This window comes from Ranitomeya variabilis, chromosome 1 (assembly GCF_051348905.1).
Source record: "Ranitomeya variabilis isolate aRanVar5 chromosome 1, aRanVar5.hap1, whole genome shotgun sequence".
NCBI classification, from domain to species: Eukaryota; Metazoa; Chordata; class Amphibia; order Anura; family Dendrobatidae; genus Ranitomeya; species Ranitomeya variabilis.
Genome location: NC_135232.1, coordinates 314,166,505 through 314,454,862, shown reverse-complemented (window position 1 = coordinate 314,454,862; position 288,358 = coordinate 314,166,505). Strand labels below are relative to the sequence as shown.

At 46.1% G+C, this 288,358-nt stretch overlaps 1 protein-coding gene across 2 annotated transcripts; it reads left to right on the top strand.

The window, feature by feature from the left end:
• The first annotated feature begins 49,008 nt into the window (after positions 1-49,008).
• GAL3ST1 (galactose-3-O-sulfotransferase 1) lies at positions 49,009-188,145 on the top strand. 2 transcript variants are annotated; one of them, XM_077297198.1, is made up of 4 exons: positions 49,158-49,295; positions 162,370-162,540; positions 182,577-182,710; positions 186,644-188,145. In XM_077297198.1, exons 3-4 carry the CDS (start codon positions 182,577-182,579, stop codon positions 187,797-187,799), a joined length of 1,290 nt encoding a protein of 429 aa, XP_077153313.1. In that variant the 5' UTR covers positions 49,158-49,295; positions 162,370-162,540; the 3' UTR covers positions 187,800-188,145. The 2 variants fall into 2 exon arrangements, with proteins under 2 accessions (XP_077153303.1, XP_077153313.1); XM_077297188.1 differs by lacking the exon at positions 162,370-162,540 and having other exon boundaries at positions 49,009-49,295.
• The last annotated feature ends 100,213 nt before the right edge of the window (positions 188,146-288,358 follow it).

The following is a 288,358-nucleotide window of genomic DNA, read 5'->3' as shown; positions in this document are numbered from 1 at the left end:
CCATGTGTATCCATCCTGGCCCCTTGTCCTGGCTTCATGCACACACAGAGAGAGACAAAAAAAGATTCCTCTCACCTGCCTGCTCTCCCGGCGGTGTCCTCCTCTGCAGGTCCGGCGCCCTCATAGTAAAATGGCCGCCGACATAGCAGAGGCCGGCGGAGAATGTGTGCGCCCATTGCATGACACTGACGTCACACTCTTCAATATTGATCGGGACGTGCGCCGCAGTGGATCAGGTAATGGCCCCTGCACATATTCTGCTTACTATTTTAAAGGGCCCGCACCCCTAAAAACTGCACTTTTTTTTCCGCTTCTCATCTTCCCACAGCCAAGAGCCCACCGGGGATTTCCCCAATACCCCGCCAGGCCAGTTCGACCCTGTTGGTAAGTGATCTTCGTGAAAGTTCACCTTGTAATTGGGGTCCCCTTTGTCTGTCATTATTTAGGGAGGAAAAAGTTTGGCTAAAATCAAACACAGAAGTTGCCCAGTTGACAAGTTGAGTGCCAAAATTTATCATATTTAGTTTCTGGTGTGGGAACCTTCTTTTGAGTAGTTTTAAAAGACCCACTAGATAAAAAGGCAGATTCCTTCCTTAAAGGCACATGGGAAACATCAGGAGAGGGGTTTAGACCTGCTATATATAGCAGCAACCTACACCTCTAGATCCCTAATGATACGGTCAGACCAGTTGGAAAAGCAGCTCCGGAATAGAGTGTCCAGAGACATGGTGCTAGAGTCCAGCAGTGGCATATCCAGGGGGGGCAGCCGGGGCATATGCCCCGGGCGCAGCCGACAGGGGGGCGCTAGCGGGCCGCCTGATGATGCGGCGGTCCAAGGAGGCTCCTCGTCGAGTCATACCCAGGGGTGAGTCGGCAGGGGAGGGGGAGCGGGGGCTGTCTAATTATGCTCACCTGCTCCTGGCGCGGTCCCTGCAGGTCCCTGGCTTCCCCAGCGCCCCTGCTTCTTCCTGTACTGAGCGGTCACATGGTACCGCTCATTACAGTAATGAATATGCGGCTCCACCTCCCATAGGGGTGGAGCCGCATATTCATTACTGTAATGAGCGGTAACGGTGACCGTTCAATACAGGAAGAAGCTGCCGGCGCCGGGGAAGCAGGGACTGCACAGCACCAGGAGCAAGTGAGTATAACGGGGAGGGGAGCGCAGCGCGATATTCATCTGCTCCTCGTTCCAGCCGCCGCTCCGTCTTCTGCAGTGACGCTGAGGTCAGAGGGCGCGGTGACGTAGTTAGTGTGCGCCCTCTGCCTGAACGTCAGTGCACAAGACGCTGAAGATGGAGCGGCGCCCGGAACGAGGAGCAGGTGAATATTGAAAGTGCCGGGGGCTTGAGCGACGGAGAGGTGAGTATGTGATTTTTTTTTTTTATCGCAGCAACAGCATATGGGGCAAGTGTCTGTATGGGGCATCTTATGGGGCCATAACGTTTGTGCAGTACTATAATGGGGCAAGTGTCTGTATGGGGCCATAACTTTTGTGCAGCACTATATGGGGCAAGTCTGTGTCTGTGTGGAGCATCTATGGGGCCATAACGTTTCTGCAGCACTATATGGGGCAAGTGTCTGTATAGAGCATCTTATGGAGCCATAACGTTTGTGCAGCTCTATATGGGGCAAGTGTCTGTATGGACATCTTATGGGGCCATAACGTTTGTGCAGCCCTATATAGGGCAAGTGTCTGTATGGGGCCATAATCAACATTTGTGCAGCACTATATGGGGCAAATGTCTGTATGGAGCATCTTATGGGGTCATAGCTAACGTTTGTGCAGCACTATATGGTGCAAATATCTTTATGGAGCATCTTATGGGGCCATAATCAACGTTTCTGCAGCACTATATTGGGCAAATTTGTCTATGGAGCATCTTATGGGGCCATTATTAACCTTTATGCAGGAGTATATGGGGCTCCTGATTCAATATGGATATTCAAAAACACTTAACCTACTGATGTCTCAATTAATTTTACTTTTATTGGTACCTATTTTAACATTATGGGGATTCAGGAATGTACCTTGGCTTGGTGATACAGTTTCAATAGAGTTAAGGTTCAAATGGGGGAGGTTTGGGGGGGCGCCAAACTGATTCTTTGCCCGGGGTGCAGGAAAGGCTAGATACACCTCTGGAGTCCAGTGACATGGTGCTAGAGCTGCAGCTTTTTTTTGGCTCTGTTCGGTTAGCGGCCAAGTCTGCAGCTCTCTCTATTGCAGCCCGTAGAGCACTTTGGCTTAAATGCTGGCTGGGAGACCTACAGACTAAACAAAATTATGTTCCATCCCCTGTGAAGGAAATTTTCTGTTTGGGGAAACATTAGATGACATCCTTCAGAAGGCAGGGGGTAAGAAAAAGGGGTTCCCTAACCTGACCACCCCGGCATACAAATGGTTCTTTCGGAGTAAGGTCGGGGTCACACTTGCAAGTGTGATGCGAGAAACTCGTGCATCAATACCCAGCACTGCCGCTGGCTCTCGGGACCGGAGTGTGCGGCTGCATGTATTTCTATGCAGCCGCACGCTCCGGTTCTGAGTGCAGGCGGCAGTGCCAGGTGTTGATGGGAGAGACTCGCGCGAGTTTCTCACATCACACTCGCAAGTATAAAGTGCATAATCCCCTAAGGGATTCCGTTCAATGTATGTTTCTTTCCATCCTGTTTTTTCAGTTTGCTCTTATCTCCTTAAAACATTTTAAAATTTGTATTTTCAATAAAGACATTATTGATTCTTTACACTGAGTTGGGGGACTTTTGTTGCTCGTTTACAGATTTTGTGGTTGATTGCGGTCCTCTGTACTTTTGCTATTCAGTTTAGTCCCGTTTCCTTCCAGCCTGGGAAAAGATTTCCAACAGTCCCTGAATACTAAACCTAATCAGGTCAGACCCGAGGACAGACTTTCGTTCATTCCTTCCCCAGAACTTTATGATAACTCCCCTACGATCCTCCCCGGAGGAACAAAGGGCCTTGGAATGGGAGGTGTTGGACCAGGAGGCCCCTCCCTGGGAAAAGATGGAAGGATTGTACTCCTTATTGTGTCTGGTAAACAAGCCAGACGGATCCTTCCGGACAATTATAAACTTAAAGAAATTGAACAGTATGTAACAACCCAAACTTTCAAGATGGAATCAATAAAGCCACCAAAATATTGTTTCCCAATTGCTTCACGACTGGTCCTGGATCTGAGTGACGAGAAACACATTTTTTTCAATACTGTTTTGAGGGCCTCGGCTTGTCGATAGCCCCTTGGGTGTTCACAAAATTAGTGGCGGATGCAATGGCGCGCCTGAGGGAACAGGACATTTTGATCGTCCCTTACTTGGACGACTTCTTGGTGATAGGCAACTCGGTCCAACATTGCAAAACACAGCTAGAGAGAGTTATGACCTCTTTAGTAAACCTAGGCTAGCAATTGAATCTAAAAAAAATCAAGGATCGAGCCAAAGACTGTTAAGGAGTTCCTAGGGCTAATGTTGGACTCCCAGAAGCAAGAGTGTCGCCTTCCGGAGGACAAAAGGGAAAAAAAATTGCGGGTCAGGTGTTGAGGGCATCACAATATCCATCCATGACCTTGAGAAAGGCTATGTCTCTGTTAGGTTCCCTAACATCATGTCTGCCAGCACTTCAGTGGGCCAAAATACACACCTGGGGGTTCCAGTGGGACATCTTAAAAAAACAGGTCTCCTTAAAGGCTGAGTCACACATAACGATATCGTTAACAATATCGTTGCAACGTCACGCTTTTGGTGACGTAGCAACGATCCCGCTAACGATCTCGTTATGTGTGACAGCGACCAATGATCAGGCCCCTGCTGGGAGATCGTTGGTCGATGGGAATGATCAGGACCTTTTTTTGGTCGCTGATCACCCGCTGTCATCGCTGGATCGGCGTGTGTGACACCGATCCAGCGATGTGTTCACTTGTAACCAGGGTAAATATCGGGTTACTAAGCGCAGGGCCACGCTTAGTAACCCGATATTTACCCTGGTTACCATTGTAAAAGTTAAAAAAAACAAACAGTACATACTCACATTCTGATGTCTGTCACGTCCCCCGGCGTCCACAGGGTTAAAACTGTTTTCGGCAGGAGCGCGTGCACTGACTGTGTCAGCGCCGGCCGTAAAGCAGAGCACACCGGTGACGTCACCTGTTATGATCTGGTGGCCTAAGAGCAGCATGAGACGTACTCTGGAGAAGGTGGTACCTGTACTGACCGCAGACCCTGAACTTAACACCGCAACTAGAAGTAGCCGTGGAATGTACCTATCACTCCCTAGACATCTCGACACAGCCGGAGGACTAATTACCCCTAGAGATAGAAAAGGGAAAACTATCTTGCCTCAGAGAAAATCCCCAAAGGATAGACAGCCCCCCACAAATATTGACTGTGAGAGGAGAGGGAAAAAACATACACAGACTGAAATCAGAATTTAGCAAAGAAGGCCTCTTCTAGCTAAATAGAAAGGATAGGACAGAGTACTATGCGGTCAGTATTAAAACACTAGAAAATATCCACCACAGAAAATACAAAATCTCCACAGCTAACTAAAGATATGGAGGGTATATCTGCATCTCCAGAGATACCAGCTTGGCTAAACAAATCCTTATACAGACCAAGCTGGACAAGACAAAAACATGAAAAAGAACTGAACAATAAGGCCACAGCATGTGGACAGCAAAAACCAAGGCCAGAACTTATCTTTGTTGAAATGAACAGCAAAGCAGGAGAGACCAGGCAGGGATGTGAATCCTCCAGGAACAATACACAACTGGCACTGACTAAAGGGTCAAGCAAGAATAAATAGCCCAGTCAGAATTGCAAAAAGTGAACACACCTGATAAATGCTGCGATCCAGAGACAGCAGTGCTACTGCAGCGCCCCAGAGTCCTGGTCGTTGCAGTACTGTGGCTCCGCCACTATGGGGAGCTATGGTGCGTCTGATGGCACTGAAGGAGTTCATCTGATCAGGTATCACAGACACCAATACATTTCACAGCCAGGCCTCCGGGGGGAGCTAAGGGTTCTATTCACTAGGCCACTCCCCACCATAGTGGGTAAACTGGGGGTCAGGCAGGAAGTTAGGTCAGAAAAGCTGACTGGGTTGGAACCAGGCAACACCTTGTGGCAGAGGGTGTTGTGGGGGAAGATACAGTAGGGTCTCTGTCAGGGGTGGGATCCTGACAGAGGCTTGGCAACTTGAACGAACGTAACGGGACCGTGCCTGCTCAGGATAGCGGCGGTGCCCAAGGAAGGACCAGAAGCGAGATAGATTGTGCTGAGTGAGAAACGAGATCAAGCAATAGGAGAATACCAGTAGGGGTCATGCTGTAAGACCAAAGCAACACCCTACTGAGGCGCACTACCGGTGGCCGGAACGCCGAGGGAGTATTACAACATCCAGCTTCAAGCGATACTCTAAACAGCGGCAGGACAGTCAGTCTAAGGCGGGCTGTCCAACTTAAATCACCTATGCAGTCTTGGGGTGCAACTTGTGGAGAGGGGCGACTCTAGGGTCCCGGAAGAGCTCCGAGCCTACCCGTCAAACGGGTGCCGTCCCAACCAGAACATCAGGGAGGGACGGAGGATTAGCAGAACATCATCTAATCGAGTTGTGAGGGAACTTAAGAAACAGACACAACAGTTGTGGGGACTTTCCGTAAGCACAGCAGGGAAGGACCGCAACACATAGCGCTAGAAGGAAGGCACAGATTTCCACCTGCTAAGAGAACTCTGGAGGTGTCATTGGACCGGCCGGACTTGCGCAGCCTGGTTATCCAGATTCTGGACTGAGGACCCAGAGATCTTCAGTAAAGAGGTAAAGAGACTGCAACCTGGTGTCCTCGTTATTTACTGCACCGCACCACTACCGCTTCACCACCATCATCCGTCATACTTATCTATCCACATCTATCACCGTACGCCCCTCGGCAGGGTCACGGACCGGGCCTAGCCACCGTGACAACCCCAGAGCAGAGACTCAGAGGCCCGGTACCGGGTACCCCTCGGCCCTGCGGCAGTGGGGGCGCTGCACTACCACTTATAACCACCGGAGGGAGCCCAAGAGCAGAATTCACAACAGTACCCCCCCCTTGAGGAGGGGTCACCGAACCCTCACCAGAGCCCCCAGGCCGATCCGGACGAGCCAAATGAAAGGCATGAACCAAATCCTCAGCATGAACATCGGAGGCAACAACCCAAGCATTATCCTCCTGGCCATAACCCTTCCACTTGACAAGATACTGAAGCCTCCGTCTTGAAAAACGAGAATCCAAGATCTTCTCAACCACATACTCCAACTCCCCATCAATCAACACCGGGGCAGGAGGATCAACAGAGGGAACAACGGGCACCACATATTTCCGCAACAAAGATCTATGAAAAACATTATGGATGGAAAAAGAGGCTGGAAGGGCCAAACGAAAAGACACTGGATTGATAATCTCAGAAATCCTATAAGGGCCAATAAACCGAGGCTTAAACTTAGGGGAAGAAACCTTCATAGGAACATGACGGGAAGACAACCAGACCAAATCCCCAACCCGAAGCCGGGAACCAACACACCGACGACGGTTAGCAAAACGCTGAGCCCCCTCCTGAGACAACACCAAATTCTCAACAACATGAGCCCAAATTTGCTGCAACCTGTCAACCACAGAGTCCACCCCAGGACAATCAGAAGGCTCAACCTGCCCCGAAGAAAAACGAGGATGAAAACCAGAGTTACAAAAGAAGGGTGAAACCAAGGTAGCAGAACTAGCCCGATTATTAAGGGCAAACTCGACCAATGGCAAGAAAGCCACCCAATCATCCTGATCAGCAGACACAAAGCATCTCAAATAAGTTTCCAAAGTCTGATTAGTTCGCTCGGTTTGGCCATTTGTCTGAGGATGAAATGCGGAAGAAAAAGACAAATCAATGCCCAGCCTAGCACAAAAGGCCCGCCAAAACCTAGAAACAAACTGGGAACCTCTATCGGACACAATATTCTCCGGAATGCCATGCAAACGAACCACATGCTGAAAAAACAACGGAACCAAATCAGAAGAGGAAGGCAACTTAGGCAAAGGTACCAAATGAACCATCTTAGAAAACCGGTCACAAACCACCCAGATAACCGACATCCTCTGGGAAACCGGAAGATCCTAAATAAAATCCATAGAAATATGCGTCCAAGGCCTCTCAGGGACCGGCAAAGGCAAAAGCAACCCACTAGCGCAGGAACAGCAAGGCTTGGCCCGCGCACAAGTCCCACAGGACTGCACAAAAGAACGCACATCCCGTGACAAAGAAGGCCACCAAAAGGACCTACTAACCAAATCTCTGGTACCAAAAATCCCAGGATGACCAGCCAACACAGAACAATGAACCTCCGAAATCACTTTACTAGTCCATCTGTCAGGAACAAACAGTTTCCCCACTGGACGGCGGTCAGGTTTATCAGCCTGAAACTCCCGAAGAACCCGTCGCAAATCAGGGGAGATGGCAGAAAGAATCACCCCTTCCTTCAGAATGCCGACTGGCTCAAGGACCCCAGGAGAATCAGGCAAAAAGCTCCTAGAGAGGGCATCAGCCTCAACATTCTTAGAACCCGTAAGATACGAGACCACAAAATCAAAACGGGAGAAAAACAGGGACCATCGGGCCTGTCTAGGATTCAGCCGTTTGGCAGACTCGAGGAAAATCAGATTCTTATGATCGGTCAAGACCACAATACGGTGCTTGGCCCCCTCAAGCCAATGTCGCCACTCCACAAATGCTCACTTCATAGCCAACAACTCACGATTGCCGACATCATAATTGCGTTCCGCAGGCGAAAACTTTTGAGAAAAGAAGGCACACGGTTTCATCAAGGAACCATCAGAATTCCTCTGAAACAAAACGGCCCCTGACCCAATCTCAGAAGCGTCAACCTCAACCTGAAAAGGAAGAGAAACATCCGGCTGACGCAACACAGGGGCAGAAGTAAATCGGCGTTTAAGCTCCTGAAAGGCAGAAACAGCCGCAGAGGAACAATTCATCACATCAGCGCCTTTCTTCGTCAAATCGGTCAGGGGTTTAACCACACTGGAGAAATTGGCAATGAAACGGCGATAAAAATTAGCAAAGCCCAAAAATTTCTGAAGGCTCTTCACGGATGTGGGCAGGATCCAATCATGAATGGCTTGAACCTTAACCGGATCCATTTCTATAGATGAGGGAGAAAAAATGAAGCCCAAAAAAGAAATCTTCTGTACTCCAAAGAGGCACTTAGACCCCTTCACAAACAAGGCATTGTCACGAAGGATCTGAAATACCATCCTGACTTGTTTCACATGAGACTCCCAATCATCTGAAAAAATCAAAATATCATCCAAATATACAATCATGAATTTATCAAGATAATTCCGAAATATATCATGCATGAAGGACTGAAACACAGATGGAGCATTAGAGAGTCCGAATGGCATCACAAGGTATTCAAAATGGCCTTCGGGTGTATTAAACGCAGTTTTCCATTTGTCACCCTGCTTAATACGAACAAGATTATATGCCCCTCGAAGGTCAATCTTAGTAAACCAACTAGCCCCCTTAATCCTAGCAAACAGATCAGAAAGCAAAGGCAAAGGGTATTGGAATTTGACTGTGATCTTATTCAAGAGGCGATAATCAATACAGGGTCTCAAGGAGCCATCTTTTTTGGCAACAAAAAAAACCCCTGCTCCCAATGGTGAAGAAGATGCCCGAATATGCCCCTTCTCCAAGGACTCCTTAACATAGCTCCGCATGGCGGTATGTTCTGGCACAGACAGGTTGAAAAGTTGGCCCTTAGGGAACTTACAGCCTGGAATCAAGTCAATAGCACAATCACAGTCCCTATTTGGTGGAAGGGAACTGGACTTGGGCTCATTGAATACATCCTGGAAATCTGACAAAAACTCAGGAATTTCAGAAGAGGGGGAGGAGGCAATTGACATCAAAGGAACATCACCATGAACCCCCTGACAACCCCAACTAGTCACAGACATAGATTTCCAATCTAATACCGGATTATGCACCGGTAACCATGGGAAACCCAGCACAATAGCATCATGCAAATTATGCAACACCAGAAAATGACAATCTTCCTGATGGGCTGGCGCCATGCACATGGTCAGCTGTGTCCAAAACTGAGGTTTATTTTTAGCCAACGGTGTAGCATCAATGCCCCTCAAAGGAATAGGACTCTGCAAAGGCTGCAAGGTGAAACCACAACGTCTGGCAATTTCTAAGTCCATTAAGTTTAGAGCGGCGCCTGAATCCACAAATGCCATGACAGAAAATGACGATAATGAGCAGATCAGGGTCACAGATAACAGAAATTTAGGTTGTACAGTACTGATGGTAACAGAACTAGCGATTCTCTTGGTACGCTTAGGGCAATCAGAAATAACATGAGCAGAATCGCCGCAGTAAAAACACAACCTATTCTGACGTCTGAATCCTTGTCGTTCAGCTCTAGACACAATCCTATCACACTGCATAGGCTCAGGACTCCGCTCGGAAGACAATGCCATAGTGAGCACAACTCTGCGCTTGCGCAAGCGCCGATCAATCTGAATGGCCAGAGACATAGAATCACTCAGACCAACAGGCGTGGGGAACACCACCATAGCATCTTTAACGGATTTAGAAAGACCCTTTCTGAAAATTGCCGCCAAGGCATCCTCATTCCATTTAGTCAGTACAGACCATTTTCTAAATTTCTGGCAATATGATTCTGCCGCTTCTTGACCCTGACACAGGGCCAACAAGGTCTTCTCAGCATGATCCACTGAATTAGGTTCATCATACAATAACCCAAGCGCCTGAAAAAAGGTGTCTACATTAAGCAACGCCGGATTCCCAGGTTCCAGGGCAAATGCCCAATCCTGGGGGTCACCACGCAGCAGAGATATAACAATTTTAACCTGCTGGATGGGATCACCAGAGGAACGGGGTTTCAGAGCAAAAACAAACAGTTTACAGTTATTTGTAAAGCTCAAAAATGTGGACCTGTCCCCAAAAAACAAATCAGGAGTTGGAATTCTAGGCTCTAAAACCGGAGTCTGAACGATATAATCGGAAATACCCTGTACTCTAGCAGCAAGTTGATCCACACGAGAAGCCAATCCTTGAACATCCATACCAGCGCCGAACTCCTGAGCCACCCAGAGGTAAAGAGGGAAAAAAAACCACAACAGACTACAGAAAAAAAATGGCTCAGCACTTTCCTTCCCTTCTTCTGAGATGCGGTTAACTCATTGTTGGCCAGTTGTACTGTTATGATCTGGTGGCCTAAGAGCAGCATGAGACGTACTCTGGAGAAGGTGGTACCTGTACTGACCGCAGACCCTGAACTTAACACCGCAACTAGAAGTAGCCATGGAATGTACCTATCACTCCCTAGACATCTCGACACAGCCGGAGGACTAATTACCCCTAGAGATAGAAAAGGGAAAACTATCTTGCCTCAGAGAAAATTCCCAAAGGATAGACAACCCCCCACAAATATTGACTGTGAGAGGAGAGGGAAAAAACATACACAGACTGAAATCAGAATTTAGCAAAGGAGGCCTCTTCTAGCTAAATAGAAAGGATAGGACAGAGTACTATGCGGTTAGTATTAAAACACTAGAAAATATCCACCACAGAAAATACAAAATCTCCACAGCTAACTAAAGATATGGAGGGTATATCTGCATCTTCAGAGATACCAGCTTGGCTAAACAAATCCTTATACAGACCAAGCTGGACAAGACAAAAACATGAAAAAGAACTGAACAATAAGGCCACAGCATGTGGAAAGCAAAAATCAAGGCCAGAACTTATCTTTGTTGAAATGAACAGCAAAGCAGGAGAGACCAGGCAGGGATGTGAATCCTCTAGGAACAATGGACAACTGGCACTGACTAAAGGGTCAAGCAAGACTAAATAGCCCAGTCAGAATTGCAAAAAGTGAACACACCTGATAAATGCTGCGATCCAGAGACAGCAGTGCTACCACTTATAACCACCGGAGGGAGCCCAAGAGCAGAATTCACAACAGTCACCGCTGTTACTGCCGGCGCTGACACATTCAGTGCAGGGAAATTCTTGGCAGCAGCGCGTGCATTAGCAGCGCTTCTGCCGAAAGCAGTTTTAACCCTGTGGACGCCGGGGGACGTGACAGACATCAGAATGTGAGTATGTACTGTTTTTTTTTTTTAACTTTTACAATGGTAACCAGGGTAAATATTGGGTTACTAAGCGCGGCCCTGCACTTAGTAACCCGATGTTTACCCTGGTTACCCGGGTGCTGCAGGGGGACTTCGGCATCGTTGAAGACAGTTTCAACTATGCCGAAGTCGTTCCCCTGATCGTTGGTCGCTGGAGAGAGCTGTCTGTGTGACAGCTCCCCAGCGACCACACGACGACTTACCAACGATCACGGCCAGGTCGTATCGCTGGTCGTGATTGTTGGTAAGTCGTTTAGTGTAACTCCAGCTTAAAGGGTCAATTAGAAGGTCGTATGACTCTATCTTCTACAACTATTCAGTCCCTGAGTTGATGGAAAGATATGGGCAATCTAACCAAAGGGATCCCTTGGGTGAACAGTGTCTCAAGTAGTCACCACGAATGCAAGCTCCACAGGGTGGGAGGCTCATCTGGACAACAGGGTTACTCAGGGGGTCTGGACGGGTCAGCAGTTGGATGTATCCTCGAACCAAAAGGAGCTATTAGCAGTCAGGTATGCCCAGATAGAGTTTTTAGATACCCTTCAGGGTCATCACATGTGAGTCATTTTGGAAAACGGGGTGGTGGTGGCCTATCTGAAGGGGGAACCAGGTCTCAGGCCTTGATGGATAGAACAACTCAGATTTTCTGGTTGTCGGAAAGCAATTTCCTATCCTTGACGGCACTCCACATTTGGGGGTACTAAATCACAAGGCAGACTTTCTGAGCCGTACTCAGTTGAAACAGGGCGAGTGAGTGCTAAAAGAGTCTATTTTCAACCAGATTGTGGAAATGTTGGGCTTCACAGTCATAGATCTCTTCGCCAGCATCGTCAACACAAAAGTAAACTCCTTTTTGCTCCATAGATCCTAGAGAGAAACCTCAGGCTCTAGTTGCCTTTATGATTCCATGGGATTAGAGCCTGGTCTATACCTACCCATCAGTCATCCTCATCCCAGTAGTTCTAAGGAAGATTAGGGAGGACAGGGCAAGAGTAATACTGATAGCCCCTTTATGGCCAAGAAGAACTTGGTTCTCCTAGCCGAGGATGATGTCCATCACTGTTGTGAACTGTGTTTCTGGGCTCCCTCTGGTGGTCACTAACGGTATTGTGTTAGGCATGTCTTGTTGCAGGCCTGAGCTCCAGCTGTGTCGTTAAGCAGCGGGTGTTCCCTATTTAAGTCTCCTCTGGACTCAGTCTCTTGCCTGGCATCGTTGTATCCAGACCTATATGGTCTCCTCCGGATTCCTTTCAGTCTGTCTCATGCAAGAAAAGCTAAGTCCGTTTTGAATAATTTGGATCGTTTGCATTTTTCTGTGTTTTTGTCCAGCTTGCTTAATATTGGATTTTCTGGCTCGCTGGAAGCTCTACGGGGCTGATATTCTCCCTCCGCACCGTCAGTCGGTGTGGGGGTTCTTGAATGTTCAGCGTGGATGTTTTTGTAGGGTTTTCTGCTGACCGCATAGTCCACTATCTATTTTCTGCCTATCTAGACTAGTGGGCCTCACTTTGCTGAATCTAGTTCATCTCTACGTTTGTGTTTTCCTCTTGCCTCACCGTTATTATTTGTTGGGGGCTTTCTTTATCTTTGGGGTTCAATTTCTCTGGAGGCAAGTGAGGTCTTATTTTCCCTCTAGGGGTAGTCAGTTCTCCGGCTGGCTCGAGACGTCTAGAACCAACGTAGGCACGTTCACCGGCTGCTTCTAGTTGTTTGTGTTAGGATCAGGTATGCGATTAGCCCAGTTTCCACCTCCCTAGAGCAGTATTTATGTTTTTGCTATCTTGCCGGAATATCAGAGATCCTCTACCACTGGGATCATAACAGTATGCCAGGCCTAAAGAAAATGTTTATTGCATCGCAGAAGCGGGATTAAAAAGAAGTTCTGAGGTTTTTTTTTTTTGGTTTTTTTTTGCTGCAGTTTGCCTAGCTTCTTCCATCCCCTTTTTCTCTGAGTGGCTGGAACTCTGCTGCAGATATGAATGTCCAGACTCTGACTTCTAGTGTGGATCAGCTTGCTGCTAGGGTGCAAAGCATTCAGGATTTTGTTATCCATAGCCCTATGTCTGAACCAAAAATACCTATTCCTGAGCCGTTTTTTGGAGATAGATCTAAGTTCCTGAATTTTAGGAATAATTGCAAATTGTTTCTGTCTCTGAAACCTCGTTCCTCTGGTGATTCCGCTCAGCAAGTTAAGATTGTTATTTCCTTCTTGCGCGGCGACCCTCAAGATTGGGCCTTCTCTCTGGCGCCAGGAGATCCTGCATTGGTGAATGTTGATGCATTTTTCCTGGCACTTGGTTTGCTTTATGAGGAGCCTAATCTTGAAAATCAGGCTGAAAAGATGTTGCTGGCTATCTCTCAGGGTCAGGACGAAGCTGAGGTATATTGTCAAAAATTTCGGAAATGGTCCGTGCTTACTCAATGGAATGAGTGTGCACTGGCTGCAAATTTCAGAAATGGTCTTTCTGAAGCCATTAAAGATGTGATGGTGGGGTTTCCTATCCCTACAGGTCTGAATGATTCAATGGCTCTGGCCATTCAAATTCATCGATGTTTGCGGGAGCGCAAATCTGTTAATCCTTTGGCGGTGCTGTCTGAACGGTCACCTGATTCTATGCAATGTGACAGAATTCCGACCAGAGCCGAGCGACAAAATCATAGACGTCAAAATGGGTTGTGTTTCTACTGTGGTGATTCAACACATGTTATCTCAGCATGCTTAAAAAAAAATGTTAATCCTGTCGCCATTGGTACTTTTCAGCCTAAGTTTATTTTGTCTGTGACTTTAATTTGTTCATTATCTTCTTACTCAGTTATGGCTTTTGTGGATTCTGGTGCTGCTTTAAGTCTGATGGATTTGTCATTTGCCAAGCGCTGCGGTTTTGTCCTGGAGCCTTTGGAAAATCCTATTCCTCTTAGAGGAATTGATTCTACGCCATTGGCAGAGAATAAACCTCAGTATTGGACGCAAGTGACCATGTGCATGACTCCTGTACATCAGGAGGTGATTCGTTTTCTGGTACTGCATAAAATGCATGATGTTGTCGTTTTGGGTCTGCCATGGTTACAGGCCCATAATCCAGTTTTAGATTGGAAAGCTATGACTGTGTCTAGTTGGGGGTGTCAGGGGATTCATGGCGATTCTCCATTAGTGTCTATTGCTTCTTCTACTCCTTCTGAGATCCCTGAGTTTTTGTCAGACTTTCAGGATGTATTTGATGAGGCCAGGTCCGGTGCTCTTCCTCCTCATAGGGACTGTGATTGTGCTATAGATTTGATTCCTGGTAGTAAATTTCCTAAGGGACGACTGTTTAATTTATCTGTGCCAGAGCATGCCGCGATGCGGAGTTATATAAAGGAGTCTTTGGAGAAGGGACATATTCGCCCATCCTCTTCTCCTCTTGGTGCAGGATTCTTTTTTGTGGGCAAGAAAGATGGGTCTTTGAGACCTTGTATAGATTTTCGTCTGCTGAATAAGATCACGGTTAAATTTCAGTATCCTTTGCCATTGTTGTCTGATTTGTTTGCTCGGATTAAGGGATCCAGTTGGTTCACCAAGATAGATCTTCGTGGTGCATATAACCTTGTGCGCATAAAGCAGGGAGATGAATGGAAAACGGCATTTAATACGCCCGAGGGTCATTTTGAGTACCTGGTGATGCCTTTTGGATTATCTAATGCCCCTTCTGTGTTTCAGTCCTTCATGCATGACATCTTCCGGAAATATCTGGATAAATTTATGATTATTTATCTGGATGATATTTTGTTTTTTTCTGATGATTGGGAGTCCCATGTGAACCAGGTCAGGATGGTGTTTCAGGTTCTGCGGGAGAATGCTCTATTTGTGAAGGGCTCAAAATGTATCTTTGGGGTACAGAAGGTTTCTTTTTTGGGTTTTATTTTTTCCCCTTCTACTGTGGAGATGGACCCAGTCAAGGTCCGTGCCATTCATGACTGGACTCAGCCCACGTCTGTTAAGAGCCTGCAGAAGTTCTTGGGCTTTGCTAATTTTTACCGTCGGTTTATCGCTAATTTTTCCAGCGTGGTTAAACCTTTGACGGATATGACCAAGAAGGGTTCTGATGTTGCTAATTGGTCTCCTGCGGCCGTGGAGGCCTTTCGGGAGCTGAAGCGTCGGTTTACTTCAGCGCCAGTCTTGTGCCAGCCGGATGTCTCTCTTCCCTTCCAGGTTGAAGTTGATGCTTCTGAGATTGGTGCAGGGGCCGTTTTGTCGCAAAAAAGTTCTGATGGCTCCGTGATGAAGCCATGCGCCTTCTTTTCTAGAAAATTTTCACCTGCTGAGCGGAACTATGATGTTGGTAATCGGGAGTTGTTGGCTATGAAGTGGGCATTTGAGGAGTGGCGACATTGGCTCGAGGGAGCTAGACATCGTGTGGTGGTCTTGACTGATCATAAAAATCTGATTTACCTTGAGTCTGCCAAGCGCCTGAATCCTAGACAGGCTCGTTGGTCGTTGTTTTTCTCCCGTTTTGACTTTGTGGTCTCGTACCTGCCTGGTTCGAAGAACGTGAAGGCTGATGCACTTTCTAGGATTTTTGTGCCTGACTCTCCGAGAGTCTCGGAGCCGGCTGGTATTCTCAGAGAGGGAGTGATTTTGTCTGCCATTTCCCCAGATTTGCGACGAGTGCTGCAGAAATTTCAGGCTGATAGGCCTGATCGTTGCCCACCAGAGAGACTGTTTGTCCCTGACAGATGGACCAGCAGAGTTATTTCTGAGGTTCATTCTTCGGTGTTGGCGGGACATCCTGGGATTTTCGGTACCAGAGATTTGGTGGCTAGGTCCTTTTGGTGGCCTTCCTTGTCGCAGGATGTGCGTTCTTTTGTGCAGTCCTGTGGGATTTGTGCTCGGGCTAAGCCTTGCTGTTCTCGTGCCAGCGGGTTGCTTTTGTCCTTGCCTATCCCGAAGAGGCCTTGGACGCACATTTCCATGGATTTCATTTCGGATCTTCCGGTATCTCGGAAGATGTCTGTCATCTGGGTGGTGTGCGATCGTTTTTCTAAAATGGTCCATTTGGTGCCCTTACCTAAGTTGCCTTCCTCCTCTGATTTGGTTCCTTTGTTCTTTCAGAATGTGGTTCGTTTGCACGGCATCCCTGAGAATATTGTGTCTGACAGAGGATCCCAGTTTGTGTCCAGATTCTGGCGATCCTTTTGTGCTAAGATGGGTATTGATTTGTCTTTTTCGTCGGCTTTTCATCCTCAGACTAATGGCCAGACCGAGCGAACTAATCAGACGTTGGAGACTTATTTGAGATGTTTTGTTTCTGCTGATCAGGACGACTGGGTTACCTTTTTGCCACTGGCCGAGTTTGCCCTTAATAATCGGGCTAGTTCTGCCACTTTGGTTTCACCCTTTTTCTGCAACTCTGGTTTTCATCCTCGTTTCTCCTCGGGCCAGGTTGAATCTTCTGACTGTCCTGGGGTTGATTCTGTGGTGGATAGGTTGCAGCGGATTTGGAACCATGTGGTGGACAATTTGAAATTGTCACAAGACAAGGCCCAGCGTTTTGCCAACCGCCGCCGCGGTGTGGGTCCCCGACTTCGTGTTGGGGATTTGGTTTGGTTGTCTTCTCGGCATGTTCCTTTGAAAGTCTCCTCTCCTAAGTTCAAGCCTCGCTTTATCGGTCCTTATAAGATTTTGGAAATCCTTAACCCGGTGTCTTTTCGCTTGGACCTTCCAGGGTCATTTGCTATTCATAATGTGTTCCATAGGTCCTTGTTGCGGCGGTACGTGGTGCCTATGGTTCCTGCTGTTGAGCCTCCTGCCACGGTTTTGGTTGAGGGCGAGTTGGAGTACGTGGTGGAGAAGATTCTGGATTCTCGTATCTCTAGACGGAGACTCCAGTATTTAGTTAAGTGGAAAGGCTATGGTCAGGAGGATAATTCCTGGGTTGTCGCCTCTGATGTTCATGCGGCTGATTTGGTTCATGCCTTTCACGCTGCTCATACTGATCGCCCTAGGGGTCTTGGTGAGGGTTCGGTGACCCCTCCTCAAGGGGGGGGGTACTTGTTGTGGATTCTGTTTTTGGGCTCCCTCTGGTGGTTACAACTGGTACTGGGTGACTTTGGTGGGTTGCGGTTTCTGGTTTCCACCTGTCCATCAGTGGCTGGGTGTTTCCTATTTAACCTGGCTTTCCTGTCATTCCCTTGCCGGCTATCAATGTATCAGTGTGTGTCTCTGTTACCTGCTCCTAGGCCTTCAAGACAAGCTAAGTCTGTATTTCCCTGTTTCATGATTGCTTTCATGTTTTTTAGTCCAGCTTGCAGATATGTAATTCTCTGCTGCTGGTTGCTCTAGTGGGCTGAAATTACCACTCATGTACCATGAGTTGGCACATGAGTTCAAGTAATTTCAGGATGGTATTTTGAAGGGTTTTTCAGCTGACCGCGCAGTTCACCTTTTGTATCCTCTGCTATCTAGCTTAAGCGGGCCTCATTTTGCTGAATCTGTTTTCATAACTACGTTTGTGCCTTCCTCTCATTTCACCGTCATTATATGTGGGAGGCTGCTATCTCTGTGGGAATATTTCTCTGGAGGCAAGTGAGGTCTGTTATTCTTCTGATAGGGGAAGCTAGATCTCCGGCTGGCGCGAGACGTCTAGGGGCCCCCCAGGAACGTCCCCCGGCTACTGTTAGTTGAGTGTTGAGGTTCAGGATCGCGGTCAGCTCAGGTTCCATCACCCTAGAGCTCGTCCTGTTTTTGCCCGTGTTATGTTGACAAATTCCCTGCCATTGGGAATCATGACAGTATAGCCGGCCCACAAAGTGTTAATTGTTTGGGCTGAAGCAGGAGAAAAAGAAGTGTTGAAGGGAATTTTTTTTTTTTTTCCCCTCAGAGTTTTGCTGCCTAGCCCTTAATTGCTGTCTAGCTGCTTCTTACCTCCTCTTAACCCTTGAATGGCTCTGACCTTAGCTGTTTATCATGGATGTCCAGAGTTTGGCTTCCAGCCTGAATAATCTTGTTGCAAAAGTTCAAAATATACAGGATTTTGTTGTTCACACTCCTATGTCTGAACCTAGAATTCCTATTCCAGAGTTTTTTTCTGGAGATAGATCTACCTTCCTGAATTTCAGGAACAATTGCAAATTGTTTCTTTCTTTGAAATCTCGCTCCTCTGGAGACCCTGCTCAGCAGGTCAAGATTGTAATATCTTTCCTGCGGGGCGACCCTCAGAATTGGGCATTTGCATTGGCACCAGGGGATCCTGCATTGCTCAGTGTGGATGCGTTTTTTCTGGCACTGGGATTGCTCTATGAGGAACCTAACCTGGAGATTCAGGCTGAAAAGGCTTTATTGGCCCTCTCTCAGGGGCATGATGAAGCGGAAGTATATTGTCAAAAATTTCGGAAATGGTCGGTGCTTACTCAGTGGAATGAGTGCGCCCTGGCTGCAAACTTCAGAGATGGTCTTTCTGAGGCCATTAAGGATATTATGGTGGGGTTCCCTGCGCCTACAGGTCTGAATGAGTCTATGACTATGGCCATTCAGATTGATCGGCGTTTACGGGAGCGCAAACCTGTGCACCAGTTGGCGGTGTCTTCTGAACAGGCACCTGAGACTATGCAATGTGATAGAATTCAGTCCAGAAGTGAACGGCAAAATTATAGGCGGAAAAATGGATTGTGTTTTTATTGTGGTGATTCAGCTCATGTTATATCAGCATGCTCTAAACGCACAAAAAAGGTTGATAAATCTTTTGCCATTAGTACTCTGCAGTCTAAGTTCATTTTGTCTGTAACTCTGATTTGTTCACTGTCATCCATTTCCGTCGATGCCTATGTGGATTCGGGCGCTGCCCTGAGTCTTATGGATTGGTCTTTTGCCAAACGCTGCGGTTTTAGTCTGGAGCCTCTGGAAGTTCCTATTCCTTTGAAGGGAATTGACTCTACACCATTGGCTATGAATAAACTGCAGTACTGGACACAAGTGACCATGCGCATGACTCCCGTTCATCAGGAGGTGATTCGCTTCCTTGTACTGTATAATTTACATGATGTACTAGTGCTTGGTCTGCCATGGTTACAAACTCATAATCCAGTCCTGGATTGGAAAACAATGTCTGTGTTAAGCTGGGGATGTCAGGGGGTTCATGATGATGCACCTCTGATTTCAATTGCTTCATCTACTCCTTCTGAGGTCCCTGCGTTTTTGTCTGACTATCGGGATGTTTTTGAGGAGCCTAAGCTCAATTCGCTCCCTCCTCATAGGGATTGTGACTGTGCTATAGAATTAATTCCTGGCAGTAAGTTCCCTAAGGGTCGTTTATTTAATCTGTCAGTGCCAGAGCATACTGCTATGCGGAATTATATTAAGGAGTCCTTGGAAAAGGGACATATTTGTCCATCTTCGTCCCCTCTGGGAGCAGGTTTTTTTTTTTTCGTGGCTAAAAAAGATGGTTCCCTGAGGCCTTGTATAGATTATCGCCTTCTGAATAAGATTACAGTCAAATATCAGTATCCATTGCCATTATTGACTGATTTGTTTGCTCGCATTAAGGGGGCTAGGTGGTTCACTAAGATAGATCTTCGCGGTGCGTATAATCTTGTGCGGATAAAGCAGGGTGATGAGTGGAAAACCGCATTTAATACGCCTGAGGGCCATTTTGAGTATTTGGTAATGCCTTTTGGACTTTCTAATGCTCCTTCAGTCTTTCAGTCCTTTATGCACAATATTTTCCGTGAATATCTGGATAAGTTTATGATTGTGTATTTGGATGATATTTTGGTGTTTTCTGATGACTGGGAGTCTCATGTTCTACAGGTCAGGAAGGTGTTTCAAGTCCTGCGGGCCAATTCTCTGTTTGTGAAGGGCTCAAAATGTCTCTTCGGAGTCCAGAGGATTTCTTTTCTGGGGTACATTTTTTCTCCTTCTACTATTGAGATGGATCCCGTCAAGGTTCAGGCGATTTGTGACTGGACACAACCTACATCTGTTAAGAGTCTTCAGAAGTTCTTGGGTTTTGCTAATTTTTATCGTCGGTTCATTTCTAATTTTTCCAGTGTTGTTAAACCTTTGACTGATTTGACTAAAAAGGGCGCTGATGTTGCTAATTGGTCTCCTGCGGCTGTGGAGGCCTTTCAGGAACTTAAGCGCCGGTTTTCTTCTGCTCCTGTGTTATGTCAACCAGATGTTTCACTTCCTTTTCAGGTTGAGGTTGATGCTTCCGAGATTGGAGCGGGGGCGGTTTTGTCACAGAGAAGTTCCGATGGCTCGGTGATGAAGCCATGTGCGTTCTTTTCTAGAAAATTCTCGCCCGCCGAGCGCAATTATGATGTGGGTAATCGGGAGCTTTTGGCCATGAAGTGGGCATTTGAGGAGTGGCGTCATTGGCTTGAGGGTGCTAGACATCGTGTGGTGGTCTTGACTGATCACAAAAATCTGATTTACCTTGAGTCTGCCAGGCGTTTGAATCCTAGACAGGCTCGTTGGTCGTTGTTTTTTTCTCATTTCAATTTTGTGGTTTCATACTTGCCAGGTTCAAAGAATGTGAAGGCAGATGCTCTTTCCAGGAGTTTTGTGCCTGACTCTCCTGGAGACTCTGGGCCTACTGGCATCCTTAGGGATGGGGTAATATTGTCCGCCGTCTCCCCAGACTTGCGACGTGCATTGCAGGAGTTTCAGGCGGATAAACCTGATCGGTGTCCACCAGAAAGACTGTTTGTTCCGGATGATTGGACCAGTAGAGTCATCTCCGAGGTCCATTCTTCTGTGTTGGCTGGTCATCCTGGAATATTTGGTACTAGAGACTTGGTGGCCAGGTCTTTTTGGTGGCCTTCCTTGTCAAGGGATGTGCGCACCTTTGTGCAGTCTTGTGAAGTGTGTGCTCGGGCTAAGCCTTGCTGTTCTCGGGCCAGTGGGTTGTTGTTATCCTTGCCTATTCCGAAGAGGCCTTGGACGCACATTTCCATGGATTTTATTTCAGATCTCCCTGTCTCACAGAAAATGTCCGTTATCTTGGTTGTGTGTGACCGCTTTTCTAAGATGGTTCATTTGGTACCCTTGCCTAAGTTGCCTTCCTCCTCTGAGTTGGTCCCTTTGTTTTTTCAGAACGTGGTTCGTTTGCATGGGATTCCGGAGAATATCGTTTCGGACAGGGGATCCCAGTTTGTGTCTAGATTTTGGCGGACGTTTTGTGCTAAGATGGGCATTAATTTGTCTTTCTCGTCTGCATTCCATCCTCAGACGAATGGCCAGACGGAGCGAACTAATCAGACCTTGGAAACTTATTTAAGGTGTTTTGTTTCTGCTGATCAAGATGACTGGGTTGCCTTTTTGCCACTGGCCGAATTTGCCCTTAATAATCGGGCTAGTTCTGCTACTTTGGTTTCTCCTTTCTTTTGTAATTCGGGGTTTCATCCTCGTTTTTCCTCTGGTCAGGTGGAGCCTTCGGATTGTCCTGGAGTGGACGTGGTGGTGGATAGGCTACATCAGATTTGGAATCAGGTGGTGGACAATTTGAAGTTGTCTCAGGAGAAGGCTCAGCAGTTTGCTAATCGTCGTCGCCGCGTGGGTCCCCGACTTCGTGTTGGGGACTTGGTGTGGTTGTCTTCTCGTTTTGTCCCTATGAAGGTCTCTTCTCCCAAGTTTAAGCCTCGGTTCATCGGTCCTTATAAGATCTTGGAGATTCTTAACCCTGTATCTTTTCGTTTGGATCTCCCAGCATCGTTTGCTATTCATAATGTGTTCCATCGGTCGTTATTGCGGAGGTAAGAGGTGCCCGTTGTTCCTTCGGTTGAGCCTCCTGCTCCGGTGCTGGTAGAGGGAGAATTGGAGTATGTTGTTGAGAAGATCTTGGATTCTCGTGTTTCCAGACGTAAACTTCAGTATTTGGTTAAGTGGAAGGGTTATGGTCAGGAGGATAATTCCTGGGTGGTCGCCTCTGATGTTCATGCGACTGATTTGGTCCGCGCCTTCCATAGAGCTCATCCTGATCGCCCTGGGGGTTCTCATGAGGGTTCGGTGACCCCTCCTCAAGGGGGGGGTACTGTTGTGGATTCTGTTTTTGGGCTCCCTCTGGTGGTTACAACTGGTACTGGGTGACTTTGGTGGGTTGCGGTTTCTGGTTTCCACCTGTCCATCAGTGGCTGGGTGTTTCCTATTTAACCTGGCTTTCCTGTCATTCCCTTGCCGGCTATCAATGTATCAGTGTGTGTCTCTGTTACCTGCTCCTAGGCCTTCAAGACAAGCTAAGTCTGTATTTCCCTGTTTCATGATTGCTTTCATGTTTTTTAGTCCAGCTTGCAGATATGTAATTCTCTGCTGCTGGTTGCTCTAGTGGGCTGAAATTACCACTCATGTACCGTGAGTTGGCACATGAGTTCAAGTAATTTCAGGATGGTATTTTGAAGGGTTTTTCAGCTGACCGCGCAGTTCACCTTTTGTATCCTCTGCTATCTAGCTTAAGCGGGCCTCATTTTGCTGAATCTGTTTTCATAACTACGTTTGTGCCTTCCTCTCATTTCACCGTCATTATATGTGGGAGGCTGCTATCTCTGTGGGAATATTTCTCTGGAGGCAAGTGAGGTCTGTTATTCTTCTGATAGGGGAAGCTAGATCTCCGGCTGGCGCGAGACGTCTTGGGGCCCCCCAGGAACGTCCCCCGGCTACTGTTAGTTGAGTGTTGAGGTTCAGGATCGCGGTCAGCTTAGGTTCCATCACCCTAGAGCTCGTCCTGTTTTTGCCCGTGTTATGTTGACAAATTCCCTGCCATTGGGAATCATGACAGGTACTGTTGTGAACTGTGTTTCTGGGCTCCCTCTGGTGGTCACAAACGGTATTGTGTTAGGCATGTCTTGTTGCAGGCCTGAGCTCCAGCTGTGTCGTTAAGCAGCGGGTGTTCCCTATTTAAGTCTCCTCTGGACTCAGTCTCTTGCCTGGCATCGTTGTATCCAGACCTATATGGTCTCCTCCGGATTCCTTTCAGTCTGTCTCATGCAAGAAAAGCTAAGTCCGTTTTGAATAATTTGGATCGTTTGCATTTTTCTGTGTTTTTGTCCAGCTTGCTTAATATTGGATTTTCTGGCTCGCTGGAAGCTCTAGGGGGCTGATATTCTCCCTCCGCACCGTCAGTCGGTGTGGGGGTTCTTGAATGTTCAGCGTGGATGTTTTTGTAGGGTTTTCTGCTGACCGCATAGTCCACTATCTATTTTCTGCCTATCTAGACTAGTGGGCCTCACTTTGCTGAATCTAGTTCATCTCTACGTTTGTGTTTTCCTCTTGCCTCACCATTATTATTTGTTGGGGGCTTTCTTTATCTTTGAGGTTCAATTTCTCTGGAGGCAAGTGAGGTCTTATTTTCCCTCTAGGGGTAGTCAGTTCTCCGGCTGGCTCGAGACGTCTAGAACCAACGTAGGCACGTTCACCGGCTGCTTCTAGTTGTTTGTGTTAGGATCAGGTATGCGGTTAGCCCAGTTTCCACCTCCCTAGAGCAGTATTTATGTTTTTGCTATCTTGCCGGAATATCAGAGATCCTCTACCACTGGGATCATAACACATCACCTATCCTTGGTACTACCGGAAATTCTGGACCTTCTCTCTCAGGGACCAGTGTATCACCCTCAGGCAGCAAATTTGCACTTAACAGCATGGAATTTGAAAGGGTGCTTTTGTGGCACAGATGTTTTTCCCCAAACTTTGGTTTCTACCCTACTTCAGAGTATAAAAATTGTCCTTACCAAAGCCTACGGTAAGATCTGGAAAAAAATCCTATCTACCTTGGGGTCAGAGTCCAGGATGGAGTCCCAATTATGGCAATCCTGGAGTTCCTACAAAATGGGTTGGCACAAGGCTTGGCTACTAACACCCTAAAAAGTTCAGGTGACCACTCTAGGTGCCCTATACAATCATTATGTAGCAGGCAATCCTTGAGTAGCAAGATTTATTAGCGCGTCCTCAAGATCTAGGCCCATTACCAGCCAAAAATTGCCGCCATGGGATCTAAATTTGGTTTTATCAGCCCTAACCAGTCCCCCCTTTGAACCCTTATATTCTGCCTCACTCAAGGTTCTGTCCCTTAAAACGGTTCTGGGATTTTTGCTCACAGTTCTTGTGATCATTTTGACCCCACGGGGTGAGATCTGGCGTGGTGTCCCAGATCGAGGGAGATTATCAGTGGTCTTGTGTTTCTTCCATTTTTTTAATTATTGCTCCCACAGTTGATTTCATCACACCAAGCTGCTTAACTATTGCAGATTCAGTCTTCCCAGCCTGGTGCAGTGTCTTTTATACTGATAACAAGTTCAAACATGTGCCATTACTACAAGTAATGAGTGGAGGACAGAGCCTCTTAAAGAAGAAGTTACAGGTCTGTGAGAGCCAGAAATCTTGCATGTTTTTAGGTGACCAAATACTTGTTTTCCACCATATTTTGCAAAATAAATCTTGCCAAATCAGACAAGGTAATTTTCTGGATTTGTTTTCTCATTTTGACTCTCATAGTTGTGGTCTAACTATGATGTCAATTACAAGTCTCTCTCATCTATTTAAGTGGGATAATTTGTACAATTGGTGGCTGACTAAATACTTTTTTGTCCCCACTGTACACTGACAAGTAAAACTGTAACCATGTTTTGAACTTTTGACTTTCAAGATCCATATTTCACTATCCACTACTGCTTCGAACGTGAGAGTTCCATCATTTTATAGACAACCATCTTGGCTATGTAATACATAAATATCGCTTGCAACTATTTATCATATGATTAGTTATGCAGATTCTTGTCGTTCTGCATTGTTACGGTTTTACTCCTGGTGATGGAAAATCTTTTTCTTCTGTATTACAAAATACAACCTCTTCTCATATTCCCTAATAGCTCAGTGTGTTATGAGGCCGGTTTCACACGTCAGTGTCTCCAGTACGTGAGGTGACAGTTTCCTCACGCACCGGAGCCACTGACACACGTAGACCCATTAAAATCAATGCATCTGTGCAGATGTCATTGATTTTTTGCGGACCGTGTCTCCGTGTGCCAAACACGGAGACATGTCAGTGTTCGTGGGAGCGCACGTATTACACGGACCCATTAAAGTCAATGGGTCCGTGTAAAACACGGACCTCACACGGACGTTCTCTGTGTGCGGTCCCTGTGGCATGCAGGAGACAGCGCTACAGTAAGCGCTGTCCCCCCCACATGGTGCTGAAGCCGCGATTCATATCTTCTGTGCAGCAGCGTTTGCTGCATAGAAGATATGAATAATAGTGTTTAAATGAAAGATCTACCTGTCCGCCGCCCCCCCACCCCCTGTGCGCCCCCCCACCCCCTGTGCGCCCCCCCGCTGTTCAGAAAATACTCACCCGCTCCCACGTTGGCTGTCGCTGCTTCCTGGTCTGGCCGCGGCTTCTACTGTATGCGGTCACGTGGGGCCGCTCATTTACAATCATGAATAGTCGGCTCCGCCCCTATGGGAGGTGGAGACGCCTATTCATGACTGTAAATGAGTGGCCCCACGTGACCGCATACAGTGGAAGCCGCGGCCAGACCAGGAAGGAGCGACAGCCAACGAGGGATGCGGGTGAGTATTTTCTGAACAGCGGGGGGCGCACAGGGGTTGGGGGGGCGGCGGACACATAGATCTTTCATTTAAACACTATTATTCATATCTTCTATGCAGCAAACGCTGCTGCACAGAAGATATGAATCGCGGCTTCAGCACGATGCAGGGGACAGCGCTAAACTTTAGCGCTGTCTCCTGCACGCTCCGTCTGGTACCCACTCGCCACACGGGCGGCACACGTGTGCCGCACGTATGGCCTACGTGAGCTCACGGGCACACGGACACGGATAACTCCGGTACCGATTTTTTCCGGTACCAGAATTATCTGGACGTGTGGGACAGCCCTCAGGTTGATTCCTAAGTGTAAGGTCACTGGTTCAAATCAAGGAGCAGCAATGAAGATGATTTCCAGAGAAAAGAGAAACTGCATCATCCAGCTTATTCCGGCCAAGAAAATTGCAAAACTGCATCATGTGAGTGCTATGACATTTGGAAGAATAGTAAATGAAGGCCGTCCCTCCATTCAAAAGCCAAGACGTGGATATATAGGTAAAATATTAGATGATAATGGCAGACAATGAGGTGGTTATAGATCGTTAAGGCAGACACTGTGGTGGCCACATACTATATGAGGCTTATTTATATTATAATATGGACAAATGCAGAGGGTATTTTAATAACACTCTTATTTTTAAGGGTACTGTGTCGGCATGTGCTGTAGAAGACCAGAGGGAAGTGTGCACAGATGAGCTGTGAATGCGAAAGTTATCATGGTGTAAATGGCCAGCAATAAGTCCTCCTGACCTCAATCCAGTTGAAAATCTTTGGGGTGAGCTGAAATCTGCCATTGGGAAAAAGGACCCTGCAAACATTTAAGGCTATGTGCTAATGGTGCGGATTCGTGAGAGGATTTTTCCGCTCCGTTTTTGTAAAATTTACCGCGGAATTCCTGCGTTTTTTGTGTGAATTTCACCTGCGGTTTTACACCTGCGGATTCCTGGATTGAGGAGCAGGTGTAAAACGCTGAGGAATCCGCACAAAGAATTGAAATGCTGCGGAAAATACAACGCAATGTTTGGAGGCTACCATCAATACCAACGGGTGTGCAACCAAGTATTAATAAGGGGTGCCTTTATTGCTGGACATGCTGTTTATTTTGTTTCTTTTCTGAAATTACAACATGTAAGTTGAAAAGCAATGTTTTATTGTTGCATTACTTTGGACCACTAATTAAAAAGTACTGAGGATATATATATGGTACATTTCCATTTATTTCTGAAGATATTGTAAGTCTATGAAGAAAATGAAGTGGTGCCAATAATGGTGATCGGCACTGTAGCAATTTGGGGTGCATACAACGTTTTGATTGCTTTTTTTTGCATTTTTTAGTGAGGCATGGTAACCGAAAAAAAACAGAATTCTGTCTTTTTTTTTTTACAGTGGTTTTTATGTCTTTGATTTTAATGGGTGGAAAGGGTGGTGATTCATATTGTTATATATTTTTTTATATTTCTAGAAAAAAACCTTTTTCATTTTATTCATTTATTTTTTTTTACAGTGGCATGTAAAAGTTTGGGCGCCTCTGGTCAAAATTATTGTTATTGTGAACAGTTAAGCAAGTTGAAGATTAACCCCTTAGTGACAGAGCCAATTTTGTGCTTAATGACCAGGCCAATTTTTACAATTCTGACCACTGTCACTTTATGTGGCAATAACTCTGGAACGCTTCAATGGATCCCACTGATTCTGAGACTGTTTTTTGTGACATATTGTACTTCATGTTAGTGGTAAAATTTATTTGATATGACTTGTGTCTATTTATGAAAAAAGTCAAAGAAGGCTTGTCAGGAGCACTACTATTGTCAAATGAAACATGAACCAGGGTGCTACACAATGCATGGAAATGCAAATACTTAGAAAAGAGAAAAAGACACTACATAGATGTGTGCACACCTGTATATACACAGAAATGAAATACAACTTTATTATATGAAAGCAAAGGACATACAAAATATAAAACCATTTAAAACATGATCCGTGAGGATCAGAAACAAACACACCATTCCCCTTATATGATGCTGAACCAAAAGACAAAAAAGAAAAAAAATACTAGTGCAATCACAGTTATATGTACACATACCAAAGATTAAATACAAAATAAGGTATATACTTTTGCCTAAGGTAAAATTCCTGGTACCATATATATGTGCATACATGCAGCCACAAGTAATTACAACATGAGGGCGTCCCCAAAGTTGTTACCAAATAACCACACCAGACCCTGTGCTAGGGAGTAGTAGTAGGGCAAGTCCCCATAGTGAAAGTTCAAAGAGCAGCACAACAGGTGTTTGTATAGACCAACCATGAGATGGTGTCAAGCATAATGCTGTATGTAGCCGCTGTGCAAACACAGCCAAATGGCATACCTGCTGCAAATGTAGCTGAGCCGCATGAAAATTGCACTCACAAGGGATGAAAACCCAAATAGTGATGTGAGAGCGGCCACCACAAAAAAAAACCCATACTGACAGGACGGTGGGCAAAGAAGGAGAAGGTGTGGGAGAATCCCACGCGTATCACTGCAGCTAAGGGCTGTCCCACACGTCCAGATAATTCCGGTAGCGGAAAAAATCGGTACCGGAGTTATCCGTGTCCGTGTGCCCGTGAGCTCACATAGGCCATACGTGCGGCACACGTGTGCGGCCCGTGTGCCGAGTGGGTACCACACGGAGCGTGTGGTACCCACTCTGCATCGTGCTGAAGCCGCGATTCATATCTTCTGTGCAGCAGCGTTTGCTGCATAGAAGATATGAATAATAGTGTTTAAAATAAAGATCTATGTGTCCGCCGCCCTCCCACCCCCTGTGCGCCCCCCCGCTGTTCAGAAAATACTCACCCGGTCCCTTGTTGGCTGTCGGTGCTTCCTGGTCTGGCCGCGGCTTCCACTGTATGCGGTCACGTGGGGCCGCTCATTTACAGTCATGAATAGGCGGCTCCACCCCTATGGGAGGTGGAGCCACATATTCATGACTCTAATTGTCGGGCCCACGTGACCGCATACAGTAGAAGGGCCGGCCAGCACAGAACACTGCGAGGGAGGCGGGTGAGTATTTTCAGAACAGCGGGGGGGGGGCGCACAGGGGGGGGGCGCACAGGGGGTGGGAGGGTGGGGGACACACACATAGATCTTTATTTTAAACACTATTATTCATATTTTCTCTGCAGCAAACGCTGCTGCAGGGAACATATGAATCGCGGATTCAGCACCAGTGGGGGGGACAGCGCTTACTGTAGCGCTGTCTCCTGCACGCCACACGGACTGCAAACGGAGAAGGTCCGTGTGTGGTCCGTTGTAAAACACGGACCCATTGACTTTAATGGGTCCGTGTAATACGTGCGCTCCCACGAACACTGACATGTCTCCGTGTTTGGCACACGGAGACACAGTCCGCAAAAAATCAATGACATCTGCACAGATGCATTGATTTTTATGGGTCTACGTCTGTCAGTGGCTCCGGTACGTGAGGAAACTGTCACCTCACGTACTGGAGCCACTGACGTGTGAAACCGGCCTAAGGCAGCTTCATCAGGGAAAATGAAATTAATTATATTTTGTATGTCCTTTGCTTTCATATAATAAAGTTGTATTTCATTTCTGTGTATATACAGGTGTGCACACATCTATGTAGTGTATTTTTCTCTTTTCTAAGTATTTATGAAAAAAGTGAAAATATGGCGAAAAATTAGAAAATTTAGCAATTTTCAAACTTTGAATTTTTATGCCCTTAAATCAGAGAGTGGTGTCACACAAAGTACTTAAAAAATAACATTACCCACATCTCTACTTCATATCAACATAATTTTGGAAACAAAATTTTCTTTTGTTAGGAAGTCATAAGGGTTAAAAGTTGACCAGCGATTTCTCATTTTTCCAACAAAACTTACAAAACAATTTTTTTAGGGACCATTTGAAGTGATTTTGGGGGGTAAGTATAACAGAAAATACCCAAAAGTGACACCATTCTAAAAGTGCACCCCTCAAGGTGCGCAAAACCACATTCAAGAAGTTTATTAACCCTTCAGGTGCTTCACGAGAACTAAAGCAATGTAGAAGGAAAAAATTAACATTTTACCTTTTTCACAGAAAATTTACTTTGGAACCAATTTTTTTATTTTCACAAGGGTATCAGGACAAAATGGGCCATGAAATTTGTTGTGCAATTTCTCCTGAGTACGCCGATACCCCATATGTGGGGAAAAGCCACTGTTTGGGAACATGGCAGGGCTCAGAATGGAGGTAGCACCGTTTGACTTTTTTAATGCAAAATTGATGCCATGTCACATTTGGAGACCCCCTTACATAGTTAACAAGGCCAAAAAAACCCATCTGTCCATCCAGTTCAGCCTATATTCCATCAGAATAAATCCCCAGATCTACATCTGTAACAACTCTGCTGGCATCACGGCATGGCCTCTCATCTCTCACACTATCTTACCCACTGCTCCAGGCCATGATGTGGTTTCTGTTTCATGCCAGCTGCAAATTCTGTCTCTCTGCTCTCTGCATGCTTCCTGGCTGTGTGCATAGGGGGCCGGCACCTGAACTCTCTGGTTCTTATAGGAATCAGGTGCATCTGTCTAATCTGTTCCTGACCAATTACCAAGAGGCCTCCAGCATATAGTGCAGCTCCACCCAGTGGTCTGGGCCTGTGCAATGTGTTAGCTCAGTTTGTGTTTAGCTGCTGAGTTTGCCAGGCCTTGCTCTGTGTTACTCCCTCTCTGGAGGCTTTTCTCTGTGCTATTGCCTTGATCTTGTTGTCCACCCTCCAGGAGGCAGAATATTCTGGTCCCTGTGTCTTTGTCCTTGTTTCTTGTCTTGTTCCATTTCCTTGTCTGAACTTAGTCTTATCTCGGTCTCCTTGTCTGTGGCTTCCTTCCCTGCTGTGTCTTTCCTCGTGTTCTCAGTCTGCTTACACTCCGCACTCTTGCGGCTCTGCCTGCTCTGTACCTTTGTGGCTTTACCTCTGCTCCGCACTCCTGCGGTTCTGCTCCTTTCCACTCTGCTTAGCTTCTGCAGCTGCCGTAATCTCTTGCTGCAGCTCCTCTTCGCATTCCTTGCAGTTCTGCTCTGCTGCTACAGTTATCCCTTGCTGCAGCTCCTCTACACATTCCTTGTGGCTCCACTCTGCTTGGCTTCTGCTGCTGCAGTTATCCCTTGCGGCAGCTCCTCTCCACATTCCTTGTGGCTCCGCTCTGCTTAGCTTCTGTTGCTACACTCTCTTGCAGCTCTACCATTCCTATCCGCAGCTTTGCGGTTCTCTTTCTGTGTGAACAGGTCCCAACCTGTTTTTGCATTCTCTTTTCCTTCTGGCTTGTTTCCATACCTGCATCTCCTGTGTGAACAGGTCCCAACCTGTTCCTTCATACCTCATTCCTTTCTGCTTGCTTCCTTTTCTGCACCTCCTGTGTGAACAGGTCCCTACCTGTTCCTTCATATTTCATATCCGTTCCTGCACCTCCAGTGTAAACGGGTCCCTACCTGTTCCTCCAAACTACAAATCCGTACCTGCACCTCCAGTGTGAACAGGTCTCTACCTGTTCCTTCATACACATCAACCAGTCCTGTGTTCTCTGCCATGCCTTCCAATCCAGTGTTCCTGCCAGTCCTGCCGTGCCTGCCAGTCCTGTGTTTCCTGCCGTCCCTGCCAGTCCTGTGTCTCTGCCAGCCCTGTCTTCTCTGCCGTGTCTCTGCCAGCCCTGTCTTCTCTGCCGTGTCTCTGCCAGCCCTATATTCTCTGCCGTGTCTCTGCCAGCTCTGTGGCTCAGCCGTGCCAGCCTACTTGTCTGAGTTTCAGCCGTGCTCTTCTGCCAGTCCTGCCTGATGCCCGCACCAATCCTGGTGTTCCTGTCTCCCAAGTGGGATCAGCAGCCACAGCCAGACACCACCCTGGAGTAGCACCTGGCAGCTGCCTGCTGCACAAGCCTGTCCTCACCATCAGAGGCTCCAGTGAAAACCCAGGCAGCTGTCATAGTCACGCCCCTTCCAGGGTAGTCTGGTTTGTGGCCCAGTGGGGCCACAAACCCCCCGAGCTCACGCCCACCAGTCAGGGCGTGAGCGTGACAACGTCCTTCTAAAGGAAATAATAACTGTGAGATACAATATTGTTACGCTCCAGGAGAACATCCAGGCCTCTCTTGAACCCTTCGACTGGCCTATCGGGTTTAGGTACCCCCTGATGTACTTAAACAGTGGAAACCCCCAATTCTAACTCCACCCCTAATCCCTAACCCTAATTCCTAACTCACCCCTAACCCTAACCCACCCCTTACCCTAATTCCTAACTCACCCCTAACCCACCCCTCACTCTAATCCCTAACCCACCCCTTACTCTAATCCCTAACCCTAACCCACCCCTAACCCTAAGTAGGGTAGTGCAAATATGATGGTGTGTTTTATGTAAGAATTAATGGTGTAAATCAATCAAATAGTGTAAATGTGCACACCAACCATATCTGTCCCAAAGACATCCATACCAAAACATACTAGTGAAATAAAATGTGAAGTGAGCATAATAAGACCCCATAGGAAACAAAGAGGGGAAAGATGATAGAAGAAATCAAACCAAAAGTGAAGAAAAAGTGAATTTTATTTGCAAATGAGTAAATAATATTACAATAATGCTGATGTTTAAGTAGAAAAATAAAGTGAGAACAGTGGGAGAATTAAATAAAAAATAGATAATGTACGCAGGTGAGGTGACAAATATAAACCCACTGTATAATGTAGGGATTTATCCACATTGAATACAAAAATATATATGCAATACAAGTACATGTAGACTGATTCTAATAATTTCTCATATGCTGACACGTTTGTAGACATATATGCATACCTTGTATTGCTATTTTTATAGTTTAACACCACTAGGTGATACTATTATACTACAAATATCTACCTCTCAGCAACGCTTATGCATCCATGTGTCTGCACTTCACATGGATCAGTTTACCATTTATATTTTTAACATTTCATGTTAAATGTACTATTGATTTATACGCAAGGTATTCATTCTGTAATACATCTCCTTTTTACCTTTTTTTGTTCTTCTGTTTAAATAAAGATTTTTGATTATTATTTTGTCTTTCATGAGAGTATTTCTTTGTAGGTTCTGTTATATATATTCACTCACATCTAATTTATTGACCGATATAGGTTATCTTGAACATCTAAACAAGTCTGATGCATTGTGCAAACAAGTCCTGTGGACTGATGAGGTTAAAATAGAACTCTTTGGCCACAATGATAAAAGATATGTGTGGAGGAAAAAGGACACAGAATTTCAGAAAAAGAACATCTCTTTCAGGAAAGAACATCAACAATTAAGCATGCAGTGAATAAATCATGCTTTGGGGTTGGTTTGCAGCCAATGGCATGGGGGAACATTTCAGGGGTAGAGAGAAGAGTGGATTCAATGAAATTTCAACAAATTCTTGATGCAAGCAAAACACCATCTGTAATAAGCTGAAGTTGAAAAGAGGATGGCTTCTACAAGTGGATAATGATGCTAAACACACGTCAAAATCAACAATAGACTACCTCAAAATGTTCAAGCTGAAGGTTTTACAAATGGCCCTCACAGTCCCCTGATCTGAACATCAATGAAAATCTGTGGCTAGACGTCAAAATAGCAGTGCATGCAAGACGACCCAGGAATCTCACAGAACTGGAAGCATTTTCCAAGGAAGAACGGATGAAAATCCCTGAAACAAGAAATAAGACTCTTAGCTGGCTAGTGTAAATGTTTACAGGCTGTGATACTTTCAAAAGCAGTTCAACTAGGTACTACCCATGCAGGTTGCCCAAACATTTGCATTGGCCCATTTTCCTTTTTGTAATTTTTAAAATGTAGGAAATGACAATATAATTTTTGCCTAAAATAGAAAGGAAATGTGTCATCTTTAACTATAGGCATTTAAGAGATCATTTCATCTTCAACTTGCTTACCCGTTCACAATAACAGTATTTTTGACCAGGGATGCCCAAACTTTTACATGCCACTGTGTAGTGATAATCACGGTCTCCTATGAATCTCATTCTGCGGCTTAGCTTCACAGGAGAATCATAATGGTATAATGGCAGTGATGTGGGCCTTCAGCAGGTTCCTGACTGCCATGGTAATCTACGATTGCATTGCGGGGGATCAATAGGAGCTAATGTGCACAACCACTTCATTCAAATACTGCTATCAGTGATTGACAGCAGCATTTAAATGGTTAACAGCAGCGATGAAGCTCAGCTCTATCCACGGCTGTTACACATGGCTGTCAGTCATGTAATACAGTTGGCATCCACTGCGTTTGGATGAGCTAGCCTACTGATCCCTTACCATACACTGTCAGTCAGTATGTGATATTGTGTGAAAGTGTTAACCCCTTAACGACCAGGGGTATTTCAGTTTTTACATTTTAATTTTTTACTCCCCTTCTTCACAGAGCCATAACTTTTTTAATTTTGGGTCAAAATGGTCATGTGACGGCTTGTTTTTTTCCGGGATAATTTGTACTTTTGAATGACACCATTGGTTTTAACATATCGTGTACTGAATAACGGAAAAAAATTCCAAGCAAAAAAAAGTGCAATTCCACTGTTGTGGGTTTTTAAAAATTTTTTGTACCATATTCACTAAATGTTAAAACTAACCTGCCATTATGATTCTCCAGCTCATTATGAGTTCAGAGACACCAAACATATCTAGGTTCTTTTTTATTTAAGCGGTGAAAAAAAAATCCAAAATTTGGTTAAATAAAAAGGCGCCATATTTTGAGACCTGTAGCATCTCCATTTCTCGGGATATTGGGCTGGGTGAGGGCTTATGTTTTGCATGCCGAGCTGACATTTTTATTGATACCATTTTGGTGTCGATATAATCTTTTGATCGCCTGTTATTGCATTTTATTGCAATGTGGCAGCAACCAAAGAAACGTAATTCTGACATTGATTTTGAATTTTTTTATCGTTACGCAGCTTAGTGAAGGAGTTTTTTTTTATATTGATCGGGCGATTCTGAATGCGGCGATACTAAATATGTGTACATTTTTTTTTTATGGTTTTGTTTTGAATGGGGCAAAAAGGGGCAATTTTAACTTTTATTTATTTTTTATTTTTTTTTATTTTTTAAAATATTTATTTACTTTTTGCATGCTTCGATAGGAAGACTAGAAGCTATAGTACTTCGATCTCCTCTGCTACACACAGGTGATGATCAGATCGCCTGTGTGTAGCAGAAATGCTAACTTACTATGAGCACCAACCACAAGGCGGCGCTCATAGCAATCTGGCAATGATAACCATAGAGCTCTTCTGGAGACCTCTGGTTGTCATGCCGACCCATCGGTGATCTGTGATTATGTGACGGGGGCACCGATGGGTGGGATTTACAACCCAGGACCCCAGTGCTGCAAGGCTGCAGTGCTAACCACTGAGCCAACGTGCTGCCCATGGAAGTAATTAATGTCTGCTGCCTTTTTACACTGAAGGAAGGTCGCCAGTAGATTTTATGACTTAATACTGAGATACCAGCACTGCTGAGCTGAGGTAAGCAGAGGCTGCTCACACAGCTGTCCTCCATGCCTTTCTAATCTAATACTGGAGATACCAGAATTGCTGATATAAGAAGAAGTTGCTCACATTGCTGTTCACTCTGTCTTTCTAATACTGGAGATACCAGCGGTGCTGAGATAAGAAGCGGCTGCTCACATTGCTGCCCACCATGTCTGATCTAATACTGGAAATAACATGGTTGCTCAGTTAAGAAGAGGCTGCTAACACTGTGGCCCACCCTGCTGCAGCTCACACTGCTGGCCACCCTGTCTTTGTGATGTAATACTAGAGATTTCAGGGGTGCTGAGGTAAGAAGAGGCCGTTAATACTATAGCTGCTCACACAGTTGTCTACCCTGTCTTTCTGAATTTTGGAGATACCAGTGGTGCTGAGGTAAGAAAAGGCTGCTCACACTGCTGTCCACCATGCCTTTCTGAATTAATATTTGATGTATAATGGGTGCTGCATTAAGATAAGGCTACTCACACTACCTTCCATCATTTTTGTCTGATCTAATTCTCTAGATATCAGGAGTGCTGAGGTAAGAAACGTCTGCAGACACTGCTGTGCACCCTGTCTAATGCTGAAGATGCAAGGTTGCTGAGATAAGAAGAGACTGCTCACACTGCTGTCCACACTGTCTTTCTGATATAATACTGACGATACCAGGATTCCTGACGTAAGAAGAGGCTGCACAAAATGCTGCCCCATTTTTGTTTTTTTTACCTAATGCTGGTGATAACAAGGGTGCTGAGGTAAGAAGTGGCTGCTCACACTGCTGTTCATCCTGTCTTTCTGATCTAATACTGGAGATACCAGGTGTGCTGAAGTAAGACTATGCTGCTTATCCTGTTGTACCCCTTATCTTTCCGATCAAATACTGGAGATGCCGAGGTAAGGCTAAGTACACATTAGGGTATCTGTGCGCAGCGTATCATCTGCATGCACAAACGCATGCCAAAACGCATGCAAACGCGAGGTTATGCTGAGTTTTTTTTATCAGCATCAGCTCACGCATGAAGCTAAAAAAAAAATGCTGCATGTGCATGCGTTTTTGTCTGCGTTTGCGTTGTTTATGTGCATGCGTTCGATATTTCCAGGAGGGTGTGTCTCAATGGGGGTGTCTCAATCGGTTCCTGGACATGCGCAGTCCAAAATACGCAAGTGCATCGAACGCATGTGTACGTATGTCCTTGCATACCAATGCGTTCCCATAGACAGTAATGTGTTGTTTTGACGCACTCATCCGCATGCGCATGCCTGCGCATATTTGACGTCTCAAAAATGCAACATGTTGCGTTCGACGCACACCGCAAAACGATGCATGCGGACGCATCCGCATGTGAACTGATGCAAACGCATGTCCCTGCGTACACAATGCTAAATATATGTACGCAAGACGCATGCAGTTCTATATGCAGCCATACGCTGCGCACAGATACGCTAATGTGAACCCGGCCTAAGAAAATGTTGCTCACATTGGTGTCAACTATGTCTTTATGATCTAATAGTGGAGATGCCATGACTACTGAGGTAAGAAGAAGCTAATCACACTGCTGTCCACCCAGTCTTTCTGATCTAATACTGGAGTTAGCAGGAGTACTGAGGTAATAAGAGGCTGCTCACACTGTTGTCCACGCTGACCTTTTTTCATCTAATACTGGAGATACCAGGAGTGCCAAGGTAAGAAGAGTCTGTTCATATTGTCTATCTGGTCTTAAACTGGAATACTGGAGATAGCAGGGTGCTGAGGTAAGAAGAGGCTGCTCACACTGCTGTCCACTGTCCATTGTTTTTCAGACTGACAATACTTGATACAGGTATCTCCAGGTGCACATTTTTAGTCTATATTGATTAGCACTGCAATAATTATTTTATTTCTAATCCTGTCTAAATACAAAATACATGTGTTGTGTAATGTAAGTGCAATAAATTCCAGTATCGCTCCTATCCCCTTCTTACTCACATGGCTGAAATTCTGACTTGTAGGATTACATTGTGGTGTATGAGTAAATCGGAAGTCACTTTTACAATGCAAGTCTATGGAGCGGGAATTACAATGTAAAAGTGACTTCGGGTTCACAATTAAATCCCAGTGTGATCCTACGAGTTGGCATTTCAGTTACATGAGTCAGAATAGGACCCAGGGCCGGTGTTAGCGCCAGTGCCAAGGTCCTAAGTAGATGGGAGGGCAGCCCACTCGCCGTCGGGGACACTGGCGTGCTATGGGGGTCTGGTGCCTGTACCAGTGCCAGCGCCCATGAGTGGGCCTCCCCCCGCTTACTTAGGGCTTCAGTACTTGCAATACTTACCTTTCCCCATTCCACCGCTGCAGGGTCTTCCATGCCTGATGACGTGACTAGTGTGCGTGCTCTGCCTGAGCAATCACAGTGGAGAGAGCCGGAAGACGCCAACACTGAGGAGTCCGGAGCAGAACAGCGGCCAGTGAAGAGAGGTATTTCATTTTTTTTAATGTTTGGAGCAATATATTGGGACCATCATATACTGGAGCATCATATATGGGGCCCATTATACATGGAGCATTATGTGGGACCCATCATATGCTGGAGCTTCATATGGAGCCTATTATATAGAGAGCATTATATGGGGCCCATCATACACTGGAGCATCATGTGGGACCCATTATATACGAAGCATCTTATGGGGCCCATTATATATAGAGCATTATATGGGGCTCATTATTCTGTATGGAGCACTATGTGGTGCCCATAATACTGTATGGAGCAATATATGGGGCTCATTAATCTGTTTAGAGCACTATGTGGTGCCCATAATACTGTATGGAGCTATATATGGGGCTCATTATACTGTATGGAGCAATATATGGGGTCCATTATACTGTGTGGGCAAATATATATGGCTCATTATACTCTATGAAGCATTATATGGGTTCCATTCTGTATGGAGCAATATATTGGGCTCATTATTCTGTATGGAGCTCTATGTGGTGCCCATAATACTGTATGGAGCAATATATGAGGCTCGTTATTCTGTATGGAGCTGTATATGGTGCCCATAATACTATATGGAGCAATATATGGGGCTCAATATACTGTATGGAGCCATATATGGGGTCCATTATACTGTGTGGAGCAATATATGTGGCTCATTATACTGTACAAAGCATTATATGGGGTCCATTCTGTATGGAGCAATATATGGGGCTCATTATTCTGTATGGAGCTCTATGTGGTGACCATAATACTGTATGGAGCAATATATGGGGCTCATTATTCTGTATGGAGCACTATGTGGTGCCCATCAGGGTCGGACTGGCCCACCGGAGAACCGGAGCTGGCCAGCAGCTGCCTAGGGCCCCTACTGCTCCAGGGGCCCCCAGCCAGTGGTGTGTCACTAATAGCAGCACACCCAGCAGTTATGGGGCCCCTGAATCAGGAGGGCCCACCCGGTATCAGCTGAGCAGCAGCTGGAGACAAGAGCGTGTACCCGCTGCTAAAGAAAAATGAATATTCACGCTTCCCAATGCCCCCATGGGCCTGGAGAGCAGTGAGTATTCATTTCACATAGCGGGCAGTGTTAGCCGCAGGCTGAAGCTAACACTGCCTGCATGTAAATCCAGACTGGCTGCATTGGGGCCGCGGAGGTGGGCCCCTGCAGGGCGGCTAATCCCTGTAGCTTGGCAGCGAAGCGGAGCTACAGAAATCCAATGCCATCCTGCTTCCTGTCCGCTACCCGGTGCTTCCTGTCTGACACAGCGCGGCTGGACGACGTCATCATTCAGCACGGCTGTTTCAGAAAGTAAGCTGCTGGTGCTGAAGATGCTGCTTCCTGAATGTGCTGCGGCTGTGGGGAATGTGCAGACAGGTGAGTGTTGCTGTGTCTCTGTTTGTCTGCCTGTGTGTGTATGTGGTGCGGTGCTGTGTGTGTGTGTACAGTGTGTGTGTGTGTGTGTGTGTGTGTGTGTGTGTGTGTGTGTGTGTGTGTGGTGCTGTGTGTGTATTGGAGATTGGCAATGAAGTGGGTGATGGAGAAAGCAGTGATGGGAATGGTGGGGGAGAATGCAATGTTGGTGGTGGAAAGGATGATGGGCTGCTGGGGAAGAAGGCAATGCTGGAGGTGGTGGAATGGAAAATGATGGGGCGGTGGGGGAGAAGGCAATGATGGTTTTGGTGGAAAGGACAATGATGGTGGTGGTGGTGGGAGGCAATGATGGAGGTGTTGGAATGGGCAATGATGGGGGTGGTGAGGGAGAAAGCAATGATAGGGGTGGTGGAAAAGACAATGATGGTGGTGGTGGAAAGGGCAATGATGGTTGTGGGGGAGGAGGCAATGATGGAGGTGGTGGAATGGGCAATGATTGGGGTGGTGGGGAAGAAAGCAATGATAGAGGTGGTGGAAAGGAAAATAATGGTAGTGGTAGAAAGGACAATGGTGATGAGGGAGGAGGCAATGATGGAGGTAGTGGAATGGGCAATGATAGGGGTTGTGGGTGAGAAGGCAATGATGGAGGTGGTGATGAGGACAATGATGGAGGTGGAGGGGGCTGCATTATACCCTATGAGGGGAGCTGCGTTATACTTTGAGGGGGCTACATTATATTCTGTGTGGGGGCTGCATTATTCTCTCAGGGGGCTACATCATACTATGGGGAGCTGCATTATGCCCTATGAGGGGGCTACAGTATATTCTATGGGGGGGCTGCATTATACCTTATGATGGGGTTGCATTATACTCTGAGGGGGATACGTTATGTTCTGAGTGGAGGGGCTGCATTATACTGTATGAGGGAGGCAGCATTATACCCTATGAGGGTGCTATATTATATTCTATGGGGGGCTGCCTTATACCTTTTGAGGGGGTTGCATTATATTTTGTGGGATGCTGCATTATACCCTATGAGGGGGGCTGCTACATAATTAAGACATATACTACCTTATATTATACCCTGATATTAGCTTGTTTTACCACACAATTGGTGGTCTTGTATTTATTTCTATGTAGCTACATAGTGGGCCCCAAGAATGATTTTCTCTGGTGGGCCCAAGGTGCTCCAGTCCGACGCTGGTGCCCATAATACTGTTTGGAGGACTATGCTGTCCGGTTTCTGAGCTATTGTAGAATTTACAATAATATCACTCATGTAATGTAAGAAGTAAATAAAATCTTTGACATTGTACTATACCTATATTTATCTGCTGTATCTGTGCATCATGAATCGTGGTATGTGTCAAAGAAGTTCACTGAGACTCTTTCGCCAGGGGCCAATGAAAACCTGGAGCCGACCCTAATAGGACCGGAGCGGTGCTGGAAACCATTGAAGATGGTGATCGGTAAGTAGTTTTTTGCACAACTCACTTATTTAGACAGGATTAGCAAATAAAATAATTATTGGGATTGTCCTTTAACCCCTTAACGACCGCCGATATGCCTTTTAACAGCGGTAGTTAAGGGTACTTAAACCACAGGGTCGTTAATTAACGGCGCTGTGAAAAAAGTGTATAGCGACCACAGAGTCAGATGTTCTCGGGGGTCTCGGCTACCGGGGGGTAGCTGAGACCACAGAGAGCATGATTCGGGTCGGCTTTTACCAACCCTGGTGTTGCGATCGCCGTTATTAACTGTATAACGGCCACCGCAAAAAAAGTCCGATTTGCCATTTAATTTCTCTCTCCTCTGATGTGATCGTGGAGCGCCCCCACTGCCGCAGGGCCGAGGGGTACCCGGTACCGGGCCTCTCTGTCTCGATTCTGGGAGTGTCACGGTGGCTAGACCCGGTCCGTGACCCTGCTGAGGGGTGTCCACTGAAAGTGGAGAGTGATGATGGTGTGGTGCAGGTCGCGATGAATAACGAGGACACCAGGTTGCAGTCTCTTTACTGTTATGATCTGGTGGCCTAGGAGCAGCATGGACGAGCTCTGGAGTAGGTGGCCTCTATACTGACCGCAGACCCTGAACTTTACACCGCAACTATAAGTAGCCATGGGATGTTCCTGTCACTCCCTCGACACCTCGTCACAGCCGGAGGACTAATTACCCCTAAAGAAAGAAACAGGAAAACTATCTTGCCTCAGAGAAAATCCCCAAAGGAAAGACAGCCCCCCCCCACAAATATTGACTGTGAGAGGAGAGGGAAATTACAAACGCAGACTGAAAACAGAATTTAGCAAAGGAGGCCACGCTACCTAGAAAGAAAAGACAGGACAGAGTACTGTGCGGTCAGTATTAAAATACTACAAAAATCCACCACAGAGAATACAAAAATCTCCACACCTAACTAAAGGCATGGAGGGTAACTCTGCGACTCCAGAGCTTCCAGCTTGGCTAAATAAATCCTTACACAGACAAAGCTGGACAAGAAAAAACATAGCAATTCACTGAACTATAAAGTCCACCGCATGTGGACTGCAAAAACAAAGCCAGGACTTATCTTTGATGATTTGGACAATCCAGCAGGAGAAACCAAGCAGAGCTGTGAATCCTCCAGAAAAACAATGGACAACTGGCACTCACTAAAGGGTGAAGCCAGACTAAATAGCCCCGTCCAAAGTGGAAGCACCTGATGACTGCTGAGAAGGACAAACAGCAGCACTACCACTTATAACCACCGGAGGGAGCCCAAGAGCAGAACCCACAACATAATTCACAACACTTTACCTCTTTACTGAAGGCTTCAGGATCCTCAATCCGAAGTACGGTTAACAGGGCTGGCTGAGACCGGCCGGTCCGATGGCACCTCCAGAGTTCCCTTTGCAGGTGGAAATCTGTGCCTACCTTCTAGCGCTTGTGTGTTGTAGTCCTTCCCTGCCAAGTTGGAGCGCCCCCACTGCCGCAGGGCCAAGGGGTACCCGGTACCGGGCCTCTCTGTCTCGATTCTGGGAGTGTCACGGTGGCTAGACCCGGTCCGTGACCCTGCTGAGGGGCGTCCAGTGAAAGTGGAGAGTGATGATGGTGTGGTGCAGGTCGCGATGAATAACGAGGATACCAGGTTGCAGTCTCTTTACCTCTTTACTGAAGGCTTCAGGATCCTCAATCCGAAGTACGGTTAACAGGGCTGGCTGAGACCGGCCAGTCCGATGGCACCTCCAGAGTTCCCTTTGCAGGTGGAAATCTGTGCCTACCTTCTAGCGCTTGTGTGTTGTAGTCCTTCCCTGCTTAGCACCACGGGATAGTCCTCACAACTGTTGTGTCTGTTTCTGAAGTTCCCTCACAACTGATTCTGATGTTCTTCTCCGTCCCCCAGATGATATGGCTAGGACGCACCCGTATGACGGGTAGGCCTGGAGGTCTTCCGGGACCCTAGAGTCGCCGCTCTCCAACTATTGCCCCCTATGTCTGCTTAGGTGATTTGGGTGAGACAGCCCGCCTATAACTGACTGTCCTGCCGTAGGTTTGAAGTAAGGCCTGGAGCTCAATACTTCCTCGGCGTTTCCGGCCACCGGCTACGCGCCTCAGTAGGATGTTGCCTCGGTCTTACAGCACGACTCCTACTGGTGTTTTCTCCTTGTTGCGTTGATCTCGTTTCTCACTCTTCACAATAAACCTCGCTTCTTGTCCTTTCTTGGGGTACTGCCGCAATGAAGTGCAGGCGCGGTCACGTAACGTTCTTTCTGTTCGCTAGGCCTCTGTCAGGATCCCACCCCTGACAGGGACCCCCCTGAATCTTCCCCTGCAACACCCTCTGCCACAGGATGTTGCCTGGTTCCAACCCAGTCAGCTTTCACTCTAACTTCCTATCTAACCCCCAGTTTTACCAGATTGTGAGGAGTGGCCTAATACATAGCACCCTTAGCTCCCCCTGGAGGCCAGACTGTGAAGTGTATTGGTGTCTGTGATACCTGGTCAGGTGAACTCCTTCAGTTCTATCAGACGTACCAACACCCCCCTTAGCGGCGGAGCATCAGTACTGCAACGACCAGGACTCTGGGGCGCTGCACTCCTCCCCGGTTAAATCCAGTACTCCTGGACTGGGAAGAAAACAACAATACATGTCAGCAAAAAGACATACAATTTTTGAAATGCAATAACAAGTAAATTTTGAACAGAGCTTCCCTTTATGGGAGGTGAGGACACTTGAACGTTACAAACATGGTTAAATATTTTAAATAACATACTATAAATAACTTCTGTTACCCAACCGGGTATTCTACTTAGTGCAATCACTGAACAATAATTTAACTTTGCCTCTAAGGACGTATAAGCTGAATCCACTAAAGGCTTACTATAAAACACTATAAGGCTAATCAACTTTTCTTCATTTTCCAACTTTACATTCGCAGGACCGCCTGTCTATCTGCCCCAGGCCTACTGCCTCACGCTCTGTTGCAGGACCGCCCCATTCCTCATCCGGGCCTACTGCCTTTCTGCTACTATACACAGTATAGAACTTATCTACCTTCTCTCAGTTCAAGATCACCGAGCCATCTCTGTATGGCTCCCAGGAGGACTCACCGACTAACCCCGTATGGGTTCACTTCCTGTCCTCATTCTCTAACACATTACTAAACATTTATTACAATCAACTGACTGACTACATATAACTTTTACATGTAAGCATTATTACTACTTCTTTTAAGGCATTATTATACTTTAAGTGCTTTTGGTGAACGTCCCCTTTAAGAGGGGACTAAGTCTCTTGGAGGTAGTGCAACTTCTCAAGCTGCAAGTTTGTGTAAGGCAGGGACTCCTGTACTGTTTCCAGGAACAGTTTCTTCGCAAAGAGTCCTTTTCCTTGTAAAACCAGTAGGGAGCACCTTTAAGAAGGTGCAAACTATTTACAATAAGTTTGTAATCATGCAGTGTTCATGATCCAGTAGCTCTTTTCAACAGTGATGAACAGGAAACAAAACCAAAAAGGGAAAAATAGGGATCCCGGGTAAACTAAGGGATCCCTTTAAGAGTTAACCCTAGTCGGGTTGTAGCAGCAGAAAGACACATGAAAAGACGAACAGTTAACTATATACAATTTGTAAAGTATTTCAGAGCTTCATAGTAAGTTGCAAGACATCAGCCGATAGTGTCTCTTTTCGTTTTTTCCAATGTAGGATCAAGCATTGTTTATATTGTTCCCAAGTGAGCACAGCAAGGGTGAGGCCCTCCTCCCGGGCTCCATCTAGCCTAATCCGGGGGGTGTCCCACTGGAAGATCACCCCCTCTGAGCTCACATCTAGGGGTTCTCCCATCTTGGTCGGTAGCGGAGGCACCAGCTTCCCCATCGTGTCGGGGGTGAGCACCACCAGCTCCGCCGAGAGGAGCCGGTCAGTGTCGGGGTGAGGAGTGGTCGCGAGAGTGGGATCGGTCAGGAGAGCAGGATTGGTCGGGGGAACAGGGACGCTTCCCATACCTGCGTCTGATGTGATTCCACCGGTGTCGATCTGTTCCGTTGACGAGGACACTGGAATCGGCTGCAGCCCGGACCGCGGTTCCTCCAGGGCGGCCTCCTGGCACAGCTCCGACTTCCATTGCTTCGCATCGGCTGGCTCCATGTTCGGGATAGGCTGGCTCGGCTCCGCTGCCTGTAGCTCCAGGAGGTCCGGATCCTCCAGCTGCGGTGGGTTCGGGTCCGTCTCCGATGGACGAGGACAATCCTGGATCACTACTTCGCCGTTCAGGTACTCGCTGGTCCCATTCGCTGTCTCGAGATCGGCAGCCGTGCATGCACCTGACTCCGCCATTTCTTCGAGGCCGAGGCCACTCTGGTCTTGGCTCTTGCCGTTGCCAACCAGGGGGCGATTCCTCTCTAGTTCTGGGCAGGTCGTCATCTCGCAGCAGAAGTCGGAGGGGGTGGTCACCACTTTTGGCGCCGTTTCGATAGTCTCCGCCCATGGCACGCCCTTCTTCTTCGGCACAGCAATGGCGGCGGTTTTGGCGGGAATTTTTGGCGGCAAGTGGCAATACACAGTCTTTGCAATAAGTCACAGTCCAAGCACAATAAATCACAGTTCCAAGGCACACATGACCTGATTCTTCAGGCTTAAGTAGATCCTGTTCGTGACGCCAAGTTGGAGCGCCCCCACTGCCGCAGGGCCAAGGGGTACCCGGTACTGGGCCTCTCTGTCTCGATTCTGGGAGTGTCACGGTGGCTAGACCCAGTCCGTGACCCTGCTGAGGGGCGTCCAGTGAAAGTGGAGAGTGATGATGGTGTGGTGCAGGTCGCGATGAATAACGAGGATACCAGGTTGCAGTCTCTTTACCTCTTTACTGAAGGCTTCAGGATCCTCAATCCGAAGTACAGTTAACAGGGCTGGCTGAGACCGTCCAGTCCGATGGCACCTCCAGAGTTCCCTTTGCAGGTGGAAATCTGTGCCTACCTTCTAGCGCTTGTGTGTTGTAGTCCTTCCCTGCTTAGCACCACGGGATAGTCCTCACAACTGTTGTGTCTGTTTCTGAAGTTCCCTCACAACTGATTCTGATGTTCTTCTCCGTCCCCCAGATGATATGGTTAGGACGCACCCGTATGACGGGTAGGCCTGGAGGTCTTCCGGGACCCTAGAGTCGCCCCTCTCCAACTATTGCCCCCTATGTCTACTTAGGTGATTTGGGTGAGACAGCCCCCCTATAACTGACTGTCCTGCCATAGGTTTGAAGTAAGGCCTGGAGCTCAATACTTCCTCGGCGTTTCCGGCCACCGGCTACGCGCCTCAGTAGGATGTTGCCTCGGTCTTACAGCACGACTCCTACTGGTGTTTTCTCCTTGTTGTGTTGATCTCGTTTCTCACTCTTCACGATAAACCTCGCTTCTTGTCCTTTCTTGGGGTACCGCCGCAATGAAGTGCAGGCGCGGTCCCGTAACGTTCTTTCTGTTCGCTAGGCCTCTGTCAGGATCCCACCCCTGACAGGGACCCCCCTGAATCTTCCCCTGCAACACCCTCTGCCACAGGATGTTGCCTGGTTCCAACCCAGTCAGCTTTCTGTCTAACTTCCTACCTAACACCCATTTTTACAAGATTGTGAGGAGTGGCCTAATACATTGCACCCTTAGCTCCCCCTGGAGGCCAGACTGTGAAGTGTATTGGTGTCTGTGATACCTGGTCAGGTGAACTCCTTCAGTGCCATCAGACGTACCAACACCCCCCTTAGCGGCGGAGCATCAGTACTGCAACAACCAGGACTCTGGGGCGCTGCACTCGCATAATCAGAGGAGAGAGAAATAAGATCCCCCCCCTATCACCCCCCCCGTACCTCCAGGTGTCCCTGGATCCTCCTACGTCCTCCCATGGCCGCTGGCATCTTCTTCTGGGAAGAAAAAGGCGGGCGCATGAGATCTGCCAGCCGGCACACAACAAAAATAGACCCTATCACAGTGATCAAAATAATAGAAATTGTAAATACCCCCCCTTATCACCCCCTTAGTTAGGGAAAAACAATGAAATACAAATATATATTTATTTCCATTCTTCCATTGGGGTTAGAGTTGGGCTAAAGTGAATTGAGCTAAAGTTAGGGTTAGGGCTATTGTCAGGGTTAGAGTAAGGGTTGGGATTAGGGATAGGGGTGTGTTAGGGTTAGGTTTGTGGTTAGGGTTATGTTAGGGTTGGGATTAGGGTTAGGGCTGTGTTGGGTTTAGGGTTGTGGTTAGGGTTATGGCTAGAGTTGGGATTAGGGCTAGGGGTGTGTTGGGGATAGGTTTGTGGTTATGGTTATAGTTAGGGTTGGGTTTAGGGTTGGCGGAGTGTTGGGGTTAGGGTTGGAGTTAGAATTGGATGGTTTCTACTGTTTAGGTACATCAGGGGGTCTCCAAACGCGACATGGCGCCACCATCCTATGGGGTCTTATTATGCTCAATTCACATTTTATTTCACTAGTATGTTTTGGTATGGATGTCTTAGGGACAGGTATGGTTGGTGTGCACATTTACACTATTTGATTGATTTACACCATTAATTCTTATATAAAACACATCATCACATTTTCACTACCCTACATAGGGTTAGGGGTGGGTTAGGGTTAGTGATTAGGGTAAGGGGTGGGTTAGGGGTGTGTTGGGGTTAGGGGTGTGTTGGGGTTAGGGTAGGAGTTAGAATTTGGGGGTTTCCAATGTTTAGGTACATCAGGGGGTACCTAAACCCCTAGGCCAGTCGAGGGTTCAAGAGAGGCCTGGATGTCCTCCTGTAGCGTAACAATATTGTATCTCACAGTTGTTAGGTTCTTTAGAAGGATGTAGATCTGGGGATTTATTCTGACGGAATATAGGCTGAACTGGATGGGCAAATGTCTTTTTTCGGCCTTGCTAACTATGTAAGGGGGTCTCCAAACGTGACATGGCGCCACCATTGATTCCAGGCAATTTTGCATTCAAAAAGTCAAACGGTGCTCCCTCCCTTCTGAGAACTGCCATGCATCCAAACAGTAGCTTTTCCCCACATATGGGGTATCGGCATACTCAGGAGAAATTGCACAACAAATTTTATGGTCCATTTCCTCCTGATACCCTTGTGAAAATAAAAAAATTGGTTCTAAAGTAATTTTTTTGCGAAAAAAGTAGAATGTTCATTTTTTCCTTCCACGTTGCTTTAGTTCTCGTAAAGCACCTGAACGGTTAATAAACTTCTTGAATGTGGTTTTGCGCACCTTGAGGGGTGCAGTTTTTACAATGGTGTCACTTTTGGGTATTTTCTGTTATATTGACCCCCCAAACTCACTTCAAATGTGAGGTGGTCCCTAAAAAAATAATTTTGTAAATTTTGTTGGAAAAATGAGAAATCGCTGGTCCACTTTTAACCCTTATAACTTTTTAACAAAAAAAATGTTGTTTCTAAAATTGTGCTGATATAAAGTAGACATGTGGGAAATGTTATTTATTAAGTATTTTGCGTAACATGTCTCTCTGATTTAATGGCATACAAATTCAAAGTTTGAAAATTGCAAAATTTTCGCCATATTTCCATTTTTTCATAAACGCAAGTTATATAGAAGAAACTTTACAACTGACATGAAGTACAATATGTCACGAAAAAACAGTCTCAAAATTAGCGGGATCTGTTAAAGCGTTCCAGAGTTATAACCTCATAAAGTGACAGTGGTCAGAATTGTAAAAATTGGCTTGGTCATTAAGTAGCAAATTGGCTCTGTCACTAAGGGGTTAAAGGGATATTTTACAATTTAATGTTAATGGCGGTTTAATCTTTTTTTCCTAGAACTCTTTTAACAATAGTAAAACATTATCAATTAATTTCTAATGATGTAGCGGACAGCCTCAGCAACAATTAGGAAATTGCAGCTTAGCAGACACCCCTGGGACATGTGCGAGCGCGACCCCAGCCTTCCATTAATAAGTGATGTCACCACATGGATGAGGTATCATCTTTAGTCCTAGGTTTGGGTGTCAGGGCCTCTCTCCTTTGCTTATTTGTAATCTACATTAAACAAGCTCCTTTTTATACATTTTATAGATTTTTTTTTAAATATTGATGAGCAGCAATGAAGCCAATGCCATCCCCTATATAACATGAGCAGTACATAATGCCAACACTATGTGTGACACCCACCTGTAGGTCCCAGTGTCCCCTCCCTGTGACATTGAGACCCCCAGATACTGGCTAGTGAGACTGCTATTTGTTCTATCAGCAGATAAGAGAAGCCTTGTTCTCGCTGGACGCTGAATGGACTCTCTGTGCTGAGGGAGAAGGGAGGAGACGGAGAGTTATGAGGGAGGTGGAGGGAACCAAGAGTTATCAATTATATATTTAGTCAGGGAGAAAGTGATACTGTAGAAAGCGGCAGGATTGAAATGTCCTCATGTTCTGAACTCTGCTAATGGAGTCATGAGCACTGACACAGCGTGAGGGAGGAAAGAGACGGTGAGGGGGAGAGACAGAGTCCTGTCAGAGAAGAGGCGCGGCGGACAGGAGGGTGGACAATGCTTTGACACGATATGGCTCCCCGGTCTGGACTATGTGAACTCTGAGGTATGGCAAACTGCGACTTTGGGCAGTAGGACGGAGCTTTACCACACAGATAAAGACCACCCGGCCCCGAGGTGAGTGCAGAGCGGCAGGTGCATGGCCGCCCGACCCTCACCCGTTACTGAGGGACCTTGTGTTGTGTGCAGCACTATATTGTCTCCAGGGGAAGCTCATGCACACAGCAGGCAGCACTTCTGCACTTTCAGCAATGAAATGGAGGTTTATGTGGAGTTTATAAATTGTTTTTACTACTGAACTTGTGACATTTGACTATAAAGCTAATTTGTGGTGTTAGTGGCAGTCATCTCTATGGCCGATAGTCCCGGTCTATGGTAATTGATTGGGAAAAAAACCTCTTGCCTATGTATGATATTATGGCTGTTACATTTTGGCTAATTTCTGGAAGATATAGTGAGAACGCACCAACATTGTGTGCTTGAAATTGTATAATTATAAATAGCATTACTAGATATCTGGCAGAACAGTCTGTAGCATGGCAGGAGTTTATGTAGTAACCAGATCACCATTTTCACAAAAAATAACCTTAAACTTATGTAAAAAGTCGCTATAAAGTGAACGATGAATCCGTGTAAGCCTCCCGCATCTAGTCTATCAAAATGTTTCCAGTATGGCCAGCTACTGCCTAACCTTTATCAGCTGTAGCAACGCCATACTGAGGTTTCTTGGGTTCACTCAAAGGCCACTTCCACCCTTGGGCCACCCTCGACTCTCGGGCTAACTTTGGGCCACCTACTCCCTCAGGCTACCTTTGGGCCACCCTCTAAACTCTGGTTACCTTTGCACTACTTTCTAGCCTGAGGCTATCTTTGGGTCACCTTCCACCTTCGGGCTACCCTTGGGCTGCCCTCCACCTTCAGCCACCCTTTGGTCAACCTCCACCCTTAGTCCCAAATGTGCATGTTTTATTTGTATCATAAGGTTAAATAGGTTATTTGTGAATAGACTCATAAGAAATAAGACCCTAGAGAAAGTGACTGTCTTCAAAGTCTTTCTGGATTTTTGTGACCCATTTTTGTGTCTAGACCAGCACCCAACGAGGAATCTTCTACTACTTTGATAGGACAGTTCAACACTAGATTGTATCATTTATATGGACTGAGAATTTCACTTCCCGGTCAGTGCAACAATCTTACTAGTTAAAAAATAATTAGTATGGCACAAGATAATTATATTTCTATTTGCATTTTTGCATTTTATCAGACTGAGGCCAACTGCAGATGAGTTTATGAAAAATTGTCCGAGCCTCATCCAGAAAATTCGGACGATTTTCATCTTACGTTATATACGAAGGGCGTTCATTAAAGATTTCCCCTGACCCACTTCCTCTGGACTGAGAGCAATGAAACTTGGCATAGTTATTAGTCCACTACATAGGTGCCACCCAGGGACACACACACTGGTGTAACTACAAAGTTATGGGCCCCGGGCCGAAATTTCAAATGGGGCCCCCTCAGGCCAAAATATTTCCCACCCAAATTCACATTTTCCCTACTCATTTCGCACACTATAGTTTTGTTGCAATGTTATATAGTCTGACCTAATACTGCCTTGTAATCGCTGAGAAAAATTATTTTATAACTAACATGTCCCTATGCTAATTAGGGTGATGTCTCCGGAAGTGCAGACACTGGGCGTTCATGTCCTCCCTCGCTCCAATTCCAAATGCACTCCGGGCGTATGAAATCTGTGTGCTGTTTCTTCCTGGTATGATGCGCATCTGCGTCATTTCCGGTCCTGTGCAGTGTGGGGGTGTATTGGGTGCACTGGTCGGCTCTGGAGCATGTGCACTGCACATTCTGACGCTGGCGAGTACACCCAATACTCCCCCACAATGCTCATGACACATGCTGGGCTCTGCCCACAGCCGTGTACCATTCTTCCCGACTCAGAAATTTACAGCCCGCACACACGCGGCTTTGCTCCATACACCTCATACACACGCGATTCCGCTCCGTACACCTCATACACACACGGCTCCGCTCCATACACCTCGTACACAAAAGGCACCGCTCCGTGGACCTCGTACACACACGGCTCCTCTCCATCCACCTCGTACACACGCGGCTCCGCTCCTTAATAATAATAATAATAATAATAATCTTTATTTATATAGCGCCAACATATTCCGCAGAGCTTTACCGTTTAACAGCTTCAAACACAACAGTCATAAGTAACAATGTTAACAATACAATAATTAAAGCAACACAAGACGACCCTGCTCGTGAGATCTTACAATCTACAATGAGGTGGGGGAGATACAAAGTACAGGTGTGTATTTACAATGATGTATTTACAATGATGGTCCAGCCATCTTCAGGGAGTGGGGGATAGCTCAGGGCCATATTTGCCACTAGGCACTTGAGGGCACGTGCCTAGGGTGGGACAATACAGGGGGCGGCACCTGAGCAAGGTTTTTTTTTATTTTTTATAAGTCCTGGGTCACCTCCTGACCGACAGCGCCCCCCCCCCCCGCGCCCGCCTCCCACCCACCCTCCTTGAAGACGATACTCACCCTGCTCCAGCGATGCATGGTCTCGGCGTCTGCAGCTCGTCCTAAATGAGCGGTCACGTGGTACCGCTCATTAAGGTCATGAATATGCACATATTCATGACCTTAATGAGCGGTATCACATGACCGCTCACGAAGGAAGAAGGTGCTGCGCCGGGAGACGGGACAGAGCGAGAGGGATGTCGGCGCAGCCATGCGGTGTGGGACAGGTGAGTATGAGGGACAGGGGATGGGGGTATGAAGGAGATCGGTAAGCTGCGCCATGCAAGATGGGAGAGGGGGGGTGGAGAGATGAGCCATTCATACAGGGGGGGAATATGAGCCATGCATACAGGGGGGGATATGAGCCATGCATACAGGGGGGAATATGAGCCATGCATTTTAGGCCACACCTCTGACCACACCCATTCATAATTAGTCACACCCATATCCACGTCCCAACCACACCCATTTAACACTGCTGATCACACTGTTTTATATACAATAATTATAAACAAAAAAAAATATGGCCACACAGTGCTCCATACTGTATAATGACCCCACATGATGCTCCATACTGTAAAATGGCCACACACAGTGCTCCATACTGTATAATGGCCACACACAGTGCTCCATACTGTATAATGGCCACACAGTGCTCCATACTGTATAATGGCCACACATGATGCTCCATAGTGTATAATGGCCACATATGATGCTCCATAGTGTATAATGGCTGCACATGATGCTCAGTACTGTATAATGGCCACACATGATGCTCCATAGTGTATAATGGCCACACATGATGCTCAATACTGTATAATGGCCACACGTGATGCTCCATAATGTATAATGGCCACACATGATGCTCCATACTGTATAATGGCCACACAGTGCTCCATACTGTATAATGGTCACATAGTGCTCCATACTGTATAACGGCCACACACAGTTCTCCATACTGTATAATGATCCCACATGATGCTCAATACTGTATAATGGCCACACATGATGCTCCATACTGTATAATGACCACACATGATGCTCCATCTATATATATAATTGTCTAAGGGTTTTTCCATCTGTCTGTCTTTCTGTCTGTCTGTCTGTCCTGGAAATCCAGCGTCTCTGATTGGTCGAGGCCGCCAGGCCTCGACCAATCAGCGACGGGCACAGCATGGCGACGATGATGTCATAATGGAAATCCCGCTTCTCTGATTGGTCGAGGCCGCCAGGCGACGGGCACAGTATCGACGTAGATGTCATAATGGTTGCCATGGCGACGATGATGTCACAAAGGTTGCCTCGACCAATCAGCGACGGGCACAGTCTGCCGCGAATTCTGGAATCATCATTGTCCATATACTACGGGGACATGCATATTCTAGAATACCCGATGCGTTAGAATCGGGCCACAATCTAGTACTGTATAATGGCCACACATGATGCTCCATACTGTATAACGACCACACATGATGCTCAATACTGTATAATGGCCACACACAGTTCTCCATACTGTATAATGATCCCACATGATGCTCAATACTGTATAATGACCCCCCTCACTCCTGTATGCATGGCTCATATTCCCCCCCCCCGAATGCATGCCTCATCTCCCTCCCATCCCATATACATGGCTCATATCCCCCCCTCCTGTATGCATGGCTCATATTCCCCCACCTGTATGCATGGCTAATATTCCCCCTCCTGTATGCATGGCTCATATTTCCCCCCCCCCTGTATGCATGGCTCATATTCCCCTTCCTGTATGCATGGCTCATACTCCCCCTCCTGTATGCATGGCTCATATTCCCCTTCCTGTATGCATGGCTCATATTCCCCCCCTGAATGCATGGCTCATATTCCCCCCCCTGGATGCATGGCCCATATCCCCCCTCCCCCGAATGCATGGCTCATATTCCCCCCTCCTGTATGCATGGCTCATATTCCTGCTCCTGTATGCATGGCTCATATTCCCCCCCTCCTGTATGCATGGCTCATATTCCCCCCTTCCTGTATGCATGGCTCATATTCCCCCCCCCCCCCCCCCCCGAATGCATGGCTCATATTCTCCCCCTGTATGCATGGCTCATATTCCCCCCCGTATGCATGGCTCATAAATACCCCCCGAATGCATGGCTCATATTCTCCCCCCGTATGCATGGCTCATATCCCCCCCTGAATGCATGGCTCATATTCTCCCCCCTGTATGCATGGCTCATATTCCCCCTCCTGTATGCATGGCTTATAACCCCCCCCTGTATGCATGGCTCATATTCCCCCGCAAATGCATGGCTCATATTCCCCCCCCCCCCGAATACATGGCTCATATTCTCCCCCCTGTATTCATGGCTCATATTCCCCCCTGAATGCAAGGCTCATATTCTCCCCCCTGTATGCATGGCTCATATTCCCCCCCGAATGCATGGCTCATATTCCCCCCGAATGCATGGCTCATATTCCCCCCCGAATGCATGGCTCATATTCCCCCCTGAATGCATGGCTCATATTCCCCCCTGAATGCATGGCCCATATTCCCCCCTGAATGCATGGCTTATCTCTCCACCCCCCCGCTCCCGCTCCTGCTCCCATCTTGCTTGGCGCGCCGGCTTATGTCCTCCTTCATCCCCCCGTCCCCCGTCCCTCATACTCACCTGTCCCTCATACTCACCTGTCTCACATCGTGCGGCCGCGCCGACATCCCTCGCGCTCTGTCCCGACTCCCGGCGCAGCACCTTCTTCCTGCATGAGCGGTCACGTGATACCGCTCATTAAGGTCATGAATATGCGCATATTCATGACCTTAATGAGCGATACTGCAGCGCCCCAGAGTCCTGGTCGTTGCAGTACTGTGGCTCCGCCACTATGGGGAGCTATGGTGCGTCTGATGGCACTGAAGGAGTTCATCGGATCAGGTATCACAGACACCAATACATTTCACAGCTGGGCCTCCGGGGGGAGCTAAGGGTGCTATTCATTAGGCCACTCCCCACCATAGTGGGTAAACTGGGGGTCAGGCAGGAAGTTAGATCAGAAAGCTGACTGGGTTGGAACCAGGCAACACCTTGTGGCAGAGGGTGTTGTAGGGGAAGATACAGTAGGGTCTCTGTCAGGGGTGGGATCCTGACAGAGGCTTGGCACCAAGAACGAACGTAACGGGACCGTGCCTGCTCCGGGTAGCGGCGGTGCCCAAGAAAGGATTAGAAGAGAGATAGATTGTGCTGAGTGAGAAACGAGATCACGCAAAGGAGAAATACCAGTAGGAGTCGTGCTGTAAGACCGAAGCAACATCCTACTGAGGCGCACTACCGGTGGCCGGAACGCCGAGGGAGTAGAATAACATTCAGCTTCAAGCAATACTCCAAACAGCGGCAGGACAGTCAGTCTAAGGCGGGCTGTCTAACACATATCACCTATGCAGTCTTGGGGGGCAACTTGTGGAGAGGGGCGACTCTAGGGTCCCGGAAGAGCTCCGAGCCTACCCGTCAAACGGGTGCCGTCCCAACCAGAACACCAGGGAGGGACGGAGGATTAGCAGAACATCATCTAATTGAGTTGTGAGGGAACTTAAGAAACAGACACAACAGTTGTGGGGGACTTTCCGTAAGCACAGCAGGGAAGGACCACAACACATAGCGCTAGAAGGAAGGCACCGATTTCCACCTGTGAAGAGAACTCTGGAGGTGCCATTGGACCGGCCGGACTTGCGCAGCCTGGTGAACCGTGTTCCGGACTGAGGACCCAGAGATCTTCAGTAAAGAGGTAAAGAGACTGCAACCTGGTGTCCTCGTTATTTACTGCACCGCACCACCACAGCATCACCACCATCTACATCCGTCACATCATTCACTGTGCGCCCCACGGCAGGGTCACGGACCGGGGCCTAGCCGCCGTGACAACCTCAGAGCAGAGACTCAGAGGCCCGGTACCGGGTACCCCTCGGCCCTGCGGCGGTGGGGGCGCCGCAATACCACGTGACCGCTCATTCCGGACGAGCTGTGTATGCCGAGACCAGGCATCGCTGGAGCAAGGTGAGTATCGTCTTCAAGGAGGGCGGGCGGCCAGGGGGGGGAGATAAACAGACTGCAGGGGGGTGTGTCGGTTGCTTCTCCTGCTGTCTGCGGGATCAGAGCGTCCCATGCTGGACAGCAGGGAGAAGCAACAAAACCGGGACAGTCCCGCACAATGAGGGACGGTTGGGAGCTGTGCATACAGGAGGGGGGGATATGAGCCATGCATATGGGATGGGAGGGAGATGAGCCATGCATACAGGAGGGGGGGTCATTATACAGTATTGAGCATCATGTGGGATCATTATACAGTATGGAGAACTGTGTGTTGCCATTATACAGTATTGAGCATCATGTGTGGCCGTTATACAGTATGGAGCATCATGTGTGGCCGTTATACAGTATGGACCATCATGTGTGGCCATTATACAGTATGGAGCATCATGTGTGGCCGTTATACAGTATGGAGCATCATGTGTGGCCATTATACAGTATTGAGCATCATGTGGGATCATTATACAGTATGGAGAACTGTGTGTGGCCGTTATACAGTATGGAGCACTGTGTGGCCATTATACAGTATGGAGCACTGTGTGGCCATTATACATTATAGAGCATCATGTGTGGCCATTATACACTATGGAGCATCATGCGTGGCCATTATACAGTATTGAGCATCATGTGTGGCCATTATACAGTATGGAGAACTGTGTGTGGCCATTATACAGTATGGAGCATCATGTGTGGCCATTATACAGTATGGAGCATCATGTGTGGCCATTATACAGTATGGAGCATCATGTGTGGCCATTATACAGTATTGAGCATCATGTGGGATCATTATACAGTATGGAGAACTGTGTGTGGCCGTTATACAGTATGGAGCACTGTGTGGCCATTATACATTATAGAGCATCATGTGTGGCCATTATACACTATGGAGCATCATGTGTGGCCATTATACAGTATTGAGCATCATGTGTGGCCATTATACAGTATGGAGAACTGTGTGTGGCCTGTTGTGAAATTGGATTTTGGGCTCCCCCGGTGGCCACTGGTGGAATTGAACTTGTGTGCATCATCCCCTCTGTTCACCTGTTCCCATCAGGATGTGGGAGTCGCTATTTAACCTTGCTCCTCTGTCACTTCCATGCCGGTCAACATTGTAATCAGAAGCCTTTCTGTGCATGTTCCTGCTACCAGACAACTTCCAGCTAAGTCGGACTTTTGTCCTTGTTTGTTTTTTGCATTTTGTTCCAGTTCACAGCTGCAGTTTCGTTTCTGTGTCTGGAAAGCTCTTGTGATCTGAAATTGCCACTCTGATGTTATGAGTTAATACTAGAGTCTTAAAGTAATTTCAGGATGGTGTATTGATAGGGTTTTCAGCTGACCATGAAAGTACCCTTTCTGTCTTCCTGCTATCTAGTAAGCGGACCTCGATTTTGCTAAACCTATTTTTCATACTACGTTTGTCATTTTCATCTTAAATCACCGCCAATATATGTGGGGGCCTCTGTCTGCCTTTCGGGGAAATTTCTCTAGAGGTGAGCCAGGACTATATTTTCCTCTGCCAGGATTAGTTAGTCCTCCGGCCGGCGCTGGGCGTCTAGGGATAAAACGCAGGCTACGCTACCCGGCTACTGTTAGTTGTGCGGCAGGTTTAGTTCATGGTCAGTTTAAGTTTCCATCCTTCCAAGAGCTAGTTCCTATGTATGCTGGGCTATGTTCTCTTGCCATTGAGAACCATAACAGTTTGACCGGCCCACAAAGGGTTAAATTAATTGGCAGAGAAAGGAGAGAAAAAAGAAGTCTGCTGAAAAATTTTATTTTTTTTTTTCCTTCAGTTCTGAGTGTGCTTTCAATTGAATCACTTGCAAGTCTGCCTATATTGCAGCCTTCCTCTCTCTCTCTCCTTCTAATCCTGGAATGGCTCTGTGTTCACCTGTTTAAAATGGATATTCAGAGTTTAGCTGCAGGTTTGAATAATCTCACCACGAAAGTTCAAAATTTACAAGATTTTGTTGTTCATGTTCCTATATCTGAACCTAGAATTCCTTTGCCTGAATTTTTCTCGGGGAATAGATCTTGCTTTCAAAATTTCAAAAATAATTGCAAGTTGTTTTTGTCCCTGAAATCTCGCTCTGCTGGAGATCCTGCTCAGCAGGTCAGGATTGTGATTTCCTTGCTCCGGGGCGACCCTCAAGATTGGGCTTTTGCATTGGCTCCAGGGGATCCTGCGTTGCTCAATGTGGATGCGTTTTTTCTGGCCTTGGGGTTGCTTTATGAGGAACCTCATTTAGAGCTTCAGGCGGAAAAAGCCTTGATGTCCCTATCTCAGGGGCAAGATGAAGTTGAAATATACTGCCAAAAATTCCGTAAATGGTCTGTGCTTACTCAGTGGAATGAGTGCGCCCTGGCGGCGAATTTCAGAGAGGGTCTCTCTGATGCCGTTAAGGATGTTATGGTGGGGTTCCCTGTGCCTGCGGGTCTGAATGAGTCCATGACAATGGCTATCCAGATCGATAGACGTCTGCGGGAGCGCAAACCTGTGCACCATTTGGCGGTGTCTACTGAGAAGACGCCAGAGAATATGCAATGTGATAGAATTCTGTCCAGAAGCGAACGGCAGAATTTTAGACGAAAAAATGGGTTGTGCTTTTATTGTGGTGATTCAACTCATGTTATATCAGCATGCTCTAAGCGTACTAAGAAGCTTGATAAGTCAGTTTCAATTGGCACTTTTCAGTCTAAGTTTATTCTATCTGTGACCCTGATTTGTTCTTTATCATCTATTACCACGGATGCCTATGTCGACTCTGGCGCCGCTTTGAGTCTTATGGATTGGTCCTTTGCCAAACGCTGTGGGTATGATTTAGAGCCTCTTGAAACTCCTATACCTCTGAAGGGGATTGACTCCACCCCATTGGCTAGTAATAAACCACAATACTGGACACAAGTAACTATGCGAATTAATCCGGATCATCAGGAGATTATTCGCTTTCTTGTGCTGTATAATCTACATGATGTGTTGGTGCTTGGATTGCCATGGCTGCAATCTCATAACCCAGTCCTCGACTGGAACGCTATGTCTGTGTTAAGCTGGGGATGTAAGGGGATGCATGGGGACGTACCTTTGGTTTCCATTTCGTCATCTATTCCCTCTGAGATTCCTGAATTCTTGTCTGACTATCGTGACGTTTTTGAAGAACCTAAGCTTGGTTCATTACCTCCGCACCGGGAGTGCGATTGTGCCATAGATTTGATTCCGGGTAGTAAATACCCTAAGGGTCGTTTATTTAATCTGTCTGTGCCTGAACATGCTGCTATGCGAGAATATATAAAGGAGTCCTTGGAAAAGGGACATATTCGTCCTTCGTCATCTCCCTTAGGAGCCGGTTTTTTTCTTTGTGTCTAAGAAAGATGGCTCTTTGAGGCCGTGTATTGATTATCGGCTTTTGAATAAAATCACGGTTAAATATCAATATCCGTTGCCACTGCTGACTGATTTGTTTGCTCGCATAAAGGGGGCCAAGTGGTTCTCTAAGATAGATCTCCGTGGGGCGTATAATTTGGTGCGAATTAAGCAGGGGGATGAGTGGAAAACCGCATTTAATACGCCCGAGGGCCACTTTGAGTATTTGGTGATGCCTTTTGGCCTTTCAAATGCCCCTTCAGTCTTTCAGTCCTTTATGCATGACATTTTCCGTGATTATTTGGATAAATTTATGATCGTGTATCTGGATGATATTCTGATTTTTTCGGATGACTGGGACTCTCATGTCCAGCAGGTCAGGAGGGTTTTTCAGGTTTTGCGGTCTAATTCCTTGTGTGTGAAGGGTTCTAAGTGCGTTTTTGGGGTTCAAAAGATTTCCTTCTTGGGATACATTTTTTCCCCCTCTTCCATCGAGATGGATCCTGTCAAGGTTCGGGCTATTTGTGATTGGACGCAACCCTCTTCTCTTAAGAGTCTTCAGAAATTTTTGGGCTTTGCTAACTTTTATCGTCGATTTATTGCTGGTTTTTCTGATGTTGTTAAACCATTGACTGATTTGACTAAGAAGGGTGCTGATGTTGCTGATTGGTCCCCTGCTGCTGTGGAGGCCTTTCGGGAGCTTAAGCGCCGCTTTTCTTCCGCCCCTGTGTTGCGTCAGCCTGATGTTGCTCTTCCTTTTCAGGTTGAGGTCGACGCTTCTGAAATCGGAGCTGGGGCGGTTTTGTCGCAAAGAAGTTCCGACTGCTCCGTGATGAAACCTTGTGCTTTTTTTTCTCGTAAATTTTCGCCCGCCGAGCGGAATTATGATATTGGGAATCGGGAGCTTTTGGCCATGAAGTGGGCTTTTGAGGAGTGGCGTCATTGGCTTGAGGGGGCTAGACATCAGGTGGTGGTATTGACCGACCACAAGAATTTGATTTATCTTGAGTCCGCCAGACGCCTGAATCCTAGACAGGCGCGCTGGTCGTTGTTTTTCTCTCGGTTTAATTTTGTGGTGTCATACCTACCGGGTTCTAAGAATGTTAAGGCGGATGCCCTTTCTAGGAGTTTTGAGCCTGACTCCCCTGGTAATTCTGAACCTACAGGTATCCTTAAGGATGGAGTGATATTGTCTGCCGTTTCTCCAGACCTGCGGCGGGCCTTGCAGGATTTTCAGGCGGATAGACCTGATCGTTGCCCACCTGGTAGACTGTTTGTTCCTGATGATTGGACCAGTAAAGTCATTTCTGAGGTTCATTCTTCTGCGTTGGCAGGTCATCCTGGAATCTTTGGTACCAGGGATTTGGTGGCAAGGTCCTTCTGGTGGCCTTCCCTGTCACGAGATGTACGAGGCTTTGTGCAGTCTTGTGACGTTTGTGCTCGGGCCAAGCCTTGTTGTTCTCGGGCTAGTGGATTGTTGTTGCCCTTGCCTATCCCGAAGAGGCCTTGGACGCACATCTCGATGGATTTTATTTCGGATCTTCCTGTTTCTCAGAAGATGTCTGTCATCTGGGTGGTGTGTGACCGTTTCTCTAAGATGGTCCATTTGGTTCCCCTGCCTAAGTTGCCTTCTTCTTCCGAGTTGGTTCCTCTGTTTTTTCAAAATGTGGTTCGTTTGCATGGTATTCCGGAGAATATCGTTTCTGACAGAGGAACCCAATTCGTGTCTAGATTTTGGCGGGCATTCTGTGCTAGGATGGGCATAGATTTGTCTTTCTCGTCTGCTTTCCATCCTCAGACTAATGGCCAGACCGAGCGGACGAATCAGACTTTGGAGACATATTTGAGGTGTTTTGTGTCTGCAGATCAGGATGATTGGGTTGCTTTTTTGCCTTTAGCGGAGTTTGCCCTCAATAATCGGGCCAGCTCTGCCACCTTGGTGTCTCCTTTTTTCTGTAATTCGGGGTTTCATCCTCGATTTTCCTCCGGTCAGGTGGAATCTTCGGATTGTCCTGGAGTGGATGCTGTGGTGGAGAGGTTGCATCAGATTTGGGGGCAGGTGGTGGACAATTTGAAGTTGTCCCAGGAGAAGACTCAGCTTTTTGCCAACCGCCGGCGTCGGGTTGGTCCTCGGCTTTGTGTCGGGGACTTGGTGTGGTTGTCTTCTCGTTTTGTCCCTATGAGGGTTTCTTCTCCTAAGTTTAAGCCTCGGTTCATCGGCCCGTACAAGATATTGGAGATTCTTAACCCTGTGTCCTTCCGTTTGGACCTCCCTGCATCTTTTTCTATTCATAATGTTTTTCATCGGTCATTGTTGCGCAGGTATGAGGTACCGGTTGTGCCTTCCGTTGAGCCTCCTGCTCCGGTGTTGGTTGAGGGCGAGTTGGAGTACGTTGTGGAAAAAATCTTGGACTCCCGTGTTTCCAGACGGAAACTCCAGTATCTGGTCAAATGGAAGGGATACGGTCAGGAGGATAATTCTTGGGTGACTGCCTCTGATGTTCATGCCTCCGATCTGGTCCGTGCCTTTCATAGGGCTCATCCTGATCGCCCTGGTGGTTCTGGTGAGGGTTCGGTGCCCCCTCCTTGAGGGGGGGGTACTGTTGTGAAATTGGATTTTGGGCTCCTCCGGTGGCCACTGGTGGAATTGAACTTGTGTGCATCATCCCCTCTGTTCACCTGTTCCCATCAGGATGTGGGAGTCGCTATTTAACCTTGCTCCTCTGTCACTTCCATGCCGGTCAACATTGTAATCAGAAGCCTTTCTGTGCATGTTCCTGCTACCAGACAACTTCCAGCTAAGTCGGACTTTTGTCCTTGTTTGTTTTTTGCATTTTGTTCCAGTTCACAGCTGCAGTTTCGTTTCTGTGTCTGGAAAGCTCTTGTGATCTGAAATTGCCACTCTGATGTTATGAGTTAATACTAGAGTCTTAAAGTAATTTCAGGATGGTGTATTGATAGGGTTTTCAGCTGACCATGAAAGTACCCTTTCTGTCTTCCTGCTATCTAGTAAGCGGACCTCGATTTTGCTAAACCTATTTTTCATACTACGTTTGTCATTTTCATCTTAAATCACCGCCAATATATGTGGGGGCCTCTGTCTGCCTTTCGGGGAAATTTCTCTAGAGGTGAGCCAGGACTATATTTTCCTCTGCCAGGATTAGTTAGTCCTCCGGCCGGCGCTGGGCGTCTAGGGATAAAACGCAGGCTACGCTACCCGGCTACTGTTAGTTGTGCGGCAGGTTTAGTTCATGGTCAGTTTAAGTTTCCATCCTTCCAAGAGCTAGTTCCTATGTATGCTGGGCTATGTTCTCTTGCCATTGAGAACCATAACAGTGGCCATTATACAGTATGGAGCATCATGTGTGGCCATTATACAGTATGGAGCATCGTGTGTGGCCATTATACAGTATGGAGCATCATGTGTGGCCATTATACACTATGGAGCATCATGAGTGGCCATTATACAGTACTGAGCATCATGTGTGGCCATTATACAGTATGGAGCGCAGCACGGGAGAAGTCTTGGAGTCTTGAGTGGGAGGTACGGATTAGTGCAGAGGTTAGTCGAAGGCCATTTGCAGAGCGCAGTGGTCGGTTGGGCCGATAGACAGAAATGAGGGAGGAGATGTAAGGGGGTGCCACACTGTGAAGAGATTTGTGGGTGAGAACAAGTCCTTTGAATTGTATCCTGTAATGAATCAATGGGCAGTCAGTGTAATGACTGGCGAAGAGCGGACGCGTTTGAGTAACGATTAGCTAGATAGACGACCCTGGCTGCTGCATCAAGGATAGACTGGAGAGGGGAAAGTCGAGTGAGGGGGAGGCCAATTAATAGAGCGTTGCAGTAGTCCAGGCGGGAGTGGATCAGGGCGACAGTGAGGGTTTTTGTTGTTTCTATAGTGAGAAAAGGGCAGATTCTAGAGATGTTCTTTAGGTGTAAGAGGCATGAGAGGGCAAGAGATTGTATATGGGATGTGAGGGAGAGATCGGAGTCAAACATAACACCCAGACAGTGCGCCTGCTGCCGGGGTGTTATTATGGTGCCACCCATGGAGAGGGAAACGTCAGGTTTAGGGAGGTTAGTAGATGGTGGGAGCAGAAGAAGTCAGTTTTGGAGAGGTTGAGTTTCGGATAGAGAGCGGACATGATGTCGGAGACTGCGGACAGTCAGTGGTGTTCTGTAGTACAGCAGGAGTAAGGCCAGGGGATGACGTGTATAGTTGTGTGTCGTCGGCATAAAGATGGTACTGAAAGCCAAATCTGCTGATGGTCTGTCCAATTGGGGCCGTGTAGACGGAGAAGAAGAAGGGGGTCAAGGACTGAGCCCAGGGGTACCCCGACAGTGAGAGGAAGAGGAGATGAAGTGGAACCAGAGAACAGAACACTGAAAGAACGGTCAGAAAGATAGGAGGAGAACCAGGAGAGAGCCGTGTCCTTAATGCCAAGTGACTGGAGCCTAGAGAGTAAGAGAGGGTGGTCAACAGTGTCGAAAGCTGCAGAAAGATCGAGAAGAATGAGCAGAGAGTGGTCACCGTTACATTTTGCTATCAGAAGGTCGTTGGTCACTTTGATGAGTGCAGTTTCTGTCGAGTGTAGGGGGCGGAAGCCGGACTGTGAAGGGTCTAGGAGGGAGTGAATGGAGAGGTAACGGGTAAGGCGGGAGTAGACTAGGCGCTCCAAGAGTTTAGAGATGAAGGGGAGATTGGAGACCGGTCTGTAGTTGTTTGTGCAGGATGGGTCGAGGGTGGGTTTCTTTAGTAACGGAGTAATGATAGAGTGTTTGAAGGAGGACGGGAAAATGCCTGAGGAGAGTGAGAGATTAAAGATTGTAGTTAGGTGAGTAGTGACGACTGGAGAGAGAGACTGGAGGAGATGAGAGGGAATGGGGTCGGTAGTGCATGTAGTCAGACGAGAAGAAGAGAGGAGCCTGGAGACTTCTTCTTCTGTGATGGGATCAAATGCGGAGAGTGAGCCAGGGGAGATGCAGGGAGGGATGGGAGTCACTAAACTTGGTGATTGGGAGCAGATTTCCTGACGGATATTGTCTATTTTCTCTGTAAAGTGGAAGGCCAGGTCATCAGCACAAATGTCTGCGATAGGGGCTTGAGCTTTTGGCCTGAGGAGGGAGTGAAAGGTGTCAAAAAGTTTCTTGGGGTTGTTGGATAGTGAGGAGATCAGGGTGGTGTAGTAGGTCTGTTTGGCGAGGTGAAGGGCAGTTATAGGTCCTTAACATAAATTTGAAGTGTATGAAGACTTCTGGTGTGCGAGTTTTCCTCCATAAGCGTTCAGCACTCCTAGAACATCGCTGGAGAAATCGGGTTTGCGATGTGAACCAGGGCTGTTTTACTCTGTGTTTGGAGGTTCTGAGGGTGAGGGGAGCTACTTGGTCTAGGGTGCTTCTAAGAGTGTAATTGTAGTGATGTACCACCAGATCAGGACAGGAAAAAGAGGAGATTGGGGACAGTGATGAGTGTAAGGAGTCTGAAAGTGTATGAGGGTTAATGGCTTGTAGATTTCTGACTGAATGGTAGGTAGGAGGGTGCTGAGGTGAGCAAGGATTTGTGAGCAGGAAGGAGAGAATGTTGTGGTCAGAGAGGGGAAGCGGTAAGTTATTTAGGTAGGAGATTGAACACAGCCGGACAAAGACCAGGTCAAGGGTGTTACCGTCCTTGTGTGTCTCAGAGGTTGAGAGCTGTGAGAGGCCGAGCGAAGTTGTTAGTGATAGAAGCTGGGATGCAGATGCAGAAGTGGGGCTGTTTATGGGGATGTTGAAGTCTCCCAGGATAAGGGTTGGGAGTTCTGAGGACATGAAGTGCGGCAGCCAGGCAGAGAAATGGTCCAGGAAGTGGGTGGGTGAGACTGGGGGCTGGTATATGACCGCTATTCTGAGGGAGAGGGGACGGAAGAGCCTGATGGTGTGTACCTCAAAAGAAGGGAATGAGAGTGATGGAATGGGGGGGATGACCTGGAAGGTGCATTGTGGGGAGAGGAGTATGCCGACTCCACCACCAGGTCTGTTTGTGGGTCTTGGGGAATGGGAGAATTTTAGGTCACCATGGGAAATGGCAGCAGGGGAGACCGTGTCAGAATCCTGGATCCAGGTTTCAGTGAGGGCCAACAGAGAGTTGTTCAGAAAGTAGTTGGGCAGGAAAGGAAGCTTGTTACATACAGACCGTGGATTCCAAAGGGCACAATTAAAAGAAGGAGATGAGGGAGTGCAAGTAATATTAATGAGGTTAGAATGGTTTTGATGTGAGGTAGGGTAGCAGTTGAGGTTGTGGGATGGTGGACCAGGGTTGGGGGAGATGTCTCCCGAAATCAGTAGGAGTAGGAAGATAAAAAGCAAGAAGTTTTTGGAATTGTAAGAAGTTTTTTTGTGCAGTGTGTTTTGGCAAGACGGACTGAGGTTTTTCAGGAAGGTGAGAAGTGCATGGGAGCTGTACATGGGAGAGGGAAGGAGTAAGGAGCTGATGTATATGAGTTGTGAAGGAGGGGGGATTGGGCGGTGGATGTGGATATCAAGGGAACACAGGAGGATAGGAATAAAGCACACGGATAGAAGGGAGAGCAGTGTGGGTTACCTGACCCCTGCCCTGACTAACTGCCATGGAATAACTGCTATAACTTGATGCTTAGCTAATGCGATGCTTTGCTGAATGCATGCGACCCCACACATGCGAGCACCCCTAAGAATGAATCTAAATTTATAGGCCCCCAGTGCAGGGAGAGGACAGCAGGATTATGGGAGCTGGTTAGTTATAAATTAGGGACAGCTGCTCAACACATCCTGGTGTGGATAGATGATCAAAGATGCAGTCCCAAACACCTCGTACACACGCGGCTCTGCTCCGTACACCCCATACTCACACGGCTCCGCTCACCTCGTACACACGGCTCTGCTACATCCACCCTGTAAGCTCCTCCTGACCCCACACATAAACTTCCCCTCATCCAACACCATGACAACCAGCACAGCACAGTCCTGCATACACTGAGGCCCCTGATCATGTGACCCCTGACTCCTCCCCTCCTGTGACCTCATCACAGGTCCTGTGCACACAGAACAGCCATATATATATGTGGTGTGCGGCTCTGCGGGTGGAGGTAGGTGCATGCATGACAGGTGTAAGCAGCACATTGGCGCACATCAGCACTTTACAGCCGCGACTGCACTTGACTCACCTGCTGCTGCCTTCGCGCCTCACCCGGACTTTGTGACAGCTGCTGCAGGCTCCTTGGCTTTGTTGTTTCCCCTCCATCTCAGTCAAGCTTCAGTGATGCGCCCAGCCCTTCTGCTAGGTCGCATGTCCAGGGACACACCCACTCACCTCACACCGCTAGAAGTCTGGGGAAGCTGGGTGTTGTGGGCGTGGCCAGCAGGGTGTGTGACTTGTCTGCTGAGGTTCCCGGCTACTTGTTTGCTGGACTGGGCGGGCCCCTAAGCACTCCGGGCCCGGTCGCAGCTGCAACCCCTGCGACCACAGTTGTTACGCCCCTGGACACACACTTCTCCCATCTCTTTAAGCAACTGTAAACACCTCGCTTGTAGAAGTCAACAGGTTGCTCCAAAGGCCATTTTGTGACTTCGGAAATCAGAGTCTCATCTGGAAAATGCTTGCCATTCAAAAATAACTTAATTGTTGGAAAGAGGTAGAAGTCCGATGGTGCGAGGTTGGGTGAATAAAGGGAATTCGGTAGAATTTCAACTCCAAAGGAGCATGCTTCCATTTGGGAAACGTGAGTTGTGAACTGGTTCATTGTTTTGCAGAAGGCAGACATCTTTGGTGAGCATGCCACATCTCTTGGTTTTGATGGCTTCCCGCTATTTCTGCAGCAGTGAAGCATAGAATGCCCCAGTGATCATGGTTCCCTTTGCTAGGAGATCCACCAATACTACTCTGTGCTGCTCCCAAAATACTGTGAGCATGACCTTGCCTGCCAAGAGTTGGGCACGTACCTTCTTTGGATTCGGTGAGTCACAATTCTTCTATTGCATCGATTGGACTTTAATCTCAGGATCACAGTGATGGACCCAGCTTTCATCCTGTGATCAGTCTGTTGAAAAAGTCCTCCTGGTTTCCATGGCACATCGTCAATAGGGCGCATTCGACTCGTTCCTGTTTCTGGAAAGGTGTGAACAGCTGGGGAACCCAGTGAGCAGATACAGCATGTGAAAATCGTCTTGGATTATCTTTTTCACGGAACCCACACTAATCTTGACATTTTGGGCTAGGTGGCGAATGCTTACGCGGTGATTTTCTAAAATGGCAACCTCCACTTGCTGGATGATGTGTCCATCAATAGCAGAGTGGGATCACCCTGGAATTGGAGCTGTTTGCGCCAAAGGCCGACCATTTCAATTGACAATGCCAGTTCTTGTCTACATGATGATGGGGAATCCTCACCATAAACCACTTTTATCTCATCGAACGTCTCCTTTGGTGTGTGGCCTTTCAAATAAAGGAATTTGATGACTGCATTGTATTCCACTAGGTCCATTATCAAACCTCACACCACTTCAGCACCTGTAAAATCAAGACCATTATCAGTTCTGAGTTGCAAAATTGGCAAGTAACCTATAGAGAGACTTATATCATTACACATGTGCAGTTTCAGCAACCTGTGATAAATAGAAGTGGGTCAGGGGAAATCTTTATTGAACGCCCCTCATACATGATCAAATAGTTTCCTAAGAAATGTATCTGTAAAAATTGGATGCCACATAGATATTATGTGTCGAATCTGAACAAGGGGGCCATGTCATTATATTTTCTTCTTTGAGACCTTTACTGGCCAGCCACGCTGTGGAGTAGTTGGAGGCATGTGGTGGAGCATTGTCCTGCATGAAAATCATGTTTTTCTTGAACGATACCGACTTCTTCCTGTACCACTGCTTGAAGAAGTTGTCTTCCAGAAACTGGCAGTAGGTCTGGGAGTTGAGCTTTACTCCATCCTCAACCCGAAAAGGTCCCACAAGTTAATCTTTGATGATACCAGCCCATACCAGTACCCCACCTCCACCTTGCTGGCGTCTGAGTCAGAGTGGAGCTCTCTGCCCTTTACTGATCCAGCCTCTGGCCCATCCATCTGGCCCATCAAGAGTCACGCTCATTTCATCAGTCCATAGAACCTTTAAAAAGTCAGTCTTAAGATATTTCTTGGTCCAGTCTTGACGATTTATCGTATGTTTCTTGTTCAAAGGTGGTCGTTTTTCAGCCTTCCTTACCTTGGCCATGTCCCTGAGTATCGCACACCTTGTGCTTTTTGTTACTCCAGTAACGTTGCAGCTCTGAAATATGGCAAAACTGGTGGCAAATGGCATCTTGTCAACTTAAAGAATTTGTCCACTACTATAACTTTTTTTTTTTTTTTTTCATAGATCTTGCTATTATGTGCCACTGAAAACATCTACTGTGTTTATTTTAGCAATATTACCCTTTATCATGCTGTAGCAGCACATCTTTAGTGCTGGATCCAGCTCTCATGGGGTTAATCGACAACTTCCTTTCTCCTGAGTTATTGTGCTCTAATACTACAAGTTCCATGATGCTTTGCACTGGCCACTAAGCACAAACCTACCACACCCACTCCAAAACACACCCAAACCCCTCCCTCCTCTCCCTCCTCTAGCTTCAAAAAGATTTGTGACGTTATTTCTGTCCAACCTCCTCTTTTACATTTGTCCAACCCACACTCCATTACACACACAGATAGATGGATAGATAGATAACAAATAGATAGATAGATGAATGCATACAGATATATCTATGTCTATTTCCATAGATATGTCCATATCCATGTTTCTAAACCCCCTTCACCCCTGGAGCTTTTTTGTTTTCGTTTATCGCTCCCCTTCTTTCCAGAGCCATAATTTTTCCATCAATATGGCCATGTGAGGGCTTATTTTTTGCGGGACAAGTTCTACTTTTGAACGACACCATTGGTTTTACCATGTCGTGTAACAGAAAATGTGAAAAAAATTCAAAGTGCAATGAAACTGCAAAAAAAGTGCAATCCCACACTTGTTTTTTGCTTGGCTTTTTTGCTAGGTTCACTAAATACTAAGGCTGTGTGCACACATTGCGGATTTGATTGCAGATCCGCAGGGTTTTTTGCTGCACAGAATTGCATCAAATCCGCAGTGTAGTGCACAACCAATGTAAGTCTATGGGACCGCAGACTTGTTGTGCACATGCTGTGGAAAAGGCCGCACCGAAACGCAGCTTTTTTTTCTCACAGCATGTCACTTCTTTTGTGCGGAACTGCAGCGTTTCTGCACCCATAGACTTGCATTGAGTCAGGCACATCCGCAGCAAAACCGCAGATGTAAAAAAGATCTGCAGTTTTGCTGCGGATGTGGGTCCGAGAAACGCTGCAGTTCGGGAGGAGGGAAGTGTGTGGGCGGAAAGTGGGCGGTGACTGTGTGCGTGTATGTGTGTACTGGGTCTGCGGGCTGTTCAGATGTGTGCGGGACTGTTCGGGTGTGTGCGGGACTGTTCGGGTGTGTGCGGGGCTTTTCAGGTGGGTGCCTGGCTGTTCGGATGTGTGCGGGACTGTTCGAGTGTATGCGGGACTGTTCGTGTGTGTGCGGGGCTGCTCAGGTGTGTGCAGGACTGTTCGTGTGTGTGCGGGACTGTTCGGGTGTGTGCGGGGCTTTTCGGGTGGGTGCCTGGCTGTTCGGGTGGGTGCGGGACTGTTCGGGTGTGTGCGGGGCTTTTCGGGTGGGTGCCTGGCTGTTCGGGTGGGTGTGGGACTGTTCAGGTGTGTGCGGGGCTGTGCGGGGGGTCTGTTGGGGTGTGTGTGCAGGCATCATCCGATGGGACTACAAGTACGCAGCGTCCAATCTGCAGCTCATTCGGATGTAATCTGGACAGTGGACACACACCCTATGCTATCCATACATCTATCAATAGATATATCTATCCAGATATATCTATAGATAGATATAGGAATAGATAGATGTATGCATCTATAGATCTATCTATATGTAGATCTGTCTATCCATTTCATCTATCATCTATATGTCTATCTGTGTGTAATTGAGTGTGGATTGGACAAATATAAAAGAGGAGGTTGGACAATAATGACATCACAAATCTTTTTTTTTTTGTTCAATAATACATCTTTATTTAGCTTTCAAAAACGCACCAAAACGCATAAAAACCGCGCAAAAACCGCACCAAAAGCGAATTAAAAATGCATCAAAACCGCGTAAAAAACTGCATAAAAAAGCATCAAATCTGCACCAAAAACTGCATCAAAACCGCACCAAAAACGGCATCAAAACCGCACCAAAAACTGCATCAACACTACACCAAAACCGCACCAAAAACTGCATCCAAACCGCACAAAAACCACACCAAAAACTGCATCAAAAACGCATCAAAACTGCACCAAAAACGGCATCAAAACCGCACCAAAAACTGCATCAAAACCGCACCAAAATTGCATCAACACTGCACCAAAACCGCACCAAAAACTGCATCAAAACGGCACCAAAAACTGCATCAAAACCGCGCAAAAACCACACCGAAACCTGCATCAAAAACGCATCAAAACTGCACCAAAAACGGCATCAAAACCGCACCAAAAACTGCATCAAAACCGCACCAAAACTGCACTAGGTTTTGATGTAGTTTTTGGTGCAGTTTTGATGAATTTTCTGGTGGTTTTGGTGCGGTTTTTGCGTGGTTTTGATGCTGTTTTTGGAAATAAATAAATGGAAAATGTGCATGATTTGAATGGAAACATGAATGAAAAAACGGATTCGGAGGCCGAATTCATCATTTCACATCTCAGTTTCATACGTTTTTTGCCGGATCCGTCGCTGTGTGTGTTCATCTGTATGTGTTTTTCGTCCGGCGGAAACAGCTTTTTTGACTGATCCGGCAAAAAACGGATGAAACGTGTGGCCATCAGGCGCAATCCGGCGCTAATACAACTCTATGAGAAAAAAACAGATCCGGCGGAAAAAAAAGGATCAGTATTTTACAAAACTCGCTGGATTGTGCCTGACGGCAAAAACCTGATGTGTGAAAGCAGCCAGATATATGGATAGATACATCTACCGTATATACTCGAGTATAAGCCGAGATTTTCAGCCCATTTTTTGGGGCTGAAAGTCCCCCTCTCGGCTTATACTCGAGTCATACCCGGGGTCGGCAGGGGAGGGGGGGGGCTATCTAATTATACTCACCTACTGCTGGCGCGGTCCCTGCGTGTCCCTGCTTCTTCCAGCGCTGCATATTCTTCCTGTACTGAGAGGTCACATGGTCCTAGCATTACAGTAATGAATATGCGGCTCCACCTCCCATAGAGGTGGAGCCGCATATTCATTTTGGTAATGAGCTGTAACTGTGACCGCTCAATACAGGAAGAAGATGCAGCGCTGGAAGAAGCAGGGACTGCACAGCGCCAGCAGTAGGTGAGCATACAGCGCTGCATGATATTTACCGCTCCTCGTTCCGGTGCGGCTCCGTCATCAGCGTCCTCTGGCTGTGACGCTCAGGTCAGAGGGCGCGGTGACGTAGTCAGTGCGCGCCCTCTGCTGAACGTCAGTGCTGAAGACGGAGCCGCACGAGGAGCAGGTAAATATTGAAAGTGCCGGGGGTCCTGAGAGAAGAGAGGTGAGTATGTGATTTTTTTTATCGCAGCAAAAGCATATGGAGCAGTGACTGTACGGATCATCTGTATGGGGCCATAACGATTGTGCAGCACTATAAGGGGCAGTGACTGTATGGATCATCTGTATGGAGCCATAACGATTGTGCAGCACTATAAGGGGCAGTGACTGTACGGATCATCTGTATGGGGCCATAACGATTGTGCCGCACTATAAGAGGCAGTGACTGTAAGGAGCATCTGTATGGGGCCATAACGATTGTGCAGCACTATATGGAGCAGTGACTGTACGGAGCATCTTATGGGGCCATAACGCTTGTGCAGCATTATATGGGGCAAGTGACTGTACGGAGCATCTTATAGAGCCATAACGCTTGTGCAGCACTATATGGGGCAAGTGACTGTATGGATGATCTTATGGGGCCATAACTCTTGTGCAGCACTATATGGGGCAAGTGACTGTATGGATGATCTTATGGGGCCATAACGTTTGTGCAGCGTTATATGGGGCAAGTGTCTGTATGGAGCATCTTATGGGGCCATAACGTTTGTGCAGCACTATATAGGGCAAATATCTCTATGGAGCATCTTATGGGGCCCTTATTACCCTTTAAGCAGGATAATATGGGGCATATTTTAATATGGAGCATCTTATGGGGTCCCATCAAACTTTATGGAGCATTATATGGGGCTCCTGATTCAATATGGATATTCAAAAACACTTAACCTACTGATGTCTCAATTAATTTTACTTTTATTGGTATCTATTTTTACTTTTGAAATTTACCGGTAGCTGCTGCATTTTCCACCCTAGGCTTATACTTGAGTCATTAAGTTTTCCCAGTTTTTTGTGGCAAAATTAGGGGGGTCGGCTTATACTCGGGTCGGCTTATACTCGAGTACATACGGTATGTATCTATAGATATATCTATCCATAAATATATCTATAGATAGATATATCCATAGATATATAATAGAAAGGCCGATGTTTCTAAGGCTACTTTCACACTTGCGTTTTTAGCAATCCGTCGCAATCCATCTTTTTGGGAAAAAAACGGATCCTGTAAATGTGCTCGCAGGATGCGTTTTTTACCCATAGACTTGTACTAGCGACGGATGGCCACACGTCATGTCCGTCGTGCAACGGATCCGTCGTGTTTTGGCGGACCGTCAGCACGAAAAAACGTTCAAGTGAACTTTTTTTGTCCGTCGCGTCCGCCATTTTCTACCGCGCATGCGCGGCCAAAACTCCGCCCCCTCCTCCCCGGACTTCAGAATGGGCAGCGGATGTGTTGAAAAACTGCATCCGCTGCCCACGTCGTGCACAAATTTCACAATGTGCGTCGGTACGTCGGTCCGACGCATAGCGACGGACCCGTACTGACGCAAGTATGAAAGAGGCCTTAATGAGCGTTGAATTTAATTAAAAAAACTGAAAAAACGGCGTGGGCTCCCGCACAATTTTTTGTAGCCTGCTATGAATATCAGCCCGCAGCTGTCTGCGTAGCCTTTACTGGCTATTAAAATAGGGGGACCCCAAAAAAAATGACGTGGGGTCCCCCTATATTTTATAGCCAGAAAGGCTACGCAGACAGCTGCGGGCTGATATTCATAGCCTAGGGAGGGGCCATGGATATTGGTCCCCCCCCCCCGGCTACAAATACCAGTCCGCATCAGCCCCGGTAATGGCGCATCTGTAAGATGTGCCAATTCTGGCACTTAGCCTGTCATGAATCCCCAATGGCTAGGGATAGCACAGGATAAGCAAAGTATAATAAATATCGGACGAGCTCTAGGGTGATGGAACCTGGGCTGACCGCTGCCCTACGCCTGACAAACGCAACTAGAGATAGCCAGGGAGCGTGCCTACGTTGGTTCTAGACGCCACGCACCAGCCTAAGAGCTAACTAGTACTGCAGAGAAAACAAAGACCTCACTTGCCTCCAGAGGAATTAACCCCAAAGATATAGTTGCCCCCCACATGTATTGACGGTGAAATGAGAGGAAGGCACACACATAGAGATGATGTATATAGCTTAGCAAATAGAGGCCCGCTGAAAACTAGAAAGCAGAATGACACAAAAGGGGACTGAGCGGTCAGCAAAAAACCCTAATCAAAAAAACCATCCTGAGATTACAAGAACCCATGTGCCAACTCATGGCACATGGGGAGAACCTCAGTCCACTAGAGCAACCAGCTAACAAAGAGACATTCTAAGCAAGCTGGACAAAAAACCAAACAACTGAAAATCAGCACTTAGCTTATCCTGAAAGATCTGGGAGCAGGTAGGCAGGAACCAAACAGAGCACATCTGAACACATTGATAGCCGGCAAGGGAAATGACAGAAAGGCCAGGTAAAATAGGAAACACCCAGCCTCTGATGGACAGATGGAAACCAAAGGCCGCAACCCACCAAAGTCACCCAGTACCAGCAGTAACCACCAGAGGGAGCCCGCAAACAGAATCCACAACATTAGCCCCTCTCTTCCCACTCCCGTGTAGCGGTGGGATATGGGGTAATAAGGGGTTAATGTCACCTTGCTATTGTAAGGTGACATTAAGCCGGGTTAATAACGGAGAGGCGTCAATAAGACGCCATCCATTATTAATCCAATACTAGTAAAGGGTTAATAAAACACACACATTAGGAAAAAAGTATTTTAATATTCTTCATTTAACCATACTTACCATACTTCAGCGCCTGCAAAAAACGTAAAATAATAAACCGTATACTACCTGTCCGCTGTAGTCCAATTAATAACGAGTGTCCCACGACGATCTCCCCTATAGAACAGTGACATCGGGTGATGTCACTGCTCTATAGGACCCTCAGTGACACACTGACAGGAGACAATGGCTCCTGCAGTGCATCACTGAGGTTACCTTAGGACAAAGTCTCAATTTATGGCAATTGCTGCCTGGGAAAATTTCTCAAACAGCAATGGCATAAAGTGAGACTAGGGACTATTTTCTCACAGGGGCGTAGGAATACATTGTGTTGAATACATTGTGGAAGGATACCTTCCATCATTGTATTCCTGGAGCCCCTGGAGAGTGGTCGCATCAGCTGATGCTCCTGCTCTCCATGGGAGATCGTCGAGGGACACTCATTTTAATTGGATTTCTGCGAATCAGGGAGTATAGTGTTTGTTTATTATTTTAATATTTTTTACAGATGACACTGGCTTCGGGGAACAAAGTGACAAGTGATGGTGAGTATGTACTCTATGTTATATGTACTGTATGTCTGTATGTATGTTGTATGTATGTACTGTATGTACGTACTGTATGTGGCATGTTGCATGTCACATGTCATTGCATGGTGCATGTCACCGCATGTCATTGCATGTCGCATGCTGCATGTCATCGCATGTTGCATGTCGTCGCATGTTGCCGCATGTCACATGTTGCTTGTCTTCGCATGTCATCGCATGCTGCATGTCATCTCATGTTGCATGTCATATGGTGCATGTCGCCGCATTGTGCATGTCGCCGCATGGTGCATGTCGTCGCATGGTGCATGTCGTCGCATGGTGCATGTCGTCGCATGGTGCATGTTGTCACATGTCATCGCATGTTGCATGTCGTTGCATGGTGCATGTCGCATGGTGCATGTCACATGTTGCATGTCGTCGCATGTCATTACATGCTGCATGTCATCGCATGTTGCATGTCATGTTGCATATCGTCGCATGGTGCATGTTGTCGCATGTTGCATGTCGTCACATGGTGCATGTCATATGTTGCATGTCGTCGCATGGTGCATGTCATATGTTGCATGTCGTCGCCTGGTGCATCTCGCATGGTGCATGTCGTCGCATGGTGCATGTCGTCGCATGTTGCATGTCGTCGCATGGTGCATGTTGTCACATGTCGCATGTCATCGCATGGTGCATGTCGCCGCATGTTGTCGCATGTTGTCACGTTACATGTCACATGGTGTGTGTTGTATGTATGTAGTGTATGTGTGTATGTGGTTTTTTTTTACATTCAACACATTAGCCGGATGATGGGACTACTACTGTCCCATCATTGGCTAATGTGTCACTTACTGTCACTGTAGCAGGCAGAGCCCGATGGGACTTGTAGTCCCATCGGACGAAGCCTGCACACAGAGACACCCCCGCCGCCACCACCACCGCACAGCCCCGCAGCAGACCCCAGCACGGCCAGCAGACCCCAGCACCGCCCGTACATACCGGCGCCGGCCCGCACACCCCCGCACATACCGGCGCCGGCCCGCACACCCCCGCACATACCCCAGCCCGCACAATCATCCCTGCCTAGCCCCGCCCGCACATCCCTGCCTAGCCCCGCCCGCCCCCCAGCACAGCCCTGCAGCCCCCAGCCCCGCCCACAGCCCAGTCACTCTTGATGAGTGACTGCTGACTGTGGTGGCTGTTCACGCCTGCTCATGACGTCACTTCAATTTCCAGAGTCTGGAAATTGACGTGACGTCGGCGGAAATAAGCGGTGGCTGCAGCCTGGGGGTCACGTGACCCGGATTCTGCCGCCAGCATAGCGCTGCTCACAGGCGAAAACGGCAACGGAAGGTATTTGCACAATTCATCAGGGGCCCCAGGGGAATACATTGGGGGGTTAACTGAAAGTAGTGGACAACCCCTTTAACGCTTGATTTTCCTCAATTCATGGGCAGTTATTTGCGCCTTTTTTGCCCAACACGCTTCTTGCGACCCTGTTGGCTATTTGCCATGAAACACTTGATTGTTCGGTGATCACGCTTCAAAAGTTTGGCAAATTCAAGACTGCTGCATCCCTCTGCCTGCAAGACATCTCACAATTTTGGACTTTTCAGAGTTCGTCAAATCTCTCTTCTGACCCATTTTGCCAAAAGAAAGGAAGTTGCCTAATAATTAAGCACACCTTATATAGGGTTTTGATGTCATGACACAACACCCCTCCTCATTACAGAGATGCACATCACCTAATTTACTTAATTGGTAGTTGGCTCTCAAGCCTGAACAGCTTCTTATCACAGATAGTTGGACTCAGAGAAAATTCCTTCTGAACATCATTATTTGAATAACATGTGTGCTGTCCATGAACTCTCCAATCAAAAGTTTGACAGCACAAGTCCAATTTATAACCTGACATGCATTAGCCCTAAGGCTAAATTCAATCATAAAGAAGATGCTATAGAGAAAGTGCTGGATTGCATATCGGATTGCTTGTGAATCTCTAAGCTCAGGCACGTGCTGATCTTTGCAACTTTGCGGATGTGTGCAGTCGTTGCCTTGTATTCAGGGATCATTCAGACAAGCATTTTTTACATTCATGTGCTGTGTGTAAAACGGATAGCATTTGCACAGAACTCGAACCAATGGGAGTCAAACAGGAGGTTTCCATGAGCATTTTTACACTTGGACTGAAAGTTCCATTAATATCAGTGGATGCATAGGAAAAACATGCCATTCGAACACTATATGTATGACATCCATTTTTAACTAATCCATTGCAATTAGTAACATGGAAAAATGTGCTTTGCCTTCTATTATTATTTCACTGATATTATATAAGAATTGATGTAATGGAGATGTCATATGGATGAAAAAAATGGATATATGGATATTTTTTCTTGATGAAAAACAGATTTTACTTATACTTTTCTGAACCTAGCCTCATATGCACGAGTTTGGTCCATACATTTGTCTAACACATGCTGCAATATTTCCACATGGATTTGAGATCTGTTTGGAAAATAGTCTGTATGCACTTGCATATCTGCTAACATTGGTCCATGTGAAGTCTGTTCCACACATTGCCCAAAAATATGCTTTAGTGAACATATCTTACAGCAGAATTCAGACATTTGAGATGCACGGTCTGTGTACAGACCATGACGTTCTATCAAGCCCAAAATCTACATACTCACGAATGTCGAATTCGGCCTTAAAGGGGTTGTCCAGTCCGAAATTGTAAGTCTTATGAATCCTCCCAGTGCACACACTGTGCTCTACGGGATTTTGATGGTTTGCATTATACCGTACGTATCCCCAGCCAGAGCTTGTCTAGTTGGCGCTGCCTCGCTCACATGTGGGCCTCTCCCAACGGAGGGCCGCGTCTCTAGAAGGGGTGCAGCCTCGCTTAATACAAATGTATGGAGTAAGGCCATGCCAACTAGACGGGCTCTGGCCGGGGATAGTTATAACACATACGTACCCACCACGCCCAGCTCAGAAATCATTGAATCCCCGCAGTGCACAGTGCCCAGCTCAGAAATCATTGAATCCCCGCAGTGCACAGTGCGTGCGCTAGGGGTATTCATAAGACTTATCATTTTGGACCAGACAACCCCTTTAATCTGTCCATTTATTGAACTGTAAATGTTAAGATAGAGAAATATATTTTTAGAAATTAAAATAATGTTCAATAATATGCATGGCTCTAAATGTATTTTGTTTATCTGATAACTTTATTAAAGCTACAATTGTAGGAATTCATGAATTTATTTTGCTCGCCTATATAGTGCTGTAAATTTACACAGCAATTTACAGACATTATCGGCACTGTCCATATAAAAGCTCACAATCTAAATTCCATATCTGTATGTCTTTGGAGTATGGGAGGAAACCCACTCAAACATGGGGAGTACATACAATCTCAATACAGATGTTGTCATTTGTGGAATTTGAACTCAGGACCCCAGCGCTGCAAAGCAATGTTAACCACTGAGTTAAAGGGAACCTGTTACATCCTCAAATGCTTTTAACCTGCTGAAATATAGTTAAACTGCAGGTGAATAGTGTTCTAAAGATGTTGGCTTCTGCAATGAAATCTCAGCTACTGGGAGGAAACTAAGGTTATTCCTCCCCGCAGTCTCTAGCTTTCAGTCATAGAGACACAGCTGATGCGGCTTCAGTCACCACTCACCACTCAGTACATAGTGGCGACTGACACCGCACCCTGGCACTGACTGACAGCTGCCTCACCAGTGCATCAGTACCAAGTCTGCGCTCAGTCAGTACTGATTACAGGTGAGGCTTACGCTGTACTGAGCTGTGACTGAAGCCGTACCTGAACTCCTCTATGACTGAAAGCCCGTGGCTGCCTAGAGGAATAAAGTTAATTCACTCCTGGTAGCCGAACTTTCAATCAGCAGCTGAGCAGCCTTAGAATGCTATTAATCTGCTGACTAGCACCATATCTGCAGGTTAATGGCGTTTGGAGACTTGACAGGTTTCCTCATGACCTCCATGCTTCCCCATAAGTGGAAAAAAGAAGTGATACAAGAATTTCAACATGGTCAAGAATTCTGCAACAATTTCAATTTCCATTTATAGGGAACCTATCACTTTAACAAAATTCGGGTTTATAAGAAGTATAGTTTGGATTGTTGGCACAACAATCTGAGCACTAAATCCCCTGTCTATTGTTAAGGCCATGTTCACACGTTCAGTATTTGGTCAGTGTTTCACATTACAGTAGTATCTGCCAAACCCAGCAGTAGGTGATAAATACAGAAGTGGTGACGTGTTTCTATGATACTTTTTCTCTGATGTTTCCTCTCCTGATTTTGGCTTACAAACACTGATGTAAAATACTGACTAAATGCTGAACATGTGACCGTGGCCCTAAACGAAAGGGCTCTCTGTATACCTTTATTTATATTCGGCTTTGATTGGCTGTCCTCAGAGTGGAGTGTGTGGTGTACAGATTTCATAGAAAGTCTACTTTCTATAAATCCATACATTGCTTGCAAATCTCTACAAGGGTAAAAAACAAAAAGAACAAAAAGCAACAAAAGAAAAACACCTTTTATTATACTCACCTATGGGGCAGTCGGATCTAAAGGGCCTTAAAGGGAACCTGTCACCAGGTTTGTCCTATATGAGATAAGGCCACCACCTTTCAGCCTTCATATACAGCATTCTAATATGCTGTATATCTGCCCCCAATCCGGCCTCCAACAAAAGAAAAATACCTATTATTATACTCACATGTGGGGCGGTCAGGTCCGATGTGTGTCGTACTTCTCTGCCCTGACTAGAGCAGAGTAAAGTACTGCAGTGTGCATGCGCCCCGCTCTTTGACCGTTTCTCAATGCACACTGCAGTACTTTACTCTGCCCTAGTCAGGGCAGAGAAGTACGCCTGCACGGAAGCGCAATGCCAGGGAACACTGTAAGGATGACATAGGATGCATCATCCACATGAAGCACAGATGGAGGACGGCATCGCAAGAAGAAGGGAGGCGCTGGACCAAGATCATCGAGAAACATCGGACCTGACCACCTTGCATGTGAGTATAATAATAGGCGTTTTTCTTTTGTTGCAGGCTGGATTGGGTGTATTTACAGCATATTAGAATTATGTATATGAGGGCTGGAAGGTGGTGGCCTTATCTCATATAAGATAAACCTGGCGACAGGTTCCCTTTAAGGCTGCATGTTGCAGTACTGCTGGAATCTGAATTCATATTTTGTTAACCACTTGTAATTATAGAGCCCTAGCAGAACTAACAACCATCTTTGTATCACCTATACTGTACATTACAGAATATGACAGTATCATGACATCTATGGGGACCAGCTGTGCAGGGATCAGACTCGTGTCACAGATGAATGCCATCGACTAAATTAAGGCTACTTTCACACTAGCGTCGTACTCGGCCCGTCGCAGAGCGTCGGGCCGACGTACCGACGCTAGCGTTGTTTGCGCCGCACAACGGGTGCAGCGGATGCTGTTTTTCCACGCATCCGCTGCCCCATTGTGAGGTGCGGGGAGGAGGGGGCGGAGTTCCGGCCGCGCATGCGCAGTCGGAAATGGCGGACCGTCGGCACAAAAAAAGTTACATGTAACGTTTTTTGCTGCCGACTTTCCGCCACAACACGACGCAACCGTCGCACGACGGTTGCGACGTGTGTCAATGCGTCGCAATGCGTCACTAATGTTAGTCTATGGAGAAAAAACGCATCCTGCAAGCACTTTTGCAGGATGATTTTTTTGTCCAAAACGACGCATTGCGACGGAGGACAAAAAGCGCCAGTGTGAAAATACCCTAAGTTACAGACCAGCTTTCTGAATAACAGAATTCCCTGTTTATTAGAGATGTTAATACATATTTTGTATAGTATCTTTTTTGGTGCAACAAAGAAATAAGTTACAAAAATACAATCAACCTCTTTAACTAAAACTGGTTTGAAATCAAGTGATAGGCTCCAACTGGTAATATACTTCAGAATGTTTGGCTGACAGCCAGGGTTTGATTGGGGTGCCCAGGTTCCTCCAGTGGAACTGACTCTGGAGGCCCACACTACAGCTACCATAAATGGTTTTATTGTTCATTTTCCAGCCTCTCAGGGTAAGTTCACACAGGGCGTTTTTGCTGCTTTTTTTTTCTGCAGCAAAACCTGATCTTCTTGGCAGGAAAGAAGCTGCGTCAAAAACGCAGGTTTAGGTGCGTTTTTGGTGCTTTTTTTGGTGCGTTTTTTTCTCTTTGTCCATGCTAATGTCCTTGAATTTTCATCAGCAAATAATACCAGCGTTTTTGCTGCGTTTTTTTCAACACCTATTCAAGTCAATTGGTGAATAAACGCAGCCAAAAGGCTGAAAGAAGTGACTTGCTCTGTGTCAAAAAAACGCAGCAAAGCACAAAATACTGATCACACAAAAAACCCAATGTGTGTGCATGAGATTTCTGAAATTAGCATAAAAAACGCAGCAAAAAAAACGCAGCAAATACGCCCTGTGTGAACTTACCCTGTCACCAGGGCCGGACTGGCCATCGGGCAGTTCTGGCAAATGCCAGAAGGGCCGGTGCCAGTAGTGGGCCGCTGCACGCCGACTCATCCCCCCTGCCCCCTCCTACCACCGCATTCAACTTACGCCAGTACAGTTGAACGCAATGATGTAGGAGAGAGCGTCTGCTGTCGCTCCCTCTCCCATCATTCCCTGCTCTGCCTCTGACACTGCGGGTGCACGCGCACTCACTGTATCCCAGGCAGTGCAGCGGCAGCTGCCGAGACAGGAGCAGGAAGCAACGCGGGCACGAGGAGAGGTGAGGAGAGTGTTTTTTTTTTTTTACTGGACTGTGGGGCCATTCTCGGGGGGGAGGAGAGATGCGGGCTGTGCTGTATACTACTGTGTGGGGTGTGCTATATACTACTGTGTGGGCTGTGCTGTATACTACTGTGTGGGCTGTGCTGTATACTACTATGTGGGCTGTGCTATATACTACTGTGTGGGCTGTGCTGTATACTACTGTGTGGGCTGTGCTCTATACTACTGTGTGGGCTGTGCTGTATACTACTACGCGGGCTTTGCTATATACTATGGGGGTATATTACATTCTATGGGGGAGGCCGTGTTATATACTATGGGGGTATATTATATTCTATGGGCGAGGCTGTGTTATATTCTATGGGGGTACATTATATATTATGGAGAGGTGGGCTGTATTATATTCTATGGGGGGCTGTATTAGATTTTATGAGGGATGACTGCATCATACTCTTTGATGGGGCTGCATTATATTCTGTGGGGAGGTGGGCTGTATTATATTCTATTCGGGGCTACATTATATTCTTTGGGGGGCTGTATTATATTTATATTCTTTGAGGGGTGATTGCATCATACTCTGTGAGGGGGCTGCATTAAACTATGAGGGGGGCTGCATTATTTTCTATGGGGTGGCTGCATTATACTCTGGGGTGGGTCATTGAGACACATATACAGTGGGGCAAAAAAGTATTTTAGTCAGTCAGCAATAGTGCAAGTTCCACCACTTAAAAAGATGAGAGGCGTCTGTAATTTACATCATAGGTAGACCTCAACTATGGGAGACAAACTGAGACAAAAAAATCCAGAAAATCACATTGTCTGTTTTTTTATCATTTTATTTGCATATTATGGTGGAAAATAAGTATTTGGTCAGAAACAAACAATCAAGATTTCTGGCTCTCACAGACCTGTAGCTTCTTCTTTAAGAGTCTCCTCTTTCCTCCACTCATTACCTGTAGTAATGGCACCTGTTTAAACTTGTTATCAGTATAAAAAGACACCTGTGCACACCCTCAAACAGTCTGACTCCAAACTCCACTATGGTGAAGACCAAAGAGCTGTCAAAGGACACCAGAAACAAAAATGTAGCCCTGCACCAGGCTGGGAAGACTGAATCTGCAATAGCCAACCAGCTTGGAGTGAAGAAATCAACAGTGGGAGCAATAATTAGAAAATGGAAGACATTCAAGACCACTGATAATCTCCCTCGATCTGGGGCCCCACGCAAAATCCCACCCCGTGGGGTCAGAATGATCACAAGAACAGTGAGCAAAAATCCCAGAACCATGCGGGGGGACCTAGTGAATGAACTGCAGAGAGCTGGGACCAATGTAACAAGGCCTACCATAAGTAACACACTACGCCACCATGGACTCAGATCCTGCAGTGCCAGACGTGTCCCACTGCTTAAGCCAGTACATGTCCGGGCCCGTCTGAAGTTTGCTAGAGAGCATTTGGATGATCCAGAGGAGTTTTGGGAGAATGTCCTATGGTCTGATGAAACCAAACTGGAACTGTTTGGTAGAAACACAACTTGTCGTGTTTGGAGGAAAAAGAATACTGAGTTGCATCCATCAAACACCATACCTACTGTAAAGCATGGTGGTGGAAACATCATGCTTTGGGGCTGTTTCTCTGCAAAGGGGCCAGGACGACTGATCCGGGTACATGAAAGAATGAATGGGGCCATGTATCGTGAGATTTTGAGTGCAAACCTCCTTCCATCAGCAAGGGCATTGAAGATGAAACGTGGCTGGGTCTTTCAACATGACAATGATCCAAAGCACACCGCCAGGGCAACGAAGGAGTGGCTTCGTAAGAAGCATTTCAAGGTCCTGGAGTGGCCTAGCCAGTCTCCAGATCTCAACCCTATAGAAAACCTTTGGAGGGAGTTGAAAGTCCGTGTTGCCAAGCGAAAAGCCAAAAACATCACTGCTCTAGAGGAGATCTGCATGGAGGAATGGGCCAACATACCAACAACAGTGTGTGGCAACCTTGTGAAGACTTACAGAAAACGTTTGACCTCTGTCATTGCCAACAAAGGATATATTACAAAGTATTGAGATGAAATTTTGTTTCTGACCAAATACTTATTTTCCACCATAATATGCAAATAAAATGATAAAAAAACAGACAATGTGATTTTCTGGATTTTTTTGTCTCAGTTTGTCTCCCATAGTTGAGGTCTACCTATGATGTAAATTACAGACGCCTCTCATCTTTTTAAGTGGTGGAACTTGCACTATTGCTGAATGACTAAATACTTTTTTGCCCCACTGTATATATATTCTGTATTTAAATTTAATTCAGCGCGATATATGTGAAAAGCCGGTAATTCAATTGCCGGCTTTTCAATTCTCCTTCACAAACCCGACAGGATATGAGACATGGTTTACATACAGTAAACCATCTCATATCCCTTTTTTTTTGCATATTCCACACTACTAATGTTAGTAGTGTGTATGTGCAAAATTTGGGTGCTGTAGCTGCTAAAATAAAGGGTTAAATGGCGGAAAAAATTGGCGTGGGCTCCCGCGCAATTTTCTCCGCCAGAGTGGTAAAGCCAGTGACTGAGGGCAGATATTAATAGCCTAGAGAGGGTCCATGGTTATTGGCCCCCCCCTGGCTACAAACATCTGCCCCCAGCCACCCCAGAAAAGGCACATCTGGAAGATGCGCCAATTGTGGCACTTGGTCACTCTCTTCCCACTCCCGTGTAGCGGTGGGATATGGGGTAATGAAGGGTTAATGTCACCTTGCTATTGTAAGGTGACATTAAGCCAGATTAATAATGGAGAGGCGTCAATTATGACACCTATCCATTTTTAATCCAATTGTATGAAAGGGTTAAAAACCACACACACATTATTAAAAATTATTTTAATGAAATAAACACACAGGTTGTTTTAATATTTTATTGCTCTCTCAATCCATCTGAAGACCCTCGCTTGGCAAAATAATAAACCAACAATATACATACCTTCTGATGAACTGTCAGGTCCCACGAAGTAAATCCATCTGAAGGGGTTAAATCAATTTACAGGCAGGAGCTGTGCTAAAGCACTCGCTCATGCCTGTAATTCCCCGGGTGCTGAAAGGAAAGCTGGGTGATCTGTACTTAACCAAACCAGACCACAAGGATTCCTAAAATATAACTTTTATTATATAAAGTTAAAACCACACAGTTCTAAAATTGAGGACAAAATAATGAAAATTGAATAAATAACCAACATGGGGAATAACTGACCCCTATCAAATACCGTACTCCTGTCCACTACCTATTTGCGGAGGTTGGCACCCTAAGTTACTGCGGTTGGCGCCCCCGCTCCACGAAGGCTGGCCCTGATGGCCCTACAAATTCCCTATAGTCCCTAATAGGTAGTGACACAGATACCAATAGCCCAAAAACCAAAAAGTAATAAAAAAAAATTAGCAAAACAGTTTGTATATAAAAAATAGAAAAATATATGAAGTTTGGATGAGCGGCATGGCACCATCCCTGCATCATTTGGACGGTCAATTCCCCCTGATGAACCCCCGGTTTTCCCACGGGGGGGAAACGCGTTGGGTACTATAAGGGATGTTATCCTACATGGAGATGCTTGTCGGTGGCTGGACTGATATCCGCAGCACTACTATAGGACTTCTATGAATCAGATGAGTAAAGCGCTTGATGTGGCTCATTGATTGTTCTAGCTGCATAGGATATGGCCATCTAAATGACTATTTGATGCACTATATATATATCTCCCTGGGATAAGTTTTGCATTATACTCTGGGGTTTCCACTCCATGAAATGATCTTATTGTGAATAGGAATTAGCCAGTATATTAAGGTGGGCTTTTTTGTATCTAGCTTTGGCTGACTTCATCATTGTGTGATAATCCTATAGTAGTACTACTGTCATTTGAGTGGTTCCCCATAACTGAGTCCTTTGCACATAAATGGGACACTATTATTTTCCCTCTCTGTCTACCCAAAAAGACATAATTTGTTTGAGTACCCTATTAAGGGTCTCCAGGCTGTTGCCCAAAAAGACATAATTTGTTTGAGTACCCTATTAAGGGTCTCCAGGCTGTTGGTTATCAAACTACTTTTCAGTTTTTTTTGCTTAGTTTGTTTTTTCTGATTTTTTCTATTTTTTTCTATATTATCTTTTTGCTAATTTTTTATATTATTTTTGTTTTTTTGGGGGTATATTGGTATGCCACTTAAACTATCATGTGTGGCACTGGGGTTTCCACTCTATGATTTTATGGCTGACTTCACTATTGTGGGATAAGTCTATGTCAGTATTTTTGTTATTTGAGTGGTCTCCTTAATTGAGTTGGTTTGTATAATTGGGATATTGATATTTCCCTTTTTTCTATACCCAAAAAATGGTACACTGTATATAAGTACCCTATTTAGGGTTTTCAGCCTGTTGGCTATATAACTATTTTTGAGTTTTTTTGTTTAGTTTGTTTTTTCCAATTTTTTCTATTTTTTATATACAAACTGTTTTGCTAATTTTTTTTATTACTTTTGGTTTTTGGGCTATTGGTATCTGTGTCACTACCTATTAGGGACTATAGGGAATTTGTAGGGCCATCACGGCCAGCCTTCGTGGAGCGGGGGCGCCAACCGCAGTAACTTAGGGTGCCAACCTCCGCAAATAGGTAGTGGACAGGAGTAGGGTATTTGATAGGGGTCAGTTATTCCCCATGTTGGTTATTTATTCAATTTTCATTATTTTGTCCTCAATTTTAGAACTGTGTGGTTTTAACTTTATATAATACAAGTTATATTTTAGGAATCCTTGTGGTCTGGTTTGGTTTTGTAGTCTAGGATTCCGTTGGTATCTGCTTTTGTTTTTTTTTTTGATCTGTACTTACATTGAGTCGCGGTGAGGCGCCCTCTGCAGGATGAACTCACATGAACTCGAGCGTGGGAACTTTTCCAAGGCTGCAGTTCATGAGAACATCCAGCAGAGGGCGCCTCACCGCAACTCAATGTAAGTACAGATCACCCAGCTTTCCTTTCAGCACCCGGGGAATTACAGGCACGAGCGAGTGCTTTAGCACAGCTCCTGCCTGTAAATTGATTTAACCCCTTCAGATGGATTTACTTCGTGGGACCTGACAGTTCATCAGAAGGTATGTATATTGTTGGTTTATTATTTTGCCAAGCGAGGGTCTTCAGATGGATTGAGAGAGCAATAAAATATTAAAACAACCTGTGTGTTTATTTCATTAAAATAATTTTTAATAATGTGTGTGTGTGTGTGGTTTTTAACCCTTTCATACAATTGGATTAATAATGGATAGGTGTCATAATTGACGCCTCTCCACTATTAATCTGGCTTAATGTCACCTTACAATAGCAAGGTGACATTAACCCTTCATTACCCCATATCCCACCGCTACACGGGAGTGGGAAGAGAGTGGCCAAGTGCCAGAATAGGCGCATCTTCCAGATGTGCCTTTTCTGGGGTGGCTGGGGGCAGATGTTTGTAGCCAGGGGGGGGGCCAATAACCATGGACCCTCTCCTGGCTATTAATATCTGCCCTCAGTCACTGGCTTTACCACTCTGGCGGAGAAAATTGCGCGGGAGCCCACGCCAATTTTTTCCGCCATTTAACCCTTTATTTTAGCAGCTACAGCACCCAAATTTTGCACATACACACTACTAACATTAGTAGTGTGGAATATGCAAAAAAAGGGGATATGAGATGGTTTACTGTACAGGTCCTTCTCAAAAAATTAGCATATAGTGTTAAATTTCATTATTTACCATAATGTAATGATTACAATTAAACTTTCATATATTATAGATTCATTATCCACCAACTGAAATTTGTCAGGTCTTTTATTGTTTTAATACTGATGATTTTGGCATACAACTCCTGATAACCCAAAAAACCTGTCTCAATAAATTAGCATATTTCACCCGACCAATCAAATAAAAGTGTTTTGTAATACCAAACAAAAAAACCATCAAATAATAATGTTCAGTTATGCACTCAATACTTGGTCGGGAATCCTTTGGCAGAAATGACTGCTTCAATGCGGCGTGGCATGGAGGCAATCAGCCTGTGACACTGCTGAGATGTTATGGAGGCCCAAGATGCTTCAATAGCGGCCTTAAGCTCATCCAGAGTGTTGGGTCTTGCGTCTCTCAACTTTCTCTTCACAATATCCCACAGATTCTCTATGGGGTTCAGGTCAGGAGAGTTGGCAGGCCAATTGAGCACAGTAATACCATGGTCAGTAAACCATTTACCAGTGGTTTTGGCACTGTGAGCAGGTGCCAGGTCGTGCTGAAAAATGAAATCTTCATCTCCATAAAGCATTTCAGCCGATGGAAGCATGAAGTGCTCCAAAATCTCCTGATAGCTAGCTGCATTGACCCTGCCCTTGATGAAACACAGTGGACCAACACCAGCAGCTGACATGGCACCCCACACCATCACTGACTGTGGGTACTTGACACTGGACTTCAGGCATTTTGGCATTTCCTTCTCCCCAGTCTTCCTCCAGACTCTGGCACCTTGATTTCCGAATGACATGCAAAATTTGCTTTCATCAGAAAAAAGTACTTGGGACCACTTAGCAACAGTCCAGTGCTGCTTCTCTGTAGCCCAGGTCAGGCGCTTCTGCCGCTGTTTATGGTTCAAAAGTGGCTTTACCTGGGGAATGCGGCACCTGTAGCCCATTTCCTGCACACGCCTGTGCACGGTGGCTCTGGATGTTTCCACACCAGACTCAGTCCACTGCTTCCTCAGGTTCCCCAAGGTCTGGAATCGGTCCTTCTCCACAATCTTCCTCAGGGTCCGGTCACCTCTTCTCGTTGTACAGCGTTTTCTGCCACATTGTTTCCTTCCAACAGACTTACCATTGAGGTGCCTTGATACAGCACTCTGGGAACAGCCTATTTGTTGAGAAATTTCTTTCTGGGTCTTACCCTCTTGCTTGAGGGTGTCAATGATGGCCTTCTTGACATCTGTCAGGTCGCTAGTCTTACCCATGATGGGGGTTTTGAGTAATGAACCAGGCAGGGAGTTTTTAAAAGCCTCAGGTATCTTTTGCATGTGTTTAGAGTTAATTAGTTGATTCAGAAGATTAGGGTAATAGGTCATTTAGAGAACCTTTTCTTGATATGCTAATTTATTGAGACAGGTTTTTTGGGTTATCAGGAGTTGTATGCCAAAATCATCAGTATTAAAACAATAAAAGACCTGACAAATTTCAGTTGGTGGATAATGAATCTATAATATATGAAAGTTTAATTGTAATCATTACATTATGGTAAATAATGAAATTTAACACTATATGCTAATTTTTTGAGAAGGACCTGTATGTAAACCATGTCTCATATCATGTCGGGTTTGGGAAGGAGAAATGAAAAGCCGGCAATTGAATTACCGGCTTTTCACTAACACCGCTGCGTATTTCTCGCAAGTCACACCGCTGGTCCGTGTGGAATCCGTATTTTTCTCGCCCCCATAGACTTTCATTGGCGATTTTTTTGCGCAATACGGTGACAAACGCAGCATGCTGCGATTTTCTACGGCCGTACAAGACCGTATATTACGGATGCGTAATATACGGCTGATAGGAGCAGCCCCATAGAGAATAATTGGGCCGTGTGTAATGTGTTTTTTACGGACGTATTTTCGGCGCTCATAGGTCCGTAAAACTCGCTAATGTGACGCCGGCCTAACAACTATGAAGATCAAAAATGTGGTAAAATAATAAAAGCAGTAAAGAGCAGATAAATCCCTCGCTGTTGCAGTGCTCCCTGTTGTCATGAGGCCAATCTATACAGGTGAATGCTGTAGCCGATCTCTGCCCTCAGGGGTAAGTGAGGGTTTATCAGGGGATCACTGCTTCTCTTATTATTTTAGCACATAAGCCCACCTCTCCCTGACACATATGCTGCAGAAGTTGGAAAACCCCTTATCGTTTTTCTGTTCAGTATGTGGCTCACTGGAATGGAAATCTGTTACCAGTTTCATGTTGTTATAACTAGGAGCATGATAAATGAGTGACAAATGCCCATAGAAATCAATCTGAGACCATTTCTTTAATTTCATGTGATTTAAAGGGTTTTTCAAGGATAATTTGGGAGTATAAAAACAGATCAGACAGTTTTAAAAGGAACCTGTCACCTCAAAAATCGAAGGTGAGTTATGCCCACCAGCATCAGGGGCTTGTCTACAGCATTCTGGAATGCTGTAGATAAGCCCCCCGATGTATCCTGAAAGATGAGAAAAAGAGGTTAGATTATACTCACCCAGGGGTGGTCCTGGTACGATGGGCATCGCGGTCCGGTCCGGGGCCTCCCATCTTCTTACGATGTCATCCTCTTCTTGCATTCACGCCACGGCTCCTGCGCAGGCGTACTGTTATGGACCTGGTGGTTAGGAGCACCCGGAATGACCTGATGAGTAAACTCAAAAATCGGAACTAGCTCTGGGGAAGTGGGAACTCTGCTGACCGCAAACCCTACTCCTATCACACACTAGAAATAGCCATGGAGCGTACCTAACTCTCCCTAGACGCCTCTTCACAGCCTAAGAGCTAACTACCCCTAAAGATAGAAATAGAAGCCTTACCTTGCCTCAGAGAAATTCCCCAAAGGTAAAGGCAGCCCCCCACATATATTGACTGTGAGTTAAGAGGAAGATCACAAACACAGGAATGAAACAGGTTTTAGCAAAGGAGGCCAGACTTAACTAAATAGTCAGAGGAAAGAAAAGGGAACTATGCGGTCAGCACAAAAATCTACAAAAAGCCACGCAGAGTAAGCAAAAAGACTCCCCACACCGACTCACGGTGTGGAGGTGCCACTCTGCACCCCCAGAGCTATCAGCTAGCAAGGGAATATCATGATAGCAAGCTGGACTAGAATTTAGCAGTACTAAGAAATATATTCAGGAAGCAGTAACAACAAATGAACTAGCAAAGACTTAGCTTCTGCTGGAGTAGACAGGTCCTCAGAGAAGTCCAAGAGAGATCTGAACCAATACTGAAACATTGACAGCTGGCATGAAGTAACGATCTAAGTGGAGTTAAATAGGGAAACCAGCATAGCAATAAACGAGGGCAGCTGATAAAGCCAACCTCAGTGACCAGCAGTTCCTCTCGAAGCCACCAGAGGGAGTCCAAGAGCAGAACTAACCAAAGTACCATTCATGACCACAGGAGGGAGTCCGAGAACGGAATTCACAACAGTACCCCCCCCTTGAGGAGGGGTCACCGAACCCTCATCAGGGCCCCCAGGCCGATCAGGACGAGCCAAATGAAAGGCACAAACTAAATCGGCAGCATGGACATCGGAGGCAACAACCCAGGAATTATTCTCCTGACCATAGCCCTTGCACTTAACCAGGTACTGAAGCTTCCGTCTCGAAATACGAGAATCCAAAATTTTTTCCACCACATACTCCAACTCCCCCTCAACCAACACCGGAGCCGGAGGATCAACGGAGGGAACCATAGGCGCCACGTACCTCCGCAACAACGACCTATGGAACACATTATGGATGGCAAAAGAAGCTGGAAGGACCAAACGAAATGACACAGGGTTGAGAATTTCAGAAATCTTATAAGGACCAATGAAACGAGGCTTAAACTTAGGAGAAGAAACCTTCATAGGAACATAACGAGAAGACAACCAAACCAAATCCCCAACACGAAGTCGGGGACCAACACAACGACGGCGGTTAGCGAAACGTTGAGCCTCCTCCTGGGACAACTGTTATGACCCCAGTGGACAGGGTCTCAGAGGAACGTGTAAGTCTGCGAGATTCAAAAATCCAGCTCATAGGGCTGTGGTAACTGGGTTGACCAAATAGCTACTCCTAACGCCAACACTAGAAGTAGCCGGGGATCATGCCTACGGTGATCGCTAGATGACTCGCGCCAGCCGGAGAATCTAACTACCCCTAGGAGAAGAAAACAAAGACCTCTCTTGCCTCCAGAGAAAGGGACCCCAAAGCAAGATACAAGCCCCCCACAAATAATAACGGTGAGGTAAGAGGAAATGACAAACACAGAAATGAACCAGGTTCAGCAAAGAGAGGCCAGCTTACTAATAGCAGAATATAGCAAGATAACTTATCTGGTCAACAAAAACCCTATAAAAATCCACGCTGGAGATTCAAGAACCCCCGAACCGTCTAACGGTCCGGGGGGAGAACACCAGCCCCCTAGAGCTTCCAGCAAAGGTCAGGATACAGATTGGAACAAGCTGGACAAAAATACCAAACAAAACAAAAGCAAAAAGCAAGGAAGCAGACTTAGCTTGAAATACAGGAACCAGGATCATAGGACAAGAGCACAACAGATTAGCTCTGATTTCAACGATGCCAGGCATTGAACTGAAGGTCCAGGGAGCTAATATAGCAACGCCCCTGAACTAACGGCCCAGGTGAGGATATAGGAAAAGACAGAAGTTCCAGAGTCAAATCACTAATGACCACTAGAGGGAGCAAAAAGCAAAATCACAACAGTACCCCCCCCCCTTAGTGAGGGGTCACCGAACCCTCACCACGACCACCAGGGCGATCAGGACGAGCGGCGTGAAAGGCACGAACTAAATCGGCCGCATGAACTTCAGAGGCAACCACCCAGGAATTATCTTCCTGACCATAGCCCTTCCACTTGACCAGGTACTGAAGCCTCCGCCTGGAGAGACGAGAATCCAAGATCTTCTCCACCACGTACTCCAACTCGCCCTCAACCAACACCGGAGCAGGAGGCTCAGCAGAAGGAACCACAGGCACAACGTACCGCCGCAACAAGGACCTATGAAACACGTTGTGGATAGCAAACGACACAGGAAGATCCAGGCGAAAGGATACAGGATTAAGGATTTCCAATATCTTGTAAGGACCAATAAAACGAGGTTTAAATTTGGGAGAGGAAACCTTCATAGGAACAAAGCGGGAAGAAAGCCACACCAAATCCCCAACACGTAGTCGGGGACCCACACCGCGGCGGCGGTTGGCAAAGCGCTGAGCCCTCTCCTGTGACAACTTCAAGTTGTCCACCACAAGATTCCAGATCCGCTGCAACCTATCCACCACAGAATCCACCCCAGGGCAGTCAGAAGGTTCCACATGACCCGAAGAAAAACGAGGGTGGAAACCAGAGTTGCAGAAAAACGGCAAAACCAAGGTGGCGGAACTAGCCCGATTATTAAGGGCAAACTCAGCCAACGGCAAGAAGGTCACCCAATCGTCCTGATCAGCAGAGACAAAACACCTCAAATAAGCCTCCAAAGTCTGATTAGTTCGCTCCGTCTGTCCATTAGTCTGAGGATGGAAAGCAGACGAAAACGACAAGTCAATGCCCATCCTACTACAAAAGGATCGCCAGAATCTGGAAACGAACTGGGATCCTCTGTCTGACACAATATTCTCAGGGATGCCGTGCAAACGAACCACGTTCTGGAAAAACACAGGAACCAGATCGGAAGAGGAAGGCAGCTTAGGCAAAGGAACCAAATGGACCATCTTGGAGAAGCGATCACATATCACCCAGATAACAGACATGCCTTGAGACACCGGAAGATCAGAAATGAAATCCATGGAGATATGTGTCCAAGGTCTCTTAGGGACAGGCAAGGGCAAGAGCAACCCGCTGGCACGAGAACAGCAAGGCTTAGCTCGAGCACAAGTCCCACAGGACTGTACAAATGACCGCACATCCCTAGACAAGGAAGGCCACCAAAAGGATCTGGCCACCAGATCTCTGGTGCCAAAAATTCCTGGGTGACCTGCCAACACCGAGGAATGAACCTCGGAAATGACTCTGCTGGTCCACTTATCAGGCACAAACAGTCTGTCAGGTGGACAAGAATCAGGCCTATCAGCCTGAAATCTCTGCAACACACGTCGCAGATCTGGAGAAATAGCTGACAAGATAATACCATCCTTAAGAATACCAACAGGTTCAGCGACTCCAGGAGCATCAGGCACAAAGCTCCTGGAAAGAGCATCGGCCTTCACATTTTTTGAACCTGGTAAATACGAGACAACAAAGTCAAAACGGGAGAAAAACAATGACCAGCGGGCCTGTCTAGGATTCAGGCGTTTAGCAGACTCGAGATACATCAGATTTTTGTGATCAGTCAAGACCACCACACGATGCTTAGCACCCTCGAGCCAATGACGCCACTCCTCAAATGCCCATTTCATGGCCAACAACTCCCGATTGCCCACATCATAATTTGGCTCCGCAGGCGAAAACTTCCTAGAGAAAAAGGCGCAAGGTCTCATAACAGAGCAACCAGGGCCTCTCTGCGACAAACTCTGAAGCATCCACCTCAACCTGAAAGGGAAGCGAGACATCAGGCTGGCACAAAACAGGCGCCGAAGTAAACCGACGTTTCAACTCCTGGAAAGCCTCCACGGCAGCAGGAGCCCAATTAACCACATCGGAGCCCTTCTTGGTCATATCCGTCAAAGGTTTCACAATGCTAGAAAAGTTAGCGATAAAACGACGGTAGAAGTTAGCAAAACCCAAGAACTTCTGAAGACTCTTAACTGACGAGGGCTGAGTCCAATCAAGAATAGCTCGGACCTTGACTGGGTCCATCTCCACAGCAGAAGGGGAAAAAATGAACCCCAAAAAGGGAACCTTCTGTACACCAAAAAGACACTTTGAGCCCTTGACAAACAAAGAATTTTCACGCAAAATTTTAAAGACCATCCTGACCTGCTCCACATGTGAGTCCCAATTATCAGAAAAAAACAGAATATCATCCAGATAAACGATCAAAAATTTATCCAGATAGTTCCGGAAAATGTCATGCATAAAGGACTGAAAAACTGAAGGGGCATTAGAGAGCCCAAAAGGCATCACCAAGTACTCAAAATGACCTTCGGGCGTATTGAATGCGGTTTTCCATTCATCCCCTTGCTTAATGCGCACAAGGTTGTACGCACCACGAAGGTCTATCTTGGTAAACCACTTGGCACCTTTAATCCGGGCAAACAAGTCAGACAACAGCGGCAAAGGATACTGAAATTTGACAGTGATCTTATTTAAAAGCCGATAGTCAATACAAGGCCTCAGCCTCGTCCTGGCCCTGAAACCTTGTTCGTCTGGAGACTCTGCTCAACAAGTAAAAATTGTTATTTCATTCTTACGGGGTGACCCTCAAGATTGGGCTTTTTCGTTGGCGCCAGGAGATCCGGCATTGGCTGATATTGATGCGTTTTTTCTGGCGCTCGGTTTACTTTATGAGGAACCATTAGAAAATCCTATCCCTCTTAGGGGTATTGATGCTACGCCATTAGCAGAAAATAAACCGCAGTATTGGACACAGGTTACCATGTGCATGACTCCTGAACACCGCGAGCTGATACGTTTTCTCGTTCTACATAAAATGCATGATTTGGTTGTTTTGGGGCTGCCATGGTTACAGACCCATAATCCAGTCCTTGACTGGAAGGCTATGTCAGTGTCTAGTTGGGGCTGTCGTGGTATTCATGAGGATTCCCTGCCTGTGTCTATTGCTTCTTCTACGCCTTCGGAAGTTCCGGAGTATTTGTCTGATTATCAGGATGTCTTTAGCGAGTCCAGGTCCAGTGCATTGCCTCCTCATAGGGAATGTGACTGTGCAATAGATTTGATTCCAGGCAGTAAATTTCCTAAGGGAAGACTGTTTAATCTGTCGATACCTGAACATACCGCTATGCGTTCATATATCAAGGAGTCTCTGGAGAAAGGACACATCCGTCCGTCTTCTTCCCCTCTTGGTGCGGGATTCTTTTTTGTGGCTAAAAAGGACGGATCTTTGAGGCCTGGCATACTGTTATGACCCCAGTGGACAGGGTCTCAGAGGAACGTGTAAGTCTGCGAGATTCAAAAATCCAGCTCATAGGGCTGTGGTAACTGGGTTGACCAAATAGCTACTCCCAACGCCAACACTAGAAGTAGCCGGGGATCATGCCTACGGTGATCGCTAGATGACTCGCGCCAGCCGGAGAATCTAACTACCCCTAGGAGAAGAAAACAAAGACCTCTCTTGCCTCCAGAGAAAGGGACCCCAAAGCAAGATACAAGCCCCCCACAAATAATAACGGTGAGGTAAGAGGAAATGACAAACACAGAAATGAACCAGGTTCAGCAAAGAGAGGCCAGCTTACTAATAGCAGAATATAGCAAGATAACTTATCTGGTCAACAAAAACCCTATAAAAATCCACGCTGGAGATTCAAGAACCCCCGAACCGTCTAACGGTCCGGGGGGAGAACACCAGCCCCCTAGAGCTTCCAGCAAAGGTCAGGATACAGATTGGAACAAGCTGGACAAAAATACCAAACAAAACAAAAGCAAAAAGCAAGGAAGCAGACTTAGCTTGAAATACAGGAACCAGGATCATAGGACAAGAGCACAACAGATTAGCTCTGATTTCAATGATGCCAGGCATTGAACTGAAGGTCCAGGGAGCTAATATAGCAACGCCCCTGAACTAACGGCCCAGGTGAGGATATAGGAAAAGACAGAAGTTCCAGAGTCAAATCACTAATGACCACTAGAGGGAGCAAAAAGCAAAATCACAACAGACAACGTCAGATTGTCCACCACGTGAGTCCAAATATGCTGCAACCTGTCCACCACAGAATCCACACCAGGACAGTCAGAAGGCTCAACCTGCCCCGAAGAAAAATGAGGATGAAAACCAGAATTGCAAAAAAAAGGCGAAACCAAAGTAGCAGAACTAGCCTGATTATTAAGGGCGAACTCAGCCAATGGCAAGAAGGTCACCCAATCATCCTGATCAGCAGAAACAAAGCATCTCAGATAGGTTTCCAAAGTCTGGTTGGTTCGTTCGGTTTGGCCATTTTTTTGAGGATGGAAAGCCGAAGAAAAAGACAAATCAATGCCCTTCTTAGCACAAAAGGTCCGCCAAAACCTAGAGACAAACTGGGAACCTCTGTCTTTAGCAGTACTAAGAAATATATTCAGGAAGCAGTAACAACAAATGAACTAGCAAAGACTTAGCTTCTGCTGGAGTAGACAGGTCCTCAGAGAAGTCCAAGAGAGATCTGAACCAATACTGAAACACTGACAGCTGGCATGAAGTAATGATCTAAGTGGAGTTAAATAGGGAAACCAGCATAGCAATAAACGAGGGCAGCTGATAAAGCCAACCTCAGTGACCAGCAGTTCCGCTCGAAGCCACCAGAGGGAGTCCAAGAGCAGAACTAACCAAAGTACCATTCATGACCACAGGAGGGAGTCCGAGAACGGAATTCACAACAGCGTACTTTGTCTGCCCTGTTGAGGGCAGAGCAAAGTACTGCAGTGCACAGGCGCTGGGCCTCTCTGACCTTTCCCGACACCTGTGCACTGCAGTACTTTGCTCTGCCCTCAACAGGGCAGACAAAGTACACCTGCGCAGGAGCCGCGGTGTGAATGCCAGAAGAGGACGTCACCATAGGAAGATAGGAGGCCCCGGACCAGACTGTTACACCCATCGGACCCGGACCGCAGCGGGACTGCCCCGGGTGAGTATAATCTAATCTCTTTTTCTCATCTTTCAGGATACATCGGGGCTTATCTACAGCATTCCAGAATGCTGTAGATAAGCCCCTGATGCCGGTGGGCTTAGCTCACCTTCGATTTTGGGGGTGACAGGTTCCCTTTAAAGACATAAATGAATCATTAGACACCGTTGCCTAACCCCTGCTGCTCCTGTTCCAACACTGCAAAATATCACTGAAAGGTGCACTTAGCCAATCACTGGCTGTAACCGCGACCCCACTCAGAATCTATTTTTTTATATGATGTAAGGAAAGGGATGTTAAACATATTTGTAATATACTTCATTAGGAAAATGTTTCTTTGCACTAGAAAACAGAGTGTGAAAAGTCTTTTTAGCAAAGCCCTGAGTCTTCAGTCTGTGTGTAACATGCAGAGTCTTCGAGTTGCCGCTTGTCAATCCCGCAGTCTATGTCTTTGTAGATTACCGGTGTCCTATCACTGCTCACCACCTGATTACCTGACTGCTTACACACAGGCACTGTCCATGTCTATGTACATTACCTGGGTCCTATCACTGCCCATCACTTGCCTATCTGACTACTTACACACAGGCACTTTCCATGTCTGTGTAGGTTACCGGTGTCCAGTCATTGCCCATCAGCTGCCTTACTGACTGTTTACAGACAGGCACTTTCCATGTCTATGTAGATTACCTGGGTCCTGTCACTGCCATCACCCACCTATATGACTGCTTAGGCCTCTTTCACACTTCCGTCTTGAGATGGCCGTCGTGAAAAGATTGGGAAACGGATGTAACGCATCCAGTAATGTGACGGATGCGTCGACTGTGGTAGGAGCTGAAATGTAATTCATAAAATTCTGGAGAGAGAGAGACTTTTTCCCTGACTTGAAAATCCTTCCGGGCATGCTCAGAGTGAAAAAACAGGTTCCTGTGTTTGATGGTCAGCGACGGATCCTGCGTCCATAGGCTTCCATTATAGCCAACGATGGACAGCGCAGGACCCGTCGCTAAGCGATTTTCCGACGTGCAGAAAAAACGTTCCTATGAATGTTTTCTCTGCACAATGGACCGATATTTTTCGACGGATCCAGTGCACGACGCATAAAACGGATTGCCATCCGTCGCTAATACAAGTCTATGGGAAAAAACAGGATCCTGCAGAAAAATTTGCAGGATCCTGTTTTTTCAAAACTCAACGGATTTCGACGGGAGAGAAAAGACGGAAGTGTGTAAGAGGCCTACAGACAGGAATGTTCCATGTCTATGTAGATTACCGGTGTCCTATCACTGCCCATCACCTGCCTATCTGACTACTTATACACAGGCACTTTCCATGTGTATGTAGTGTAGATATCTGTACTCTGCGGATGAGTTAGGCACAAGAAGCGGTATTGTTGAAATGTCCAAGCAAGTTTATTAAAACTGCATAAACTGCACTGGATAGCCAAAACAAGCGAACAGCCTTTTCCGGCACAAAGTGAAAAACAAACAGAAAAAATAAACAAATAGTTCGTATAGTACTGCGGGTCCGCCCGCTCAGGTCAGTGTCTTTAGCAACACACACTGGAGGTCTCGACACCTCCAGCCACAGACACTGAATGAGACATTTGGCCTCCATTTTATTAGCCAAACCACGCCCCTGGGGTTGGGATATGTGAGCAGTCATTCCCACCCATCTCTTATGACCGCTCGTAAAACCTGGCCCTGAATGGCCAAATAACTCTCTCATCACTATACGTGCTAGAACATACTTCTGAGCTCACATCACCACAGCTAATAGCCGCAATGACACATAATTCCCCTCAAGGACTCGTCCAGCAGCCATCTTACATACCCCCCCTGCCCAAAGCCGGGGGCTTGGCACCTTATGCTAACAAACAGTGGACTCTCGACAGAGCATCAGCATTGCCATGCAGTTTCCTTGGCATATGCTCCAAATGGAAGTTAAAATTCTGAAGTGGTGCTGGGAACCACCTGGTCACTCGGGCATTGTTCCCTTTTTTCTCCCTCATCCACTTCAGTGGTGCATGGTCTAAAACCAGCCTAAACTTCCTGCCCAAGAGGTAGTACCTTAGAGAGTTCAACACCGACTTGATGGCTAAACATTCCTTCTCCACTATGCAGTAATTTTTCTCACAGGCAGACAACTTACGGCTGAGATACAGTACATTATGAGGTGCTCTTCCCCGTTTACCTCTTGAGATAAGACAGCACCCAGCCCGACATCCGATGTGTCCGTTTGGACCACAAACTCCTTGGAGAATTCGGGTGCTACCAGCATTGGCTGTTTACACAGGGCCAGCTTCAGTTCCTGTAAGGCCGTCTCAGGTTCTGGAGACCACTTAGCCATAGCCAACTTCGTCCCTTTAAGGAGATCCATCAGAGAGGCAGCTACCATGGCAAAGTTTGTGATGGACCGGCGGTAATATTCCACAATGCCCAGTAAACACCCTGACCTGTTTCTTTGAGAGGGGTTGTGGCCAGCCCTGGATCGTCTCAACTTTTTTTTATCTGGGGCTTTATTTTGCCCATGCCTACAACGTAGCCCAAGTGTCTCGCTTCCTCTATTCCCAAGGCACACTTCTTCAGGTTTATGGAAAACCCCACCATCCGTAGAATATCAAATACTGCCTGGACCTTGCTCACATGGCTTCCCCAATCCTGGCTGAAGATTACAATATCGTCCAAGTAGGCCACTGCATACCTCTTTTGGGGAGCTAGGATCTGGTCTATGGCTCTCTGGAACATTGCAGGAGCGCCTTGTAACCCAAACAGCATCCTTGCGTATTGGAAGCATCCATCTGTCGTTGAGAACACAGTATTCTCTTTGGCGCCCTGGGACATGGGGATTTGCCAATACCCTTTTGTGAGGTCAAGGGTAGTAATTTACAGAGCTGGACCTAGCCTCTCAATCAACCCGGGGCAGGGGTAAGGCATCGGTCTTAGAAACCTTGTTCAGCTTTCGATAGTCATTGCAGAATTGCCATTCCCCATCTGGTTTCGGCACTAGGACTATTGGACTGGACCAGCCACTCTTGGATTCTTCGATGACTCCCAGGCTCAGCATCCACTTCACCTCCTTGGAGATCACCTCTTGGCGTGCTTCGGGAATCCGGTATGGCTTCATGTTGACCCGGACATGAGGCTCCGTCAGGACGTCATGCTCTATGACCTTCGTACAACCTGGAAGATCTGAGAACAGACTCTGTTATGCTGAAGCAATTCTCGGCACTGCTGCTTCTGCAAGCGACACAAGGTATCTGCCACCTTACCATCCTCCACACCGACATCAAACTTGGCCAGCAGACAAGGAGCTTCCACGGGTTCTCTGTCCTGCTACGGTTTGAACAGATTCACGTGGTACACCTGGTAGGGCTTCTGCTTCCTCGGTTGGTGGACTTTGTAGTTGACCTTTCTCCACCACCTCAAAGGAACCCTGGCCAGGAATTTGGTCTCCACCGTGTGCACCAGCACAAGTACTCGATCCCCTGGGTTGAACTGTCTTACCCTGGCTGACCTACTATACACCCTGGACTGGGCTTCCTGAGCCTTGAGGAGGTGCTCCTTCACAATGGGCATCACGTTGGCAATCCTCTCTTGCATCTGGGTGACATGCTCTTCCACGCTTCTATAGGGGGTGGTTTCAGCCTCCCAGGATTCCTTCACCACATCCAGGAGGACGACCAAGATGGCTTCAGGAAGAGTGAGTATGGACTTATCAACCCTTAAAAGATTAGCAAAGCACAGTAAATTTCACCCAGTAACCCCCACTGTACCCAAATCTGCAGAAATGCTGTGGCCTGCCATATTGGAACAAGCATGTAGGCATGACAGCATGTGCATAGAGAGACTGTTGGTCTTGAATAAATCAAGTAAACGACTACAAATGTTAGCTAAACTGATCTGTGTGTATGAGGAATCCCTGTGTAATGCAGATTCCCCAAATTTACACTGCCAGTGTTGTGTGACTAATGTGCAGAGAGTGTGTGCCTTACAGACACAACTGGCAGAGACCAATCAGCATAATGTGGACAGAGTAAAGCAGATTGCCAGTCTTGAATCACAACTGCTGAAAATGAAAAATCATTTTGTTTATATGGAAGCCCAGGTGATTCAGTTTGGGGCTGAGATCAAAGCTGTGAAGAAAATGGCAGCAGCTAGTGATGCCATTATTACTCAGTGCAGTGTGGAGCTGGATATTAGTTCCCAACTGATTACTAGTCTGAAAAATATAATCAATGATTTTTCAAATGTGGTGCCAGTCTTCTCTTTGTCTCTGAACACAAGGTCAGATCCCCGACCAATTGTGCCCTGTGCAGGGCAAAAAGGGGGGAGTGATGGAACAGGTGAAGGATCAAATATGTTATCAAATTTTAATCCAATAACGAAAAGTAATGACAGATATGTGCTGTCTAAATTACAGAAAGTTCAAATGTGACATTGTTAAGAGTGCATCCTTAGTAATGGAAGAGTTTAAAAGTTCCAGACAGAAAGAAGTATATTCTGTCTGGGCCCCTAAATCAGGCATGGCATGTGTTAGATGTTATGCCTGTGCTGGTTCCGGCCATATTGCCAGGTACTGCAATTGGCCGGGTACAATGAAGGAGAGGAAATATTATTCTGTGAAATGTTTTAAATGTGGTCACTTTGGACATATTGCAAGGCACTGTTACTGCACAAGTAATTGTGAGGGGGCTAGCAATATTGTCAAGGAGCACAGGCATTTTAACAGACATAATGGCATTTTCTCTCAGTCTGTGCCCAGCCATGGGCAGACTCCTCAAAATGGCCGATTACAACCAGGGAGGCTAGTGAGGCCTTGATGTAAACTCAGTTTTCAGAGTTTCAGTCTGGCCTCTGGTCTTTCTGATTGTCTGTTTTGTTTTAGTTTCTTTTACTCTTCTTCTATTTGCTAAGTTTGCTCTTTTGTAAGTGAAATGTATTGTTAGGCCATGTGCACACGTTCAGTATTTTTCGCGTTTTTTTCGCTATAAAAACGTGATAAAAACGCGAAAAAAACGCTAACATATGCCTCCCATTATTTTCAGTGTATTCCGCATTTTTTGTGCAAATGTAGCCTTTTTTTCCGTGAAAAAATCGCATCGTGGAAAAAAAAGCAACATGTTCATTAAAATGAGGAATTGCAGGGGATTCCGCACACCTAGGAGTCCATTGATCTGCTTACTTCCCGCACGGGGCTGTGCACACCATGCGGGAAGTAAGCCGATTATGTGCGGTTGGTACCCAGGGTGGAGGAGAGGAGACTCTCCTCCATGCACTGGGCACCATATAATTGGTCAAAAAATAAGAATTAAAATAAAAAATAGTCCTATACTCACCCTCGATGTCTTCCCGCCTCTCCGCTACATGCTGCCGCTTCGGTTTCTGTAGCTGGCGTGTGGTGAAGGACCTGTGATGACGTCACTGTCTTGTGATTGGTCGTGAGCGGTCATGTGACCGCTCACGTGACCGCGACGTCATGGAAGGTCCTGCGCGCACACACCAGCTATAGGAAGAGGAACGGACGTTGCTGAGATCGTCTGGGTGAGTATAAGCATTTTTTTTTTTTTTAATTATTTTTAAACATTCTCTCTTTTACTATAGATGCTGCATAAGCTGCATCTATAGTAAAAAGATGGTCACACTTGTCAAACGCTATGTTTGACAAGTGTGACCAACCTGTCAGTCAGTTTTCCAAGCGATACTACAGATCGCTTGGAAAACTTTAGCATTCTGCAAGCTAATTACGCTTGCAGAATGCTAAAAAAAAACGGAAAAAAAACGCAAAAAAAAAAATGCGGATTTCTTGCAGAAAATTTCCGGTTTTCTTCAGGAAATTTCTGCAAGAAATCCGGACGTGTGCACATACCCTCAGACCAGTGAGGACCAGACAGGAGGCAGAAGGGTCTTATCTGAGGTTCATTGTGATTGCAATGATAACAGGATTTGTTAGGGTACCGTCACACAGTGCCATTTTCATCGCTACGACGGCACGATTCGTGACGTTGCAGCGTCGTATGATTATCGCTCCAGCGTCGTAGACTGCGGTCACACGCTGCAATACACGGCGCTGGAGCGATAATTTCATGACGTATTTGCGATGTAGAAGCCGTTGGTTACTGTGCGCACATCGTATACAACCTGTGTCACACGATGCAATCATGCCGCCACAGCGGGACACTAGACGATGAAAGAAAGTTTCAAACGATCTGCTACGACGTACGATTCTCAGCGGGGTTCCGGATCGCAGTAGCGTGTCAGACACTACGATATCGTAACGATATCGCTAGAACGTCACGAATCGTGCCGTCGTAGCGATGAAAATGGCACTGTGTGACGGTACCCTTAGTTGTTGGTTGTTTGCTATTTTCTATCAGACCCCCTGTGAAGTAAATGAGGTTTATTTACTGGTACTTGTTTTTTTTTTAGCTCCAGTTGTCCATAGAATTCATAATGATAAGAGTAACACAGATCGCAGGATAATAGAGTCACATCCATGGATGCTCTGATTTGTTGCTTGACGTAAAGGTACCTTCACACTTAACGATATCGCTAGCGATCCGTGACGTTGCAGCGTCCTGGCTAGCGATATCGTTCAGTTTGACAGGCAGCAGCGATCAGGATCCTGCTGTGATATCGTTGGTCGGAGCAGAAAGGCCAGAACTTTATTTCGTCGCTGGATCTCCCGTAGACATCGCTGAGTCGGCGTGTGTGACACCGATTCAGCGATGTCTTCACTGGTAACCAGGGTAAACATCGGGTTACTAAGTGCAGGGCCGCGCTTAGTAACCCGATGTTTACCCTGGTTACCAGCGTAAACGTAAAAAAAAAAAAAAAACACTACATACTTACATTCCGGTGTCTGTCCCCCGGCGCTGTGCTTCTCTGCACTGTGTAAGCGCCGGCCGGCCGGAAAGCAGAGCACAGCGGTGACGTCGGTAAATGTGACGGTACCTTAAGATAGGTAGGGAGGTGTGTGTTCACCTAGGCTTTGAAGTTCAGCTGTAAAATTGACTTTGTTTTCCTGTGCATCTTAGATTGGATAAAGGGCGTTGTTTAGGGTTGAGCGACCTTTAGTTTTTTAGGGTCGAGTCGGGTTTTGTGAAACCCGACTGTCTTAAAAGTCGAGTCGAGTGAAATCGGCCGACCACAGTGGAAACTCGGGTTTCGGCCGAAACACGAAACCCAGTGAAGATTTTTTTTTTAAAATCTCTCTCTCTCTCTCTCTCTCTCTCTCTCTCTCTCTCTCTCTCTCTCTCCCCCTCTCCCCCTCTCCCCCTCCGTGCATATATTGTATTTGACTCCGGAAATCACTGCAGCCCAAACGGTAATATGGCTCTATGACGCCGCAGAAACCGGGCCGGAACCTATGTCATCACGCTGCCCACAATTAATTGGCTGAAAAAATGGCGGGGAAGGCGTCATTCAAAACGCGACTTTGGCGCCAAGATCGCGTACCGCATGGCCGACCCCACGCTGGGGTCGGGTCGGGTTTCATGAGAAGCAGACTTTGCCAAAAGTCGGCGACTTATGAAAATGACCGATCCGTTTCGCTCAACCCTAGTGTTGTTATGTGAACTAAGACAGGTGGAGAAGCATGGACAGATAACGGACATACACGAGGGAGTGTCGTGTTACACTGTGTGCTGACCTTGAATTTTGGACGGATAACATGGTTTTGTTTATGACCTGATGCAGGATACAACTAAAATCAGTGTACCTTAGTTTAACGTTTAGTTTTCCTAGGGTGTTAAGTAGCTGCGAGGGTTGTATGATACTCTTTTGAATTGTGGAAAACTGGTAGGGGTGTCTGTATAGGAAACAGAGGCAATTGACTAGGATCAAACTATAAGAAAATTGCATTCATTTTGTGGGGTTCAGGAGAGTTGAGGCATTAGCTGATTACTGAGCAGCTCAAGAAAGGTTAACAGGGGGAGGTCACCCTGAAGTTAAAGTATAAAGAATGAGTGAGTTTGATGGGACAGGGAAGCATCAAATAAGGATGTTTATTAACTGCACTGGGAGATCTCCCAGAGCGTATTGTTCCTTTTGTCCAATTTTAGGTATCTATGCAGAAGAGCACCTATCACTCCAGAGAAGAAGTCTTGACCTTTGCCCAGATGCCCCTGAGAGACTCCAGAACACCCCTCTTACGTTTGGTGCCGAGCTGAAACATCTCCTCTCAGATTTCAGCCACGAGGAGGAGACTGTAATAAAACCCAACGCCACGTCGTCCTGTCATTTTCCTCCTGGTCATTATTTTATATATATTGGACTGTTTATGATCTGCAGGAGGACCAAAAGACTGGACACACAACTGCATGGAAGTCACGCTGAGCACCATTAACTCAGCCGGTGAAGGGGGTTAAGGACATAAGAAAAATCCAGTCCGAATCCAATATGTATATATTGTATATAATAATGATGTTATATTCATTGTCATGTTACTGTGTAGTAATTCCATATGTGTGCATATAGACACTTTAGGTGTAAGTCCAGGACTACCTGTACATGGACATACCCAGTAAGTGTGTTCATGTGAAGGTGATCATGCATTTACAGCCAGTAGATAACTCCAACTGTACGTGGATCAATGATCTGCATGTGCATTATGGATCATTAGCAGCCATGCTATTTTAGCTCAAGTCTCTATATGCATTATGGAATTGTAATATATGTGGTTTGTGTGAATGGAGAAAAAGAGTGAGGTTCTCCAGGGACAGGTCTCCACAGCTTCTAAGTTATTTGCCACTTTAACCCTAGCAATGGTGAAGTTCGTAAGGGATGGATTGAATGTCGGTTAGAATTAGACGGTGTTCTTTCCACAGTCTACTTAGGTACTGTGACATCACTCCCTACTCCAGAAATTCTGACCTGCCTAGTAAAGATCTGCTTATCTATCTATGGAGGAACTTCATCAACGATCTTCAATCAAGATTACAGGAGAAGTGCCTGATGGAAGTCGTGTCTGATGCATATCTGATGAAAGTCTTTTCCAGGGCCTGAGTCAAGTCGTTTCCAGTGCCTGGACCCACGAGGACCAGAGAAAAAAAAAAAAAAACAACCTGTGACATCCAGCAGTCTCATCATGCCAAACATTCCTGCTGAATCAAGCTATAGGAGAGTAACGTGAAGTCTGGCAAGGTGACGGGTGCACACAGGATGATGTTGACCGACTATGGACTGTGAGGGTGAAGCCGTTCCAGAGTTTGACCAGTCACAACTGAAGAAAGATGGCTTTGGGATGGGCCGATACCTGAAGATTGATAATTAAAGACCAGAACAGAGACTGAAGACTGCAATAAGACTCCAAGAAAGAAGAAGGTGTACTCTGTGGATAGAGATGTGGGTTACGGTGAACGGCAGGGAACAGCTGATGGCTGTGTGGATGATGTCTAGGTACCTAAGTGCAGAATTATGCTTCATTCCATCCTGAGCTGTCACTAGTTATAAATGGGGTTGAGTAGGCAAATAAATCCAAGCACAAAACGTCCCTCAAATTTCATTGTCATGTTCTCGACAATGGGGAATCTAGAAGGCCAAAATGTATATCTTTACGTAGAGATGTGTTTAGTGATATACAATTCCCCCACATGTGCTCAGTAACCCCTCCTCAAGCTGGTATATCAGGTTTTATTTAGGACTTAGGGTACTGTCACACTCTGCAACTTTCCAACGATCACGACCAGCGATACGACCTGGCCGTGATCGTTGGTAAGTCGTTGTGTGGTCGCTGGAGAGTTGTCACACAGACCGCTCTCCAGCGACCAACGATGCCGAAGGCCCCGGGTAACCAGGGAAAACATCGGGTTACTAAGCGCAGGGCCGCGCTTAGTAACCCGATGTTTACCCTGGTTACCATCGTAAAAGTAAAAAAAAACAAACAGTACATACTCACATTCCGGTGTCCGTCAGGTCCCTTGCCGTCTGCTTCCCTCTCTGACTGGGTGCCACCGTAAAGTGAAAGCAGATCACAGCGGTGACGTCACCGCTGTGCTCTGCTCTTACTTTACGGCCGGCAGTCAGTCAGTGCGGGAAGCAGACGGCAAGGGACCTGACGGACACCGGAATGTGAGTATGTACTGTTTTTTTTTTTTTTACTTTTACGATGGTAACCAGGGTAAACATCGGGTTACTAAGCGTGGCCCTGCGCTTAGTAACCCGACGTTTACCCTGGTTACAAGCGAACGCATCGTTGGATCGGTGTCACACACACCGATCCAACGATGACAGCGGGAGATCCAGCGACGAAAGAAAGTTCCAAACGATCTGCTACGACGTACGATTCTCAGCAGGGTCCCTGATCGCTGCTGCGTGTCAGACACAGCGATATCGTATGGATATCGCTGGAACGTCACGGATCGTACCGTCGTAGCGACAAAAGTGCCAATGTGAGACAGTACCCTTAGACCAGTGGACAATAGATTTGTGACCTCATCCCCACACACCTGGAGCTGGACACACCTCTTCTAGCTGGACATAAAACGCACAAGACACATAAGCTCTGTCTCTCTTGCCTTGCTGGATTCCTGGGACAAGGATGGATTTATAAACATGGCTGAGTATACTAGGCCTCAGGGATAGCTGAGACATAGGTGGGAGGGCTGATATTGTATGTGTGATTTGGGTAATTTAGACAGGTAATTCAGGGTGGGTTTTTACTGTGTGATATTGTTATATTATTGTATACTGTAGTGAGATTACTGTATTAGAGTTGTACATCCGTATATTGTGTATATGTATGTTATAGACTGCAGACTTGTGTGTGTGTAATAAATATCCTTTATTGATACACGGTTTTGTCTCAGTTAGTATATAATATAAAGAATAGATAATAGTTAGTGTATAGTATAAGGTAAAGATAACGTTGTGGTATTAAGTGGATATTAATTATTAGTAGTCAATTTTGGCGTTAATAGTTGATATCAGACCTCAAGAGAGGTTTAGGGAGAGTTCCCCCTTTTGGTAACTCTAAGTTTACAGTCCTTTTACAGTATGCAAAATACAAGCAGCACCATCCAGTGCTGCAGTCCATTGGCTCGGTGTTCATGGAACAACGGGTGGCTATGTGGCCAGTGGTATGACACCTCCAACAAATTACACTATGGGAAGGGACCTTGGACACTAACTCCAGTGCTCTTGGCCGCCCTCCAGGTGTGGCTCTAGCTCCCCTCTTTTGAGTGTCAGCCCTGCTTTGGGAACCCCAGTATGGGGATGTTACAACCCCTTTCTTCCTCACAGAACTCTCGACCGCATGGTACCTCTCCACCAGGCTCACTAGGTCATCAGTATTACGGGGATCTCCCTGGGCAACTTAGGATTGTACTGGCCTCGGTAGGGAGTGTATTAACCTGTCCATAATGACCCTCTCCACTATCTGTGCTGGGGAGGAAGATTGACGTTGCAACCATTTTTGGACCAGGTGTAGGAGGTCAAACATTTGGGACCGGGGAGGTTTGTCACTGCAATAGGCCCACTGGTGCACCCGTTGGGCCATGACAGTCAGAGTCACTCCTAAGTGTGCCGGTATCTCAGCTTTCAGTTTGGCATACTCTTTAGCGTCCTGCAAGGCCAGGTCATAGTAGGCCTTCTGCCTGTTAAATATGGTGCCAGGACCTCCACCCACTACTCCGGAGACAATTTCTCCTTTTCCACCACCCTCGAAAACCATCAGGAACGCCTCAACGTCATCCCCCGTGGTCATCTTTTGCAGCGTTCCTCTTACAGTCTTTCTGGCATATGAGTTGTCACCTGGAGTTAGGGAGGAGACCGCCAGCCTCCCATGAACCGCCTCTGCGAGGAGTTCTATCTTCCGCATTAGCGACTCCTGCTGCTGCCGCTACGGCTGCGCTGCTGCTATTGTAGCTGCTGTGCCAACAGCTTATTAGTTTCTTGATGTGCCAATTTCTGCTGTTGACTGGTGAGCTGTTGCTGTTGTTGCACCTGGACCAAATGCTTTACAAGCTCCTCCATGCTGTCAGATTTCCCTCCTTTCACCCAGGACATGCGGTATCAGTAGTCACACTGACTCTTGGGATTCGTCCCCGTGCTTCTAGCACCAATTGTAGAGGTCTGTAACCGCTCAGGTCAGTGTCTTTAGCAACACACACTGGACTTCTCCACACCTCCAGCCACAGACACTGAATGAGACATTTGGTCTCCATTTTATTAGCCAAACCACACCCCTGGGGTTGGGATATGTGAGCAGTCATTCCCACCCATCTCTTATGACCGCTCGTAAAACCTGGCCCTGGAATGGCCAAATAACTCTGTGAGCACTATACGTGCTGGAGCATACTAATGAGCTCACATCACCACAGCTAATAGTCACGATGACACATATCTCCCCTCAAGGACTCACCGGCGGCCATCTTACAGTAGATTACATGTGTCCTATCACTGCCCATCACCCGCCTATCTGTATGCTTATTCTATGTGTATGTAGATTACATGTGTCCTATCACTGCCCATCACCTGCTTATCTGACTGCTTACAGTCAGGTATTTTCAATGTCTATGTAGATTACTGTGTCCTATCACTGCCCATTACCTGCCCATCTATCTGACTGCTTATACACAGGCACTTTCCATGTCTATGTAGATTCTTGGTGTCCTATCACTGCCCATTACCTGCCCATCTATCTGACTGCTTACACATAGGCACTTTCTATGTCTATGTAGATTAACGGTGTCCTATCACTGCCCATTACCCGCCTATCTGACTGCTTACACACAGGCTCTTTCCAAATCTATCTAGGTTAGATGTGTTCTAGCACTGTCCATCACCCGCCTATCTGACTGCTTATTCCATGACTATGTAGATTACCTGGGTCCTTTCACTGCCCATCACCTGCCTATCTGACTGCTTACACACAGGCACTTTCCAAATCTGTGTAGATTACCTTGTTTCTATCACTGCTCATCACCCGCTTAGGCTACTTTCACATTTCTGTCTTTCCTCTGCCGTCGCAATACGTCAATTTTTGAAAATGCAGGTTTCTTCAAAAAAATTTGCAGGATCCTGCATTTTCCCATAGACTTGTATTAGCGACATACAGTGTTAGGTCCATATATATTTGGACAGAGACAAGATTTTTCTAATTTTGGTTATAGACATTACCACAATGAAGTTTAAACAAAACAATTCAGATGCAGTTGAAGTTCAGACTTTCAGCTTTCATTTCAGGGTATCCACATTAAAATTGGATGAAAGGTTTAGGAGTTTCAGCTCCTTAACATGTGTCACCCTGTTTTTAAAGGGACCAAAAGTAATTGGACAGATTCAATAATTTTAAATAAAATGTTAATTTTTAGTACTTGGTTGAAAACCCTTTGTTGGCAATGACTGCCTGAAGTCTTGAACTCATGGACATCACCAGACGCTGTGTTTCCTCCTTTTTGATGCTCTGCCAGGCCTTCACTGCGGTGGTTTACAGTTGCTGTTTGTGGGCCTTTCTATCTGAAGTTTAGTCTTTAACAAGTGAAATGCATGCTCAATTGGGTTGAGATCAGGTGACTGACTTGGCCATTCAAGGATATTCCACTTCTTTGCTTTAATAAACTCCTGGGTTGCTTTGGCTTTATGTTTTGGGTCATTGTCCATCTGTAGTATGAAACGACGACCAATGAGTTTGGCTGGATGTGAGCACACAGTATGGATCTAAATATCTCAGAATTCATTCAACTGCTTCTGTCCTGTGTCACATCATCAATAAACACTAGTGACCCAGTGCCACTGGTAGCCATGCATGCCCAAGCCATCACACTGCCTCCGCCGTGTTTTACAGATGATGTAGTATGCTTTGGATCATGAGCTGTACCACCCCTTCGCCATACTTTTCCCTTTCCATCGTTCTGGTAGAGGTTGATCTTGGTTTCATCTGATCAAAGAATGTTCTTCCAGAACTGTGCTGCCTTTTTTAGACGTTTTTTAGCAAAGTCCAGTCTAGCCTTTTTATTCTTGATGCTTATGATTGGCTTGCACCGTGCAGTGAACCCTCGGTATTTACTTTCATGCAGTCTTCTCTTTATGGTAGATTTGGATATTGATACGCCTACCTTCTGGAGAGTGTTGTTCACTTGGTTGGCTGTTGTGAAGGGGTTTCTCTTCACCATGGAGATTATTCTGCGATCATCCACCACTCTTGTCTTCCGTGGGCGCCCAGGTCTTTTTGCATTGATGAGTTCACCAGTGCTTTCGTTTCTTTCTCAGGATGTACCAAATTGTACATTTTGCCACTCCTAATATTGTAGCCATTTTGGATGGGTTCTTTCTGTTTTCGCAGCTTAACCCCTTCACCCCCAAGGGTGGTTTGCACGTTAATGACCAGGCCAATTTTTACAATTCTGACCACTGTCCCTTTATGAGGTTATAACTCTGGATCTCTTCAACGGATCTTGGCGATTCTGACACTGTTTTCTCGTGACATATTGTACTTCATATTAGTGGTAAAATTTATTCGATATAACTTGCGTTTATTTGTGAAAAAAACGGAAATTTGGCGAAAATTTAGAAAATTTTGCAATTTTCCAACTTTGAATTTTTATGCCCTTAAATCAGAGATATGTCACGCAAAATACTTAATAAGTAACATTCCCCACATGTCTATTTTACATCAGCACAATTTTGGAACCAACATTTTTTTTTGTTAGGGAGTTATAAGGGTTAAAAGTTGACCAGAAATTTCTCATTTTTACAACACCATTTTTTTTTAGGGACCACATCTCATTTGAAGTCATTTTGAGGGGTCTATATGATAGAAAATAACCAAGTGTGACACCATTCTAAAAACTGCACCCCTCAAGGTGCTCAAAACCACATTCAAGAAGTTTATTAACCCTTCAGGTGTTTCACAGGAATTTTTGGAATGTTTAAATAAAAATGAACATTTAACTTTTTTTCACACAAAATTTATTTCAGCTCCAATTTGTTTTATTTTACCAAGGGTAACAGGAGAAAATGGACCCCAAAAGTTGTTGTACAAATTGTCCTGAGTACGCTGATACCCAATATGTGGGGGTAAACCACTGTTTGGGCGCATGGCAGAGCTCGGAAGGAAAGGAGCGCCATTTTACTTTTCAATGCAAAATTGACTGGAATTGAGATGGGACGCCATGTTGCGTTTCAAGAGCCCCTAATGTGCCTAAACATTGAAACCCCCCACAAGTGACACCATTTTGGAAAGTAGACCCCCTAAGGAACTTATGTAGATGTGTGGTGAGCACTTTGACCCAACAAGTGCTTCACAGAAGTTTATAATGCAGAGCCGTAAAAATAAAAAATCATATTTTTTCACAAAAATGATTTTTTCGCCCCCAATTTTTTATTTTCACAAGGGTAACAGGATAATTTGGACCCTAAAAGTTGTTGTACAATTTGTCCTGAGTACGCTGACACCCCATATGTGGGTGTAAACCATTGTTTGGGCGCATGGCAGAGCTCAGAAGGGAAGGAGCGCCATTTGACTTTTCAATGCAAAATTGACTGGAATTGAGATGGGATGCCATGTTGGGTTTGGAGAGCCCCTCATGTGCCTAAACATTGAAACCCCCCACAAGTGACACCATTTTGGAAAGTAGACCCCTTAAGAAACTTATCTAGATGTTTGGTGAGCACTTTGACCCAACAAGTGCTTCACAGAAGTTTATAATGCAGAGCCGTAAAAATAAAAAATCATATTTTTTCACAAAAGTGCTCTTTTTGCCCCCAATTTTTTATTTTCCCAAGGGTAAGAGAAGAAATTAGACCACAAAGGTTGTTGTGCAATTTGTCCTGAGTACGACGATACCCCATAAGTGGGGGTAAACCACTGTTTGGGCGCATAGCAGAGCTCGGAAGGGAAGGAGCGCCATTTTACTTTTCAATGCAAAATTGACTGGAATTAAGATGGGACGCCATGTTGCGTTTGGAGAGCCCCTGATGTGCCTATACATTGAAACCCCCCACAAGTGACACGATTTTGGAAAGTAGACCCCCTAAGGAACTTATCTAGATGTGTTTTGAGAGCTTTGAACCCCCAAGTGTTTCACTACAGTTTATAACGCAGAGCCGTGAAAATAAAAATTCCTTTTTTTTTCACAAAAATGATTTTTTAGCCCCCAGTTTTGTATTTTCACAAGGGTAACAGGATAAATTGGACACCAAAAGTTGTTGTCCAATTTGTCCTGAGTACGCTGATACCCCATATGTGGGGGGGAACCACTGTTTGGGCGCCTGGCAGAGCTCGGAAGGGAAGGAGCGCCATTTGGAATGCAGACTTAGATGGATTGGTCTGCAGGCGTCACGTTGCATTTGCAGAGCCCCTGATGTACCCAAACAGTACAAACCCCCCACAAGTGACCCCATATTGGAAACTAGACCTCCCAAGGAACTTATCTAGATGTGTTGTGAGAACTTTGAACCCCCAAGTGTTTCACTACAGTTTATAACGCAGAGCCGTGAAAATAAAAATTCTTTTTTTTTTCACAAAAATGATATTTAGCCCCCAGTTTTGTATTTTCACAAGGGTAACAGGATAAATTGGACACCAAAAGTTGTTGTCCAATTTGTCCTGAGTATGCTGATACCCCATATGTGAGGGGGAACCACTGTTTGGGCGCATGGCAGAGCTCGGAAGGGAAGGAGCGCCATTTGGAATGCAGACTTAGATGGATTGGTCTGCAGGCGTCACGTTGCATTTGCAGAGCCCCTGATGTACCCAAACAGTTCAAAACCCCCACAAGTGACCCCATATTGGAAATTAGACCTCCCAAGGAACTTATCTAGATGTGTTGTGAGAACTTTGAACCCCCAAGTGTTTCACTACAGTTTACAACGCAGAGCCGTGAAAATAAAAAATCATTTTTTTCCCACAAAAATGATTTTTAGCCCCCCCAATTTTTATTTTCCCAAGGATAACAAGAGAACTTCGACCCCAAAAGTTGTTGTCCAATTTGTCCCGAGTACTCTGATACCCCATATGTTGGGGTAAACCCCTGTTTGGGCGCACGGGAGAGCTCGGAAGCAAAGGAGCGCCATTTTACTTTTCAATGCAAAATTGACTGGAATTGAGATGGGACGCCATGTTGCGTTTGGAGAGCCCCTGATGTGCCTAAACATTGAAACCCCCCACAAGTGACAACATTTTGGAAAGTAGACCCCCTAAGGGACTTATCTAGATGTGTGGTGAGCACTTTGACCCACCAAGTGCTTCACAGAAGTTTATAATGCAGAGCCGTAAAAATAAAAAATCATATTTTTTCACAAAAATGATCTTTTCGCCCCCAATTTTTTATTTTCACAAGGGTAACAGGATAAATTGGACCCTAAAAGTTGTTGTACAATTTGTCCTGAGTACGCTGATACCCCATATGTGGGTGTAAACCATTGTTTGGGCGCATGGCAGAGCTCAGAAGGGAAGGAGCGCCATTTGACTTTTCAATGCAAAATTGACTGGAATTGAGATGGGACGCCATGTTGGGTTTGGAGAGCCCCTCATGTGCCTAAACATTGAAACCCCCCACAAGTGACACCATTTTGGAAAGTAGACCCCTTAAGGAACTTATCTAGATGTTTGGTGAGCACTTTGACCCAACAAGTGCTTCACAGAAGTTTATAATGCAGAGCCGTAAAAATAAAAAATCATATTTTTTCACAAAAGTGATCTTTTTGCCCCCAATTTTTTTTTTCCCAAGGGTAAGAGAAGAAATTAGACCACAAAAGTTGTTGTGCAATTTGTCCTGAGTACGACGATACCCCATATGTGGGGGTAAACCACTGTTTTGGTGCATAGCAGAGCTCGGAAGGGAAGGAGCGCCATTTTACTTTTCAATGCAAAATTGACTGGAATTAAGATGGGACGCCATGTTGTGTTTGGAGAGCCCCTGATGTGCCTATACATTGAAACCCCCCACAAGTGACACCATTTTGGAAAGTAGACCCCCTAAGGAACTTATCTAGATGTGTTTTGAGAGCTTTGAACCCCCAAGTGTTTCACTACAGTTTATAACGCAGAGCTGTGAAAATAAAAATTCTTTTTTTTTTCACAAAAATGATTTTTTAGCCCCCAGTTTTGTATTTCCACAAGGGTAACAGGATAAATTGGACCCTAAAAGTTGTTGTCCAATTTGTCCTGAGTACGCTGATACCCCATATGTGGGGGGGAACCACTGTTTGGGCACCTGGCAGAGCTCGGAAGGGAAGGAGCGCCATTTGGAATGCAGACTTAGATGGATTGGTCTGCAGGCGTCACGTTGCATTTGCAGAGCCCCTGATGTACCCAAACAGTACAAAAAACCCCCACAAGTGACCCCATATTGGAAACTAGACCTCCCAAGGAACTTATCTAGATGTGTTGTGAGAACTTTGAACCCCCAAGTGTTTCACTACAGTTTATAACGCAGAGCCGTGAAAATAAAAATTCCTTTTTTTTTCACAAATATTATTTTTTAGCCCCCAGTTTTGTATTTTCACAAGGGTAACAGGATAAATTGGACACCAAAAGTTGTTGTCCAATTTGTCCTGAGTATGCTGATACCCCATATGTGAGGGGGAACCACTGTTTGGGCGCATGGCAGAGCTCGGAAGGGAAGGAGCGCCATTTGGAATGCAGACTTAGATGGATTGGTCTGCAGGCGTCACGTTGCATTTGCAGAGCCCCTGATGTACCCAAACAGTACAAACCCCCCACAAGTGACCCCATATTGGAAACTAGACCTCCCAAGGAACTTATCTAGATGTGTTGTGAGAACTTTGAACCCCCAAGTGTTTCACTACAGTTTATAACGCAGAGCCGTGAAAATAAAAATTCTTTTTTTTCTTCACAAAAATGATTTTTTAGCCCCCAGTTTTGTATTTTCACAAGGGTAACAGGATAAATTGGACACCAAAAGTTGTTGTCCAATTTGTCCTGAGTACGCTGATACCCCATATGTGAGGGGGAACCACTGTTTGGGCGCATGGCAGAGCTCGGAAGGGAAGGAGCGCCATTTGGAATGCAGACTTAGATGGATTGGTGTTATGGTTCTCAATGGCAAGAGAACATAGCCCAGCAAACATAAGAACTAGCTCTTGGAAGGATGGAAACTAAACTGACCATGAACTAAACCTGCCGCACAACTAACAGTAGCCGGGTAGCGTAGCCTGCGTTTTATCCCTAGACGCCCAGCGCCGGCCGGAGGACTAACTAATCCTGGCAGAGGAAAATATAGTCCTGGCTCACCTCTAGAGAAATTTCCCCGAAAGGCAGACAGAGGCCCCCACAAATATTGGCGGTGATTTTAGATGAAATGACAAACGTAGTATGAAAATAGGTTTAGCAAAATTGAGGTCCGCTTACTAGATAGCAGGAAGACAGAAAGGGCACTTTCATGGTCAGCTGAAAACCCTATCAAAATACCATCCTGAAATTACTTTAAGACTCTAGTATTAACTCATAACATCAGAGTGGCAATTTCAGATCACAAGAGCTTTCCAGACACAGAAACGAAACTACAGCTGTGAACTGGAACAAAATGCAAAAACAAACAAGGACAAAAGTCCAACTTAGCTGGGAGTTGTAGCCAAAGAAACCTCTTAAACATACTTATATCCACCTGATGGGCTACGATTAGCCCATACAAGGAAGAAATATACCCACTCAGAGCAACATGTTCATAGAAAGAGACCAGAGTTCTTTTGGGTATGCAAAGATAAAAAACAAAAGTTTATTGAAAGTTCACACTACATATTAATACCAATAGTATAAAGAGAAACCCAGTAAAGTGACATATGCGCAGAACAGCAACAGGGCAACCAGAAGCCCCCAAAAAACTTAAGCCCCCTTGTGCCTCACATCATGATCATATATAAAGTGCACGTGCAGTGAGATCAAGCACAGGTAAGCTGGCATAGCTCATATATGTACCATTGGCCCCAATAGGGACAAAATCATATATAATATAAACAGAGTAACAGTTCAATATCATACAGAGCCAGCCAGTACTCACCACGGGCAGAAGTAGGGAGGGTTCCGGGGCCGGGTGTAAAGAAAGCCCCCCCTTAGCTGGGAGTTGTCTAGCAGCAGGAACATGCACAGAAAGGCTTCTGATTACAATGTTGACCGGCATGGAAGTGACAGAGGAGCAAGGCTAAATAGCGACTCCCACATCCTGATGGAAACAGGTGAACAGAGAGGATGATGCACACCAGTTCAATTCCACCAGTGGCCACCGGGGGAGCCCAAAATCCAATTTCACAACAGTACCCCCCCCTCAAGGAGGGGGCACCGAACCCTCACCAGAACCACCAGGGCGATCAGGATGAGCCCTATGAAAGGCACGGACCAAATCGGAGGCATGAACATCAGAGGCAGTCACCCAAGAATTATCCTCCTGACCGTATCCCTTCCATTTGACCAGATACTGGAGTTTCCGTCTGGAAACACGGGAGTCCAAGATTTTTTCCACAACGTACTCCAACTCGCCCTCAACCAACACCGGAGCAGGAGGCTCAACGGAAGGCACAACCGGTACCTCATACCTGCGCAATAATGACCGATGAAAAACATTATGAATAGAAAAAGATGCAGGGAGGTCCAAACGGAAGGACACAGGGTTAAGAATCTCCAATATCTTGTACGGGCCGATGAACCGAGGCTTAAACTTGGGAGAAGAAACCCTCATAGGGACAAAATGAGAAGACAACCACACCAAGTCCCCAACACAAAGCCGAGGACCAACCCGACGCCGGCGGTTGGCAAAAAGCTGAGTCTTCTCCTGGGACAACTTCAAATTGTCCACTACCTGCCCCCAAATCTGATGCAACCTCTCCACCACAGCATCCACTCCAGGACAATCCGAAGACTCCACCTGACCAGAAGAAAACCGAGGATGAAACCCCGAATTACAGAAAAAGGGAGACACCAAGGTGGCAGAGCTGGCCCGATTATTGAGGGCAAACTCCGCCAAAGGCAAAAAAGCAACCCAATCATCCTGATCTGCAGACACAAAACACCTCAAATATGTCTCCAAGGTCTGATTCGGCCGCTCGGTCTGGCCATTAGTCTGAGGATGGAAAGCAGACGAGAAAGACAAATCTATGCCCATCCTAGCACAGAATGCTCGCCAAAATCTAGACACGAATTGGGTACCTCTGTCAGAAACGATATTCTCCGGAATACCATGCAAACGGACCACATTTTGAAAAAACAGAGGAACCAACTCGGAAGAAGAAGGCAACTTAGGCAGGGGAACCAAATGGACCATCTTAAAGAAACGATCACACACCACCCAGATGACAGACATCTTCTGAGAAACAGGAAGATCCGAAATAAAATCCATCGAGATGTGCGTCCAGGGCCTCTTCGGGATAGGCAAGGGCAACAACAATCCACTAGCCCGAGAACAACAAGGCTTGGCCCGAGCACAAACGTCACAAGACTGCACGAAGCCTCGCACATCTCGAGACAGGGAAGGCCACCAGAAGGACCTTGCCACCAAATCCCTGGTACCAAAGATTCCAGGATGACCTGCCAACGCAGAAGAATGAACCTCAGAAATGACTTTACTGGTCCAATCATCAGGAACAAACAGTCTACCAGGTGGGCAACGATCAGGTCTATCCGCCTGAAACTCCTGCAAGGCCCGCCGCAGGTCTGGAGAAACGGCAGACAATATCACTCCATCCTTAAGGATACCTGTAGGTTCAGAATTACCAGGGGAGTCAGGCTCAAAACTCCTAGAAAGGGCATCCGCCTTAACATTCTTAGAACCCGGCAGGTAGGACACCACAAAATTAAACCGAGAGAAAAACAACGACCAGCGCGCCTGTCTAGGATTCAGGCGTCTGGCGGACTCAAGATAAATTAGATTTTTGTGGTCAGTCAATACCACCACCTGATGTCTAGCCCCCTCAAGCCAATGACGCCACTCCTCAAAAGCCCACTTCATGGCCAAAAGCTCCCGATTCCCAACATCATAATTCCGCTCGGCGGGCGAAAATTTACGCGAGAAAAAAGCACAAGGTCTCATCACGGAGCAATCGGAACTTCTCTGCGACAAAACCGCCCCAGCTCCGATTTCAGAAGCGTCGACCTCAACCTGAAAAGGAAGAGCAACATCAGGCTGACGCAACACAGGGGCGGAAGAAAAGCGGCGCTTAAGCTCCCGAAAGGCCTCCACAGCAGCAGGGGACCAATCAGCAACATCAGCACCCTTCTTAGTCAAATCAGTCAATGGTTTAACAACATCAGAAAAACCAGCAACAAATCGACGATAAAAGTTAGCAAAGCCCAAAAATTTCTGAAGACTCTTAAGAGAAGAGGGTTGCGTCCAATCACAAATAGCCTGAACCTTGACAGGATCCATCTCGATGGAAGAGGGGGAAAAAATATATCCCAAAAAGGAAATCTTTTGAACCCCAAAAACGCACTTAGAACCCTTCACACACAAGGAATTAGACCGCAAAACCTGAAAAACCCTCCTGACCTGCTGGACATGAGAGTCCCAGTCATCCGAAAAAATCAAAATATCATCCAGATACACAATCATAAATTTATCCAAATAATCACGGAAAATGTCATGCATAAAGGACTGAAAGACTGAAGGGGCATTTGAAAGACCAAAAGGCATCACCAAATACTCAAAGTGGCCCTCGGGCGTATTAAATGCGGTTTTCCACTCATCCCCCTGCTAATTCGCACCAAATTATACGCCCCACGGAGATCTATCTTAGAGAACCACTTGGCCCCCTTTATGCGAGCAAACAAATCAGTCAGCAGTGGCAACGGATATTGATATTTAACCGTGATTTTATTCAAAAGCCGATAATCAATGCACGGCCTCAAAGAGCCATCTTTCTTAGCCACAAAGAAAAAACCGGCTCCTAAGGGAGATGACGAAGGACGAATATGTCCCTTTTCCAAGGACTCCTTTATATATTCTCGCATAGCAGCATGTTCAGGCACAGACAGATTAAATAAACGACCCTTAGGGTATTTACTACCCGGAATCAAATCTATGGCACAATCACACTCCCGGTGCGGAGGTAATGAACCAAGCTTAGGTTCTTCAAAAACGTCACGATATTCAGTCAAGAATTCAGGAATCTCAGAGGGAATAGATGATGAAATGGAAACCACAGGTACGTCCCCATGCGTCCCCTTACATCCCCAGCTTAACACAGACATAGCTTTCCAGTCAAGGACTGGGTTATGAGATTGCAGCCATGGCAATCCAAGCACCAACACATCATGTAGGTTATACAGCACAAGAAAGCGAATAATCTCCTGGTGATCCGGATTAATCCGCATAGTTACTTGTGTCCAGTATTGTGGTTTATTGCTAGCCAATGGGGTGGAGTCAATCCCCTTCAGGGGTATAGGAGTTTCAAGAGGCTCCAAATCATACCCACAGCGTTTGGCAAAGGACCAATCCATAAGACTCAAAGCGGCGCCAGAGTCGACATAGGCATCCGTGGTAATAGATGATAAAGAACAAATCAGGGTCACAGATAGAATAAACTTAGACTGTAAAGTGCCAATTGAAACAGACTTATCAAGCTTCTTAGTACGCTTAGAGCATGCTGATATAACATGAGTCGAATCACCGCAATAGAAGCACAACCCATTTTTTCGTCTAAAATTCTGCCGTTCACTTCTGGACAGAATTCTATCACATTGCATATTCTCTGGCGTCTTCTCAGTAGACACCGCCAAATGGTGCACAGGTTTGCGCTCCCGCAGACGCCTATCGATCTGGATAGCCATTGTCATGGACTCATTCAGACCCGCAGGCACAGGGAACCCCACCATAACATCCTTAATGGCATCAGAGAGACCCTCTCTGAAATTCGCCGCCAGGGCGCACTCATTCCACTGAGTAAGCACAGCCCATTTACGGAATTTCTGGCAGTATATTTCAGCTTCGTCTTGCCCCTGAGATAGGGACATCAAGGCCTTTTCCGCCTGAAGTTCTAACTGAGGTTCCTCATAAAGCAACCCCAAGGCCAGAAAAAACGCATCCACATTGAGCAACGCAGGATCCCCTGGAGCCAATGCAAAAGCCCAATCCTGAGGGTCGCCCCGGAGCAAGGAAATCACAATCCTGACCTGCTGAGCAGGATCTCCAGCAGAGCGAGATTTCAGGGACAAAAACAACTTGCAATTATTTTTGAAATTTTGAAAGCAAGATCTATTCCCCGAGAAAAATTCAGGCAAAGGAATTCTAGGTTCAGATATAGGAACATGAACAACAAAATCTTGTAAATTTTGAACTTTCGTGGTGAGATTATTCAAACCTGCAGCTAAACTCTGAATATCCATTTTAAACAGGTGAACACAGAGCCATTCCAGGATTAGAAGGAGAGAGAGAGAGAAAGGCTGCAATATAGGCAGACTTGCAAGAGATTCAATTACAAGCACACTCAGAACTGAAGCAAAAAAAAAAAAAAAAATCTTCAGCAGACTTCTCTTTTCTCTCCTTTCTCTGTCAATTAATTTAACCCTTTTTGGCCGGTCAAACTGTTATGGTTCTCAATGGCAAGAGAACATAGCCCAGCAAACATAAGAACTAGCTCTTGGAAGGATGGAAACTAAACTGACCATGAACTAAACCTGCCGCACAACTAACAGTAGCCGGGTAGCGTAGCCTGCGTTTTATCCCTAGACGCCCAGCGCCGGCCGGAGGACTAACTAATCCTGGCAGAGGAAAATATAGTCCTGGCTCACCTCTAGAGAAATTTCCCCGAAAGGCAGACAGAGGCCCCCACAAATATTGGCGGTGATTTTAGATGAAATGACAAACGTAGTATGAAAATAGGTTTAGCAAAATTGAGGTCCGCTTACTAGATAGCAGGAAGACAGAAAGGGCAGTTTCATGGTCAGCTGAAAACCCTATCAAAATACCATCCTGAAATTACTTTAAGAATCTAGTATTAACTCATAACATCAGAGTGGCAATTTCAGATCACAAGAGCTTTCCAGACACAGAAACGAAACTACAGCTGTGAACTGGAACAAAATGCAAAAACAAACAAGGACAAAAGTCCAACTTAGCTGGGAGTTGTCTAGCAGCAGGAACATGCACAGAAAGGCTTCTGATTACAATGTTGACCGGCATGGAAGTGACAGAGGAGCAAGGCTAAATAGCGACTCCCACATCCTGATGGAAACAGGTGAACAGAGAGGATGATGCACACCAGTTCAATTCCACCAGTGGCCACCGGGGGAGCCCAAAATCCAATTTCACAACAGATTGGTCTGCAGGCGTCACGTTGCATTTGCAGAGCCCCTGACGTACCCAAACAGTAGAAACCCCCCACAAGTGACCCCATATTGGAAACTAGACCTCCCAAGGAACTTATCTAGATGTGCTGTGAGAACTTTGAACCCCCAAGTGTTTCACTACAGTTTACAACGCAGAGCCGTGAAAATAAAAAATCCTTTTTTTCCCACAAAAATGATTTTTAGCCCCCCAAATTTTTATTTTCCCAAGGATAACAAGAGAACTTCGACCCCAAATGTTGTTGTCCAATTTGTCCCGAGTACTCTGATACCCCATATGTTGGGGTAAACCCCTGTTTGGGCGCACGGGAGAGCTCGGAAGGGAAGGAGCACTGTTTTACTTTTTCAACGCAGAATTGGCTGGAATTGAGATCGGACGCCATGTCGCGTTTGGAGAGCCCCTGATGTGCCTAAACAGTGGAAACCCCCCAATTCTACCTGAAACCCTAATCCAAACACATCCCTAACCCTAATCCCAACGGTAACCCTAACCACACCCCTAACCCTGACACACCCCTAACTCTAATCCCAACCCTAATCCCAACCGTAAATGTCATCCAAACCCTAACCCTAACTTTAGCCCCAACCCTAGCCCTAACCCTAGCCCTAACCCTAGCCCTAACCCTAGCCCTAACCCTAGCTCTAACCCTAACCCTAGCCCTAACCCTAACCCTAGCCCTAACCCTAACCCTAACCCTAGCCCTAATGGGAAAATGGAAATAAATACATTTTTTTAATTTTTTTATTTTTCGCTAACTAAGGGAGTGATGAAGGGGGGTTTGATTTACTTTTATAGCGTTTTTTTTAGCGGATTTTTATGATTGGCAGCCGTCACACACTGAAAGACGCTTTTTATTGCAAAAAATATTTTTTGCGTTACCACATTTTGAGACCTATAATTTTTCCATATTTTGGTCCACAGAGTCAAGTGAGGTCTTGTTTTTTGCGGGACGAGTTATCGTTTTTATTGGTAACATTTTCGGACACGTGACAGTTTTTGATCACTTTTTATTTCGATTTTTGTGAGGCAGAATGACCAAAAACCAGCTATTCATGAATTTCTTTTGGGGGAGGCGTTTATACCGTTCCACGTTTGGTAAAATTGATAAAGCAGTTTTATTCTTCGGGTCAGTACGATTACAGCGATATCTCATTTATATCATTTTTTTATGTTTTGGCGCTTTTATACGATAAAAGCTATTTTATAGAAAAAATAATTATTTTGGCATCGCTTTTTTATTTTTTTGCTTATGATGCTGTATGGCGGCTCGTTTTTTGCGGGACAAGATGACGTTTTCAGCGGTACCATGGTTATTTATATCCGTCTTTTCGATCGCGTGTTATTCCACTTTTTGTTCGGCGGTATGATAATAAAGCGTTGTTTTTTGGCTCGTTTTTTTTTTTTTTCTTACGGTGTTCACTGAAGGGGTTAACTAGTGGGACAGTTTTATAGGTTGGGTCATTACGGACGCGGCGATACTAAATATGTGTACTTTTATTTTTTTTTGTTTTTTTTAGATAAAGAAATGTATTTATGGGAATATTTTTTTTTTCTTTATTTAGGAATTTTTTTTTTATTTTTTTTTTTACACTTGTGGAAATTTTTTTTTTTACTTTTTTACTTTGTCCCAGGGGGGGACATCACAGATCGCCCATCTGACAGTTTGCACAGCACTCTGTCAGATGGGCGATCTTACTTTCATCGAAGCAGGCTGCTCTGCAGCCTGCTCCGGACCCTGACCCGGAAGTACTCCCTGCAGGACCCGGATGCAGCCCCGCAGCCATTTTGGATCCAGGGCCTGCAGGGAGAAGATGCTCGGTACAAGGTGAGTACATCACCTTGTACCGATCGTCTCAGGGAAGCACGCAGGGAGCCCCCTCCCTGCGCGATGCTTCCCTGTACCGCCGGTACACCGCGATCATGTTTGATCGCGGTGTGCCGGGGGTTAATGTGCCGGGGGCGGTCCGTGACCACTCCTGGCACATTGTGCCGGATGTCAGCTGCGATCGGCAGCTGACACCCAGCCGCGATCGGCCGCGCTCCCCCCGTGAGCGCGGCCGATCGCATATGACGTACTATCCCGTCGGTGGTCATATGGGCCCACCCCACCTCGACGGGATAGTACGTCAGATGTCAGAAAGGGGTTAAGGATGGCTTGTTTCACCTGCATGGAGAGCTCCTTTGACCGCATGTTTACTTCACAGCAAAACCTTCCAAATGCAAGCACCACACCTCAAATCAACTCCAGGCCTTTTATCTGCTTAGTTGAGAATGACCTAACGAAGGGATTGCCCACAACTGTCCATGAAATAGCCTTGGAGTCAATTGTCCAATTACTTTTGGTCCATTTAAAATTGGATGAAGGGTTTAGGAGTTTCAGCTCCTTAACATGTGCCACCCTGTTTTTAATGTGGATACCCTCAAATGAAAGCTGAAAGTCTGAACTGCAACTGCATTTGAATTGTTTTGTTTAAAATTCATTGTGGTAATGTCTATAACCAAAATTAGAAAAATGTTGTCTCTGTCCAAATATGTATGGACCTAACTGTATGTACTCACGTTTTGTCCGCCGGGCACTGGATCCTGCGAAATGTGACGGCCCGTCTTTTGCAAAAAACATTCAAGAGAACATTTTTCTGTACGTTGTATCCAGGGTTTCTGACTGCGCATGCCCAGCAGGAAATCTCGCACTCACTCTCTTTCCTCCCTGGGACTACAGACGGAAATGTGAAAGGTTAAACTTCCGTCGGTACGTCGCGCCGACGCTTTGTGATGGGCAAGTACCGACGCAAATGTGAAAGTAGCCTTATCTGACTGCTTACACACAGGAACTTTCAGAGATCTGTAAAATACTGAAGACAGACTCTCCTCAGCATCTGCGTTAGAGAATTGCCAAGAAGGTTCTTCACACAGAATTGACACTTTGACTATGTGCGCACATTGCGGGTTTTCTTGTGTAAATTTCTGCACTGTTTCTGCCTCTGTTGGCAGAAAAAGCAGTTGAAAATCCATGCGGTTTTAATATGGATTTGATGCGTTTTTTTTATGCGGATTTTCATGTGTGTTTGTAAAATAAATAAAGATATATTATTTAAAAAATTAAATAAATAATTGTGAAGTCATTTCCTTGTTCATCCTCTTCTTTTTCATTTTCAATTGAAGACCATAATATCATTACATAACATGTTCAAATATAATGTTTACACACACAAAACAAATATAAAGAAGATCCTAAACAACAAAAAATGCGAGAAGAGATGTTCCTCCAGCCTGATATATGTAATACCAAGCCCGAGGTTTAGTGATGAACAGGTGTCAGCTAGATACTCTCATTAATAAAACGGTACGTAAATACGTAAAGAGTTAAAGACACACACACAACAAAATCTGCATGAAACGCAATATCAGTTTATTTTTCAAAAAATGTAAAAAAAAAAAAAATGCATGGGCTCCCGCGTAATTTTCATAACCAGCAGAGGGAAAGCCGACAGTTGAGCACTGAGGTTAATATTCTGGGAAGGAGCCAATAGCCATGGCCCCTTCCCAGGCTATTAATATCAGGTGACAGCTGTTTGCTTAGCCTTTACTGGCTAGTTTACAGGAGAACCGCAGAAAAAAATTGACATGGGTACCTCTATAAAATTGAACCAGCAAAGGCTAGGCAGACAGCTGCAGGCTGATATTAATAGCCTGGGAAGGGGCCATGGATATTGGCACCCCCCAGGCTAAAAACATCAGCTCTCAGTTGCCCCAGAAATGGCTCATCTTATAGATGCACCAATTCTGGCACTTAGCCTCGCTCTTCCAACTTGCCCTGTAGCGGTGGCAAGTGGGGTTCATATTTGTGGGGTTGATGTCACCTTTGTGTTGGCCAGTGACATCAAACCCACGGCTTAGTAATGGAGAGGTGTCAATAACACACCTACCCATTACTAATCCTATAGTTATATGGTAAATAAAGACACAGCCAGAATAAAGTATTTTATTTAAAATAATTACACAGACTCCTTTATTGAATCTTGATTTACCATACTTACTGAACACCTAATCCCTGACTTCCTCGTCTCTTGAAACAAAAATAAAATAATAAACCAACATATAATACTCCCTGTCCGACGTAGTCCATTTACCGAGTGTCCCACAATGATATCACGTGTAGAACAGTCACATCGGGAGATGTGACTGCTCTACCCAGCCTTTGGTGATACACTGACAGGACGTAATCCCTCCCACAGTGTATAACTGCACTGCCGCGAGAGTTCACCGAAGTTCATCAGCTCCAGTTCTGTCACTTACAGCACCGCTGCATGAGAACTTTCCCACGCAGCGGTACCGCAAGTGAGAGCATTGGAGCTGATCAGCTGATAGACTCTGGGAGCGATCACTTCCTGTCAGTGTATCGCCAGCGGCTGGGTAGAGCGGTCCATCTCCCGATGTGACTGTTCTACACGTGAGATCATCGTGGGACAATCTGGATTACCTGGACTATGGCGGACAGGGAGTATATGTTGGTTTATTATTTTACATTATTTCTAGGAGACGAGGGCGTCGGGGATTTGGTGTGAGGTGAGTATAATATGTTTTTATTTTTATGTGAATATGTATGTAATTTAACTTTTTGTTTTTAGCTGTGAGCACAGGGACCGGCAGATGATACTACTCTCCCATCAGTGGCACCTGCTGTCACTGTTATCAGTGACAGCAGACATAGCCCGATGGGAGTAGTAGTCTCATCGGCCCGCGCATGCTTTTTTACCACTGGTCACCGCTGTGGATCACAGTCAGCTGACATCTGCCAGCACGATCCCACAGCGCTGTGACCGACAGTACCAGCGGTAGCTTAACCGCACACACACGCTGACACACACAGACACCCGCACACACGCAGATACCTGCACACAGCCACAGACACCCACAGACAGACACGCACTTATTATCTGCTCACACACATATTCTCCGCCCACACACTCTTCCTCCTTCTGACATAATTTCCTTTCTGCTGCTTTTTTGACAGCAACTCCGCAAACTTTTTTACACTTGCTCTTTTGCTGCGGATTTGACTGACTCAATGGAAGTCAATAGGTGCAGAAACGCTGCAGATCCGCAAAAAGAATTGACATGCTGCAGAAAATAAAACATTGCAAATAAGGATAGAAATTTCCACAGCATGTGCACAACAATTCAGGAATGCTATTGATTAACATTGCTTTAAGAATCCATTGTGGATTTATAACATTTCCGGGTGGAAAAAAACGCTGCGGAAACGGAGCAAATTCGCAACCCTTACACTTTAAGGGGAAACTGTTAGTCCTGATGGCCATAAGTTACCGGCTTTCTACACCCTGCCCTTGATTTATAGCTTTTTTTTAACTGAATTAACAGCGGAGCACGGAGTACATCAGGAACTCGTGAATATTCAGGACTCATCTTGATGTGCTGAGCTGAAGCTGTCCAATATAAGATTTTGGCTCAACTGAATGACCCAGGGGATCACCAATATTTGTAATGACATGAAACTCTCACCAGATGTCCCTAACAACCCACCCAATCCACACAGGAAAAGAAATAATAATAATCTTTATTTTTATATAGCGCTAACATATTCTGCAGCGCTTTACAGTTTTGCATACATTATCATCACTGTCCCTGATGGGGCTCACAATCTAAATTCCCTATCAGTATGTCTTTGGAATGTGGGAGGAAACCAGAGAACCCAGGGGAAACCCACGCAGAACATACAAACTCCTTGCAGATCTTGTCCTTGGTGGAATTTGAACCCAGGGCTCCAGCGCTGCAAGGCTGTAGTGCTAACCACTGAGCCATCATGCTGCCCAATGAAATCATAGATGTCCATAAATTATGTATAATAATGAGAAATGACACAAGAAAAACGTTTTGAACACGCTAACTAAAATTGAATTAATACATCATACCTTTGTTGGTGATGAGAGCTTCAATATACTAGTATATATAACTATGGAGGTGCAATATACTTTATGTATGACTATGGAGATACATTATTTTACTATGGATGACTATGGGGGCAATATGGATGGACATGGGGGCAATATGGAGAGACATGAGGTGGGGTCTAGAATGGGAGGACACCTGTTGTCCAGAATAGGAGGACAGGTGGGAGCAGGATGTGGGATATTATTACTGTAGGGGCCAATTAAAGGATATTATGCTTGAGGATACGGTTTTCAGTGTGGGGGAGGAGAGGTCCTGTTACTGTGTAGGGTGAAACAGTCGCTTGTTGTTACTGAAAAAGTGTAGAGGTTGAGGGAATGTGCTCTAGATAACTGTGATTTTCTGCAGAGACAAGTCCTGGCTGGAAGAAGTGATGACGGTGTTTGCTGTATGAAGATGAAGGACATCTACTAGAGATGTCACCGGTGAGTCAGTGTGTTACCTGTACACTGACACTATACACTGTACACTATGTACACAGCTCCTGTTTATAATGTCTCCGGCAATCACTATATTATTTGTACAGTGACACTATATTTTGAGCTCCTGTGTATGTCATTGGTGAGCATTACTTGTACACTATATGCAGTATACAGAGCTCCTGTGTATAATGTCACTTGTAATCAGTGTATTATCTGTACACTGACACTATACACAGAACTCCTGTGTATAATGTCACTGGTGATCTGTTGTGAATTTGGATTCTGGGCTCCCCCGGTGGCCGCTTGTGGAATTGGACTTGTCATCCTCTTTCCTGTTTCACCTGGTTCCATCAGTAGTGGGTGTCGCTATTTAAGCTCATTTCTCTGGTGGTTTCTTGCCGGTCAACAATGTTATCTGATGCCTCTCAGTGCTTGTTCCTGCTTCTAGACAACTACTAGATAAGTTGGACTTTTGTCCATGTTTTGTTTTGCCTATTTGTTCCAGTTCACAGCTGAAGTTTTGTTACTGTGTCTGGAAAGCTCTCGTTGATCAGGGATTGCTACTCTGGCGTTATGAGTTAATGCCAGAGTTTAAGGTAATCTCTGGATGGTGTTTTGTTAGTGTTTTTCTGCTGACCATGAAAGTATACTATCTGTCTTCTGCTATCTAGTAAGCGGACCTCAAATTTGCTAAGACTATTTTCCTGCTGCGTTTGTTGTTTCATCTGAACTCACCGTCATTATATGTGGGGGGCTACTGTCTTCTTTGGAATATTTCTCTAGAGGTGAGCCAGGTCTTATATTTCCCTCTGCTAGCTATTTAGGTCTTAGGCCAGAGCTGGGCATCTAGCGATAAATAGGAAATGCTACCTGGCTATTTCTAGTTGCGCGGCAGGCTTAGTTCATGGTCAGTATAGTTCCATCTTCCGAGAGCTTGTCCCTTTATAGGCTTGCTATGATCTCTGCCTGCAGAGATCATGACAGTTTGACCGGCCAATAAAGTGTTAAAGACCCAGGTTGAGAAAGGAGAGTTATAAGAAGTCTGCTGGAATTTTTTTTTTTTTTTTTTTTTTTTTTTTTTTTTTTTCCTCCAGTCTGCCTTGCTGCAGTCTTTTTTCTCTCTCTCCTCCTAATCTCTGTATGCTCTGTGTGCACCTGACAATAATGGATCTCCAGAGTGTAACTGCGGGTTTGAATAATCTCATCATGAAAGTACAAAATTTGCAAGATTTTGTGGTACATGCTCCGGTATCTGAGCCGAGAATTCCTTTGCCGGAGTTCTTCACAGGGAATAGAGCTAGCTTCCAGAATTTCCGAAATAATTGTAAGCTTTATTTGTCCCTGAAGTCTCGTTCAGCTGGAGACCCTGCTCAGCAGGTTAGGATTGTGATTTCCTTGCTCAGGGGTGACCCTCAAGATTGGGCCTTCTCATTGCCAGCAGGGGATCCTGCGTTACGCGATGTGGATGCGTTTTTTCTGGCCTTGGGCTTGCTTTATGAGGAACCTCATTTGGAACTTCAGGCAGAAAAAACTTTGATGGCACTATCTCAGGGGCAAGACGAAGCTGAAGTTTTCTGCCAAAAATTCCGTAAATGGTCTGTGCTTACTCAGTGGAATGAGTGCGCCTTGGCGGCAACTTTCAGAGAAGGTCTCTCTGATGCCGTTAAGGATGTTATGGTGGGGTTCCCTTTGCCTGCAGGTCTGAATGAGTCCATGACAATGGCTATTCAGATTGATAGGCGTCTGCGGGAGCGCAAACCGGTGCACCATCTGGCGGTGTCTATGGAAAAGACGCCAGAAAGTATGCAGTGTGATAGAATTCTGTCCAGGAGCGAGCGACAGAATTTTAGACGGAAGAATGGATTGTGTTTCTATTGTGGGGATTCTACTCATGTTATATCAGCATGCTCTAGGCGTACAAAGAAGCTTGATAAGTCTGTTTCCATTGGCACCATTCAGTCTAAGTTTATTTTGTCTGTAACCCTGATTTGCTCTTTGTCATCCATTGCCACGGACGCCTATGTTGACTCTGGCGCCGCTCTGAGTCTTATGGATTGGTCCTTTGCCAATCGTTGTGGTTTTGATTTAGAGCCTTTGGAGACTCTTATTCCTCTGAAGGGGATTGACTCCACCCCATTGGCTAATAATAAACCACAATACTGGACACAAGTAACCATGCGTATCAATCCGGATCACCAGGAGATTATTCGTTTCCTGGTGCTGTATAATTTACATGACGATTTGGTACTGGGATTGCCATGGTTGCAGTCTCACAACCCAGTCTTGGACTGGAGAGCAATGTCTGTGTTGAGCTGGGGATGTAAGGGTATTCATGGGGACGTACCTTTGGTTTCTATTTCGTCGTCCATTCCCTCTGAAGTCCCTGAGTTCCTCTCTGATTATCAAGACGTCTTTGACGAACCCAAGCTTGGGTCGTTACCTCCGCACCGTGAGTGCGATTGTGCCATAGATTTGATACCGGGTTGTAAATATCCAAAGGGTCGTTTGTTTAATTTGTCTGTGCCGGAACATGCTGCTATGCGGGAATATATAAAGGAGTCTTTGGAAAAGGGACATATTCGTCCATCTTCTTCTCCCTTGGGAGCTGGGTTTTTCTTTGTCTCAAAAAAAGACGGCTCTTTGAGACCATGTATTGATTATCGGCTTCTGAATAAGATCACTGTTAAGTATCAATACCCATTGCCATTGCTTACTGATTTGTTTGCTCGTATAGAGGGTGCTAAGTGGTTCTCTAAAATTGATCTTCGTGGGGCGTATAATTTGGTGCGGATCAGGCAGGGGGATGAGTGGAAGACCGCATTTAATACGCCCGAGGGCCACTTTGAGTATTTGGTCATGCCTTTTGGTCTTTCTAATGCCCCTTCAGTTTTCCAGTCTTTTATGCATGATATTTTCCGCGATTTTCTGGATAAATTTATGATAATATATCTGGATGATATTCTGATTTTTTCTGATGACTGGGACTCTCATGTCCAGCAGGTCAGGAGAGTTTTTCAGGTTCTGCGGTCTAATTCTTTATGTGTGAAGGGGTCTAAGTGCGTTTTTGGGGTCCAGAAAATTTCCTTTTTGGGGTATATTTTTTCTCCCTCTTCCATTGAGATGGATCCCGTCAAGGTGCAAGCTATTTGTGACTGGACTCAGCCCTCCTCTCTTAAGGGTCTTCAGAGATTTTTGGGCTTTGCCAACTTTTACCGCCGATTTATTGCTGGTTTTTCGGATGTCGTTAAACCACTGACTGATTTGACCAGACAAGGCGCTGATGTTGCTAATTGGTCCCCTCATGCTGTAGAGGCCTTTCAGGAGCTTAAGCGCCGTTTTGCCTCTGCCCCTGTGTTGCGTCAGCCTGATGTGAATCTGCCTTTTCAGGTTGAGGTTGACGCTTCGGAGATCGGAGCTGGGGCAGTGTTGTCGCAGAAAGGTTCCGACTGCTCCGTCATTAGGCCTTGTGCCTTCTTTTCTCGCAAATTTTCGCCCGCAGAGCGGAATTATGATGTTGGGAATCGGGAGCTTTTGGCCATGAAGTGGGCGTTTGAGGAGTGGCGCCATTGGCTCGAGGGGGCTAGGCATCAGGTGGTGGTATTGACTGACCACAAAAATTTGATTTATCTTGAGACTGCCAGACGCCTGAATCCTAGACAGGCGCGCTGGTCTTTATTTTTTTCTCGCTTTAATTTTGTGGTGTCATACCTACCGGGTTCTAAGAATGTTAAGGCAGATGCCCTTTCTAGGAGTTTTGACCCGGACTCTCCTGGTAATTCTGAACCCACAGGTATCCTTAGGGAGGGAGTAATTTTGTCGGCCGTTTCTCCTGATCTGCGGCGGTCCTTGCAAGAGTTTCAGGCGGATAGACCGGATCGTTGTCCGCCTGATAGACTGTTTGTTCCGGATGATTGGACCAGCAGAGTCATCTCTGAGGTACATTCTTCTGCATTGGCAGGTCATCCCGGAATTTTTGGTACCAGGGATTTGGTGGCAAGATCCTTCTGGTGGCCTTCCCTGTCACGAGATGTGCGAGTCTTTGTGCAGTCATGTGACGTTTGTGCTCGGGCCAAGTCTTGTAGTTCTCGGGCTAGCGGACTGCTGTTGCCCTTGCCTATTCCTAAGAGGCCTTGGACACACATCTCGATGGATTTTATTTCAGATCTGCCTGTTTCCCAGAAGATGTCTGTCATCTGGGTGGTCTGTGACCGTTTCTCTAAAATGGTCCATTTGGTTCCTCTGCCCAAGTTGCCTTCTTCTTCTGAGTTGGTTCCTCTGTTTTTTCAGAATGTTGTCCGATTGCACGGTATTCCTGAGAATATTGTTTCTGACAGAGGTACCCAATTTGTGTCTAGATTTTGGCGGGCATTCTGTGCTAGGATGGGCATAGATTTGTCTTTTTCATCTGCTTTTCACCCTCAGACTAATGGCCAGACCGAGCGGACTAATCAGACCCTTGAGACATATCTGAGGTGTTTTGTCTCTGCTGACCAGGATGATTGGGTTGCTTTTTTGCCATTGGCAGAGTTCGCCCTCAATAATCGGGCCAGTTCTTCCACCTTGGTGTCCCCGTTTTTCTGTAATTCGGGGTTTCACCCTCGATTTTCCTCCGGTCAGGTGGAATCCTCGGATTGTCCTGGAGTGGATGCGGTGGTGGAGAGATTGCATTACATCTGGGGGCAGGTTATGGACAATTTGAAGTTGTCCCAGGAGAAGACTCAGCGTTTTGCCAACCGTCATCGTCGTGTTGGTTCTCGGCTTTGTGTTGGAGATTTAGTGTGGTTGTCTTCTCGTTTTGTCCCTATGAGGGTCTCTTCTCCTAAGTTTAAACCTCGGTTCATCGGCCCTTATAGAATATTGGAGATTCTTAATCCTGTTTCTTTCCGTTTGGACCTCCCTGCGTCCTTTTCCATTCATAACGTTTTTCATCGGTCGTTATTGCGCAGGTATGAGGTACCTGTTGTACCTTCAGTTGAGCCTCCTGCTCCGGTGTTGGTTGAGGGTGAGTTGGAGTACGTTGTGGAGAAAATTTTGGACTCTCGTGTTTCCAGACGGAAACTCCAGTATCTGGTCAACTGGAAGGGTTACGGCCAGGAGGATAATTCTTGGGTCAATGCATCTGATGTTCATGCTTCTGATCTTGTTCGTGCCTTCCATAGGGCTCATCCTGGTCGCCCTGGTGGATCTGGTGAGGGTTCGGTGCCCCCTCCTTGAGGGGGGGGTACTGTTGTGAATTTGGATTCTGGGCTCCCCCGGTGGCCGCTTGTGGAATTGGACTTGTCATCCTCTTTCCTGTTTCACCTGGTTCCATCAGTAGTGGGTGTCGCTATTTAAGCTCATTTCTCTGGTGGTTTCTTGCCGGTCAACAATGTTATCTGATGCCTCTCAGTGCTTGTTCCTGCTTCTAGACAACTACTAGATAAGTTGGACTTTTGTCCATGTTTTGTTTTGCCTATTTGTTCCAGTTCACAGCTGAAGTTTTGTTACTGTGTCTGGAAAGCTCTCGTTGATCAGGGATTGCTACTCTGGCGTTATGAGTTAATGCCAGAGTTTAAGGTAATCTCTGGATGGTGTTTTGTTAGTGTTTTTCTGCTGACCATGAAAGTATACTATCTGTCTTCTGCTATCTAGTAAGCGGACCTCAAATTTGCTAAGACTATTTTCCTGCTGCGTTTGTTGTTTCATCTGAACTCACCGTCATTATATGTGGGGGGCTACTGTCTTCTTTGGAATATTTCTCTAGAGGTGAGCCAGGTCTTATATTTCCCTCTGCTAGCTATTTAGGTCTTAGGCCAGAGCTGGGCATCTAGCGATAAATAGGAAATGCTACCTGGCTATTTCTAGTTGCGCGGCAGGCTTAGTTCATGGTCAGTATAGTTCCATCTTCCGAGAGCTTGTCCCTTTATAGGCTTGCTATGATCTCTGCCTGCAGAGATCATGACAGTGATCACTGTATTACCTGTAAACTGGCGCTATATACAGAGCTCCTGTGTATGTTACCGGTAATCATTGTATCACCTGTACACTGACACTGTATACAGAGCTCCTATGTATAGTGTCGCTGGTGATTCGTGGGATTACCTGTATACACTATATAAAGAGCTCCTGTGTATAATATTGCTAGCGATCCCTGTTTTACGTGTGCCCTGATGCTATGTAGAGAGCTCCTGTGTATAACGGCACAGGTGATCACTGTATTACATGTACATTGACCCTATTGTAAGGAGGTTAAAGGCCGCGTAATCAATGGGAGGTATGTGTCACAGAGATGGCTGCTCTCTGTGATGTAACCCGCAGTATTTTCTTTAGTGCACGTAAGCACTAAAATGTTGTTTGGTGCACCTGGGTCCAGGTTGCGGGTAGCTACGAGAGATGGGCGGGTCTGGCTTTCCACATACCTCACTTCTGGGTGTAGTTACAGCTTATGTAATGGAAGCTGTTGTTTGGCACATGATCTGTGTGCTGGGAGGAAGAAGTGCTCCTGTGTGTGTGGCTCCAAGACCGAGCCAGCGTGCTGGACATTACCCCCCAGCAGGTGTGCCCACAGGCCTGGCGGAGCAGAGCCCTGCTAAGGACATTTATGCTTTGTTTTTGCCTGCTCTAAAAGCTGTTTACCTTTTGTTGGTGCTTCTGGGTTTATGAAGCCAATAAACCCACATGATCTTTTAAAAGTATGTGCCTCCTGCTTTCCTCCCGTCGCACCTGAGTACAACCCCTACAGTTGGTGGAGAATGCGGGCATCGGTCCAGGGGGTACGTGGGAGGATTACAACAGGTGATTGCTGTGGATTGGCGGGTTCACGAACTCTGGACGGCTTGCTGTGGATCGGCGCGTCCACGAACTCCGTGCGGCTTGCTGTGGATCGGCGGGTCCACAAAATCTGCAGATCGGAGGCTGGCAGAGTCTTGTAGATCCATGCAGAGAGGTGCAGAGCCATGCGAGCTGTCATGATCTCTGCAGGCAGAGATCATAGCAAGCCTATAGAGGGACAAGCTCTCGGAAGATGGAACTATACTGACCATGAACTAAGCCTGCCGCGCAACTAGAAATAGCCAGGTAGCATTTCCTATTTATCGCTAGATGCCCAGCTCTGGCCTAAGACCTAAATAGCTAGCAGAGGGAAATATAAGACCTGGCTCACCTCTAGAGAAATATTCCAAAGAAGACAGTAGCCCCCCACATATAATGACGGTGAGTTCAGATGAAACTACAAACGCAGCAGGAAAATAGTCTTAGCAAATTTGAGGTCCGCTTACTAGATAGCAGAAGACAGATAGTATACTTTCATGGTCAGCAGAAAAACACTAACAAAACACCATCCAGAGATTACCTTAAACTCTGGCATTAACTCATAACGCCAGAGTAGCAATCCCTGATCAACGAGAGCTTTCCAGACACAGTAACAAAACTTCAGCTGTGAACTGGAACAAATAGGCAAAACAAAACATGGACAAAAGTCCAACTTATCTAGTAGTTGTCTAGAAGCAGGAACAAGCACTGAGAGGCATCAGATAACATTGTTGACCGGCAAGAAACCACCAGAGAAATGAGCTTAAATAGCGACACCCACTACTGATGGAACCAGGTGAAACAGGAAAGAGGATGACAAGTCCAATTCCACAAGCGGCCACCGGGGGAGCCCAGAATCCAAATTCACAACAGTACCCCCCCCTCAAGGAGGGGGCACCGAACCCTCACCAGATCCACCAGGGCGACCAGGATGAGCCCTATGGAAGGCACGAACAAGATCAGAAGCATGAACATCAGATGCATTGACCCAAGAATTATCCTCCTGGCCGTAACCCTTCCAGTTGACCAGATACTGGAGTTTCCGTCTGGAAACACGAGAGTCCAAAATTTTCTCCACAACGTACTCCAACTCACCCTCAACCAACACCGGAGCAGGAGGCTCAACTGAAGGTACAACAGGTACCTCATACCTGCGCAATAACGACCGATGAAAAACGTTATGAATGGAAAAGGACGCAGGGAGGTCCAAACGGAAAGAAACAGGATTAAGAATCTCCAATATTCTATAAGGGCCGATGAACCGAGGTTTAAACTTAGGAGAAGAGACCCTCATAGGGACAAAACGAGAAGACAACCACACTAAATCTCCAACACAAAGCCGAGAACCAACACGACGATGACGGTTGGCAAAACGCTGAGTCTTCTCCTGGGACAACTTCAAATTGTCCATAACCTGCCCCCAGATGTGATGCAATCTCTCCACCACCGCATCCACTCCAGGACAATCCGAGGATTCCACCTGACCGGAGGAAAATCGAGGGTGAAACCCCGAATTACAGAAAAACGGGGACACCAAGGTGGAAGAACTGGCCCGATTATTGAGGGCGAACTCTGCCAATGGCAAAAAAGCAACCCAATCATCCTGGTCAGCAGAGACAAAACACCTCAGATATGTCTCAAGGGTCTGATTAGTCCGCTCGGTCTGGCCATTAGTCTGAGGGTGAAAAGCAGATGAAAAAGACAAATCTATGCCCATCCTAGCACAGAATGCCCGCCAAAATCTAGACACAAATTGGGTACCTCTGTCAGAAACAATATTCTCAGGAATACCGTGCAATCGGACAACATTCTGAAAAAACAGAGGAACCAACTCAGAAGAAGAAGGCAACTTGGGCAGAGGAACCAAATGGACCATTTTAGAGAAACGGTCACAGACCACCCAGATGACAGACATCTTCTGGGAAACAGGCAGATCTGAAATAAAATCCATCGAGATGTGTGTCCAAGGCCTCTTAGGAATAGGCAAGGGCAACAGCAGTCCGCTAGCCCGAGAACTACAAGACTTGGCCCGAGCACAAACGTCACATGACTGCACAAAGACTCGCACATCTCGTGACAGGGAAGGCCACCAGAAGGATCTTGCCACCAAATCCCTGGTACCAAAAATTCCGGGATGACCTGCCAATGCAGAAGAATGTACCTCAGAGATGACTCTGCTGGTCCAATCATCCGGAACAAACAGTCTATCAGGCGGACAACGATCCGGTCTATCCGCCTGAAACTCTTGCAAGGACCGCCGCAGATCAGGAGAAACGGCCGACAAAATTACTCCCTCCCTAAGGATACCTGTGGGTTCAGAATTACCAGGAGAGTCCGGGTCAAAACTCCTAGAAAGGGCATCTGCCTTAACATTCTTAGAACCCGGTAGGTATGACACCACAAAATTAAAGCGAGAAAAAAATAAAGACCAGCGCGCCTGTCTAGGATTCAGGCGTCTGGCAGTCTCAAGATAAATCAAATTTTTGTGGTCAGTCAATACCACCACCTGATGCCTAGCCCCCTCGAGCCAATGGCGCCACTCCTCAAACGCCCACTTCATGGCCAAAAGCTCCCGATTCCCAACATCATAATTCCGCTCTGCGGGCGAAAATTTGCGAGAAAAGAAGGCACAAGGCCTAATGACGGAGCAGTCGGAACCTTTCTGCGACAACACTGCCCCAGCTCCGATCTCCGAAGCGTCAACCTCAACCTGAAAAGGCAGATTCACATCAGGCTGACGCAACACAGGGGCAGAGGCAAAACGGCGCTTAAGCTCCTGAAAGGCCTCTACAGCATGAGGGGACCAATTAGCAACATCAGCGCCTTGTCTGGTCAAATCAGTCAGTGGTTTAACGACATCCGAAAAACCAGCAATAAATCGGCGGTAAAAGTTGGCAAAGCCCAAAAATCTCTGAAGACCCTTAAGAGAGGAGGGCTGAGTCCAGTCACAAATAGCTTGCACCTTGACGGGATCCATCTCAATGGAAGAGGGAGAAAAAATATACCCCAAAAAGGAAATTTTCTGGACCCCAAAAACGCACTTAGACCCCTTCACACATAAAGAATTAGACCGCAGAACCTGAAAAACTCTCCTGACCTGCTGGACATGAGAGTCCCAGTCATCAGAAAAAATCAGAATATCATCCAGATATATTATCATAAATTTATCCAGAAAATCGCGGAAAATATCATGCATAAAAGACTGGAAAACTGAAGGGGCATTAGAAAGACCAAAAGGCATGACCAAATACTCAAAGTGGCCCTCGGGCGTATTAAATGCGGTCTTCCACTCATCCCCCTGCCTGATCCGCACCAAATTATACGCCCCACGAAGATCAATTTTAGAGAACCACTTAGCACCCTCTATACGAGCAAACAAATCAGTAAGCAATGGCAATGGGTATTGATACTTAACAGTGATCTTATTCAGAAGCCGATAATCAATACATGGTCTCAAAGAGCCGTCTTTTTTTGAGACAAAGAAAAACCCAGCTCCCAAGGGAGAAGAAGATGGACGAATATGTCCCTTTTCCAAAGACTCCTTTATATATTCCCGCATAGCAGCATGTTCCGGCACAGACAAATTAAACAAACGACCCTTTGGATATTTACAACCCGGTATCAAATCTATGGCACAATCGCACTCACGGTGCGGAGGTAACGACCCAAGCTTGGGTTCGTCAAAGACGTCTTGATAATCAGAGAGGAACTCAGGGACTTCAGAGGGAATGGACGACGAAATAGAAACCAAAGGTACGTCCCCATGAATACCCTTACATCCCCAGCTCAACACAGACATTGCTCTCCAGTCCAAGACTGGGTTGTGAGACTGCAACCATGGCAATCCCAGTACCAAATCGTCATGTAAATTATACAGCACCAGGAAACGAATAATCTCCTGGTGATCCGGATTGATACGCATGGTTACTTGTGTCCAGTATTGTGGTTTATTATTAGCCAATGGGGTGGAGTCAATCCCCTTCAGAGGAATAAGAGTCTCCAAAGGCTCTAAATTAAAACCACAACGATTGGCAAAGGACCAATCCATAAGACTCAGAGCGGCGCCAGAGTCAACATAGGCGTCCGTGGCAATGGATGACAAAGAGCAAATCAGGGTTACAGACAAAATAAACTTAGACTGAATGGTGCCAATGGAAACAGACTTATCAAGCTTCTTTGTACGCCTAGAGCATGCCGATATAACATGAGTAGAATCCCCACAATAGAAACACAATCCATTCTTCCGTCTAAAATTCTGTCGCTCGCTCCTGGACAGAATTCTATCACACTGCATACTCTCTGGCGTCTTTTCCATAGACACCGCCAGATGGTGCACCGGTTTGCGCTCCCGCAGACGCCTATCAATCTGAATAGCCATTGTCATGGACTCATTCAGACCTGCAGGCAAAGGGAACCCCACCATAACATCCTTAACGGCATCAGAGAGACCTTCTCTGAAAGTTGCCGCCAAAGCGCACTCATTCCACTGAGTAAGCACAGACCATTTACGGAATTTTTGGCAGAAAACTTCAGCTTCGTCTTGCCCCTGAGATAGTGCCATCAAAGTTTTTTCTGCCTGAAGTTCCAAATGAGGTTCCTCATAAAGCAAGCCCAAGGCCAGAAAAAACGCATCCACATCGCGTAACGCAGGATCCCCTGCTGGCAATGAGAAGGCCCAATCTTGAGGGTCACCCCTGAGCAAGGAAATCACAATCCTAACCTGCTGAGCAGGGTCTCCAGCTGAACGAGACTTCAGGGACAAATAAAGCTTACAATTATTTCGGAAATTCTGGAAGCTAGCTCTATTCCCTGTGAAGAACTCCGGCAAAGGAATTTTCGGCTCAGATACCGGAGCATGTACCACAAAATCTTGTAAATTTTGTACTTTCGTGATGAGATTATTCAAACCCGCAGTTACACTCTGGAGATCCATTATTGTCAGGTGCACACAGAGCATACAGAGATTAGGAGGAGAGAGAGAAAAAAGACTGCAGCAAGGCAGACTGGAGGAAAAAAAAAAAAAAAAAAAAAAAAAAAAAATTCCAGCAGACTTCTTATAACTCTCCTTTCTCAACCTGGGTCTTTAACACTTTACTGGCCGGTCAAACTGTCATGATCTCTGCAGGCAGAGATCATAGCAAGCCTATAGAGGGACAAGCTCTCGGAAGATGGAACTATACTGACCATGAACTAAGCCTGCCGCGCAACTAGAAATAGCCAGGTAGCATTTCCTATTTATCGCTAGATGCCCAGCTCTGGCCTAAGACCTAAATAGCTAGCAGAGGGAAATATAAGACCTGGCTCACCTCTAGAGAAATATTCCAAAGAAGACAGTAGCCCCCCACATATAATGACGGTGAGTTCAGATGAAACTACAAACGCAGCAGGAAAATAGTCTTAGCAAATTTGAGGTCCGCTTACTAGATAGCAGAAGACAGATAGTATACTTTCATGGTCAGCAGAAAAACACTAACAAAACACCATCCAGAGATTACCTTAAACTCTGGCATTAACTCATAACGCCAGAGTAGCAATCCCTGATCAACGAGAGCTTTCCAGACACAGTAACAAAACTTCAGCTGTGAACTGGAACAAATAGGCAAAACAAAACATGGACAAAAGTCCAACTTATCTAGTAGTTGTCTAGAAGCAGGAACAAGCACTGAGAGGCATCAGATAACATTGTTGACCGGCAAGAAACCACCAGAGAAATGAGCTTAAATAGCGACACCCACTACTGATGGAACCAGGTGAAACAGGAAAGAGGATGACAAGTCCAATTCCACAAGCGGCCACCGGGGGAGCCCAGAATCCAAATTCACAACAGCGAGCCTTGCAGAGCGGTGTGGAACCTGTTATGATCCCAATGGCAGAGGATCTCTGATATTCCGGCAAGATAGCAAAAATATAAATACTGCTCTAGGGAGGTGGAAACTGGGCTAACCGCATACCTGATCCTGACACAAACAACTAAAAGTAGCCGGTGAACGTGCCTACGTTGGTTCTAGACGTTCTAGAGCCAGCCGGAGAACTGACTACCCCTAGAGGGAAAAAATAAGACCTCGCTTGCCTCCAGAGAAATTGAACCCCAAAGATATAGAAAGCCCCCAACAAATAATAACGGTGAGGCAAGAGGAAAACACAAGCGTAGAGATGAACTAGATTCAGCAAAGTGAGGCCCAATAGTCTAGATAGCAGAAAATAGATAGTGGACTATGCGGTTAGCAGAAAACCCTACAAAACCCACGCTGAACATTCAAGAACCCCCACACCGACTGACGGTGTGGAGGGAGAATATCAGCCCCCTAGAGCTTCCAGCGAGTCAAAAATCAAATGTAAAGCAAGCTGGACAAAAACACTGAATAATGCAAACGATCCAAATTGTACAAAACAGACTTAGCTTTTCTTGCATGAGGTAGACTGAAAGGAATCCGGAGGAGACCAAATAGGTCTGGATACAACGATGCCAGGCAAGAGACTGAGTCCAGAGGAGACTCAAATAGGAAACACCCGCTGCTTAACGACACAGCTGGAGCTCAGGCCTGCAACAAGACATACCTAACACAATACCGTTAGTGACCACCAGAGGGAGCCCAGAAACACAGTTCACAACAGGAGCCTCACCATGCAGAGAAGTGCGGAACCTTGCTGAGCCTCGCTGTGTGGAGCTGTGCAGAGCCGTCGGGAGGTCGGCAGAGCCGTCTGGAGGTTCCTAAGAACTGATAGGGCATCCACGGGGGTGGTATCACAAAAGGGGGTAGTTGCCCAAAAGGGGCGGAATCCCAAAAGGGGGTGGAGTCCCAAAAGGGGGTAGTGTTCATAAAGCGGGTGCTGGCCCTAAAGGGGATAACAACTCAAAAGGGGGCAGAGGCCCAGAAAGTGGGAGGTGCGCAAAAGGGGTGGAGCATCCCAGAGTAAAAGGGGTGGTGCAGACGGACTATTGGCAGGGACAATTGTACTATTTGTGTCCAGTCTGCTGGTTGAACTACCCACCTGGCCCTGTAAATGAACGCAGAGGGCGTGTGCCGGCTGGTTGACTGAGAGCCTGGTGAAGGCTGCGCCCGAGATCTTTGAGATACCGAAAAGGAAGCTCTGGGTCACCTGCATCCATGGGGGCACTAAAGACTACCTGGTGTCCAGGGTGATCCTCGAGATGGCCAGTGACATCTCAAGTCAGTGGTAGTAGGCCAGGACTCGGCGCTGTTCCCAGACTTATGGGAGAAGGGAGCTCCTCTACAGCCAGAGGAGGAAGGGCCCTATGTTGAAGAAGGTGGGTACCTTCTGACAGTAATACCTCCCAAATCTGACGGTACAGGTGTAGGAGTGACCGGTGGAAGGTATGCGTCCACCCAATGTACTGACCTGACATCACCCGAAGTAAACCACAGTGTGACTGGGAGTGATGGGGGAGTTGACATCAATTTAGACAGCACATTGAGGAGTCACCTTACTGTGGGGTGGGACACAGACTCCGGAGGTGACTGTGACTATGAACTAAAGGGAGACCAGTAAGGGAGGACTCAACAAGGATGGCACATCCTCCCATCGCCGAAGGAGCCAGGGCCACCCAGAAGTGCTCGAACTGACGCTTGCTGAAAAAAGCAGTGGAGCAGGAGTCCGTGATGCTCAGGAGGTGCAGACCAGAGGTGGATCCACCTATTAGAAGGATGGAGACCAGAACAGCGCCCTGGGGAAGGAAACTGTGATGAGGTGTGTGACCCTGTGACAGTGGAGATTGAGGACCCTAGAGAACCCGAGGCTGTGTAATCAATGGGAGATATGTGTCACAGAGATGGCTGCTCTCTGTTATTTAACCCGGAGTATTTTCTTTAGCGCACGTAAGTACTAATATGTAGTTTGGTGCACCTGGGTCCGGGTTGTGGGTAGCTATGAGAGATGGGCAGGTCTGGCTACCCATATACCTCACCTCTGGGTGTGGTTACAGCTTATGTAATGGAGGCTGTTGTTTGGCACATGGTCTGTGTGCTGGGAGGAAGAAGGACTCCTGTGTGTGGCTCCAGACCGAGCCTGCGAGCTGGACATTAACCCCCAGCCGGTGTGCCCACAGGCCTGGCGGAGCAGAGCCCTGCTAAGGACATTTATGCTTTGTTTTTGCCTGCTCTAAATGTGGTTTACCTTTTGATGGTGCTTCTGGGTTTTTGAAGCCAATAAACCCACATGAACTTTTAAAGGATGGTGCTTCCTGCTTTCCTCCTGTCGCACCTGAGTGAGTACAACCTCTACACTATATACAGAGCTCCTGTGTATAATATAACCGGTGATCACTGTGTTACCTGTATACTGAAACTATATACAGGGCTCCTGTGTATAATGTCAATGGTGATCACTGTATTACCGATACACTTTATACTATATACAGAGCTCCTGTGTATAATGTCAATGATGATCACTGTATTACCTGTACACTATATACTATATACAGAGCGCCTGTGTATAATGTCACTGGTGATCACTATTAACTGTGCACTGAGACTATATCGAGAGCTCCTGTGTATAATGTCACCAGTGATCACTGTATTACATGTACACTGACACTATACACTGTGTACTATATACAGAACTCCTGTGTATAATGATAAAATTAGTATTGTGTGTTTTTTCTATCAATGATCAGTATTGTAGTAGTCGGTCACTATGAGGCTGTAAATTCGGCATGAATATGGCACATTCGGATTCGTGATCGTAAACTTGAGCAAAATTTTATAAAATCAGAAAAAAATCGGTAACATTCGGTATAAAGTGCGGGAAAATATTTGCGTTGCCAAAAAAGTATTTTCAGCACATTAGCAGCAATAATGGTGGTGTATCATGAACATTTGGCACGTGTTTGATGAAGGGAGGGGGTTTGGAGAGCTCAGGCGTGACGTTCTTGTAAACAGTCATTTTTTTCCCCTAATTTATGTGTGCACATTGAGGCTAGCCAATCAGGGCACAGGAAACACCCACAATATCCTGATGCAATGGCTTGTGTCATTGGCTGCTGAAATCACATGTCCCTCTCCATATAAATAGAGGACATCTTGGTGTAGCGCCATTTTGACACTGTAACAGCGCAGAAAGGCTGCTCCTGACTATGGCACTGTTAACAGCAAGATTTTAGCTAGTTAGCTAGGCGGTTGTATATCAGTGTAGCTAGCTAGTGTCCAGTGTGGCTGTTAATTTTACCTTCCAGCATTTTTATTTTTTTTGCCATTACTGAGGTCCACAGACAAAGCCAGCAGGGTACATGTCCTACAAGTGTGTTGTGCATTACTTCTATTATGCTCCATGCACGAGTCATGGTCATTCCCTTTGCTAATATCCTCCCTAAGGCCATGTTCACACTTTGCAGTTTTTACCGCGGATCCGCGGCGATTTTGATGCTGCGGGTCCGCAGCAGTTTCCATTGCGTTTACATTAACATGTAAACCCTATGGAAACCGCAAACCGCAGTGCACATGCTGCGGGAAAAACCGCGCAGAAACGCAGCGGTTTACAACCCGCAGCATGTCACTTCTTTGTGCAGAATCGCAGCGATTCTGCACCCTTAGAAATGCATTGATCCGCTTACTTCCCGCATGGGGCTGTGCCCACGTTGCGGGAAGTAAGCGGATAATGTGCGGGTGGTACCCGGGGTGGAGGAGAGGAAACTCTCCTCCAGGCCCTGGGAACCATATTTGTGTTAAAAAAAAGAATTAAAATAAAAAATCATGTTATACTCACCTCTCAGCGCTGCACGCGGCCGGCCGGTCAGAGTTGCTGTGCGAACAGGACCTGCGGTGACGTCGCGGTCACATGACCGTGATGACGCCGCGGTCACATGACCGTGACGTCACGAAGGTCCTTCTCGCACAGCATCTTTGGAACCGGACCGCCAGGTGCAGCGCCGAGGAGATCGGGACGTCAGAGGGTGAGTATATAAACTTTTTTTTTATTTTAACATTACTATTGATGCTGCATATTGCTGCATATGCAGCATCAATAGTATAGGCGGAAACCCGCAGCGGAAACCGCGGAACAAACCGCGATAAATCTGCAGGGATAACCGCAGCGGTTTTGCCCTGCAGATTTATCAAAACCGCTGCGGGAGAACCCGCTGAAGGCCGCCGCAAAGTGTGCACATAGCCTTAAAGTGGACCTTAATCTTCTAGATTATACAGGCCTCATCTGCACTAAAAATATTTTTTTATGTTACTAACCGAATACAGAAGGGGAGATCACAGTTTCAAATTGTTTTAAGCATCTAGTCAATGTTATACAGGCCCCCCAAAATATCTTCTGTTACTAACGTTAGGGGAAATCTAATTTAAAAATTGGAGCATATCTTCTTTGTAATCCAGCCCTCATCCACACTTAAACAATTATTTCTTCTGTTAGTAACGTAATACAGTAGGGGACATCTCACTTAGAAATTGTTTGTAGCATCTAGTCAATGTTATACAGGTCTCATCGACAGCCACCCCCCAAAATTCTTCTGTTACTAATGTCATACAGTAGTGGACATGTCACTTTGAAATTGTTTGGAGCATGTAATCAATGTTATAAAGGCCTTATAGACAGGCCCCCAAAAATTATTCTTTTACTAACGTAATACGGTAGGGGACATCTCACTTTGAAATTATTTGGAGCATCTAATATGCAAATTGCCTCTTCTGAGAAAAAGAGGACTTAACTCTATAGCGCCACCTGTTGGAAGTAGCGATCCTACAAGTCACAATCAACCCTTTAACGAGTCGTGCAATATGACTTAGGATAAAAGCCAAATCAGTATCTCAATTCGCAGACACGGTGTTTCGGGCTGTTGGCCCTCGTCAGTGCGAAGCATGAGAACTGATTTGGCTAGGTGAGAGGCTCTGGACTGGGGTCTAAGGGGTATCGTTTCTCCTTATGGAGAGTGACATACCATCTCTGGCTTGTCAAGGTAAGGAGGCTTATTCGCCGTGCAATGCTCCTCTGGGAAATATAATATGCAAATTGCCTCTTCTGAGAAAAAGAGGACTTAACTCTATAGCGCCACCTGTTGGAAGTAGCGATCCTACAAGTCACAATCAACCCTTTAACGAGTCGTGCAATATGACTTAGGATAAAAGCCAAATCAGTATCTCAATTCGCAGACACGGTGTTTCGGGCTGTTGGCCCTCGTCAGTGCGAAGCATGAGAACTGATTTGGCTAGGTGAGAGGCTCTGGCCTGGGGTCTAAGGGGTATCGTTTCTCCTTATGGAGAGTGACATACCATCTCTGGCTTGTCAAGGTAAGGAGGCTTATTCGCCGTGCAATGCTCCTCTGGGAAATATAATATGCAAATTGCCTCTTCTGAGAAAAAGAGGACTTAACTCTATAGCGCCACCTGTTGGAAGTAGCGATCCTACAAGTCACAATCAAACCTTTAACGAGTCGTGCAATATGACTTAGGATAAAAGCCAAATCAGTATCTCAATTCGCAGACACGGTGTTTCGGGCTGTTGGCCCTCGTCAGTGCGAAGCATGAGAACTGATTTGGCTAGGTGAGAGGCTCTGGACTGAGGTCTAAGGGGTATCGTTTCTCCTTATGGAGAGTGACATACCACCTCTGGCTTGTCAAGGTAAGGAGGCTTATTCGCCGTGCAATGCTCCTCTGGGAAATATAATATGCAAATTGCCTCTTCTGAGAAAAAGAGGACTTAACTCTATAGCGCCACCTGTTGGAAGTAGCGATCCTACAAGTCACAATCAACCCTTTAACGAGTCGTGCAATATGACTTATGATAAAAGCCAAATCAGTATCTCAATTCGCAGACATGGTGTTTCGGGCTGTTGGCCCTCGTCAGTGCGAAGCATGAGAACTGATTTGGCTAGATGAGAAGCTCTGGACTGGGGTCTAAGGGGTATCGTTTCTCCTTATGGAGAGTGACATACCATCTCTGGCTTGTCAAGGTAAGGAGGCTTATTCGCCGTGCAATGCTCCTCTGGGAAATATAATATGCAAATTGCCTCTTCTGAGAAAAAGAGGACTTAACTCTATAGCGCCACCTGTTGGAAGTAGCGATCCTACAAGTCACAATCAACCCTTTAACGAGTCGTGCAATATGACTTAGGATAAAAGCCAAATCAGTATCTCAATTCGCAGACACGGTGTTTCGGGCTGTTGGCCCTCGTCAGTGCGAAGCATGAGAACTGACTTGGCTAGGTGAGAGGCTCTGGCCTGGGGTCTAAGGGGTATCGTTTCTCCTTATGGAGAGTGACATACCATCTCTGGCTTGTCAAGGTAAGGAGGCTTATTCGCCGTGCAATGCTCCTCTGGGAAATATAATATGCAAATTGCCTCTTCTGAGAAAAAGAGGACTTAACTCTATAGCGCCACCTGTTGGAAGTAGCGATCCTACAAGTCACAATCAAACCTTTAACGAGTCGTGCAATATGACTTAGGATAAAAGCCAAATCAGTATCTCAATTCGCAGACACGGTGTTTCGGGCTGTTGGCCCTCGTCAGTGCGAAGCATGAGAACTGATTTGGCTAGGTGAGAGGCTCTGGACTGAGGTCTAAGGGGTATCGTTTCTCCTTATGGAGAGTGACATATCACCTCTGGCTTGTCAAGGTAAGGAGGCTTATTCGCCGTGCAATGCTCCTCTGGGAAATATAATATGCAAATTGCCTCTTCTGAGAAAAAGAGGACTTAACTCTATAGCGCCACCTGTTGGAAGTAGCGATCCTACAAGTCACAATCAACCCTTTAACGAGTCGTGCAATATGACTTATGATAAAAGCCAAATCAGTATCTCAATTCGCAGACACGGTGTTTCGGGCTGTTGGCCCTCGTCAGTGCGAAGCATGAGAACTGATTTGGCTAGATGAGAAGCTCTGGACTGGGGTCTAAGGGGTATCGTTTCTCCTTATGGAGAGTGACATACCATCTCTGGCTTGTCAAGGTAAGGAGGCTTATTCGCCGTGCAATGCTCCTCTGGGAAATATAATATGCAAATTGCCTCTTCTGAGAAAAAGAGGACTTAACTCTATAGCGCCACCTGTTGGAAGTAGCGATCCTACAAGTCACAATCAACCCTTTAACGAGTTGTGCAATATGACTTAGGATAAAAGCCAAATCAGTATCTCAATTCGCAGACACGGTGTTTCGGGCTGTTGGCCCTCGTCAGTGCGAAGCATGAGAACTGATTTGGCTAGGTGCGAGGCTCTGGACTGGGGTCTAAGGGGCATTGTTTCTCCTTATGGAGCATCTAGTCAATGTTATACAGGACTCATCAACAGGCCCCCCCAAAATTCTTCTGTTACTAACGTAATACAGTAGGTGACATCTCACTTAGAAATTGTTTGTAGCATTCAGTCTATGTTATATAGGACCAAATTTTTTTTCTGTTACTAACGTAATACAGTAAGGGACATCTCACATACAAATTTTGTAATGTAGTCAATGTTATACAGGCCTCATCTGCATAAAAAAAAATCTGTTACTAATGTCATACAGTAGGGGACATCTCACTTTTAATTTTTTTGGAGCAGATCTTCTTTGTCATAGAGGCCTCATACACACTGAAACAATTCTTCTGTGAGTAACATGATTCATCATGCCATATTTCACCTTCTAATTTTATGTTTCTGAAATTCAGCTGTGTGCAGAGGTTGTGCAGAGTAAGAAATCTAATTTTTAGTTGCTAATGGTGTGCTCCTAGTGCCTAGTCATTTAGATGTAACTCCCCTGTCCATGTTTGCTCATCCAGGTGTCATTGTTGAAATGCATCCTGAAAGACATACAATTTTTCAGGGAACGGGTGATGTTGTCTGCGACTTATTGCTGTAGCACAGACACATCTTTCTTAATGGTGACTGGGCAACTGGTACTGGGGGACTGCGACGGCCATCAGCTTTCGTAAACCGTCTGTATCCATATGGTGGAAAGGCTGCATTTCCATGGCCAACACATTGGAGTGACCATGCAATAATCACAGAGATCACAGGCCACGAGTCATACAGAAACAAGCGCTGTGATCTTTGTAGCGAATAGTTCTCAGCTGGCCCCTATCGTCCAGACAAGGACACGAATGGGCGACGAATCATCCGAGGAGCCAGCAGGCTGTTCACAATAATTAGTTCTCAGAAAAGTAATAGTGAGCATACGGCTTATCCACGTCCAGGTTAGAACACATGGAATATGTGTATATCCCACCGTACGATCACTGCTAACTCCACGATAACCCTACACTCCTCGCTGCCCACAATAATCCTGTTTTTAACCCGAGATATAAATGCAGGCTGATTGGACGCCATTCTTCTTTTTTTGAGGTTCACAACCTCAGGGTGTTCCATCCCCTCACCCTCAAAGTAGCATGCATATACCGGCCCCCAGGCTGACCCACCCACTTCCTTGACCACTTTTATGCGTTGCTGCCACACTTCATATCCTCAGAATTCATCGCAGTCAACCTTCACAAAACGGTGAACGCAGTGATCACAGTCAGCCTGCACAACAAGCGATTGCAGTGATCACTCACAGTTAGCAAGAACAAGCGGTGAACGAAGTGATCGCAGTCAGCCTGCGCAACCAGTGAATGCAGTCAGCCTGCACAAACAGTTAATGCAGTTATCTCAGTCAGCCTGCACAAATGGTGAACCCATTGATCGCAGTCAGCCTGCACAAACGATGATCACAGTGATAGCTCGCAGTCAGTTAGCACAAATTGTGAACGCAGTCAGCAGCACAAAAATGGTGAACTTAGCTATAATATCCAGGAACAGCTCTCCTAGCCCTACTACCCTGGGACAGCGCTCTTAGCCCTACAACCCAGAGACAGCGCTTTTATCCCTATTACTCATGGAAAGCATTAATAGCCCCACTACTCAGAGACAGTGCCTCTTTCTCTGCCAGAATTGGAAAACGTGAAAAAATTCCAAGTAAGGAGAAATTGTGAAAAAAAACCCCAATTCTGACATTATTTTTGGGGAACTGTTTTTACGGTGTACATTTTGTGGCAAAACTGACCTTGTAATATGATTCTGCTCATCAGTCACTATGATTACGGTGATACCAACCATGTCCAGTTTTTTATTATTTTAGTGATGGAAAAAAAATTTGAAGTTTTAAAAAATATATATTCTGTTTCTCTATTTTCTCAGACCCGTAACATTTTCATCTTTTGGTCAATGGAGCTCTGTGGTGTCTTATTTTTTGTGGGGCAATACAACATTTCTATTGATAACATTTTGGGGTAGATATGACATTTTGATCGCTTGTTAAAGCTTTTTTTTTATATTGCAGAGACCAAAAATCATAATTTTGGCCTTCTTGAATTTTTTCTATTTACGGTGTTTATTGATCGCGCACCTCTTCATTCAGCTCCGCCTACGGCTGCATGCCTCCTGCGTACCCTTTCTTTAACATTGGGTGCGCAGGCCATGTGGATATATGCGTAAGCCTCTGCATGCTTCATCTTGATGCTGTGCTAACCTGCGACAAACGCAACATGTTGGGATTTTGTTGCGGTCGGCGCAGCTTCAAAACGACGCATGCGGAGGCTTACGCATACATCCGCATGGCCTGCGTACCCAATGTTAAAGATAGGGTATGCAGGATGCATGCAGCCGTAGGCGGAGCTGAATGAAGAGGCGCGGCAGTGGGCGGGGCTTCCTGAAGAAGTCCGCAGCCCTGCTGAACGCTAGTGTGAAACTAGCCTTAGTGAAAATCACAATCTCCTTTTAATCTCGGCCACAGACAGGGTTATAAGGAACCTCTGTAATGACAAGCATGGAGGTCTTTAACCCCTTTCCGACTTTGGGCGTAATAGTACGCTTATGCCGGACTCCCCCTGAGCCCTCACCTTTCTGGGCACATAACAGCTTATCTATATGGCTGACATGTGCCCGCAACAGCCGTGGGTGGAATCTCGATCCACCCTCTGCTGTTAACTAGTTAAATGCTGCTGTCAATCTCTGACAGAGGCATTTAACTCGTGGTTTCCAGGAAACGCTTTGCTAATCCCGCCCATTGGTGACCCCATCACATGACCGATGGGTCGGCATGACAACCAGAGGTCTGCAGCAGACCTCTATGGTTGTCATTGCCAAATTGCTATGAGTACAACTCCGTGGTCAAGTGAGCATTTCTGCTACACACAGGCGATCTGATCATCGCCTATGTTCAGCAGAAGCAATCAAAGTACTGCAGCTTCTAGTCTCCCATGGAGACTATTGAAGCATGTAAAAAGTAAAATAAAATGTTTTTAAAAATGTAAAAAAATATAAAAGTTCAAATCATGGGGTTTCACCACATTCAAAATAAAACAATAAAAAAATGAAATATACACATATTTGGTATCGCCCGATCCATCAATATTAAAAAAAATTAACCCGATCGCTAAACGGCGTAATGAGAAAAAAATGTAAAACGTCAGAATTACATTTTTTTGGTCACCGCTACATTGCAATAAAATGCAAAAACAGGCGATCAAGAGATTGTGTGTACACCAAGATGATATCAATAAAAATGACGACTCGGTGTGCAAAACATAAGCCCTCATCCTGCCCCAGATCACGAAATATGGAGACACGACAGGTCTCGGAAAATGGTGCCTTTTTTTTTTTTACCAAATTTTGGATTTTTTTTTCACCACTTAAATAAAAAAAAATAAAAAAGATCCTAGACATGTTTGGTGTCTATGAACTCGTAATGACCTGGAGAATCATAATGGCAGTGGTGAGTATTAGCATTTAGTGAACATGGTAAAAAAACAAAAAACAACTGGAATTAAACTTTTTCTTGCAATTTCAACGCTCTTGAAATTTTTTTCCCGTTTTCCAATACACGATATGTTAAAACCAATGGTGTTGTTTAGAATTACAACTTGTCCCGCAAAAAAACATACCCTCACATGGCCATTTTGACTGAAAAATTTAAAAGTTATGGCTCTTGGAAGAATGGGAGCAAAAAAGGGAAATTCAAAAACTGAAATACCCCTGGTCTTTAAGGGGTTAACAGACTCCCTGCTGTCATAGCATCCCATCGGTGACACGCAATCACGTCAGTGGTGTATCGATGGGGACATAGAATGACAGTGTCCCATGCCGGCATCCTGTTAATGCTTTTTAGAGTCAGATCCTGGTTTAAACACACATGAATTACCTAGAGGGTATGCCCGATGACTCATTTACTGAAATGAGACATCACCAAGGGGGTGATAGAAGCAATGTAAGTGAAAGCAATGCCGCCTCAGAGCTTCTGTCACCACCCTCGAAGGAATTGTTATCAGGTGGTGATGTAGAAGCAGTGTGATTGACAGCAGCTTCGTCCCCTAATGATAATTCATTTCAGTGAGCGGAGCTGTGGGGACAGAGGCAGTGTGGACCCAAGATGCGGGTGGCATGAGAGAATCTTCTCCATCACCTTTACTCGAATGTCATCCAGTGTTCCAACAGTCAGCGTTATCCCCTATCCAAGGGATGGAGGATACCTTTTCTTTAATAGTCCTTTAACCCCTTCATGACCTTGGGTTTTTCCTTTTTTCCTGTGTTCGTTTTTCACTCCCCTCCTTCCCAGAGCCATAACTTTTTTATTTTTACGTTAATATGGCCATATGAGGGCTTATTTTTTGCGGGACGAGTTGTACTTTTGAACTACATCATTGGTTTTACCATGTCGTGTACTAGAAAACGGGAAAAATATTCCAAGTGCGGTGAAATTGCAAAAAAAGTGCAGTCCCACACTTGTTTTTTGTTTGGCTTTTTTGCTAGGTTCACTAAATGCTAAAACTGACCTGCCATTATGATTCTCCAGGTCAGTACGAGTTTATAGACACCAAACATGACTAGGTTCTTTTTTCTTTTTAATCTAAATGGTGAAAAAAAATTCCAAACTTTGCTAAAAAAAAATAAAAATTGCGCCATTTTCCGATACTCGTAGCGTCTCCATTTTTCATGATCTGGGGTTGGTTGAGGGCTTATTTTTTGCGTGCCGAGCTGGCGTTTTTAATGATGCCAATTCGGTGCAGATACGTTCTTTTGATCGCCCGTTATTGCATTTTAATTCAATGTCGCGGCGAAAAAAACCACTTAATTCTGGCGTTTCAAATTTTTTTCTCGTTACGCCGTTTAGCGATCAGGTTAATGCTTTTTTTTCATTGATAGATCGGGCGATTCTGAACCCGGCGGTACCAAATATGTGTAGGTTTGATTATTTTTTTATTGATTTATTTTGAATGGGGCGAAAGGAGGGTGATTTAAACTTTTATATTTTTTTTATTTTTTTCACATTTTTTTTTACTTTTTTTTTTTACTTTTGCCATGCTTCAATAGCCTCCATGGAAGGCTAGAAGCTGGCACAACACGATCGGCTCTGCTACATAGCAGCGATCTGATGTTCGCTGCTATGTAGCAGAAATGCTGGTGTGCTATGAGCACTGACCACAGGGTGGCGCTCACAGCTGCTGGGGATCAGTAACCATAGAGGTCTCAAGGACCTCTATGGTTACTATTCAGAAGCATCGCCGACCTCCGATCATGTGACGGGGGTCGGCGATGCGCTCATTTCCAGGCGCCCGGCCGGAAGCGCCGGTTAAATGCTGCTGTCTACGTTTGACAGCGGCATTTAACTAGTTAATAGCGGCGGGTGAATCGCGATTTCACCCGCCGCTATTGCGTGCACATGTCAGCTGTACACAATAGCTGACATGTCCCGGCTGTGATTCGGGCTCACCGCGGAGCCCTGCATCAAAGCAGGGGATCTGACCTCGGACGTACTATCCCATCCGAGGTCAGAAAGGGGTTAAAGGGTACTGCAGTGCACAGGCGCTGGGCTTCTCAGACCTTTCCCGGCACCTGCGCACTGCAATACTTTGCTCTGCCCTCAACAGGGCAGATAAAGTACGCCTGCGCAGGAAACGTGATAGGATGCAAGGAAGAGGATGTCATTGCATGAAGATGGGAGGCACCGGACCGTGACGCCCATCGGACCGGACCGCAGCGGACCGCCCCCCCAAGGTGAGTATAATATAACTTGTTTTTCTTATTTTTCAGGTTACATCGGGGGCTTATCTACAGCATTACAGAATGCTGTAGCTAAGCCCCTGATGGCTGTGGCCGCAGCTTATATACAAAAAAGTAGATGACAGATTCCCTTTAAATTGAGCAATTTGACTCCCCATCTTTCCCAGTTCAAAAAAAGACATGGCGAAATTTGAACTCTGTAAACCATTTAATCATGCTTTAGTGAACTTTATTTGCCTTTAGTGCGAGAGTTCAACAGATCAACAGAAAACTGTTCAAGTAAGCCTGGTTACTAAATATGACATCATGAGGAGGTCATGTTGGTAAGCTGAACTCACTGAACACTAATCAATTGCCAGCAGTACAATGACCTCAGGAAAAGATTTTGAACTTCTCCCCCAAAAATTCAGTTCTCAGAGGTTTTGTTGCATAATATATGCTGCTGATCTGTACCAATTCAGAGTATATTTCACTGGTATGAAAACACCAGAACAAGACAGGAGCAATGGTCCATTTAAAAATTACACAATTAGTTATTAAAAAATACATAAATCAAAACAAATCAATGGACTAAAACATTCAATATACAGTACAGACCAAAAGTTTAGACACACCTTCTCATTTAAAGATTTTTCTGTATTTTCATGACTATGAAAATTGTACATTCACACTGAAGGCATCAAAACTATGAATTAGCACATGTGGAATTATATACTTAACAAAAAACCGTGAAACGACTGAAATTATGTCTTATGTTCTAGGTTCTTCACAGTAGCCACCTTTTGCTCTGATGACTGCTTTGCACACTCTTGGCATTCTCTTGATCAGCTTCAAGAGGTAGTCACCGGGAATGGTTTTCACTTCACAGGTGTGCCCAGTCAGGTTTAATAAGTGGGATTTCTTGCCTTATAAATGGTGTTGGGACCATCAGTTGTGTTGTGCAGAAGTCTGGTGGATACACAGCTGATAGTCCTACTTAATAGACTGTTAGAATTTGTATTATGGCAAGAAAAAAGCAGCTAAGTAAAGAAAAACGAGTGGCCATCATTACTTTAAGAAATGAAGTTCAGTCAGTCCGAAAAATTGGGAAAACTTTGAAAGTGTCCTCAAGTGCAGTGGCAAAAACCATCAAGCGCTACAAAGAAACTGGCTCACATGAGGACCGCCCCAGGAAAGGAAGACTAAGAGTCACCTCTGCTTATGAGGATAAATTTATCCGAGTCACCAGCCTCAGAAATCGCAGGTTAACAGCAGCTCAGATTAGAGACCAGGTCAATGCCACACAGAGTTCTAGCAGCAGACACATCTCTACAACAACTGTTAAGAGGAGACTTTGTGCAGCAGGCCTTCATGGCAAAAAAGCTGCTAAGGACAGGCAACAAGAAGAAGAGACTCGTTTGGGCTAAAGAACACAAGGAATGGACATTAGACCAGTGGAAATCTGTGCTTTGGTCTGATGAGTCCAAATTTGAGATCTTTGGTTCCAACCACCGTGTCTTTGTGCGACGCAGAAAAGGTGAACGGATGGACTCTACATGCCTAGTTCCCACCGTGAAGCATGGAGGAGGAGGTGTGATGGTGTGGGGGTGCTTTGCTGGTGACACTGTTTGGGATTTATTCAAAATTGAAGGCATACTGAACCAGCATGACTACCACAGCATCTTGCAGCGGCATGCTACTCCATCCGGTTTGCGTTTAGTTGGACCATCATGTATTTTTCAACAGGACAATGACCCCAAACACACCTCCAGGCTGTGTAAGGGCTATTTGACCAAGAAGGAGAGTGATGGGGTGCTACACCAGATGACCTGGCCTCCACAGTCACCAGACCTGAACCCAATCGAGATGGTTTGGGGTGAGCTGGACCACAGAGTGAAGGCAAAAGGGCCAACAAGTGCTAAGCATCTCTGGGAACGCCTTCAAGATTGTTGTAAGACCATTCCCAGTGACTACCTCTTGAATCTCATCAAGAAAATGCCAAGAGTGTTCAAAGCAGTCATCAAAGCAAAAGGTGACTACTTTGAAGAACCTAGAATATAAGACATAATTTCAGTTGTTTCACACTTTTTTGCTAAGTATATAATTCCACATGTGTTAATTCATAGTTTTGATGCCTTCAGTGTGAATGTACAATTTTCTTAGTCATGAAAATACAGAAAAATCTTTAAATGAGAAGGTGTGTCCAAACTTTTGGTCTGTACTGTATATAAGGACAAGGTGACAATGGGGGGCATAGTGAGAACAGAAAACACCAACTAATTCATAAGGAAGGTAGAATGGATATGGGGTATGCACTCTGGGAAAGCTGTTAGTTTGTTAATACAAGAAATGCATGAAATAAGGTGCAAGTGCTTTAGCAACTTTTGTTAAAGTAAGTATAGCATGGTATTGCTGGAGAACATAAAGTATGTCAGAACAAGTGCTAATAAGGAAAAATAAATTTCTTAATCAGGTAAGTAAAAAATTCACTCAGGCAAGTCCATGCAACTACTGAAAATAAACTTTAGTCAAAGGATCCAGGTTCTTAATCATATTGCCCCACTTGGATGAGCCAGTGCGCAGCCCCTACGCACGTTTCGCATGGGCTTCTTTGTTGAGCTGTATCTAACTATATGCCAGAGCCTGCCTAATATAGTAGTGACCCCAGGTGAACTTCATCTCGTGAATCCTCTATTGCGCATGTGTGTTGAAGTAAGGTGCACCCTGTGCTTTGCTTCTGGCTTCCCATGTGACACCGCGGGTAGGGGAAAGTCCTCGTGATGTCAGTGACCCGCACACGTCACATCCTGGGCACCATCGGCAGCGCTGTGCGTATCATCACATCACAGACATGCGCAGATCACTGAGCATCACCTTGGAAACGGACAACACATAACGATTTCCACAGAGTGGTTAGTTAGAGCCATTCTCTATCTCTATCTCTATTCTCTAATAACCGAACAACTTCCCTAGAACAAAGGACATTCCTAATTTAATCCCTATCTGGCTCATGGATAATGGTAAAATAACCCAAATCCAGATGGATCGCATATACTCTGAATAATAATACATAAACAAAAACTAATAATGAAAAATAGAAAAAATAAGTTGCAGTGGAGTACAGTATTGTATACCAAACAAAGTGCAAAGTGCATACAAGCAAAAGAAGGGAAGTTTAATATATTCCCTTTAGATATCATACAACTTCCCAGGATGCTGTGCCATCTATAAGAGAGTGTATAACCAAATAATCAATTAAAAATATGCTAATATACAATAAAATAATTTTCAAGTGATTAAAACATTGTAAAGACCATTCACTAATATAAATGCCACAAATGTGTTAAAACATACAAAGGAACAACATATGTGAAAAACAGAAAAACGATATACCGTATATACTCGAGTATAAGCCCACCTGAGTATAAGCTGAGACCCCTAATTTTGCCACTAAAAACTTGGAAAACTTATTGACTCGAGTATAAGCCTAGGGTGGGAAATGCAGCAGCTACCAGTAAATTTCAAAAATAAAAATAGATACCAATAAAAGTAAAATTGATTGAGACATCAGTAGGTTAAGTGTTTGTGAATATCCATATTGAATCAGGAGCCCCATATAATGTTCCATACAGTTCATGATGGGCCCCATAAGATGCTCCATATTAAAATATTCCCCATGCAATGCTGCATAAAAGGTTAATGATGGCCCCATAAGATGCTCCATAGAATATTATGCCCCATATAATGCTGCACAAAGGTTAATGATGGCCCCATAAGATGCTCCATAGAATATTATGCCCCATATAATGCTGCACAAAGGTTGATGATGGCCCCATAAGATGCTCCATAGAATATTATGCCCCATATAATGCTGCACAAAGGTTGATGGCCCCATAAGATGCTCCATAGAATATTATGCCCCATATAATATTATCCCCTTCATGACCTTGGGATTTTCCGTTTTTCCGTGTTCGTTTTTCACTCCCCTCCTTCCCGGGGCCATAACTTTTTCACTTTTCCGTCAATTTGGCCATGTGAGGGCTTATTTTTTGCGGGACGAGTTGTACTTTTGAACGACATCATTTGTTTTAGCATGTCGTGTACTAGAAAATGGGAAAAAAATTCCAAGTGCGGTGAAATTGCAAAAACAGTGCAATCCCACACTTGTTTTTTGTTTGGCTTTTTTTAGCTAGGTTCACTAAATGCTAAAACTGACCTGCCATTATGATTCTCCAGGTCAGTACGAGTTCATAGACACCTAACATGACTAGGTTCTTTTTTATCTATGTGGTGAAAAAAAATGCCAAACTTTGCTAAAAAAAAATAAATAAAATTGCGCCATTTTCCGATATCCGTAGCGTTTCCATTTTTCATGATCTGGGGTCGGTTGAGGGCTTATTTTTAGTGTGCCTAACTGGCATTTTTAATGATACCATTTCGGTGCAGATACGTTTTTTTGATCGTCCGTTATTGCATTTTAATGCAATGTCGCGGCGACCAAAAAAACTTCTGGCGTTTCGATTTTTTTTTTCGCTACGCTGTTTAGCGATCAGGTTAATGCTTTTTTTTTATTGATAGATCGGGCGATTCTGAACGCGGCGATACCAAATATGTGTAGATTTGATTTTTTTGTATTGATTTATTTTGAATGGGGCGAAAGGGGGGTGATTTAAACTTTTAAATTTTTTAAATTTTTTCAAATTTTTTTTACTTTTTTTTTAACTTTTGCCATGCTTCAATAGCCTCCATAGTAGGCTAGAAGCTGGCACAACGCGATCGCCTCTGATACATAGCAGCGATCTTATGTTCGCTGCTATGTAGCAGAAAATCAGGTGTGCTGTGAGCGCCAACCACAGGGTGGCTCTCACAGCTACCGTGCATCAGTAACAATAGAGGTCTCAAGGACCTCTATGGTTACAATGGAGAAGCATCGCCGACCTCCGATCATGTGACGGGGGTCGGCAATGCGCTTATTTCCGGCCGCCCAGCCGGAAGCGGTAGTTAAATGCCGTTGTCTGCGTTTGACAGCGGCATTTAACTAGTTAAGAGGCGCGGGCAGATCGCGATTCTGCCCGCGCCTATTACGGGCACATGTCAGCTGTTCAAAACAGCTGACATGTCCCGGCTTTGATGCGGGCTCACTGCCGGAGCCGGGATAGTACATCCGAGGTCAGAAAGGGGTTATGCCCCATATAATGCTGCACAAAGGTTGATGGCCCCATAAGATGCTCCATAGAATATTATGCTCCATATAATGCTGCACAAAGGTTGATGGCCCCATAAGATGCTCGTTAGAATATTATGCCCCATATAATGCTGCACAAAGGTTAATGGCCCCATAAGATGCTCCATAGAATATTATGCCCCATATGCTGCCGCTGCGATTAAAAAAAATGACATATTCCCCTCTCGTCGCTAGGCTCCGAGTGCCGGGGTCCTGAGCAGGCTGGGACACCGGCACGCTATGGGGGCCAGGTGCTCGAGTCGCCGCTGGCTCAGGACACCGGCACTTGCGATATTCTCCTGTCCCCATTCCACCACCGCTGCGCCCTGCTGTGTCTTCCAGGTCTCTGCAGTGACTGTTCAGGCAGAGGGCGTGCACTAAACACGTCATCGCGCTCTCTGACCTGAACGTCACAGCCAGAGGACGTGGAAGGCAGAACCCAGTGGTGGAACGGGGACAGGTGAATATCGCATGGCTCACCCTCCCCCAGTCCTACTCACCCCATCCTGGCTCGGTCCCTGCTTCTCCAATGGTCTCTGGCGCCGACAGCTTGTTCCTGTGTTCAGTGGTCACATGGTACCGCTCATTTAAGTAATGAATATGTGTTCCATGCCTATGGGAGTGGAGTCGCGTCCATATTCATTACTTTAACCCCTTCCCGACATGCGCAGTACTAGTACGGTGCATGTCGGGTCCCCTGCTTTGATGTGGGCTCCGGCGCTGAGCCCACATCAAAGTCGCGACATGTCAGCTGTTTTGTACAGCTGACATGTGCGCGCAATAGCGGCGGGTGAAATTGCGATTCACCCGCCGCTATTAACCTGTTAAATGCCGCTGTCAAACGCTGACAGCGGCATTTAACCGGCGCTTCCGGACGCGCGGCCGGAGATGAGCTCATCGCCGACCCCCGTCACATGATCGGGGGTCGGCGATGCATCAGGATGGTAACCATAGAGGTCCTTGAGACCTCTATGGTTACTGATGCTGGCCTGCTGTGAGCGCCCCCTTGTGGTCGGCACTCATAGCAAGCCTGCATTTCTGCTGCATAGCAGCGATTTGATGATCGCTGCTATGTAGAAGAGCCGATCGAGTGGTGCCAGCTTCTAGCCTCCCATGGAGGCTATTGAAGCATTGCAAAAGTAAAAAAAAAATGTTTTTAAAAATATGAAAAAAATAAAAAATATATAAAAGTTTAAATCACCCCCCTTTCGCCCCATCCAAAATAAAACAATTAAAAAAATCAAACCTACACATATTTGGTATCACCGCGTTCAGAATCACCTGATCTATCAATAAAAAAAGCATTAACCTGTTTGCTAAACGGCGTAGCGAGAAAAAAATTCGAAACGCCAGAATTACTTTTTTTGGTCGCCGCGACATTGCATTAAGATGCAATAACGGGCGATCAAAAGAACGTATGTGCACAAAAGTGGTATCATTTAAAACATCAGCTCGGCACGCAAAAAATAAGCCCTCAACTGACCCCAGATCACGAAAAATGGAGACGCTACGGGTATCGGAAAATGGCATTTTTTTTTGCTTTTTTTTAGCAAAGTTTGGAATTTTTTTTCACGACTTAGATAAAAAATAACCTAGACATGTTAGGTGTCTATGAACTTGTAATGACCTGGAGAATCATAATGGCAGGTCAGTTTTAGCATTTAGTGAAGCTAGCAAAAAAGCCAATCAAAAATCCAGTGTGGGATTGCACTTTTTTTTGCAATTTCACCGCACTTGGAATTTTTTTCCCGTTTTTTAGAACAAGACAAGACCAATGGTGTCGTTCTAAAGTACAACTCGTCCCGCAAAAAATAAGCCCTCACATGACTATATTGACGGAAAAATAAAAAAGTTATGGCTCTGGGAAGGAGGGGAGCGAAAAACGAAAACACAAAAACGAAAAAGGGCCGCGGCAGGAAGGGGTTAATGAGCGGTACCATGTGACCGCTGCACACGGGAAGAGCTGCGGGCGCCGGAGACCATCGGAGAAGCAGGGAGGTGCAGAGACCGCGCCAGGAGCAGGTGAGTATGATGTGACAGCCGCCACTCCTGCCGCTTCCCCTCCCCCGCTGACCCCCTGGGACAATGACTCGAATATAAGCCAAGAGGGGCACTATTAGCCTAAAAAATGGGCTGAAAATCTCAGCTTATAACTGAGTATATACGGTATATTTTTTTCTGTTTTTCACATATGTTATACATTCTTTTGCTTGTATGCACTTTGCTCTTTATTTGGTATACCATACTGTATTTCACTGCAAATTATTTTTTATTATTAGTTTTTTTATGTATTATTATTCAGAGTATATGCGATCCGTCTGGATTTGGGCTCTTTAACCCAGTATTGTCCATGAGCCAGATAGGGATTAAATTGGGAATGTCCTTTGTTCTAGTGGAGTTGTTCGGTAATATTAGAGATAGAGATTGGTCATAATTAACCGCTCTGTGGAAATCATTATGTGTTGTCTGTTTCCAAGGTGATGTTCCGTGATCTGCGCATGTCTGTGACGTGATTATATGCACCACGCTGCCGATGGCCCCTAGGATGTGACGCATACGGCATATAGTTAGATACAGCCCCCCCAAGGAAGCCCATGTGAAACTCGCATAAGGGCTGTGCACTGGCTCATCCAAGTTGGACAATATCGGTAAGAACCTGAATCCTTTGACTTAAGTTTATTTTCAGTAGTTGCATGGACTTGCCTGAGAGGATTTTTTAATTACCTAATTAATAAATTTCTTGTTGCTTATTTGCACTTGTTCTAACATACTTTATGTCCTCCAGCAATACCATGCTATACTTACTTTAACAAGAGTTGCTAAAGCACTTGCACCTTATTTCATGCATTTCTTTCTTTTTTTTTAATTTGGTTTTAAGAAAATAACAAACAGTGTATACAATACTTTAGACTGACAAACATTGAAGTCTACATAGGGATTAAACCTACAGAAAATAAAATACAACATAAGGTACAGGGCTGTATTCAACAGATTTCAATGATTACATTCATTAATGACTACTATTAAATTAAAACCATATTTTCTGGATAATTCAACCACCTCTTCCAATTAACATTGAAAACGTGTAACTTATTATTTTTGTGTGCTATCATTCTTTCAAAAGTACAAGTTTTATTTATTGATTGTATTATCTCTTCATTGGCAGGAATTCCTAGGGACTTCTAATATCTTGTAATCGCTACTTTTGTAGCTAGAAGGATATGTGAGGCAATTACTCCGCCATTGGAAGGAATAGAAAGTGGGGGGGGGGGGCTGTAATGGGCGCAGCTGGATGGAAGCCCCCCCATGACTGCATTGCCAAGGGGAGGGGTGTCCATTCAAAGGGAAATGAAGAGTGGTACTGGGATTGGGTGGTAAAAGGAGGGGGGGCGTATTAGTAGGTTGAAGGGGCGGGGGCTGGGGCAGAAAGTGCGGGAAGGGACCATTACCTCATTGGCAGTTGAGGTGAGAAGACCTGTCATAATTAACTCACCATGGCCACGGTGGATAGCCTCGTCGACCAGCTGAAGAGGGTGGCACGGTCCAGGAGAAGTGGCTGGTTGGAGGAGCAGTTGACCACGCTGCTGGGTGGCAGCGGGAGCCAGGGCAGCAGGACGAGGAGGACAAGGCCTCCTGAAAGATTATCCCCTGAAACCGTGCCGCGCAGCAGGCGCAGGCCGCGGAGCCCCTCCGGGGACCCTGCGGAGGCTGGGGGTCATGGCGCGGCAATCCCGCCCGGTCCTCCTTCCGGCAGGAATCCAAACAGCGGCTTTGCCGGCGCGAGTCGGCGTTGCACGGCGGGGAGGTTTCAGGCACGGCCAGAAGTGAGGGCCGCACCGGAAGTGCGGCATAGTCCCGGAGTAAGTGGAGCAGCGGCAATCGGAAGAGGCAGTAGCACCCGCCGGAGAGCAGCGCGAATAGCGGTGGTGACAGCGGCGAGGGGGCGGAGTCAAGAAGGTGCAGCGGCAGCAAGGATTCCGGAGGCAGACAGAGCAGTGGAGGGTACCCCGGGATCGGTGGCGTCGGGGGTACCTGGCAGCACGGTGGGACGGCAGAGCAGGTCAACGGGCAGGCTGAATTCCGCGGTTCAGCTGTGCCTGGGACGCGGAGGTCGCGCTACGGGGGTAGCTGGCAGTGGGGCCAGACCGGCTGACGGGCCCAGAAGACTACAGGCGGTGTACAGGTCTCGATCCAGCAGGAGGTCAAGGGACCAGGATGTTTCACCAGCTCCAGTCCCCCCTGGTGACGTGGAGGCCAGGGGCGCGGGCCAGGGGCAACAGAGCGGCAACAAAGACTCCGAATCAGGCAGCGATTACCAGGACGATGAAGAGCAGCAGGATTCTGGAGGCCCGGCTGGTGGGGACACAGCACCGGCGCAGCCTCGTGAGTATACGTCTATGTCTTTTTTGGCGCCGGGTAGTGTCCAGTCAGGGGAGATTGGGGGGAGTACGAGTTTGGGGGTAGGTTATGGGGCGCAGGTAGGGGTCGAAAGTTCGGGGTTACCAGGCGTTAGGGAGATTCTGGCTGGAATGTCACGTTTTGAGGAGACTCGATGGGGGGGTGGCAGATAGCGTTGGGGCATCACCCGTGGGGGCTTGGCTGCCAGAGGCTGGCTACAGAGTGGGGGTGGCTGGCGAGACAGGGAGGTCCGGAGGTTTGGCTCCTTCGCCGTCGGCTGGGGTGTCGGTTTCGGTTCAAACGGAAAAGGACAAAGGCGATTCGGTGAAGTTGGATGATAGGGCGAAAGGGGAGGTTTACGTGTGTTTTGAGGGTCCTCTCGGGGCCCATTTAACGAAAGAGGTGAAAGAAAAAATTTGGAAGGATGAATATGTGGAGATTTTCTCCCTCCTTCCTTTAGAAAAATTTAACTTAGACAAAGGGAAAAAGGATGATAGCAAAAAGGAAGAGGAAGAAAAGAGACGTTGGTGTTTGATACCTCAGACGTTTGTGAACTGGCAGCAGGCTTTTGCTATTCTGGCGAGTGTTACAGGCGAAAAATTTCCAGAGAATTGCTCAGGCCTTTTTTGTTACTTGGATGCGATAGGGGAAGCTCACTGGACATATGGTGAGCAGTTTAGGCAGCGTAAGGCGGTTAGGCCTGAGATTAAATGGGATCAGAAGGACATTGGGCTGTGGTTAAAGGTGATGGCACCGCTGCGTTACGGGCAGTCCTTTCATGGGGGTGGAGGGGGCAACAGTCAGCAGTCAGGACAAGGGGGTGGAGGACAGGGTACACAGGGTACAAAAGAAAAAACAGGAACGTGTTGGCAATTTAATGACGGCCAGTGCAAATATGGCAACACCTGCAAGTTTAAACACGTATGTTCCCATTGCAATGGGGCCTCACATGGGGCCTCCAAATGTTTTAAAAAAGCAAGGGGCAAACCATCAGTGGGTAGCGGTCAGGGGGGTGATGCCAGTGAAGCTTCAAAAGATGGCCCCCTATCTAAGTAGGTACCCGGATCGCGTGAAGGCAGAGGTTCTTTCGGACGGTTTTGCTGTTGGTTTTAAGAAACCTCACCCTAATCACGTGGTTCCTTTTTCTACGAAGAACTTGAGGTCGGCAAATTTACACGCAGACGTAACGGCGAAGTTGCTAAAGGAGGTGGAATTGGGAAGGATGGCGGGGCCGTTTAGCTGTTTGCCCATGGGGGGGGTCACCATTTCCCCTTTGGGAGTAGTAACCAAAATGAACCAAATAAGTTTCGTTTGATTCAGCATCTGTCATATCCCAGGGGATGCTCAGTAAATGATGGTATTGCAGAAGAGTTATGCTCCGTAGTATACACATCATTTGATGCCGCAGTCCAGTGGGTTCGGCGGTACGGGGTAGGGGCTTTGCTGGCTAAGACGGATATTGAGCTAAGAAATACTTGGCACTCAGGAGATATGTTGTTGCAAAATTCAGAAATAAATTTTATTCGGTGCATCCAGCTCAACATGTATAAACGTTTTCGGTCTACACAAATAAGACCTTCATCAGATACAGTTGTGAGTGCTGGAGACCATGTGTGAAAAAACACACTAAATTAGAAATCAGCCAAGGTACGGGAGCGCAAGGCGTCTGAATGCCTATGGTGATGAGCAAACACAGCGCTAAGGCAAAGCGAGGTACTCGCAGGGGAGACAGCGCTGAACATCAGAGATGCCACGGACGTGCTGTGGAGAAGACGCTCCCGGGGCTTCTCCACAGCACGTCCGTGGCATCTCTGATGTTCAGCGCTGTCTCTCCTGCGAGTACCTCGCTTTGCCTTAGCGCTGTGTTTGCTCATCACCATAGGCATTCAGACGCCTTGCGCTCCCGTACCTTGGCTGATTTCTAATTTAGTGTGTTTTTTCACACATGGTCTCCAGCACTCACAACTGTATCTGATGAAGGTCTTATTTGTGTAGACCGAAAACGTTTATACATGTTGAGCTGGATGCACCGAATAAAATTTATTTCTGAATTTTGCAACAACATATCTCCTGAGTGCCAAGTATTTCTTAGCTATATTCTACGGGTTGGATCCCTAACTTGTGCACCTCCAAGAAGCCCTGAGTGCCGTGATCTCTATTTCCATAAGATGGATATTGAATCAGCTTTTAGGTTGCTTCCAGTGCACCCAGACAGTATTCCTTTATTGGGTTGCTGCTGGGAAGGAGGGTTTTATTTGGACAGATGTTTGCCTATGGGCTGTTCGATTTCTTGTTCGTTGTTCGAGACATTCAGTACTTTTCTTGAATGGGTTGTTAGAGACGTTTCTGATGTTCCATCCGTCATTCATTACTTGGATGATTTTTTGTTTGTAGGCCCTCCTGACTCTGCTGTATACGGGAATTTATTGGCTACTGTGGAATGGGTAGCTGGGCAGTTTGGCGTGTCATTGGCACAAGAGAAGACGGAGGGCCCCTGCATGGTTATAAGTTTTCTCGGGATTCTTATTGATTCGGAAAAGATGGAGTGTAGGTTGCCGGAGGACAAGTTGTTGTTGCTTAGGCAGGAAGTGATCAGAATTGGAAAATTACGGAAAGTGATACTGAAGGAGTTGCAGTCGCTGCTCGGTCGTTTGAATTTTGCGTTCCGTATCATGCTTAGGGGCAGAATTTTTTGCCGTAAATTGTCTAGAGCTACGGCGGGAGTTCGGGCAGCTCATCATTTTATACGTTTGCATAAAGAGCATAAGGAGGATCTGCTGGTTTGGCAGCGTTTTTTGGAAAATTATAATGGCAGGGCGTTGATCCAACAGGAGGATTTGAATGATTTTGATTGCGAAATTTACACAGATGCGGCAGGAGGAGTCGGTTATGGTGCCTATTGTGGAGGAAAATGGAGCGTTGGGGTGTGGCCGGAATGGTGGCGCAAGAATGGGTTTACCAAGAATTTGGTGTTGCTTGAGCTTTTCCCAATTGTGGTGTCAGTGTTTATTTGGGGCGACATCTTTAAAGATCGGCGGGTGCGGTTTAATTGTGATAACTTGGGTGTGGTGTCGGTGATTAACAGCTTATCTTCTTCCCCCCCGGTTATCAGGTTGGTCAGGGAGTAAGTGTTGAGGTGCCTGGAATTGAATGTGTGGATTTCAGCCGTACATCTGCCGGGTGTTCAAAACTCCATAGCTGATGCTTTGTCTCGTTCGCAGTGGGAGCGATTCCAGGAGTTGGCACCAGGTGCGGAGGCTGCAGGAACAGGATGTCCTTCGGATTTGTGGCAGATTGTTGCGGACGAGGAGGTCATTTGATCCAGGCCTCGGTGTCGAGCCGAATATGGTCAGATTATGAAGCGGCTTGGCATATGTGGGAAAGTTGGTTGGGTCAGTGCAGCCTGGTTGAGTCCGATAGCGATAGGACTCTGGCGGTGCTGTTGTTGGTAGGCAAAGCAGCTGAATGGGGTTGGTCTGTGTCAAAGTTAAACAAATATATTACTGGTTTAACAAAAAGGTACAAAAAGAAAAGCGGCACTACCCTAGTCGGGTCACCAACACACACTAACTGCTGCAGGAACAACAATGGTCTCTGTGCTTGCAAAACACCATATAACTGCGGGGTGCTCCTTCCAAGAAAACAGTCTTTTGATTCAGAAAAAATCCATAAGAAATAATGGGGGCACTCACCGCATAAAGTAGAAAATGGTTCCTTTATTGAAGATAAAACATCCAGAAAACGGTCATGGCCGGGGGAGAGGTAGCTCGTGTGTCTACCCCTGCTCGCACGAGCTACCTCTCCCCCGGCCATGACCGTTTTCTGGATGTTTTATCTTCAATAAAGGAACCATTTTCTACTTTATGCGGTGAGTGCCCCCATTATTTCTTATGGATATTACTGGTTTAGCCTTCGGCTTTAAAGGGACACTGTCACCTGAATTTGGAGGGAACAATCTTTAGCCATGGGGGCGGGGTTTTCGGGTGTTTGATTCACCCTTTCCTTACTCGCTGGCTGCATGCTGGCTGCAATATGGGATTGAAGTTCATTCTCTGTCCTCCATAGTACACGCCTGCGTAAGGCAAGATTGTGCTCATAACAGGAAGTTGCTGTGCACATGTGAGGGAAAGAGAGGAGTGAGGTGAAAATGAGAGGAGTGAGGTGAAAATGAGAGGAGGGAGGTAAAATGAGAGGAGGGAGGGGAAAATGGAAAACAGTATTAAAAAAAAACAAAAAGCAATTCCTGAATAGCTGTTTTTTGTTCATTCTGTATCCCAAAAATCTGAATAGAAAGCGATCAAAAAGTCATGTGCCCAAAAATAGTACCAACAAAAATGTCAGCTTGTTCCTCAAAAAACAAGCCATAACATGACAAAAGAGTATATGTGACTCCTTTGAGCTTAAAAGATAATTCTCCCTTTTAACTTTGATAACAAGCCCCCAACCAAACCAACCTAATGTAAATCAAAAAACCCCAATAAACACTCAAAGCGTTATTTGGATTTTAAATGGCCACAGCATCCTTTTATTAATATAAAGTATAAACAATTTTAACAATAAAGTGCCGAAAAAGGGGGTGGTCCTCGAAGCCCCAAAATTATGCACCTCAAATATCCAAATCCCACATTGGCCCCCAGGTTTAGTCTTACCCTCAGCCGCTATGTACCAGCTCAGGGATAAATAACAAACAACCTGGTCAAACCAAAAAACCCATCCAAGGGTCCCTTGAATACCACTCCTGCGGGATATTCGAACCCCGCCTCTTTAAATTCATCCAGGAGGAGTCCAGGGCCTCTCGAGATCACCCCCACTAATCCGCCATTTTCCATTTCCACCGACTTCGAGGACCTCCCCCCGCCACCAATATAAATGGTCTGACGCCTTAGACATTTATGTCCCTCCATACTTTTAAACCCATTTCAATGCCATCGTGAATAGCCAGACAACACATATCTCCGTACCCACCGCTTTCTGGATCACTGCGTTGAGAAACACGTGATGGTGTCTCCGCGGTGTTCAGATGTTTTGGTCTCCCCAAGGCCAATCATCTGTGCCTTTACAGCCTTTTACAGCTGTCTGTGGATGGATACCATGCTTGGCATAGGTGGTTTTCCTGTATTGGATGTTTTCCTTTATTGGATGCTGCCCTTCCCGTGGTTGTTCCTTCCCGGGGAAAGGTCTGGCTATTCACTGCTTGCGTTGAGAAACACGTGATGGTGTCTCCGCAGCTATCCTACATGCAATCCTCTTAACTATCTCGTCACCCAAACCCATTCTAGCAGCCTCTGTTGCTGCCTCAATCCTGAAGGAATGCCCGCTATAATCCGTCGCAGGGATACCTCCTGCTTCCAAACAACGTCTAAATACCGTGATAAACTGAAATTGCGACAAGAAGGAACCGTCCTCATGAACTAACAATGGTTCATTCAAATGCCGCCCTTATTCATGTAATTCTTAACACAGACCACTGGACATAACAGGGAGCCATGAAAGCCAAATAACACCACTTTACACCCTTTGCCAAACACATCAGTTTTGGAAGACCGAATGAACACAACCACCTTATCACCACAAACATTCACATCCTCTCTTAGCAAAATTCCTTTCTTACACCTAGAAGGGCTAATCAACTCTCCCAGCCTGAAGGCCCCAAACAAGGCCAGCGAATAAGCCGCCTTAAACAAATCCACCTACCAATCTGAAAAACATACCCCAGATAACTGATACCCGATAATTAATAACACTTCATAGGAAACGGGACGCCTGCCATCTACCGCCAGCCCCTTACCACTTGATGCACCAAAAAGGATTTTGTTACATCTCTGACCTTAAAACTAAAAGACAATCCCACTAAATACTAATTCAGCCGCCATCCAGCTCACTTCAACAAACAAACCAAAACCACGCTCCTCGACGATACCAACCATGAGACCCAAGATTTCCGCGTACACTACTGTATCCAAAGACATCTGCCTTTGTACCCATCAAGAAAAACTGCCCACAACTTCAAATCATCTCGCAATACTTTCTTTAATCTGATAAAATGCACGGGGGATTTTACCTCCACCGTCGCCAACGATAACTGTCGACAAAAGGCTCGCCTGATCCTGCATGCAAAATTCAGTTTACCTAACAATGATTGCAAACCACATAAGGTTATTTTTCTTGAACTACCCACCCTGGCCACCTCTTCCATCAAAGCTACAATCTTGTCTGCATGTAACCTGCTCTCCATTGCCATGGTGTCAACTTCAGTTCCCAGAAAACTCAACACTGTTACCAGACCCGTTGTCTTTTCCTTGGCTAATGGGACCCCAAAGCTTTAAGCAACATTTTCCATTGTATGTAACAATACTGAACAATCAGCTGCCTGAGCAGGACCAACAAACATAAAATCATCTAAATAATGAATACATGAACTCAAACCAGACACGTCCTTAACAACCAATTCCAGAAAAGTGCTAAACGTCTCAAAATAAGCACAGGAAAGCGAGCAACCCATAGGAAGACAACGATCAACAAAAAACCCACCGCCCCAAAAACATCCCAACAAATGCATACTCTCGGGGTGAACTGGTAATAATCGGAAAGCTGCCTCCATATCCGTTTTTGCTAGCTTTGCCCCTTTTCCGCACAACCGAACCCACTCCATAGCCATATCAAAGGACGTGTACAGAACTTAACACAATTGAGGGTCGATCCCATCGTTTACTGAGGAGCCCTTTGGAAACGATAAATGATGTATCAACCTGTACTTATTAGTTTCTTTCTTTGGGACCACACCGAGTGGTAACACCATCAAATTATCGAACGGAGGCGTTGCAAATGGTCCCGCCATTCTACCCAATGCTACTTCTTTGCGTAGTTTATCAAAGGGAACTTCTGGGAAATGTAATGCCGATTTTAAATTCTTTTTAGATAACCGAACTTTTTGCTCAACAAATGGGATTCTGAAATCTTCCTTAAAACCGTCACTCAGCAAAAACGCTGCCGCTGCATCAGGATGCCTACTTAGAAAACCCTCCATCGCGTTTCACCGCACCGGAGTCACCCCTTTTTTCAGCTGAATCAACTCCTTTTTGTCGTCTTCCATTCAAATATTTTGCTGCACCGTGTGTGAACCACAGGCTGAACATTCATGTTTAAACTTGCCCTTGTTTCCAAATTTGCACGTCCTTTCATTGAAGGAAAAAGACAGTCCTTTCTGCATTGCCACCGAGTGTCCTGACTGCCCCAAACTCCCAATGCCCCCATGAAAAGGCTGAACATTTTGACTTAACCTAGACGGGACCATGACTGTTATGGACTGGTAATTTAGGAGCGACATGCGACTAGCTCTGGGCAGGTGGTAACTATACAGACCGCAGTTCCTGATCTTAACACAACACTAACAGTAGCCGTGGAATGTTCCTGTCACTCCCTGGATATCTCGTCACAGCCGGAGAACTAGCTACCCCTAAAGGTAGAAACAGGAAAGCTATGTTGCCTCAGAGAAAATACCCAAAGGATAGGACAGCCCCCCACAAATATTGGCTGTGAGAGGAGAAGGAAATGACATACAGTACGTAGTATGAAACAAGATTTAGCAAAGGAGGCCAATTCTAGCTAGATAGACAGTAAGGAAAGAAACACTGTGCGGTCAGTAATAAAAACTAGAAAAAGTCCACCGCAGAGATATGAAAAAATCTCCACACCTGACTAAAGGTGTGGAGGGCAAAAACTGCAGCCCAGAGCTTCCAGCTTAGCTGAATAGATCCATACTGATAAGCTGGACAAATAAACAAAACATAGAATGTGCTGAACAATAAATCCACAACAAGTGGACTGCAAAAGGACAAAAGGACTTATCTTAGCTGAACTGGACAGAGTGTCAGAGAAATCCTAAAGAGCAGTGGCTCCAAGCAGGAACAATTGACAACTGGCATTGATTGAGGAATAAGGCCAGACTAAAATAGCCAAGCCAGAAAGACGATCAGTGGGAGCAGCTGCTGATGCTAAATCCAAGAAGCAGCTATACCACTCAAAACCACAGGAGGGAGCCCAAGAGCAGAATTCACAAAAGTGCTACTTACAACCACCGGAGGGAGCCCAAGAGCGGAATTCACAACACATGACCCTCATCCACAATGCAATATCTTTGTGATCCCAGCAAATATGAGGCCGGATCGCTTTTTGTTGACGAAACTGTTCGTCATATCTTAACCAACCCTGTCCACCGTATACCCTATAAGCCTCACCTATTGCGTCTAAAGAGCAGAAAAGGCCTGAGCAGTTTTCAAGGGCCTTTTCCCCAAGGACACTGGCTAAAATAGCAAAAGCCTGCTACCAATTTGCGAAGGTTCTCTGTATTAACCGATACCGCCTCTTCTCTTCGTCCTCTTTTTTAGAATCATCTCTCCTAGCCCTATCTAAATTAAAACACTCAAGAGGCAACAACGAAAATATCTCTATATAATCTCCCTTCCATATTTTTTCCCTCACGTCTTGTTTTAAATAAGCCCCCAAAGGATCCTCAAAACACACATACATCTCTCCTCTAGCCGTGTCATCCAAATGAATTGCGTCCTCTTTTTCTTTTTCCCCGGTTCCCCAATCCCTGATCCGTCCGCTGGTGTTACAGCTCTGGATGCCCTGTCGCTGACCAATGAAGAAGCTGCGGCGCTCACTCCTATCCCGAGTTACCACACACGCCAAAAACTTCAGGTGAGCCCCCAGAACCTGAAATTGCCCCAGAATTCCCTAACCACGCCGCTGACGGTAATGCCCCTCTGTGTGGCCTGGACCCCCACAACACCACTAATTCTCCCAGGCCCCTAAGAATCAAACCCATACCCTCACCAACTTCCCCGGAAAAAAAACATCCAAATTCCTAATATCAGCGGAAGCTAAGCAAGGGTTAAAAGGCAAAGGATAGTTACTCTCACCTAGCTGCCTGGTCGCTGTGAACCCAGCAGCCGAAGATCCGGTATCCTGTTGAAGTTGTCCTAATCCCATCCTGGTCAGGTCCACCAAGGAATCTGAATCTCTTGTGTTATCTTGCTCCCCAGACCGCCAGCCACTGTCAGGCGCCAAGGCGACCAACTGTGCTGCGACTCTCGGAGCTGATGTGGATGGTGTATTAGGAGCGGGGCCACCAACCTGCTGCCCGTAAGATGAGTCTTGACCCATTTCTAATGATATGTCTCCAGGGCTGGAGGCCAAAGCAGCCGCCTGCCGCCTGTGAGTACCTGATGGTATCTGTGCTCTGCAACAGTCGTGCTCTGCTCTGGCCAGTGATGCTTTGTGCTACCTCAAGCAGTGCACTGTTAACAGGGCCGGCCGGCTGGCACCCGCATTCTTTCTGGTGCTGAGGGGCCGCCGGATATGGCCCCCGCCTCCTAGACTCCCTTGGTGTCCCATGAAGAGCAGGCCCAGCCGCCATGCTGGTGCCCGCAGCTCCTGCTCCCGCCATCCCTCACCGCGTCCTCCTGGTCGTAGGCTCCACCCCTTGTTATAGGCCCTGCCGCTGTGATGGATTCCTCTCGGCATTGCGACTCGAGGCTGATGGCCCAAGGCCCATGTTGCTTCCCGGAAGGTCCCCGGAAGGGCTCCTATTTTGGTGCCGGACCCGGGGAGTAACGTCGGGGCTCAAGCACGCCGGAGGCCTGGACCTCTGTGGCCGGCACCCACCAGAAGGAGCCTGGGAAGCTCCATCCGTTGTCCCCTGGTGCAGGCTGGTAACTGATGCCTGCAGCCACTCTGTCCCCTGGAAGCCTGCTTCCTCTGTCAGGCGTTGAAGCAAGGCCTCAATCTCCATCGCAAGAGTACCTCACAGCTTCCTTATTCCTCAGGTGGGTACTCAAAATGGTTGCCCACCCAAGATGGGTGTCCCCTCTTATACTGCCCCTCCCCCTTAATCTTAACCCCACCTCCTTCTTGATTTCAAAGCTAAACATTACCCCTCCCCACATGTATTAACCCCAAGCACACCGCCCCTCCCAAAAACCTCTGTAACCTCCCTAACTCCCACGTTACCCAGTCATGTCGGCCTCCCCTTAGGGCCAGGGGCCCCGTACGGCCTCTCTTGACTTTGTTGGCCAAAATATGAAAAAATTATAGCTCTCAAAATATGGTGATGCAAAAATTTGTTTTCGCAGTAAAAAGCTTACTTTAGTGTGTGACAGCTGTCAAACATAAAAACCCAATATAAATTTGGTATCGCTGTAATCGCACCGACCCGAAGAATGCTGTTGATTTTTTCCATTCTGCCTCCCAAAGATTGCAGTAAGCCTCGGCACACATTTATCCTGCCCTCTGCTCTGAGCACTTACATCGGGGTTTCTGTGTAAATCTCTAAAATACGTGACTCAGACAGAACCTCAAGTTGAAGATTCCCTATAATGAGGCAGATGGAGGCACTGTGGATGCCGTCTGACCTGTGATCCGGTGGTGTCCATCTTTTTAGGATTGCATAAAAGTGCCGTTGGCCACAGTTTTGTGCACTTCTGAAAAGAACACCGCTGAACAGATGCCAGACGGAGTCCAGAGTAAATCTGCCTCATTATAGTGAATGGATCCATCAGGGGTTTCATCTATCACGTCACTCAGAGATTTAGATGAAACCCCAAATTAAGTGCTCAGCATAGATCGCCAGATAAATGTGATCCCAAACGTTATGTAAAATGTTCTCAATAAAAGTTTCAACTCAATCCACAAAAAAAGCAAGCCCTCGCTCAGGTCCGTCATCTGTTACTGGTAACACAGGCTCTGGAAAAGCTAAATGGCTTCACGCTCCCAAAAAGAAATTCAGCAAATTCTGTGCTCCCAAATCCAAATGTCCCCTCCTTTCTGAGCCCCAGTGTGTCTAAACCACATATAGCGCCCACATGTTTGGCATTTCTCTAGTGATGAGAGCCCGCCTAATTTACAGGTGCCTGTCTCCAGAAGCATGAGTTGGGCATAATGTACTGGTCACTACAACGGCAGTTTGCAATTTTCAGTCAGCAACATCTACTGCTGCTTGTTTCTGGAAAACACTCATGGAGTTAAAAACGTCACTACATCTGTAGATTAATTCCCAAAGGGTTATAGTTTCCAAAATGAGGTCACTTGAGGGGGGGGTTCCACTGTTTAGGCACATTCAAGGCTCTCCAAATGCAACATGCCATCTGCTAATTATTGCAGTAAATTTTACATTCAAAAAGTCAAATGGTGCTCCTTCCCTTCCAAGCTCTGCCATGTGCCCAAATAGTAATATTTCCCCACATATGGGGTATCTGTGTACTCAGGAGAAATTGCACAACAAATTGTATAGAGCAACTTCACCTGTTACCCTTATGAAAATGCAAAATTTGGAGCTAAAAAAGATGTAACTGGGAGAAATGTGATTTTTATTTATTTTTTTATTTTCTTTGTTTCACAGCTTAACGTTATAAACTTCTGTGAAGCACCTGGGGGTTCAAGGTGCTCAATACACATCTAGATAAGTTCCCTAAGGGGTCTAGTTTCCAAAATGGTCTCACTTGTTGGGGCTTTCCCCTCTTTAGCCACATCAGGGGCTCTCCAAACTCGACATGGCAACCGCTAATTATTCCAGCAAATTTTTAATTCAAAAAGTGAAATGGCCCTCCTTGCCTTCCGAGCCCTGCCGTGTGCCCAAACAGTATATGTCCCCCACATATGGGGTATCGACATGCTAAGGAGAAACTGCCCAACAAAACGTATGGTCCATGTTCTCCTGTTACCCTTGCGAAAGTAAAAAAAAATTAGGTCTAATGGAAAATTTTTATGAAAGAAAAGTAAATGTTTATATTTTTATTCCACATTCCAAAAATTCCTGTGAAGTACCTGAAGGGTTAATAAACTTCTTGAATGTGGTTTTGAGTACCTTGAGGGGTGCAGTTTTTAGAATGGTGTCATTTTGGGGTATTTTCTCTCACATGTTTCCAAAATTGTGCTGAATACACTGGGCCCTGTATTGTTCAACATCTTTATCAATGATTTAGATGAAGGAATTAAGGGTAAACCGATTAAATTTGCTGATGACACAAAGCTAGGAGGGATAGCTAATACTAGAGAAGACAGAGAGAAGATTCAAAAAGATATAAACTGGAGCAGTGGGCAGCAACTAACAGAATGATTTTTAACAGGGAAAAATGCAAAGTGCTACATCTGGGCAATAAAAATGAAAAAAACATACATAGAATGGGAGGAATAGAGCTAAGCAACAGCACATGTGAAAAAGACTTGGGTATACTAATAGATCATAGACTGAACATGAGTCAACAGTGTGATGCAGCAGCAAAAATGGCAAATGCAATTCTGGGATGTATTAACAGAAGCATACAGTCTAGATCACGCAAAGTCGTTATTGCCCTCTACTCCTCTTTGGTCAGACCACATCTGGAATACTGTGTCCAGTTTTGGGCACCACATTTTAAAAAAGACATTGCAAAAAAGAAGACTGAGAGGAGACTTAAATGGAACCTGTCAGGCGTTTGTAACTAAAAGAGCCACCTTGTGCAGCACTAATGTTGCATTCTGACAAGGTGGCTCTTTTAGTTCTTGTTCCTGGCACTGCTGCAATAATGGTTTATGAAATTTGTCCCTCATACCTTGAAATCGTCCTGGGGCAGTTTTTTCCCCCCCTAATACAGACGCCCCACAGCCGTCACTCAGGGCCTCTGCACGCCGGATGCCGCCTCCTCTTCCTTCATTAGCGCCCCCTGGCGCCTGCGCTGTAAGTTTTTTTTCGGGCATGTGCAGTTGCGCTGCCCTTCAAACTTACAGCACAGGTGCCGGGGACGCTAATGAAGAAAGAGGAGGTGGCGCCCGGCGTGCAGAGGCCCTGAGTGACGGCTGTGGTGCGTCTGTATTAGGGGGGAAAGACCTGCCCCCGGGACGATTTCAAGGTATGAGGGACAAATTTCATAAACAATTCTGCGCAGAATTGCACCATATTTACAAAGGATTGCTCAAGCAAGGTTAATCAATGGGAATCCAAAATTGTTGTGCACATGCTGTGGAAAATTCCGTCTTGATTCACAGAGTTTTATTTTCCACAGCATGTCAATTCTTTTTGTGGATCTGCAGCGTTTCTGCACCCATTGACTTACATTGGGTCAGTCAAATCCGCAGCCAAACTGCAGAAAACGCTGCAGAAAGGAAATTATGTCAGAAGGAGGAAGTGTGTGTGGGCGGAGAATATGTGTGTGTGTGTGGGTGGAGAATGTGTGTGGGCGGAGAATATGAGCAGAGAATAAGAGCGTGTCTGTCTGTGCGGGTGTCTGTCTGTGGGTGTCTGTCTGCGGGTGTGTGTTTAGCCATGCCTCGTCTGATGGTACTACTACTCCCATCTGGCTATGTCTGCTGTCACATATAACAGTGACAGCATGAGCTAATGATGGAAGAGTATTCCCATCATCCGGCGTCTGTGTTCAGTTGTAAAACAAATTAAAAACATTTACATAATTACATACAATATACATACTCACCAAACACCTAATCCCCAAGCCTGCGCCTCCTGCAAGCAATCAAAAATAATAAACCAACATATACTTACCTTTCCGACATAGTCAGAGTCGGACTGGTCCACCAGAGAACTGGAGAATCCCCCAGTGGGCCCTGGCTTCTTCTTCAGGGGAGTTCATAGTGCAAACTTTGCAGCTGCTATTGGTGATCTTGAGTGGGGAAGAAAGGTGGGCCCTCAGAATCAAATCCTCTGGTGGGCCCAATATTCTTCAGTCTGACACTGGACATAGTCCAATTAATAACGAGTGTCCCACGACGATCTCACATGTAGAACAGTCACGTCGGTAGATAAATACACTAACAGGATGTAATTGCTCCCATGTCATGGGACACTCGGTAATTGACTACAGCAGACAGGGAGTATTATATGTTGTTTCTTTATTTTATTTTTGTTGCAGGAGACGAGGGGATTAGACGTTCAGTAAATATGGTAAATTAAGATTCAATAAAGGAGTCTGTGTGATTATTTCTAATTAAAGACTTTATTCTGGCCATGTCTTTATTTACCATGTAACTATAGGATTAGTAATAGATAGGTGGCTTATAATAAAATCTATTAAGACAACCCATTCATCTGCAGTCTTGGATATCACCTTCACTTTGGTTCCTATTCTACTTCTACTTTTGAATTGGCCACCCCTGAAGTTGTAACATCCATAGACAAATTAAGTCTAATCTAGTCTGAGAAACCTGCAGAGGGCACAGGGTAGACCTGCCTTTTCAGCAAATAGAAGACACTCTGATGGACCTTGCTTTGGATTTGGGTACGAAGTGTATTAATCCACCAGAATTATTAAACTTAAGGTTCCCTTCGGTAAATTAGGGTCCAATTTCATTGGTCCACATGAAATCATTGAGATAATCAAACCTGTAGCATTCTGTTTAAAACTCCCCTTTCCTATACCCAACATATTCCATAAATCCCTGCTTAAGATATACCATTTGCCTGATCACCATGTCGGTAAAACTTATTTTCCTGTTCTGTCTTGAATATCAGGTACAAGAAATCCTCAACTCTCGGATTGTGAGAGGTTCTCTTCAATATCTCGTTCAATGAAAGGATTATGGACCAGAGGAAAAATCGTGGTTGTCGTCTAATAACATCAAAGTGACAACTTATTCAACAGATTCCATAGATCCTTTCCAAATAAGAATGGCCCTAAGGGTTCAGAGGCCCCTCATAATAGCGGGGTTTACTGTGCCTGCCCTTCCTGTCTCTGCTCCTGTCTCCAGGCGGAACTGCGCTCTCATCGCGGGTCAACAACTTTAGTTTTGTGTCCTCTGGGATTTGTATATCCATATGTGTTGGGAGATTAAGAGTTAACTTATGTCTGTATTTGCTCCCTGCTGTGGGATGTGGATGCTTGAGCTGCAGGCTTGTTAAGCTCTTGAAATACTGTGTCCAATGCCAGTTATATTTTGACTAGATTCAGTGAACTTCTAGTTATTTTGCTTGGATTCCTGATTTTAACTTTAGCTCATTTTTTAACAACTTTCCTGCCTATTGACTTTGTTCCTGCACCAACCACCTATTTCGGACCCTGCTACTGGATTATTCTCTTGCCTCTGATGCACTTCTTCAGCCAGCAGCCCTTTAGTGAAAGTGGACATCATTGTAAGACTGAATTCCTATACAGGGTTTATAGGGTAAAGGTCAGGGTTCCTCTGGAATTTGCCAGATGGACTGGCTCAGCCAAGTGTGTCTGAAGTAGCCATTTTTAGTCTGTGGCTTCTGACAGACATTACATATAGTTTACTGCTCTCTGTCTAGGTCATCGTCAGTCTGTCATCATTGACTGTTCTTCTAGGCAAAGAGGGCAGTGCTTGCAAGCCCTATATTTCCTGTTTCTCTCTAAGGCAGGGGACCTCAACCTGTGGCTCATGATGTGTGGCTCATGGCTGCCTGCCAGCTTGGTGCATTGGCACCAGTTTTAGCAAACAAATATGAAGAGCAGGTCTCCAAATGGGCTACTCACAAAATTCACTATGACAGAAGTGCAGATCTGAATGTGTATATTGTGGCCTTGGGAGTTTGGAGATAATTTAAGCATGGAAAGCTGGAGACCGGATGATGCTGTCAGAGGAGGTGCTTGAAACTGATTGAAACATGTATTGTGTATGTGGTGGGAGTGATTGATGCAATAATATTGAATGGAGGTATAAATAACAAAAAACTGACTGGCACTTACAAATCATAAAACTGATGTGTACCAGTGCAAACTATGAGTAGCCATCTGTATGTACAAACAAAGCTGCACTCCAGCAAACCGGAGATTGCCTTGTCATTGGCTGCTGGGCATGCATGAATTGTCCAAATTATGTGCTAAGTATCTCCATATTTTTTTTATTGTCTAGAGCAGTAATGCTATTCATATTTCATATATTTCATATTTACATACTTTAGCACTATGGAGTGCAACTTTATTTGTTTGTTACTGAATGGAGGCATGGTGGGAGGCTCTGGATCATGGTATAGTCCCACTGTGTAATTTCTATGGAAAAGCTTTGGCTGTCATTTTACCAATAATGGCGGCTCTGTGTTGCTACCGTGAGGGGGCGGGCGCTGGATGTGGCTTGCAACTCTCTCAAAGCTGAATGTGGCTGTCAAGGTCAGAAAGGTTGAGGACCACTGCTCTAAGGCCTCATTACCATAGAGTAATTATACAATACCCAGCCACCTCAACTTACACCTTAGGAAAACTAAAAAGTAACTAAGTGACAAGTAACCTAGTTCAACATTCCTGAAGGCATTTTGCAGTTGGGCATGTATACACATGAAAGTGAGCACAAGCATTTGAACTATTCATTAAATCAATTGGCAGAACCTGTAGAATTGTTATTGTTAGGGTAAACACTAATGAATCATTAACACCTCAGACCGTCCCTGGGAATGATTTTTTTCAGTTACCAAGGTGCGTAAGAGGTCACCATCTCCACTGAAGTATCTTACTAGGCAAATTTTATTCAATGACTACTATCATGGTCAATTATTATGTGGTTTTATTGATTTCATTGTAATAATAAGAATCTTTATTTATATAGCCCCAACATATTCCACAGCACTTTATAGTTTAACAGTTTCAAACACAACAGTCCTAAGTAACAACGTTAACAATACAATAATAAAGCAAAATAAGACGACCCTGCTCGTGAGAGCTTACAATCTACAATGAGGTGGGGGAGATACAAAGTACAGGTGTGTATTTACAATGATGTATTTACAATGATGGTCCAGCCGTCTTCAGGGGGTGGGAGATAGATGGAAATAGTGAATGGGCTACATGGAGCGCCCCCACTGCCGCAGGGCCGAGGGGTACCCGGTACCGGGCCTCTGAGTCTCTGCTCTGGGGTTGTCACGGTGGCTAGACCCGGTCCGTGAGCCTGCTGAGGGGCATCCAATGAAAGGTGGTGGTGATGTTGCGGTGCAGTGTAGGTCGTAGTAAATAACGAGGACACCAGGTTGCAGTCTCTTTACCTCTTTACTGAAGGTTTTAGAGTCCTCAGTCCAGAGTGCTGTCAACAGGGCTGTCAGAGACCGGCCGGTCCAAAGGCACATCAGGAGTTCCCTTTACAGGTGGGAATCAGTGTCTACCTGCTAGCGCTGGGTGTTGTAGTTCTTCCCTGCTGAGCTCCCGGGATAGTCCTCACAACTGATTCTGCCTGTCTCTGATGTTCGTTCTCTCCGTCCCCCCAGGTGATATGGTAGGACGCACCCGTATGACGGGGTAGGCCTGCAGTTCTTCCGGGACCTTAGAGTCGCCCCTCTCCCACAGCTGCCTCCGTTGTCTGCTTAGGTGATTTGTGTGAGACAGCCAACCTATAATTGGCTGTCCGGCCGTGGTTTGCAGTAGTACTTAGAGTCTCTTACTTGCTCGGCGTTCCGGCCACCAACTGTTTGCGCCTCAGAAGGATGTTGCCTCGGTCTAACAGCACGACTCCTTCTGGTCCTAATTCCTCTTTACTGTATTCCCGTTGTTCACTGGTTAGTTCAGCTCTTAGGAGTCTGCCAGGATCCCATCCCTGACAGGTCCTCTCACTAGCTCTTCCCAGTTACTTTTTCCTGTCTTCCTGTCCAACCCCCAGTTTTACCAGAGTGTGAGGAGTGGCCTACTAGATAGAACCACCCCTCCTGGTGGCCGGAGTGTGAAGTGTAATGTGAGTGTTACCTGATCAGGTGAACTCCTTTAGTGCAATCAGACGTAACATCACTCCCCTTAGCGGCAGAGCGACATTACTGCAACGACCAGGACCCTGGGGCGCTGCACTACACACACACAAACATAAAATGACTGATTAGGGAACGTGGTAGGCTGCTCTGAAAAAATGTGTTTTGAGGAAGCGCCTAAAACTATGCAAATTGTGGATGGTACTAATATCTTGGGTTAGAGCATTCCAGAGGATTGGCGCAGCACGGGAGAAGTCTTAGAGTCAGGAGTGGGAGGTACGGATTAGTGCAGAGGTTAGTCAAAAGTCATTTGCAGAGCGCAGAGGTCAGTTAGGCCGATAGACCGAAATGAGAGAGGAGATGTAAGGAGTTGCCGCACTGTGGAGAGCTATCTAGACATAAGAACATGAAATACTTACATTGATATCCTAAATGCTGATGATTGTGGATTTTTCAATGAGTTTCTTTCAGGTAGCAGACGAATATGAATGAATTAGGTTACTAATTGGTTACAATTTCTCTACTGCATGTATTCTTCATACAGTAAATACATAAACCAGATAATAGTTATCCAATATCCAGCATAACAGTTATCTGTGTCTTCTTTTGCAGATGATGTGTATACAGACCCAGGGCAAGATCTGCCGATCAGTATGGAAAGGATTAGTCTTGGGAACACTTCTTACCACTTTTTTGATCTTGCTGTATTCATATGCAGCTCCTCCCCTTAGTTTCAGCAGCACAGAGTAAGTAATCTGATTTCAGTTTAAACATGTAAAATGTTATTAATCTTATATATTGTTTATATAATTAGAACTTGGGCTGTGTTCAAACACGTACAAAGCTCTCCACTGTGCACTACATCAGGATTTGTCAGAATCTCTGAAAATCAGTATTTCTACGGAATCATTCACTTCAGTGAACCTGACGGCGTCACTATGGATATGTTTCCATCAGAATACTGTTTGTTTTTTCAGGGATTCTGACAAAAAACGCAACATATTGCTCAGCAGAGAGCTCTGTATGTGTGTAAATCTAGTCTGACTTGACAGCTCACTATTTATTCTGTGGACTAAGTTTACATTTGTATGCTGTCCATTACCCGTGATTCTGAAAGCAGATCTATCACCAGATTTCACAATGCGAATTGCATACATTGTTCAGTAGATTTCTTTTACACCAATTGTGGCTTGTGTGCTTACTTTGAAACTCTACGTCAGAATGGCTGTATAATCCTGATATTATACTGATCATTTTATTAGTCCATCTAAAGAGAGAGAGCTTATTAGTCAACCTGTTTTCAATCTCTACCCACCCAGCCAGGCTGAGCAGTATGAAAGTTCATCAGCTGCAAGGTGGATGGACATGGAGGAGATGTCAATCCGACTATGTGGGCAGAATTGAGTTTAAACCTTAAAAAAGATTATACATTATGACATTTACTTTTATAGTAAGTACAATAGCCCCACCAGCTGTGAGAGATTTGTTTCATAATGTATGCAATTTGCATACCTCCCAACCGTCCCGGATCCCGCGGGACTGTCCTGATTTTGACAGTCAGCCCCGCGATCCCGGGAGGGACATTAGTTGTCCCGCACTACGCAAGGTTTGTTGCTGTTTTTTTTTTTTAATAAAAGCTGGGACGTGGATATGGGTGTGACTAATTATGAATGGGTGTGGTCAGAGGCGTGGCCTAAAATTTGCCGCGGCGCGCTTTGCGCGCTGCAAACTTTGTCCCTCTTTCCCATCTTCAAAAGTTGGGAGGTATGAATTTGTATGGTGAAATCCGGTGACAAATCTGCTTGAACAGAAGCTGGGCAGAGATCAGGAGTGCAGTTATAATGCCTATACAAAGGCCATATAGTACTGGCTACTAGTGTTGAGCATTCCGATACTGCAAGTATCGGGTATCGGCCGATATTTGCTGTATCGGAATTTCCGATACCGAGATCCGATACTTTTGTGGTATCGGGTATCGGGTATCGCAACAACATTAATGTAATAATGTGTAAAAGAGAGAATTAAAATAAAAAATATTGCTATACTCACCTCTCCGACGCAGCCTGGACCTCAGCGAGGGAACCGGCAGCGTTGTTTGTTTAAATTTCGCGCTTTTACTTGGTTACGTGAAGTCCCGGCTTGTGATTGGTCAGGGCGGCCATGTTGCCGGGACGCGGACCAATCACAGCAAGCCGTGACGAAATTACGTCACGGCTTGCTGTGATTGGTCCGCGTCCCGGCAACATGGCCGCCATTAACCAATCACAAGCCGTGACGTCACGGGAGGCTGGACATGCGCGTATTTTAAAAAGCGCGCGTGTCCAGCCTCCAGTGACGTCCCGGCTTATGATTGGTCACGGCGCCATGTTGCCGGGACGCGGACCAATCACAGCAAGCCGTGACGAAATTACGTCACGGCTTGCTGTGATTGGTCCGCGTCCCGGCAACATGGCCGCCATTAACCAATCACAAGCCGTGACGTCACGGGAGGCTGGACATGCGCGTATTTTAAAAAGCGCGCGTGTCCAGCCTCCAGTGACGTCCCGGCTTATGATTGGTCACGGCGCCATGTTGCCGGGACGCGGACCAATCACAGCAAGCCGTGACGAAATTACGTCACGGCTTGCTGTGATTGGTCCGCGTCCCGGCAACATGGCCGCCATTAACCAATCACAAGCCGTGACGTCACGGGAGGCTGGACATGCGCGTATTTTAAAAAGCGCGCGTGTCCAGCCTCCAGTGACGTCCCGGCTTATGATTGGTCACGGCGCCATGTTGCCGGGACGCGGACCAATCACAGCAAGCCGTGACGAAATTACGTCACGGCTTGCTGTGATTGGTCCGCGTCCCGGCAACATGGCCGCCATTAACCAATCACAAGCCGTGACGTCACGGGAGGCTGGACATGCGCGTATTTTAAAAAGCGCGCGTGTCCAGCCTCCAGTGACGTCCCGGCTTATGATTGGTCACGGCGCCATGTTGCCGGGACGCGGACCAATCACAGCAAGCCGTGACGAAATTACGTCACGGCTTGCTGTGATTGGTCCGCGTCCCGGCAACATGGCCGCCATTAACCAATCACAAGCCGTGACGTCACGGGAGGCTGGACATGCGCGTATTTTAAAAAGCGCGCGTGTCCAGCCTCCCGTGACGTCACGGCTTGTGATTGGTTAATGGCGGCCATGTTGCCGGGACGCGGACCAATCACAGCAAGCCGTGACGTAATTTCGTCACGGCTTGCTGTGATTGGTCCGCGTCCCGGCAACATGGCCGCCCTGACCAATCACAAGCCGGGACTTCACGTAACCAAGTAAAAGCGCGAATTTTAAACAAACAACGCTGCCGGTTCCCTCGCTGAGGTCCAGGCTGCGTCGGAGAGGTGAGTATAGCAATATTTTTTATTTTAATTCTTTATTTTACACATTTATATGGATCCCAGGGTCTGAAGGAGAGTTTCCTCTCCTTCAGACCCTGGGAACCATCAGGAATACCGTCCGATACTTGAGTCCCATTGACTTGTATTGGTATCGGGTATCGGTATCGGATTGGATCCGATACTTTGCCGGTATCGGCCGATACTTTCCGATACCGATACTTTCAAGTATCGGACGGTATCGCTCAACACTACTGGCTACATAAAGATCAACTTTGTGTATTATTAGTGCTAAATACAAATGACTTTGCTGCTGTGGGGGTGCCCGGCGGTGCTGCTGCGGGGTTGTCCGATGCTGCGGGGGGGCTCTGACGACATTTTGTGAAAGGTCAGGGCCCCCCCGCAGGTCAATGGTTTCCTGTGCGGTGGACTCCGGGAAAATGGCTGCAGGGGGGGCGGCGCATGCGCAGATGGAGATCTCAGCACCAAGATCTCGGGAGATGAGATCTCAGCGCTGAGATCTCATCTCCCGAGATCTTGGTGCCGAGATCTCCATCTGCACATGTGCCGCTCCCCAGCGGCCATTTTCCCAGAGTCCACCGCACAGGAAACCATGGAACTGCGGAGGGCTCTGGCCTTTCACAAATTGTCAGCACCCCCCCCCCCCCCCCCCGCAGCACTGGGCACCCCCGCGGCAGCACCGCTGAGCACCCGCAGCAGCACCGGACACCCGCAGTGGCGCACCGCACATCGGAACACCCCCTAATTTCAGCCTGCAGCATGACCCCACTCCTGCCTCCTCCAGCATCGATCCTGGGACCCCGCTTCACCGCAACCACCACCCCCAGTAAGCAATAAGACAATAAGAAGCACCACCATTTTATTAAAAAATAATTCCTATTTTTCTCCTCAAAATTTGGGGTGCGTCTTATAATTAGTAAAATATGGTATTTAAAATGAACTCAAATTGGGTTAATGTGTATGGAGGCTGGTAATCTCCAGCTATATGTCTTCACAAGTTTACCCCTTAATTCCAATTATTTTTGTATATCTTATTTTTCTGTTAATTTCTCATTATATATGGTATCTCTATACTTTATTTTGATAACCACGAACAAGGCCTATGTCGGTCGAAACGTTGGTTCTGTTGTTTATGCCAAGTGTGTTGTCGGTTATCACAGTAAAATACAGATTATATCTCTGGAATCGCCTACAGTACCTCAAGCTTTTTCTATACTATGTTAATTGGACTAGTTATTTAATGTGTAAAATATCTGTTTAATTGAAAACTTTTTTTTCTTCTCAGAGACCCTACATCTTTCCAGTGTCATCCACCTGCGCTACCTAAATCCCTGTTAACCAAATCCAATTCCACTGCAAGATCTGACCTACGATGCCTCCCCCACCATAATCTTATGTTTCTTAAAACTCATAAGACAGGTAGCAGCACAATCCTTAACATCCTGTTCCGATATGGAGAGAAGCATAGGCTCCGCTTTGCCTTTCCACGAGGTCGTAATGATTTTGACTACCCAAGCTATTTCCAGCGTTGGCAGGTTGAGGGATACCATCCTGGCATATGCTATAATATAATTTGCAACCACATGCGATACCGCCATTCAGAGGTGAACCTGCTGATATCCCCAGACACCGTGTTTGTCACGGTGCTGAGAAACCCAGCTCTGCTTTTTGAATCCTCATTTCACTACTTTTCACATGTTGTACCTTTAACTTGGAAGTTACCAGGTGCTTCAAGTGAGCAGAAGATGGACACCTTTCTGCAGAGCCCAAGAAACTACTATGACTCTGGCGGATTCAATGCTCACTACTTACATAACTTGATGACATTTGATCTTGGTTATGACAATGAAATGGATATAGAGAAAACCAGGATATCAGACTTACTAAATCAACTTAATAGCCACTTTCATTTGGTCATGCTGTTAGAGTATTTTGATGAGTCCTTGCTGCTATTGCGTGACTTAATGTGTTGGAAAATGGATGACATACTTTACTTTAAACTGAATGCCCGAAAAGACACTAGTGGTTCACGTCTGAGCCGAGAGATGTACCTACTAGCCCAGGAATGGAATGCACTAGACACACTTATCTACCAACATTTCAACGCAACATTCTGGAGAAAGGTTGAGAAGTATGGAGTGGAAAGGATGAAAAAGGATGTCCTAGAATTAAGGCACAGAAATGAAGAACTTAAACAAGAATGTATAGCAGGAGGTGGCCCAGTAGATGCTAGCAAAATAAAAGAATCTGGGCTACAGCCATGGCAACCTTTAGGACAAACGTCTATCCAAGGATATAATCTCAGAAAAAACATTACACCCAAGCACAAGCAGCTGTGTTGGAATATGCTGACTCCTGAAATACAGTACATGAGTCGGTTGGGGGCGGACTTGTGGGTCACACGACTATGGGGTAACATTAGGGGACTGCTGAACTGGTAATTGGTGGGTACGAAGGAATTCATGTGCTGGGACTTACATACAGTATTTCAGATGACCGTATATGTGAAAATGGAATATAAACAATCTGGTATCCAAGATAACAACAGGATGCTAGGAAATGAAAAGCTTTGTGATTTTATATTATATATAACCTTTAAAATATTTTTCTAGAATCAGTATTTTTTGACAGGGTGTGTAAACTATGGAGCCCAGACAGCTTCTGAACAGGGTATCTTTGTAACAATGAAACATTGAGAAAATCATTAACTGTGCACTCCTTTCAATTTATAATGGCTCAGACTGAGTCACGCCACATGGACAGCTGGGAGGATTTTATAAATTTATGAAAATAATAAAAAAAAAAATTGCTCTTTTTGATGAGATGGGAAGATAATGTATCTTTATGGTCATGTATGAGGCCCCAGCTCCAAGACTAATTACACTTATGGCTTATTTTGTCTTATTTTATTAACACATGGCAGCCCAATAAGGTGACTATCCATTAGGAAGTCTTGCTCTACTGTCACATTAAGGTCTATAAAATAATAATAATTTTATTTCTATAGCGCCAACATATTACGCAGCACTTTTCATTTTAGAGAGGACATTACAGAATAACAATAAACACATAGATCAAAACAGATACCAAGAGGAGTGAGGGCCCTGCTCGCAAACTTACAATCTATGAGGCAAAAGGGGTGACACGAAAGGTGGATGGTAACAATTGCTTTCGTTGTTCGGACCAGCCATAGTGTGTTCATGTAAAATTACCTCATTTTACAATTGCAATTTGAGATTTTATATTGTGTTACAAGAGACATACAGTGGTGTGAAAAAATTTTTTTTCCCCTTCCTGATTTCCTAATCTTTTGTATGTTTGTCACACTTAAATGTTTCAGATCACCAAACAAATTTAAACATTAGGCAACAATAACACAAGTAAACACATAAACCCTTATTATTAAGGGAAAAATAAATCTAAATCTACATGGCCCTGTGTGAAAAAGTGATTGCCCCCCCCCCAAAAAAAAAAAATATATATATTCACTGTGATTTATCACATCTTTGAGAAGCTGAGTTCAAATTCCCTAGCCACACAAAGGCCTGATTACTGCCACACCTGTTCTCAACCTTCCCAGGAGTGGCCGGCTGACCAAAATTACCCCAAGCACAGCAATGACTCAGCTAAGAGGTCACATAAGACCCTACAACAACATACAAAGAACTGCAGGCCTCACTTGCCTCAGTTAAGGTCAGTGTTCATGACTCCACCATGAGAAAAAGACTGGGTAAAAATGGCCTGGATGGCAGAGTTCCAAGACTAAAACCACTGCTGAGCAATAAGAACATAAAGGCTCATCTCAGTTTTGCCACAAAACAGCTTGATGAGCCCCAAGACTTTTGGGAGAATACTCTGTGGACTGATGAGACAAAAGTTGAAATTTTTGGAAGGTGTATGTCCCATTACATGTGGCGTAGAAGTAACACAGCATTTCAGAAAAGGAACATCATACCAACAGTAAAATATGGTGGTGGTAGTGTGATGATCTGGGGCTGTTTTGCTGCTTCAGGACCTGAAAGACTTGCTGTGGTAAATGGAACCATGAATTCTGCTGTCTACCAAAAGATCTTGAAGGAGAATGTCCTGCCATCTGTTCGTGACCTAAAGCAAGCTGAAGCGCATTTGGGTTATGCAGCAGGACAATGATAAAAAAACACCAGCAAGTGCACCTCTGAATGGCTTAAGAAAAACTAAATGAAGACTTTGGAATCCTATTGAGATGCTGTGCATGACCTTAAATAGTCAGTTCATGCTTGGAAACCCTCCAATGTGGCTGAAATACAACAATTTTGCAAAGATGAGTGGCCAAATGTAACAACTCTGCTGGCATCACGGCATGGCCTCTCATCTCTCACACTATCTTACCCACTGCTCCAGGTCATGTTGTGGTTTCTGTTTGTTGCCAGCTCCATATTCTGTGCCTCTGCTCTCTGCATGCTTCCTGGCTGTGTGCATAGGGGGGCGGTGCCAGAACTCTCTGGTTCTTATAGAATCAGGGCTTACCTGTCTAATCTGTTCCTGACCAATTACCAAGAGGCCTTCAGTATTTAGGACAGCTCCACCCTGTGGACTGGGCCTGTGCAATGTGTTAACTCAGTTTGTGTTTTGCTTTTGAGCTGCCAGGCCTTGATCTGTGTCTTGCCTTCTCTGAAGGCTGTTATCCTTGCTTTGCCTTGTATCTTGTTTGTCTGCCCTCCAGGAGGCTGTATATCCTGGTCCCTGTGTCTTTGTTCTTATACCTTGTCTTGTTCCATTACCTTGTCTGAACTTTGTCCTACCTCTGTCTCCTTGTCTGTGGTTTCTTTCCCTGCAGTGCCTCTCTGCTCTGCTCTCGGCTCCACACTCTGCGACCTTACTCTGCACTCTGTGCCTTTGCTCTTGGCTCTGCACTCTGTGCCTTCACTCTGCTCTTGGCTCTGCACTCTGCCTTCACTCTGCTCTTGGCTCTGCACTTTGAGGTTCTACCTTGTCTCTCTGCGGCTTTGCCTCTGCTCCGCACTCCTGCAGTTCTGCTCCGTTCTACTCTGCTCTGCTCCTGCTGCTGCAGAAATCTCTTGCTGCAGCTCCTCTCCGCATTCCTTGCGGTTCCGCTCTGCTTAGCTTTTGTTGCTGCGCTATCTCTTGCTGCTCTACCTGTTCCTTCATACTACATATCCATACCTGCACCTCCTGTGTGAACAGGTCCCTACCTGTTCCTTCATACACGACACCAACCTGCCCTGTGTCTCTTCCGTTCCTGCCAGCCCTGTGTCTCTGCCGTTCCTGCCAGCCCTGTGTCTCTGCCGTTCCTGCCAGCCCTGTGTCTCTGCCTTTCCTGCCAGCCCTGTGTCTCTGCCATTCCTGCCAGCCCTGTGTCTCTGCCGTTCCTGCCAGCCCTGTGTCTCTGCCGTTCCTGCCAGCCCTGTGTCTCTGCCGTTCCTGCCAGCCCTGTGTCTCTGCTGTTCCTGCCAGCCCTGTGTCTCTGCTGTTCCTGCCAGCCCTGTGTCTCTGCCATTCCTGCCTGCCCTGTGTCTCTGCCAGCCTTGTGTCTCAGCCGTGCCAGCCTACTTGTCTGAGTTTCATCCATGCTCATCTGCTAGTCCTGCCTGATGCCCACACCTGTCCTAGCGTTCCTGTTCTCCAAGTGGGATCAGCAGCCACAGCCAGACACCACCCTGGAGTAGCACCTGGCAGCTGCCTGCCGCACAAGCCTGACCTCACCATCAGAGGCTCCAGAGAAAACCAAAGCAGCTGTCATAGTCACGCCCCTTCCAGGGTAGTCTGGTTCGTGGCACAGTGGGGCCACAAACCCCCTTGGCTCACGCCCATCAGTTAGGGCATGAGCGTGACACCAAAATTCCTCCAGTGCATTGAAAAAAACTCATTGCCAGTTATCAAATATGCTTGATTGCAGTTGTTACTGCTAAGGGTGCACCAGCCAATTATTAGGTTAAGGGGCAATCATTTTTTCACACAGGGCCCTCTAGGATTGAATTTCTTTTTCCCTTAATAATAAAGACCTTCATTTAAAAACTGCATTTTGTGTTTACTTATGTTATCTTTGTCTAATATTTACATTTGTTTGGTGATCTGAAACATTTAAGTTTGACAAACATGCAAAAGAATAGGGAATCAGGAAAGGGGCAAACACTTTTTCACACCACTGTAAATGTGCAGTTACTTAGCAACTGCTAAGACACTACATGTAATTATTCTATCCTGCACTAAAGTGAATAGTTTCTGCTTGGTTGTGGCCGACATTGACTATGGCTGTTTGTACTATTGTACTTTGCTCTATTTATTTTTTTGTTAAGTAAACCAAACCTAAAAATTGTATAGCTAGAATATGTACATTATATAAGCAAATAAAATTTTCTAGTTCTCCTAGTTTTCAGGAATTCATGCCTGTTCTGTCATTGTGCAGGGTTATCATAGGTTAGGCGTTGGTGCGAGAGGGTGCCTGCCTTTACTACATACATATTGAGGATTTCTCTGTGATCCATATAGCATTAGCAGCACGGTGAATAAGGTGAAAATAACATACATATATTGACCATAACTGTGGATATGAATTTTCAATGTAAAGGGAAAAATTTGCAACAAATACAAATCATTTCTCCATCAAAAGCAACACCTATATTTGCAACTTATGGTAAACTACTATAAAGTATGATTAAAAGCAGAAACTGTTTTGATTCCAACTCACTTGTGTATAAGTTGGATGAGTGCAATGCAAGAAAAAATCGAATTGCACTTGGACTAATGTTATTCAATGAGTCAGCGCAGAACTGTGTATTTTTTCTCAGCTGTATTCGGAATGAGAAAAAAAATCACAGCACATGGATGACAAGTGAGAAAAAAAATCATATCACTTTTTTGGATGAGAATGGGATCATGTTTGTTTGTTTTTTTAATATGCTCGTGTGTGCGTACCCTAATGCTACGTTCAGACGGTCCATATACGGATCACAATATCCAGGCTGACCTCGGATCTACTGACCCGAACTTACAACCTCGCAAACATTTAAAATTGTAAGTTTGAGTCAGGAGATCCACTGTCTGTCTGGTTGAACAGGCCAAATTCACCCCTGTTCAGAGTAAACCCAGGTGTAGTGGGGCCCAGGCCAGAGTATACTCCGGGGGATAAACTGTCCTAGGCCAAACTATACCTGGGGGTGTAAAATATCCTAGGCCAAACTATACCCCTCCAGGCTACAATATACCCATCTATTTTATGATCCCTTGTAAATTAGTTAGATTTTAGATGCCATTTTTTTAATACCTTTCCATAACGTGGAAGTCAGTTTTAAGTTATTTGTGTTTTTAATCACATGATGTAGATTGTTGTTACAATACAATGTGACAAGTAACGGACAACAGTCATTACATCTGAGATTACACTGTTGTCCATTAGGATAAATGCTTTTACCTTAAAATGCAACTGTAATTTGATCTTATCACTTCACTGATTTCCTCACCCTGTGTCTGGTTGAAAAGTGTGCAGATCTCTTTATATCATTCTTAGGGTACTGTCACACAGTGGCACTTTTGTCGCTAAGACGGTACGATCCGTGACGTTCCAGCGATATCCATACGATATCGCTGTGTCTGACACGCAGCAGCGATCAGGGACCCCGCTGAGAATCGTACGTCGTAGCAGATCGTTTGGAACTTTCTTTCGTCGCTGGATCTCCCGCTGTCATCGCTGGATCGGTGTGTGTGACACCGATCCAGCGATGCGTTCGCTTGTAATCAGGGTAAACATCGGGTTACTAAGCGCAGGGCCGCGCTTAGTAACCCGATGTTTACCCTGGTTACCATCGTAAATGTAAAAAAAAAAAAAACCGTACATACTCACATTCCGGTGTCCGTCAGGTGCCTAGCCGTCCGCTTCCCGCACTGACTGAGTGCCGGCCGTAAAGTAAAAGCACAGCACAGCGGTGACGTCACCGCTGTGCTCTGCTTTCACTTTACGGCCGGCACTCAGTCAGTGCGGGAAGCGGACGGCAGGGGACCTGACGGACACCGGAATGTGAGTATGTACGGTTTGTTTTTTTTTACATTTACAATGGTAACCAGGGTAAACATCGGGTTACTAAGCACAGCCCTGCGCTTAGTAACCCGATGTTTACCCTGGTTACGCGGGGACTTCGGCATCGTTGGTCGCTGGAGAGCTGTCTGTGTGACAGCTCCCCAGCGACCACACAACGACTTACCAAGGATCACGGCCAGGTCGTATCGCTGGTTGTGATCGTTGGTAAATCGTTTTGTGTAACGGTACCCTAAGACACACAGCTGCATTCAATGTGTAACTACTGAGAAGTGCGGCAGGATTCTTTACCTCATTACGTCTTTGTGGAAGTCTAATATTTTTACTGAAGTTTATCTGGTTCAAGTAATAAAAGTGTTTAGAACTTTAACCCCTTTCTGCCAGCTGACGGAATAGTGCTTTAAGGTGGGCTCCGGCGGTGAGCCCACATTAAAACCACGACATGTCAGCTGTTCTGTACAGCTGACATGTGTGCACAATGAGCGCGAGTGGAATCGCGATCCGCCTGCGCCCATTAACTAGTTAAATGCCGCCGTCAAGCGCTGACAGCGGCATTTAACTAGCGCTCCCGGCCGCGCGGCCGGAGGTGCTCGCACTGCTGACCCCCGTCACATGATCGGGGGTCAGCGGTGCATTGCCATAACAACCAGAGGTCTCCTTGAGACCTCTATGGTTGTTGATGGCCGATTGCTTTGAGCGCCACCCTGTGGTCGGCGCTCAAAGTACACCTGGATTTCTGCTACATAGAGGTGATCTGTACTTCACCTCTATGTAGCAGAGCCGATTGTGTAGTGCATGCTTCTAGCCTCCTATGGAGGCTATTGAAGCATGCCAAAATTAAAAAAAAAAAGTGTTTCAAAATATAAAAAAAATAAAAAATATATAAAAGTTCAAATCACCCCCCTTTCGCCCCAATCAAAATAAAACAAGTAAAAAAAAATTAAACATACACATATTTGGTATCGCCGCGTTCAGAATCGCCCGATCTATCAATAAAAACAAAGGATTAACCTGACCGCTAAATGGCGTAGCGAGAAAAAAAATCAAAACGCCAAAATTACGTTTTTTTGGTCGCCGCAACATTGCATTAAAATGCAATAACGGGCGATCAAAAGAATGTATCTACACCAAAATGGTATCATTAAAAATGCCAGCTTGGCACGCAAAAAATAAGCCCTCAACAGACCCCAGATCATGAAAATTGGAGACGCTACGGGTATCGGAAAATCGCGCAATTTTTTTTTTTTGTTTGTTTTTTTTAGCAAACTTTGGAATTTTTTTTTCACCACTTAGATAAAAAATAACCTAGACATGTTAGGTGTCTATGAACTCGTAATGACCTGGAGAATCATAATGGCAGGTCAGTTTTAGCATTTGGTGAACCTAGCAAAAAAGCCAAACAAAAAACAAGTGTGAGATTGCACTTTTTTTGCAATTTCATCACACTTGGAATTTTTTTCCCGTTTTCTGTTACACGGCATGGTAAAACCAATGGTATCGTTCAAAAGTACATCTCGTCCCGCAAAAAATAAGCCCTCACATGGCCATATTGACGGAAAAATAAAAAAGTTATGGCTCTGGGAAGGAGGAGAGCGAAAAACGAAAACGAAAAAACGGAAAAAGCTCCGGAGGTGAAGGGGTTAAGATTTAATCAGTTATTTTTTCACAGACAAACCTGAAATGTTGAAAAATGAAGTAATTCTTGTGTATATCACTCAACGCTGCTGATATCTATGTGGGTATAATCTGGTATGAGGGGGTATGAAATTGCTTACGCCAATTGCCTACCCCGGAGGATAAATTGGCCTAGGCCTTAATATACTCGGGATATAATCAAGCCTAGGCCGCTTTAACCCCTGGTATAGTCTGGACTCTATATACTATGGCCTGTTACATCGGCATTGCCATCCATCTGCAGACTGTGAAATACGCCTTCCTGAACCTTGACCTAATTATATGAAGGCACATTTTTTCTGGTGAAAAGTGGAGATAAATTTTAGAGAAAATTGTGGCTTCTGAAGGGAGAGTTTTGATACACCAACTTTCGTTTCAGTAGTCTACACTCCTGCAGGTTTTCTTGATATTTTAAAAGTTTTTTTTTCTAAAAGAGTAAAATAACATGTAGACTTTTAACCCACCAATAGTTTGCACACTGAGGTATACTGGTGCTATGCTGAACATTCAACCATAGAAGCACATAGCTGTAGTTAGCTAGTGATTTGTTAATGATACTATTGTTTTGTCTGGTGTGTTACCTCTAAGGCTACTTTCACACTAGCATCGTGCACTGCACGTCGCTATGCATCTTTTTGAAGAAAAAACGCATCCTGCAAAAGTGCTTGCAGGATGCGTTTTTTCTCCATTGACTTGCATTAGCGATGCACTGCAACGCATTGCCACACGTCGCAACCGTCGTGCGACGGTTGCATCGTGTTGCGTCGGACTGTCGCCACCAAAAAACGTTGCATGTAACGTTTTTGGGTGCGTCGTGTCCAGCATTTCCGACCGCGCATGCGCTGCCAGAACTCCACCCCCTCCTCCCCGCACCTCACAATGGGGCAGCGGATGCGTTGAAAAACAGCATCCGCTGCCCCCGTTGTGCGGCGCTTCCACAGTATGCGTTGGTGCGCCGCAACGTCGCATTGCGACGTGCAGTGCACGACGCTAATGTGAAAGTAGCCTTAGAAGAATTGCAGCACTTTGCAACAAAATCTCGCATTGTTTTCCAACATGGACCCTATTTTATTGTGTACATTTTTAATCTGTTAACACGTTTTTAGTGTCCTAGCTATGTCCCGCTTTTAAATCACTTACTGCATCACAAACATTGTCTTTTACTGGATATCCATTTAGCAAGCTGACTTTGTAATCTTTTGTTACATAGTATGTTAAGTTTTATGTTACATGTATAAATTCCGATTGAGATTGCAACTGTGTCAGAGTTTTTAATCACGACGCTTAAAATGTATCTCTTTACAAGTAACTATTTTGTTAGTTGGTTTTATATATATATATATATATATATATATATATATATACTGTATATATATATATATATATATATATATATATATATATATATATATATCTGAACTCATAGATGAGCCATAATTGCGGCAGGCGCAGCACTTGAAAACTTGCAGACATTTGACACTGATAGTTGATGATAAAGACTATGTTCATGTCCCAAGTCTGCCAGCGTGAGACATAGTCATAGCTCTCCTCTTTGGACATATAGACATAGTAGTCATATAGGCAGGGGTTGTCCTAATAAGACTCCCTTCAAAAGACCCGTGTCAGAAAGTCCCTTATTGTATTTGATATCAGGTACACAAGGCATTATAGCAAAAAACATATAGGGTTCTTACAGAAGTATGTACAGAAGTCGTCTCTGTCATTACGTATCACAAATAGCACTAGCACAATTACACAAGATTCTGACTTTTTATGCAGCGCAGTTTTTAGGGAAATTTTCTGTCAGGCTGACCATAAAAAACTCCTCTGTACTATCAAGCAATATCCACAAACCAATTTGTTATATATTTGGTCACCGTTTTTGCCTAGCGCCTATACAGTAAAGCACTACTGTAAATAAATAAGTAAAAGTGGAACACAAACACCTAATCACATGGACCAAGACAGATGTTCACTTCATAAAGACCAATGTACGGTAACTAATGCTGCCATAAAGGGGGTGAGAAACCAGTACTGGTGGTCTTCAGAAATGTATGATGCTGCAAACAGTATAAGTAACTAAAGCACTGCTCAAGCACAATGATGATACCCAATGCCTCACAGGTCATGTCTTCTCTGATTGATGTAATTCCTTCTTTTTTTTACCTGGCTTAGACAACTATGTTGACGTTTTACAAACACTGCAGAGTTTTTTGCTACCAAGACGCCTTTGAATTTGAGCAACCACTGGGGTAAAAACACACTCACTGACTCTGTGTGGTACAGGGGCAGACATATCTTTGATGCAACCTGTTCAGCAGTACAGGGACCCTGGTGATAAGGGGGTCCACATCCATCTCCAAAGCAGAAAGTAGTTTGTCACATTATTAAACAACAAAGGGTCCATAAACTGTTCTTGCTGCTCATCTATCAGTATCCACCAATGATGTGTAAGGTACATTTCCAGCCTTTTTACTTTGTGATATGTCATGGCATCGAGTCCTAAGCAAGATAAATTAAACCAAAAAAACAAACAAAAATGCACTATATCCTGGAAGCCCGATTCACAAAGAGTCACCCTCAAACATCTTGTTGAGGGAAACCCACTGTGAAATTTATATGGAGCTATGGCTGAAGGATTGTTCTTTACTTGGGCTTAGAGTGTCCATGCCAATATGTAAGTTTCAGAATTTTGACCAGATTTAATGGGAACATAACAATAATAGATATGAATTATACAACTTACAATATTAGTAATAATAGTGACAAATATAAGATACTGGATGTGGAAACCCCATTGTTGACTAGACCTAATTCAGTTTATCTGATTTGCCCACCTGTCAAAAAGTTGGCTATTTGGAAGTTGTCTGGTATGGATAACCTGTTTGTCTAAATAGCGCCTGGTGACACAGCATCAGCTGATCTTATTAGGATATCTATGTCTCCAAAGGAGAACTGTTTTTGTTGTTCTGGTAGAGGAGGATCCCATGCTGGGGACCTACTCCTAAATGTATATGATCATTCAAACTGTTTTCCATGATAATCCACCAAATTACATCATCGTAGACATTATGTCAGATAGTCAATCTCAAGGTCTTCAAGCATATAAAAATGCACCCCCCAGAATAGCAACATGCTCTTTATGATATAAGCCTATGTATTGATGACGCCATTACAATTTTACTAGTTACTAAAGGTGCTTAGCACTGGTACAAGCTTCATAGATAATCTTATTATATACTTACCTTGTAATGTCTTCACATCCTGTTCAGTCCAGATGTGTCCGGATCCCAGAATTCCAAGCGGCGGAAGTTCACTGACCGCAATATTGGGACACCCAAGTGATGGGTGTCTCAATATGGAAACTACTGGTGGTACCAGCCTCTTGCACAGTACCACCAGCAGAAAACCATCGCACCATAAACACACACACTGTATATGCCGTACGCACAACACACACACAAGCACACACTATATATGCTGTACGCACCGCACACACACACACAGACCCACACACACACTGTATACGCCATTCGCAGCCTCATGCGTGGTACCACCAGAGGAACACCGTCACAAACACACCACCGCCGGGATCAGCCGAATGATTCACTGACCGCCACAATCTTTGTACAGGAGGAGTGCATGCGTAGTTTTAATGTGACCGCCACTATCTGTCTGCACAAAAATGGCGGCGGTCTGATTTACTGCGCCTGCATGAATTCCGCACAGGCGCAGTGAATCATTCCGCAGATCCCGGCCGCAGATGCGCGACATGTCTACAGGCAGAGGAAGCTGGTCACATTAAAGGGGTTTTCCCACGAACGAACGTTCATTTTAAAAACTGACTGTGTCTGACCGTGTATGGAGCATACCACATCTCCTGGGCAGGGGAGGAAGCAAAAGACAACACTGACATTATAGCAGGGGATCACAGAGGATTCATTTTTGTCAGGTAAAATATTTCACTGTCTGTTTTTAAACAATATTTTACCTCACAAAATGTATCCTCTGTGATCTCCTTCTGTAATGTCAGTATTGTCTTTTGCTTCCTCCCCTGCCCAGGAGCTGTGGTATGTTCTGTACATGGTCAGACACAGACAATTTTTAAAATGAACTTTCATACATGGAAAAACCCCTTTGAAAAGCAAATATCAACGCCAACATGGCTCCTCTTAAACAGTACGCCAATGACAATGAAAGGAAAGCAGCAAAGGCACAACGTCAAAGACAATAACAGGCAAATAAGACTCTTGAAGAGCAACAGCATCGCTGGGACAAAAACAATGCATATAAGATGACATGAGAGGACAAGACGGCAGATGGGGAGAAATAAAGCTCACAGGGGTGAGAGATAGGGCACAGGGGGGAGACAGCTCAAACGGAACAGAATATGAGGGGAGAACACAGCACAGGAATGAGAAAGACAGCAGACAAGGGGGATAGCACATGGGGCAGACAGGTCAAAGAAGAGAGCACAGACAGGAGAAGTTAGCACATGTGGAAAGAGAGTGGATAGGTGGGTGAGCACATGGGGGAGAGATTCTCAACGCAGGCAAAGCCTGCCCCCATTGTGACATTACTGCCCTCCCGATACGATAGCATCGGGCCTCCATCTAGTGAAGTCATAAGAGGGAATACTTCAGTCTTGATTTGAGGTCGGCTGGAGGAATACATTTGGGGCAGCTTTATGGCCAGCATCAGAAATGCACGGCGGTCACTGACTGGAGACAATTTGTACTACATTTGCCCCACCTTTATGGCTAGCTACCAAGCATCATGGGACAGACATTGTTTCATCTATTGCAATGTGTTATACCCGGTCCCGATCCTGTACCTTCACAGGGTCTCCGTCGGGGCTCCCACTCTGTGCCGGCCCCACGCCGTCCTGCTGCAGCCTCTGCTTCCTCTCTTCCCTCTGCTTCCTGGTGTGTGGCAAGCAGGTTCTCAAGTAGAATGCTTAGGTCATGTGCGCGCTCCCGGTCTCTTATACAGACAGCGTGCATTTTTCAAAAAGTACTTCTGACCAATGGCGTGTTAGTAATGACTATTTCTAGCCCCTCCGCCATAGGGAGCAGTATCCTCTGTTGCCAGCTTCCGCTTTCGGCTAGTGTGTGCTTTAGCTTCTGAAGTGTTTTGCCAGTTCTCCGCTTACACTCTCTCCGCAGACTATCAGCTACCTGTTACCCGGCTATCCTGGACGACGACCGTTCTGTCTATGCCAGTTCCGTCACGTCTCGCCATTCAGCCATCCGTACCTCTGGACAACGCCATTACCACCTGTGTCAGCTCCAAGACATCTGTTAAACCTGCTTGTCGTCTGTCCTGCTGGGACAGCTACCAAGTGTCCAGGGTCTAACTGGAGGTAGCACCCGTGACCCCCCAGGCATTCCATTCTGACCCTGTTCGAGGGGACTTACCATGGGTGCCTGGGGCTCACGTAGTCACGCCACCTTCAGAGCCCCCTAGATCGTGGTCCCGAGGTTCCACAAAAATATCAATAAAAAACTAATGCAAACTTCACCACCTGTGCCTCCACTTCCATTCATTACAGATTGCTCCGGCCATGGAACCCGCTGGATCCCAGGTACCTCCGGCCATGGAGCTATGTCAAGAGGTTACCTGACGTGCCCGTGGCAGGGCCATGGGGTACTCGGCACATGGTCCTCCTGTTCACAGGGGGATGTCACGGTGGCTACCCGATCTGTGGTCCTGGGCAGTCATGTAAAAGGGAAAGGTCTTTAAAGGGATAGAGTTTATGTTCGTGATGCCACCTGTGGTATTCGGTCAGTGGGGACCGACACTGCTTTAAGGGGTCCGCTGGGGTGATGTTATGGCAGCTAGATGGTATAACTTCCCAAAGGTGAAGTATATCCCCAGGGCTCCCGTGGTGTAGATGGTGGATGGTGAATGGCACAGAGAATAACGAGGACACAAGGTTTACTGAAGACTTCAGCATCCACAGTCCAGAGCACCAGACCACAAGGCCGGCAGAGTCCGGCCGGTTTGGAGGAAAGTTCAGAGTCCCCTTGTCCAGGTGGAGAATAAAAGCCTTTCCTCTAGCGCCGTGGTGGTGTAGTCCCTTACTGCTAAGCTTCTTATAAGGTCCTCACAGATGTTGTCTCTCTCTGTCCCCCGGATTGGATAGGACATACCCGTATGACTGGTGACTTGAGGCGGTTTATAGGGACTCTAGCACACCCCAGCCTCTAAGGTTGTCACCGTGCCTCCTGGGTGTTAGGTCGGACAGGTAACGTAGAGTCAGCTGTCCTGCCGGTCTCTGATGTAAGAGGAGCGGCCCCCAAACGCAGGGCAACGGGGTACTCGGTACCGGGTCTCTCTCTCTGTTCTGGGGATGTCACGGTGGCCTGACCTGGTCCGTGGCCCTGCTAAGGGGCGCCCAATTAAAGATGTAGGTGACGGTGTAGTTCGCAGTAAATAACGAGGACACAGGGTTGCAGTCTCTTTATCTCTTTACTGAAGGCTTCGGCATCCACCATCCAGAGCACTGCTAACAGGGCTGGCTGAGACCGCCCTGTCCAAAGGCACATCCAGAGTTCCCTTTACAGGTGGAAATCAGTGGCCTTCCTACCAGCGTCTGTGTGTTGTAGTACCTCCCTGCTGAGCACCACGGGATAGTCCTCACAACTGTCGTGTATGTTTCTGTTTTTTCTCTCCGTCCCCCAGATGATATGGATAGGACGCACCCGTATGACGGGGTAGGCCTGGAGTTATTTTATAGGGACCCTAGGGAAGCCCCTCTCCTACAATTGCCTCCGTTGTCTTCGTTAGGTGTAAAGGTGAGACAGCCAACCTAAAGTTAACTGCCCGGCCGTAGTTCAAAGTAATGCGTAGAGTCTCTTACTTCCTCGGCGTTCCGGCCGCCGGCTACGCGCCTCAGAAGGATGTTGCTGATCTTGGGGCACGACTCCTTCTGGTTCTATCTCATTTGTGCTGTGATCCCGTTTCTCACTTCTCCACAATATGCTTCGCTTCGTGTCCTTTCTTAGGAGTCTGCCGCTAAAGGCACAGGCACGGCTCCGTAACGATCTGTCTGTGCTAGGCCGCTGTCAGGATCCCACCCCTGACAGGTCCTCTCTCGAACTCTCCCCAGCTACTTTCTTCCTAACTTCCTATCCAACCCCCAGTTTTACCCATGTGTGAGGAGTGGCCTAGTAGATAGAACCTTTTGCTCCCCCTGGCGGCCGGAGTGTGAAGTGTAATGTGTGTCTGTGATACCTGGTCAGGTGAACTCCTTTAGTGCCATCAGACGTACCATCACTCCCCTTAGTGGCGGAGCGACATTACTGCAACGACCAGGTCTCTGGGGCGCTGCATTTCCCCCCGGTTAAATCCAGTACTTCCGGACTGGGAAAGCTGGGAAAGAAGAACAACAATACATGTTAGCAAAAGACATACAAAATTTTGAAATGCAATAAACAAGTAAATGCTATGAACAAGTAAATATAACAGTGCTTCCCTTTATGGGAAGTGAGGACACTTGAACGTTGCGAAAGTTTGGTCATGCACAGTTCATGACTCCCAGTTCAGTGGGTGCAGCCTTGAAACAGCAGGGACCCTGGGTAAACAAAGGGGTCCCTGTGAAAGTTTTGGAGCAATTTACTGTCCATTACTCCATTGTCCTTTTTTTTATTTTTAAACCTGTAACAACGATATTTACACAAACATTTTCAACCAAATAGCAACTATCGTTAATATCTCCAAGTTTTGTAGCGAAGTGGAGTTTGGTTCTTGGTGCTACGTGTAGACCTCCGCAGTGCAGGGGTTGCTATTGGCCTAACAGGGCCCACTATGCTTGCTATCGCTGGTGTAGTGCACTGTCTTCTAGCTACACTTCTAGTGAGTCTGGGTAGCACTGGCATGCTGGAGCTCTCAGGACTGCTTCTACTAATGGTGGGCATGGCAGATTCAACGATAGCAGAGGGAGGACTTGCCGGTTCAACAGTTGGCATGGCATCCTCTGGTGGGGTCTGCTGTGATTGCGGGTCCGAAAGATCTGGCACCACATTTAGTTCTGGCGGTTTCAGTTGACGAAACGTTAAGACAGGTACCACGATGGCTTGATTTAATTGAGTCCAGGACTGGGGAAAATCGCCAAGAACAGTGTGTATCATCTTCTCCTCTTCTACAGGTGGAGAGGTTCTTGGATCTGTTTCCTTTTCTCTCAACTTATCAGGGCATATTTTAAGGTGATCTCTGGATATTGCCGTTGAGGTTTCCCCTCCATCTTTGCTGATGAGACAGACCTTCGTATTGTCAAAATCGGATGGCAGGATGGTATACGGTTCCGCTTCCCATTGGTCGTCAAGCTTGTGTAATCTCCTTTTTCGTTTGAGTACTTGCTCACCGGGTGATAAGGGAATCGCAGGAGCATGCTGGTTGTAGTCCCTTTCTTGTTTTTGTCTGGCTTGGGCTAGACTTCTTTCCACGCACTCCTGTATTTGGCGGTACCTTTGCTGCCTTTCCGTATCCCAAACGGCATCTGGCGAGGTATCTTCGGGGGTTAGGACCCCCATGTCTAGATCAACAGGTAACTTGCTAGATCTTCCTCGCATCAGGTACGCTGGGGTGCAGTTGGTGGAATTCACTGGGATGTGGTTGTACATGTCTACCAAGTCAGGCAACTTTGTTGGCCACAAGTTCCGTTCCTCCACAGGCAAGGTCTTCAGTAAGTCGATTACCACTTGGTTCATCTTCTCACACTTATTGTTAGTTTGTGGATGGTACGGCGTGGTTCTGATCTTTTTACATCCGTACAGATTGCAGAACTCCTGGAACACCTCCGCTTCAAATGCTGGCCCCTGGTCAGTCAGTACCTTCTCCGGGTACCCATGTGGTCTACAGAAGTACTGCTGGAAGGTTTTGGCGGCTGTCCTGGCCGTTAGATCTTTGACCGGCACAACTACCAGGAATCTAGAGTAGTGATCCACGATGGTAAGAGCGTAAACATAGCCTGACCGGCTAGGTGTTAGCTTCACATGATCTAGCGCGACCAGTTCGAGTGGCCGTTTGGTGATGATAGGCTGCAAGGGAGCCCGTTGGCTGTCATAGTCCCTCCGGTGTAGGCTACATGGGCCACACTCTCGACACCACTTCTCGATGGCTTTCTTCATGCCAATCCAGTAGAACCTCCCACGGAGTAGCCTCTCCAACTTCTTCCATCCAAAGTGTCCTGCCCCATCGTGGTACGCTCCCAGAACCATTGGAGCATCTTGCCTTGGGACCACTATCTGCCATACCAATTCATGGGTGCGGGGGTCGATGCTTCTCCAGCACAGCTTACCGTCGTGAATAAACAGTTTGCTTCTCCCCTTCCACAGCTGTTGTGTCTCTTGGAGGTCATCCGGGCCGGGATACAAACCTGCCAGCGTCAGGAGCTCTTTCACCCGACGGACCGCGGGGTCACCATCCTGGGTTTCTGCCCATCCATGGTGGGGCAGGGGATTCAGCGCAGCGTCCTGCTTGTTCTGACGCCTGTTCTTCACATGATGGGAACACTGGGTGGCCTTGGTGCGATGGAAAGCGGGCAGCTCTACCTCTTCAAGTGCCTCCAGATCTTCCCCCGTTTCTGGCAAGTTGGGCATCTGGGACAATGCATCGGCATTCGCATTCTTGTGCCCTGCCCGGTACTTGATGGTGAAGTCGTAATTGGACAGCCGGGCCATCCACCGCTGTTCCAAGGCACCGAGTTTTGCTGTGTCCAAATGCGTTAGTGGATTATTATTCGTGAAGATGGTGAATTTCGCTGAGGCCAGGTAGTGCTTGAACCTCTCCGTCACTGCCCAAACAATGGCGAGGAACTCCAGCTTAAAGGAACTATAGTTGTCAGGGTTCCTTTCAGTAGGAAAAGCTTCCTGCTGGCGTAAGCAATTACCCTCTCCTTGCCTTTCTGGACCTGGGACAACACGGCTCCCAACCCCACGTTGCTGGCATCTGTGTACAGCACAAATGGTTGGTCATACTCAGGGTAGGCCAGTACCTCTTCTCCCGTCAACGCCGACTTTAAACAAGAGAAGGATCCCTCCAGTCCATCGTTCCAGTCAAATGGAGTATTCCTACACTTGGTCTTTTTGGACTGGCACACCTGTTATGATCAGGTGACCTTGGAGCCGCATGAGACTTTCTCAGGAGTAGGTGGAACCTGTACTGACCGCAAACCCTAAACTGTCACCGCAACTAGAAGTAGCCGTGGGGTGTACCTAACACATCCTAGACACCTCGACACAGCCGGAGGACTAAATACCCCTATAGATGGAAATGGGAATTCTATCTTGCCTCAGAGCAGAACCCCAAAGGATAGGCAGCCCCCCACAAATATTGACTGTGAGTATTAGAGGAAAGACACACGCAGGCAGAAATCAGGATTTAGCAAAAGAGGCCACGCTAGCTAAATAGAAAAGGATAGGACAGAATACTAAGCGGTCAGTATTAAAACCCTAAAAATATCCACAGCAGATGATACAAAAATTCCACCATCTAACTAAAGACATGGAATGTATATCTGCATCTCCTGAGAATCCAACTGGACTGAAATATCCAAACCCAGTCTAAGCTGGACAAGAAAAAACATTGAACAGTACTGAATTGTAAAGCACACAGCATGTGTGCTGCAGAAACAAAACCAGACACTTATCTTTGCTGATTTGGCAGCAGGGCAGGAGGAACCAGACAGAGATGCAAAACCTCCAAGAACAATGGACAACTGGCAAGGGCTAATGAATCCTGCACACCTAAATATCCCAGTCAGAGCTGCAATCAGCAGGGACACCTGCCCAGGATTGCAACCCAGGGACAACTGCATTACTACCAACAACCACCGGAGGGAACCCAAGAGCAGAATTCACAACAGTACCCCCCTTGAGGAGGGGTCACCGAACCCTCACCAGAGCCCCCAGGCCGATCAAAACGAGCCAGATGAAAGGCACGGACCAAATCAGCAGCATGGACATCAGAGGCAAAAACCCAAGAATTATCCTCCTGGCCATAACCCTTCCATTTAACAAGGTACTGAAGCCTCCGCCTCGAAAAGCGAGAATCCAAAATCTTCTCAACCACATACTCCAACTCCCCATCAACCAACACAGGGGCCGGAGGATCAACAGAGGGAACAACGGGCACCACATATTTCCGCAATAAAGATCTATGGAAGACATTATGGATAGCAAAAGAAGCCAGAAGGGCCAATCGAAAAGACACCGGATTAATAATCTCAGAAATCCTATAAGGACCAATAAAGCGAGGCTTAAACTTAGGGGAAGAAACCTTCATAGGAACATGACGGGAAGACAACCAGACCAGATCCCCAACCCGAAGCCGGGAACCAACACACCGACGGCGGTTAGCAAAACGTTGAGCCTCCTCCTGAGACAATACCAAATTGTCCACCACATGAGCCCAAATCTGCTGCAACCTGTCAAACACAGAATCCACACCAGGACAGTCAGAAGGCTCAACCTGCCCCGAAGAAAAACGAGGATGAAAACCAAAATTACAAAAGAAGGGCGAAACCAAGGTAGCCGAACTAGCCCGATTATTAAGGGCAAACTCGGCCAATGGCAAGAAAGCCACCCAATCATCCTGATCAGCAGACACAAAGCATCTCAGATAAGTTTCTAAAGTCTGATTAGTTCGCTCGGTCTGGCCATTTGTCTGAGGATGAAATGCGGAAGAAAAAGACAAATCAATGCCCAGCTTAGCACAAAAGGCCCGCCAAAACCGAGAAACAAACTAGGAACCTCTGTCAGACACAATATTTTCCGGAATACCATGCAAACGAACCACATGCTGAAAAAACAACGGAACCAAATCAGAAGAGGAAGGCAATTTAGGCAAAGGCACCAAATGGACCATCTTAGAGAACCGGTCACAAACCACCCAGATGACAGACGTCTTCTGGGAAACCGGAAGATCAGAAATAAAATCCATAGAAATATGCGTCCAGGGCCTCTCAGGGACCGGCAAAGGCAAAAGCAACCCACTAGCACGGGAACAACAAGGCTTGGCCCGCACACAAGTCCCACAGGACTGCACAAAAGAACACACATCACGTGACAAAGAAGGCCACCAAAAGGACCTACCAACCAAATCTCTGGTACCAAAAATACCAGGATGGCCAGCCAACACAGAACAATGAACCTCAGAAATCACTCTACTAGTCCATCTATCAGGAACAAACAGTTTCCCCACTGGACAGCAGTCAAGTTTGTCAGCCTGAAATTCCTGAAGAACCCGTCGTAAATCAGGGGAGATAGCAGAAAGGACCACCCCTTCTTTCAGAATGCCGACCGGTTCAAGGACCTCAGGAGAATCAGGCAAAAAACTCCTAGAGAGGGCATCAGCCTTAATATTCTTAGAACCCGGAAGATACGAGACCACGAAATCAAAACGGGAAAAAAACAAGGACCATCGAGCCTGTCTAGGATTCAGCTGCCTGGCAGACTCGAGGTAAATCAGATTTTTATGATCGGTCAAGACCACAATACGGTGCTTAGTTCCCTCGAGCCAATGTCGCCACTCCTCAAACGCCCACTTCATAGCCAACAACTCCCGATTGCCGACATCATAATTGCGTTCAGCGGGCGAAAACTTACGGGAAAAGAAGGCACACGGTTTCATCAAGGAACCAACAGGATCCCTCTGAGACAAAACGGCCCCTGTCATGGTTCCCAATGGCAAGGGAACGTCAGAGAACATAAATAACAGAACAGCTCTTGGGTGATGGAATCTCGAGCTGACCGTGAGCTAAACCTACCACACAACTAACAGTGGCCGGGTGGCATACCTACGTTTTATCCCTAGACGCCTAGCGCCAGCCGGAGGACTAACTAACCCTAATAGAGGAAAAGACAGACCTGGCTTACCTCTAGGGAAATTCCCCCAAAAAGGAGACAGAAGCCCCCCACATATATTGACGGTGAGTTCAGAGGAAAAGACATACGCAGTATGAAGGTAGGTTCAGCAAAGCGAGGTCCGCTTACTAGATAGCAAGAAGATACAATAGGGAACTTCACGGTCAGCTGAAAACCCTATTAAAATACCATCCCGAAATTACTTTAAGACTCATGTGTCAACTCATGACACCGGAGTGGCAATTTCGGCCCACAAGAGCTTCCAGCTACAGAAAAATAACATAACTGTGAACTGGAACAAAAATGCAAAACAAACTTAGGACTAAGAGTCCAACTTAGCTGATAGTAGTCTAGAAGCAGGAACATGCAACAGAAAGGCTCTGGTTACATTGATGGCCGGCACTAGAATAACTGAGCAGCAAGGCTAAATAGAATACACCCATATCCTGATGGAAACAGGTGAACAGAGAAAGTGAAGCACACAAGTCCAGCACCACCAGTGACCACCGGGGGAGCCCAAAAACCAAACTCACAACAGTACCCCCCCCCCTCAAGGAGGGGGCACCGAACCCTCACAAGAACCACCAGGGCGATCTGTTATGACCCCAATGGCGAGGGTCTCAGAGGAACGTGGAAGTCTGCAGAATACAAAAATCCAGCTCATAGGGCAGTGGTAACTGGGTTGACCATATATCTACTCCTAACGCCAACACTAGAAGTAGCCGGGGATCATTCCTACGTTGATTCTAGATGACATGCGCCAGCCGGAGAATCTAGCTACCCCTAGTAGAGGAAAACAAAGACCTTTCTTGCCTCCAGAGAAGGGGACCCCAAAGCTGGATAGAAGCCCCCCACAAATAATGACGGTGAGGTAAGAGGAAATGACAAACACAGAAATGAACCAGGTTTAGCACAGAGAGGCCCGCTTACTGATAGCAGAATAAAGAAAGGTAACTTATATGGTCAACAAAAACCCTATCAAAATCCACACTGGAAATTCAAGAACCCCCGAACCGTCTAACGGTCCGGGGGGAGAACACCAGCCCCCTAGAGCTTCCAGCAAAGGTCAGGATATAGATTTGGAACAAGCTGGACAAAAATACAAAACCAAAACAAATAGCAAAAAGCAAAAGGCAGACTTAGCTGATATAACTGGAACCAGGATCAGTAGACAAGAGCACAGCAGACTAGCTCTGATAACTACGTTGCCAGGCATAGAACTGAAGGTCCAGGGAGCTTATATAGCAACACCCCTAACTAACGACCCAGGTGCGGATAAAAGGAATGACAGAAAAACCAGAGTCAAAAAACTAGTAACCACTAGAGGGAGCAAAAAGCAAATTCACAACAGTACCCCCCCCTTAGTGAGGGGTCACCGAACCCTCACCACGACCACCAGGGCGATCAGGATGAGCGGCATGAAAGGCACGAACTAAATCGGCCGCATGAACATCAGAGGCGACCACCCAGGAATTATCCTCCTGACCATAGCCCTTCCACTTGACCAGGTACTGAAGTCTCTGCCTGGAGAGGCGAGAATCCAAGATCTTCTCCACCACGTACTCCAACTCGCCCTCAACCAACACCGGAGCAGGAGGCTCAGCAGAAGGAACTACAGGCACAATGTACCGCCGCAACAAGGACCTATGAAATACATTGTGAATAGCAAACGACACAGGAAGATCCAGACGAAAAGATACAGGATTAAGGATTTCCAATATCTTGTAAGGCCCAATAAAACGAGGTTTAAATTTGGGAGAGGAGACCTTCATAGGAACAAAGCGGGAAGAAAGCCATACCAAATCCCCAACGCGTAGTCGGGGACCCACACCGCGGCGGCGGTTGGCAAAGCGCTGAGCCTTCTCCTGTGACAACTTCAAGTTGTCCACCACATGATTCCAGATCTGCTGCAACCTATCCACCACAGAATCCACCCCAGGACAGTCAGAAGGCTCCACATGACCCGAAGAAAAGCGAGGATGGAAACCAGAGTTGCAGAAAAAAGGCGAAACCAAGGTGGCGGAACTAGCCCGATTATTAAGGGCAAACTCAGCCAACGGCAAGAATGTCACCCAATCGTCCTGATCAGCAGAGACAAAACACCTCAAATAAGCCTCCAAAGTCTGATTGGTTCGCTCCGTCTGTCCATTAGTCTGAGGATGGAAAGCAGACGAAAACGACAAATCAATGCCCATCCTACTACAAAAGGATCGCCAGAACCTGGAAACGAACTGGGATCCTCTGTCTGACACAATATTCTCAGGGATGCCGTGCAAACGAACCACGTTCTGGAAAAACACAGGAACCAGATCGGAAGAGGAAGGCAGCTTAGGCAAAGGAACCAAATGGACCATCTTGGAGAAGCGATCACAAATCACCCAGATAACGGACATGCCCTGAGATAGCGGAAGATCAGAAATGAAATCCATGGAGATATGTGTCCAAGGTCTCTTCGGGACAGGCAAGGGCAAGAGCAAACCGCTGGCACGAGAACAGCAAGGCTTAGCTCGAGCACAAGTCCCACAGGACTGCACAAATGACCGCACATCCCTTGACAAGGAAGGCCACCAAAAGGACCTGGCCACCAGATCTCTGGTGCCAAAAATTCCCGGGTGACCTGCCAACACCGAGGAATGAACCTCGGAAATGACTCTGCTGGTCCACTTATCCGGGACAAACAGTCTGTCAGGTGGACAAGACTCAGGCCTATCAGCCTGAAATCTCTGCAACACACGTCGCAGATCCGGAGAAATAGCTGACAAGATAACTCCATCTTTAAGAATACCAACAGGATCAGCGACTCCAGGAGCATCAGGCACAAAGCTCCTAGAAAGAGCATCGGCCTTCACATTCTTTGAACCTGGTAAATACGAGACAACAAAATCAAAGCGGGAGAAAAACAATGACCAGCGGGCCTGTCTCGGATTAAGGCGTTTAGCAGACTCGAGATACATCAGATTTTTGTGATCAGTCAAGACCACCACACGATGCTTAGCACCCTCGAGCCAATGACGCCACTCCTCAAATGCCCATTTCATGGCCAACAACTCCCGATTGCCCACATCATAATTTCGCTCGGCAGGCGAAAACTTCCTAGAGAAAAAGGCACAAGGTTTCATAACAGAGCAACCAGGGCCTCTCTGCGACAAAACGGCCCCTGCCCCAATCTCCGAAGCATCCACCTCAACCTGAAAGGGAAGTGAGACGTCAGGCTGGCACAAAACAGGCGCCGAAGTAAACCGGCGTTTCAACTCCTGGAAAGCCTCCACGGCAGCAGGAGCCCAGTTAGCTACATCGGAGCCCTTCTTGGTCATATCCGTCAAAGGTTTCACAATGCTAGAAAAATTAGCGATAAAACGACGGTAGAAGTTAGCGAAGCCCAAGAACTTCTGAAGACTCTTAACTGACGAGGGCTGAGTCCAATCAAGAATAGCTCGGACCTTGACTGGGTCCATCTCCACAGCAGAAGGGGAAAAAATGAACCCCAAAAAGGGAACCTTCTGCACACCAAAGAGACACTTTGAGCCCTTGACAAACAAAGAATTTTCACGCAAAATTTTAAAGACCAACCTGACCTGCTCCACATGCGAATCCCAATTATCAGAAAAAACCAAAATATCATCCAGATAAACAATCAAAAATTTATCCAGATACTTCCGGAAAATGTCATGCATAAAGGACTGAAAAACTGAAGGCGCATTGGAGAGCCCAAAAGGCATCACCAAGTACTCAAAATGACCTTCGGGCGTATTGAATGCGGTTTTCCATTCATCACCTTGCTTAATGCGCACAAGGTTGTACGCACCACGAAGGTCTATCTTGGTGAACCACTTGGCACCCTTAATCCGGGCAAACAAGTCAGACAACAGCGGTAAAGGATACTGAAATTTGACAGTGATCTTATTTAAAAGCCGATAATCAATACAAGGTCTCAAAGATCCGTCCTTTTTTGCCACAAAAAAGAATCCCGCACCAAGAGGGGAAGAAGACGGACGAATATGTCCTTTCTCCAGAGACTCCTTGATATATGAACGCATAGCGGTATGTTCAGGTACCGACAGATTAAACAGTCTTCCCTTAGGAAATTTACTGCCTGGGATCAAATCTATAGCACAGTCACAGTCCCTATGAGGAGGCAGTGCACTGGACTCAGACTCACTGAAGACATCCTGATAATCAGACAAATACTCCGGAACTTCCGAAGGCGTAGAAGAAGCAATAGACACAGGCAGGGAATCCCCATGAATACCACGACAGCCCCAACTTGAGACTGACATAGCCTTCCAGTCCAGGACTGGATTATGGGTCTGTAACCATGGCAGCCCTAAAACGACCAAATCATGCATTTTATGTAAAACCAGGAAACGTATCACCTCGCGGTGTTCAGGAGTCATGCACATGGTAACCTGTGTCCAATACTGCGGTTTATTTGCTGCCAATGGTGTAGCATCAATACCCCTAAGAGGAATAGGATTTTCTAATGGTTCAAGAGTAAAACCACAGCGCTTAGCAAATGAGAGATCCATGAGACTCAGGGCAGCACCTGAATCTACAAATGCCATGACAGGATAAGATGACAGTGAGCAAATCAAAGTTACAGACAGAATAAATTTAGGTTGCAAATTACCAACGGTGACAGGACTAACAACCTTAGCTATACGTTTAGAGCATGCTGAGATAACATGTGTAGAATCACCACAGTAGTAGCACAAGCCATTCCGGCGTCTATGAATTTTCCGCTCATTTCTAGTCAGGATTCTATCACATTGCATTAAATCAGGTGTCTGTTCAGACAACACCATGAGGGAATTTGCGGTTTTTCTATCACATTGCACCGAATTAGGTGTCTGTTCAGACAACACCATGAGGGAATTTGCGGTTTTGCGCTCCCGCAACCGCCGGTCAATTTGAATAGCCAGTGCCATAGTATCATTCAGACCTGTGGGAATGGGAAAACCCACCATAACATTCTTAATGGCTTCAGAAAGGCCATTTCTAAAATTAGCGGCCAGTGCACACTCGTTCCAATGTGTCAGCACGGACCATTTCCGAAATTTTTGGCAATACACTTCAGCCTCGTCCTGCCCCTGAGACATAGCCAGCAAGGCCTTTTCTGCCTGAATCTCAAGATTGGGTTCCTCATAAAGTAAACCGAGCGCCAGAAAAAACGCATCAAGATCAGCCAATGCCGGATCTCCTGGCGCCAGCGAAAAAGCCCAATCCTGAGGGTCGCCCCGTAAGAACGAAATAACAATTTTTACTTGCTGAGCAGAATCTCCAGATGAACAGGGTCTCAGGGACAGAAACAATTTACAATTATTCACGAAATTCCTAAACTTAAACCTGTCTCCGGAAAACAGTTCAGGAATCGGTATTTTAGGTTCTGACCTAGGATTTCTGATAACATAGTCTTGTATGCCCTGCACACGAGTAGCCAGCTGGTCCACACTTGTAATCAAGGTCTGGACATTCATGTCTGCAGCAAGCATAGCCACTCTGAGGTAAAGGGGAAGAAGAAAAAAAAACTCAGAATCTTCTTTCTTATAATCCCTCTTCTGCAATGCATTAAACATTTAATACTGGCCTGGCAAACTGTTATGACCCCAATGGCGAGGGTCTCAGAGGAACGTGGAAGTCTGCAGAATACAAAAATCCAGCTCATAGGGCAGTGGTAACTGGGTTGACCATATATCTACTCCTAACGCCAACACTAGAAGTAGCCGGGGATCATTCCTACGTTGATTCTAGATGACACGCGCCAGCCGGAGAATCTAGCTACCCCTAGTAGAGGAAAACAAAGACCTTTCTTGCCTCCAGAGAAGGGGACCCCAAAGCTGGATAGAAGCCCCCCACAAATAATGACGGTGAGGTAAGAGGAAATGACAAACACAGAAATGAACCAGGTTTAGCACAGAGAGGCCCGCTTACTGATAGCAGAATAAAGAAAGGTAACTTATATGGTCAACAAAAACCCTATCAAAATCCACACTGGAAATTCAAGAACCCCCGAACCGTCTAACGGTCCGGGGGGAGAACACCAGCCCCCTAGAGCTTCCAGCAAAGGTCAGGATATAGATTTGGAACAAGCTGGACAAAAATACAAAACCAAAACAAATAGCAAAAAGCAAAAGGCAGACTTAGCTGATATAACTGGAACCAGGATCAGTAGACAAGAGCACAGCAGACTAGCTCTGATAACTACGTTGCCAGGCATAGAACTGAAGGTCCAGGGAGCTTATATAGCAACACCCCTAACTAACGACCCAGGTGCGGATAAAAGGAATGACAGAAAAACCAGAGTCAAAAAACTAGTAACCACTAGAGGGAGCAAAAAGCAAATTCACAACAGCGATCAGGACGAGCCCTATGAAAGGCACGGACCAAATCAGAGGCATGAACATCAGAGGCTGTCACCCAAGAATTATCCTCTTGACCGTAGCCCTTCCACTTGACCAGATACTGAAGTTTCCGTCTGGAAACACGGGAGTCCAAGATCTTCTCCACAACGTACTCCAATTCACCCTCAACCAACACCGGAGCGGGAGGCTCAACGGAAGGCACAACGGGTACCTCATACCTGCGCAAAAATGACCGATGGAAGACATTATGGATAGAAAAAGATGCTGGGAGGTCCAATCGAAAGGACACGGGGTTAAGAATCTCCAAAATCTTATACGGGCCGATGAACCGAGGCTTAAACTTAGGAGAAGAAACCCTCATAGGGACAAAACGAGAAGACAACCACACCAAGTCCCCAACACGAAGACGAGGACCAACACGACGACGGCGGTTAGCAAAATGCCGAGTCTTCTCCTGGGACAACTCCAAATTGTCCACCACCTGTCCCCAAATCCGATGCAACCTATCCACCACAGTATCCACTCCAGGACAATCCGAAGACTCCACCTGACCGGAAGAAAAACGAGGATGAAACCCCGAATTGCAAAAGAAAGGAGAAACCAAAGTGGCAGAACTAGCCCGATTATTGAGGGCAAACTCCGCCAACGGCAAAAAGGCAACCCAGTCATCCTGATCCGCAGACACAAAACACCTCAAATAAGTCTCCAAGGTCTGATTAGTTCGCTCAGTCTGGCCATTAGTCTGAGGATGGAACGCAGACGAAAAAGACAAATCAATGCCCATCCTAGCACAGAACGCCCGCCAAAATCTAGACACGAACTGGGTCCCCCTGTCAGAAACGATATTCTCCGGAATACCATGCAAGCGAACCACATTTTGAAAAAACAGAGGAACCAACTCGGATGAGGAAGGCAACTTAGGCAAGGGCACCAAATGAACCATCTTTGAAAAACGGTCACACACCACCCAGATGACAGACATTTTCTGAGAAACAGGGAGATCAGAAATAAAATCCATAGAGATGTGAGTCCAAGGCCTCTTCGGAATAGGCAAAGATAACAACAATCCGCTAGCCCGAGAACAACAAGGTTTGGCCCGAGCACAAACATCACAAGACTGCACAAAAACTCGTACATCTCGAGACAGGGAAGGCCACCAGAAGGACCTAGCCACCAAATCCCTGGTACCAAAGATCCCGGGATGACCTGCCAACACAGAAGAATGAACCTCCGAGATGACTCTACTGGTCCAATCATCAGGAACAAACAGTCTACCAGGCGGGCAACGATCAGGTCTATCCGCCTGAAACTCCTGCAAAGCCCGTCGCAGGTCTGGGGAAACAGCAGATAATATCACCCCATCCTTAAGGATACCTGTAGGTTCAGAATCACCAGGGGAATCAGGCTCAAAACTCCTAGAAAGGGCATCCGCCTTCACATTTTTAGAACCTGGTAAGTATGAGACCACAAAATTAAACTGAGAGAAAAACAACGACCAGCGCGCCTGTCTAGGATTCAGGCGCCTGGCAGACTCAAGATAAATCAAATTCTTGTGATCGGTCAATACCACCACCTGATGTCTAGCCCCCTCAAGCCAATGACGCCACTCCTCAAAAGCCCACTTCATAGCCAAAAGCTCCCGATTACCAATATCATAATTTCGCTTGGCGGGCGAAAATTTCCGAGAAAAGAACGCACAAGGTCTCATCACGGAGCAGTCGGAACTTTTCTGCGACAAGACCGCCCCAGCTCCGATCTCGGAAGCATCGACCTCAACCTGAAAAGGAAGAGTAACATCAGGCTGACGCAACACAGGGGCGGAAGAAAAGCGGCGCTTAAGCTCCCGAAAGGCCTCCACAGCAGCAGGGGACCAATCAGCAACATCAGCACCCTTTTTGGTCAAATCAGTCAAAGGTTTAGCAACATCAGAAAAACCAGTTATAAATCGACGATAAAAATTAGCAAAGCCCAAAAATTTCTGAAGGCTCTTAAGAGAAGAAGGTTGCGTCCAATCACAAATAGCCCGAACCTTGACAGGATCCATCTCAATGGAAGAGGGGGAAAAAATGTACCCCAAAAAAGAAATCTTTTGAACCCCAAAAATACACTTAGAACCCTTCACACACAAGGAATTAGCCCGCAAAACCTGAAAAACCCTCCTGACCTGTTGGACATGAGAATCCCAGTCATCCGAAAAAATCAAAATATCATCCAGATACACGATCATAAATTTATCCAAATATTCACGGAAAATGTCATGCATAAAGGACTGAAAGACTGAAGGGGCATTTGAAAGACCAAAAGGCATTACTAAATACTCAAAATGGCCCTCGGGCGTATTAAATGCGGTTTTCCACTCATCCCCCTGCTTAATTCGCACCAAATTATACACCCCACGGAGATCAATCTTAGAGAACCACTTAGCCCCTTTTATTCGAGCAAACAAATCAGTCAGCAGTGGCAGAGGATACTGATATTTGACTGTAATTTTATTCAAGAGTCGATAATCAATACACGGCCTCAAAGAGCCATCTTTTTTAGATACAAAGAAAAAACCGGCTCCTAAGGGAGATGAAGAAGGACGAATATGTCCCTTTTCCAGGGACTCCTTAATATATTCTCGCATAGCAGCATGTTCAGGTACAGATAGATTAAATAAACGACCCTTTGGAAATTTACTGCCCGGAATCAGATCTATGGTACAATCGCAATCTCTGTGAGGAGGTAGTGAACCAAGCTTAGGCTCCTCAAAAACATCACGATAATCAGATAAAAATTCCGGAATCTAAGAGGGAATAGATGACGAAATGGAAACCAAAGGTACGTCCCCATGAGCCCCCTGACATCCCCAGCTTAACACAGACATTGCTTTCCAGTCAAGGACTGGGTTATGAGATTGTAACCATGGTAATCCGAGCACCAAAACGTCATGTAGATTGTACAACACAAGGAAGCGAATCATCTCCTGATGGTCTGGATTCATACGCATAGTCACTTGTGTCCAGTATTGTGGTTTATTACTAGCCAATGGTGTAGAGTCAATACCCTTCAGAGGTATAGGAACTTCCAGAGGCTCTAGATCAAACCCACAGCGCCTGGCAAAGGACCAATCCATTAGACTCAAAGCGGCGCCAGAGTCGACATAGGCATCCGCGGTAATTGACGATAATGAACAAATCAAGGTCACAGACAGAATAAACTTAGACTGTAAAGTGCCAATTGAAATAGACTTATCAACCTTTTTTGCACGTTTAGAGCATGCTGATATAACATGAGTTGAATCACCACAATAGAAGCACAACCCATTTTTTCGCCTAAAATTCTGCCGTTCGCTTCTGGACAGAATTCTATCACATTGCATATTTTCTGGAGCCTTCTCAGAAGACACCGCCAAATGGTGCACAGGTTTGCGCTCCCGCAAACGCCGATCAATCTGAATAGCCATTGTCATGGACTCATTCAGACCTGTAGGTGCAGGGAACCCCACCATAACATCTTTAATGGCATCAGAGAGACCCTCTCTGAAATTCGCCGCCAGGGCGCACTCATTCCACTGAGTAAGCACAGACCATTTACGAAATTTTTGGCAGTATATTTCAGCTTCATCTTGCCCTTGAGATAGGGCCATCAAGGCTTTTTCAGCCTGAATCTCTAAGTTAGGTTCCTCATAAAGCAACCCCAAAGCCAGAAAAAACGCATCCACATTGAGCAACGCAGGATCCCCGGGTGCCAATGCAAATGCCCAGTCTTGAGGGTCACCCCGCAGCAAGGAAATTACTATCCTAACCTGCTGTGCGGGATCTCCAGCGGAGCGAGATCTCAGGGAAAGAAATAATTTACAATTATTTTTGAAATTCAGGAAACGAGATCTATCCCCGGAGAAAAATTCTGGCATAGGAATTCTAGGTTCAGATATAGGAGCATGAATAACAAAATCCTGTAAATTTTGAACCTTCGTAGCAAGATTATTCAAACCTGTAGCCAAACTCTGAGGATCCATTTTAATCAGGTGAGATCAGAGCCATTCAAGGATTAGAAGGAGAGAGAGAGACAAAGGCTGCAATTAGAGCAGAAATGCAACTAAGTCAACTATAGAGCAAGCTCAGAGGAAAAAAAAAAATAAATCTGCAGACTTCTTTTTCTCTCCTTTCTTCTGCCAACGGTTTTAACACTGGCCGGCCATACTGTCATGGTTCCCAATGGCAAGGGAACGTCAGAGAACATAAATAACAGAACAGCTCTTGGGTGATGGAATCTCGAGCTGACCGTGAGCTAAACCTACCACACAACTAACAGTGGCCGGGTGGCGTACCTACGTTTTATCCCTAGACGCCTAGCGCCAGCCGGAGGACTAACTAACCCTAATAGAGGAAAAGACAGACCTGGCTTACCTCTAGGGAAATTCCCCCAAAAAGGAGACAGAAGCCCCCCACATATATTGACGGTGAGTTCAGAGGAAAAGACATACGCAGTATGAAGGTAGGTTCAGCAAAGCGAGGTCCGCTTACTAGATAGCAAGAAGATACAATAGGGAACTTCACGGTCAGCTGAAAACCCTATTAAAATACCATCCCGAAATTACTTTAAGACTCATGTGTCAACTCATGACACCGGAGTGGCAATTTCGGCCCACAAGAGCTTCCAGCTACAGAAAAATAACATAACTGTGAACTGGAACAAAAATGCAAAACAAACTTAGGACTAAGAGTCCAAGTTAGCTGATAGTAGTCTAGAAGCAGGAACATTTAACAGAAAGGCTCTGGTTACATTGATGGCCGGCACTAGAATAACTGAGCAGCAAGGCTAAATAGGATACACCCATATCCTGATGGAAACAGGTGAACAGAGAAAGTGAAGCACACAAGTCCAGCACCACCAGTGACCACCGGGGGAGCCCAAAAACCAAACTCACAACAGGCCCCTGCCCCAATCTCAGAAGCGTCAACCTCAACCTGAAACGGAAGAGAAACATCCGGTTGACGCAACACCGGGGCAGAAGTAAATCGGCGTTTAAGCTCCTGAAAGGCAGAGACAGCCGCAGAGGACCAATTTGTCACATCAGCACCTTTCTACGTCAAATCGGTCAGGGGTTTAACCACACTGGAGAAGTTAGCAATGAAACGGCGATAAAAATTAGCAAAGCCCAAAAATTTCTGAAGGCTCTTCACGGATGTGGGTTGAATCCAATCATGAATGGCCTGAACCTTAACCGGATCCATCTCTATAGATGAGGGAGAAAAAATGAAGCCCAAAAAAGAAACCTTCTGCACTCCAAAGAGACACTTAGACCCCTTCACAAACAAAGCATTATCACGAAGGATCTGAAATACCATCCTGACCTGTTTCACATGAGACTCCCAATCATCGGAAAAAATTTAAATGTCATGCAAATATATAATCATGAATTTATCAAGATAAGTCCGGAAGATATCGTGCATGAAGGACTGAAAAACAGATGGAGCATTAGAGAGCCCGAATGGCATCACAAGGTATTCAAAATGGCCTTCGGGCGTATTAAATGCAGTTTTCCATTCATCACTCTGCTTAATACGAACAAGATTATATGCCCCCCGAAGGTCAATCTTCGTAAACCAACTAGCCCCCTTAATCCTAGCAAACAAATCAGAAAGCAGAGGTAAAAGGGTATTGAAACTTGACCGTGATCTTATTCAAGAGGCGATAATCAATACAGGGTCTCAAGGAGCCATCCTTCTTAGCAACAAAAAAAAATCCTGCTCCCAATGGAGAAGATGGCCGAATATGTCCTTTCTCCAAAGACTCCTTAACATAACTCCGCATGGCGGTATGTTCAGGCACAGACAGGTTGAAAAGTCGGCCCTTAGGAAACTTACAGCCTGGAATCAAGTCAATCGCACAATCACAGTCCCTATGCGGTGGAAGGGAACTGGACTTGGGCTCATCGAATACATCCTGAAAATCAGACAAAAACTCTGGAATTTCAGAAGTGGAAGAAGAGGAGATTGACATCAAAGGAACATCATTATGAACCCCCTGACATCCCCAACTAGTCACAGACATAGACTTCCAATCCAACACAGGATTATGTGCCTGCAACCATGGAAAACCCAGCACGATAGCATCATGTAAATTATGCAACACCAGAAATCGACAATCTTCCTGATGGGCTGGCGCCATGCACATGGTCACCTGTGTCCAGAACTGGGGCTTATTTTTAGCCAAAGGTGTAGCATCAATGCCCCTTAAAGGAATAGGGTTCTGCAAAGACTGCAAGGGAAAACCACAACGCCTGGCAAACTCAAAGTCCATTAAGTTCAAGGCGGCGCCTGAATCCACAAACGCCATGACAGAAAATGATGACAATGAGCAGATCAAGGACACAGATAATAAAAATTTAGGTTGTACAGTACTAATGGTAAATGAACTAGCGATCCTCTTTGTACGCTTAGGGCAGACTGAAATGACATGAGAAGCATCGCCACAATAAAAACACAACCTATTCTGACATCTGAATCCCCGTTGTTCCATTCTAGACAGAATCCTATCACACTGCATTGACTCAGGCATCTGCTCTGAGGACGACGCCACAGCGCGCACAGTTCTGCGCTCCCGCAAACGCCGATCAATCTGAATGGCCAGAGACATAGAATCACTCAGACCGAAAGGCGTGGGAAACCCCACCATAACATCTTTAAGGGATTCAGAAAGACCCTTTCTGAAAATTGCCGCCAAAGCATCATCATTCCATTTAGTCAACACAGACAATTTCTAAATTTCTGACAATACAATTCTGCCGCTTCTTGACCCTGAGACAGGACCAACAAGGTCTTCTCCGCTTGATCCACAGAATTTGGTTCATCATATAATAATCCTAAAGCCTGAAAAAAGGCGTCTACATTAAGCAAGGCCGGATTCCCAGATTCCAGGGAAAATGCCCAATCCTGAGGATCACCACGCAGCAAGGAGATGACAATTTTAACCTGCTGAATGGAATCACCAGAGGATCAAGGTCTCAGAGCAAAAAACAGTTTACAGTTGTTTTTAAAACTCAAAAATTTGGACCTGTCCCCAAAAAACAAATCAGGAGTAGGAATCTTAGGCTCTAAAACTGGAATCTGAACAATATAATCAGAAATACCCTGTACCCTAGCAGCAAGCTGGTCTACACGAGAAGCTAATCCCTGAACATCCATGCTAGCACAAGACTCCTCAGCCACCCAGTGAAAAAGAGGGAAGAAAAGACAAAGCAGGCTACAGAAAAAAAAAATGGCTCTTTCTTCCCTTCTTCTGAGATGCATTTAACTCATTGTTGGCCAGTTGTACTGTTATGATCCGGTGACCTTGGAGCCACATGAGACTTTCTCAGGAGTAGGTGGAACCTGTACTGACCGCAAACCCTAAACTGTCACCGCAACTAGAAGTAGCCGTGGGGTGTACCTAACACATCCTAGACACCTCGACAAAGCCGGAGGACTAAATACCCCTATAGATGGAAATGGGAATTCTATCTTGCCTCAGAGCAGAACCCCAAAGGATAGGCAGCCCCCCACAAATATTGACTGTGAGTATTAGAGGAAAGACACACGCAGGCAGAAATCAGGATTTAGCAAAAGAGGCCACGCTAGCTAAATAGAAAAGGATAGGACAGAATACTAAGCGGTCAGTATTAAAACCCTAAAAATATCCACAGAAGATGATACAAAAATTCCACCATCTAACTAAAGACATGGAATGTATATCTGCATCTCCTGAGAATCCCACTTGACTGAAATATCCAAACACAGTCTAAGCTGGACAAGAAAAAACATTGAACAGTACTGAATTGTAAAGCACACAGCATGTGTGCTGCAGAAACAAAACCAGACACTTATCTTTGCTGATTTGGCAGCAGGGCAGGAGGAACCAGACAGAGATGCAAAACCTCCAAGAACAATGGACAACTGGCAAGGACTAATGAATCCTGCACACCTAAATATCCCAGTCAGAGCTGCAATCAGCAGGGACACCTGCCCAGGATTGCAACCCAGGGACAACTGCATTACTACGAACAACCACCGGAGGGAACCCAAGAGCAGAATTCACAACACCCACCAACAGGTCTTGCAAGGGCGCGGCTTTCTTGGTGAAGTCCTTGATAAATCTCCTGTAGTAGCCTACCAACCCGAGGAACTGCCGGACTTCATGGAGGTTGCTGGGCTTCGGCCAGTCTTTGATCACAGTAACCTTGTCGGGGTCTGGGGCCACTCCTTCAGCACTCACCACATGGCCCAGGTACCGCACTTTGGGTTTTAGCAGATGGCATTTGGACGGTTTCACCTTTAAGCCAAAGTTGGACAGGGCTTCAAACACCTCGGCCAGGTGCTTCAGATGGTCTTCACAGGTCTTGGAGAAGACAATGACATCGTCCAGATATAGCAGCACGGTTTCAAAGTTCTTGTGTCCCAGACAGCACTCCATCATCCTCTGGAACGTTCCCGGGGCGTTGCACAGCCTGAAGGGCATGTAGTTGAACTCGCAGAGACCCATCCGCGTCGTGAAGGCCGTCTTTTCCTTGTCTGCCTCCTCCACGGGAACCTGCCAGTACCCACTGGTGAGATCCAAGGTAGAAAAGTAGTTAGCAGACTTTAAAGCAGCCAAGGACTCCTCTATCCTGGGCAGTGGATATGCATCCTTATGTGTAATGCGATTTAGCTGCCTATAATCAACACACATCCTCATGGTGCCATCTTTCTTCCTAATGAAGACTAACGGAGCTGACCGGGGGCTACAACTGTCTCTCACTACCCCAGCCTCCTTCATCTCCCGCAACATGTCCTTGGCACACTGATAATGAGCTGGGGGCACAGGACGGTATCTCTCTTTTATGGGTGGATGGTCTCCTGTGGGGATATGATGTCGAATCCCTTTTACCTGCCCAAAATCTAGGGGGTGCTTGCTGAATACCCGCTCATACTCATGAACCACCCTGTAGGCCCCCTGTTTCTGGTGAGGTGGGGTAGAGTCAGTGTCCACGTGCAATTCCCAACACCAATCTTTCAGTTGCCCTGCAGAACCATTGTTCTCCGCCGGATTGGACGGGACCAAGGGTCCGGGTGCCTGTATCACACTATTATTAACAGTAAACAGTTTAGCAAGTGTGGCATATTTGGTTAGGTGGACTTCTTCTGTTGTGGGTTCTGCTCTTGGGCTCCCTCCGGTGGTTATAAGTGGTAGTGCTGCTGTTTGTCCTTCACAGCAGTCATCAGGTGCGTCCATTTCGGACGGGGCTATTTAGTCTGGCCTCACCCTTTGGTGAGTGCCAGTTGTTCATTGTTTCTGGAGGATTCACATTCCTTCCTGGTCGCCCCTGCTTGCAGTTCATTTCTTCAAGATAAGTTCTGCTTGTTTTTCTGCCCACATGTTGTGGGCCTCATTGTTCAGTGCATTGCATGTTTTTTCTTGTCCAGCTTAATCTGTGTAAGGATTTATGCAGCCGAGCTGGAATCTCTGGAGAGGCAGATTTACCCTCCAAGTCTTTAGTTAGATTTGGAGTTTTTTTTGTATTATCTGTGGTGGACATTTCTTAGTATTTTTAATACTGACCGCATAGTTCTCTGTCCTATCTTTTCTATCTAGCTAGATTGGCCTCCTTTGCTAAATTCTGTTTTCAGCCTGTGTATGTTCCTTCCTCTCCTCTCACAGTCAATATTTGTGGGGGGCTGCCTATCCTTTGGGAATTTTCTCTGAGGCAAGATAGATTTCCCTTTTCTATCTATAGGGTTAATTAGTCCTCCGGCTGTGACGAGGTGTCTAGGATTGGTAGGTACATCCCACGGCTACTTCTAGTTGCGGTGTTAAGTCCAGGGTCTGCGGTCAGTACAGGTACCACATTCTCCAGAGTACGTCTCATGCCGCTCTTAGGCCACCAGATCATAACATTCTTCCTCCCCACAGTTAAGAACACGTACTGGCACCCTCCCCTTGCGGACGTCAACCACCCCTCTGGCTGTCAGAAGGGTAGGCCTGTTATCTGAATATACGGGTTCTACCAGGGCCTGATAGTCTTTACCCCTGAGGCCTATGGCTGCTTGACACCATATTAACATTTCACTCCTGGGGGGTATAGCAATGGGGTTTGAGTCACTCACTGTGACACGACCAATTTCACCACCAGTCAGCTCCACCTGCTGTGTCTGCATCAGAGCCCTGATTTCTTTCTGCAGGGCACGTTGTTCACTGTAACCAGCTGTTTCTGCTACCTGCTGTAACAGGACAATAACTTCTGCAAGACAATTTTCTATGACATTAGTACCAATGGTCATCATGGGATTACATTCACGTCGGTCAATATCAACAATTACAATCCCTTGGGCCTCCAATTCTAACCGCCCCACTTTAATGGTGACCTCTTTGTACCCCACTTGTGGCAAGGGCTGACCATTACTGGCTATTATGGTAAAATCATCATCGGGGCCACGGGTAATGTCGGTGTCTTCCCAATAACGTTTATAAAGGATGTAAGGCATAGTCGTCACCTGGGAACCGGTGTCCAGCAAAGCGTTCATGGGGATACCGTCGATCACGATGGGGAGAACTGGTCGCCCTCCGATGTATTTGGTTCTCCAGTTTTGCGGGCCTGATCATCCTACTCCTGGGGGTTGGCCCTCTGCCCCAGGGGTTGCTCGTTTAAATGACAGTACCTTGCAAGATGGCCCACCTGGTGGCAGCGGCGGCAGATAGGTCGTCCGTCCCGATGAAAGCGATCGTCGTCCCTGCCTCTGGTCGACGGCACCCTCCTCTGTCGCTGCCAGGGGACATCTTCCGGTCTGGAAGCCAGCTGGATCATCTCCTTGGGGGCCTCCTGTAGAGACTGTACGGTCCGGGCTAGGGCGGCAACGCTCTTTGTCAGCTCCTGTGTCATGGTTCTCAATGGCAAGAGACCGTAGTAAAGCATACAAAAGGACTAGCTCTTGGAAGATGGGAACTCGAGCTGACTGTGAGCTAATCCTACCGCACAACTAACAGTGGCCGAATAGCGTGCCTACGTTTTATCCCTAGACGCCCAGCGCCAGCCGGAGAACTGACTGACCCTAGCAGAGGAAAATACAGACCTGGCTTACCTCTAGAGAAATTTTCCCCAAAAGGCAGACAGTAGCCCCCACATATAATGTCGGTGATTTTAGAGGAAATTGACATACGAAGTATGAAGATAGGTTTAGCAAATTGAGGTCCGCTTACTAGATAGTAGGAAAACAGAAAAGGGAACTACACAGTCAGCTGAAAACCCTTTCAAAACACCATCCTGAAATTACTTTAAGACTCTAATATCAACTCATGACACCAGAGTGGCAATTTCAGCTCACAAGAGCTTCCAGCCTCAGAAATATTCAAACACAGAGAACTGGAACAAAAATGCAAAACAAACTTAGGACTACAAGTCCAACTTAGCTGATAGAAGTCTAGGAGCAGGAACATGCAACAGAAAGGCTTCTGGTAACATTGTTGGCCGGCATAGAAATGACTGAGGAGCAAGGCTAAATAGACAACTCCCACATCCTGATGGAAACAGGTGAACAGAGGCGATGAAGCACACAAGTTCAGTACCACCAGTGACCACCGGGGGAGCCCAGAAACCAAATTCACAACACTCCTGCATCTGGAGGCGTAGTCCTGCAGGGGAGTCGTCTTCCAGGATCTGGGCATCGGCCTCGGCGGAAACTGGCATATCCGGCGCCACCTCCTGGTGGTACGTGAGGGCTTGACGCCTGGCAAGCACGGCACGGCTGGGCTGTCGCTCCGGTAGTGCCTGGATGGCTTTATCTTTGAATTGCGCAAAAGTCAGGTCTGGATTCTGCATGGCCAGGAAGTGTAATTGAGCCTTTTGGTGACTGCACAGGAGCCCCTCGATGAACCGCTCTTTCAGGAGTTTATCTTCATCTTGCATGCTGTTTGGGTCACTCTGCTTGATGGCCCGCAGTGCCTCCTGGAGGTTAAGGGCATAGTCCCGTAAGCTATCCTGCGGCCTCTGCTTGCACCCATAGAACGTCAATTTAATTTCTGTAGCGGTGTGGGTGTCAAAGGTGGCTTTAAGCTTTGCGAAGACCTGGTGCGCAGTTCTCTTATCCGCGGCGGGCCAGGACTTCACTTCTCTCAGAGCCGCTCCAAAGAGTTGGCCTGTTATCATATGAACTTTCTGAGGCTCTGTCAAGGGATAGAACTCGAGCAGGCTGCAGATCCCTTCCTTAAAGTCAGTTAGTGTATGCAATTCTCCAGAGTATCGCGGGAGCCAGGCTGCTCCAGGTAGGTACGGCATGGAGAAGGGCATTATGGCTGCTGTAGCTGCGGCAGTATCCGGCTGGCTGATGGGGGCGGCAAGCTCTGCGGCAACCGGCGGTGGTACAAGGCGTCTTCTTGTCCCACGCTCTTTTCGGCCGGCTCCGCCCACGAAACTATGGCTCCTCCCCTCGTGCTCCGCACGGCACGGCAATGGCGGATTTTGGCGGCAAATAGCAATACACAGTCTTTGCAATAAATCACTGTTCAAGCACAATTCAGTCACAGTTCCAAGGCACACATGACCTGATTCTTCAGGCTTAAGTAGATCCTGTTCGTGACACCAAGTTAGAGCGGCCCCCAAACGCATGGCAACGGGGTACTCGGTACCGGGTCTCTCTCTCTGTTCTGGGGATGTCACGGTGGCCTGACCCAGTCCGTGGCCCTGCTAAGGGGCGCCCAATTAAAGATGTAGGTGACGGTGTAGGTCGCAGTAAATAACGAGGACACAGGGTTGCAGTTTCTTTACCTCTTTACTGAAGGCTTCGGCATCCGCCATCCAGAGCACTGCTAACAGGGCTGGCTGAGACCGGCCGGTCCAAAGGCACATCCAGAGTTCCCTTTGCAGGTGGAAATCAGTGGCCTTCCTACCAGCGCCTGTGTGTTGTAGTACCTCCCTGCTGAGCACCACGGGATAGTCCTCACAACTGTCGTGTATGTTTCTGTTCTTTCTCTCCGTCCCCCAGATGATATGGATAGGACGCACCCGTATGACGGGGTAGGCCTGGAGTTATTTTATAGGGACCCTAGGGAAGCCCCTCTCCCACAATTGCCTCTGTTGTCTTCGTTGGGTGTAAAGGTGAGACAGCCAACCTAAAGTTAACTGCCCGGCCGTAGTTCAAAGTAATGCGTAGAGTCTCTTACTTCCTCGGCGTTTCGGCCGCCGGCTACGCGCCTCAGAAGGATGTTGCTGATCTTGGGGCACGACTCCTTCTGGTTCTATCTCCTTTGTGCTGTGATCCCGTTTCTCACTTCTCCACAATATGCTTCGCTTCGTGTCCTTTCTTAGGAGTCTGCCGCTAAAGGCACAGGCACGGCTCCGTAACGATCTGTCTGTGCTAGGCCGCTGTCAGGATCCCACCCCTGACAGGTCCTCTCTCGAACTCTCCCCAGCTACTTTCTTCCTAACTTCCTATCCAACCCACAGTTTTACCCATGTGTGAGGAGTGGCCTAGTAGATAGGACCTTTTGCTCCCCCTAGCGGCCGGAGTGTGAAGTGTAATGTGTGTCTGTGATACCTGGTCAGGTGAACTCCTTTAGTGCCATCAGACGTACCATCACTCCCCTTAGTGGCGGAGCGACAGTACTGCAACGACCAGGTCTCTGGGGCGCTGCATAAGTCATAGAGGTCCTTACAACCTCGGTGTTCCGGCTACTGGTCTCTGTGCCTCAGAAGGAGGTAGCCTGCTCGGGGCTGGTCCCCTTCTGATATCCTCTCCTGTGCTTCCTCTCCTGCACGCTCGCTGCAAACAATTTGGCCTTCTCTTTCTGGGAGCTGCAGCTCTGTGAGCATGCACAGCTCCGTGGACCCTCTGTCCTCCTCAGACAGGAACTAACTAACTTTCCCTACAGACTACCAGTTATATATATGGGGAGTCACCTAGTAAATAGGATCTGAAGCTCCCCCTGGTGGCCTGGAGTGTGAATGTGTTGCATGTTTGTGGTACCTGGATGCAGTTATCCTTCCTTGCCTCCGAACGTAGCATCATTCTCCCCTGGAGGAAAGCAATACCACTGTGACGACCAGGACCCTGGGTCACCACATTACTCATCTGAGGTATCAACAGGACAAGATCACGACCTATCTGCGCAACTTGTCTACTCGCATGGATTCCCTGATTTCTCAACTGGACCCGTCTCTGCTACCGGTATCCAGGTATCTAGTTGCACAGCAAGTAAAGGTCCTCATCTGGCGACCCCCAACCGCTTCCATGGCGACCCCGTTCAGTGTTGGGGGTTCATTAACCAGTGCACGCTTCACTTTGAACTCCTGGGGAATATGTTTGCTTCTGATAGTGCCAAGGTGGGCTTCATTATGTCTCACCTTGCTGGAGAGGCCCTCGCCTGGCTGAATCCGCTGTGGGAGAGAGGGGATCCTCTGGTTACTAATCTTCAGTTTTTCCCAGAAGCATTCCACAGGACCTTTGATGAACCCGGTCGTGTCACGTCGACAGCTTCGGCTCTTCTTCGGCTATGCCAGGAGGCTCTTACAGTGGCTCGGTATGCTTTTTGGTTTTGTACCCTTTCGTCTGAGTTATCCTGGAACAACGAGACCTTGGTGGCCGCCTTCTTGGAAGGTCTTGCGGGAAGAGTAAAGGATGAGCTGGCGGGACGGGACATGCCTACAACTCTGGATGACCTGATTTCCCTGGCAGTCCAGTTAGCCTACGGTTTCAGGAACGTTCCAAGGAAATCAAACGTGATAAGAACAGGTACCCGTTACCTCTTATTTCAGAGCTGTTTGATCATCTCAGAGGGGCCAAGATCTTCACTAAACTGGATCTCTGAGGGGCCTACAACCTGAATAACTAAAGGAGATGAGTGGAAAACAGCTTTTAACATCCGGGATGGACACTATGAATACCTGGTAATGCCGTTCGGCCTAAGTAATGCACCCACAGTTTTCCAGGAATTCATAAATTACATTTTTAGAGATCTGCTCTATTCTTGTGTTGTTGTTTACCTTGGTGATATCCTGATCTTCTCTGCAGACTTAGGGCCCCTTCACACTGTGCAATCAAAGTCTGAACGAGCGTTCGATTTGTGACGTTTATCCGTCCTCGTTCCGAGGTTGCAAAGTGTGACATGGCGTTACGATTTGCGACGCAGCCCAGCATCGTACGATGTGAAAGAAAGAGCAGAACTTTCTTTCGTCGTAAATGTCTCGCTGTGGCGGTCGAAATCGTAGTATGTGACGGCGGTCATACGAGCTCGTAATGCGACTACGTGGGTTGGGCTTCCGCATACCTGTCTCCTGATTGGGCGTGACGTTTTAGCACGCCCATGCTGGTAATACGTCACGCTCGGAGTCGTAGGACTATGGCGGTGTGAAGGGTAGCGTACGATTGCGACGCGTGACGTTCACATCGCAACTACGTCAGAAAAAGCGTTAACATCGTAGAGTGTGACCGCTGGCTACGAGCTCGTACTGCGATGTCGAATATGACGCAAATGCGTCGTAATCGTAGCAGAATCGACCAGTGTGAAGGGGCCCTTAGCCTCACACCGGAGGCAAGTACGTCAGGTCTTACAAAGACTTAGGGAGAACAGACTTTATGTCAAAATTGAAAAGTCCCTCTTTGAACATTCCTCTCTGCCTTTCCTCGGTTATATAGTCTCGTCCGCGGGGTTAAAGATGGATCCGGAGAAGGTGTTCGCCGTCCTTAAGTGGCCTCGCCCATCCGGGATGAAAGTCATACAACTGTTCCTGGGGTTCGCCAACTACCTTCGCAGGGTCCCCATCAGAACTCCCACTCTGTGCCGGCCCCACACCGTCCTGCTGCAGCCTCTGCTGCCTCTCTTCCCTCTGCTTCCTAGCGCGCGGCCAGCATGTTTTCTGGTAGAGTGCTTAGGTCCCGGTCTCTTAAAGAGACAGCGCACATTTTTCAAAAAGTACTTCTAACCAAAGGCGTGTTAGTAATTACTATTTCTAGCCCCTCTGCCATAGGGAGGGTGCCGAAGCAACAAGTATCCTCTGTTGCCAGCTTCCGGTTTCAGCTAGTGTGTGCTTTAGATTCTGAAGTGTTGTGCCAGTTCTCCGGTTACACTGTTTGTCTCCGCAGACTATCAGCTACCTGTTACCCGGCTATCCTGGACGACAACCATTCTGTCTACGCCAGTTCCATCACGTCCCGCCATTCAGCCATCCGTACCTCTGGACAACGCCAGTACCACCTGTGTCCACTCTACGACATCTGATAACCCTGCTTCTCCATCTGTCTTGCTGGGACAGCTGCCACGTGTCCGGGGTCTAACTGGAGGTAGCACCCATGTCCCCCAGGAATTCCATGCTGACCCTGTTCATGGGGACTTACCATGGGTGCCTGGGGCACCCTTCGGAGCTCCCCGGACCGTGGTCCCTAGGTTACACAAAAATATAAATAAAAAACTAATGCGAACTTCACCACCTGTGCCTCCGCTTCTATTCATTATACAATGAGGACACCTAGTGTCTATTCAGGAGTATTGCACTGTTATTAAGACAGCTGCTTGCCCAGCTGTCCTAGTGCTCATGTAAACATACAAGTTAACCTAAAATAATAGATTACAACTACCTTTTATTGTCTTTATAATATATTACAATACATTAACTTATTATTTTTTATGATTCATTTTTTAGCATTTCATAATTTTTTGCTTTTGATTTAAAATATTCTTATATAATTAAATATTTATGTATTTATCAATAAGAACATGTATTTGGTAGCAAATCAAATTCACCAACATTCAAAATGTATATGAACTAATATTGTAATTAAAGTATTAAAGTGGAACCTGTTAACACGCACAGTACATACTGCAATCGATAATCAGTAGTAACAAACCTAATGTACAGCAATGTACAGCATCATGGAATCAATAGTGCTGTAAAAATAAATAATAATAACAAACCCAATATAATATAGCAATTGCTGTGCAATGTGGGGAAATTGCTATATCTTATTATAAAAAAAAATGCCCTCATATTAGAAAATTGCACAACTTACAACTCTCAGAATATGCCTACAAAAAAACAAATGTTTATTTTTATTGTATAAAAGTGATAGAGCATAAATAAAACTATATAAAATTGGGTTTTGCCATATTCGTGCTGACCCACAGAATGTAAAAGTTAATATTTAATTACCATAGTTTGATATTTAACCCCTTCATCCCCGTATCCTGTTTTCATCTTCATGACCAGGCTAAATTTTACAATTCTGACCAGTGTCACTTTATGTGGTAATAACTATGGAACGCTTCAACGGATCCCACTCATTCTTAGAATATTTTTTTGCGACATATTGTACTTCATGATAGTAGTAAAATTTCTTCGATATGACGAGTTCATTTGTGAAAAAATGGGAACATTTTGAAAATTAAGCAATATTCTAAATTTTATATCTGCTCTTAAATCAGAGATATGTCACACAAAATAGTTAATAAATAACATTTCCCACATGTCTACTTTACACCAGTACAATTTTTTTAAACAAAAGTTCTCTTTGCTGGAACGGTATAAGGGTTAAAAGTTGACCAGCAATTTCTAATTTTTCCAACAAAATTTACAAAACCACTTTCTTTAGGCACCACGTCACTTTTGAAGTGACTTTGAGGGGTCTATATCACAGAAAATACCCCAAAGTGACACCATTCTAAAAACTGCACCACTCAGGGTGCTCAAAACCACAGTCAAGAAGTTTATTAACCCTTCAGGTGCTTCACAGCAACTGAAGCAATGTGGAAGGAAAAAATGAACATTTAACTTCTTTGTTCACAAAAATGCTACTTTAGACCCATTTTTTTATTTTCAGTAGGGTAACAGGGAAAAAAGGACCCCAAAAATTGTTGGCCAATTTCTCCTGAGTACGCCAATATCCCATATGTAGGGGAAAACTACTGTTTAGGTGCTCGGAGAGAGCACCGTTTGACTTTTTGAAAGCAAAATTGGCTGGAATCATTAGCGGACGCCATGTCGCGTTTGAAGAGCCCCTGATGTGCCTAAACAGTAGAACCCCCCACAAGTGACACCATATTGGAAGCTAGACCTCTCAAGGAACTTATTTAGATTGTGGTCAGCACATTGAATCCACAGGTGCTTTACCGTGGTTTATAATGTAGAGCCATGAAAATAAAAAATCATATTTTGCCACAAAAATGATATTTTAGCCCCAAATGTTGTATTTTCTCAAAGGTAACAGGATAAAATGGACCCCAAACTTTGATGGAATGGTCTGCGGGCGTCATCTTGCGGTGTTGCGCCCCCTGCTGGATGAACTCATATGAACTCGAGCGTGGGAAAATATTCTGAAAAGTTCCCACGCTCGAGTTCATATGAGTTCATCCAGCAGAGGGCGCATCACCGCGACTTGAGGTAACTACAGTACATTCCCCTGCATTCCATTCATTCACCAAGTTTTACAGGCAGGAGCACAGCTGCATTAGCAGAGCTCCTGGGTGTAAAATGATTTAACCCCTTCAGATGGATTTACAGCGTGGGACAAGACTGAACGATGGAAGGTATGGAATATTGTTGTTTGTTTTTTTCAACTTTATTTCAGGTGACAAGGGTCTTCAGGTGGATTAAGAGTATAATAAAATATTAAAACACCATGTGTCTTTATTTCATTCAAATACTTTTTAATAATGTGTGTGTGTTTTATTAACCATTTCTTACTATTGGATTAATAATGGATAGGTGTCATAATTGACGCCTCTCCGTTATTAACCTGGCTTAAAGTCCCCTTACAATAGCAAGGTGACATTAACCCTTCATTACCCCATATCCCACCACCACAGGGGAGTGGGAAGAGTGAGGCTAAGTGCCAGAATAGGCACATCTTACAGATGTGCCTTTTCTGGGGTGGCTGGGGGCAGATTTTTTTTAGCCAGGGGGGGGTCCTATAACCATGGTCCCTCTCTAGGCTTTTAATATCTGCCCTCAGTCACTGGCTTTACCACTCTGGTGGAGAAAATTGTGCGGGAGCCCACGCCAATTTTTTCCGGGATTTAACCCTTTAATTTAATAGCTAGAGACCCCAAATTTGACACACAGACACTTCTTACATTAGTAAAGAGGAATATGTAATAAAAGAAGGGATATGAGATGGTTTACTGTATGTAAACCATGTCTCATATCATGTCGGGTTTGTGAAGGAGATAGCAAAAGCCGGCAATTGAATTACCGGCTTTTCTGCTATCTAGCGCTGAATTAAATATAAATATATATATATATATATATATATATATATATATATATATATATACAGTATATATATATACACTCACCGGCCACTTTATTAGGTACACCTGTCCAACTTCTTGTTAACACTTAATTTCTAATCAGCCAATCACATGGCGGCAACTCAGTGCATTTAGGCATGTAGACATGGTCAAGACAATCTCCTGCAGTTCAAACCGAGCATCAGTATGGGGAAGAAAGGTGATTTGAGTGCCTTTGAACGTGGCATGGTTGTTGGTGCCAGAAGGGCTGGTCTGAGTATTTCAGAAACTGCTGATCTACTGGGATTTTCACGCACAACCATCTCTAGGGTTTACAGAGAATGGTCCGAAAAAGAAAAAAAATCCAGTGAGCGGCAGTTCTGTGGGCGGAAATGCCTTGTTGATGCCAGAGGTCAGAGGAGAATGGGTAGACTGGTTCGAGCTGATAGAAAGGCAACAGTGACTCAAATCGCCACCCGTTACAACCAAGGTAGGCCTAAGAGCATCTCTGAACGCACAGTGCGTCGAACTTTGAGGCAGATGGGCTACAGCAGCAGAAGACCACACCGGGTACCACTCCTTTCAGCTAAGAACAGGAAACGGAGGCTACAATTTGTACAAGCTCATCGAAATTGGACAGTAGAAGATTGGAAAAACGTTGCTTGGTCTGATGAGTCTCGATTTCTGCTGCGACATTCGGATGGTAGGGTCAGAATTTGGCGTAAACAACATGAAAGCACGGATCCATCCTGCCTTGTATGGAGCATCTTTGGGATGTGCAGCCGACAAATCTGCGGCAACTGTGTGATGCCATCATGTCAATATGGACCAAAATCTCTGAGGAATGCTTCCAGCACCTTGTTGAATCTATGCCACGAAGAATTGAGGCAGTTCTGAAGGCAAAAGGGGGTCCAACCCGTTACTAGCATGGTGTACCTAATAAAGTGGCCGGTGAGTGTATATACTGTAGTGTGGCTAAAGGTTGTATAGTCGACGGGAGGTATGTATCACAGAGAAGGCTTGTCCCTGTGATGTAACCCGGAGTGTTTTCTGTAATGCACATAAAGCAATGAGGAATTGTTTGGTGTATTTGGGTCCGGGTTACGGGTAGCTATGAGAGATGGGAGGGTCTGGCTACCCATATACCTCACCCCTGGGTAAGGGGCATAACCATGCCTATCTATGTTTGTTTCAGGACCTGTGGTGATGTCAGAACCACATGTCTAATCATGTGACAGGTACCTGGGTGTGGTTTCAGGCTACATAATGGAGGTGTGTTTGGCACATGTGGGTGAGTGTTTGGAAGTCTGTCAGAGTGGACACACTTCCATGTGTCTTGGCTGGACACTGCAGAGTGGCCTGTGTGTTGGACGGTTCCAAGTGGGGACAGACGTCCTGGAAGCACACAGAGACCATATTTAGGCTGGAGAGCCTACGTGCTGGACATGGCACAGCCTGTATGCCTACAGGTCTGAGGGAGAGCGGAGCTCTACTATGGACACTGAGGACTTATCCGTCTGATGTAAGACTGTTTACCTTTGTTTTGCTGACTTAAATGGTTTATGGAGCAAATATACCCACTTGAACGCAGAAGAGAATGTGCCTCCTGTTTCCTCCTACGCACGTGAGCGAGTGAACCCCTACAATACGTATATATGTGTCTCACTGACATATATATATATAGACTGTATATATGTTTTTAAGAATATTTGAGCTGATGGATCCATGATATGTTCATTTTGCAAGCCTGCGCAAAAAAATCCCCGTACGGAAGCCATACGGATGCCATACGGATGACACACGGATAAATTTGTGCGTAAAAATCGCATCCTCGCATTGAATATGGAACAGTGTTTTGGGACAATTACTGCGTATTATGGCCGTAAAAAACGGACCGTATTTTCATACGCCTAGTGTGACGCCGGCCTAAGTGTTATCCCTGATCCCTGCCCGATCTCTCTTCATCCACCCCAATCTCCTCCATCCCCCTACCTCCTCTGTGCGCACATTTAGCAGCTGCAGAGCGTTGACTGGTGACACAGTTCAACGATCAACACTCGTGCTCGTTTTTTCCTCAGCCCCCCTTTGCGCCAACTCCGTACACACATCCCGCAGCCGCCAAATTTTGATAAGTGACGCAGATCACTTATCAGAGCTTGTGCCTGCCGTTTTCCTTTTTTTTTCACCCCCCTTTGCGCCACTTGACTACAAGCATAAGTGTTGATCCCTGATCCCTGCCCGATCTCTCTTCATCCACCTCAATTCCCCCTTCCCCCTCTTTTTACCCCACTCCATCCCCCTTTGCGCGCCTCCGAGTGCACATTTAGTAGCCGCCAAATTTTGATAAGTGACGCAGTTCACTTATCAGAGCTTGTGCCGGCTGTTTTCCATTTTTCTTTTTCACCCCCCTTGCGCTTCCCCCATGCGCACTTCCAGCAGCTGCTGGTTAAGGCCCTGATATTTAGCACTCCGGAAGGAGCAGGCCACAGCACTTCCGGAACTAAAGATGCTCGTACCGTACCAGGTCAGCATTTTCTGGGGGTGGTTCCGCCAACTGGAAGAAAAGGTAAGCCGCAATAAAGGTGCCGAGTGTGTTACAAAAGGGGAATACGCAAGGACACCACTTATCAATGTGACACCTGCCCCGAAAAACCTGGCCTGTGTATGAAAGATTGCTGCAAATTGTACCACACCTCCATGCACTACTAATTTACTTTACAGGAAACCGATTAGTTCCAAAGGGACCACATCTAGATAAGTTCCTTAAGGGTCTAGTTTCCAAAATGGGGTCACTTGTGGGGGGTTTCCACTGTTTAGGCACATCAGGGGCTCGTCAAAAGCGACATGGCATCCGATCTCAATTACAGACAATTTTAGGTTGAAAAAGTAAAACGGCGCTCCTTCGCTTCCGAGCTCTGCCGTGCGCCGAAACAGTGGTTCCCCCCCACATATGGGGTATCAACGTACTCAGGACAAATTGTACAACAACTTTTGTGTTCCAATTTCTCCTGTTACTCTTGGGAAAATTACAAATTTGGGACTAAAAGATCATTTTTGTGGGCAAAAAATAAGATTTTTTATTTTCACGCAAGGCATTATAAACTTTAGTGAAACACTTGGGGGTGCAAAGTTCTCACCACACATCTAGATAAGTTCCTTAGGGGGTCTATTTTCCAAAATGGGGTCACTTGTGGGGGGTTCTACTGTTTAGGCACATGAGGGGCTCTGCAAACATAACATGACACCCGCTGAACATTCCATCAAAGTCTGAATTCCAAAATGTCACTTCTTCCCTTCCGAGCCCCGACGTGTGCCCAAACAGGGGTTTTCTCCCACATATGGGGTACCAGCGAACTCAGGACAAATTGGACAACAACTTGTGGGGTCCAATTTCTCCTGTTACCCTTGGGAAAATAAAAAATTGGGGACTAAATTATCATTTTTGTGGGCAAAAGATAGGATTTTTTATTTTTATGCCCGAGCACTACAAACTTTTGGGGCTCAAAGTTCTCACCACACATCTAGATAAGTTCCTTAGGGGGTCTAGTTTCCAAAATGGGGTCACTTGTGGGGGGGTTCTACTGTTTAGGCACATCAGGGGCTCATCAAACGCGACATGGCGTCCGATCTCAATTCCAGTCAATTTTAGGTTGAAAAAGTCAAACGGCGCTCCTTCCCTTCCGAGCCCTGCCGTGCGCCCAAACAGTCGTCTCCCCCACATATGGGGTATCAGCGTACTCCGGACAAATTGGACAACAGTATTTCGGGTCCACTTTCTTCTTTTACCCTTGGGAAAATAGAAAAATTGTTGCTAAAAGATCATTTTTGTGACTAAAAAGTTAAATGTTCATTTTTTTTCTTCCACGTTGCTTCTGCTCCTGTAAAATACCTGAAGGGTTAATAAACTTCTTGAATGTGGTTTTGATCAGCTTGAGAGGTGCAGTTTTTAGAATGGTGTCACTTTTGGGTATTTTCTGCCCCATAAAAGTGACTTCAAATGTGAGGTGGTCCCTAAAAAAAATGGTTTTGTGAATTTTGTTGTAAAAATGAGAAATCGCTTGTCAAATTTAACCCTTGTAACTTCCTAACAAAAAAAATTTGTTTCCAAAATTGTGCTGATATAAAGTAGACATGTGGGAAATGTTATTTATTAACTATTTTGTCTGACATATTCTCTGTTTTAAGGGCATAAAAATTCAAAGTTTGAAAATTGCAAAATTTTTGCTGAATTTCCGTTTTTTACACAAATAAATGCAAGTTACACTATCAGTCCAAAGTTTAGGGTCACGTAGAAAAGTCCTTATTTTTGTATGAAATGCACAGTTTTTTCCCAGTGAAGCTAACATTAAATGATTCAGAAATACACTCTATACATTGTTAATGTGGTAAATGACTATTCTAGCTGCAAACGTCTTGTTTGTAATGCAATATCTTCATAGGTGTATAGAGGCCCATTTCCAACAACCATCACTCCAGTGTACTTATGGTACAATGTGTTTGCTAACTGTGTAAGAAAGCCAATGGATGGTTAGAATGCCCTTGAAAACCCTTGCGCAAGTATATTAGCACAGCTGAAAACAGTATGGCTGATTAGAGAACCTATAAACCTGACCTTCCTTTGAGATAGTTGAGAATCTGGAGCATTACATTTGTTGGTTCCATTAAACTCTCAAAATGGCAAGAAAAAAAGAACTTTCATGTGAAACTCAACAATCTATTCTTGTTCTTAGAAATGAAGGCTAATCCATGCGAGAAATTGCCAAGAAACTGAAGATTTCCTACAACGGTGTGTACTACTCCCTTCAGAGGAGAGCACAAACAGGCTCTAACCAGAGTAGAAAGAGAAGTGGGAGGCCCTACTACACAACTGAGCAACAAGACAAGTACATTAGAGTCTGTAGTTTGAGAAATCGACGCCTCACAGGTCCTCAACTGGCAGCTTCATTAAATAGTACATGCAAAACGCCAGTGTCAACGTCTACAGTGAAGAGGTGACTCTGGGATGCTGGCCTTCAGGGCAGAGTGGCAAAGAAAAAGCCATATTTGAGACTGGCTAATAAAAGGAAAAGATTAATATGGGCAAAAGAACACAGACATTGGACAGAGGAATATTGGAAAAACATGTAATGGATAGACGAATCCAAGTTTGAGGTGTTTGGATCACATAGAAGGCATGAATAATAAACTTGGCACTCAAGAGTCCTTTTTGCAAAATGAAAAAATAACTGTTCGTTTATTGGTGCAACCAGTTCAGTAATTGATGATGTATAAACGTTTTCGGTCACAAGACCTTCATCAGAAACATCATATATGAAACTGGAAGCAGGGCAGCAACAATATATAGGCACAAGAGGCCTGCACACAGGTGTTCCCGGGCAAATTGACCTGGAGGCTCCTGGGAAGACTGTAGGGTAGGGCGCACTGGGGAAGCAAGGGTCCCGCTGTAATGAACTTGCGCTTGTGCATCCAGGTCCAGGGAACGCTGTGTAGCCGGTAGAGCTAACAAAGAAAAATTCTGCTGCTACAGGCGAAAGATGAGGGTCTAACATGTCTCTTGGCAAGAACCTCAGAGATATAGTCTTTCATGGCCTGTATCTGAGATCCTATCAAATTATATAATCTAGTCTTAGGTTACTTTGAACCCGGAAGCAAGCTCACAGAACAGTCACACACACCATGGGGAGACAGCTCTTGATACCCCTTTTCACAGAACATCTCTTCATAATCAGAGAAAAAAGAAGGAATGCTTTTAATGGAGACATTAGAGATAATAGTACATAGGTAATTATTCTTGCAAAAATCACTCCACTTAATTATATCTCTGGCCTACCAGTCTATGATGGGATTATAGCTAGTCATCCAGGGAAGACCCAACACAATAGGAGCAGGGAGGCCTTCCAGAAGATAGCAAGAAAAGAGCTCCCTGTGAAGAGCCCCTACAGTTGTGCTCAAAAGTTTACATACCCCAGCAGAATTTTTGTTTTCTTTGCCTTTTTACAGAGAATATGAATGATTACACCAAAACTTTTCTCCACTCATGGTTAGTGGTTGGATGAAGCCATTTATAGCAAAACCACTGTGTTTTCTCTGTTTAAATCATAATGACAACCCAAAACATCCAAATGACCCTGATCAAAAGTTCACATACCCTGGTGATTTTGGCCTGATAACATGCACCGAAGTTGATACAAATGTGTTTGACTGGCTACTAAATGTAACATCCTCACCTGTGACCTGTTTGCTTGTAATCAGTGTGTGTATAAAAGCTGAGTGAGTTTCTGGGATCCAGATAGACTCTTGCATCTTTCATCCAGCCACTGATGTTTCTGGTTTGTGAGTCATGGGGAAAGCAAAAGAATTGTCAACGGATCTACGGGAAAACGTAGTTGAACTGTATAAAACAGGAAAGGGATACAAAAAGATATCCAAGGAACTGATAATGCCAGTCAGCAGCGTTCAAACTGTGATTAACAAATGGAAAATCAGGGGCTCTGTAAAAACAAAACCACGGTCAAGTAGACCAACAAAAATTTTGTCCACAACTGCCAGAAAAATTGTTAGGGATGCAAAGAAAACCCCACAAATAACATCAGCTGAAATACTGGACTCTCTGAAAGCTAGCGGTGTGGCTGTTTCAAGATGCACAATAAAGAACCTCTTGAAGAAAAATGGGCTGCATGGTCGAGTCGCCAGAAGAAAGCCATTACTGCCCAAATGCCACAAAGTATCTTGCCTACAATACGCAAAACAGCACAGAGACAAGCCTCAAAACTTCCAGAACAAGGTAATTTGGAGTGATGAGACCAAAATTTAACATTTTGTCCACAACCATAAACGTAACATTTGGAGAGAGGTCAACAAGGCCTATGATGACAGGAACACCATTCCTACTGTAAAGCATGGAGGTGAATTGCTGATGTTTTGTGAATGTGAGAGCTATAAAGGCACAGGAAACTTGGTCAAAGTTGAAGGACAAGTGAATGCAGCAAGTTATCAGCAAATACTACAGGCAAATTTGCACTCATCAGCCCAGAACATGCACATTGGATGTACTTGGACGTTCCAACATGACAATGATCCAAAACACAAGGCCAAGTCGACCTGTCATTGGCTACAGCAGAACAAAGTGAAGGTTCTGGAGTGGCCATCTCAGTCTCCTGACCTCAATACCATTGAGCCACTCTGGGGAGATCTCAAGTGTGCAGTTAATGCTAGACAGCCCAGGAATTTACAGGAACTGGAGGCTTTTTGCCAAGAAGAGTGGGCAGCTTTACCATCTAAGAAAATAAAGAACCTCATCCACAACTACCACAAAAGACTTCAAGCTGTCATTAATGTTAGAGGGGCAATACATGGTATTAAGAAATGGGGTATGTGAACTTTTGATCAGGGTAATTTGGATGTTTTGGGTTGTCATTATAATTTAAAAAGAGAAAACACAGCAGTTTGACAATAAATGGTTTCTCCCAACCACTAACCATGAGTTGAGAAAAAGTTTTGGTGTTATCATTTATATTCTCTGAAACAAGGCCAAGAAAGCAAAAATTCTGCTGGAGTATGTAAACTTTTGAGCAAAACTGTAGACAGTGGTTCACTTTATGCGCTACTTGCGTAAAGCTTCCCTGACCATGAGGTATAGAATCTATAGCAAATGTGGGAATGCACTTCACCAGCTTACTTGTTGTGAATTCCGTTCTGGAGCTCCCTCCTGTGGTTGCTAATGGTATTTTTGTGAGTTCTGCCCTTGGGCTCCCTCTGGTGGTTTCGAGTGGAACTGCTGCTTCTTTAGGTAGCTGTGGCAGCTGCCTTCACTAATCGCCTTGCCTGGGTTTGTTATTTAAACCTGCTCTGGGCTTTAGTTCTTGCCAGCTGTCAATGTTCTTGGTTGGATTTGGTTCTCTCCTTGGATTTCTCATATGGCCTGACCTTGTCAGCAAAAGATACGTTTTTGCTAGTTTTTGTTTGTCCATTTGCTTGGACTCTATTGCTCTGCAAATATGTCTCTTTTTGTCCAGCTTGTCACTATGTCATATTCAGGCTAGCTGGAAGCTCTGGGAAAGCAGATTTGCCCCTCCACACCGTGAGTCGGTGTGGAGTTCATTTTTGTAAACTCTGCGTGAATTTTGTAGTTTTTAATACTGACCGCACAGTATCCTTTTCTCTCTGTCTATCAAGTTTAGTATTGGCCTCCTTTGCTGAAATCTGATTTCATTTCTGTGTACGTCATTTCCCTCTTCACTCACAGTCAATATTTGTGGGGGTCTGTCTTTCCTTTTGGGGTTTTCTCTGAGGCAAGATAGCTTTCTATTTCCTTCTTAGGGGTAGATAGTTCTTAGGCTGTGAAGAGGTGTCTAGGGAGAGTCAGGAACATCCCACGGCTATTACTAGTGTTGTTGTTAGGATTAGGGACTGCGGTCAGTAGAGATACCACCTTCTCAGAGCTCGTCCCATGTTGCGTTTTAGCCACCAAGTCATATCAGTGTGGCCTCCTAACCACCAGGTCATAACAGTACAGCTGGCCCACAATGTGTTAAATGCATCTCAAAAGAGGGAAAAGAAAGTTCTGAGTCATTTTTTTTTCCTTTGTAGCTTGTTTTGTCTTTTTTTTCCCCTTAATCTCTGGGTGGTTCAGGAGTTTGGTGCTGATATGGAGGTTCAGGGTCTGTCCTTGCGCGTGGATCAACTCGCTGCAAGGGTACAGAGTATCCAAGATTATGTTGTCCAGACTCCGGTATTAGAGCCTAGAATTCCTATTCCTGATTTATTTTCTGGGGATAGATCTAAATTTTTGAACTTTAAAAATAATTGCAGATTGTTTTTTGCTCTGAGACCCCGTTCCTCTGGTGACCCCATTCAGCAGGTGAAGATTGTTATTTCTTTGCTGCGTGGCGACCCGCAGGACTGGGCATTCTCCCTTCAGCTAGAAGATCCTGCATTGCTCAATATTGACGCATTTTTTCAAGCGCTCGGATTGCTGTATGACGAGCCTAATTCTGTGGATCAGGCAGAAAAAACGTTGCTGGCTCTGTGTCAGGGTCAGGAAGCAGCAGAAGTATACTGCCAGAAATTTAGAAAGTGGTCTCTGCTCACAAAATGGAATGAGTATGCCCTGGCAGCGATTTTCAGAAAGGGTCTTTCTGAAGCCCTTAAAGATGTTATCGTGGGGTTTCCTACGCCTGCTGGTCTGAATGAGTCAATGTCTTTGGCGATTCAGATTGATCAGCGCTTGCGCGAGCGCAAGGTGGTGCACCATATGGCAGTGTCCTCTGAGCAGAGTCCTGAGCCTATGCAATGTGATAGGATTTTGACTAGAGCAGAAAGGCAGAAATTCAGACGTCAGAATGGCCTGTGTTTTTACTGTGGTGATTCTACTCATGCTATTTCTGATTGCCCTAAGCGTACTAAGAGGGTCCCTAGGTCTGTTACCATTAGTACTGTACAGCCTAAATTTCTTTTGTCTGTTACCCTGATTTGCTCATTGTCGTCCTTTTCTGTTATGGCATTTGTGGATTCTGGCGCTGCCCTGAACTTAATGGACTTAGAATTTGCCAAGCGCTGTGGTTTTTCCTTGGAGCCTTTGCAGAGTCCTATTCCCTTAAGGGGGATTGATGCTACGCCATTGGCCAAGAATAAACCTCAGTACTGGACACAGTTAACCATGTACATGGCTCCAGCACATCAGGAAAATATTCGCTTTTTGGTGTTGCATAATTTGCATGATGTTGTTGTGCTGGGTTTTCCATGGTTACAGGTACATAATCCAGTGCTGGATTGGAGATCTATGTCTGCAACTGGTTGGGGTTGTCAGGGGATACATAGTGATATTCCTTTGATGTCCATTTCCTCGTCCCCTTCTTCTGAAGTTCCTGAGTTTTTGTCAGATTTCCAGGATATATTTGATGAGCCCAAGTCCAGTTCCCTGCCTCCTCATAGGGACTGCGATTGTGCCATTAAATTGATTCCTGGCTGTAAGTTCCCTAAGGGCTGACTTTTCAATCTGTCTGTGCCAGAGCATGCCACTATGCGGAGTTATGTAAAGGAGTCCTTGGAGAAGGGGCATATTCACCCGTCTTCGTCACCGTTGGGAACGGGATTTTTTTTTGTTGCCAAGAAGGATGGCTCCTTGAGACCCTGTATAGATTATCGCCTGCTCAATAAGATCACTGTCAAATTCGAGTACCCTTTACCTTTACTTTCTGATTTGTTTGCTCGGATTAAGGGTGCCAGTTGGTTTACTAAAATCGACCTTCGAGGGGCGTATAATCCCGTGCGTATTAAACAAGGTGATGAATGGAAAACAGCATTTAATACGCCCGAAGGCCATTTTGAATATCTTGTGATGCCATTCGGGCTCTCTAATGCTCCATCGGTATTTCAGTCCTTTATGCATGATATCTTCCGGAATTATCTGGATAAATTAATGATTGTGTATTTGGATGATATTTTGGTTTTCTCCGATGATTGGGAGTCTCATGTGAAGCAGGTTAGGATGGTATTTCAGGTCCTTCGTGCTAATGCGTTGTTTGTGAAGGGGTCTAAGTGCCTCTTTGGAGTTCAGAAGGTTTCTTTTTTTGGGTTTCATTTTTTCTCCCTCGGCTATTGAAATGGACCCTGTTAAAGTCCAGGCCATTCATGATTGGACTCAACCTACATCTGTAAAGAGCCTTCAGAAATTTTTGGGCTTTGCCAATTTTTATCGCCGCTTTATTGCTAATTTTTCTAGTGTGGTGAAGCCTCTGACCGATTTGACGAGGAAGGGCGCTGATGTGATGAATTGGTCCTCTGCGGCTGTTGGGGCCTTTCAGGAGCTTAAACGTCGTTTTACTTCTGCCCCTGTGTTGCGTCAGCCAGATGTTTCTCTCCCTTTTCAGGTTGAGGTTGATGCTTCTGAGATTGGGGCAGGGGCCATTTTGTCTCAGAGAAATTCTGATGGCTCTTTGATGAAACCATGTGCTTTCTTCTCCAGAAAGTTTTCGCCTGCTGAGCGTAATTATGATGTCGGCAATCGGGAGTTGTTGGCTATGAAGTGGGCATTTGAGGAGTGGCGACATTGGCTTGAGGGAGCCAAGCATCGCGTGGTGGTCTTGACTGATCATAAGAATCTGATTTACCTCGAGTCTGCTAAGCGGTTGAATCCTAGACAAGCTCGGTGGTCCCTGTTTTTCTCACATTTTGATTTTGTGGTCTCGTATATTCCAGGATCTAAGAATGTGAAGGCTGATGCCCTTTCTAGGAGTTTTTTGCCTGATTCTCCGGGAGTTCTTGAGCCGGCTGGGATCCTCAAGGAGGGGGTGATTCTTTCTGCCATCTCCCCTGATTTGTGGCGGGTACTTCAGGAGTTTCAGGCTGATAAACCTGACCGCTGTCCTGTGGGGAAACTGTTTGTTCCTGATAGATGGACTAGCAGGGTAATTTCTGAGGTTCATTGTTCGGTGTTGGCTGGTCACCCTGGGATTTTCGGTACCAGAGATTTGGTGGCTAGGTCCTTTTGGTGGCCTTCCTTGTCGCGGGATGTGCGTTCGTTTGTGCAGTCCTTTGGGACCTGTGCTCGGGCTAAGCCTTGCTGTTCCCATGCCAGTGCGTTGCTTTTGCCTTTGCCTATTCCTGAGAGGCCCTGGACGCATATTTCCATGGATTTTATTTCTGATCTTCCTGTTTCTCAGAAGATGTCTGTCATCTGGGTGGTTTGTGACCGGTTTTCTAAGATGGTCCATTTGGTACCATTGCCTAAGTTGCCTTCCTCCTCTGATTTGGTTCCATTATTTTTTCACCATGTGGTTCGCTTGCATGGTATTCCGGAGAATATTGTGTCTGACAGAGGTTCCCAGTTCGTTTCTAGGTTTTGGCGGTCCTTTTGTGCTAGAATGGGCATTGATTTGTCTTTTTCTTCAGCATTCCATCCTCAGACAAATGGCCAAACGGAGCGAACCAATCAGACCTTGGAAACCTATTTGAGATGCTTCGTGTCTGCTGATCAGGATGATTGGGTGACCTTTTTGCCGTTGGCCGAGTTTGCCCTTAATAATCGGGCTAGTTCGGCTACCTTGGTTTCGCCTTTCTTTTGTAATTTTGGTTTTCATCCTCGTTTTTCTTCGGGGCAGCTTGAGCCTTCTGACTGTTCTGGTGTGGATTCTGTGGTGGACAGGTTGCAGCAAATTTGGACTCATGTGGTGGACAATTTGACGTTGTCTCAGGAAAAGGCTCAACGTTTTGCTAACCGTCGTCGGTGTGTTGGTCCCCGGCTTCGTGTTGGGGATTTGCTCTGTTGTCTTCTCGTCATGTACCTATGAATGTTTCTTCCCCTAAGTTCAAGCCTTGCTTTATTGGGCCTTATAAGATTTCTGACATTATCAATCCGGTGTCTTTTCATTTGGCCCTTCCAGCTTCCTTTTCCATTCATAATGTGTTCCATAGATCCTTGTTGCGGAGATATGTGGTACCTATGGTTCCCTCCGTTGATCCTCCTGCTCCGGTGTTGGTTGAGGGGGAATTGGAATATGTGGTGGAGAAGATTTTGGATTCTCGTTTTTCGAGGAGGAAGCTTTAGTATCTGGTCAAGTGGAAGGGTTATGGCCAGGAGGATAATTCTTGGGTTGTTGCCTCCGATGTTCATGCTGCCGATTTTGTTCGTGCTTTCCATTTGGCTCGTCCTGATCGGCCTGGGAGCTCTGGTGAGGGTTCGGTGATCCCTCCTCAATGGGGGGGGTACTGTTGTGAATTCCGTTCTGGAGCTCCCTCCTGTGGTTGCTAATGGTATTTTTGTGAGTTCTGCCCTTGGGCTCCCTCTGGTGGTTTCGAGTGGAACTGCTGCTCCTTTAGGTAGCTGTGGCAGCTGCCTTCACTAATCGCCTTGCCTGGGTTTGTTATTTAAACCTGCTCTGGGCTTTAGTTCTTGCCAGCTGTCAATGTTCTTGGTTGGATTTGGTTCTCTTCCCTTCCCTCATCCCTTGGATTTCTCATATGGCCTGACCTTGTCAGCAAAAGATACGTTTTTGCTAGTTTTTGTTTGTCCATTTGCTTGGACTCTATTGCTCTGCAAATATGTCTCTTTTTGTCCAGCTTGTCACTATGTCATATTCAGGCTAGCTGGAAGCTCTGGGAAAGCAGATTTGCCCCTCCACACCGTGAGTCGGTGTGGAGTTCATTTTTGTAAACTCTGCGTGGATTTTGTAGTTTTTAATACTGACCACACAGTATCCTTTTCTCTCTGTCTATCAAGTTTAGTATTGGCCTCCTTTGCTGAAATCTGATTTCATTTCTGTGTACGTCATTTCCCTCTTCACTCACAGTCAATATTTGTGGGGGTCTGTCTTTCCTTTTGGGGTTCTCTCTGAGGCAAGATAGCTTTCTATTTCCTTCTTAGGGGTAGTTAGTTCTTAGGCTGTGAAGAGGTGTCTAGGGAGAGTCAGGAACATCCCACGGCTATTACTAGTGTTAATGTTAGGATTAGGGACTGCGGTCAGTAGAGATACCACCTTCTCAGAGCTCGTCCCATGTTGCGTTTTAGCCACCAGGTCATATCAGTGTGGCCTCCTAACCATCAGGTCATAACACTTACTACAGGTGAAACCATGGATTTGAGCATCCTCCATATTGGCTCCTGCCCCACTATCCAGAAGGACAGATATTGTCTCAGTTTTTGTATCTAAATCACTTTTGCAGGTAGGATAAATTGAGACACACCAGTAGAGGAGATATATACACTCAGGTTATAATCCTCTACACAGCTTGGGGTCAGAAGTTTTCCGACAGTTTCTGGTGTTTAGGTATAAATGGACAAACCCCATTTTTGCCATAGTAAAAGCACACTCACGTCTTGCAGCAAACTGCAAGAGACCCATAACAGGGAGAAGCCCCCCCAACTGCATAAGTTCTTCGGAGGACACAGGGAGAACTACAACATGGGGTGGGGTTTCTACTGGTCTATCCCAGAGGCGTCTGTCTATATGTATGGCAAGAGCTATGGCGGCATCCAACGACGCTGGAGTTTTGTACAACATCAATACATCTTTTAACCATTCAGACAGGCCCTGATAAAACTGACTCCTGAGGAAGGAGTCATTCAACTGGGTGTCAGTGGACTATCTATGGAATTCTGAACAAAATTTCTCTGCCGGTCGGTCTCCCAGCTGGATCTTATGTAGTTTAGATTCTGCAAGGGAGACCCTGTCCAGGTCATCATAAATGATGGCCAAGAGCCCTGAAAAATCCATCCACCAATTGGATTGACAATGAGTCAGATGGGAGTAAGTATGCCCAGGATTGAGGCTCTCCTTTTAGGAGAGAGACAACAATCCCCACCCTCTGTACCTCACTCCCAGTTATCCATGGACGAAGAGTGAAATAGAACTTACAGGCTTCCCGGAACACAACAAATTTATCCTGAGCCCCCCAAAAAAACCTATCCGAGAGTGCCACTTTAGGTTACCGTCCAGATGTCCGGTATGAAGAAACCTTAGACCGTAGGTCTGATAGCTCACAAGACAAATTTTAGGCCACGCCTCTGACCACACCCATTTCACAACTAGTCACACCCATATCCACGTCCCAACCACAGCCATTTAGCACTGCTGATCACACTGTTTGTCTATTGCTCCATTCCCTGACAGCAAGCAAGCTTGAATGGTAACATATCATTCATTCTTTGAACTGAAATATCCTGCATGTCTATTGCTCCATTCCCTGACAGCAAGCAAGCTTGAATGGTAACATATCATTCATTCTTTGAACTGAAATATCCTGCATGTCTATTGCTCCATTCCCTGACAGCAAGCAAGCTTGAATGGTAACATATCATTCATTCTTTGAACTGAAATATCCTGCATGTCTATTGCTCCATTCCCTGACAGCAAGCAAGCTTGAATGGTAACATATCATTCATTCTTTGAACTGAAATATCCTGCATGTCTATTGCTCCATTCCCTGACAGCAAGCAAGCTTGAATGGTAACATATCATTCATTCTTTGAACTGAAATATCCTGCATGTCTATTGCTCCATTCCCTGACAGCAAGCAAGCTTGAATGGTAACATATCATTCATTCTTTGAACTGAAATATCCTGCATGTCTATTGCTCCATTCCCTGACAGCAAGCAAGCTTGAATGGTAACATATCATTCATTCTTTGAACTGAAATATCCTGCATGTCTATTGCTCCATTCCCTGACAGCAAGCAAGCTTGAATGGTATCAGAGTCCTTCTACCTTCGGCATTGATTCCTGCTTATATCTATATTTGTTAGCCAGCTTGTTATGCAATTGTTTTTGTTTCTAGATATTTAATTCTCTTCTGCTTGTCCTTATGCCAAGAGTTCGCATAACTGTTTTTCAAAGGGGTTTATGATCCATGTAGACCTGGACATTTGTTTATCTGATCACTACATTTATTGTGCCCTGCTGTCTCAATTGAGTTAGATTGATTGGTAACGAGAGGGGGGAAGACCAAAAAAAAAAAAAAAAAGTGAGATCTAAGAGCTGGCCACCTATAAATGTAGATATAGCTTGGGGAAGCATTCATGCAGGGGGCATTCGTGCACTATTATTCATGTACATTTTTTTTTTCAAAGTATTCAGCAGTTATAACATGGCAGTTAGACAGGGCAGGAGACAGGTAAGACAATCAAAATCTATTCCCTATTCAGTTGGCACACAGCAAATACTCACCATATGTATTTGTATAATCTATATCATGGCTGCTGCTTTCACACACAATCACCGCCCTTGCATCAACTCTTTACACTCCATCCATATTGGCCCCTCTGTCCTGGCCTCTCCTATGTATAGCACTCATGCTCTGTTCACATTGCTCAACAGTACAGATCCATTCAGTCCCACCATCCAACACAAGAGACGCTCTCACAAATCACTTAACCATCTGCTCACTCTTTCTATCCTCCTTCTCCTAGTTGCTGGAGACATCTCTCCGAACCCCGGCCCCCCATGTTATAGCCAGTCAAACCTCCCAATTGCTACACCCAGAAACCCCTCTAACCTTATTAATATTCCATGCATGCCTTCTGTCTCTTTCAATTGTGCTCTTTGGAATTCTCGCTCTGTGTGTAATAAACTCTCCTTCATTCATGACTTCTTCCTTTCTAACTCTCTTAATCTCCTGGCTCTTACTGAAACCTGGATCCAGCAGTCAGACACCACCGCTGCTGCTGCTCTCTCATTTGGTGGACTACACTTTTCTCATACCCCAAGATCAGACAACAGAGCAGGTGGAGGCGTTGGTCTGCTCCTTTCACCCAAATGTACCTTCCAAGTTATCCCCCAAGTACCCTCACTTGTATTCCCTTCCTTTGAGGTCCATGCTGTCAGATTCTACGTCCCCTTCTCCATGCGAGTGGCGGTGGTGTATCGTCCTCCCGGCCCCTCTCACCAGTTCCTGGATCATTTTGCCACCTGGCTTCCACACTTTCTCTCTTATGACACCCCCACCCTCATCATGGGTGATTTCAATATCCCAATTGCTTCTCCCCTCTCCCCATCTGCTTCTCACCTTTTATCTCTAACCTCCTCTTTCGGCCTCTCGCAGCATACTAACTCTCCAACACATGATGATGGAAACTCCCTTGATTTGGTCTTCTCCCGGCTTTGCTCACTGGATGATTTCACAAACTCCCCTCTCCCGCTCTCTGACCACAACCTTCTTTCATTCTCTATCAAGAACTGCCATCCCGCTCAGGTCATCCCCACTTTCCACACTTATAGAAACATACAGGCCATTAACACCCAGAAACTTATGAAGAACTTGCAGTCTTCATTGGCCCCAATCTCCTCCATCTCTTGTCCTGATTCTGCTCTGAAGCATTACAATGAAACCCTGCAAAGTGCCCTGGAAGAAGCTGCACCTCCTATACATAGAACAACTCGGCACAGACGGCGACAACCGTGGCACACGCTGCAAACACGTTTCCTGCAGCGGTGCTCCAGGTGCGCCGAACGTCTGTGGAGAAAATCTAATCTGCCCGAAGATTTCATCCATTATAAGTTCATGTTAAAAACATACAACTCTGCCCTTCACCTCTCCAAACAAACCTATTTCAACACCCTCATCACCTCGCTGTCCAATAACCCTAAACGTCTCTTTGACACTTTCCGGTCCCTACTCAACCCAAGAGAGCAGGCCCCAACCACAGATCTCCACGCTGACGATCTAGCCAATTACTTCAAAGAAAAAATTGACCACATTCGACAGGAAATCATTTCCCAATCTCTTCATACCAAGCACTGTCCTCCCTCCCCCACTGCATCTAGTTCACTCTCTGACTTTGAACCAGTTACAGAAGAAGAAGTAAGCAGGCTCCTTGCATCTTCTCGCCCGACAACTTGCACCAGCGACCCCATTCCGTCGCATCTCCTCCAGTCCCTTTCCCCGGCTGTCACCTCTCACCTAACAAAAATATTCAACCTTTCCCTCACTTCCGGTATTTTTCCCTCCTCATTTAAGCATGCCATCATACATCCACTACTTAAAAAGCCCTCCCTCGATCAAAATTGTGCCGCTAATTATAGACCTGTCTCTAATCTTCCCTTCATCTCTAAACTCCTGGAACGCCTGGTCCACTCCCGTCTTACCCGCTATCTCTCAGATAATTCTCTTCTCGACCCTCTTCAATCTGGTTTCCGCTCTTTACACTCTACTGAAACTGCCCTCACTAAAGTCTCTAATGACCTACTAACAGCTAAATCTAATGGTCACTATTCCATGCTAATTCTCTTGGATCTCTCCGCAGCATTCGACACTGTGGATCATCAGCTCCTCCTCACTATGCTCCGCTCCATCGGCCTCAAGGACACCGTTCTCTCTTGGTTCTCCTCCTATCTCTCTGGCCGATCCTTCACTGTTTGTTTTGCTGGTTCCTCCTCCTCTCACCTTCCCCTTACTGTTGGGGTTCCTCAAGGATCAGTCCTAGGCCCCCTCCTCTTCTCTTTGTATACTGCCCCTATTGGACAAACAATCAGTAGATTTGGTTTCCAGTACCATCTCTATGCTGACGACACCCAATTATATACCTCTTCTCCTGTTATCACGCCGACCTTTTTAGAAAACACCAGTGATTGTCTTACCGCTGTCTCTAACATCATGTCCTCCCTCTATCTGAAACTGAACCTGTCAAAAACTGAACTCCTCGTGTTCTCTCCCTCTACAAACCTACCTTTGCCCGACATTGCCATCTCTGTGTGCGGTTCCACCATTACTCCAAAGCAACATGCCCGCTGCCTTGGAGTCATCCTTGATTCCGAGCTTTCATTCACCCCCCACATCCGATCACTGGCTCGCTCTTCTTATCTGCATCTCAAAAACATTTCCAGAATTCGCCCTTTTCTTACTTTCGACTCTGCAAAAACTCTTACTGTCTCACTTATTCATTCTCGTCTGGACTATTGTAACTCTCTACTAATTGGCCTACCTTTTACCAGACTCTCCCCGCTCCAATCTGTCCTGAATGCTGCTGCCAGGATCATATTCCTCGCCAACCGTTACACCGATGCCTCTACCTTGTGCCAGTCATTACACTGGCTACCCATCCAATCCAGAATCCAGTACAAAACTACTACCCTCATCCACAAAGCACTCCATGGCTCAGCACCACCCTACATCTCCTCTCTGGTCTCAGTCTACCAACCTACCCGTGCCCTCCGCTCTGCTAATGACCTCAGGTTAGCATCCTCAATAATCAGAACCTCCCACTCCCGTCTCCAAGACTTTACACGTGCGGCGCCGATTCTTTGGAATGCACTACCTAGGTTAATACGATTAATCCCCAATCCCCACAGTTTTAAGCGTGCACTAAAAACTCATTTGTTCAGATTGGCCTACCGCCTCAACGCATTAACCTAATTATCCCTGTGTGGCCTATTAATAAAAAACAACAACATAATCACGTTCCTCCATCATGTTCTCATACACTTTATGCAGTTAATAGCCTCTGTGTCTGTACTGTTACATACTTAGGCAGTTAACTGGTTCATGCAGCTTTACATGAACACCCGAGCCTTACACTATGGCTGGTCCAAATAACTAAAGCAATTGTTACCATCCACCTCTTGTGTCTCCCCTTTTCCTCATAGATTGTAAGCTTGCGAGCAGCAGGGCCCTCATTCCTCCTGGTATCTGTTTTGAACTGTGATTTCTGTTATGCTGTAATGTCTGTTGTCTGTATAAGTCCCCTCTATAAGTTGTAAAGCGCTGCGGAATATGTTGGCGCTATATAAATAAAATTATTATTATTATTATTATTATTATTATAGACAATAATTATAAACAAACAAATATGGCCACACAGTGCTCCATACTGTATAATGGCCACACATGATGCTCCATACTGTATAATGGCCACACATGATGCTCAATACTGTATAACGGCCACCACACATGATGCTCCATACTGTATAATGGCCACACACAGTTCTCCATATTGTATAATGGCCACACATGATGCTCAATACTGTATAATGGCCACTCATGATGCTCCATAGTGTATAATGGCCACACATGATGCTCCATAATGTATAATGGCCACACAGTGCTCCATACTGTATAATGGCCACACAGTGCTCCATACTGTATAATGGCCACACATAGTGCTCCATACTGTATAACGGCCACACACAATTCTCCATACTGTATAATGATCTCACATGATGCTCAATACTGTATAATGGCCACACATGATGCTCCATACTGTATAACGGCCACACATGATGCTCAATACTGTATAATGACCCCCCTCCTGTATGCATGGCTCATCTCCCTCCCATCCCATATGCATGGCTCATATTCCCCCTCCTGTATGCATGGCTCATATTCCCCCTCCTGTATGCATGGCTCATATTCCCCCTCCTGTATGCATGGCTCATATTCCCCCTCCTGTATGCATGGCTCATATTCCCCCCCTGTATGCATGGCTCATATTCCCCCCTGTATGCATGGCTCATATTCCCCCCTGTATGCATGGCTCATATTTCCCCCTGTATGCATGGCTCATATTCCCCCTCCTGTATGCATGGCTCATATTTCCCCCCCCTGTATGCATGGCTCATATTCCCCCCCTGTATGCATGGCTCATATCCCCCCTGTATGCATGGCTCATATTCCACCCTGTATGCATGGCTCATATTCCCCCTCCTGTATGCATGGCTCATATTCCCCCCCGTATGCATGGCTCATATTCCCCCCCTGTATGCATGGCTCATTCCCCCCCTGTATGCATGGCTCATATTCCCCCTGTATGCATGGCTCATATTCCCCCCGTATGCATGGCTCATATTCCCCCCTGTATGCATGGCTCATATTCCCCCTCCTGTATGCATGGCTCATACTCCCCCTCCTGTATGCATGGCTCATACTCCCCCTCCTGTATGCATGGCTCATATTCCCCCCCTGTATGCATGGCTCATACTCCCCCCCCTGTATGAATGGCTCATACTCCCCCCCCTGTATGCATGGCTCATATTCCCCCTCCTGTATGCATGGCTCATATTCCCCCCCTGTATGCATGGCCCATATTCCCCCCCGTATGCATGGCTCATACTCCCCCCCTGTATGCATGGCTCATATTCCACCCCCCCTCCTGTATGCATGGCTCATATTCCCCCCCTTATGCATGGCTCATATTCCCCCCTGTATGCATGGCTCATCTCTCCACCCCCCCCCCGCTCCCATCTTGCATGGCGCAGCTGACCATCCTCCTTTATCCCCCGTCCCCTGTCCCCACGTCCTTCATACTCACCTGTCCCACACTGCGTGGCCTCGCCAACAACCCTCTGGCTTTGTCCTGACTCCCGACACAGCACCTTCTTCCTGCATGAGCGGTTATGTGATACCGCTCATTAAGGTCATGAATATGCGCATAATCATGACCTTAATGAGCGGTACCACGCGGCCGGGGGAGGCGTGGGGGGCGCAGGGGGTGCAGGTGGTGGTGGGGTGGTCGGTCAGGAGGTGACCCAGGACTTATTTAAAAAAACTTTGCTCAGGTGCCGCCCCCTGCATTGTCCCGCCCTAGGCACGTGCCCTCAAGTGCCTAGTGGCAAATACGGCCCTGGATATGCTATCAATGATGAGACCTGAGAACCCCTTTAAGCTCTGTAGCAATACCATATACTGTGGTTTTGGCACGCTGGATTTTACTGCATTGTTTTTTGGGGGCCGAGTCATTTTTCCAGAGCCTTGAATCCACTGGTAACATGGAAAACCTTCATTTTTAGAATGACAGAGAACAGATCTAAGTTGGGGCTTGTGTTCTGTGGGATGAATTGAAGATTTTATTGGTGCCATTTGGGGGTACATAATATTTTTTAATCACTTCTTATCGCTTCCAATTTTTGGGAAACAGAATGAACAAATAAACAGCAATTCAGAAATTGTCTTTACTTTTTTTACACTGTTTACAGTGCTGCAAAAGTGTTAAGACAACTTTATTCTCAGGTCATTATGATCACAGCAATGCCAGGATTATGTAGCACTTTTGTCATTTGTTATTTAGCACACTAAAAACACTGATTTACAAACATATATTTCTTTTTGCATCACCATATTTTGAGGGCTGTAACTTTTTTACTTTTCCAATGAAAGAGCTGTGTGGGGGCTTTTTTACGGAATGAATTGAAGTTTTTATTGGTACCATTATTTTATAAACAAAGAAGAAAAGAATGAACCAGTCTGAGACTTAGGCCATGTTCACACTTTGCGGTGTGCTCTGCAGGTTTATCCCGCAGCGGAATTGATAAATCTGCAGGGCAAAACCGCTGCGGTTATCCCTGCAGATTTATCGCGGTTTGTTTTGCGATTTCCGCTGAGGGATTACTCCTGTACTATTGATGCTGCATATGCAGCAATATGCAGCATCAATAGTAATGATAAAAATAATAAAAATTGGTTATACTCACCCTCTGATGTCCGGATCTCCTGGGCGCTGCACCCGGCGCTCCGGTTCCAAAGATACTGTGCCGAGAAGGACCTTCGTGACGTCACGGTCATGTGACCGCGGCGTCATCACGGTCATATGACCGCGACGTCACCACAGGTCCTGCTCGCACAGCAAACCGAAGACCGGGCGGCCGCGGGCAGCGCTGAGAGGTGAGTATAGCATCATTTTTTATTTTAATTCTTTTTTTTTTACACTATTTATGGTTCCCAGGGCCTGGAGGAGAGTCTCCTCTCCTCCACCCCGGGTACCACCCGCACATTAACCGCTTACTTCCCGCAACGTGGGCACAGCCCCATGCGGGAGGTAAGCGGTTCAATGCATTCCTATGGGTGCAGAATCGCAGCGATTCTGCACAAAGAAGTGACATGCTGCGGGTTTTAAACCGCTGCGTTTCTGCGCGGTTTTTCCCGCAGCATGTGCACAGCGGTTTGCGGTTTCCATAGGGTTTACATGTTAATGTAAACGCTATGGAAACTGCTGCGGACCCGCAGCATTAAAATCGCCGCGGATCCGCAGTAAAAACTGCAAAGTGTGAACATGGCCTTAGGTTATGTGCACACGTTGCGGATTAGCCTCTATAATTTTTTGTGCGGATTCTGCATCTCTTGGCAGAAAACGCAGGTGCGGATTTGATGCGTTTTTTATGCGGATTTTGTGCGGATTTGCTGCGGATTTCATGCGTTTTTACCAGTGTGGATTTCTATAATGGAATGAGTACAAAAACGCTGCAGATCCGCACAAAAGAAATGACATGCTCCTTCTTTTAATCCGTAGCTTTTCCGTGCAGATTTTTCCGCACCACTAGCACAGCATTTTTTTTTTCATTGATTTACATTGTACTGTAAATCACTTGCGGATCTGCAGCGTTTCTGCACGTTAAAAATCGGATCCGCAGTAAATCCGCAACATGTGCACATACCCTAAGAGCACAGTTTACACAGGCACTCTCCTTCCGGTATATCTGGTTTTTGTATGTCTTATAGCCTATTTCTATTTTAAAGGAATACTATTAACCCTTTCACCCCCGGAGCTTTTTCCGTTTTTTCGTTTTTGTTTCTTGCTCCCCTCCTTCCCAGAGCCATAACTTTTTTATTTTTCCGTCAATATGGCCATGTGAGGGCTTATTTTTTGCGGGACGAGATGTACTTTTGAACGATACCATTGTTTTACCATGCCGTGTAACAGAAAATGGGAAAAAAATTCCAAGTGCGATGAAATCGCAAAAAAAGTGCAATCTCGCACTTGTTTTTTGTTTGGCTTTTTTGCTAGGTTCACTAAATGCTAAAACTATGAACATAAGGATGAATGACCTCGGGGAGATCAAAACATCCAACACCGCGGAGACACCATCACGTGTTTCTCAACGCAGTGATCCAGAACACTGCCCCCATCCCTTATGGGAAATATGCAAATGCATGTAGAAAAGCCGCGGAGACACCATCACGTGTGTTACGCCGCTGCCGTTGCCGCCCACTCATACTCACCTGTCTTCGGCGTCTCGGCACGCCTCCTCTCCTGCGGCGTCCTCCTCTCTGCACTCGCTCCCGGTCTCTGTTGCCCGTCGGGCGCGCACGCCAGATTCAGCACTGTGCGCGCGCACCTCTAACCTTCCTGGGGGCGCTCCTTCCCTCCTCTTTTTCGTCTTGGAGGATCTTCACCCGTGAGTGCCTTGCTGTGTTTGTATGTAAGTTGCTTCCGTTCGCTCCTCTGTGCCTGAAGATCACTTGTGCTCTGCTAGTGCTCTTGGCCCCTCGTTTGTGCTTTATGCTCTTTTGATTCTGGATCTTCCGTTGCCTCTTCCTGCCGTCTCTGTGTTACCAGCACTGTACCACTGCAGTCCTCCTGCCGTCCCTGAGTCACCAAGTCCTATACCACCGCAGTCCTTCTGCCGTCCCTGTGTTATCAGTCCTGTATCACCGCAGTCCTCCTGCCGTCCCTGAGTTAGCAGTCCTGTACCACCACAGCCCTTCCGCTGTCCTTGCATTACCTGTCCTGTATCTCCGTAGTCCTGCTGCCGTCCCTGTCTTACCTGACCAGTTTCATTGCAGTCCAGTGCCTCCTTTGATTCCTCCGCTCCCTCTTATCCTTTCGTCTGTTCCCTCTTGCTTCCCCAGCTTCCGTGGTGATAGTCCCTCACGGGCCTGCCCCTAACTCTCCCTGTATAGGGGGCGGTCCACCTGGTCAGCTCGTCCGTGGGGGGATCGTCATCACGGTCCAGTGGGTCCACTTTCCATCTTTTCCCTAGTCTAATCCTCACAGTATCTTCAGGCCATGGACCCCGCTGGTGTCTCCGCCACTCAAAAAGAGTTGCTTTTTTTGCATGAGAACCAGACGAGAATCATGTCCTTCCTGAGAAATATGGAGTCACGTCTAGCAGCTCTACAGTCTACCAACCCAAGTAACGCTTCACAGCTGGCGACTCTTCAGCAGGAGCTTAGCCAACAATGGGACACTCAGTCTCATATTTTGAATTTTATGGCCTCTGTCGATAATCGACTTCTCTCCCTTCAGGGTGCCGCTTCTGCTCCTATCCAGGCCTGCTCCGCAGCCCTCGCCTCGTCTGGCCAGACCTCCTCGCTATAGTGGAGATCCTAAATTTTGTCGAGGGTTCCTCAATCAGTGTCAGTTACACTTTGAGTTGTCCCCACTGCTGTATCCCACGGACTGAGCTAAAGTAGCTTTTGTGGTTTCTCATTTGGAGGGGGAGGCTTTGGCCTGGGTTAACCCTCTCTGGGAGCGAAGTGATCCGGTGGTCTCTCAACTTAATTTTTTTTTAGATACTTTTCGCAAGGTTTTTGATGAACCCGGTCGTCTGGTATCTACTACCGAGTCTCTTTTCAACCTTCACCAGGGCACCCTTTCTGTGGCTCAGTACGCCATCTGTTTACGAACACTGTCTTCTGATTTAGGGTGGAACAATGAAGCATTGGTGGGAGCATTTTGGCGAGGTCTCTCTTCCCAAATAAAGGATGAGCTGGCGGGGCGTGATACTCCTACTACTTTGGAAGACCTAATCTTTTTGGCGACTCGCATTGATTTGCGATTCCAGGAGCGCTCTCGTGAGGTTGTCAGAGAGAGGAGACTTCCTCGCTCGTCTTTTGCTGCTCGGGGTGCTTCTTTCCCTCTAACCTCTGCTGTAACCACTTCTCCTTCTCCTGAGCCCATGCAGGTAGATCGCCTCAAGCCCGCCAAACTACGCCGTAAGGAGAGACTTGCACAGGGATTATGCTTCTATTGTGGCAGTGCTACTCATCTTCTACGTTCCTGCCCCCTGAAGCCGGGAAACACTTCCGCCTAGGACAGGTAAGAGAGGCCTTCCTAGGTAGTTATGATTCCTCTCCACCTTTGATTCTGTCTGTGATTTTACATTTAGGGTCGAGTCACTTCTCTCTAGAGGCTTACGTAGATTCAGGTGTGGCTGGGAATTTCGTCCAACTCGAGGTTGTTAAAAGACTTGGGATTCCTTGGAGGTTCCTAGGCAAATAGCTTCTGTCGATGGTCAGCCTTTGGGGGAGTCCGTTACTTCAGTCACCGAGGAGGTCGAGATTCAAATTGGAGCTCTTCATCGTGAGAAATTGGCTTTCTACGTTCTGCCGTCTTTATCTCATCCGTTTCTTTTCAGTCTACCCTGGTTAAGAAACCATTACCCTGCCTTAAACTGGCGAACTTAAGTTGGGGCCAGTCTTGTGTGAATAGATGTCTGCTTCCCGTCAAGCCTACTTGTACCTCTCCATCTGTTCCTGGACTAGAGAATCTGCCCTCGGTTTATTCTTCTTTTTCGGACGTCTTCAAAAAGAAAGAAGCAGAGGTTTTACCACCACATCGTCCCTACGATTGTCCGATTGATCTTGTTCCTGGCTCTACTCCTCCCAGAGGTCGTATTTATCCGCTGTCTCCCTCCGAGACTCAAGCCATGTCCGATTATGTCCAAGAGAATTTGGCCAGAGGCTTTATCCGGAAATCTTCTTCACCGGCAGGTGCTGGGGTTTTTTTTGTTAAGAAGAAGGATGGTTCCCTTCGACCCTGCATAGGTTATCGTGGCCTCAATAATATCACGATTAAAAATAAGTATCCACTTCCTCTCATCCCGGGACTCTTAGATCGCTTACGAGGAGCACGCATTTTCACTAAACTGGATCTCAGAGGAGCCTATAATTTGATCCGTATTCGCTCGGGAGATGAATGGAAGACTGCGTTTAACACCCGTGATGGCCATTATGAGTATTTGGTGATGCCCTTTGGCTTATGTAACGCTCCTGCAGTCTTTCAAGAGCTGGTGAATGACGTCTTTCGGGATCTTCTTTACACCTGTATTGTGGTATATTTGGACGATATCCTTGTGTTTTCTCCGGATCTACTTTCTCATCGAAGAGATGTCCGTCAAGTTCTTCTTCGTTTGAGAGAGAATCGGCTTTACGCAAAACTTGAAAAATGTGCCTTTGAACAGTCGTCACTGCCGTTCTTGGGTTTCATCATCTCCGATTTTGGTCTACGTATGGATCCGGGCAAGGTTGCTGCCGTACTCAATTGGCCTCGTCCACTCGGCGTGAAGGCAATCCAGCGTTTTTTAGGATTTGCAAATTATTATCAGCAATTTATTCCTCACTTCTCCTCCCTGTCGGCTCCCATCTCTTCTCTGACGAAGAAAGGTGCCAATCCTCATCATTGGCCAGCAGAGGCCGAAGAGGCTTTCCTGTCTCTCAAGAAAGCTTTCACCTCAGCTCCTGTACTCCATCGCCCTGAAGCAAATAAGCCCTTCTTCCTTGAGGTTTGATGCCTCCGCTATCGGAGCTGGAGCTGTTCTTTCTCAGAAGTCCTCTTCTGGTCGTCTTGTGCCTTGTGGCTTCTTTTCCAAGTGCTTTTCGTCGTCTGAGAGAAATTATTCCATTGGCGATAAAGAACTTTTAGCTTGATTGGCACTGGAGGAATGGAGGTATCTACTGGAAGGAGCTCTTCATCCTTTTGCAATCTATACGGACCATAAGAATTTGGCGTACATTCGTTCTGCGCACCGACTAAACCCTCGACAAGCCAGGTGGGCTTTATTCTTCGCCCGATTTGACTTTGAACTCCGCTTTCTGCCTGGTGAAAAAAACGTCAAGGCTGATGCCTTGTCCAGATCTTTCTCGCCGGTGGACGCTGAAGAGGAGACCACACACATCATTGATCCAACCAGAGTCATTACGGTTGCTCCAGTCTCCCTGACCTCTTTACCTCCGGGTAAGACCTTTGTTTCTGAGAAAGACAAGAGACGTGTTTTACTTTGGGGACATGCCTCCAAGCTAGCGGGCCATGTCGGTTTCAAGAAAACCCTCAATCTCATATCCCGCTACTACTGGTGGTCGACTCTTTTAAAGGATGTCCAAGGTTTTGTAGAGTCTTGTCCGTCCTGTGCTAAGAACAAGGTTCCAAGACAGTTGCCTTCAGGTCCTCTGCATCCTCTTCCTGTGCCTACTGCTCTGTGGCAACATATTGCAGTAGATTTTATTACTGACCTGCCTCTTTCTTCTGGTTGCACCGTCATCCTCGTGGTAGTAGACCGTTTCTCTAAAATGGCTCATTTCATTCCTCTCTCAGGTTTGCCATCGGCTCCTGTCCAGCATATCGTTTCTGATCGAGGAGTCCAATTCACCGCTCGATTCTGGAGGTCTCTCTGTAAATCGTTGAACATCTCGCTTGACTTTTCTTCAGCCTATCATCCACAGTCCAACGGCCAAGTGGAGCGTACTAACCAAACTCTGGTAACTTATCTCTGGCACTTGTCCAACGCTCATCAGAATGACTGGTCCGACTTACTTCCATGGGCCAAATTTTCTTATAATAATCATACCAATGAAGCCTCTACCAAGTCTCCATTTTTTGTCTTTTATGGACAACATCCCGGACTTCCTCTTCCGGCTCCTCCTGTCTCTTCTGTGCCAGCGGCAGATCTTCTGTCTAGGGAATTCTCCAGGGTCTGGCAGGAGACCAAGTCTGCTCTCGAACTAGCTCAGCTTAGGATGAAAAGACACGCAGATAAAAGGCGTCTCGATTCCCCTGTATTCCATCCTGGAGATAAGGTCTGGTTCTCGTCTAAATTTATTCGCCTTAAAATCCCTTCGCACAAACTGGGTCCTCGCTACATTGGTCCCTTTGAGGTCTTGGCACGTATTAACAATATTTCCTACAAACTTAAGCTTCCAGCCTCTCTTCGCATTCCCAATTCTTTTCATGTTTCTCTCCTTAAACCTGTAGTTTTTAATCAGTTTCATGCCTCGACCTTGTCTTCACCGTCGCCTGTTTCTGCAGATAATATCTTTGAGATAAAGGATATTTTGGCCATGAAAAGGCGTAGGGGTAGAACTTTCTTTTTGGTGGACTGGAAGGGTTTTGGTCCTGAGGAGAGGTCCTGGGAGCCTCGGGAGAACATTCAGGCTCCTCGTATTTTAGCTAGGTTTCTTTCCAGCCGTAAGGGTAAGGGGGATGTAAGGACGGGGGTACTGTTACGCCGCTGCCGTTGCCGCCCACTCATACTCACCTGTCTTCGGCGTCTCGGCACACCTCCTCTCCTGCGGCGTCCTCCTCTCTGCACTCGCTCCCGGTCTCTGTTGCTCATCGGGCGCACGCCAGATTCAGCACTGCTCGCGCGCACCTCTAACCTTCCTGGGGGCGCTCCTTCCCTCCTGCCGTCCCTGAGTTACCAGTCCTGTACCACCACAGCCCTTCCGCTGTCCTTGCATTACCTGTCCTGTATCTCCGTAGTCCTGCTGCCGTCCCTGTCTTACCTGACCAGTTTCATTGCAGTCCAGTGCCTCCTTTGATTCCTCCGCTCCCTCTTATCCTTTCGTCTGTTCCCTCTTGCTTCCCCAGCTTCCGTGGTGATAGTCCCTCACGGGCCTGCCCCTAACTCTCCCTGTATAGGGGGCGGTCCACCTGGTCAGCTCGTCCGTGGGGGGATCGTCATCACGGTCCAGTGGGTCCACTTTCCATCTTTTGCCTAGTCTAATCCTCACAACGTGTTTCTCAACGCAAGCAATGAATAGCCAGGTCTTTCACCGGGAAGGAACAACCACGGGAAGGGCAGCATCCAATAAAGGAAAACCACCTATGCCAAAACATGGTATCCATCCACAGACAGCTGTTTCAGGGTATTTGCCCCTCATCAGTGTGGAGTAGGAAACTGGCTATTAGGAGCAGTGCCTAGTGAAAAGACTATGAACATAAGGATGAATGACCTCGGGGAGATCAAAACATCCAACACCGCGGAGACACCATCACGTGTTTCTCAACGCAGTGATCCAGAACACTGCCCCCATCCCTTATGGGAAATATGCAAATGCATGTAGAAAAGCCGCAGAGACACCATCACGTGTTTCTCAACGCAAGCAATGAATAGCCAGGTCTTTCACCGGGACCTGTCTCCGCAGTGTTGGATGTTTTGATCTCCCCGAGGTCATTCATCCTTATGTTCATAGTCTTTTCACTAGGCACTGCTCCTAATAGCCAGTTTCCTACTCCACACTGATGAGGGGCAAATACCCAGAAACAGCTGTCTGTGGATGGATACCATGTTTTGGCATAGGTGGTTTTCCTTTATTGGATGCTGCCCTTCCCGTGGTTGTCCCTTCCCGGTGAAAGACCTGGCTATTCATTGCTTGCGTTGAGAAACACGTGTCCCAAAAGTAGGGGGTCGTCTTATACGCCGAGTACGGGTGCACAGAGCGATCCTGGATGGTTCCCAGGGTCTGAAGGAGAGGAGACTCTCCTTCAGGCCCTGGGATCCATATTCATGTAAAAAATAAAGAATAAAAATAAAAAATATGGAAATACTCACCCCTCCGACGGACCCTGGACCTCAGCGGTGCAAGCGTCTGCCTCCGTTCCTAAGAATGCAGTGAGTGAAGGACCTTCGATGACGTCGCGGTCACATGAGCGGTCACGTGAGCGGTCGCGTGACTGCGACGTCATTGCAGGTCCTTCACTCACTACATTCTTAGGAACGGAGGTAGACGCTTGCACCGCTGAGGTCCATGGTCCATCGGAGGGGTCAGTATATCCATATTTTTTATTTTTATTCTTTATTTTTTTCATGAATATGGATCCCAGGGCCCGAAGGAGAGTCTCCTCTCCTCCAGACCCTGGGAACCACACGCCGTATAAGATGACTGGGCGTATAAGATGACCCCTGTCTTATACGACGGGTATATCCCTAATTCCATATTTTATATGGAAAAGTTAGGGGTCGTCTTATACGCCCAGTCGTCTTATACACCAGAAAATACGGTACTTATTTTACACCATAATGTGCAAAAAAAATTCAAAATCAGACAAGGTGATTTTCTGGATTTGTTTTCTCATTTTGACTCTCATAGTTGTGGTCTACCTATGATGTCAATTACAGGCCTCTTTCATCTTTTTAAGTGGAAGAACTTGTGCAATTGGTGGCTGACTAAATACTTTTTTCCCCACTGTACATAATTTCTCTGGGTGTTGTACTGCAGCGGTGACCTTGCTGTGCAATGAGACGGCAGTGACCCAGGAAAAGGTTCAAAATAAAGTCTTGTTTATTGTTCAGCATACTCACAAACAGAAAGTAAACGAGTCCTCCGGTACGCAGCCAGGGAAAATGAAGACAGTTGCCGTGAACGAACTACACCACCGTGTATGCTGGGGTGTCAGGCTTTAGACTCTTCCTGGCCCCGTGTTGCTCCACACAGAAAGAGCTCTGCACAAGTCTCCTGCTTGGTCTGCTTCCAAGACCAACACTAACACCTGACACACCCCTCCCTATACTACAGGGCTTTTAATCAGTCACTGCTTCACCATTGTAATCACAGCTACACCTGTGACTGCAATACCCCCTCATGGCCTCACCAGAGGTTTATCTAGGGTTTCTGGCACCCGGGGCAAGAATTCAGTTTGCCGCCCCCCCAGAACGTATGCAATTTGCACACTTAGTCATGTACCCACGAGCTCCTCTCCCTAATGCTCTCAATGTTCAGTGAAAAACTGAGAGAAGCAGGAAGAGAAGCTCGTTGTCATAGGACCATACGTATGAAAATCGCATGAGTGAAGTGTCCATGTGACGACTACTGGAACCTGTGTTGAGGAGAGCCATAAGATCAAATACTTAATTAACCTCAACACATAAGGTAATTGAGGGAAGCAACCTATAATATGTATTGTTTAACCTTACATAAGTTTTCCTCAGACAAAGTAAGACACTTAAGATGGCTGCCATCTCCTCTACCAGAGCCGTGTGCTCTGGTATCCAAGATGAACAATGAAGACACTGAAGATGGCCGCCATTTCCTGTATCTGCAGAGCCGTGTGCTCTGGTATCCAAGATGACGCCCACCCTGATGACCTCATGGATCCACCCACAGCGACGCCCACCCTGATGACCTCACGGACCAACCCACCCTGATGACCTCATGGATCCGCCCATGGACTTGCTCATGCCCAACCCACTAACCAATGGAATACATCCGATCACTCCCATTTTAGAGCTAACCGAGCCCCCTTACAGGAGATATATAACATTGTGTTTGACTAATAAACTTCCCTTCTTGGAGCTGAGCCACACATTGATCAAGGAGAGTTACAGCTGACTGTGTCTGGTGTATTTCTTTAGTGCACATGATCAATATCCATTAGGCCAGGAGTAGGCAACTAGAGAATTGAACATTATATTAATTGTTCAACCCTAATATTTGGCCGCCCAACCTGGGGCCAGCAGAGGAAGAGCCCTGAACCGTGAGGACCGGTGAGTGGAACGGCTGGATGCACTGAGTACCCCGAACCTGGAGACTGATCACCTCTTTAACAGAACACGGTAAGTCTGCTGATTTTTATAATCTGTAGTCTTTACCTGTGTCCTTCGGGGTATCCTGTGCAGATTGCCTGACCGTGTCCGGTTTTCTTGGTATCTGTAAGATGGCAGAAGGGTCTCTCCGCTGCTGGTCATTTAATTGCAAGAACCGTCACATGTTTTAGTTGCCTACTGCCTGTTACATGTTGTGAAGAGGGGAGATGACTGGTAGTTAAGAGAAGCATTGTGTAAGGACAGTCAAAGCAGGTTTCTAGGAAAGAAAAAGAAGCAAGTGTTTACAGAAGGAGAAGCATTGTGTTTGGAACAGGATGAGCAAGTTAAGCAATGTGTGTTAAAACAGGAAAAGCAGGGGTTTTTTTTAGAGAAGGATAAGCAAGCAAGTGTAGAAAAAATAAAATAATTTTTGTCTGTGGTATACGGTTGTCGCCTGTGATAAGATTTTCAGTTCTGTACAAGAGAGACTAGGACCTGGAGTAATTGACTCGGCCTAGGGGGGCCCGGTAAATCTTGGAGCAATTGGCTCAGTTCGGGCATAATAAATTGTGTAGCGGCTCATTGAAACTTGGAGCAATTGGCTCAGTTTGAGCCAATTAAATTTATAGTTTTTCTTTTTTTGCCACGTGACATCGAGTAATTGACTCTGCACGGGGACCGGTAAGTTAGGGAGCAATTTGACAAAGTAGGGAATAATTGGTTTGTAAAGTACGGAGCACGGAAGTCAGACAGGGACCACGTGACAAGAAGCAATAGGAACTGAGTACTGCAGACTCAGTTCCCTTTAGAATCTCAGGTTTGAGTCATCTCCCCCGTCTTATTGTTTGTTTGGTGTTTGTTATCTTGATAGATAGATATATATACTGTGTATCTATAGAAAGATGGAGAAATTAATGCAGTTCTGCCGTATGGGCGCTAAGCCAAATTCAGATGGCAAGTTAGACTCATGCACATTAGTGGAAATTGTGTGGAATGCCAAAAGGGGGGATGGTTACAGCCCCTGGAGTGGAAGCTTGTCTTGAAAGAAAGAAAAGGTATCCTAGAAGATAATGGATTGTTGTCTACTGCTAGGGCAGGAGAAAGAGTCTCTGAAAGTCTGTATAGAAAAAAAAAAAAAAAAATTGGAAATTGGGTAGAAGAGAAAAGGAATAGAAAGAATAGAGTTTTGAGTTGTGTATTACAAAAATATATCTTGTGAGCGGCCACCACCGTATAATGGTGGCCCAGAGCCATGTGCGAAATGTAATAGCGGCCATTTTGTTAATGGCACATGTGTTAAATGTAATAGCAGCAAAAATGGTGGCCCAGAGCCATGTGGTAAATGTAATAGCGGCCATTTTGTTAATGGCGCATGTGTTAAATGTAATAGCAGCCAAAATGGTGGCCCAGAGCCATGTGCTAAATGTAATGGCGGCCATTTTGTTGGTGGTAAAAATAATTCTGACGGCGGCCATTTTGTTGGTGGTAAATATAATTCTGACGGCGGCCATTTTGTTGGTGGTAAATATAATTCTGACGGCGGCCATTTTGTTGGTGGTAAATATAATTCTGACGGCGGCCATTTTGTTGGTGGTAAATATAATTCTGACGGCGGCCATTTTGTTGGTGGTAAATATAATTCTGACGGCGGCCATTTCGTGGATGGCAAATGTAATTCTGACGGCAGCCATGTTGTGGATGGCGAATGTGCTGCTCCTGGTGGTGAACATCTCAGATTAAGGCTACACGCCACATCACCAAATCCTTGTTACCCAGTAATGACCACTAACGGCCAATACCATATTCCTTCGGGAAGTGAACAGGCTCTACCCATGTTTCCTATCTCAGTTGTTTCCAATGGGGCACCAACCCTTTCCCCTATCACTCCTGTTGTGAATCCAGCAGTCCTCCCACCTGGATCGTCCCCAGCACCTACCCTTTCTACTATCACTTCCAATGTCAATTTAGCCACACACCCACATGAGATGCTCCAAGCAGCGGCCTCTCCTCCCAATGCTTCCACAACAGCACTCTCATGCAGTCTACCTAACCCTATACCTGGTACCTCACAGGCTGTCTCGCAGCCAAGCGCACACCTGTATGGGACGGTGGCGACTGTATCAAGGGGGGGCTCAATCTGGGAGGGGGATACCAATAGCCCAGGAAGCACAAAAGGAAGGGAATGTTGGCAACCTATTTTTGAAAAAGAACTTCTTGAGGGACCCTTGTTAGTGGTGGGAAAGGGTGACATAACATTGGAGACAGACGCTATTGTTAATGCTGCCAATTCTCGGTTAGAGCACAATGGAGGTGTAGCTAGAGCTATAGTGGAAGCAGGAGGGGCGACTATTCAAGCTGACAGTCAAATCATTGTTGAGTCACGTGGTCAGATAGCTGTTGGGGACATAGCGGTGACTAAAGCTGGCAATCTTCCATGTAGAATGATCATACACGCTGTGACCCCTACTTATGACCCTATTCATCCAGACGTTAGTGCTCAACAACTTCATGCAGCAATAACTCGCATTAATGAGGACAGGACTGTTAAAGCTTTAAGACTGCCTGCATCACCTGGACCCCACACCATGATACTGGAGCTGCCCAAATAGAGCCCCTCATTCCAGGACTGTTACCTCCTCCGGCTCCTCATACACAAGGGACTACATCTGCACTCCCGGTGCCATCTCTACTCCCGCCTCAGGTGCCACCGCCAACAGTGCCAATGCTCATGTCTGAGGAGCCCACCATCTATGTCAAGTTTACACCCCAGCAAGCTGCTACTCTGTTGAACCAAGTTCTAGATCCAGAAAAACAGCCGATGCCTTTCTACAGGAGCATGCTTCAAATACAAAGGAATTACTCAGCCACGTGGCAAGATCTCATTTCCCTGGCAAATCTTAAAGCAGGCGATGCATATTGGCCTGTTATGGAGGCCGCGTTCAATGATGCCTCACTTGCCAGTGACACCACATGGGACTCTGGTATTTTGTTTTGCTAACAACTTAAGACATGGGCCTCGGATAAGTTGGCGGATCAGTCAACATCTTTCAAGGATGTCACACAGGAACCAGGGGAATCAGTGGAGAGATATCATGCTCGTTTAGCCCAAATGTTTAATGACCTTGGCTTCAGTACCTGGACGGTCTTACCACAAGGAGCACAGAACTCACCAAGTCATTTCTCTCAGGCCCTTGCCACTTGTCTACAGCCATGGAGAGAGATTAACCATCAAGTTGTCCTCCTTCAATATGTGGATGATCTCCTACTATGCTGTCCTAATCAGGCGACCGCTGAAGAGTCAAGTCTCAGTCTTCTTCTTCATCTTGCACAACAAAACTGTAAGGTGTCCCTCAACAAAGTCCAGTGGTGTCAGCCTAAAGTCGTGTTTTTAGGCCACTGTCTCTCTCCGAAATTGAAACACCTAACGGATGAAAGGAAGCTTGCTATTAAGACCGTTCCTCTACCAAAAGGAACTAAGCAGTTACAAGCTTTTTTAGGACTTATCACATATTGTCGCCAATGGATTACAGACGCCTCCAAGCTGATGCAACCGTTGTACGATGACCTTAAGACGTCAGCGCTTCCACTATGTCCCAAATCTGTTGAAGCCTTCTATGCTCTTAAACAGGCCATACAGTCTGCACCAGCTCTTGGAATCCCAAATTATCAACTACCTTTTTACTTGTTTGTCAGCGAAGTAGCAGGACATGCTTCCGGAGTCCTAGCACAAAAACATGGGGGAAGAACAAGACCAGTCGGCTATTACTCTGGCCGCCTGGACTCTGTGTCTCAAGCTTCCCCGACTTGCCTCAGAGCTGTTCATGCTGCACATATGCTTCTGGACAAAACTTCTGATATCATCTTAGGACATCCGGTTCTCTTAATGGCTCCACACGACATAAAAGCTATTCTAGGCCAGACTCAACCTAAACACCTGTCGCTACAGCGTCATATGAGACTCCAATGTTCCCTCTTGATTCCGGATAATGTCACTCTTGTCCGCTGCACCATCCTCAACCCGTCCACGCTGCTTCCTCTTTCCAGGGGGGATGTGGATGATGATACTGATGCTCTCTGAGAAGATGCCTCTACACACTAAGAGGATCATGACTGTCTCGAACAAATGCAGGAAGAAGCAGCCTCCAAGAAAAACGTGTCTGAAGACCCACTCCCACATGCTGACCTGACGTTCTTCACTGATGGTTCCAGATTTGCAGATGAAACAGGAAGATTCCACATGGGATATGCCATGGTTACACATGACCAGGTCATCTCAGCTGGATCCCTACCACCGCACGTCTGCACAAGAAGCGGAACTTAAGGCTTTGACGCTGGCTTGTCAGGAAGCGACAGAGAAGGTGGTCAACATCTACACGGATTCAAGATACGCTTTTGGAGTGGCTCATGACTTCGGCAATATCTGGGCAGCCAGAGGATACCTAACGTCCAGTGGAACTCATCTAAAACATGCTGCTACCGTGCAAGAACTTGTGGTCACTCTGGATCTACCTTCAAAGGTTGCAGTGATCAAGATCAAAGCTCACGGGAGATTGGATTCTCCAGAAGCAAGAGGGAACTTCTTTGCTGACAAAACAGCAAAAAACCTATGCTGTGGATCCATTTGGGAAAGAAAAAGCAGCGGTGTACGTGTCACAAGACACTGAAGAAGGGACTAAAGGCTCTCTTATGAGGATCATCCATCTACATCAAGACAAGACATCAGATGATGAAAAGAAGTCATGGCAAGAAGGAGGAGCTAAAAAGGATGAAGATGGAGTCTGGAGGATGAACAAAAAGGTCTGTCTACCCCGTAATCTGTACCCTTCAGTGACAGAATGGGCACACGGTATCACCCACAGAGGCAAGAATCAGATGAATGACCTAATTTGGAAGACTTATATGGCACCTGGAATCTCTACTGTTACACAAAAATATTGCAAGTCCTGCCTTGTGTGTGCAACATGCAATCCAGCACCGCCTCAGAAAGTTACTCAGAAACATTTGGCTAAACCACTTTATCCCTTTCAGAGAATTCAGATCGATCGTATTCAAATGCCAAAAGTAGGGAAGTACGAGTATGTACTGGTAGTGACTGACATGTTCTCAGGAAGGCCCGAAGCCTATCCAGTAACCAACATGACTGCCAGAGTGACTGTTAAGAGACTGATGACTGAAGTAGTCTGCAGATATGGGGTCCCAGAGTAATTGAGAGTGACCAAGTACCCGTATTCATTGCTGCTCTGACTAAGGAACTATGGACATTGGTGGGAGCGGATTTGGGTTTACATACTCCATATCACCCACAGAGCAGTGGGAAAGTAGAGACACTGAATGGCACCTTCAAAAATAAATTACTGAAAGCCAGTTAGGAGGTCAGACTTGGACAGACATTTTGCCCGTTGCCTTATACTCAGTCAGAAACACTCCAAGGGGTTCTACTAAACTCACACCATTCGAGATTCTTTTTGGGGGGGCCTCCAAGGTTGGGTCAATATTTTCCACAACAGCTAGCCTTAGGAAGTGATACTCTTGTAAATTATGTAATTGTTGTTACTAAAGAACTGTCAGTAACACATGTACAAGTTTTATCATCCATTCCAGGTCCAGATTCCAGTGAAGGTACCCATACTTTCTAACCTGGTGACTACATGCTGGTAAAGAAGTTCATCAGAAAAGACATTCCTGGAGTCGAGATTTAAGGGTCCCTACCAAGTGCTCCTGACTACTCCTACTTCGGTCAGGATTGCTGAGTGCCTCCTGGATCCATCTCTCACATTATAAACTTGTTAGACAGTTAGGGACAGAGTAGGATCTGACCTGCTTGTCAAAGTCCAGCTACAAAGGGAGGTTTTCCACAAGGGAAAACTTGTCTCAAACTGGTGAAAACTCCAATCCCCCCTCCCGGGCAAGACGGTCAGATCTAGGATGTGTACAACAGGGTTAGTCGCACATGTGTATTTTACTGTAAGTAACCATGGTGATGGGAGATTGGAGAGTAATAGATCCAGCAGGTTGGGAAGTCCCGAGGACACTGGTAACACGCTCCGATATACCTCCGCAGTATACACATAATTGGTCACACATTCTCTGGTGTCTATAGGATCCATATTGTCATGAAGCTTCTGATGTCATAATAACACTTAACATCGATGGGTTAGGGAACCACGGTGGGATCAAGATAAAAGAAAAGGTTAATAAAGTATTTAGGGGGGACTGTTGAGGAGAGCCATAAGATCAAATACTTAATTAACCTCAACACATAAGGTAATTGAGGGAAGCAACCTATAACATGTATTGTTTAACCTTACATAAGTTTTCCTCAGACAAAGTAAGACACTTAAGATGGCTGCCATCTCCTCTACCAGAGCCGTGTGCTCTGGTATCCAAGATGAACAATGAAGACACTGAAGATGGCCGCCATTTCCTGTATCTGCAGAGCCGTGTGCTCTGGTATCCAAGATGACGCCCACCCTGATGACCTCATGGATCCACCCACAGCGACGCCCACCCTGATGACCTAAGGATAAATTTAATACACCGCACACTCTGGGGGTATAATCTGTGACAAACTCAGAATTTATTGAAGTGCCATAAGTTTATTATTCAACAATGCGGAAGGCGACCAGAAGTCAAAACTGACAACGTTTCGACTCTTCCCGAGTCTTTATCAAAAGGTCGCTGAAAAGAACAAAACATATATAAATAACTGTACAGAAAGCATATACAATAAACGTTACATTCCATAGTGTGGTACACCAAGCCCGAAGTAGGGAAGAAAAATACACATATACATATATATACAAAACATAGCATAATACAGGTATTATATCCTGTCCCGGGTGAAAGAGAGATAATTCCTTAGTGAGTAGGATCATGGTTCTGTGTAAGTCGAAGATGGACTCATGCAGATTGGAGGACGAGGGACCCAAGAAAATACCAAACCGAAGATTACCTTAGCAAGGTGAATAAAGGAATAGCATGAATGGTATCCTTGTGGCTCATAGAATATCTATAAAGGATAGAAAGCGTTAATAGGGACCGTATACAAGAAACAATTATAGTTTTAGTAATAGAAAATGTTTACCTCATAGAATATAATGATAAAAATGTGTAGGTGGTCTTTGGCTTATTGTGTCGCAAAAGTAATCTGTTGAGGATACATATGGCAAGGAAAATAATGGGGGGGATCAATACTATGGTAGGACACACAAAATAAGGGGTGCTTATGGGTAGTGGTATGTGAAATTACCTGGCAATGCTGGTGGGCAAGAGAATGATCAATTCTTATGCAGTGTGCTAGTAACGCAGGCCTAAATTTATCCTGTTGAGCTGCAAATGGAACCTAATTACAATGCATAGGGTTGAAGTGTGTACAGGGAAGGAAGCAGGTAGAAAGACATATTAGGTAATGCCATGCAATGTTACCTGGCAATGTTTGTAAGCACCAAGGACGTTAGCCTTGTAAGTTATGCTGCCAGCATAACACGGTCCTGTAGTGTCACAGGGAAAGTCTGGTATAGAGATATATGGTTACAGTGTGTAGGGATAGTAAAAAAGGGGGGGGGGGAAGGGGGAAGGGAGAAACAGCAGCACTAGACTGTTACCTGGCAATGATGGTGTGCAGCTAGCATTCGTTGTAACCAGGCCGTATGCGGGAGATCTCTGTAAGAGGATAATATATATTATCCACTCTGTCATCTGGCTCTCTCAGCCAGGGGTGAAGATGATGCAAGCCAGGTGGCTGCATCCGCAGTGGTGGATCAGGGTATTTACCTGGTGGTAGTGGGGTATGAGCGGCGCTCCTGCGCCCTGCTTCCTGGCACGTGGTGTGTATGGTGTCCCGGCCCTGCTATTTAAACACGGAGGGACCCGCGGTACCGGAAGTGCGTCATCCGGTACCGGAAGTCCCGCCGCTGTTGTGCAGAGTGTGGTGCGCATGCGCGGGCGTCGTCAGGGAGATGGAACGCTGTGGATTCACAGCGATAGTGGCGCCTGCGCTGTGCGGTAACTGAGAAGCCCGCTGTTTGGTATAAGTGGTTTAGTCCGCATGTATGGGTACTAACAGAGTGAACGCTGTACACTATAGAGAAAATAGTGTCAGCGCTAATGGGTGAACTAATGGTTTTCCATTGTGGAGTGTGTGTGTCCCATAGGTGTCCTTGACAGATGAGCCATTAACTCTTGAATATGGCTATAAAGGGGGAACCTACTAGTAAACCTTAAAGGTTACACGTTCTAATAAATCATGACCAAGAAATAAAAATAAGAATAATAATGATGAAAATGAAAATAAGAATAAAAATAAAAATAAAAAGTGGAAAATGAACCTTAAAATGAAATTTATTATAAAAAATGTTTCAAGGCCCCAAAGGAACAAAAAAAGGGGGAAAAAATAGAATAAAGCAATGAAAAATGAAGAAATAAATAAATACAAAAATAATAATAATAATAATAAAATAATAATAAAGGGGGCAATGAAAAATGGAAAAATAATGATAAGGATACAGCTAAAAAAAGGATACAGCTAAAGAAAGAAAAAGTAAAAAATAAAAATGGAAATGGAAAATAAAAAATGTAACTCAAAATAAAAAGTAAAAAGTAAAAAATAAAAATAAGAGGTGACACAAAGTCAACCTAAGGGAGGAGGAGTTAGTCATACCGAATTATGGATAGACTCACCACCATGGTCAGCGGGTCTATGGAGAGGGAGAGAAAAAAGACATATCAATATCATGATCAAGGCAACCAGTCAATCTCCCTGTTCAGGCCCTTTGGTGCTAGTGTATCAAGTGTATAGATCCAATACGTCTCTCTCGACCTGAGCAGTTTGATGTGGTCGCCCCCCCGTCTAGGCCTAGGTACCTGCTCTATTACTTGAAATTTGAGTTGCGCTATTGTATGTCTAGCAGCAGCAAAATGGGCAGGTAGGGGGAGCCATGTTTTACCACACCTTATCGTGGATTTATGACTGGCCACCCGGTCTCTCACATGTTGTACCGTCTCACCAACGTACAGAAGGCCACACGGGCACTTGATTAAATACACTACGAAATTAGATTCGCAGGTAAAGAAGCCTCTTATGGGAAAGGATTTACCAGTCCTAGGGTGTGTGATATTGTCTGATCTGATAACGTTGGAGCAAGCAGCGCAATTCAAACAGGGGAACGTGCCGTGACGGCGTGTGCTAAGGAGTTGTTGAGTAAGTTCCCTGCGTGCACTGCCCACATCGGCCCTCACAATCTGATCCTTTATGTTTGGGGGCCGTCTCGTGCTCATCAGTACCGGTGTCTGGAATGAGGGGATGTTGGGATAAGCCTTACCCAACAGAGGCCAGTGTCTTCTGATTGCTGAGTGGACTTTTGGCATGAAAGGATGGTGAGTATGTACAAATGGCATGCGCTCTTGTTGTAATCTAGGTAGTTTGTCTTCGTCAGGGGTGTAAGAGAGTGCCAGTTCCTGTTCTAAAAGTGCGGATGGGTATTCCCTATCCTTGAACTTCTGTGACATAATGTCAAGTCTGGTATGACGTATTTCCGGGTCGGATACTATTCTGGACACTCTTTTAAACTGGGAACGGGGGAGGCTGTCCTTGGTGGACCTGGGGTGACAGCTTGAGTATAGTAGTAGGCTGTTACAGTCTGTAGGTTTCGTGTGGAGATCCGTGCTCAGAACCCCCTGATGGTCCTTTAGGACCAGGGTGTCAAGAAAGGCGATCTGTGTGGTACTAAAGTTCATCGTGAACTGTAGTTCTTGAAAAATGGAATTCAGGTATCTGTGGAAGTTATCTAGTGTATCTGGGGTACCTGTCCAGATCATGAAAATATCGTCTATATAGCGGTGGTATTCAATCGCGTACTGTAGAAAAAACTCATTATTATAGACAAAATGTTCCTCAAAAAAGTGCATATAGGCATTAGCGTATGCCGGGGCTACATTTGAGCCCATGGCAGTCCCGCGTGCCTGGACGTAGTAAGTATCCTCATAGAGGAAATAATTTTCATACAGTACTACCCTTAGTAGGTCAAGGCAGAAATTAATGGAGTTATGAGACATGTCCGACTTATCAAGTAGACTCCTTGTTGCTAGAATGCCCCTATCGTGCGAAATGGAGGTATACAGGCTCTGTACATCTAGAGTGACCAGTATACTGGACTCTGGTACTTGTTGAATATTCTTGATTATACCCAAAAATTGGCTTGTGTCTAGAAGAAAAGATCTTGTCCCCTTGACTAGGGGTGTCAAGATTTTTTCTAAGAAAATTGAGAGAGGTGAGAAGATAGAGTCGGTGGAGGCCACAATGGGCCTCCCCGGAGGATTGCTGAGGGACTTATGGATTTTTGGTAGAACGTAAAAAACGGGAATTATTGGATGAGGATTTTTGAGATAGGTTGCTGTCTTAGTATCTATCGTTTTACTATCCAGGTAGGAAGTAAGGAGATCCTGTATTAGTTTAGTAATCTTAGGAGTGGGGTCTCTGGGAATAACCTTATAGGTCTCAGTGTCTGATAATTGTCGGAGTATTTCCGTATGGTATTGGGAGCGGTCCATAACGACAGTGGCGCCCCCCTTATCCGCTGGCTTAATGATTATGTTCTTATTTGATCGTAATGCTGTAAGTGCATGCTTCTCATCAAGGGAAAGGTTCGTGTGAGTGGGAAAGAACCCAAGTTTTTGTTGGTGAGTGAGCGATTTAATATCACGATCAATAAGTGAAATTACAGTTTCAGCTGCGTGATAGGAGTGGGGGGGTGAGAAGGTGCTAACATTCCGTAGACCCAGAGAACTGATGGATAGATCCGTAACAATCTCAGCAGAGGCCGAGGTGCCTGAACTCGCAGCGGCCCCAGTGCCAAAGTGAGTTCTGAGTCTAATGGATCTGTAGAACCTATTTAGGTCCTTTTCCAATTGGAACGAGTCCCAATGTGGGGTGGGGCAAAAGGATAGTCCTTTTTGTAGCACTGATAATTCGGCAGGGGACAGGTTGTAGCTTGAAATGTTCATCACCAGGTTCGATGGCTTACCTGGCTGCGTGTTGCCATTCTTTCTCCGCGCCCGTCGGGTTGGTCTCCATGTTGGTACCCTCCCCTGCGTCCTTTCGCTAAAAAAGGCGGTCTGATTGAGCCTACAGATGAGTCGCTGCCAGAGCTGTGTGAGTCGAATCTTCTTTGCATGGGGCGTCGTCGCCAGGGCGTATACGTGGTGGAATCGCTCCATCTGTAGACACGGTTGGTCAGATAGTCGTCGTTGTCTCTTTGGAACTTCTGCCTCTTCCGGTCCTGGAGGTTCTTCTGGTGTTCAGTGATGATTTTGTCTGTTTTCTCCTTCAAGGCAGTCCACTCAGGGGTAGAGAGGGTAGCTGCTAGTTGGTTTTCGATGGCCTGGATATTTTTTCTAAGGTCAGATATTTCCTTCTGGAGGTACTCCACAGTAAGAATAATAATGTCCAATGAGCACTTGTTAAGTATTTTTTGATACTTGTCACAATACTCTTGATTGTCTGCAAAAAGAGTGGGTCGTAAATGACTCCTCAGTCCCCTAGGGATTTTACTTTGGCGGTGATATTCCGCTAGGGTGGTACAATGCAGGTCGTACGAGATTAGTTTGCGTTTGGTTTTCTCGTAGTCCCTAGTCCTCAAATCGGTTGCTGGTATCTTAAGGAACTCAGCAGAACTCGTGACTTGAGATAATATATTTGAACTAGTAGCTATGTCGTAGGCAAAGGTGTCGGTTGACATTTGGGCACCCTGTGCAACAACCAAGATAACTAATAAATGGAAAAAGAATGGTGTGCACTAGGGATAGGGATAGGGCGAGGTGCAGGTGTAGAGGACTGATCGTCCTGATACACTAAGGATAAATTTAATACACCGCACACTCTGGGGGTATAATCTGTGACAAACTCAGAATTTATTGAAGTGCCATAAGTTTATTATTCAACAATGCGGAAGGCGACCAGAAGTCAAAACTGACAACGTTTCGACTCTTCCCGAGTCTTTATCAAAAGGTCGCTGAAAAGAACAAAACATATATAAATAACTGTACAGAAAGCATATACAATAAACGTTACATTCCATAGTGTGGTACACCAAGCCCGAAGTAGGGAAGAAAAATACACATATACATATATATACAAAACATAGCATAATACAGGTATTATATCCTGTCCCGGGTGAAAGAGAGATAATTCCTTAGTGAGTAGGATCATGGTTCTGTGTAAGTCGAAGATGGACTCATGCAGATTGGAGGACGAGGGACCCAAGAAAATACCAAACCGAAGATTACCTTAGCAAGGTGAATAAAGGAATAGCATGAATGGTATCCTTGTGGCTCATAGAATATCTATAAAGGATAGAAAGCGTTAATAGGGACCGTATACAAGAAACAATTATAGTTTTAGTAATAGAAAATGTTTACCTCATAGAATATAATGATAAAAATGTGTAGGTGGTCTTTGGCTTATTGTGTCGCAAAAGTAATCTGTTGAGGATACATATGGCAAGGAAAATAATGGGGGGGATCAATACTATGGTAGGACACACAAAATAAGGGGTGCTTATGGGTAGTGGTATGTGAAATTACCTGGCAATGCTGGTGGGCAAGAGAATGATCAATTCTTATGCAGTGTGCTAGTAACGCAGGCCTAAATTTATCCTGTTGAGCTGCAAATGGAACCTAATTACAATGCATAGGGTTGAAGTGTGTACAGGGAAGGAAGCAGGTAGAAAGACATATTAGGTAATGCCATGCAATGTTACCTGGCAATGTTTGTAAGCACCAAGGACGTTAGCCTTGTAAGTTATGCTGCCAGCATAACACGGTCCTGTAGTGTCACAGGGAAAGTCTGGTATAGAGATATATGGTTACAGTGTGTAGGGATAGTAAAAAAGGGGGGGGGGGGAAGGGGGAAGGGAGAAACAGCAGCACTAGACTGTTACCTGGCAATGATGGTGTGCAGCTAGCATTCGTTGTAACCAGGCCGTATGCGGGAGATCTCTGTAAGAGGATAATATATATTATCCACTCTGTCATCTGGCTCTCTCAGCCAGGGGTGAAGATGATGCAAGCCAGGTGGCTGCATCCGCAGTGGTGGATCAGGGTATTTACCTGGTGGTAGTGGGGTATGAGCGGCGCTCCTGCGCCCTGCTTCCTGGCACGTGGTGTGTATGGTGTCCCGGCCCTGCTATTTAAACACGGAGGGACCCGCGGTACCAGAAGTGCGTCATCCGGTACCGGAAGTCCCGCCGCTGTTGTGCAGAGTGTGGTGCGCATGCGCGGGCGTCGTCAGGGAGATGGAACGCTGTGGATTCACAGCGATAGTGGCGCCTGCGCTGTGCGGTAACTGAGAAGCCCGCTGTTTGGTATAAGTGGTTTAGTCCGCATGTATGGGTACTAACAGAGTGAACGCTGTACACTATAGAGAAAATAGTGTCAGCGCTAATGGGTGAACTAATGGTTTTCCATTGTGGAGTGTGTGTGTCCCATAGGTGTCCTTGACAGATGAGCCATTAACTCTTGAATATGGCTATAAAGGGGGAACCTACTAGTAAACCTTAAAGGTTACACGTTCTAATAAATCATGACCAAGAAATAAAAATAAGAATAATAATGATGAAAATGAAAATAAGAATAAAAATAAAAATAAAAAGTGGAAAATGAACCTTAAAATGAAATTTATTATAAAAAATGTTTCAAGGCCCCAAAGGAACAAAAAAAGGGGGAAAAAATAGAATAAAGCAATGGCGTGCAATAAAGTGCACGCAGGGAACTTACTCAACAACTCCTTAGCACACGCCGTCACGGCACGTTCCCCTGTTTGAATTGCGCTGCTTGCTCCAACGTTATCAGATCAGACAATATCACACACCCTAGGACTGGTAAATCCTTTCCCATAAGAGGCTTCTTTACCTGCGAATCTAATTTCGTAGTGTATTTAATCAAGTGCCCGTGTGGCCTTCTGTACGTTGGTGAGACGGTACAACATGTGAGAGACCGGGTGGCCAGTCATAAATCCACGATAAGGTGTGGTAAAACATGGCTCCCCCTACCTGCCCATTTTGCTGCTGCTAGACATACAATAGCGCAACTCAAATTTCAAGTAATAGAGCAGGTACCTAGGCCTAGACGGGGGGGCGACCACATCAAACTGCTCAGGTCGAGAGAGACGTATTGGATCTATACACTTGATACACTAGCACCAAAGGGCCTGAACAGGGAGATTGACTGGTTGCCTTGATCATGATATTGATATGTCTTTTTTCTCTCCCTCTCCATAGACCCGCTGACCATGGTGGTGAGTCTATCCATAATTCGGTATGACTAACTCCTCCTCCCTTAGGTTGACTTTGTGTCACCTCTTATTTTTATTTTTTACTTTTTACTTTTTATTTTGAGTTACATTTTTTATTTTCCATTTCCATTTTTATTTTTTACTTTTTCTTTCTTTAGCTGTATCCTTTTTTTAGCTGTATCCTTATCATTATTTTTCCATTTTTCATTGCCCCCTTTATTATTATTTTATTATTATTATTATTATTTTTGTATTTATTTATTTCTTCATTTTTCATTGCTTTATTCTATTTTTTCCCCCTTTTTTTGTTCCTTTGGGGCCTTGAAACATTTTTTATAATAAATTTCATTTTAAGGTTCATTTTCCACTTTTTATTTTTATTTTTATTCTTATTTTCATTTTCATCATTATTATTCTTATTTTTATTTCTTGGTCATGATTTATTAGAACGTGTAACCTTTAAGGTTTACTAGTAGGTTCCCCCTTTATAGCCATATTCAAGAGTTAATGGCTCATCTGTCAAGGACACCTATGGGACACACACACTCCACAATGGAAAACCATTAGTTCACCCATTAGCGCTGACACTATTTTCTCTATAGTGTACAGCGTTCACTCTGTTAGTACCCATACATGCGGACTAAACCACTTATACCAAACAGCGGGCTTCTCAGTTACCGCACAGCGCAGGCGCCACTATCGCTGTGAATCCACAGCGTTCCATCTCCCTGACGACGCCCGCGCATGCGCACCACACTCTGCACAACAGCGGCGGGACTTCCGGTACCGGATGACGCACTTCCGGTACCGCGGGTCCCTCCGTGTTTAAATAGCAGGGCCGGGACACCATACACACCACGTGCCAGGAAGCAGGGCGCAGGAGCGCCGCTCATACCCCACTACCACCAGGTAAATACCCTGATCCACCACTGCGGATGCAGCCACCTGGCTTGCATCATCTTCACCCCTGGCTGAGAGAGCCAGATGACAGAGTGGATAATATATATTATCCTCTTACAGAGATCTCCCGCATACGGCCTGGTTACAACGAATGCTAGCTGCACACCATCATTGCCAGGTAACAGTCTAGTGCTGCTGTTTCTCCCTTCCCCCTTCCCCCCCCCCCCTTTTTTACTATCCCTACACACTGTAACCATATATCTCTATACCAGACTTTCCCTGTGACACTACAGGACCGTGTTATGCTGGCAGCATAACTTACAAGGCTAACGTCCTTGGTGCTTACAAACATTGCCAGGTAACATTGCATGGCATTACCTAATATGTCTTTCTACCTGCTTCCTTCCCTGTACACACTTCAACCCTATGCATTGTAATTAGGTTCCATTTGCAGCTCAACAGGATAAATTTAGGCCTGCGTTACTAGCACACTGCATAAGAATTGATCATTCTCTTGCCCACCAGCATTGCCAGGTAATTTCACATACCACTACCCATAAGCACCCCTTATTTTGTGTGTCCTACCATAGTATTGATCCCCCCCATTATTTTCCTTGCCATATGTATCCTCAACAGATTACTTTTGCGACACAATAAGCCAAAGACCACCTACACATTTTTATCATTATATTCTATGAGGTAAACCTTTTCTATTACTAAAACTATAATTGTTTCTTGTATACGGTCCCTATTAACGCTTTCTATCCTTTATAGATATTCTATGAGCCACAAGGATACCATTCATGCTATTCCTTTATTCACCTTGCTAAGGTAATCTTCGGTTTGGTATTTTCTTGGGTCCCTCGTCCTCCAATCTGCATGAGTCCATCTTCGACTTACACAGAACCATGATCCTACTCACTAAGGAATTATCTCTCTTTCACCCGGGACAGGATATAATACCTGTATTATGCTATGTTTTGTATATATATGTATATGTGTATTTTTCTTCCCTACTTCGGGCTTGGTGTACCACACTATGGAATGTAACGTTTATTGTATATGCTTTCTGTACAGTTATTTATATATGTTTTGTTCTTTTCAGCGACCTTTTGATAAAGACTCGGGAAGAGTCGAAACGTTGTCAGTTTTGACTTCTGGTCGCCTTCCGCATTGTTGAATAATAAACTTATGGCACTTCAATAAATTCTGAGTTTGTCACAGATTATACCCCCAGAGTGTGCGGTGTATTAAATTTATCCTTAGTGTATCAGGACGATCAGTCCTCTACACCTGCACCTCGCCCTATCCCTATCCCTAGTGCACACCATTCTTTTTCCACCCTGATGACCTCACGGACCAACCCACCCTGATGACCTCATGGATCCGCCCATGGACTTGCTCATGCCCAACCCACTAACCAATGGAATACATCCGATTACTCCCATTTTAGAGCTAACCGAGCCCCCTTACAGGAGATATATAACATTGTGTTTGACTAATAAACTTCCCTTCTTGGAGCTGAGCCACACATTGATCAAGGAGAGTTACAGCTGACTGTGTCTGGTGTATTTCTTTAGTGCACATGATCAATATCCATTAGGCCAGGAGTAGGCAACTAGAGAATTGAACATTATATTAATTGTTCAACCCTAATACCTGCAGAGCTGAATCCTGACATCGCAGGCTTCTGAATTCTCACAACTAATGCACTGCACACTTTTAGAATTCTTCCTTGCCGGTGGACAGTCATGTCAGCACAAGCATGCGATTTGTATACTTCTGACCACATTCCGACTAGACGTGTCTGACCTCACTCAGTTCATTTTCATTGAGTGAGGCCACACATGTCTAGTCAGCACATGACCGCATGTATGTAAATCGCCAGCATGAGAGAATCCTGGCAGCGTGCAGAGCGCACTGTGAGAAGTCTGCAGTCACAAAGAATGATGGCAGACTCATTACAAACCTGGACATTCCCTTTACAGCTCCTAACATAAATAAAAACATGAGAGTTAGTCAGTATCACAAATAACATTTACATCCAGGTACCTTATAGATGATGTTGTCTCTGGAGCTGTTCTTCTTTTCTTCATCTTGTCCAGATCCCATGATGCATTTTCTCATGCACAGCTCGTCTCTGCAGGCTTCTGCAGCGCCCCAGAGTCCTGGTCGTTGCAGTACTGTGGCTCCGCCACTAAGGGGAGCCATGGTACGTTCGATGGCACCGAAGGAGTTCCTCCAATCAGGTATCACAGACACCAATATGTTTCACAGCTGGGCCTCCGGGGGGAGCTAAGGGTGCTATTCATTAGGCCACTCCCCACCATAGTGGGTAAACTGGGGGTCAGGCAGGAAGTTAGAGAGAACGCTGACGGGATTGAACGGAGCAACACCCTGTGGCAGGGGGTGTTGTGAAGGGAGAGACTGTAGGGTCTCTGCCAGGGGTGGGATCCTGGCAGAGGCTTGGCATTGAAAGAACGTAACGGGTCCGCGCAGGCTCCTGGAAGCGGCGGGACTCAAGAAAGGACTAGAAGCGAGATAGATTGTGCTGAGTGAGAAACGAGATCAAGCAGAAGGAGAATACCAGCAGGGGTTTTGTTGAAAGAGGCAGCACCCTGCTGAGGCGCAATACCGGTGGCCGGAACGCCGAGGGAGTGGATTAGAATACAGCTTCAAGCCATACTCCAAACAGCGGCAGGACAGTCGGTCTCAGGCGGGCTGTCTACCACATATCACCTATGAAGTCTTGGGGGGCAATTGCGGGAGAGGGGCGACTCTAGGGTCCCGGAAGAACTCCAGGCCTACCTGACAAACGGGTGCCATTCCAACCTGAATACAGGGAAGGGGTGGATTACAGAGGAACATCAAATCGAGTTGTGAGGGAACTTAAGAAACAGACACAACCGTTGTGGGGTTACTTTCCGTGAGCACAGCAGGGAAGGACTACAACACATAGCGCTAGAAGGAAGGCACCGATTTCCACCTGAGAGGAGAACTCTGGAGGTGCCATTGGACCGGCCGGACTTGCGTAGCCTGGTGAACCGTGTTCTGGACTGAGGACTCAGAGATCTCCAGTAAAGAGGTAAAGAGACTGCAACCTGGTGTCCTCGTTATTTACCGCGACTTACACCCCACAACCGCACCGCTACATCGCTACCATTACTACCACCTATTACACCGGACGTCCCCCACTGACGGACAGGGCCACGGACCGGGCCTAGCCACCGTGACAACCCCGAGACTGAGAACTAGAGGCCCGGCTCCGGGTACCCCTCGGCCCTGCGGCGGTGCGGGGGCGCGCCGCAGACTTGGCGTCACGAACAGGATCTACTTAAGCCTGAAGAATCGGGTCATGTGTGCCTAGAGACTGTGATTTGTTGTGCTTGGACTGTACTTTATTGTAAGACTGTGCTGCGCCATTAGCCGCCAAAAGTTCCCGCCAAAAGGCGCCGCCATTGCTACACCCAAGGGAAAGGAGGGCGTGTTATGGGCGGAGACTCCCAGTGTGGCGCGAGAAATGGCTACCGCCCCCTGCACTTCTGGCTGCAGAGGAATGACCTGCCCCAAAGCAGAAGAGAAACACCCCTGGATATGCAACGGCGAGAGGCTGGGGACGGAGAAGCCCGACCTCGGAGAAATGGTGGAGTCAGGTGCATGCACTGCCACCGACTATCAGGCAGCGATGATGAGCAACGAGTGCCTGAGCAAGGAAGGAGCGATCCCGGCCTGCTCTCCTTCACCAGAGACGGACCGGGAGCCTGCGGACCTGACAGCGGAGCTACGTCCACCAATCCCGACCTCGGAGTTAGAGGAGGAGGAACCACAGCGAGCGGAGCAGCGTTTGGGGGCCACATCGGGAGAGCCGCGGTCCGAGCAGCAGCCGACTCCAGCGTTCTTGTCAGCGGACCGGATCGACATTGGTGGAACCACATCAGGCGTAGGTACGGAAGACGCCCCTGCTCCCCCTCACGAGTCCGCTTCCACGACCCACCTCCATCTCAGTAAAGGGCGACCCTTCTCGGCAGGGTTAATGGTGTTATCCCCTGGTGACCTGGGGAGGATGGTGCCACCGCTGTCGACTAGAGTGGGAGAGCCCGTGGATGTGAGTCTAGATGGAGTAGTTCTTCGGTGGGACAGCCCCTGGGTTGGGACAGATGGATCCCGGGAGAACGGGTCCACCCTTGCGGTGCTTACGTGGGAACAATATAGACAGTGCTTGATTCTACAGTGGAAAGGCCGGAAAGAGGCTGAGCCGATGGGTCCATCGAGAATACAACAATTCCCTCCGGCATGGGATGACAGAGACGTGACAAGGTGGGGCACTGTGTTGGCCTACCATGCAAGAAGAGGTTGGGGCCTCATACACGAGCCAGGATTGGATACTGACGTTTTTGTTGCGCACTGTAACGTGAGGGCTCCCTGCTGTGGCCGAAGTGGAGAACCATTGCAAAAGGGGGATTCGGTGACCTACAGCCGCCACCAGAACCCGCTCGGGTGGTATGCACGGAATGTTCGGCGGTGTATGTCTGGAGCCGCGACCCTTACCGCCTCGGACCTGGTCCCAGGAGCACCCGATCTTGTCACCATTGCAACGGTGCGCCTGGTTGCGGCCACCGAGTTGGCCAGTCGAGTTCATCTTCACGTTCGAACCGCGGACGCTGGCACCACGGTGGCTGGGGGGCAGGAGCCCGAGCCGCCTGAAAAAGAGTAAACCTCGATACCATGAAAATGTAAATAGTTGCTACTTTATTGTTTTAACTGTTCCTGTTGCTGCTAAACCCGCCCAGGGTTAATGGATCCCTCTGTTGACCCGGGATCCCCTTTGTTTGTTTTCCTTTTTCTGAAGTTTTTGCACAAAGTTATACAAACTGCAGTAATCATGGACTGTGCATGATTCGAACTTCCTTTGTAAATAGTTTGCACCTTCTTAAAGGTGCTTCCTACTGGTTTTAGCCAAAGACACTTTGCGAAGATACTTTTCCTACTGGTTTTAGCCAAAGACACTTTGCGAAGATACTTTTCCTACTGGTTTTAGCCAAAGACACTTTGCGAAGATATCAATGCTGGAACCTTTGCATGGACTGGTAGGCTGAGAGAACGAGCTACCTCAGAGAGACTTGGTCCCCTCTTAAAGGGGATGTGAAGAATTGAACTTGAGAGAGATACTGTTGCAGAACAGTAAAGCTATAATGATGCTTGAAAAGAATGTAACTGTTTTCCATGAAAAGTTAAATGTGTTCAATTTGTTTGAAATGTGAAACCTGAATAATGTTTTGAAAGGTGCAGAGAGCCCGTAGGGGTAGAAGTAGAGATCTGCATAGTTGAAAGTAAAGAAGTAATGATGAAGGTGAAGATAGAAGGTAAACCCTGCGTCCCCATAGAAAGTTACTTTGTTGCTAAGGACAGAAAGCGAACCCGTAGGGGTTAGAGAGTGAGTCCTTAAAGGAGCCGAGTAGAGCTGGCTCAGAGTTCTTTAAATGAAAGGAATGTTATGTCTATACTATGTATAGTAGCGAAAGGCAGTAGGCCCTGGCTGAACGGGGCGGTCCTGTAAAAGAAAGGAGAGGCAGTAGGTCTGGTGCCATAGGGACAGGCGGTCCTGCAGGTTCAAAGTAGGAGAATGTGAAGTTACCTTACCCTGTAATGTGATTATAGGAAGGCCTTTGGTAAACTAAGAGTGTATGTTTCTTAAAGGCGATGTTAATTTATTGTTCCAGAATTTGCACTAAGTAGAATACCCGGTTGGGTAACAGGAGTTATGTATAGCCTGTAATTTATAATGTTGATTATGTTTGTAACGTTAAAAGTGTCCTCACCTCCCATAAAGGGAAGCCTGTTCAAGTATACTTATCGTTTTGCACTCAAAAAAAATTGTATGTCTGTTTGCTAATCTGTATTGTTGTTTTTCTTCCCAGTCCCGGAGTACTGTGTTTAACCAGGGGGGGGTGCAGCGCCCCAGAGTCCTGGTCGTTGCAGTACTGTGGCTCCGCCACTAAGGGGAGCCATGGTACGTTCGATGGCACCAAAGGAGTTCCTCCAATCAGGTATCACAGACACCAATATGTTTCACAGCTGGGCCTCCGGGGGGAGCTAAGGGTGCTATTCATTAGGCCACTCCCCACCATAGTGGGTAAACTGGGGGTCAGGCAGGAAGTTAGAGAGAACGCTGACGGGATTGAACGGAGCAACACCCTGTGGCAGGGGGTGTTGTGAAGGGAGAGACTGTAGGGTCTCTGCCAGGGGTGGGATCCTGGCAGAGGCTTGGCATTGAAAGAACGTAACGGGTCCGCGCAGGCTCCTGGAAGCGGCGGGACTCAAGAAAGGACTAGAAGCGAGATAGATTGTGCTGAGTGAGAAACGAGATCAAGCAGAAGGAGAATACCAGCAGGGGTTTTGTTGAAAGAGGCAGCACCCTGCTGAGGCGCAATACCGGTGGCCGGAACGCCGAGGGAGTGGATTAGAATACAGCTTCAAGCCATACTCCAAACAGCGGCAGGACAGTCGGTCTCAGGCGGGCTGTCTACCACATATCACCTATGAAGTCTTGGGGGGCAATTGCGGGAGAGGGGCGACTCTAGGGTCCCGGAAGAACTCCAGGCCTACCTGACAAACGGGTGCCATTCCAACCTGAATACAGGGAAGGGGTGGATTACAGAGGAACATCAAATCGAGTTGTGAGGGAACTTAAGAAACAGACACAACCATTGTGGGGTTACTTTCCGTGAGCACAGCAGGGAAGGACTACAACACATAGCGCTAGAAGGAAGGCACCGATTTCCACCTGAGAGGAGAACTCTGGAGGTGCCATTGGACCGGCCGGACTTGCGTAGCCTGGTGAACCGTGTTCTGGACTGAGGACTCAGAGATCTCCAGTAAAGAGGTAAAGAGACTGCAACCTGGTGTCCTCGTTATTTACCGCGACTTACACCCCACAACCGCACCGCTACATCGCTACCATTACTACCACCTATTACACCGGATGTCCCCCACTGACGGACAGGGCCACGGACCGGGCCTAGCCACCGTGACAACCCCGAGACTGAGAACTAGAGGCCCGGCTCCGGGTACCCCTCGGCCCTGCGGCGGTGCGGGGGCGCGCCGCACTTCCATCTTCTCCACTCTTTTGCAGAAAATCTCCACATGACGCCCTTAAAGATAGAAGTGTCATTACTCTGTTCTCCTCCTCCTCGACCTGTCGGCTGCCTTTGACACAGTGGACCATTCCCTATTATTACAGACCCTCTCATCCCTTGGCATCACAGACTTGGCCCTATCCTGGATCTCATCATACCTAACAGACCGGACATTCAGCGTCTCCCACTCACACACCACCTCCTCACCTCGCCCCCTATCTGTCGGAGTCCCACAAGGTTCAGTCCTTGGGCCCCTGCTCTTCTCCATTTACACCTTTGGCCTGGGACAGCTCATAGAATCTCATGGCTTTCAGTATCACCTCTATGCTGATGACACACAGATCTACATCTCTGGACCAGATATCACCTCCCTACTAACCAGAATCCCTCAATGTCTGTCCACTATTTCATCCTTCTTCTCCGCTAAATTTCTGAAACTTAACATGGACAAAACAGAATTCATCATCTTTCCCCCATCTCACGTGACCCCCCCAACGAACCTATCCATTACAGTAAATGGCTGCCCACTCTCCCCAGTCCCACAAGCTCGCTGCCTCGGGGTTATCCTTGACGCTGATCTCTCCTTCAAACCACATATCCAAGCCCTTTCCACTTCCTGCCGACTTCAACTCAAAAATATTGCACGAATCCGTTCATTCCTCAACCAAGAATCTGCAAAAACCCTAGTCCATGCCCTCATCATCTCTCGCCTTGACTACTGCAACCTCCTGCTCTGTGGCCTCCCCTCAAACACTCTCGCACCCCTCCAATCTATTCTAAACTCTGCTGCCCGACTAATCCACCTGTCCCCCC

Bases quoted from the DNA above. Each gene is read 5' to 3' on its own strand.
- GAL3ST1 (XM_077297188.1), top strand. From the start codon at position 182,577: ATGATGTGTATACAGACCCAGGGCAAGATCTGCCGATCAGTATGGAAA. The intron at 182,711-186,643 runs GTAAGTAATCTG...TTTTCTTCTCAG, and splicing joins CTTAGTTTCAGCAGCACAGA to AGACCCTACATCTTTCCAGT.